We start from the raw sequence: 288,358 nt of genomic DNA, 5'->3' as shown, positions 1-288,358 counted from the left end.
GTTCAAAGTGCCCACTTGGAGAGTGGAGACTGTTTGGAGCCAGGGAAGAGCATTTCAGTCTCTGTACAATGCAGCTTTTGGCAGAGGCACACAAAAATGTGACAGCATTGCACTAAACTGTATTCACAGCCATAGCTAATCTCTCCTAGAAAATAATCAAGCATAACTAAGAGCAAAGTCAATAATCTACAAAATCAGAGCAGTGGAACTTTGTACTACTTAAGTCAAAACTGAGCAATACTCACAGAACCAGATGACTCTGACCAGCTTCAGCATATGCTTTAGATACTGACCTAGAACAAAACTCAGGCATAACAAATGTTTTCAGTAATGTGGTACCTTCCAAGGTAATCGTATGTAATTGTCCTTTATGTAATTTATGCAATCGTCCTTTTCATTTCATTCAATACCTTACTCTCTATTCTCACATTGCTCTCATGTTAATCCCCAATTTAGCTTTGCTTCCACAATGTGTAACCCTGGCAATCAGACAGAATCTTTTTGCATGCAGCCTTGGTATTTTTCTTATGCACTTACAGTGTAATAAATTTCATATCTAAATATATTTATTTTTATAGCTAAGTATTTTAACACATAGTAGGGTTGGGGTGCAGTATAATAAAAAAAAGACCAACCAATCCAAGGTAGCTCAGAAAAATAAATACACTATGTGGCAAGCACATTTCTCTCTCTCTCAGGATTTTTTATTGAGGTGCACAGAGAGAAATATGCTTGCCACAACACTACAGTCAGAGAAATGCAAAAAGCTTCAAATTTCTTCCTGTATTTATTTTTAAATTTGATCTTTCAATCTCTTTCTGATTATCTGCCAGATTATTTTTTTAATTGAGATGCCAATGGTTCTAAGAAACTCATCTGAGTCCCATCTGGACTAAACTATTAGGCAGTCTGATATTTTCAGCTGCTTTGAGCAGTGAGCTGACACAGCTGGTTTAAAGTTTAGAGTTAAGACACACCACATCATGAGCTGTGTCGTATGTCAGTCTGCCTCACGTGCATCCACAAAGCTGAGTGCCTGAATAAAAACCAAATGCCCTCAGAAGTGACCATATCTATCATAACATGAGTCACAGAATCACAGAATCATCTGGGTTGGAAGAGACCTTCAAGACCATGGAGTCCAACATCAACCCAACACCACCATCATCACACCCAAGCCGTGTCCCCAAGTCCAACTGTTAAGACACTACCCAAGTGCAGGCAGCAAATTTCTGCCACTGGGGACCGTCTCCTGTGTCCTAGCAGGAAGGACCAGCCTGAAAAGCACCAATTTCTTTGTGTTTTTCTTGAAACCAAATAATTTTGGAGCCCTTGGCAGCTGACAGTCACTTTTACACAGCTGGAAAGTCCATGGCTTTGAGCCATTACCCCAAGGCCACCAAGCTCCAGAAGGACACACTGGACATCCCCAGCTCACCACGCCAGATGCAGTACCTGTTCCTGGAGCTCCAGGAGCTGCTGCGCTCCTTCCTCCTCGGAGTTGTCCGATGAGCCATCGTTATCAGAGGAGCTGTCACTGCTGCTGTTGCTGGAATAAGGGCTGCCACCTTGATGGGAGGCAGGACCACATCAGGAGAAGAGGCGCGAATCGCAGGTTCCTCCGGCTCCTCCAGCATCTTAGCAAAGCACATCTCAAACACATCCCGTCTTGGAATGCCTGTAAGTCATCTCATCAGGCTGACTGAGAACATCTCTTCTGTATTTTTAGAGATACAAGCCACAGCATATAACTAATCTGAGAATTTGCAGAATTGAACATCAGTAACATTAACACTTAGTGCTCACATCTCTGTCATACAAGTATTTTCATTTGTTAAGTTAGGTTCCTTTTAGCTAATGCTAGACACATAATATATTCACTGTGGGGAATATTGTGTGTTTTGGAAGTATTTATTTTTTATCAAACAACTGATTCTCTGTGAGAAGAATATAATTTGCTTTCTGTCAGTCATGCAGTGTTCTCCTGACAGTCTGAGCCATCTGTATAAACCAATATACTTGGTCTGACTTTATCAACTCTCCATATGGCTATAAGCTTACTTAGGTTTGTTACTCTATACTTCTGATTACATCAGAAGAGCTCAGCATTTGGCTCACGTACTGTGTACAGCCTGAAAGGAGAACTAAGCCATTGGAGCCTGCTCAGAGTGTACTGCTCTCCATTGCCAGAGCTTTCCAGAGTGCACTGTCCTGGGCCCTTAACCCCGTCCTGCCCTGCCAAGCTGCACAGCAAAAGTGCCCATATATATTTCTTTTTTCTGTCACTGCCAGGACTGAGGGAGCATCAGCAGAGTTGGTGGCGTTCACCTCCCCCCAGTCACCAAAATGAGCCATAGGATCTGCTCTTCCAAGAAGACTGGATCTAGCTGGATCACATAATTCATTTAGAAGAGATGAGAGCTCTGCCTCAGTGTCTGCTGTGAAATCTGAGAAAACTGATGGACTATTGGTGACAGCATAATGCTGCCCTAGCAGGAAAATGAAGACAGACTGCCAAACTCTACTGATTTGCTAATGATCCTTATCTGCTGTAACCTTCCAAAAAATTGGAAGTGGCAGAGTGGCGAGAAGAAAATCCTCAGGGAAATCAGTCTTAGACAAACTTCTGGAATTAGCCAAAGGAGTAGTAGGGCTAATTTGTTGAAGACTATTAATAGAGTTAAAAGTTCTCCTAAATGAGACAGCAAAACTTAAAGGTGATTTTGCAGGTTTTGGCCACGGGATGTCTTTAGAGCTGTCCATCTCATGTACTATAGCTATTGGCAAAACGGTTTGAATTTAAAGGAGCTTTTATAAAGATGTGCAAAACCTAACGAAACTTCCAATCTTTGAAAGATGCGATCATTAATCAGAGTATCTATGAAGGGGAGGGTAGAGATCTTCTGTGGGAGGATGACCTTAACCTAGCTGGGGAGTCAGCACAGCTCTCAGGGCTGAGGACAGCTGAACTGTGGGGCTCCACATACCCAAGGGAAAGCAAATGATCCAACACTCTGCCATGCCAAATTAAGACACAGGGTCCATTGTGGGTCAGAGCCTGTGACTGCTTCATCACTGTGGTTAAATTCAGAAGTAGAGCAAACCTCCAGAATAACAATCTAACATAGATTGTAACATGTGAGTTACAGTCTAGCCAAATGAAGAATTAAAGAATATCAGGAAAGAATTTTGCACATAATAAATATGTAAAAATCAGATATACTTCTACTGGGCCCAAGCTCTACTCTCACCAAAAAAAAAGCATCTTCCACTATTTTGACATTTCTCATTGTCTGATCTGTTCTTAGTTGGACTTTCTCACATAAGAAAATTCACCACCTTAGCTAGAAACAAAAACCCCGAGTTGTCCAGAAAAAGGGTACAGAGTTCAGTATAAACCTGGCCTGGCAGATTCTCAGGGCTAACTAGGGCATTTAGAAGAGGTTTTACAGTTATGCCATCTGGTACCACAGGCCTAATGATCTGCATTCCCCATGGAAATGCCCCAGGGCAGAACGACTGTTCCTTGATATGGATCTCCCACATGTAATTTTATCCTGCAGAAGGCAAGGAGGGCTTTCTCTGCTAGATATCTATTGTCAGTAAGTCTTCAATAGCATTGTTGTAATGGAGCATTATCTGATGTTCTGGTCATGTTAGATATATTCAGACTGTTTTTATTTCCTCTTTCCCCTGTTCCTGCGGATGTTGTACATTTTTTAAGTACTAGTATTAAAATATCAGTTGGGTGTAAAAAGTTTGATGAAATCTTATTTTAGTCTTGCATGCAGTCTGTCAAAATCCAGATTCTTCTGAAACTGGATAGATTTGCTACAATTTTGGTTTTATAAAATAAAATTGGAAAAAAGGGTTCAGACAATGTTGAAGTACTCTTTTGCCAGTTTTGGAATAGAATATAGCAGTGTTCTATATTGAAAGAATCACAGGTTATTCCTCTGCAGAGGAGAGATAAGATATATTGTAAATGCTCTGTATCAAGAACATCAATAGCTTACTAATGACCTCAAAATCAGAAATTAACTGTTCAAAAATGGAAACACAAATGCTCACTGAACATAAAGTGATTTGCAGATAGCATCAGAAAATCTGAGGCATAAAATGAGATGTAACCAGCAAAGGACATAAAAGAAAGTGAGAAAAGTTTTTAGAAATACAGTCAGGATAAAAGACTGAGAATATTTCACTGGTCTTAAGCAGGAATAGTGAAAAATTTATGAAGCAATGTAAAAGAACAAAGTGTTCAGTGCCTGAGCCTTCACAAAAAGAGTATCTGTGATCAGATTCTTAACACATTTCAGTGGTGTGGAACACCAGCTAGAATTAGGAAAGAACAAATAGCAGATATTTAGTTGTGACGTGTGCATGATAATGGACCCTGCTGAAATCCACCTTGGAAGATTAAGAAATAATTGAAACAATCTGAACTACTTTGAGGACACACAGAGTACTGATCAGAATGACTATAGTGCTCTCCCACAGAAAAGGAAAAAGAAAAGATGGAAAATTGTAGGTTAGTCAGTCCAAGTTTAATACCTAGAATGATACCACAACAAAATGTGAAACAATCACATATAAGCATCTAGGGACATAAACAGGGTAAGAAACAGCCAGCTTGTATTTATCAAAATAAAGTGGGATAAACCAAGCTAAGTTCTTTCCAAGTGAATAACTCGGTTTTTCAGAATAATTTGTCTTTTTGGGTGGAAGAAGGTATGCAGAGAAAATGGATTTTCAATTTATTGAAGTTGTGGCAGTCTCAGACAACCTCCTCCACAAACAAACACAGGGAATATGTCTTTTATTATATCACCATAAAATACCCCTGCCAGCTGTGGAAAATACCTGCTTCAAGAATAGTCAATAATATTCTCAATTCCAGTTTGAAATACTGAAATCCTTCTTGTTCTCAGCACATCTGTAATGGGAAGGACTGATTTGCTGCCAGCAGCAAGAGCAGCCCTGTGCAGAGGAAGTGTGCCAGACCTTATCTGTGCTTATCACTGGACAAGCCGGTGAAGCTGGAGGCAGAGGGTTCATCTGGAAGCAATGAGACATCTCTGCAGAGAGCAGCCACTAAGCCAGTTCTCTGGTGCTGTCAGGGCAGAGTGAAGCAGCCACGACTGTCTTCCAGTGACCCTGACTGTCAGTGACTGTCAATGCAATTAGCAGCTTTAACCCATCTGTAAACCAAACTGTTCCTAAGAAATAGTGATTGGTACTGTGCTACATCCCTGTGGCATCTGGCTGTGCTTGAGTTTCTCTTTCCTGGTACCTTTTGGCCTGAAGATCCTATGACTCTGGCAGGTGGAAAAAAAAATGCCTCTTTCGAAAGCATCTTTTTTGACACATCAATAGAAAAGAAGGACACAAATACCTGCCTCATGTCCTTGAAGTACAGCAAACAAATTCAATCTGGTTGTACCAGCCCTGTGATGAATGTCTGGTAACACTTAGTCCCAGATGGCAGAGGCACATGCTGATGTAAGTTCACCCAGCTGGTCTTTGCAGTTTAGAATTTGAAATAGCTGCAATTTTATCAAAATATTCAACAATTCACAGATTGTACAATAATATATTTATGCAAATCCACAGTGAGTTGATACTTGCAGGTCATCAACTACAAGTCCAAAATTTTGATATATATGAAATTACAATAAAATAGATAGCTTGGGAAGAATGAAGAGATTTTTTGAATACACAACATGAATTATTTTGCACATGTATATTTGTTTAAAAAGAGATGCACATTTGTTTACACAGCATATCAGTAAGTTACTTATTATATTCCTAGGCTAGTGATCTTTATCAACTGACATACATGAACTGAGCAATTATCTGAGCAATTGAGGCATACATGCAGTTCCCTATAGTAACTTCAGCTGACAGGCTGCCATAGTTAATTGGATCACATTGGATTGGCTCACATGTGCCTAAGCCCTGTATTACATCTGGATATAGTTCACTATATTTTTATATATTTTTCTTAGACTTTTCTAAGCTTTTTTATTATTATACAATAATAGTATTTTAATAATAAAAGCAGTTAAGACTGTTTCTTTTCTCCTCTTTAAAAATAAGAGATCAAATTGTGAGTTCTATTCTTACCATGAAGTAAAACTACATCTTTAATAATAAATACTCTGCGACTAAAATGCTTCCTCTTCTATCAGCTTTCATATGGGTCATTTTCTTTCAATAAGCAAGGTCAGGGACAGCTACTAGACTATGCAAGAGTCATCTCTCCCTCAGGAGGGTGTTAAATTATAACTTACCTTATCGGTTCTAACTTCAGGTAGAAACTGATCTACAGGTTCTGCTTGGGGCTTTTGTGGAGTCACAGAAATTAGGTTATTAGCAAGAGTCACCTAAGGGCTTGTCTACAGGGGACATTCCAAAAAAGGGACAAGATTTCATCCTAAAGCAAACAACACAAAGAAAGTATGCCTGTAATTAATGAGTTAAGACAAAAGTGTCATGGCAGATACTTTCCTCGAGTCCTGTGGGCAGTTTTGGACACCACAATATAAGAAAGACATTAAGTTATCCGAGAGCATCCAAAGGAGGGCCATGAGGACGGCGAAGGACTTTGAGGGGAAGCCATGTGAAGAGCAGTTGAGGTCACTTGGTCTGCTCAGCCTGGAGAAGAGGAGACTGAGGGAAGACCTCACTGCAGTCTAGAACTTCTTTATGAGGGGAAAACGAGGGGCAGACACTGATCTCTGTGGTGGTGACCAGTGGAGTACTCAAGGAAGCAGCATGAAAGTGAACTGGGGGAAGTTTAGGTTGGATATCAGGAAAAAGTGTTTCACTCGGAGTGTGGTTGGGCACTGGAACAGGATCTCCAGGGAACAGGTCACAGCACCAGCCTGACAGAGTTCAAGAAGCATTTGGACAATGCCCTCAGGCACATAGTGACTCCTGGGGTGTCCTGTGCAGGGTAAGGAGTTAGACTTGATGGCCCTGATGGGTCTCTTCCAACTCAGCATATTCTATGATTCTAAGTTCCCATGACAGAGCGTAAGTATTCTGACATCTTTGGCTTAGATTCCTGCTCTCAGCTTGATGAGGGTGAAAAGCAAGGAAAGGAGGAATCTTCATCATGGGTCCAAACTACAGCCAATATTCACTACATTTGAGTCAACAGCAAGGTGCTGTTCCAAACTTGCTTCTGCATCCCTCATCAAAGCAGTATCACCTACATTACCAAAACAACTTTACATAAAATATAATTGGTTCTGTGGGGCTCAGAGGGGAAGAATAATAATGACAGGAGTCTAAAATTTCTATGCCAGGTTATTGTCCAGCCAAAGTGGTTCTTAGCTAGAATGGAACTGCACCAGAAGAGGCACTTGCTGAGCAGAAAGATATTAGAAAGCAGTCAAAAGGTCAAGGGGAAAGGGAAAAATAAGCCTCTGCTTTTGTGCAGTTCTAGAATTTTGAAGAAATCTTCTCTGGTGTCTTCTCCCTCGTTTGTTGATAGCAATGACAGAAGTGCTAATGTAAAAACAGCTTGTGAGTGCTTGTACCACAGGCTAAGCTGATAAAGGTGACAGGTAGCTTTTTTCCACTGTGCTATGTGCTGACTGAATGTCAAGGCAATAGAGAGATGCAGCCCCTGAGGCACTACAGAGCTCACTATTGATGACACCACTGCTGAGACCTCATTAAGGAAGACATGCAGCTCAGAAAGGTATTAGTGTGAATGTGTGTCTGATGTCTGGATGTAATAGATTCATCAGTCATTGCTCTCTAGCACTTTCTCTTTGTCCACCCAACCTCAGTTGCCTCCTGTGACTGGAAAAAATTACAATGAACTTTCACCAACTTTAGGGCAAGAGGGCTCTGGTCTACTCTTTACAATACTGCAAGGTCCTGGCATTTGCCAATTTGTGTGGAGTAAGCTACTCTAGAATTTAAGTTTGAAATGCAGGCTATGTATATTAGGAATTTAATTCTAATAACCTCAAGGACAGTGTTTTGAATAGTTCTCCTGAACTAATTAGTTGACTGACTTTTTAAAGATTAACTGATAATAATTTTATTGTGATAGATAATCTGGAATGCAGATTGCAATCACTGTAATGAGATCCTTCAGTATTTTTTCAACAGGTAAGCCTTATCAAGATAATAGATCTGATCTTTGCATTAGGAGGTATCTTGCATTGTTATGGGGCTTTGGAACCCTCAGGAAAAAAAACCTGGTTTGAGCAAACACACTGCAAGGTTTTGTTTTCCCTCTTTTCTTACGATCACTCTTTCCTATCATAAAATTCTTTGGTGCTAACTCTGATATATCAGAAACTTCATGCTTCTTTCAGGACAAAAATCTCTTGGCTAGCACTAGAAAACATGACTTCACATTGTAGGATCAGAGGCAAATAAATATTGAAGGCAAATAAATGTTCTGAGGGATATTTCGGTGGGGTTTTTTTGGGCATACCTAAACATTAGAGGAAGTTGAGATGCAATATTAAGTGAAGCAGGAATGATTGTGCATGACAAGGTAATGAATTAATTAAGAAACAAAATAACCTTGCTTTTAAAAAAAACCCCAACCAACAGTTTCACTAATTAAATGATTTTTATTTGAGATCTTTAGGAATCCAACAATTTTAGAAATCATCTGCAGCTTTGACAAAACCACATCTCAGAAATTCAGGGCATGTGATAACCAAAGATGAGCACTCTGGGTAGAACCAAAATTTGTCACTTTCCACTCTGATGTCACAAGCTAAAAAGCAGTAACTTTTAACTTACCCTTAAAGATCAAGCTTGTATAGAACTACAACAGAATTGCAGTGTACTTCCTGCTCTTAGCCTTGCACTTCACTGACATTTGTGCAGTTCTATTCATACGATATTTACATACGCACTAATGGACCTGCCACCACTGTGAGATAAATGCTGAAGCCTTACCTAGCATCTAGGCAGCCTTTCCTCAGGATGATGTCCTGTGTGAGTAAAATGCTGCCTGAGCATGCTGCCCCAGAGCACAAAGTGTAAGTGAATTGTCATGGCCTTCATTTGAATGAAATTAACTAAGAGGCACGGCTGAACAAAACAGATCTCTAATCCTAGTTACTAAGTTCCACTGGACTTTAATTTTACTACACTCTAATTCAACTACCATTACATAACTGATGCTGACATCGCTTTGACTTAAGAAAATATTACATAATTTTTATGAGACAAAAGAATTGAGAAAATAATCTTGTTTTACAATTTTATTTCTAATTTAAATTGTGTAGGCCGTGGTGGGCAACTGAAAGTTTGGGGATTACAGAAAGCAGGAGACTATATCTGATTTAGGAATGTTTATTAAATTGCAGCCCTAGTGAATTGTTCAGCAGAGCACTGAGGATTAAGCACACCACTCAGCCTGAATCCACATCATCTGCAAATCTGATATTTATAGTTGTCTCTGTATTGCCCAGACCTTTAGCAAACTATTTTTAGTGGCTAATTGTCCAGCTGCATTACATCTTCACCTAGTTTCTCTTTCTTAGCCAAAGGAAATTGAAACCCTGAGGAAGCACAAAAGCCGAACCAAATATTAAATGGCATTGAAAATGCTGAAATAGTGGAATATAAATGTCTTGAAGAAAAAGGGAAACTGAAAAATCATCACAGTAAAATTTATCTACTTTTGGGGGGCCCTTAAAAAAAAACATACTTCTCTGTGAGAGTGTTGAAAAAGCATATCTAATGGCTTTTGTGGTGGGATAAAGCAAACAAGAGGTACAAATTAAAGACTGGCTTTTAAATAGCAGATTAGAATAGTAAGAGATAAATGCAAATGAAGGGTCAAAGCAGCATGAAGCCAAGAGTGCAAGGATGTGTGGAAAGCCCAGGGCAGGATGGAAGAATGGATAAAAGACATGCTGGATCAGAGGTTTTTAGCTGTTACAGCAGCACCACTGAGGGCTGGATGAGATACAGGCTTCTGTCAGTAGTGGTTTAGGAGTATTAGGTTTGCCTGAACCAGTCTGACATTTCCTCAGATGTGTTTATCAACTCTCTCTGAGGGCAGCTGGCCCCTGGCACTTTGCAGCTCTGAGGGGAGGAGCAAGAATTGATTCTTCATGATTGATGCTACTGTGCTTGAATGCAGTTACTAATTCCTCTTCACAGCTGCACAGCAAGCATCCCCCCCCATCTGAAGCACAGCTGGAACACAGCCTGTCCATGTTTTATGAGGCTCTGCACTGTAACACCCCCAGTTTATGAGGTTTACATTATTACATTACCTGTAATGGACCTGTAATATTACATATTATTACATTACCTGTAGCGTTCAGTTGTCTGCTTTTTCACTAAGTGCCTGGAGGGGAATTGAGCATACAGACAGTTATGCCAAGCAAGCTATGCAGAATGGGACAGAGAGATGAAAATCACGTTGAAAACTAGGCATTAATAATCCCTGATTCTAATGTCAAGGGTTTATCTCTGTTTCTAACAGGTCCAGACTTGGCCCCATGTTGAGATTTCTTCTCTGCTGCTAAGAACTTGGAATGTGGGCTATTTGTGTTAGTACTGTAATGATAATAATCTCACAGGTAACATTTTGAAAAGCTTCACAAGCTGAGAGAGTTGGGGTTGTTCAGCCTGGGGACACCTTATTGTACCTTTCAGTACATAAATGGTCTTACAAGAAGGCTGAAGAGGGACTTTTCACAGGACAAGACATTAAGCCTTGGTGTTAAGCTAAAAGAGGGTTTTGTTTAGAGTAATTATTAGGAAGAAATGGCAAGATGCTGACAAGACTGTCCAGAAATCCACAGAGAAGCTGTGGACGCCCCATACCTGGAAGTGTTCAGGGCAAGGTTTGATGGGGCTGAGAGCAACCTGGTCGAGTGAAAGGTGTCTCTGCCCATGGCAGGAGGGTTGGAATTAGATGATCTTTAATGGCCCCTCCAACCCAAGCCATTCTATGATTCTGTGATTCACTGAATTAGCTGAGTAACATTGTTAAGCTAAACAAGCAACAGTGGTGTTCCAACATGTCCCAGCTACCAAACTGTCTCCAGTTACATCTCTGTTGCTGTGATTGCTCAGAACTCAAGCCTTCTATCAAACATTAACTCCATCATCCACAAGGTCCACATTTTGGGTTTCTCCATGGCTCAAATCTGGAACAAGTAAACGACTTCAGCAAGTGGGAAGCATGAGTCCAGAAGGACCAGCTCAGGCTCAGAGTCTGCCCATTGGATTCAGTGAGCTCAAACATCCATCAAGTAGCCATAAGTTACAGCTGGAGCAAAGTTGAGAGGGTCAGCTTAGCTGAAAAAAAAGCAGTCCATGGTGCTGGACACTGAGTTAGGTGTCAAGCTCCTGAACTCCAGATTGCTGCATTTCCCAGATATTGGTACCTGACATGAACAAGTTAAAGCTCACTCAGGTATTTCACCATTTCTGAGAATCACATGGATAGCAACAGCAAAGTCTTATTAAAAAAACAAAACAAAACAAAACAAAACAAAAAAACAAAACAAAAAAAAAAAAAAAAAAAAAAAAAAAAAAAAAACACAAAAAAACCCCAGACATGTTTACCCTCTAACTACACAGAGAAGGCAGCAAAGACACACTGCTCAGAGAGCACTCAACAGAAATGTCTTCAAGGAGCAACCAAATAATTTTAGAACAGTCATGACAGCATTTTCCAGTTCTGCTCCTGCTGTCCTGCTGGTAAGGAGCCTGCAGTTATTAAGCAGGCTAATTATAACATCTGAACAAGCTTTTTATTTCCCCCAATAAATCCAGACTAGGAGTTAAAATATCTAGTAGACTCAAACAGCCCTTTTTTGCAAGGTGAAGTGAACAGTCTGCCGGCACACACACACATCTGATTGCCCTGGAGATCTGCTGCATGTGCACTGTGACTGCCATTTGTAAAGTTTAACACTGAATAAGGGCCATTATTAATTAAAAGAGGACCAAAATATACCAGCATTTCTATCAGCTTCACAGGACAATGTATCTGCAGAGCACAGGAAACTCATTAAATTTAAGGGAAAACATAAAAATAATAGGAAAACTCTTATATGTTCAACACATAAGAGAAGCAGGGAGAGCTTTCTCAAATTCTTTTTAGCAGACTGCTGGCTGAAGGGTTTGTTACTAAAGGTAAAGCAAAACTCTTTCTTAACTCATTAAAAACATTTACCATTTAACTGAATAATTATCAAAAAGCAGTGAAGAAGTTATACTACAAATAACACCCAGAATGATAGCTGGATGCAAATACTATTGTTCTTTTGCAAATCAAATACTTAAAAAAAACCCTTACTCTTCTTGCCTTGAGGACTCTTCAGAAGGATGTGGTCGCACTTACAGTCATATAATTGCATAGTTCAATTGTATGAGTTTTCAATTATGTGTTTTTTCAATCAAACAAAAATATTAGCATATTGGTAGAGACATATCTCTATACAGCTGCTACGTGCAGTGAGAAATACTCATCCTTATGGATTTGCTCTGTACTCATTTCTATTAGAAATGGCTTTTGGTATGGATTAAGGTTCTTTCTGTGGCAGGAATGAGCAGATGTGTTCATAACCTCTTGTCAGGAGGGAACAAACATATTGCAATTTGTGCCTGTTTACATGTGCAGGCACCTTGGTCATTAACAAGTCTCACAAACACAGCAGGGGATTGCAAGCAACACCATTCTTGTCCAAAAATAGTCTGTAACTTGGTGACCAGCCCCAACAGTGTTTATCTTCAGAAGGAACAAATATGCTTTACTTATGAGAAGCCTATGTACTGGGTCTGTCTGAGAGGTAATCAGACATATGCCGATTGGCAGTCAGATACATGGAGCACTAGGTAGTGTTCTGACAGCTCTGTTGTCAGCAGAGTTTCGAACAGAAGTTGACACAGTTGATATCAGCCTTAATTTACAATAAAGGTTCTCCATTTACAATCTCTGAATTAATTTATGTTCATATTAAAGTAAGCTGGAACTGAATACATTTGGAGAACCAGTCCAAGAGAAGCAGGCAAGAGAGCTGAATTATCTGTTCTTTTTTTCCTGATACTTTAGAGTTGAAGTTCTAAATTTTATTTAAACTTCAACTTGTCCCTAAGAATAATTCTATTTGCATGCTAATTTTTTTGTCACCTGAAAGCCAGAAGTATTATAATAATCTGAAGAGCCCATTAAGTTTAGTGAAGTCAGGAGAGACTTTTTTTGTCTATACATAACATACATAGATTCTAAATCAACAGTACTCCATCCTTTCTGAACTCAAGCTCTCTTGCTCTTTTTCAGACATTCTCAAGTCATAATAAATTACACAAACACACAAGATTTTTAAAGGACCATCCCTTCTACTGCTGTATGCATTTCTTTATATTCAAACCTACTGTATCATGCCTATATTCTGTACTGCTAGAACCTGGTGTTTCCATCATTAGATTATAAACTGCATGGAAAACGGCCATGTTTTATCTTAAGGCAGCATCTCTCTAGTGAAGTGCACCATCAAAACCTAAAGACAAACACCAATATTAAAGTAAAAGCAAGGTTAGTATCATACCTTGTGCAGTTAGTTAAATATTTTGGGGAGTTGCAACAAGACATTTCTGTTTGCTTTTCTTCTATTCTTCAAGTGTTAGGAAAGACTTCCTGAAAATACAGAAAATACTGCTTTTCTTTAAAACACAACAATCACTGCCCTGGCAAAGGGTGAATGGTTTAATTCACCTGCATTTTTTCACTACCAGAGAGTCCCCCATTATTTTTAAGCATCCTTCTTCATTGCAGTAAATAATGTGAAGCCAGGTGGGTTCATTTGTTGTCTCTCCATCCATAGCTAACTGGCTCAAAAATAGAGCCTCTTGCCAAGAATACCAGTAAGCACAGATTTATTTAATGTTACTCCACTGTGAAGATGGCCTTTCATCATCATTCAAAGTCCTACTGCATTTAGCTCCCACTTCATCTGGGGATGCATTTGGCCTGAGTCTCATCTTGAACAGCACTATTTTAGTTACTTCCTTTTAAAAGGGAGAAATTCCTTGGCAGACAAGGAGGAAAAGGCTCAAGGAAACAGCTCAGTCTGGAGGTCAGGATATACCACACTGGATCAATATTGTACTTGGTGATTGTGGTGCGCAGACTTCTTTCTACTGATCTTCAAACAACTCTTGCAACTTTGTTAATAACACCCTTATGAAAGGAACTCCATACAAAGTAAGAGGGCTGATAAATTTGTAAAGATGGGAGGTTAGGCATCGAAGTGTGGAACATCATGGAGGAACCTGACCAGGAGCAGGATAGCTTGTATTCTTGTAGCAACTAGAAGAAGAAAAGTAAAAGAGCAATGTCTAACTAAACATTGTATCTTTAGAAGGCAAACACATTTTTCCTTTCGGTGTTACTGTTAACACCTTAGGTTAGTAGAAATAAACATTTTTTACTGCTCACTGAAGACTTTCTTCATGGCTGTAATTGCATTAGGTCAGAAAAAAAAAAAACCCTGAACTTTCATTTTTGGCTTTACCTCACTGGCACAAATCCAAATTCTGGTATCAAACTAATGCACTTGCAGGAAGTGTTTTAGATACACAGAATAATAATACTACAGAAACATTCGTGGGAATTTCTTTAGTTCCTTTCAATAGAAACATTCTTTACTAACCTTGGGTTTAGAAAGTACTTGAAGTTGGGTATGAGAGAAGTTGTTAGGGGTCATTAGAAATTCATGTTATTTTGGCAGCATCTGCACACTATTAAATCATGTGGAATATTGAAAGTGTTTATATTTCATTATATGTCATTTTGACAAAACCAGTTTCACTAGGCATTGACTTTGATTCCCAATTCTCATTGTCAAAAAGTATATCACACTGCAGTAAAATATGCTTAGATATATCCTTTTTTTTTTTTTTTTTTTTACATATCTGGAAAGAAAAATAGTAGACTCATGAAGCAAATGGTCTCTTCTTGTCTAAGACCTCCTGCTGAACTGAGCAGATGGGTATAAATTTCCTGGAAAAAACATAACAAGGAGAAACTGTGGTAATTCTCAGGGGCTCAGGTAGCAGTCCAAAATGGAAACACAATTAATACTATCCAGGCTCCGCACCACAGCTTGGAGAAACAAACTGTACAGATATTTTCTAATGACATCACTAATGACTGCATCACTGGACCTGTTGAAGGTCACCTCATTGTTTTTGAGCAAAGCTTTGACACATTTCTCACCTTCAGCAGCAATAGCTACTAATAAAGCTTTCTTTATAGCTGGAAATGAAGTGCAGATGACACCACAAGTACAGGATGAAGGAAATTTTGGGGTCACTCCTTGGGTGGGATCAGGGAATGGTATATAGGTGTCCCTTGGAGGATGGAGAAGGCAGGGAAGACCAGCTCGGAGGAAGGCCCGGGTATATCTCCCGCTTTCCACTCATGCCTGTGCGTGGATGCAGTGGAGGCAGGAGAGGTGGCACCGCCGGCTCTTGCCCTGGGCAGCAGTGCCAGGTGCCGGGGGAAGGCTGGAGCGGAGCGCTGCAGCCCGATCCGCCGCGGGGCTGCGGGCAGGAGCGCGGCTCCCGCTCTGCGCTGTGCAAGGGCAGCAGAACTAGCGCCAGGACTCTAAAGTCCGCTACGTTAAAACAGGGCCTGTTTAATTGTGAAGAAAAATATTTGGAAATAAAAATTCGATCGCGCCGGCAAAAAACTGGGCATTGGCGGCAGCCGCGCCAGGCTGCGCCCGCGCCCCAGGGCTCGCCCCGCTGCCGCTCGCCCAGCGCTGCGGGCACCGCGCTCCCGCCGCAGCCGTACCCGGCCCCACCGTCCGGCCCGGGGGCGCTCCGCCCGCTCGGAGGAGCCGCCTCCCCTCCCGCCCTCCCGTTCCTAGGAGCTGGCTCTCCCCCTGGAGGCCTCCGGCGGCAAGGGCCGCGCTCCGCCGCTTATGTAACGCGGGGCCCGGCAGCGCCCGGGGTCCGCGGGGCAGCCTGGCGGGGGGAGCGCCGCTCGAGTGCTCACACGGGGCTCAGCCCCACCTCGCACGGCACACCGAGCATTCCGGAAAGCACCCGTGGCAGCTCACACGTGTAGCTCCAGCGAACGGGAATAGCTGAGCCCTGTTCGCGTGGTGCTTCGCCGACGTGGGGAACTCTGCAGCCAAGTCTTGGTGCACGTTCTTCCCTCCCGTGGCTGAAGCCCTGCAGCCGGACACAGCCCTGGGCTGTGCCGGGATCAGCGCTTGAGGAGCTCCTGCGTGTTCGTCCTGGAGGATCCTGCGAGAGACGAAGCAGTTCACGCAGCCTCCTGAGGTACACGTGTGACTTCTGCAGGCCATCTGTACCGTCCCAGGGATCTGCTGGTGCCCTAAGGCAGATAACGCAGAAACACTGTACCCAGCCCCGACCAGACCCCTCGGAGGGAACAGATCCTCCCAAGGAATGGGTTTTAGCACCACCTCCATGGATCTGTCACAAGGACTCTGGGAACACTGCTGAATCAAGGAATTGTGTAGGATGGTAGTCAGGTGGCAAAACTGAGATTAGGATCAAGCACTGTTTTCCCGGATGGGGTGGGGAGGCAGCGTAGCAAACAAACTCTTACGTGTAAGTACCCCAAAGCACTGCAGATTCAAACGTGTGCCTCGTGGCATAGCACAACTTCAGTCATAAGGGAGAAATAGGCTGTCAGCCCCTTGCTCCTCTCACCACGGCAATGGCAACTTATCCAGCCGTATGCATCCTATCCTCACAGCTTTGATCTCCGCTCAGCAGAGGAAGGCGGCTGGAGAGAAGCTGTGATAGGAGCTGTGAGGGTATAACACGGGCTGCAGCGCTACGAGGCAGCCCACGCGCCTTCGCGACGCCTGCGGCGCGCTGAGGCACAGCCTGCGGCAGCTGCCTGCGCTCAGGGCCCCGCACGGGCCGGGCCCCGCACGGGCCGGGCCCCGCACGGGCCGGGCCCCGCACGGGCCGGGCCCCGCACGGGCCGGGCCCCGCACGGGCCGGGCCCCGCACGGGCCGGGCCCCGCACGGGCCGGGCCCCGCACGGGCCGGGCCCCGCACGGGCCGGGCCCCGCACACGTGCGCCTTCCCCCTCACCGGAGCGCGTGTATTAATTGCCCTTTGGTGGCGATAACGATCGCTGCCGTGCTTGCGGTGCTGGAAACCAAACACCCTGCTGACAAGGTATCTGAAAAAAACCCAAATCCGTATCTTTGAAGTGTTGTGCTCAAGGCGATTTGTGTGGAGCTTTCTAGCTCTTTCTATTACCTAAAAGGGGGGGGGGGGGGGGAGGGGCAAAGAATCATTACACGTCCGCTGTCCAGCTTCCAGCATAGAAATAAACCAAACAGCCTGGCTTGCCTGACAAACTGTGAAGATTCAGATAATCCTGTCCAGCTTATTCTCCATCCAGGGGCAATTTGTTCCTTTTAAACCCCTAACAGCATTTTGCCAAAGCTGCCATCAGGAAAATTGTGACATGAGCTGTGCAAATATTTACTCAGCCATTCCCACGCTGTTTCCCAAAGAGGTTATTGTTCCCCCCCACTCCCCTGCCGGCACGAAGCACAACCATGAGTTAAGTTAGAGACTGCTGGTAACGTAAACATTCAGATTTTACAGAACGCATTTGCTTCCAAAGCGTTTCCTTTAACAGGAAGCCCCCGGAGCCTGCACGCATGCTCTAGTCCGCCACCATCAAAATACCCCAAATCGGGCTCATTGGTTGCGGGTGCAGTCAAAAGTTGTGCCACTCTGAAAAAAAAAACAAACACCAAAACCCTCAGGCCCCAGCGAGGATCGAACTCGCGACCCCTGGTTTACAAGACCAGTGCTCTAACCACTGAGCTATGGAGCCGCCGCTCTATAATTGTCCCGGTTGTGTCTAAGTCCGGTCCCGGCCCTCCCCGCCGCCCCCTGCCGGGCGCCCCGGGCCCCGCGCCGCCGGCCCCGCCCTCCGCTGGCCCCTGAGGCGCCCGCCCTGCACAGCGGCCTGGCCGCCGCGGCCGCCGGGGGGAGCCCGCGGCCCGCCGGGAGCCGCTCCTGGCCCGCCGAGAAACTGCCGGAACTCGCCGGGAGCCCGCCCGCCGCCCTGTTTGTCCGCTCTCCCTCAGGCAGCCCGCCCGCCGCCCTGTTTGTCCGCTCTCCCCGCGGCGGCCCGCCCGCCGCCCTGCCCCGCTTCTCGCCCGCCAGCACCGTGGTGCTGCTCCCGGCGCTGCCAGGCGGCCGCCGCGGTTGCCTGGGAGAGCCCGGGCCGCGGGAGGGTCCCTGGGCCCGCTGCAATAGCGGGAAATAAAGCTGCTGGGATGAGCACGTCCGGCCAAGCCGGCAAAGGCACCGGAGGAGAAATATGGGGTGGGTGGGTGGGCGAATGTCTGGCATACAGCCTGATCTGTACCGGCTAGGAGTAATGAAACCCTGTCGTAACAGAGAGTGGGGTTTTTTTTGTTTTGTTTTGTTTTGTTTTGTTTTTTTTTTGTTTTTTTCCTGCAGATGTTGGGTATTAAGAAGTTTGAGCAAGGCTGCTGCGGGCAGAGATGCTGCCCGGGGCCTCTGAGCATCACTTGTTGAGTGACACCTTGCAGCGCTGAGCATGGACCCTAGAGAGGATTTCTAGGTAATTCTTTCACCTGGTGCCTGCAGATCAACTTTACCAGAGGTTACAGAGCTCAGAAGCTTCAGCTGACAGCTAAAAGCTGGAAGGCAGCCATGCTTTTGGACCCATCTAAGTGTACTGCTGGTGTCCAGTGCTAGTGCTGAGTGTCATCACTGCTAACAGCACACATTAGCGAGAGGTCTAGGATCACTTATGAATGGCCTGAATATTTTTTTAAAACTTCATGGCAGATAAAATTATTGCAGCCATATGCCTTTCAGCAAGCTATATTCAGAGCCCTGTCTTCATTCTGTACTGACATCTCTTTATATAGAATTCAGACTTGGATCAGCGGATGGGAAAGGGATGCAGCAGGGGAGCTCATAAACCTGGCTTGGCTTAATACAATTTTGAAACAAAGAATGTTGCACTATGGAAATAAACCTCAAAGTCCACAGCAGCATCAGGGTTTGAAGTATCCCGGGCATATGTGATTTCTGCCCAAATATTTTTTCCTTCACACATTAACCCCCTGACAGTTTTTAATAAATGACATCAGTGAAATTTGAAATAAACACTGAAAAATTATTGCTGACTCATAAAACAAAGCTCCATGCAGCAGCTGGGTAGTAGGTACAGTCAACAGAACAACAGGGGTCAGGTCCATTTTCTCCACTGAATGATACTTATTACATGTATGTATATTTCAAGTTTTGTGAAAATATTCAGTGAAGATTAAGTGTTTGAATCTACTAAGCACTTCATCTCAATTCTGTACTCTGGAAATAACAAGAAAGTGTAAGTTGTATTTCTAGTCATCATGACAAAGATATTCATGTTAAAATTACAGATGTATGTGTTAATCATGCATTATTTGCTGTGTTATTTTAGGGACATGTCTCCTCTGAGATATGCTCGATACTAAGCCAGGTTCAGACTTTTCAGTCTTCAAAACTGATGACTGCTAGTGGCAGCTTTAAAGCTTTTCTAGATGGTGTGTGTGTCCTATCTGCACGTGTGTAGTGCAGTGAAAGTTTAAGAGCACTACATTGTAGCAAACTACAGATCTACAGATTATTTGCTATTAAGATAATATTGTCATGATTAGTTGTCACACCCTGGAAAACAGAAAAATGCCATTGCCTTGCAAAAGACCGTGCAATTCTTCTCCCCCATGCCACATGCTCAGCCTGAATTACCACATGCCTGTCTATGAACTTGGAAAAGTCAATGAAATCCCTGCTGGAGACTATCATGCAAGTGCATCAATGCACAGAAGTCCAGAACATATTTAAACATTATTTTTTAAAAGCCCCAAACACTCAAAAAGTCCAAAACAAAACTAAAAATATCATTTATGAAAACTTGTTACATGTTACCATACTGTTCTCTTAAACATCTGTTCTGTTCTTCTGCTACCTTACATCACTGCTAAGGCAGAACAGACAGAAAATATTTCAGAAAGGTTTTTTAAGTCCTGATGGAGATGGACCTTTCACCACTAGGGCAGGAGCTGCCAGACATTCCAGCTATAGTTCAAAGGGACCCTCTTTGAACAAGAACAATTGTACTGGGTTTATTATTTAAAACCCTTGCATCCTTAAGACACACAGGCCTCAAGAGCTAATGGGCATTCCATTCATTCAATTAACCTGGGAAAAGGAGACTACTGTGCACTGAAAAGAAAGCAATACAGAACACAGCTCCCTTAGAAGCTGAGGCTCAGAAAGACAGGATTGTACAAAACCTGTGTGAGAGCTGTCAGCACAGCCAAGGCAGTTGGCACTTACCTTCTCACTTCATCAGGGACTGACTCCTGCAGTCAAAGATGTTCATCTTCCCTCAAATACCAAAAGAAATGCTCCAGTTGTGATACTTGAGGGGAGCAAAACTGGAAGTGGCAGCACGTACCAATGGGAGGAGTAGAGTGTTTTCTGTATTCTTCAGAGGGAGCATTAACAAAAAAAGCCCACAATTATAATATAAAATAAATTCTTACTCCTCTTATCTTAAATGACTGAATGTAAAGGTTTGAAATACTGGCTTTTTCTCACTGTTACTGTTTTCTTCTAGGCTCATTTACATCAATGAAACAAGATTGACTGGTTTTCATTTGGTCTTGGAAGACAGGCACCAAAACCCCATTGCAGTAAAACTGAATCTTGAGTAAATAGTTATTTAATCCAAAATGAGTGGCAAGGTCAGAGGTCTCTGAATTCAAGATAAGAGAGTGGACTCAGTTCTCAAAGTGGAGGCCATTGTGCTTTAAAACTTTGATGCACTGGCACTTTGTTGCTATGTTCATATCACTTTAGGTAATGTACAGATCATCTCTAAAAACCCCGGATTACTGTGGAAATAAGAATCAAGAAATAAACCAATAAATCATTTACATTCCTACCAGTACTTTTCTATTCTTCTACAGTGCTGTGTTTTATCTCTCCCACACCATCTTTCAAATACATTTTCAGAGCCAAACCAATATCTACTTGGCAGAATTTCTTTAAACACATATTCTTATTTCACCTCAATATTACTAAGTAGCTCATCTTTTTATAACCGAAGGCGATTCTTTGCATATGAAGTCTAAAAATGCTGTCTAACTTAAAGCTACCAGAATCTCTTATTGCAGTAATCACTCCCTCACTAAGTCTGTACATCAGTGCCTGAAGTGGGAAGCCCTCCCTTTCTTCAGTGCATTAGTATTGACAAAGCTAGTCCTTCAAATACATTTTTAATAACCTTTTTATATGGCGCAATATCACTGAAAGTTCACTGCATTTATTTTTGTCAGTTCAGAATGATGGGATTTTATATGAAAGGATTGAAAAGATTTTTCTGTTAGTGCTCTTCATTTTAAAGGCTCCAAAGCATTAATGCTGTGAACGTTAATATTTTGGCCTGATACATAATCTGCCTTTGCACATATTGCAGCTGGGCTAATGGGAGAAACCAGAAAAGTAGCTTTGTGGATCAGGAGCACAGCCAAATTGCAGGGATCTCCCCTATGGTCAATGATTTCCATTTCTTTTTTGATTTTTTTGATGTCACTGTACCAGAACAGTGGCATAGGCTGCCTTTCATGTTATCGGAGACATCAAACAGAGGTACTGAGGACCTGTCTCTTTACTGCTTTCCACCTTTTTCAGGCACTGACACTCCCACCTAACGAGTCCAACATGCTGCCAAAATAGCATCCTTGTGCACGAGTGGCGTGCTAGCCCTTATTGTGTCAGAGGTCCAGTGTGCAGCTTTCCAGCTCTTGGAATCTTTGAGCCTAGGTCTAGTCACACCTATCCACATGGCAGCCCTGGCATGGACTGCTCCTGCTCCTGAGCTCACCATGGCTTGGGCTGGGAACCCAGCACGAGGCCGTGAGTGGGGCAGCAGTGACAGTGCATTCTCCCAGTACTTTGCACCCAGCTGCCTTTTTCCCACAGAAAGTGAGGCACCAAAGAGTCCTGCTGCAGCCCTGCTGCAGATGTCTGACCAGTAAGTTTCCTGGCACAAATCTAAAGGGATGTGTTTACGGGATCAGCATGTGAGGCTGCAGAGATCTGACCCGACCAGTTGCCAATTGACAAGCTGATAGGAAATGAGTTTCCTATGGGACAGAGCCAGGAGGAGTGGAGTTCATATAAGGTTTTCCACACTATTTCATAGCTATCAAGTTAAGAATAGGCATCAAGCTACAGCAAGGGTCACCAGGTAATTTTCCTTGACACAAAGTGCATGCTTCTCATTCCATTAAACCACATCAGGGTAATGCAGTGAATATTACACTGGCTTGCCAAACTGCATTAACCATAGTGCTTTCTCTCCCAGACTTTAAGGTGATGCCTCTTGGAATAATAGCTGCATGAGGCTTTTGGGAAATATGACCAAGTATTTGCATCTTTCCAAAAGTTTGAATCCTTCAGACATCTTGAAGCGGGAAATATGAACAATATTCATACACACCCTAATATTAATATTAAATCATATTAGATATTCAAAAGGGACAAGAACAGGTTGTTAAGTGAAGTTCAGCATCTCACCACCAACAAGTAAGATTGAGGTTTCCTAAAAATGAAAAAAACATCAACATTTTGAGTATGATCTCAGACAATCCTGGGTGTATAATCAATGCAGGAATCTGTCTCATCTATATTTTAATTTTACACAGTGCAATATTGTAAGGAGTAGAAACAACTCACTCTGACATTCCTGTGTAAACAACATTGGGCATTATTGGAAGACCAGAAAAGTGTGACAGTCTCTTTCAGAGGCCCAAGAACAAAGGCCCATTTCAGTTTATATGGAATTTCAAAGTAGCCAGCATATTTCATGGCAAGCCATGTCCTAGCTACAAATTCCTCAGTTATTTTCACTATTTGGAGCAGGGGAATTATCACATCTTCCATTCCTTCATTTGATTTCAGCTGAATCCCTGGAAAGCTGTGTGTCACACTTCTCTACCTACATTTTATGTTGACATCCCCCTGTGAAAAATGACAGGTGTGATGGGCAGATTTTGCTGGCTTGCACAAGACTTCTTTTTATATGTAATGGAAATTTTTCTTGATTCCTATCTGCACTGCTTTTATGTGGCTAATTTAGAACCCTGGGGCTATTCTAGTCGAAATCTAGGAGCTTCATATCCCAGTAACAGACTCTGTACCAATACCCCCATATTGTCCTGCTAAAACACCTCAGTTTTTGGTGGGAAAAGAATTCAAGTGTTCACTTGGGCCAGTTGTTGAAACTTCAAGCAGCCTCCTGCTCCTGCTTGCTTACTGTCAATAGCAGCATGTATTGCATTGCCAGCAGCATTAAAACTGCAGTATCTTCTGCATCAGCTCATTTCAGACAAGCTGTGAGGGTGATGGCCATCATCTCCAAGTCAAGCTGCATCTGAACCTCAACCTGACTCTCAACATTTCTGCAGCCTGTGACCAGGAACCCCAGTCCTATATTCATAAGCTACTGAAAGAATCAAGCAGGACTGTCACCAAATGACACAAGCAAAAACGATGCACCACAGCCTTGGTCACGATGAAGAGACTAATTTATTTTTTCTGACTCCAATCTTTTATAGTTCTCAAAAGATGCCAGTGGATTGGAGGGTGAACGTGCCACCTCTCCAACGACACTGGACAAACTACCTGTACATCAAATTTTTCCGCCTCTATGAAAGAATGCAAAACAATAGGTTATTTACAGAAAGTTGTGTGAGAAAGTTCTCTACAAGAATGTAAACTCAGAAGGCTTTAGAAAACTCTTGATAACCAGGGCGACATCTCACCCTTTTCAGTTTAAAAAAGAAAAAGGAAAAGAAAAATGAACAGTGTTCAGTGCTCATTCATGGAGGACTCATCAGAGTGATCACTCGCGTTGTCTGCATCTGAGTCATCACTCAACGATTCACCCACTTGATGCCTTTCAGGTTGGTCACGGGCTCCATGTTGCCCTTCGGCCGGATTCTGCCTCTGCGGTTGCAGGTCAGGGCGAACACACTTCGAAGGTACCCAGCATGTCCCAGTATCTGTGGGCACACAAGCATACCCGCGCCCCGAAGCGATAAGGTCATAGGGACCTTCCCACTGTTTGGTGACTAAATTTCGCACTCGAACCTTTGCTCGAGGCTGATGTGCTTCGTCCGCAGCCTGCAACGAGAAATGATGATTCAAAATGACAGGGTTATTTACAGAAAGTTGTGTGAGAAAGTTCTCTACAAGAATGTAAACTCAGAAGGCTTTAGAAAACTCTTGATAACCAGGGTGACACAGGACCAAGTAAAATCACAGCCCAACTTCAGTGAAATCTGCAGAAGGAAATATTTTTTCTTTCTGTTCTTAGAAATGAGACACATGGCACCAGCATTTTCTTAATTACAATGAAGAGCTTGTGAACTTCAGTAGTTTTGCAGCTGGAATTTTGTCCCACAAAAATCACAGTACTGAGTATCTGGTAATGATAGTGAAAAAGAAAGGTTCCATCAAGAAATTAATTTATATGGAAAGATCTGGGCTTTTAATTAAACAAAAAAAGAAAGGCATTTGTAAGTAACTAGTCCAGCTTCTAAAGTAGATTGATTTAATTTTCAAAATATGGGTGGAGAGTTGCTTTTAAAATTGACACCTGCACATGCCAGTATAATTTTCTTTTTGTTCATGTAATTTTTAAAACATGTTCTCATTATACGATTTTCCTGCTTTATATCACAGTGGTACTACTGAACCTTGAAATGTAATTCTTTGGGGACCCTTAGCAGTGATATGTTGGTTCTTTTTATATATTACATTATTACTGTTCTTTATTTACACAAATGACACAAAGAACTCTTCATTAATATCACGATGACTCTATTCTCTGGAAGAAAAGAATGCCTGACAAAAATCATCATCACAGCTCCTGGCAGTTTCTTGGTTGTGACCTATTAAGGATTATTCTGTCAAAAAGCCAAGTTTCTTTTCTTTGAAAGAAAGCCCAAAATTACAGAATAAAGTGGCTTGGGGGAGCTAACAAGCATAGTACAGTAAATAAAATCAGTCTGGTTTAAATATAGTAAATAGCACTGGCTGAAAGTCATTTTAGAATACACTTATTATAAGAAACTACTTAGATAATGAAAGTAAATCTAAAAATCTAATATAATTTTCATCATTTATGCAGTTTGTTTGCTTTTTACATTTAATTCTGCTTGGATAATGAAAACAGTCTGCTTTTTTTTCCTTGGCTGTATCATATTTCTGATTGTCAGACACTTGCCAAGGCTGCAGTGACTGGGTTTTGGACACCTCAGGGGAAATGGTGAAATCCTGTTTCCAGCAAAGGGGTGAGCAGGGGAATTCTAGAGAACACATGTGTGTAATTTGGTCAGATCAGAGCCTGCCCACACAAGTGACAGGCAGCAAACAGCACATACCAGGCTATGCTGCAGAGGTTTGGGTCACACAGTGAATCTTCAAAAGTCAGTGCAGGTCCCACCACAAAGTGCTCCCATAAACCATTCCCTTTCCACACTCAACAGCCAGGAGCCAGCACTTGAGTTTGGTTTGGTTCCAGGAGCACCAGGGCTTTACTCAGGTTCCAGACTCACACTGGTTCCAGGAGCACCTGGGCTTTACTCAGGTTCCAGACTCACACTGGTTCCAGGAGCACCTGGGCTTTACTCAGGTTCCAGACTCACACTGGTTCCAGGGAGCTGAACTGCCATTTCAAGTCCCAGCAAGGGAAGTTCAGTTGGTTCATCTCAGGGACAGGGTCTGCCTTGTTTAACACCATAAGTGAAGTCACATCTGAAGAACGAGAAAGGAACCCACAGCTGTAAGGAGTTTTTTCAAAAGTGTTTTAAGACCTAGCTCCAAACAGCAGGATGCAGGCCACTGTCAGAATTGAGAGGTCTGCATACCTGTGCCAATTTGGGCAGTAGTTCTTGGAGAACAGTTAAGTGCCTGCCTCTGATTTTCAGAGTTTCTGTTAACTGGAGTAAAGTTCAATCTGAAGAAATCTGTCCTTCAGTGAAACAGAGCTACAGACATTATCTCACTAATGGGCTGATGCTGGATGCAACATCCCTGAGTCTCAGAAAGGTCTGGATTTGATTCTCTGGTTTCAGTACAGTCTCATTTTTTAACTGTAAGTCCCTGATATCCTCCAGTGAGATAAAAGTCCAACACAATAGAACTTATTTTCAGTTGTTGAGGTCAGGGACATGAGAAATTGCACCTAAGATGATCTTTGAGTTTATGATTCTTTCCCTTGAAAATACTTAAGACTGTAGCAGGGGGATTTTATTATAGCTTAATATTAAACATCCTCATTTAGCTAATGCTATTAGAAGAACCTGATTTCTTGCAAATTCTTATACACTAGGGGGTGCAAACATCCTTTTAATGAGTCCAGAAATAAATGGTCTCATCAATTCCAGCAAAGAAAGTGTCTGGTCCTGTACTAAAGCTCGTGTGGAAAATATCTAATGTTTTAAGTCACATTTGGCTCATACAAATGAATAAATAAAATCACTGCTTTCAGCAACAGCTTTTTAATGTTTTTTGGGTTTATATATGGAACAGAGAAGATGCTAACGTAGGAGTTACATAACAGGAGAATTCAGCTCCAGCCTGCTTTGCATGCCATTGCCGGCAGCTTTCTCATGTCCTGTGGTGACTCAGACACTGCCGTAAGCTTCATGGAGGGACGGTCTCAACTTTTTACCCCACATTTTCATATCATTATGTGACAAGTTAGTTTTCTGACTCAGGCACTGGCTGAAATCTGCCTTTCAAAGCACTTATTCTTCCGTTGTTACACCAAGATCTGTCACTTGCAAGTCATGGTGTGAGGCACAGTGGGCTGAGCGAGGCATTGTTGTTTCACCTGCATGGAACAAAGTTCTGATTTTCTCAGCTTGTGCCAACAGAGCATTTAAGCTTTTACTTAACAGGAAACAGTGGTGGTTCTGATGAATGTGATGGGATTGCTGACAGGCATAAGTGTTAATCAAGTTTATGTACCAGTAAAAGCAATGGAGCAGTGTTGAGTAGCAGGACAGATTTCCAGCTCCAGCATCAGTCAGTCTTCAGTCCCTCTGCTTATGCATCGTTACTTACTCATGCATCTTTACTTTCACACAGGGAACAGAGCATCTGAAGAGGTATCATCCTCTCATAATAATGCATTCTCCTTTTAGGTCACAAAAATAATTCTGCAGCTACAAAGCAGTGCTTATGAATGCAGGAGCCTCTTGTGCAACATTTCTTCCTTTGCATTTTTATTCATTTGCCCATTCCTTATCTCAGTGAGGCATGATCAGAGCCCCCAAAGTCCCTTCTCCTAAATGATGTACAGAAATTACTAAAATCTGAACTCATAAATTAAGCTTGGAAAAAAATCCCATGGTTTTATGCACATCTGTTTTGCATCAGAATCTGTTAGATTCTGGTTTTCCAAATGTATAGGGGGTTTGCAGATGTCTTTGCATCTCAGACACAAATGCCATCTTGTGATTGGTGGAACCATATCTAAATACCTCAGACTCTGTCTTACCACTTGGTGCCATTCACACCATCAGCTTTTATATCTGCAGAGTGTTTCATATTACCTTATTTTTCCTGTGTTGCATTCATCACTGCATCAAAACAAAACAAAAGGATTAAAGCAGGTCAATGCATTATGGTTAAATATTTTTTTCTAAGGGAGAACAGACCATTCCAAACACCATTAAGACAGAATCCTGATTGAATCTGATGCAGCCAGATTAAATGCATGTTAATAGAGAAGGACAATTATTGTTGACTTCCTAATGCAAACAAGAACTTCAGACACTGATTTCTATCAGCCCATTAGAGCTGGCTGAATTTTACACACTGTTTTAACAGTTGCTTAGCAATGGCAAATAAGCTGTTCTGTCTCTTATCACTAGCGGTATGGTTAGAACAATACCTATTATTGAACTGAATAGGTATGAAATTAGTTTATACTGTTCCTCTTTTTGAGATGGCACTTGGCAGCAAAGTGAATTGTTTAGGCTGCAGGCAGAAGCAGCAATTTTTTCCTGGAGCTACAATGGAGATAAAATGAAACTGAGGCTTTGTGATGGCTGTTTATCTGAAGGCATCATCCAAAAAACTCTGCTTGTGTATGTTTGTGTGCACAGGAAGGAAGAGGTTTTCCTTCAGATATCTTTTTTGAGTGAATTCCTAGGGTTGCGACAACACTAATGACTAGAGCCTGTCAAAAAAGCAAATACAGCAATACCACACTGCAATATCATTTCCTCCCTTGTTCCTCCATGGGCATCTCTGATGAAGTTCCTCAGCTCTGATCTGGGGCAACACATTGGAGTGAAGCTACCAAAGCCAAGATCCAGAAGGATCAAGTGCTTTAGGCACTTGTCATTTACTGTTGCCACTCCTGTCTTTTAAGAAGGACTCCACCTTCCACAGTGGAGTCCCTGCAGCTGCAGAATTCAACATCTGCAGCAACATTCACACCTTGCATGCAGAGTTCATGGTCACCACAATAGGGAAGGCTTAGCAGAATAGTATGGTTCTGTTCTGGTGCTGCAAGGTCTTAATTATATCTTTATAGTTAGGATTTATACTCACAGCCTCTGCCTCCCACAGGAATACCCCAATAACGTGGCTGTAGTCTACTTTGAGGTAGATGCTTTACAACACAAACTCTTAGGTAAGGGCTGTGCCTCCAAGGAAAAAAATTCCAATTTTAGGCCAGCTTGTCATCCTCCAGGTCTGATGCAATGAAGTATTTATTATTTTAAGTGCCTTGAGTAATTTGAACAGGAAAATTGAAGAATGCTTCTGCTTTGCAATAGACTAGTTTTGTAGCTGGTGCTTTGGGTTTGAATATCTCTGTCTGACGAAATAATGTAACTTTTGGATTCCTTGACAGAGATAACCACTACTGCAGAGAGAACCACTACTGCAGAGATAACATGCCACTGTTTACTCTTTCTGTAGCTGCATTTCATAGAAAACAGCAGCAGCTGGTGTTGAACCCACATAGCTGGTCCCTTACTAGTTCTCAGGTCACTTACTAGGTTTAATCAGGACAGGCTAACAAAAGAATCCCTGTTTCTAAAACCTGAGTGTAACACAGTGTAAACCCTGTGTCTGCGATCTTCTGTACCCAGGTTCTGAAGCACTTCTGTGCACAAGCAGAGGTAGAAATTAGGTACCTTTGAGATGCCGTGCATAGGGTGGACCAACACACTTTGGGCTCCTGGCACTCCACTGGCAGCACTGCAAGGAGACAAGAGGCAAAGTGATTGTTGGATGCAAATGTACACAGGATGACAGGGCATGTACCAGCTGAATTTTAAGAGCAGCTGAATACAGGTTTTGAATCACAGAATGGTTGAAGTTTGGAGCAGCCTCTTGATATCATCTAGTCCAACCCCTCTGCTCAAGCAAGGTTGTCTGGAACCAATTGCCCAGGACAGTGTCCAGCTGGGTTTCAAAGATCTCCATAAGTGGAGTTTCATGACCTCTTTGGGCAACCTTTGCCACTGTTTCACTACCCTTACAATAAAAAAAAAAAAAAAAAGTTCTGTGTTCCGTTTGAATTTGATGTGGCTTGTGCCCAGGGTCTCCTGTCATTGAGCACTACTGAGAAGAGTCTGGCTCCCTTGCCTTCACTCCTTCCCATCAGGTCCCATCATATGCACTGGTAAGACCACAGAATCACAGAAAGGGTCAGGTTGAAGTGATCACAGTGGGTCATCTGGTCAGGCCTCCCTGCTCAAGCAGGGTTACCCTGGAGCACATTGCACAGGATTGATTCCAAATGGATTCCCCCTGAGCCTCTCTTTTAACAGTTCTAGCTGTCCTAGCCTTCCTTCATATGGAAGGTGCTCCAGTCCCTGAATCATCTTCATGGCCCTTGGCTGGGCTCACGGTAAGTCCACGTCTGTCGTGTACACAGGAGCCCAGAACTGGGCACAATTCTGAACGCATCATGCAGGCAAATCTAGTTCCTCTCCTCTCTGAACCTTCACACTCATTACTTTTTCAGTCCTCAGTCCCTTGGTACAGCTTCCAGCAAGTGTGCAAAGTGCAGCTTTTGCACACCTTTCCATCAGAAGTATGTGTGAAGCTATCAGGATCATTATGCCAACAAGCATTCACGATCTGATTCCTGCAATGCAAATCAATCTCATGTTCTGTGAAAGGAGCTTTGTTACCAACCTCAGTACCTTCCGAAAGGTGTCAAATGCTCCCTATTTTATTAATAATCCATGTAAATTTCCTGTGTACTTCATGGGGAAAAACCCATATTAATTTCTTGCTGGAGCTACTGGGTTCTTATAACAGTATTAATCAGTCATTTACACTGATTCAAAATAGCCCAGTTAATATTTTTACTAATAATTTGATTGCTATAACCAGACACAGCAAGAGCAGGTTAACCAGAGCTTAAAGCTGGAGTCAGAGATGAAAGGTTTGTTCACTCATTCTTACCTGAATTCCTGTCCTGCAGGAGTGAGTCAAGGTCAGTACATGGACACATTCCCAGAGTTAGTGGAATCTACAAAAGAGATACTTGTACCATTTTTACTATTTCTTCTGCAAGAGCCCTGTAGAGAAATAGTAGACATAGCATTTATTTAAAAGAAAAGAAAAAAAGGGGAATTGTAGGTACACAGTTTGTGGTAATTGGGAGTGGGGCTGTGGCCAAGCCTCATCCCCAGAGGGTACAGCTGTGAAAAGCAGGTGAGCAGCACTGAAAGCAATGAGCCATGGAGTGCCCAGGTGCACTGACCAGTTCCCAAAGGGAACAGAGGGCACACAGGCACAATGCATGGACATGAGGGGTATAAAAGGTTGGGCTGAAGAACAAGAAGGGCAGATGCTTGCAGTCTTCTAAGTGCTATGAAGTTGCTCTGTATGGGCAGGTGCCTGAAGCCTTCTGATGTAATATGGTGTTACTCTGTATGGGTTGAAGCCTTCTGAGATTGTGTGGTGATTTTCTGTGTATTGTGGCTGTCTCAACTGTGACAGATGCTGTGACAGCAACATTTCCTATTAAAGATGTAAAGGACTCCTCATGGGTGAAGCTCAGCCAGGAAGAGGGGCAGGCTGAAAAATGGCTTGGTCTGCCAAGTCACCAAGCAGCCAGGGACCAGAGGGAACTGTCCAAGGGCAGAGTCATCTCCCCACATCTCCTGGTGTTGAGGGGGGGTCTGAAAGCAGGACAGCCTGTTTGGGGTATGTGGGGGAGGCCCCAGGGGCCTGGAATACCAGCAAGGTTGCCAGTCAATGTGAAAGCTGAGCTGGCCAGAAATGAGCTGTGGACTTGATGCAGGGTGAGAAAGGAGGGAGCGCCTGCCAGTCAGACCTTCTTGAAACAAGGGTGGTATAAGCATTTCCACCCCAGCTTGATGCACAAACCCTTGGCTGACCCCTGCACAGTCTTAGTGGTATTAACATTATTTCCTAACTTCTATAGTGTAGGCTTGCACAACCTGGAGTTTGGAAAATGCTGAGAACTGAAATGATCAGGAGAACAGTCACCAAAATATTTTTTAAATGCTATAGGATTGTAGGCAAACAAGATTCTCCCAATCACATTTAAATCAGTAACAATTTTTTTGAATTATGTATTTGGGTTTTTTTTTTTTGTGTTTTTCTATTTTAAATTAATGCTACTGCAGGAATCCCAGTGTACCACAGAATTTACCATGGTGCATTGCAGAAGCCAGGTGGGGCTAGACCAGGTTTCATCATGGTTATAAATCCAGTTACAAAAAAAAAGCCAGTGCTTTGCCAGCAGTCTGATATTCACAAGAAACTCTATCAGAACAAATATCTGGAACAAGATAAAAAGACATCACATATTTGGGTTCACATGTGCACAAGGCTGTAAATTATACTTCTCTGGTTCTAACATCAGGACTGCAGCATAAAGAGACAATTGGGCAGACACAGTCCTTGCCACACAGTAGTTACAGGCTACACTTTGGAAATACTGAAATGACAGAACTGGTATGTTAACCCTCTAGCAAGCCACTGTTTGTGATTGCCTGAAGACAGATCTCAGACAGGCCAGAGTCTAGCTGGTATGAAAGTGCTGCAGAGAGATCCCAGTTTTTGCTCATGAGGAAGCCTGTATGTGCCATAAAATGAGGTGTGGGCTTCCCAGTAGAGTGCTGGGGCAGATGGTATTTGTGATGGATTCAATAAGGACATGATATTTCAGGATCTTTGAGCATGACCATAACTTAACACTGGGGCTTTGACCCATGACATAATCTTCCATGTGAATAGTGCCAGGTCTCCCAGCTAAGGCTTCAAATAAATCTGTCCCTAAATGCCAACAGGTGATTCAACTCTACCTCTCACCTTCTGCTGTGAAAAATCTTAGCCAGAACTTTTGAGGCTTGCCAACTAGATTATGGCTTTAAAGCACCAGGCTTCCTGGTATCTCTCTCAAATCCTATGCCATCTCTGTTGTTGTTTCACATCCCTGAAGAGATTAACAGCATTTCCGAGGCTTCAAATATGGATATTTCTTTCCAGAACCGTCTAGCATGAACAATGCTGCTTTCATTGAAATAATTCTACCCACATCACTCTGTTTTTAAAGCCATGACAATTGTTGTCATACCAAAACTATTTAATGGCAGGAGCTGGAGGTCTGGGCCTAATAGCTGTCATCTGCTGCCACTCAACAGAAAATTTCAATGAGGTCCTGTCACTTACAGCAGCTGAGTTTCTGGCACGCAGAAATTGTGTCTCAGATCCAGAGTAGAATCCTCTTCACGTATACTCAATATAGGAAATAGAATTTAAAACCAAACCAAAAAAACCCAGCATGGAATCCTGCCCAAGCTGAAGTCAATTTTACAATCCATTTTCCTGGACTGAGGTTTCACCCTGAGGATTTTGCTGCCTACTCTCTAAAATTGTCTGCTAATGTTTCACATTTTATAATAGCTTTTTATTAATTTTTTAAATATTATCTTCTTTATCATGGGCCTTAAACAAAAATTTTTGGAGGAGGAGGAGGATTTGCATCACTCACCAGCACAGAGTGAATAGAAATCTCATGTAACTATCAACAGAGAATGAACTGCAAGGGTTTACAATATTTTTGCCATGGTGTAGCTCTAGCCTGCAATTTGGTCCCATCTCCTGCATTATGCTACTGTTGGCTGGTGGAATTTGAGGTTAAAGAAAAAAACAGGAGAAAAAGCTGTCTATATGCAAACTACTGTCATTCCACTAACAGATCTTTTTCTCCTTTAATGTGTTATGTATAGTTTGCTCAGGTGTTAATTAAAACAGCAGCATGAGCTTCCAGTAAGTTTTATGTGGATTTTTAAAAAAGATGAGGTTGTGTCTTTGCATCTATTCTGCTGTTACCATGCACTGTTAGCAGGAGGGGTTTTTTCTTGCCTCATTGCAATAGAAATATTGCATACAACTTTGGAGTTTGAGTTCTTATCAGAAGGCAAAAGTAAATATCAAAATTTCTTAACAACTGATCATATATACAATGATTACAAGCTATAATACTGTTTCCCATACTCTGATATTTAAGCTTGGTCTTATCCTACTTCCCCATCAATCACTGCACACTACTCTTTGGTATCATGTCATCATATTTCCATAATCATTAATCATGTTACCCAATAAATCCTTGGGCAATTATTTAAGCTGCCCTCTTAACAGCTGTCCACTTCGCATATTGCCACCTCGGCCGCTCATTTACCAGCATGCCTTTGATCTGGGAACTGTTCAATCAGATCAATAACATACAAGGAAAATGCAAATGGTTTGAAACAAGAGAAATTCTTTCATGTGGAATATTCACATTTGAAACAAGCCTTTCAACTCTGCAGCTGAAGCTTTCCTTTACAGTGATAAAGTTCTTTATAACGATTTAACAAATTACAGCTAGGTAATGGCAAGGCATATTGCATTGAGCAGCAGTGCAAGTGGTAGGTGTGAGGAGCTGCTGAGAGCTCCCAGTCACACATGCACTGGCAAGCCCTCCTCCTTCCCAGCAACCCAGGAGATGAGATGCCAGACTGTTCCCTGTGGGAGACAGATGAGGTGAGAGACAAAGACCATTTGCATGTTCAGGTCTGTGGGAGACTGCCTTGTTTATCCCTGTGCCTTTCCAGTGGTCTCAGACCTGCCTTCCCCATCCCTTTGTGGGTTCTGGTCCTCCCTGCATACTCTTTCCCATCCAGCTCTCCTGCTCTCTTTCCCACCCTTTCCAGCTCTCCTGTGCATTATTATAATGGGGCTATTCACTTTGGGGGGTCATTTTGTTTGTCAGGCTTTGATTATAAGTTTTCTCATGTGTGAGAAGACCTCTCTGGCTTCAGGGAGATGTACAGCTCCCATCTGTCTGTCAAGAAGATTCATGAGGAAAAGGCAAGATTACTAAGTACAGTTTACTATCTGCAATGACTAAATGCCAAATGGAGATATAAATTGTAGTGCACTTGGAAAGCTGATTAATTAAAAAACCCTAACGCCACTGACAAATGCTCAAGTTTCAAATGTTTCTTTATCAGCATCATCTGACTCTTCCTAGACTGAGAGCAGATTATCATCAACTAATTTTCAGTCTTCTCTAGTGAAGCTTTCTTAAGCATTTTATTATTTTGAAACAAATCTTTTTCTGCAGCCCTGTTTTCAAATGGTACCTACTCTTAGTCTCAGCTTAGCATAGTGGTGTATAAATTTCCCCTCTGAAGAAGACAAAAAAGGGACGAAGAAAAAGTGATATACATCTTCAGGAATTATTATATTCCATGCTTTGTTTGTTGTAGTGAGGGCTGGTGATAAATGATGCCACGTGGCTGTGTAGTTCATCATTTTATGACAAACCTGCACTGCTCCCTTTTGCACTGCAATCCCACCTCCAGACCCCCAGTGGGGCAGCCCCGTGTGCTAAATGCTGCACACATCTATTGAGTGACAGGCCATTCTTCAAAGACCTTATGAGCTAGAGACAAGAGATTCCTACTGATCAGAGAGGTCCCCTTTCTTCAAACAGATGAACAGCAGATTTTATTTGCGTGACACTTGTAGCCACAGATAGCTGAGGGAGCAGAAGGAGGACAATTTTGGTAATGCTCTAGGTAGAGGATGAATAAAGAAGTCTACCTTCATGAGACACAGGAAGGATACAGTGGAGACCACTGGAAGAATCTGGAAATAGGCAAAAGCAGTTTTCCTGTGGTATATGTGGAAAACAGATTTTGGTGGCACAGCAATACAGCTTTGCTGGTCTTCATTCATGATAACTTTTTTGCCTCTTGTCTCTCTCTATTGCTTTATCAATAATTTAATCCCCAAGTTCCTGCTGATAAATATGTGATATATGTAGAGAGATACAGGAGGGAATATACAATGTATGAACAGGTATTGGCGTAGAACTCATTCTTTTAAAAGAAATTGTTACTAAGTTATGACAACAACTGTTACAAAAATATATCTGCATAACATCTGCATTGACCAGTTAACATAAGGATGTTGTAATACTTATTTGTAATTTCAACACTTTATTTAGAAAGGTGGGTCGAATCTGATGCAATTTGGTACTTTCCTCCTGACAAGTTCATCATAACCTACTCTAGAAAGAGTAGAAGAATTTGGAAGGCTGTCTAAACTGTTTTGTTTAATTTATACATCCAGTGAAAATCCAGGCCATTCACAGCAATGTGAACACTGTCATTCAGTTAAAAATGGGTAATACAAACTGCAAACAGAATATTATGGAATGGTTAAGCAAGTGACAGAGACAAATAGGTGAGCTGAAAATTGAGTCATGTAACTGGACAGTCCTTTGGGGGTTATGTTTCAGATTTTCTGTTCTTCACAACTTGAAATACAGCTCTGTGCTGAGAAAACCATTCTTATTGCAAGCTTTTGCTCTTAAGACATGCACAAGAAATCTGCAGGCATAAGAAGGTGCACAGACTACAACAGCAGGTCATGTTATGAGCCAGCATAATAAATGGAATAATTCCTTTGGCTTTGGCAGCTTCCAGGAAGCTTCTATAACTTTGTGCGAGCAATGAGATTTTCTACTGCTAAGATGCTCTCCATTGCCTGTTTGTGAACAGTGCTGGGTACAGCCAAGCTATGAGATCCAATAACAAATGATAATGCAGAATGTTGGAGTAAGAAGCTGTCAACAACAAAGGGGAAGTCATTAGGTATGTCATTAGGTAGTCATTTAGGTATTTAAACAGGTCTGGTTTAAAATCCTTTAAAATCCTTTAGGATTTCACAAGATAATGATCAATATTACTCAGGTGATCTGTATCCTTTTGGAAAGGATGTAAAGGAATGAAGGAAAGGCCTCAGTTCATTTAACTACAGCAGCACTCAACAGCTGCTACTGGAAACCCAAACCCCACTGCTGACCTCTCATGCAAAAGAAAGAAGAGTGTTCCTGAGTGCTCAGAAGCCGCAAAAGCAAATAGGAGTGGTGGAAATTACATGTAGAAGAAATATTTAAGTTGAAAAAAATCAAGATTGGGAGTAGGAGGAAATAAGAGAGTTGGCTTGGGGGAGGAAGGAATAGCATGAGGCAGGTGTTCCCTTTCTGGTATGTGTAAGACTACCACTACAAAATCTGCTCCAGAGAGGAACAGCCTGGCACTGACAGGGAGCTGCTTGTACTTTTGCTGCTGATATCAGAGTTTAGCAAATCAAGGGTGGTGAGGGGCACAGTATAAGGAAATGAAGCAGCAGTGGGGAATGAGATATGGCTGGAGAATGAGAAATAAGAGGTTTAAGTCCATCCCATTTTGTACAGATTGCAATGGGAGCATGGTGTTTTCTGATGATATAAGCCAGTAACTCAACAATCTGGCCTGATGGACACCAGCCCATGCACCTGAGGAAAAACCCCAGTCTGACCTTCCCACTGTGTTTGTTCCTACAAGTCCTATTCCTTGTATCCATTCTCTTCATAACTTTCCAGGCAGGTGACAGCAAAATGAAGGTGGATGACACTTTTTGAAATAGTTTTTAAACCAAGATCTCCTCCTTTAATTGTGTTGGTTTTAAGGATTGGAATTTAGGTATGAATTTAGACAGAGATGCTCCAATACCATACTACAAGACCTCAGTGATTAGTGCAAATGGCTTAAAGAGTCACTGAGAAGGAAGGCAACCAAACATGCTAATAACAGCAAGCATCAAACACCACAAAATATTACCTGAGACTTATACCAGAATTCCAGCTGTATCATCACTAAGGTCTTTAAAGGCTACTGCAATATCCAAAATGCCTTAAAAATCTTTTTACTTTGTTTTTCTTAAAATGAATGATTCTCTTGTACTGCTGTCTATGAGTGAGAAATTGTAAGCCAGTTTGATCAGGGTGATCAGATATAATTATTAACAATTTTAACACGGAATGTTAGAGATCAATAAATAGTGAGATCCTGATCCTAGTGAAACCAGTATTCTCAGGGGCTTAAGACATCAGCTCTTCACTCTCTAAATTTTGCATCATCTGGATAGATAATTTTTAATATGACTGCATAAATCATGCAACTGGACTGGTCTCATAGCAAAAAGTATTTCTATTAATAGCTGTTTCAAGAGTACGCCACAAATAAGTGTTCCAAAGGACACACACAATTGTTCTGCAATAGGGAAGCTATTATAATGACTTATTTTCTATTAAGTAATTGTAGAATATTTTAACCCCTTTCTGTTTGTTTTGCATGTAATTTTTTTCCCAAACTTATTCAAAACCAATCCCAGGACTTCAGCAATGCACAGTTAATTGCTGTGACTGGGTTTTCAACCTGGTGAGAAGCTTTCAAAGAGCTGGTCTCTACCAGTGAGCCCAGTAGGATGGGCATCCCTGTTGATACTCTGCCCTCTGGGATGATACAGGATAGCACTTTACTCCAGATTTTTATCAGTGGCTCATCCTCTTAAGTTCTTCTGAGGTGTGGCTCACCCAGATACTCAGTTCCTACCTGTTGTTCTCAGTTGCCTGTAATAAAATAAATTTATTTCTTAAGAACTGTCTTTCACTGTGGGATATTAATGTCTCTTCTGGCATTGCTGGTTCTAAGCAATACACAAAAGCTACCACCCAAAACAAGAGTAAAGAGTAGCAGGGAAGTAAAAGGGCACTGTTGTAGGTTGGGTTGATTTAGTTAGGGGTTTTATTAATGTTAGTTAGGCTGTTCCTTGTATTTCCCTATTTCTCCCCTCACAGTGGTTTGCTCCAAGGTGTTTACCCTGAAAGTTCCTGCCACCCAGATCCACAGTTACCTGTCAATCTCCTCACCTCTCCCTGTTTTCTCCTTGTTTGGTTCTGTCAGTCAGGGGTTGTCACTCCTTGTTGAGTGTCAATCTTGTAACCACCCCCAGGTTCTTCATGAAAGTTCTGTATCAATAACCCCACCTTAGCCTTTCTATTCGTGCCAGGACTCTGTACCCACCTCTGTTATGTTACCATTGGTTGTTATAATCCATGTCATTTCTCCCTCGTTTGTCCCCATTGGGTGAGCCAGGTTTCCACCCCTGTCTGCCCACCCTCTACTTAACCTGTTGTCGTTCTTTGTTCTCGGGCATTTTGCGCTGCATCGCTCTGAGAGCATTTTGCTCTGACCACGCATGGGGGAATAAAAGTTCTTAGGGCTCGCAAGCAAAGTGTCCTTCTCTCGTCCCTTCGCCTCCTCTCAGCGTGTGAAGCCACCAAAGCTGCGTTACCCACTCGCAGCACTCAGCACTACCAGGCTGCAGACGCCGTTCCCCTGGAGTGCCCGCTCACACGGCGGCCACCCGGCCCCGCACGGGCAGTGCCAGCCGGCGCTTCTCCGCTGCCTGAGGTCGTGGCAGGCAGCTGCCGCAGGGCACAGCCGTGAGAAACCAGCCAGAAAAAAATCCTTCTGGAAATGTCCTAATAACAGTTACACCTCACTCCCACCAGGAAAAAACTAAGGGGGGCAGCAGTGAAAGTCTACCAGCAGGGAAAGATCACTTGTAAGGTTTAGTTAGAACAAAGCAAGAGTAAACACTGTGTGTATTCCCCTGGTTTTCTGACACAGAAGAGGTTTTCTTCAGGCCCCCAGCTCCTCCTGTGGGAAACATGGGCAATGTATTTCAAAAGTCCTGTCTAAACACATGTAGTGAAGGATGTAGAAAGTAATACTATAATATATTGAGCCAAATGTGGGTCATAACAGGGAAGTTAATCATCTTCCTCAAAGACAGGGAAGTTCAATCATCTTCCCCAGCAATGATATAGATGAATAAGCAAATAAAAGGGATCTTGGAGAGCTCACACATGCTAAGAACTGCAAAAACAAGCTGGTTTCTTTAGCTTAACTAGCCAGGCAAATGGATGGGGCTCTACTTCTATTGTTTTGCTTCATATTCTGGTACCAATTCTTATGGAATTAGAAACCTTCTTTTTCACAGGACATCTCTTTTGGAAAAGAGTTTCCCTTCCTCCCCACCTCAGTTTCTGCATACCCAGGGACAAGGCCTCCCCACGTTTACCTGCTATGAACAGGTTTTGTTACACAGGACTCTGCCAACTTCGTCTCTTTGAACAGTCCCATCCTGCCTTCCTGCAGTTCTGCATGGAAAGAGATGGGTGGGATTGCATCAGGATACCTTTTATCTCCTAGTAACCCAAACTGTCCTGCTTATAGACACTCTCTTCTGCAGAATAAAAGTAATTTCATTGAGGGTTAATTAAGAGGATTAGGGAAACTGGGAAATTAAATAAAGAAGTAGTCTGGGGAAAGCATCTGAGCTGGAGCAGTGCAGAGAGGTGGTGGCTGGCACAGGGACAGTTGGGACACCTGGCACAGAGGATACCCATCTTCAGCCAGAATCCAGTGCAGTCTCCCCATGGAGCACTCAGCATTAGAGAAGGAGACCAAGGCTGCCTTTTCCACACATGGTCACTGCAGTCAGAGCAGGAAATCAACAATTCTGTGCCATGTGGCAACTTTTTTTCTGTCTGCAGACCTGCACTCTTGGTGTTCTTCCCACAGAAATCTGCTCTGTGCCAGAAGAAGAGGGACCTGTTCTTGTATAACCTCCTGGCTCTGTGGTGTTGTACAGGGGAGGAATCCTTTCCTTTCTAATTAATTTCTCAGATCCCAGTGAGGACTACATTCCAGCAGAAAAATCTAAAATCTCTGTTTATGGAAAGAGAGGAAAGACTTTCCCAACACATGGACTTTTCATGGCATTTACTCACTTACTCCAAACAACTTTAGAAAATCCCTTGTGCAAAATTAAGAAGAGGGTACCAAACAAGTAGAAAGACTTTTGGATTTTTCTTTTCCCACTGTATCGTCAGAGAAATAAAAGAGTTCAAATAAAAGAGTTTCAAATTTTGTGAAAAGCCACCATGAGCCTGCAGTCTGATAAACAACAATAACCTTTTTCTTGACACTAATTCCTTTATTATATTTTTAGAAGAATTTAAAAGCCACTTATTTTTGAAAACTGTGATTTCAGGAAAAAGTATAATTTTCACATTTCCTCTGATGTGTTATATGCCCTGCTGTGTTATGACATTTCAAGTTTCATCAAGTCACATTAATTTACATTCTCACATGTTTTCTCAGTGGAACCTGCTCTTTGGGTCTATTTTCATTTATTACTTGATCACTTTAATGTATTTGTTTTACTGAATACTTGGGCCATATTAACTGATCTTTCCATACCCCATGCTTGCAATTCATTAGCAATCATTTCTCTTCTCTGCACGAAGAAAGGAAAAAAGGAATGAGAGTGAGAGAAAATGAGAGAAAGACAAAAGTCTTGGAAAGAAAGCAAACAGCAGTTTAGTACACAGCCTGGGATGCAGCCTGCTCTGTTGCTTGGGCTTGGTTATGAGGAATTTTTATCTGGTGTGACCAACATAAATTATCAACACAATAAAATAGATCCCATACTATAAATGTAGCTAATTGGTTGTAAGCTGCACATTGTTTCAGCCTCCTCAACTTTGGTAAATATGTTCACAGCAGTAAATCTGTGTTAGAGATTTGTTTTGGTACTAAGTGGACTATTGGATCCTGTCATGCAGAAAGCCAACCAGTTGTTCAGCCTTGTACAATGATGATGTGAGGGAGAGCTGGGCATCAAGTCCCATTTGTGGGCTTGTTCCTTGCAGAAATATTTTGGTTGTCTGTGCCTCAGCTTGAGCTTGAGATCATGCCTAAATTCCTAAATTAGAGCCTTCTAAATTCAGTTTGTTCAGAGTGGCCAGCACAGCTGAAGTACAATATTACCACTCTTTGCCTCCTGGCATAGATAATTTGAGATGACTCTCAAACAATGAGGCATCAAGTGAGGGAATCGGCCCATTTTGTTCACCTTTTCCCTGTATTTATTAATTTAATGACTGAATGAACCATGGTGTTTCTCCCCACTCTTGCTACCCTCTCCTTGCAAGTGGCATACAAGTACAAAATGAGAGATAATATTTGGAAATCTTTGCAACTTCTCAGTAAATTCCCATTCCCTCCTCAATATTAGGATATACTTGATGACATCATAAACATCAGGTAAAAAGGTCCTGTGCAGGCAGCTGCTACTCCCCCAGTCCAGAAACCAGCAGCAAGAGTTTCAATGGCTGTGCAAGGTGAGTGAGTCCAAGTTAGTGAGTTAGTGAGTCTTCCTCAGCCAAACTTGGTGAGAGCTGAAAGCCTCAGGCATCAGGTAGAAGGGAGCACCCTGCACTTAAAAAAATCTTGCTGCGTGCAGCTCTCCACCAGTGAGGAGTCACATGCAAATCCAGTTTGATCACCATGACAATCCATCCACTCTGCTGTTAACACACTCCCTCGACCTACCCCAAACTGAGATCTTGCTGTAACTCCAACTTTGAGTTTGCAGCCACAGCATGCAGCAACTTAGCAGGTTGTAACTTGTCTTCCCCCACCTATATCCATGTGGATACACACCTACCCCTCCTGCACCTACCCCTAGCAGTGAAGACATTGCATAGAGTCCAGCTGTTGACTAATCTAAAACTACATAGTTCCATCTCCTGTCTTAAAAACACCTCTGCTAGTGGAAGAATGACAGTAGGGGGAGGAACAGCCCAAGAGAGACATTTCTGGAATTTTGGTTTCTTTGTAATTAAGCTGTTTGGAGCAATCAGACCAGGCATTACTTTAGTGACAGCTGGTTTTAATTTTAAACTTCTTCTCCACCATCTGGTAACTCTGGGGGAGCTACCATGAAGTTCAAACACTGGAAAACTCTAAGGGCAGAGGAGAGATTCCCAAATGTGACCTAAGCCACAGAGAGCCCAGCTCATCCATTGTGATGTCCTCATGTCCCTGAATGAGTAGGAGGATGATAGCAAAGCTTCCTGTAGAGGGTTGAATGGAGCAGCCTCGTGTGTCAAAGCATTGGGAAGAGGTGCGCAAGGAAGACTTTCCCAGCCTATAGATCACTGATGGCAAATGACCTGGTGCCAGCAGGAGAGTGATCAGTACAGCCCAGGGAAAGCAGCACAGATATGACAGCATGCCTGTTATCCACTGCACATTGCTGCCAGAATGGAATCTAATCTGTGTGTTTCTGTTCAGAGATTAGAGACAACAACTGGCTGCAACAGGACATGCTGTCCTGCGATGGGGAGCAGAGGATGCTTACGTAAAATGGCCTGGCAGCAGTGCACGGGAGGGACAGGCACACTCATTTTCTACCGTGGGCAGCAAAGAAAGGGATTACTGCTGAGGGGGGAGGCAGGCATGAACAGGGGGAGAGAAATTAGGAGTCCAGATGTCTGCTCTGTATATAGAGTTCCCAAGGGTTTTGGAAATAAAATAGAAATAAGCCATACCATAAGTTCAGATACGTGTGCAAGGAATCCACATTTATTTAAGACTGAGGTGGTGTTATGTGACCTTAAGCAAAACTAATCATCTGGACTGAATCTCCTCAGTCTTCTCCAGCATGTGTGAACCTCAGAGAATGGATTTTGCAGAGCTAAAAGTCAGTCCCTCCCTTCCACTGGGATGCAGCTGTCTAAATGTCTTGGTTCCTCCTAAGAGATCTGAGAATATAGGGTAGGAGAACTGTAAGGGAACAGAGGCTGGTGTGATCCACTCATTCACGGCTTTGGCACCTACATTTCATATTAACCCTGCTCAGAAAACAGTGGCCATGGAGTAATTCAACCCATTCTGGAATCTAGGTGCAAAACTGAGCAAGCTTAAATTGGTCACAATATAGTCAATCAGAATTTAAATAGTATTGTAAATAGTATTCAGGATTAATGAGGGCTGAGAGAAGGAATGCCAAAATGCCAGAGGCTGCCTTACCTTTCCCCTTGGAAGACTATGATTCCTGACACTAGCAGATGAAAAGAAATAAATAGTTTAGAAGCCCTGATGCCTCCCAAACACCAGGTGCAGCATTATCAGTGCAGCACCATCTTACCTGGACTACAATTGACCTTTTAGCTTCTTTTTTATTTTTTTCCTGTCTTTTCTCATAGGAGGCACCAGTGCCATCTGTGTGTGCCTAAAGCTTTATGAATTGAGAGAATAAGAAACTAAACCAAGTGGCTTTCTTTGCTATCACTTCCCAGCTCCCCTCTTGAATGACTTCCTGTATCCTTAAAGATGCTGTCCAACTGATGCTGAGCAGCAAGGTGAGAGCCTGTCACAAGGAAATATGCACAGGAAGATGTGCTGAATTTTCCTGTTTTACTTACTGCCAGTTGACAGCAGGACAGAAAGTCATCCCTAGCCAGTCGGGAAAGTTACTTTCTAAGTGATGTGCACTGCATGGTATATGGAGACTGAGATCAATGGAGGACAGTAGAAAGTTAAATTGACAGTACACTAATAATTGTTGACATTAACTAATCAGATAAGAATTTTGAAGTTCACACTGTGAACACTGATATTTTCTGTGTGAAGTGAAGACAGTTTGAACTGATATTTTTTCTATTAATAAGTGTTTGAACGGGTGGTAGAAGAAATTATTACTGTAGTAATCAGAGCTCTCTGTGTGAAATCGCTTCATAGTCTTTGAGATTCATAAAGCAGGAGACAGTCTTTATTCAAAATACTATGAGCCTTTACCTATCTAATGAAAACATAAAAGTTATCATTGCTTTAAATAATCTTTTAATATATTCACCAATATGTTGTTTCCATAATAATCTCTGGAAAACAGGCAGGGCCCAGTGCCCAGCCTCTGAAGAAATTTTGGGAGGGCTGTCTGCCCCCTCCATCAATGGACAATCACTCTGCCCTGTGGCTGAGCCTCTCTGCACCAGGCAGTGCTCTGCCAGGGCAGTGCTACCCATAGACTATGCCAGGCCTCTGCCATGGGCAACAGGAACACAGGATGCCAGCCCTCTTATTTCCAATAAAATTCCACTGGCTTATGTGCCTGCCACCCAGAGGGACCCTGCATCAACACTGGAGTAGGTGCAGTTATGTTTGTTTAAGCACATTTCACTTCTGACTAACGCCAGTCAAACCCAGTCTGATTTAATGGCATCTTTAGACTGCAGCACACACCAGATAAGACACTTCCCTGTGGTGTTCAGTGCATCATAGCATGCATGGAAGAGCCCTGCTGGTTCTTACAAATATGAACACGTTGATTTGTAAAGATGAGAACATTCTTAGCATTACAGGATCATTTAGTTTGGAAAAGACCTTTAAGATCATTGAGGCAACTGTTAACCTAACACTATCAGGTCTTCAGCACATATCCATTGTGTCATCAGTGCACATAATTCAGCATCAGGTAGCTACATATCATGGTTTCTAGCTCTTGCTTGGATTGCAAAGAACATTCTCTTTTCCCATGGTATAGCTGTAACTTGTATTGATGTTCAACATGTGAAATCGAACTAACCTTCCCTTTGACTAAGAATTTTATTTGTGACATAATACACCTACAATATTATGCAAGAAGGAGTCTGCAGATGATCACTTGACACTCAGTCCATATCAAAATGTATCTTCAGTCAAAAATCCCCAAAGTGTTAACACCTTCTGAGGTTGTTAACTTCTCCTTCCCAGCAGCCTGCTTACAGGGGTGCACACATTCACCCCTGCTTCAAATCAAATCCTTCCGTTTACTCTGTGTGTTCCCCACTCCCAATTCTGACTTTACCTTATGATCAACAGAGTTCAAGTTTGGGGAATATTATCAGAGCCATGCTTGCAACCTCTAACATTATAATCTACAGGGTTGCTGAGAGCATTAGAACATGCAGGATAAATTAATTCAGTGTAAGTAAAAGCTTTGAAGCTAGGAGCATCACCAGGGTTTTGAAGCTTAAGCCCTGTTTAGATTACTTGATTAAAGTAGGTCCAAAGCTTCACCAATCAATATATTTTGCTTAGGAGCAGTGTTGATACAGAAGCATATTTAATGGGATCTGCAGTACCCCACCCAGAAGATGCTTCATTAAAACACAATGAGAAAACGTGCATGGGGGGAGAAGGGCAAAATCACTGCCCTGTGTTTGTGAGTGCCTGTGAAGATTATTTACAACCGTGGTACAGAATAGCCTGTATAAAGAAAAGGGGAGCAGGGAACTGACAAGAAAATTACAGGCTTGGGAAAGAAGTAACTGAATCTTCTATTAGTTTAAAATTGTAAAGAATGACCAAATGTAAATAGACATACCTGCAGCCATGCATTATTAAAGGGACAGCCCTGCTCTTTGGCCACTTTAATTTGTCCTGCAATCTCCAGTGGGCACCAGAACCATTAGTCTGGTTACCTGGACGGCATCATTTCTGGCAAGATTACCAGCATTGTATCTGTGGGCCAATACTGACAAAACGACAATTATTTGTACTAAAATTAGGAAAACTTAAGCCTGACCAGTAGGTCATAGTTGACAAAAGCCAAAAATACAATCAGCTCATGTTTTTTTTTTTTCTCACCTAAGAATATGAACATGCAACAGGTAAAACAGGTAATGTGGAAGAGCACAGGTTCAGTTCTGCTCCTCTTGCTTCACCTCCCAAGTTAGTTACACCTCCAGGGCTATGGGGTGCCAAACCATGGCTTCCAGACCAGCCCCAGGGAGGGAGTGGGAACAGGCTGTTGTTTGTATCCCAATGGAAAACACAATCCATTTAGATTTCTAATTGGACTTGACTGGACATTTAAGCAACTTTTTGTCAGAAGCAATTTAAATGAATTAGTTACATTTTCCAGCCTACAGAACAGATCAGACAAGCAAATCGTGTGCCACCTTCGCAGCACAGCGTGCCCCATCTGCAATGCCCGAGTCCTGTAGCTCCTTAAGGAGCCTGAACCCAACTCCGTGCCATTGAAGCCAAGCTGCTCCCCAAGAGTCAGGGAGCTCTCCAGCCAGGGCCCAGCCCCACAGTACCTGAGCGAAGTGAGCAAGGCAAACCTGCAGAGAGTAGCTACATTCTGCCCAGAATTCAGATCTTATCAGGCAACACTGTACTTATAAGGCAGTTCCAAAATCTTGCTGAGAAGTCAATCAGTAGATCAGAGTCAAGTTCAGTGAGGTAACCAGGGCTGGATACAGCACAGTGATTGCTGGGCAGGTCCCCAGTGACAAGGCAGGTCTGTGGTCAAGCTGGGAAGTCAGTCTGCTGCTCAGGGTCTGGATCAACAGGATCCTTGGCACAGGCACAGCTCTGCCTGAGCTAGAGACTGATACTTCTGTAGCATCACTCAGACACAGACTGACAGCCCAGGGCTCAGCTGAAATGGGGCTCCTGAGTCCACAGGCAGGTGTAGATGGAGACCCCAGATGAGGCTGGTCAGGCCCATTAAGGTGCCTTAGTCTGATTGTGCAAGAAAAACATTTGCATTTTTATTTCAGCAAGAACCTCAGTTTGGAGCTGGTGTTTGTCCATGTCATGGAAATAAACATGTGCCAGAAAAGCTACAAAGAGAATGAAATGAGTATGCCAGGAGACTTTTATGTTTGAAAAGGATTTTGCCCTGAAGTATCCACCCCTGCACAGCTGGGATGTGCTGACATGTCCCCTGGGTAGCTCATTTGGCACCAACCACCTTGGGTACCTGCAGCAGGGGTCCCACCAAGCAGTCTCTTGTTCTCCCCACAGCTTGAGTGGCATTAGCTCTGACAGGCTGAAGGTTTTCCTCATCAGTTGCACCAGCTGCCCTCACTCCTCTGATGTGTAACTAACTTCCACATCCAGACTCTGGGTTGCAGAGTTCCAGTGCAAGAGAAAACACAAGCCTTTATTGCCAGAGGTGACTAAAACTCAGCCAGATGAACTGTGTATTTTTAAAATAAATTATTTTTTTACAATAAATCCACACAGTATTTTCTTTTATCACAGCCAGAGAGCAAGACAAAAATTTGCAGTTTGAAAGTTCAAATTGAAAGACAGATGGGCAGTGAGATATCTTGGATAATTTAGGGGTTGGGAATGGGGTCTTTTTCATGAGTTCATACATCAGCAGCAGACTGAGGAGATATAACACAGCAATCTGATAAGATTCACTGGTAAGGAGATGCAAACAAAACACTCTGGCCCAGATGAAAAAGTTGTCAGTGCAAGACCCTCTCAGCTTATTATCCTGTCCCTTGGCAGCCCCTTTGCATCCCTGCTCATGCTGCAGTTTCAGCTCTGTTTAACTCCCTGTGCAGGTGTGGATTGAGCCTTTGCCCCAGAATTCTGGTGCTTGATTGCAAGAAAAAATTCTGCCTTGGTGATAAACCCCTTCCCTTTGGCAGCCTGAGTTGTGCTGAGGCTTTTTCTCCCTAACCTCAACATTAGGAGTGGGCTAAGTCTTCTCTGGCAAACCCTGGCTGTGGCCCAGTGAGCAAAACTTTTGAGGGGCTAATCCTTCTGGCAACCCACCCTTCAAGCCACTTTCAAGCTTTCTCATTTTGTCTCAAAATCTCTATGTTAAAGTAACATGTCTTCTGTTTAAAATGAAATATATTTTTATTTTTATACTCATCAAACAGTTCTCTTCATAGCGAGCTCTCATGTATTTTAGTGGCATTCACAGTCTGCATGAATAAACAACTGGAGGCACTTGAAGGGATACAAGCTCTGTCTGCCTTTGTCTGCCAAATAATCTTTTCAAGATATTATTATAATTCTACCTTGGAAACACAGACAGGCACAAGTTATTACTTAGTTGTTTCAAGATGAATTGTTTAAAAAAATTTAATAATATCACAGCTTTTGAAGATAATTATTCTTTTTTTTTGTGGCCACTGGTACTTAGCCCTCACACAGGCCACCGACAGAGGCTACAGCACCTGGCTGCCCATGGCTTCTTGGCCGTGCCCAGCCATGAGACTCAGCAGTGACTTGTCCTACAGAGCCGGGTCCCCACACGCCCCTCTGGCCACTGGGAACACCCCTGTGGTGGAGATGATATTGCCAGTGCAGTGGTGACTGATTTGCTTCCAGTAAGATACATTGTCACAGACTGTTAATTTTAGTGCAGCCCCGTTGGAAGGGAGTGGTAAAGCAGCAGGGCAAGCAAACAGCTCCTGTCAGTGTGGGAGTACAAAATGCCCAAACAATTAGGCTTGTAGTTCACCAGATCTCAGCAGCCCTCCCGACCTCCCATTTGTTTACTCTCCAGTTTACTAAAGCAAACACAGTGCCTGTGCAAGGTGAGATCTGTTTCAGAGGTCAGATGCTGCTGGGTCAAGTCAGGAATCTGTTTGCAAATAGCTGTTTTTGAAACAGAGATAATAAAAATGGTGAAAGGCCCTTAGTACCTAGATTTTGTGTTGTGGGCAGCCAGTCTGCCAACACCTAGGATTGCCCAAAACAAAGCAAAGCAGGATAGTGAGGAAGAAGAAAGGAGGATGGAGACATGACTTTTCAGCAGGAGAGGTGTACCCTAATATGGTACCTGGGAGCTCGTTGATAATTGTCTCCCAAACCATTCAAGTACTCCATCCATCCCACAGCCTTTAGCCTGAGATTCAGCAAAGCCCTCCAGGCAGATTTTTAGTGTAATTTCAGCTTGGCACCTCGGTGCAGAAATCACACAGGGCAGCTGGACACATGGTGAGGAGCAGACACAGTGCTGGGACAGCAGGAGCTGTGGCACAGAACAGGCAGCCACAATGCTCTGAGTGGGCAAAACACTTTAAAAGGTGCTGAGAGAGAAGCCCTTCATAAAGGAAAAAGTGTTAAAAGAGACAAAACCACACTGGCTTCCTATATCAGATACTGAGCACTTGCTTCTCACAGGGAGGGATTCTCTCCAGCCCTTTCCCTATGTACAACTCCTTTATGCCTCAGGTAGCGCCGGGAGCCTCCTGTGCTGTCATCTCTTCCTTCTCAGCGGAGAGAAGGAGCTTTCCTTTCCTGCAGGAGCTTTGCTTTCCTTTGCCTTTTTTTTCCCTGTCCCTCTACTCTGCTTGCAAAGCCCAAAATGGCTGACTGAATGCTGTTTGCAGCTGTGTAGGCAATATTCCCCAAATCCATTTGTTTTGGCATGGTGGATCACCCATTAGATCTCACTGCAGCATGGCTCCTTACTGCTGTGCCAGGACCAGACAGCAGGCACTGGCCACAAGGAGCAGGAGTTGTGCCTCTCCTCCTGATGGATGATCTGCTTCTTACAGGGGTGTAACAGGCAAAGCCAGCTGTATTTGATTACACCCCAGGTAGCATAGCTTCTGTGACTGAGATGGTGAATGAACCAGGTTGGAATATGCAAGTGTATTAATTAGTATGCTGATAGCTGAATAAAGCTATTTTTAAAATCACTGAACAGCACTGCACTTTACTATGATTGCAGAGATTATGTAAGAAGATGATTAAAAGCAGGTCCCTGCATCACAGACTGATCCGTGTTTTAGAGATGAAAAAACAAAGCTGCAAAGGAATGAGAGGAGACTGTACTATTTTAAAAGGTTCTCTGCCTGCCCTAATTAAGGGCAAAGGAGCCATGTCATCAATATTTTCATTGTCATTCTAACTCATCCTACTTTTCCTATCGTATTTTGCCAATAAGGCATTTATTTTTCACGGCTGGGTTTGTACATACAGAAATGTCAGCTCGAGAGGGATCTGCTGCATCATCCCACAATACGTGGCCATTTTACAGGGTGTCCCTGAGGCACGGCTTTTGCCACCTATGGTGCACCTACCAGGAATGTTTTCCTCCTATTTGCTGATGTACTACCACTCATTAAAAAAAGCAGGAAAAGTAAAATGTGGGCACTACCTTTGTGTATTGTCTAACAGATTGAAAACAGACAGATAAGGAGATGTTGTATCTCAGCAGCAGGAAGATGCTGCATTTCAGGATCAAGCTACCAAAAAATATGTTGTTGTTTTCAATGACAGTTATTTGGGAAAAGCCTCTAGAAACTGATTGTCATTAAAGACCTGGAGAGAACATTGCTTATGATGATAAGCAGAGATTTAAAAATTTTGTTTACAGTCTCCTGCACGGTAATGCTCAGATTGCTGTATATACACAATCATTATTTGATTCCTTACACCACAATGAATAGCAGCTCTGCCGATCAAATATAAAGTGGCAACCAATCCTAATGCAAATAGAAATATAAACAAACCCTGCAGATTTATAGCCAATAAAAATTATGTCAAACAGTATATGATGAAAAGCAGAGTGTATGCTTGTTATTAAGTCTGACAGATGTTTGCTGTAGAGTGTTTTCCGTGAAGTTTCTCACCATTGTTAATCATCTGTACTTTATGATGAAGTTTAAAAATCCCTTTAATTATCTTACATGGATTGAATGTGTCCACTCAAAGTATTGCACTGTGTTAAAGTTGAAGATTTATTCCTTTATAATATTTCTATAAGAAGCAGACATCACTGAATCAATTGTTACTTCATTTCCTGGCATAACACAAGATCTGGAGCACCCAGAAGAAGCCTTTTGCTGTTATTTACATTCTCTTCCTTCTTTCTAGGCAACTTCCCCAGCCGGTGTGCATTAAGCCAACAGCAGGGTCCAGTGCCACCCTTTGCAGGGAGTCTGTAGTACCAGATGCTGTTGTGTGAAGACAGGAATTTAGCACGGAGGCCACAGCCACGAGGGCATTTGTGCGTAACCATTTTGTGTGACACACCCATCGAGTACTGCCCTTGCAAGCAAGGGTGAGCCTGGGGCCGTGTTTTCCCTCGAGTGCCCTGAGCTCCGACTGCCGTGTCTCTTGGTGGCCCTGGGGGCTCTGAGGGGGGCCAGGCCTTACGCCCACAGTCCCGCTGGGGTGAGCTGTGCCCGGCCTGTGCTGCCTGGGCTGTTGGGACTTCTGTAGCCAAAATTTGCAGTGTAAACGCTCATGTGCCTCGTGTGTCTCAAAGGCCTCATGTGGCTCACATCACACACTTACACAACCCCTTTATAGGTGAGAGGGGGCAGGAGCCCTGCCATCCCATTGTGCCTAGGGAAGACATGCACGGGCTGGCAGGACAGAGGCAGCTGGGTGCCCATACCAAGGGTGGGCACCTTAGCCATGGGGGTTCTTCTTCTGCCCATGCAGCCTCCGAGGGCTCTCCCAGAGCGCTGCCATGGCACCTGCCCCTCTGTGTTCCTCAGGGCCAGGGCAGGCCCTGAGCGGACTGAACACCACCATGGCTGAGCTGCTGAGGGACCGAGGTGCTGCAGTGGCCAGGGGAGATGAGCTTGCAGCACAGGGGTGGCAGCGTCACCCATGTGGCAGCTGGCCAGGAGTGGGTCACAGCTGGTTTTAGCCCATGGAAGCTGAGGTCAGCAAAATGGAAAGACCAAGTCACTGGGTGCCACTGCTGCAGGCAGAGGGGTGGGGAGTGCTCCTCCTTGGATGTGTTTTACAAAGGAACCAGCACACAGAGAGCTGCTGGAGACCCACTTGAGATCAGAAGGGATCCTGAAGAACCCACACCAGGGCAGGAACTCCTGGAGTGGCTGCAGGCAGCGCATGCTGGAGCAGAGAGAACCCTGAAGAAAGAGCAGCAGGAAGACCTGCTATATAAATCACCTTGCCTGCCCATGCTGCCCAAGGGCTTGCCAGAGGCATTTTGACAAATCGAGCGCAATAGATGGTGCAAATAAGGGTGTTGAATCTGGAGAGGAGGTAGGACAGGTGTTTATATAGTGTTTGATTGTTTAAATTGCAGTTGCATGGGAAGCTGGTAGCACAGCTGGCATTCAGCACATCTCTTACAGCATGCCTGAGCTAAATGGCTTAAGACCTTCTTGCAATGCCCTGTGCTGAAACAAGTCCACAACCAGGCTCTTGGCAAGATTGCTGGCTTGTACATAAAGCTAAAACTTGTTCTGTGGAGTCTGCCGGTCTCTTTGCTCCTCTACACACATCACTACGGATCCATCACTGACTGCTACGTGATCCTTGCCAACCTGGCAGCAGATGGGAGGGGGGATCCCTTAGAGGAAATGGTTCAAAGCACAGTTAAGAGGTTTTACCTTTTCATCAGTCAACTCTCATCTAGTCTTCCTCCTTGGCCAAGTTCTCCTTGTTCAATTGCAGCAGCAGTGGGCACCAAGAATTGTTTACAAACTTTGCCAGGCAATGCATGGAAATAGTAATTGCCTGGACAGACACTGCGCTTGGGCACTTTTATGCTCTTTTGTATCTCAGACATTTACTTCTTCTGCTCCACTTTCTCCTGGGATGTTCACATCCATCTTGTCCCTCAGAAGCCTAGTGCAGTAGTCTCCCATACCAACCACTGTGGATGGCAGCAAGACAAGAGAGGGGGACACTCTTAGGTCAGCTGAGTTCCAGCTTCAGCAGCCATACATTCTCATTACATGGCTGAGAAACCACCCTCTCTGCTTCAGCAGCGCTTCAAACCAGCTGTGAGAAAGTTTGATGGAAGAACTGAGGGGCTTTCTTTCTTCTCAGTCTTTTTCAAAGTTAACTTAGAGATATTTAGGGCTGTTAACAGAACAGTTTCAAAAACACAGGGTCTGAGGAATGCTGTGACTTATAAGATTATACTATTCAGTTTAATTTTAATTGGAGAAAGCTGCGAGACCATTACAATTTTTTTACTCATTATTTATTCTCTGAAGAGAATCCTTTTGCATTGTTTTCTTCAACTATAGACTTAGGTGGGAGGATTAATGCACAGATTACAAAGGTGTATTTTTCAGGATGTTATATATATGCTATTAGACATTTTATTACTGGATATCTTCTGATTGTTGCTAACTAAGGGGAAAAAAACCCAACAAAAAAACAAATCAACAACAACAACAAAAAAAAACCCCAAACAAACAAACAAAAACAAAACCAAAAAAAACCCCAAAACACCCAAAAAACCACAAAAAAACCCACAAAACCAAAAACCAAAACAAAAACCAATTCCCAATGAAATAAGCTTTGTTTCTGGGCTGCAAAACTGATGAAAAAGGAAGATCAGATCTTAACATCAGTTCAGTATGTCTAGCCATTTGCATATGACAGCAAATTAACATGAATGAAGATCCAGGTAACATCCCACAAGGCCCAGAACTACTTAATAATGAAAGAATTAATTTGTTAAAAAAATCCCAAACAAAACAATCACTGTTGTTCTGTCTTAATATGTGAGCATATTCTGAAACTAATATTCACACAAATACAATTGTTAATTGATGCAACTCAGTAATTTTTATTGCAACTGGAAGACAATACATCACAGAAACTTTATGGTAGGTTTTGGGAAAGTGTTATTTACAATAATAATTGATGAAATAGTTTGTCTTTGGCAATATGATTACACATCAAGAAAATGTAAAATGCAAGTATGCCTCTAAATCAACAATTTCATATTTCCTAAAGATCAGCTGATTGCACTTGCCTTCGGACTGCTCATTTAGGTAAACACAAATACAACTTAACATCACTGTTCATTCCCCGTCACAGTTCATATTTTAATATTGATGAAATTGGCAGTTTCAGACGCCAAGTACAGGAAAAAAAATTGGCTTATCACTGTACTAAATTAACTTATTGGCCAGTTAAGGTCCTGTGACCCTTAAGCATTGATACTAAATCTCTTGGTCTTTTGATTGCTTTATCACTTTTTCTGTAAAACAAAATACTTCAGAAATTACAGATCAGAGTATAAAAAAATGTACAAGTTCATAATGCTTTTCATACACACACAAATCATTCCCCCCAACATTTTACATCATGGCAGTTTTAAGTAGTGAGTGTGAATGATGCAGGCATGGAACTGGTTATCAAATACAGGTATGACTTTCAATTGTTGTTTCACACACATACTCAGGAAATGTACAATGCTCTAGTAACTTAAAAATGTACTCAATTTCAATGTCATCCAAACAAAAAAAGAAGGTCTTGGGATTTCAGGCCAGAGTAAACAAATGAAAAAGATTCCCATTTTAGATTGTCAGCCATTCCAGAGTCCGGCATGTAGTTTTAGTATTCAGTAAAATCCCTTCTAGCACTAAAGGCCAGCAGAAGTTGTGATTTATCCCTTAAACCCTCAGATGATGAGCTCCTGTAACTGCTGGCCTGATCCAAAGCCTCACGAAATCCACTGAAAATAAAGAAGTGAAACAAAACCCCCTTCCACTGATTGTGAAAGGATGTTACATCAGGATATTCCCCTCTTTGCAAAAGGAAATGTGATACAGTAGAAAAACCATTATATAGCTTCAGATAAATATACCTTGTTTTCAATGCTAAAACAAAACCCAAACTCCCCAAACCAGGAAAGGCTGCTTATTAGAACAACTCGAAAGTGACCTTTAAATCATTTCTGGTTTTAAATGTATACCAGCAAAACACAGCACCATAGACACATTAGGTTGAGACTTTTTTTTTTTTTTTTTTTTTTTTTTTGGTCAGTGAAGCTAGTACTTGTTTGCTGAACTGTGGAAGAATTATAAGGTCATGTACATGATCAAAGATAAAGCAACCCAGCTGACAAGTCTCTGCTTAATTCAAGAATAACCAGTACTAAAAATAAAAATGCAAAAATAAAAATCCCTAATAAACCATCAATTAATACTTTCTAAATAAAAGGGAATTAACAGATGAATTTACAAATGTATGCAGATTTATACAAAACACTGAATGTTGTGTGTAAATCTTTATAAACTTCATCTCAAAACAGAAACACACAAAATGTATAGTTTGACTTACACATCCCATTTCAAAGGAAAAGAGACATCATTACAACTTGGTAACTGTGCTAATTGCAATATAAATCAAACAGAAATTCAGAGTTTGGCAGGTAACTAAGAAGAGGGTTATCACTTAGGTTATATAGCAAAGTGTTGATGTATATTACATAGAGTAGTATAAATAATAAAAAAGTATTATTTAAATTAGATCACAGTGCTGCATTATGTGCATAACAGTGTTTGATATATTACTGGAGGGCTGTGAAGAACACTACTAAAACTTAACTGGTCAGACAGTCAACACTGATACTCAGTTACAATCAGGAGGATGTATGGTTCAAATGCTCTTTTGGTGGCAAAGTTAAGAAAATGTTTCAAAGTATTTCCTATAAAATATGCCAATGATCTATTCAGGCAGTAGTGATGTGCCTGAAGGAGCTGGGTTTGCATTCTCCAGGAAGTGAAGTAAATTGCATTGGAAATGCAGTTTCTCAGTAGTTTTATTCTGATCCTGGAGCACAGGAGAGTAATGTTTTCAAAAATGCCTAGGGTCGGATTAAAGCAAAAATTGTAATAACAATAATAATAATAATAATAATAATAATAATAATAATAATATTAGTGAAATGGTAAAGGCTTCCAGGAGCACTTGGGTGTCTATAGCTCCACTAACTGCAAAGGAGACCAGACACCTTCAAGTTCTAGAAAACCTCAGATTGTGCACTCTCAGACCCACAGTGTGATTCTTGGTGTGTCCTGTGCAGGGCCAAGAGTCAGATGGGTCCCTTCCAACTCAACATATTTTATGATTCTATGATCTATATCTTTAGATGGACTGGGATAGGAACCAGAATCGCAGTGAAAATAAATTACTACTACTAAGAAACCAGGACAAAGTATTGTTTTGGTAATTTTATCCATGGTGCCATTTGATGTACAATTTAGGGATTTCATTCTCTGCTGAAGTATGTCAATGTATCTCTACCTCACTCCAGTGAAGAATGCAGCCTCCAGCTTTTTTCTGTATCTTTTCCACAAGTAGACAGTAATTCAGCTGAACACTGGAAGCCAATGCATCTCCTTTGGGATTCCCTTCTCCCATTAAAGTAGGAGAGGAACCAGAAGATGAACCTCAACTCAATTGCTGGAGAGAAGAGACGAGACCAGTCTCAGGACAGTTCTCTAGTCCTACAGGGCACACCTCCTCACTCCCAATTTGGCTTTTCAGCTGTAAAGCCCTGTGATCTTTGTAGAACTACTGCCAGTTTTGCCAGGAGAAGATCAGAAGCAGACTGCTTTCAGAAACAGCTATGGGGTGATACATTTAAGCTGTTCAAGACCTGTGCTTGCATTTTAAATGCAAGCAGAATCTGCACCAAAATGCAGTAGGACATCCAACTGCTTGCAGAATGCAAGCACAATCAGCAGATTTCACCTCCCTGGAGATGCTGGTGAAATCTGCTTATGGCATTAGCTCTGGCCTGCAAGAGCTTCTTGCTGCAAAAGGCATATTCCAAAGGAACTCGCCATGAAGTCCAGCAACCCTTACAATTCATGCCCATGTGAAACTCACCACTGAACACTTGCTGACCTCGCCCCCACCTGTCTTGGAGAAATGCTAATTTGGCAATACTTAGAGTGAGAAGAAGGGGAAGTTAGAGATTTGACAACTTCTCACCCCAAAATGGCTTAGAAGGAAAGCAAACAAGCAAAACCACACCACCTCCTATCTGGCAAGTGAGAGTTTGTAATACAGTGCAATTACCAGTCCGTTTTGACATCATTCAGTTGAAGTAAAGACAACTCGATTAAAAGCTGACATCGTATTTCTTGGAAAACAAATCAATTTCAGTTCTTACAAAAAAAAGGAGAACTTCTCTGATGGAGTAGAACCAGTTCTGACAAAGTTGCCATTGTCAGCCAGGCACAAATATGGTTTAAAAGGTGACTCCTAAATACTTTATACAATCCAAACTATGTACTTCTCATCAACAGTCAGAGTAAGCATCAATAAGGACAAGTTGTTTTTAAACACCAGAAATAATCCATTGATGGCAGCCCAAACTGCTGTTTCCTGAACACAAATTCATAAAATCCTACCAAAGAATACCTTCCTAGCAGATCAGACTAGGAGAAACAAATTTTAATATGAAAATAGATGCTTGCCAACATTTTAGGTTTACCAGGAAGTATATAGAGAACTTGTTGAAGTCTTAAGATAGGTGTTATATATATCTATATATATATATCTGTATAAAGTTAACCTGCCTAATTAGATATTTATGCAAAATGACTGTTTTCTAAGATGAGTAATACTAGTGGTAATTATATATTTAGCCACCAAGAGTCCACATTAATGAATGGCATTTGTTTTTCAGCAGATACTGATCTCATTTGCACTGACACACTGTAATCAGAGAAGTTGCTCTGGAATTAGTGTTGTGGACAGAATCTGGCCACTGGCACACAAACACTGCTTTCCCTGGAGGACAGAGATAGCTGAGCCATGGTTTGTATTTTCTGCCACTAGTGCTGTTTTTGGTAAATATTAAGCCACTCCCAAGCTGATACAACTATGCATTAATGAGCAAAGGTGGTGGCAAAGTGATACTGTAGTATCTTCTATTTGAAATGACTCTCCCAAAAGCCTGTAAAAGATGAAGACCAAGTTCTCTTGTACAGGATTGTGTGCTTCACTGCCTACAGACTTTGGCTGTAGAGAGCATGGGAAGAAGTGGATTATCCCAGTCTGATGAGACAAGGGAAATGTTATGGCTCATTCATCTCTGTGCTACCTGGCCAAGGGATTGGTCCTTCCTGTTTTCCCCAACGTTATCTAAAGGGCTGCAGGCAGCCAACAGAAGTTAGTCTCTATGTACTCCTGCCTTAACTAATGCTGGGAATCAACCCTGCATGCATCGGCCCCTGCAAACTGAGAGGAACAAGGCTGTTTCCCGCACTATCCGTGGCTCTCTCCTTCCTTATCTCCTAAGATGGCAGTTGTGCTGAGCTCTGGCAGCTATCAAGCTGCTCCTTGAACCCAGGACATGCTGGCTGAGATGGGAGGAGAGGCGTGCTTTTGCTGTGCTGTACTGTTCTTCACAAAATGCTTGTGGGGCACAGAACCAAGTCCAGATCAGCCTGTCTTTCAGTCCTTCCACTTCCTAACTGACCACACACCACAGGCAACTCCAAATACAACTTTTTTACAAGCTCACTGCACTGAGGAGGAAGTCAAACCCGTCTCTAACTCACTCTTCATAAACTAGATCCATCTTGGTGAAACTGCTGCCTGAAACAGCTGTTACTGATAAATCTAAACCTATACTCTTTAAGAAACCAACCATTTTGTTCTCTAAGTGGTTGATTTCTGGGATTTTCTTTTTGCCTCTAGGATATTCTATGTGTAGAATTTTTCATGCCAAATGCAAGAATCCAGGTGAGAGAGACTCTTCTGTCTATTTCACAGCTTCTCTCTGCTGTAGTGATTTTCAGTCTCACAGTCATCCTTACCAGGAGAGTAGCACTGTACCTGAATCACAATCTCTGTAACACTGGTTTTTATCCGGACACCTCCATAAGGCTCTTAACTAACTTCAGTTTTTCATGGCAAATTAGCAAAGCTATTTTCTTGTCTACTTATTCCTGAATCAAATCAGAGAGTTTTCCTCAATTAACCTCCCATTATTTTCTTGATTCTGTCATACACACTCACTACTAAATTTGCCCTCAGATTATTGCGTCATGTTACACATGTACAGACGAAGAAAAGACACACTTTTACTTTTTCTTTTTTTTTTTTTCTTTTTTGTAACAGAAGTAGGGAGAGGGGGCTGAATGTGCAGACAAGGCAGTATAATTCAACCATCCAAGCCCTACCAGAGCATGAAGATTTTATTTTTTAATATTGCAGAGTAAGTTCCCCAACAGTCAGTGTTTGTCCCTGAAGAAGGTTAAACCTTAAACACCTGCTTCAAAAAAACCCCAACGACAACAAAAAAGAACCAAAACAAAAAAACAAAACAAACAAAAAAAATAAAAACCCCAAAAAACAAACTCTAAGCCTAAGGGCTTAAAAATTAGAGGCATAGCCTTTTTCTCTATTTTCTATATTTATATGAAAATAATTCATGCTTCATGCTAAATACATTATTTACCTTACAAGAACTTTGTCATCTTTGAATAAAAAAAATTGTTTGCTTTTTGTTTTCCCCCTTTCCCTAAAGAATCCATGCAATGTGGATCAAATTTCTTCTGCTGGCTATGCTGGTTGAATCTGGAAATTTGTTGTCATTTTTGCACAGATGAATCCTGACTGATGGTCACTGCACACTCATTTCCGAGGGCAGCGTAGGAGCTTTTTTGTTGAACTTCTGAATTTTACTGTTTACCAATATGCTTTCCTTCTATTTTTAAATACAGAATACTACTAATGGCAGGTTTTGTAGCTTTGTTTCCCCTGTTAGATCAAGGATGTGATCCACAGAAAAAGATTCTGATGTACATTGTATCTACTGTAATTTCTTAGACTTGATTACTTTTCACTCAGGCAGTTTAGAAGACATAGTTTGTTTTTCCCTATTACTATTATTTTTTGCACGCAGTGCCAATCTTCAGGCTTATGGCTTTTTGAACATTCTTTCAATTTAATATAGAAGACAGAATTCAATGGTTAACGATGCTACTAACAGTCACACCTCTCCCATTTCATTATTTCACTGAAACCCATTGCATACATAGTTTAAACAAACTTATAGAGTTATCAGTCTTCTCATTATGAGCCACATAGAATATGTGACACACTAGAAGTGCATTACTGCTTGCACAGTTGCCACCAGTGGCTGTCTGAAGACTTGTGTGGCACAACATCTCCAAGTGCCACTAAACAGTTCTTGGTTGAGAAGTACGTGCCTCCTCTTTCCCACAAATCTCTTTATTCACATTCACTTCTAACCCAATTGTAAGGCCATTAAACAAATTCTTAAGGGCCAGGCCTGAATGAATACTAAATTATGCACAGCTCTTCTACTATAAGAGGGATTTCCAAGTGCCCAATTTTATTCCCATCACATTAATGTTGATTTCACTGCGTATTCAACCATGCATTTTTGACAAGCTGGAGAAAGCAATGGCGATTTTGGCATTCTTTTTTTGTTAACTTTTTGTCTTCAGGTAATGAAAAGCTTCTGAAAATTAGCTGAGTGTCAGTATGAGTTCTATGGCTTCAATCTCCTTTAAAAATAAAAATCTTAAGGGTCAAAAAAAAAAAAAAAAAAAAAAACAAACAAAAAACAACCCAAACAAAAAAACCCAAAGAAACAAAACAAAAAGAAATAGAAGAAAAACAAAAAAGGAAAAAATTGCTGATATTGCCACAAATCATTAGAATTCACCTGACGTGCTGAAACAAAACTTTGTAAGTTCAAACAAATCATTGATTTGTTCTAATTTTTTGTGGTTTCCTTTTGCTCTTTCTGCCCCTTTGCCGTCCGATTGGTGATGTTGTTCAAACAGGATCGAATTCCTGCTAAATGCAGGAGTGATCCTGCTGCTTCTTTCATCTCCTCATCGTCACTCTCAGGGGGCTTTTCTGTACGTCTCTTTTTAAGAGGCAGTGTGTCACTTGGTACTTTTTTCGCCTTCATTAAATGTTGCCTTTTCTTGTGCTGGGATGCATATCCACTGTCAGCTAAAGAATCCTTGGTCTCCTTCCGATTCTGCTTTTTGTCCTCCTCTTCTGTTTCGCTATGGCTCTCATGGCTCTGGAAGCTAACTTCACTTCCTTCACTGCTGTCTTGGCTACCTTTAGTTGCAAATTCATACTGGTCATCAGCAGAGGAAGAGGAAACGGAGTCACTAGCAGGTGATGTGCTCCTGTGGTTGGAAGATTTGGCACTGCTGTAGTTGTGATCTTCCTTTGGGTCACCGCTAACAACTGGAGAGCCGCAGGACTGTTCGCTTTCCGTCCGCATCCGGCAGTTTGTTATTCCATTCCTGTAAAAACAAATCCAAGCAGTCTTAGAAGCCACAGAGATGTGATCCTGCTTCAAAGAAAAAGATGATGAAGCCAACTGACAGATAAATTGAAATTACAATCTGAAACAATGACTATCAAAGTAACGTCCATGCAAGCTGGTTTCAAAGCCTAATTGCTCGTGGATTGGAATTGACATACAAAACAAGCCAAAAGATGCAACAAAATAGCACAAGAAGCAGGAACAAGTAGGAGATGGTTACAAATAAATGATGTGTAAACAGTATTGATTTAAATTTCAATTAATAGTTTACACTTTCAAAAATTAAAAAGAAAAATCCCCAGCATTATTTTATCTACTGGATAAATAAACTCTGGTAAGTTGAATGAATAGCCCCTCATCTTTTGCAATATAAAGTGATACTACGAAAAACGTGGGGAAGAGACACTAGCTTTCTGGGGCAATTCCTTGCCTCCTCTGAAAGACACTTTCCAACTATAATTCCAACTTGCACTCCATGGTTCACCTGGGAAATAGCACAACTTCTACTTAGGACTCTTTGCAAGAGAAGGAGCAACCAGGTCCAGTCACAGTTCTGATTCTGATCGGTTAATAAATAACCATAAAAGCAATACAATCTTATGCCATTAGCTGCCAAGAAAATATCAGAACGTGTTCAAAAACAAGCAGTAGAAAAAACAAATCTGGATTTGCTGTAGAAGTTGTCATTTTCTCCTTTGGTTTTATGACACCCTGTGCAGTAGGAACTACTGCAGCATGATATGTTTGAAAACAGGTTTTTTTTCTGGAGCGAAAAGTATTAGAGCATTACCACTGACCTTAAAAAACAGAATATGATGCTTACAATACTATTAAAGAAGGCACTGAATCTGTGCAATGCTTAAGTCCTGCTGGAAAAGAGGAGAGTAGGATGCTCATCATTGAGTAAAGCCATCATCACTGCCACCTGCCAGTTTACCAGCCTTGAACCTCTCTGTCAGTTTAAAAAAATACAACAAAAAAGCAAGGCTGTTTAAACCATCACATGATAAACTGATTTAAACTTGCCATCTTTGTATTACCACTGGAGTGCTTTTGCACACTTGGGGCAGTGTTGGATTAAACCCCTTTCTTAAATGCACAAACTGAACACAGATGTTTCTTAAGAAGAATGGCACAGTGGCAAATCCAGAGTATTACTGCTCTTCTACTTTAAAAAATGGTAAAGTGCTTTAGGTTTCAGGCAATGGACCTCATGTATGGTTTCCTTACACAAGAAACAGCAGAGTATTACCCATTTCTGAAAGGTAAGGTTGAAAGGTGGGAAAAATAAGTGGTATGTAATTCCACAGTTCCTGTTCATCTACATGGCCTTGTCTGCAAGAGCTCGCTGAGATAAGAAACCCCCTTGCATTTATGAACCAGTGACAGGACAATGCTAGAAGGCAGCAAATTCATCAGTCATTCCAAATGTTATTTACAGTGCTTTCAAAGAAATGTATACAGTAGAAGGTACACTTATTAGCAAAGAAAGCCTCTTGCCAACCTCTTTTGCTCAACAAAATTACTTCTGCCGAGATTTCTGAGTAGATGTATGATCCATAAATTCCATACCGAACCCAGAAGGAATACACAAAGCTCCTTCAATTATTAATAACTAAGTGCAATGTCATTCATGATTGTGCAGCAAGCCAGCTGCATTTACTCTGTGATGGTTTGCAACTGCAGGGGTTGTCATTAGAGGATGCCAAATGCTTAGAATATGAAATCATCCATACTAAGCTAGTTATAAGGTGAATTTATAACCAACTCCTTAAGATCAGCCATTACAAGGAAGCATGTGATGCATTTTAAGTGACAGATTCTTCATTTTTAGGGTAAATTTACATTTAAAGATGTTAAAAATTATCATAAATTAGCATAAAATTAAACTTACTTGATTTTACAAGGCAGCGAAAAGTCAGAGCAATATGGCTTACCAAAATCACACACTACTAATTTTCCATTAAAAAATAACAATCAATTCTTGCTCCAAGGAAACAAATACAGGACAGAATAGGTGCGAACTCAAATGGGATTCCTACTGACTGCAAGTGAAAAAGGCTTCTTCTAATGGATGTGACTTAAACCAAGACACCCTTTTTTATGCTATTTAGATCTACTCCTGTGAGTTTGTACAAAGAGACTGTCAATAAAAGTAAAGCCACAGATCCATCGAGCAGTGCAACCACATGCCAAAGAAATATCCCTGATTTGCCCTGCTCATGAGTCTCTAGTGTTGCCTTTACATAAAGGGGCTACAGTTTGGATTCAAAAGCTCTGCCCATGGGACTTACTCCAGATCCCAATTCCTCCAAATCAGCATAAAAATAAATTGAAATGCCCAGGAAGTACAGAGAGATGTCCCAGGGGAGGGGGTACTATGAGGTTAGCATCCCACAGTGAGTGTCTGCAAACAGAGATGCTGGTAAAGAAAAACAGAAGTTCACAAAGAGGTGAAAAAAAAAAAAAAAAAAAAAAAAGGAAAAAAAAAAAAAAGAAAGGCGAGAAAAGAAAATACCAATACACTTCAGAAGAAAGTGGAACTGGTCAGGAAATGGACAGCATTTGCATCTCAGAAAAATCTTTGGGTTTCACTTACATTTTGAAAGATTTCCAACCAGTTCTGCTTGAGGAAATACAAAAGGAAGAGAAAGCAGGTCAAGGAGAGCATTAGCAAAGGATATTTGGAGAAAAGTAAAAAGTTACACAGGCAGACTGCTTTAGGATATTTACAACATCAAAAGTCATGTACCCTGAAAGTATATTAACCTGATCTGTATCTTAATATGCAATAGCTCAAACATTAGATGAATTACTTATAACTGATATTAGTAGCTTAGTAAGAGTTGAATGAACTAATATCTAAACAATTAATATTCCACACATACTTCTGAGACATTCTCAAGCTCTACACTGCTCTTAGACAATCATATATTCAGTATGAACTGAATCTGTGATTTATGTAGTTCAATCTAGACCATCAGTGGACAGAACTCCCCTGGGTTTCAGGACACAGATTTTGGCTAGCTCCGTCTATTTTTTTTTGCTCACAGTTTTGGTTGTAACTCTCACTTTGTTTCCCTACTTTTTTGTTCAGAACTTCACTTCAAAATTTCCAGAAACGGACATATTTTCATATTTAAAGACTTTCTCTTTCAAGAAAGTCGATGGGACAGTCTCTAGGGCTTTTCATCCTACTGACATGGACTATCTTATTTGCTTGAAGGATCTCAGCCTAAAGCAATGTGCACAGATTCTTTTTAGAATATTTCCATTTGGTTGTACCACAATGGCACAGTCCTCAAGCAGTGCAGATGTAAGTTTGGACTCCTGAAAGTCTGACTTCATTCCCATTGTTAATGGATGTGAATTCTACTACCAATGTCATCAGAAGCCAGACAAGACTCACAACAGCTGGGTCTCGAGTTAGAGGAAATAATGTCCTGTGCACAGTGTTAGTGCCTCTGCCTTTCAGAGAGGTCTTCCTCAGGAGGAAACAAAAGTGAGTCTCTCATTTTACCAAGTGCAGGCATATCTTCCTTAAATTTCTCTGCTAGCTTGAAAGAAAGATAGGTAATCACATTCTGTTTGCAAAATGGCAAAGGTTTTGCTGAAAAAAACTTACTGCATTTCACACTGGAGACAGGTATATTCCTTTGATGAACAAAGAAAACCTATGTGGAGTTTAAATATCACCTTTAATCTACCTCTGATCCTTCTGGATGACAGATACTGTGTACCCATAGATGACAGTTTTTGTATGTAACTGGAAACACACAGTTAAAAGACACAATGAAAACAGTAAAGGTAAGCTGGGTTTGTAGATTTTGACACGTTCCAGGTTCTCAAAAAAAAAAAATCACTTTTTTTATTTCAAAGGGAAATTCAGGACAGTCAGAACTTTTAGCTTCAGCTAGTTGAACTGCTTCTTAAAACCACTACAGCAGACAGAAGAATGAGCAAGCATATGAAAAGTAAGTGGTGCTCACTTGCTCTATGATGAGATTCTGTCAGGGTTTTACTGAGTTATAAGTCAACAGTGAGTTGCTCACAATAGTGACAGAAGCTCTTACAAAGGTACTTCAGAGAAAAATTGTATACGAAGGACCACAGTAAATACACTTCATGAACTGCCAGCAGTATCAGCAGCAGATCTGAAATTAAACCAAATGGAGCCCCATGCATTTTGCAAAGAATAATCAAATCAGTCAGCATTACTGTCCTTTAGTTACTAAAGGATTCCTCTGGCTCCCAAGGATAACTCATCATGCCTGTTGCAGCTGGGGAGGGGAATGCAATGCAACAGGGATTGGGGCTTGCTAAGCTGATCACACCAGTGGTAAGCTCTATAAAGATACAATTAAGAATTTATGAAAGCAAAAACCTACCAATTCCTTTATCTAAGCAAAAATAGTAATTCACAGATAATGTAAGCGAATGATAATAATTCTACTTATGCTTTGGCATCTACTCTGCAAATGCTTCTTATGTTTGTTTTATTTAATCACTGCTTGAATGGCTGCTTCAAGGGAGGAAAACAGAAGCAAAAATAAAGCCAGCATGAGAAATAAAGTCACAATAATAAAAGCTATGCCCAAGGAATAATCTAGTAATTGCCCTATAATTTTGAAGTGCAAATAATCCTAAATAACCATTTTCCATCTTTAGATAAGGTTAAGCACAAAACTCATTCTTGTCATGCCCCAGTGATCAGGAGCTGCATAAGGAACTGTGGCGTTAATAGCAGAAGAACAGGTATTTTTTAATCTACTCATGATAAAGTAGGTAAGGTTTGTTAGTGTTGCATTTTGGGGTGTTTTGTTTTTTTTCTGCTGCCCTTTTTTTTTTTTTTTGTTTTGTTTTGTGTGGGGTTTTTTTTTTTTTTTGGTTGATTTTTTAAAATTCCTCAAAATCAAGGGAGTGCTGTATCTCTGCCAGTGCAGGTGCACTTGTTTTCCCTATGAAGAAGAAAAATTTTATCTTGGAAACTTGAATAGAAATATTTTTTTTTTACTGAGGGAAGTTCTTTAAGAAGCCTGTTTGCAATTTACAGGTAATTGTGAAATTCCTTGAGAGTGTCTGTGTTTAATCCCAGCCAGCAACTATGTCCCATGCAGCTGCTTGCTCTTCCCTGCTCCAGGTGGGGTTGGGAGGAGAACTGTAAAAAGGTAACCATGAGTTGAGATACGAACACTTTGAAATAAAGTAAATAACAACAAAACCAGTAACAACAATGATGATGAAGAGTATGAAAAGAGAGAGGTAACAAAAAGGGAAATAAAACACAAGAAAGATAAGGGATGCACAACACAACTGCTCCCAACTCAATCCATCCCTCAGGAGTGATCGCTCCTCCCTGCCAACTCTCCCGGTTTATGCTCTATGGTATGGAATATCCCTTTGGCCAGTTCAGGTCACCTGCCCTGCCCCTGCTCCCTCTGAGCTTCTTGTGCACCTGCCCACTGGTGGAGCATGGGAAACTGAAAAGTCCTTGATGTGGGACAAGTTCTGCTCAGTAACTAAACCATTAGCATATTACCAACATTATTCTCATACTAAAGCCAACACACAGCTCTGTACTGGCTACTAGGAAGAAAATGAACTGCATCCCAGCCAAAACCAGGACAGAGAAACTACACATGTTTGGTGAAGAAGAATTGGATAAAATGGATTAATTTCCCATTAATTTCCCATTAATTTTTATTTTTAACCTGCAGTAATTCAAAACCCATGGTATTTCTAACAAACAGTACCAAAGTAGTCTAACCTATTACCTAGGCATATGTAGCATATAAGTAAGTTTAAAAAAAAAAACACCAAGGGTATTTCGTAAAACATCTTCTGTAAAATAACCTGAAGCAAATTATAAGGCCTATGCTAAACAGCTCGTATGATTCTCTGTGGGGTGAATTTCCATCAACCTCACCTCAGTGGATCTGTCCACATTAGGCAGATGAGAGGCTTAGGCTCAGTAGTTCTACTGCACAGCAGCAGGACTTGGACATAGTCATAAACCACCCACACACTATGGATAACTGCAGAAAATTACAAATATTATGGTGAAATTGATGTTACGTAATCTCAAATGTTACATCAACTTCCAAGCTTGTGCTCTTCCCAAGGGTTGATGTAACAGGTAATACCTGACTCCTATGGAAGGTGATTATATATGGTAAGAGCTTTGTGCACCTTGCCAAGACACATGAATGTCATATGCACTGGCCACTTCAACAGATAGCATCCTTACCAAAGCAACACAGAAGTCCTCCTAGGAAAACATTTAAAAGGTATTTTCCAATGGATGATGATAGGAAGAGCAAGAGCTCACTTTCACAACCAATTCCTTGCTGCATGTAAGGAACTACTGGCTTTGCCTGCTTTCACTGAATACCTCTGTCAGTCAGTATCTTCTTTTCTACATATCCAGACTGTCACTGCATTTGCTTTTACATTCTCTCAGGGAACTATATAGGGATACGGTCTGCCAAAAATATCCCCAAAATATGATGGCTCTCATGCTAGAGACATGCTACACGCTGTGCAGCTTTGAAGCGTTATTTTTCCCTGCTGTTTTTGGGTGGGTCTTAGACTTGTCAGCCATAACATGGAAAATATAGATGGTAAACAAGCTAAAAGTGGTGTGAATAAAGTAAATAAAAAGCTTCTGTCAAAACACATCCAATTATGCTCTGCTGTGGAGATTTAACACCAGAGGATGATTTTCAAAGTAAAAATAGTGTGGGATGCCTTTCCATTTGTAGATTAGTTTGGAATGAAAGGCCTATTTGTGCAATTTAAGCCAAATGTGCTACAAAATAATGATGATCTCCTCAACTGCAATTCTTTATTCACGGAAAGTCATCTTTGTTAAATGATTTCCAGGAGGAATTTTTAACCCAAAGGACTTAATTCAATTGTACCTTATTTTATATATTAAATAAAAAGTAATTTTACATGTAATTATAAGGGAAGAGCAGCACATCGATACCTTGTGTAGGAACAAAATATGCCAATGCATTCAGTCACATTGCTGAAGATGAACAGCACAGTAAACTTTTCAATTGATGGCAGTTAACACATCAGAAATCACAGACTTCAGCTTCTTAGTCCAATGCTATAGTTTTGGCCTCCTTTCTGAACAACAGATTAGTCAAAACACCCCACCTAACTGCAAATTTAACCCACTGTTACTGTGTTTTGGCACTAATGGCACTGCACAACAGTACAACATACTGCAAGTTACTTGCACCAGCTTGGGGGACAACTAAACCAAACGCCATTAAGATACTGAGGAAATAAAACACAAAATGAAATAAACACCTCAGACAGCAAGGAAGTGCCAACAGAAGACCAGCATCTTACAGAAGAACCTGTGATTCCTACATACAGTAACTAAAGAAAAACAGTTAAGAGGTTTAATTTATTATGCAACTGTCTACTACCAAGAAAATGCTAATGGTCCCCTATGAGAATGATGAAAACTACCTTCTTCAGATGGCTTTAGGCCTTTCATTTACAGCACCAAAGGAACACTTCTCAGGAAAACAGACATTTGATTTAAAAAGTCTTAGAAAGAAGCTGTCTGGCTTCTCAATATATAGCCAGAGGCACAAAATTCCAGCAGAAAACTTAACAGGAGACTGCACCACCTACTGTGGCTGCCCACACCTCCCTCCTGGTGAAAACTAGTGGGGAAAATCAACCTTCCTGCATCTGAAAAGGTCTGAAAACATCACCTGTCAGTCTGACTGGACCATCATCCTCTGTGCAGGAATGACAGCTCAATCTGAGCAGTCCACCTACTCCTATATTGCAAAAGGCAGCTGTATTGATGCTGTGGTAAATTTCCCCTGCTGCACATTATAAGCAGAAGTTATTCTCATGAGACACCCTGAAAGCTCAACACAACAGGTCCTATTTAGTCTTGTGTATCTGAGGAGAGGGGTTGGCACGAAGAAACAGTGTAATTTTCACAGGAACTGATAAGAGAGGTATCCAGTTTTGAGAGGACCAGATGATATTCTAAGAGGCATTGTGAATCCAGATTGATCTTCTTCCCAAAGAAATTCTGAATAGTATTATCCCTGAGGGAAACAAGACAAAACTGCATGCTGAACTTGCTCTGTTGAAGAGAGTCCCCTAACTTCTCAAAAGCTTTAAAAGCCTCTTGTCTGTGTCTCCCTCTGCCTTTCAAGAATTAAAAAAGGGGATATTGCAGAAGATTTTAAATATGAGCAGACATTATGCACACCAGGAATATATTCATAGCAAGCTATTTCTAATACTGCCTAAGGCTGGAGAAGAGAACAAAAAGAATTAGAAATGTCTGCATTAACTAATGATAAATGCTTTTCTGTGAGACAGAGCAAAAAGAATGTAAGAAAGGGAAGGGTAAAATCCCTAATTTCCCATCTCTACATTAACAGGTAACTGGTAAAGATCCTGTTCTCTACCTGCTGGGAAAAATACATGAGAAACAGTCCTTTGAAAATGTATAAAATTTAACTATATACAGCTTTACAGCACAGGAATTTGAGGATGCCTACACAGAAGTTTTCAAGTGGCCTGGAAGTAAAACAGTTCTGTCTCCTCTATGAGTCAATTCTGATTATGAAGCAGAGTCTAAGCAGGAAATACAGATAAACTCTAAAGAGAATATTGATACAACTATGTCCTGTATTTAGCTTGAAAACCTCATAAAAATTATATATAATTAATGATCCAGTAGTCCTAGTAGTCATGGCTCTGCAATCCCCACTGGAGCAGAATACAAGTCCTGGGTAAAGCCAGTGGCAAAGCTGATGAAGAGAGCTGACCCCTGCTGCTAAGGCCAAGCTGTGGTAAAGAGATGGAGAGTAACTCTGGAGAATTCTGGAGGATGACCCTTGGGGTTGCATCCCTTCAGTGTAGCAAATGGGGAAAACAGCTGAAGAACTCACTCATCAAAAAATAAGGATTTTATTCCAATTAGTAACTTCCCCTCTATGCATTTTAAGCAATGCATTTTAACCTATGAATGTCATAGGTTCTCTCTGCCTTTCTCTCCATTTACTGGATGGAAGTACTGCACCCAAAGGGCTAGTCACAATGATTCTGAAAAGGGATTAAAAAAACAAACAAAAAAAACCAAACAAAAAAAACCCCCAAAAAACCCAAAAACAAAAACAAAAAACAAAAAAAAACCAAAACCAAAACAAAACAAAAAAACCAAAACCAAAACCAAACAAAACAAAAAACCAAAAAAACCCCACAAAAAACCCATGTAAAAAGTAATGGAGTAAGACCTACTGAGATACTTCCTTTCACTACCTTGCAGCCCTATCCTGAGAAAAGAGATTGTAATTGGAACAGCACTGTGAAGTGAGGTCAACACTAATTATGAAACCCCACCCAGAATACCCAACTGCCTGAGCTGAAATAGCTTTTGCAGATACTGAGAGTTCTGAAAGAGGAGGGCACTAGCAGTACACTTGACCAAATTAATCTCTGTTGTGACTGACTAAAAATGAAGCTATACCCAGGGCAAATTGTTCTTCCACCAATAAAGCAGCACTGCTTTAAGCAAAACAAACCACTGAACCACAGTTCCTACTGCCATCACTAGATGTCTCTTACTGCCCTGCTTCCTGATAGTTGAGTATCTTAAACTTTACCCTTGAATGTTTCAGTATAACCCTGAAATAAAACTGTAGTGAAAGAAATTGCCTCACAAAGGTCTAAGTTAATAACAACAGCTATATGTTCAAATAGCTTTCAGGATTTGCTTTAATATTATTGATACTCTTCTCTCTAGTGTTTAATCCAGGAAAACGTCTTTAAGAAAAGGGAGAGAGGGGTGAAGCAGGAAAAAGCATTTGCACTTAGAAAAACAGGCCACTATAGGAGGTTCTCACCACAAACTGCCTGCAATTTGCTAGTGAAAATAAAAGTGCTTTTCACAAACTACCACTCAACAAACAGATATGCCATGACTATCTTGCAAAGGATGATACCCCAAGAATTTTAGGTGGCAGAGTTTTATTTCATTTAGAACCTCAGAATCATTGGCAAGCAGCAAAATACCCAGAGCTCACATATACTTTTACAGTTCTTGCAAAATACTGATTTATTTCATACAGATCCCACAATGATCCACTCTTACCTTACTGCAACAGCCATGCTCCCTATAGGGTTGATTGGCAATGGCCTGGCTCCAGGAAATATTCCTCTACTCAGTACTCGAGCTCCATTTTGTATCACTCCCGAAGGAACTAAAAACAAAACAAAACATAGAATGTTTTTTCTTCTAAAGGAAAAGTTAGAAAACTACAGGAGCAAAATGTGGAACTCAAACTTTTCAATGTACAGGAAAACCATTAGAGAGGCTCGTGCAGTACACTGCTTACCTTGGACATCTCAGCCTTGAGTCTTCTGAGTGCCATTTTAGCTCCAATGCTATTTTCATGGCAAACAATGATAACATGGCTTGCCAAAGCCACTACCTGACCTAGTTGCTGCAGATCATTCCTTGTACAAACTAATCACTTTTGTTTTGTAATTGCTGTTCTGCTGCAAATGCATGCGCTTAAGAGTCAAAACCATCTATGAGCACAGATGTAACTATTTTGTCTACAAAAAAAATGACCCCTTACTGATAAACAGAACACAAGTGTTTCACTGCAAAATCACAGCTGGCAGCTTTTTATCATCCCAGTTTACTTTCTGAGCAGCAATATCTTGGTCCCCCATCTCTGCAAAAGAAAATATTAACTTAAATATGTATTTACCAGGAAGAGAAAGAGAAGAGACTAAAAAGACATTATCTCCATAGCACTGATTAGGCCCTGTCCTTGGCCATCGATGACCCTGCCACACAGCCTGGCAGCAGTCCCGCATGCGGCCGGGTCACAGCCCAGCCTCCCTCACCCAACACGTGCTGATGCCACTGACACCAAACTCGTAGGCACTGACCACTACAGACAAGACATTTCACTGGGCCATTCAACTTGGCTCTACATCAAAAATTGCAGCTCCAGCCAACAAGATTTTAGGCTACACCCGAGTACTTGTTCTCTACCCAGGCACGTTTCTGTACACTGCTCAGCCCACGGCAGACAGCTGAACAAGTAGCAGAGAAGCACTACTCAGGCACCACCACAGCAAGAGTGTCCTCAGCAAGTCTCAGGATTTCCCTCCTCCGCTGTGAGACACAAGACTACCACAGTTCTTAGCCTAGGCCCTTACCAGGGACCTACTTGCATGCAATAGCATTTGTTTGCACTGCTACTATGTTCCTTCAGGCTGGGACAGTAACCTCACTACAGCCTCCACCCAAACTCGCTTCTTAAACATCCACAGACAGCCAGCTGACACACGTTCTATTTACTAGAAGTCATCATTCACACCACGGGGACTGCCTAAAAAGAGAATGATGATCATTACTCTTTTTATATTATATTTAAATATACAGATATTATATAAACACTTTTAAGATAAATGTAAACCATATCACTTTATATACACCCACAGAATTTATTTTTAAACAAATTACACAGAGACTAGAAAAATTATTCAGAATCAACACATACACTTTACATGCCCAATTTCAAATACTCACACCCCAAAATACACAGAATACCCAGTGTATTGTGAGGCAGAGAAGTATAGACTCAGAAGTATAGTTCTAAGCTGCTGAGGTACACTTCAACCTCCAATAAACATTAAGCCAGATCGACACCTCCCCTCTTGCTGTCCTGGTGCTCACCTTGTTTCACTCTCAACCACACAGATTAGTTCTAGGAAAATAATCTTCTTTCTCCTGCTTGTGAGAGCACATCACTCTCCCGATCAAATCCTGACACTGTGTTACACCCACTCTTGCTTTTGAGCACCTTTGAAGAACAGGTCAGTTATATTTAGGTGCTTAACTACAGCCTCAAATGGCTAAAATTACAGAACCTAGTTTATAACAACTTGGGTCAGCTTTCAATGACCAGAATAATTTTAAATAGCATTTTGCTATTTATAACTCCCTACTCTGACACTTTTTCCTTCATCGCTAGTTTATGAGGAATCAATCAAACCTCTTTCACTCAGGGGACAATGTAAGGCTTTCTCTGCTCCAATGTTCTAGTTTGTAGATACTGTAGAGGAATGTTATGATGTTAAAACTCAAAAAGCTGAATTTCTTATTATATTTTTTTCAACAGCATAACCTTGAGATGGTTGAAACACCAGTGTCATGAAAGAAAAGCAGTCTACTCAAAGATATGGCTAACCTAAAATGTGAAGGTAACAGGTAAATTCAAAGCCACAGATAAATGTGCTGAATACTGAAAGATCAATAAAAAACCATAATTTCAAATGAGCACGGTTATTCCAACAAACTTTTAAGAGGGACAGATTTTATACTGCACTACATGGTATGGTTTCTCTATGTTTACAAAATCTCATCAAAAGAAAGGTACCAGGAGTTTTGACTGAGAAAGATCTTGTAATTTTCTCTTCACTATGATCATTTTATACTGAAATGAAACATTTATCCATATGCACAGAATTTCAGTTAGCTATGGATACTGTCTACGTATACACTGTAAAACTTCAAAGAAAACATACTGAAAGTGCTACTGCAAAAAGAGAGCAACAGGCTCCTTGATGCCCAAGCTCTTCTCTCCCCAGATTACCTAATTTTCCTTGTCTGCTGGCAGAGTTAACTGATGTTTATTTTATTATTTTTCTTCTCCTCTATCCCTTATTGACAACTCCCATTGCTTCTTTAGATCATCCTGTTTGCTTCCTCACCAATTCTCAAAAATTAGCTTCCTGTCTTTCCTTGTCTCTTCCGAGTTTCTTTTTTTCCCTGCACTCCTATGTATGTATCTATACCTGCATCTATATCAAATACACTGCCAAGTCTCACAACTTAGGATTTCTATACATTGACACCCTCTCTGGAACCCATCCCTCATTTTCCTTGACCCTTTGCAGGTTTGTAAGTCACGGACTGCTATCCAGGAAACATTCTCTTCAAAAGCTTCACATTTAAAACCTTCCCACATCAACACATGCACACCCGCGTACGCGCGCACACACACACACACACTCTCTCTCTGTCTCTCCATATATTCTCTTCAAGAAGTTACAAATGTTTGTAAAAAAGAGAAAACCCAGAGGTTTGATGTCTTCTGAAAATATCCTCTAAGAGACAACTTGGTCTCTTGTCCTGCCTATGAAAGTCCCTTCAATCATGGCCAGTCTGTGCTTCGTACCACCACTCACTGAAAGGCTTCAATAAGACTAACTATTTCAGCTTGCAACAGCAGTGTTATTGCTACTGATTTTTGGTTTTGCTTCCTCAGACTCTCTGAATTGTAATTCAGCACAACCACTACATCACTCAGACAAACAGAAAGGTTGTATGCAAGGGATCACTGAAGAAGGACACTGGACTATATAGTGCATCCTTTCAGGAAATATATGGAACCATAAAGGAAAAAAACCACAACATCCCAACTTTCTGGTAAATCAGCTTCTGTAGCACTCTAAACCTAAAATTCTGTAATGCTCTAAAACGAAAAGCAGGATTAAAATATTTCAGTAGTAAAATGTATTCATTTCTAGTTATCCACATTACCAATGTGCCACCGTAAGATTGGTCTTTCTTGCTCATTCATCTCTACTTACAGCATTTAAAGCATCAAAACTGATCCTTGCAAAAAATAACATTAATTACTTAATTTTAAAAAGATTACGGATAAACTGCTATTACACTGTCCCTGGTACCAGCCTTTGTGCAGGCTGTATGACAGCGACTTATATTCAAGGAATTATTTCTACATCTTGGTGCTTTTGAAGGGTTGTGGGTTGTGGATTATTTATTGAAATTATGTGGTGCTTTTATTCCAAAGATACATTTATGCCTTACAAGTGTTAATTATGTTTCAAACCCATATTTTAGATTGAAGATTCAAGGTTTGGATGTAAGATAATTTACTCCAAGCCATATTATCAATCACTGCCAATCTGGATGAACACCTTACAGTCCTGACCCCTCTCTTATAATGCTTCTTTAACCAACAGTACAGGCAGGTTACAGGTTCCCAATTCCTAAGCAGAAGTGTGAAATGTAATTTACACCTTTTCTGTGCGAGTGCCGAAAGCCGTTTATGCCTGAGAAACTCAGCTCAAGAAAACAATGCAAGAAGACCTGTGCATCTCTTTGATGAAGGTCTCCTTTTCCACAAAATGTTCCCAGTGAAACACAAAGAGTCTGAAATGACAAAATCATTATTCACCTTTCAATTTTCATTACTGCTATGTTTTCAAGGGTCTACTCTGCTCTCAGGAAACTTAAACCCAGGAAACACTTTCATTGGAGTAGAGTCAAACCGTGTACTGACAATCTGCCCCTAATCTGCTGCATGAATGGGGAAATTATTTTTGGATCTTATACTGCTCTGGTGGAATTTCACAACCTGAGCAGACTCAGCCAGCTGAGTCTCCACTGGCTAACTCTGGAGTGAAGCAATGCATCCAATGTCAAAAATCAAGACTATGCCTCTGAAATTCTCCAAGGTGAAAAAAAAAAAAAAAATCTTCCTTTTGCCGTGAACTTTCATGCTATAGTTTAACTGACAATAAAGTGAATGACATGTAGGAGAACATATCATAATCTGAATTCACCAAGGCACTATGTTCACATAGTGTTAAAAGGATTGAACAGAAGCCCTTCAAAAATCCAGTGTTGTTTTGTACCCTGTAGTCAGGGTCTGTAGGTGGAAAGTAAGTAGAGGGCTACATGATCACTCCACAGCCAGTGTTGGACTATTTTAATCCAGAGCACGCTTTTGTGTGCACATTAGCTGAGTAGATTATTCCAACTATGGACTTCTTTCATCACATCTCTCAACAGACTGCATCCCTGATCTCTTACTTGCAGGTATGTACAAGTGAAGCAAGCTCCATTCTGGCTGAAATAAACACCTCATCCAAGATCTTCACAACAGTGTCAGAAAACCATGTCAGACTGGGTCCTTCCCTGAAGATGTGATTGTCTAACCAACAATGTAGCAATTTGGTAAAATTGAAATGCAAAAGAAGGAGGAAGTAATGCATAGTCACCAGACACACTGACACCCCAAAAGCTCACTAGAAAAGGAAACTAACTTCTTGGTTAAATGTTGGCATGTGAAAGTTAAATGAAGTATAAGCAAGGAGTGAAATTTGTTGCCAATAAAGATAATGAACCGGGTAAAAAACATGTTCTTTGTGTGATCTAGGAAATAAACATACACTTCATTAAACTGTCTAGCTCTAGGTAGCCAATACTTAGCATGGAAGAATGAATAGTATTTAATGAGAAATAAATTTTAAAGAAGTGGAATGTGTGAGTGTATCCTGTAGGGACAGACTGGTTCTTTGCTGCTTCTGTCATCACATGGCACATGCATTGATCTCAGGGCTCTCTTCCCTGACCCAGCTTCTGTAGTACAGAAGAAATCATTATAGACAAGAGGCACTGAGTTTTGGCTAATATCTGTCAGCTTCAGCTCTTCTCTGCCAAGCTTTCTTTCAGTACAGCGTTTAGCAGAATTCTTTAGATCAGGCTACAAGAACTGAAAGTAGGAAACTGCTGATGATCTATAGTGGATGGGACATCAGAAATTGCCAAAAGCAAATGTTTTCTGCCAGATGTGTAACTTTATTCAGCTATCTTATCCCAGGCACAAATTTGATGACATCTGCCCAACTGCCCAACTATTTTACGGCTCAAGGACTATTTCATAGCTCAGAAATTCCATACTCTGTAGTCCTTACAAACTGCAAATCTAGGGTGCATCCAACAAGCCATTTATTCTAAACAGAAATTGGCGTGGGGGAGACAAATGTATCCTGATAATCCTATCATACTCACACTTTTTCTAAAAATATTATGAGAAGTACAGAGGAAGAAGTAGAAAGTACTTCATAAAAGTAAGCTTTCTTTCCAAATTTATTTAATCCCTTTAATGGCTTAATATTAAACATCAAAGTAAAACAAACCAAAACAAAATCCCAACCAAAATCCAGCAATAGAAAGTTTGAACATTATGAAAATGTCTTTTCCTAGCTTTTGCTTTAATACAAAAATGTTAGTAAAAATAGCTTTATGAAACATTTTATTCACAAAAATTTATTATTTTCTGGTACTCAAAGTTAGGCTGGAAGCTGTCTCAGTTATAATAAGTGACTTGTCCATAAGCAGTACAAACAGACATCTATCAAGTTTCATGTACAATAAAAATGTCCCAACAAAACAGCATGTTCTATTTTATTCTATTTGGACTGTCATTAAGGCAATTTTTTTGGTCTTCATCCCTGTAATGTATCTTGCTCATACACAATCCACTTGCATTAGTTTAAAAAGCGAATTTCATTGCGGTACAATGTTAGAAGTATAGAGGTAAAGTATATCTCTTTAGGGAATTCCTTCTCCTCCCACCAAACTTACAATATATATATATCTAGTCTGGGTTTTATATGTTTTGAGACAAAGATTAACAAAGACTTCCAAATCAGAGAGACACTGGTTTCAACCCTGGAAAACCTATTTTTACGAAGCACCCAGCAAAACTCCATGCTCATATCTTCCTAAACATCTCTACCACAGTCTCCTATAAAGAACCACTCACAAAACCACTGTTGCTAAGTTTTCTGAAGGCCACCACATTCTAGACAACCCAACCAACTGAGTAGTGATGAGCAGTACTGAAACCAGAAGGTGGATGTCAGAGCTGGGAAGACTCTCAGTTTCCTGGTTTCTACCCAAACCCTTTCTGTGAGCACTGTTTAATAGCTGTTTCCAGTATTAAACTTCATGTTGAGCAATGTACTTGCATTTGTCTGCAATTCACAAATTATATAGCAACAGGCAAAGGACTATACATGAACTTGAAGCACTGAGAAGCTTCTTGAATTAAATCAGTATTTCCAGGATAATCCTTGTGACCACAGCACTAGCAGTAGCAGCCATACACTAACACTGTCCCTTCTTTACTTGTCCCTCCAGAAAAGCAAGTGGCTCCAAGTTCAAAATGACCTCACCAATTAAGAAGGTGTTGCTACTTACATGCTTCCAGTGACCTGAATTTCAGGAATTCAAATACACTGCAAAAGCATCAAAACCTATCTCCCATTTTAATCATGGCAAAACATCATGGTTTGGCAAGACTCAGTAACATGCCCAGGACGCCACACTTTTAGGAACAGGGAAAACTATGCTGGAGTTACAGCAAGCAATATTCACTTTCAAGATATTGGTAAGAACTGAAGTGCTGAAAATCTTTTGTACAAAAAAGCAACTGTGCAAAACTAACTCGTGGACTTCACTGATTTAGTACCCATGAGTTCTAAAGTGAGCTCTACCATTTGTTCACCATCCTGTTTTCTTCTGTCCTCTCTCCAAATTAGATTCACAAGAGGGAAATAGGCCCATAAATTTGATGCACTTGCCCAAGATGGCTCAGACAGTACTCAGTGCCTTGCAGGTCAAGATACAGTTTTCAGTGCAAGTCAAATATTTTGGAATTAATATTCATGAACTGACTACTAATAAAAATCCCAAGTATTTGTAACTTCTGAAGGAAACAGGTATTTCAATTGCTGTTTCTTTTCAAACACAAACCTACAAAGCCTGACGAAACATGACTTCAATAAACTGAAGCAAAAAGTATTAAATCTATGTTGCTACATGCCCTCTCTTAGCATATCACAGTATCGTTCATGCTTTAACTCCTGGTGCCAGCTGGATTGCAGGTTTCAGTAGAAACTTGTACACAGCTGGCTACTTTGAGCTTCTGCCTTTAGTTACAATTGATAAGTGTTTGGTCTGTGAATATACTGCAAGGTGTTAATAATTCAGAAACTGATTTCTGACATTAACCCTCTAACTATAATTGCATATTCCTAACTTTTAGCAGCAATGTGAACAATCAGTTTTATAAGTCTATACAGTAAAACCTATACAAATACAAAATAATCCTAATAACAGTATTTGACTCTTTTACTATGCCTTTTTGTTTTTCTGAATGAAAACTAAAGGATGGTGGAATTGAGGTAAATGGTAACTAATGTTTTTCAGATACCATTTCAAGGTTTCATATAAAAGCAAAAGCTGATTTTAGAATTCATTTGTGATTATTAGCACTGTTTCACACATGAGTGTAGAATTTTAAATGGTCATTTAAAACCAGAAAGGTAATTAATCAGTTACAAAGCATAACCTCCTCTTCTCAATAAATCTTTCCATTTTCCTACCTACGTACAGCAGGGATTGCTTGCCCTTTTACCATGCACAGTTCCTGAAAGCTGCTCAGGAGAGGAGGACAAGGACCACTCTTCTCTTTCTGGAACAGTTCCTTGGTACATCATGCTCTCCTGAGAGAAGCTTCTCAAGAAGCATTCCTCTGGCAGGGTCACAAAGCAGGCTGACAATAGCTTTCCTCAGCTGCACGGGAAATGCTTTGATGGTAATTGACTCTCTTCCCCAGGCAGAGTATCAAAGTGCAAATCAAGGCTTCCCCTGGAATTTGGAGTTGGTTGCCCAGGCTAGAACAATAGCAGTGATGCTGGACAGTCTTGGTAATGGTTTCTATTTTAACTTCTGCCTTTATTTTTCAGAGCTGCCTGTCACTTGGCATTACTACCACGCTTGCTGACTAGCGATATGTTTGTCTTCTTGTATTCTCTGTTTTGTGCAGCTCTACTCCACTATGGATTCCTGTAATACCTTCACTGCAAGCTCTGTGGGGCAGGATGGTTCCTGCAGTATTTGCACAGCCCAGTACAGTGGGGGTCAAGGCCTCTTCACCGCTCTGTTAATACACAGCATTAAAACCTTAGGCCTGGTCACAGAACAGGGAGGACAGTATTGGCAGGAAATGAGATGTCTCTTTGCTCCTTGTCACCTGCCTACCACCTTGCATCAGTCAGAGAAAAAAAAACCCAAAACAGGCAGGATGTGTGCAAGGAAGGAGCTGAAACAGTGCCCAAGTGAATGGAAAGTATCCAGATGGCTGTGGTAACTTACACGATAGGAGTCAAATCAAAACAAAATGAAAACAGAACCATATGCCATGTATCCTTCACTCTCTTGTTCTCTTTCTCTCTCCCCCTGCCTTTCTCCTGGCTGTTGCCCCAGGTCTTTCTATCACTATGGATAATAGTATGTTACTCATTTAAATGTATGTCATGAATAACAATAACCTCTCTTTTACATTAGAGATCACGGATTAATATTATTCATGTAACAAATGTAGTATGAACCAAAAATTATACTCATGTAAGGGTCAAGGAAGTGCAAGGGTCTACAAGGGAAGTTATATTTCTTTATTACATCCTTTTTATCTGGTATGCTGTATACTTATAAAAGAGAATATTAATTTTATACGTCTACGTTGCTATATGCTATAGAAATATCTACTCACAACCTGCTTGTATCTCAGGGGGAGTATTCAAAAGCATCATGGCAGTGGCAGCATCAATGTCAGGATCTGGAAAAATCAACCAATAAATACATTATTTACAACTGGGCTAATCTTCTCACCCCCATTGCTAAACTACAGGTTTGACCACGTCTCCGAGTGGAAAGGAGGAGAGTTCACCACTCAGAGGGCTTGCTGACTACACATTAAATTTATCCCCAAGCTTGCACGTGATCCCATTGTTACTATTAAACAGAGTGGTGATCTATGTCACTGAGCCATACTTATGCCTGTGTGTGCATGATACCTTTGCTGTTAGCCTCACCAATTCCCTCTTTAATTCTGTGGACAGTATTTAGATTTCATTACAAAGGATCTGTGAAAGCACGTGCAACATCACAATTTGGAAGCAATAGAGAGGGATGAGCTGACAGCTGAGGAGTGGGAAAGCACAAGGAATACCTGAGCAAGTACAGAAGATGACACTTGGTCATTTCTATTTGTCAAGAAAGATTTCAGCAAAGTTTGAGAAAGTGTTGGAAGGCAAACTGCTGCAATTAAGAAAAAAAAAAAAGAAACTAGCATTTCACTGAAGCAGCAACTTATTTGCATTCTTGTCCATTGTCACTTTAATATAAGCAAAAATGATCAGCTGGCTGCTGTTATTCTTAAATTGGTTTCTGAATCCATCATGAAAAGTCAGCTGACAGATGGTAAGTTATAGAGACAGAACAAAATATGATCCTTTTATAACTATATTCACTTGCTTCACACACAACAGCTCGGCTGCTATGGAAATGCAGGTATCTATGACAACAGTAAACAACCCCACAACGGCCACTGAATAAGCTGAAAAGAACATCTGCCCCAGCAAAGCGTCCCAGCTGCCCTGGGGCGCAACTTGCTAATCGTGCAGTGATGCCGTGTGACAGAGAAAGCCGCCTCTGCCATGTCCAAATAAATGAAGTGTGCAATTGAAGCAGACATAAAAACGCACACCCTAGCTGACTGCTGCCTCTGCGCTGCTAAACGGAATGACTAATGAGTATGCATTTGTTGTTTGGGGTTGGGGGGGGGGGTTTCAGCTTGTCAGTATTTATACCAAATTACATACAAAAAAAATTTATTTACTACTAATAGCTTCATGGCACTTTATTTTGGCTATTATGACAGAAAATTATTTACCACTGTTAAAAATATCTGTATTTTTAATCTTTATATATTTCAAAACTATTCCCAGTAATGTGATGTGGTATAAAGCCCTGTAATATATTAACAATACAAGTGACGTAGACGGATTTCAAAATCTGCTTAAGCCAAACAGAAATTCACTTGACTGCAGAATTAATAAAAGGGACTTTTGTATTAGTCTAAGTATGTACTACTTTTTTGTGAATAGCTGCAAGCACTCTTCTAAAGGCTACTACTCTACTATTTAATTGCTAAAACAGTAAACAGAGGAACAGTGTAGTGGGTGTCAAACTGAAGCTGAAGCAGCAGCAGCAATCTTAGTATAAAAGGTGCCTGTGTCTTCTGGACAGGTCAACATTTTCCAAAGAAAAAGCAGCGTTACCAACTTATGTTCATCTTCAAGTCTGAAGGTACCTCAAAAGCTGAATTCCTGCTGCAATTATGTATGCTGAAAATGCCATTTCCCAACAGCATCATTCCCAAATACGTGCCATGTTGCAAGACTGGATCCACACACCACACAGCAAGTGTGTGCTTTCAAACTAAAGAGGAATAATCCATCTAATGTTAAAAAGCAAGACAAAAGAGCAAAGAAGCCTGAGAAAGACAAAACAAATTCACCAGAATTCTTCCTTCTTTTTCATACCATAAAATCCAGAGATTTTTAAACGCTGAATTTAGCGTATCATAATTTCTACACCCAACTTCAACATTTATTTATTGGCTGCTCCTAAATTTTGTTTTGTTTTAGTTCAGTGGATGACACTGTAGGATAATGCGAATTTTGCTGCTGAAATAATAAAAGGACACTACTATGAAAAGCAGGAAAAGCACATTTCCTGATGACTTTGGGTTTTGTTTGTGTAATAAACTCTGAGTTGAGGTAAAATTGATGCAACCAGTTTCTGTTGAAAGGTGCATTCCTAGGCTTTGGACCACTAACGGTACCACAGTGTTTCTGCAATGACATAAGACAAACACGAGCTGCTCACAACACAGGACTGCATCTGCAGCAGCCATCTCCCAAAGAAAAGCCATGTCTCAAGCCCATCCACGCCTGCTATGTTTCTGTTTCTGCTGGTACATTCTTGAAGAAACTAGACAGCCATTCCATAATGCCTTGGCAGAGGTAAGAGAGCTTAGAGGCAATGCATGAATGCTGGTGTCAGTAGCATCCAGGAAAATGTGCTTTTGGTTTTCCTACTGCAAGGAAAAAAGAAAAAGAAGGGACTGGTGCACAAGTGAGACAAGGGCCGAGGGCCAGCTGTCTGAGCCCACACAAAGAGGCAGATTGAAAAGCTGGCACATTCTTTTGCCGAACCGTTGTCCACAATCTGGAGGCGTTCTCATGAGCAGTGTGTCAAGAAGAGCCAAGAAGTAGCCACGAGGAGCAGCACCAAAGGCATGGGACTGAAGGGCACCTTTGCTGGGACTGGCTCTTCTGGCTTTGGCTGCTGGTCCCCACCAGTGCCCCCACGCTGATGGCCATTTCCCCACTGCCATCTTTCTGAAGTCTCTTCCACGTGGATGCTCCCATTTGTAGCTGTAAGGCCTGACCTGGCTTACTGCTGCATCCCCACCAGCTGGTAACTGGATCCTGTCCCTTCTACCTGGCCTGTGCTCGTGAAGCTGTGGATTTCAGAACTGAGATCTCTGCCCTACTTGAAGTCTGTGATCAACACAAAGGCTCCTGAAGTTATTAACAGTGGGTGGTTAGTGAAACATGATTGCAGGAACATCTTTCCCTAGGAAACCAGGTTAAAAATAACTACATACAAAGTTTTGGAATATAGGAAATTAAGTATTTAAATGAATGCATTCTGGCTTCTTTTTTTGCTAATTCAAGTAAATGGTGAACTGACTGCATACATGAACTGTTAATTTTTTGTCAGTGGAAAGCAGATGTCCAGCCTCCCCTGTGAAAGAGGGAAGTAAGGAACAATGAAGAAAAGGAAGGATTGCGGGTGTTGTACAAAGAAATAAGAGTATGTCAAAGTCTCAAACAGGCAACATTGGAGAGTGTTAAGAAAATGATGAAAAAAATTGCCAGCAGCCACAGCTCTTCCTAACAAACAACTGCAGTCCAGCTATACATTGGTACTTCATGCTACAGTCTGAAGTTTCAGTGCTTGGTCCCTCACACACCAAGGGTCCATTGCAAAGTACCAGAAAGGACCTGGAAGAAGCCTTAAGCACTTACAAGATCTTGTAAGGCATGAAAGGCATCAAGGGGCTGGATTTCTACTACAGCTGCAGCACCTCCCCTCGCACTGTTTTGGCCAGCATTGCTCTCAAACACAGAACTTCTTTTCATGAAGATGACACCAACAGTGGTACGAACCTCATGGCATTCTATTTGCTGCATTTTAGATTCATGCCCCTTGTCAGCAGAGTCTTCAACAGTGAACACCAAATCTGTAAACAGCATCTAGTTCTTTCAGTGAAAAAATAACTTACAATATCACTCTGGAATTACATCTATGCATATAGTCAAGACGTACTTTGAGCCAAATTTTGCTTTGCATGTTACTTGTATACATCAGAATCTGTCTTGCACAGACATGTGAAATGGTGAAACGGTAGGCATGAAATATTCAGCATGAGATTACATACATGCAATACAGAGGATAGCCCTCAGGTAGCAGACTATTCTAGAATTCACAAAAAATAATTAAAATCAGTAAATCAGTCATGTACCTGATAAAGCCAGATCTGACAGCTGTTCTTTTATATGTTGTGATCTCTGATCAGAGTTCATTTTATAGAGAGAGAGAAAGTGATTTCTAGTAATTAGTATTATTTTGATATTATTTTTAACTTTAACCTGGTTTCATCAAACCCTTCAAATCCATCCCCCTCCCTTTAAATAAAAATTAGGGTAACATAGTGCCTTCTTGGTTGTGCAAAAGGAAATTTATCTTTACAGCCATATCATAAGGTTTTAAAGAAAATAGCAGCTAAAGCAGTTCAAAGCAACCATGGCCTGAATTTTCCAGCACAAATGCCTAGAGAGAGGCAGTTAAGATGCATATTTAGGTATTAAGAAAATGTTACAGCCAACTGCCGTAAAAAATGGAGTTAGTAAATAAACTACACCATCTGTACACTACAACCATTGCTGTGTTATCTCATCAGGAAGGAATTTATAAAATCTTCTTTTAATTTAAAGTTACTACATCAAAAATAGAACTATTTTTGTGAAGTACTTCACTTTACCATTCAGTATGCTAGTTTTTGGTCCATTGTACTTCTGCCTCAGCATCCTCCACTGCTTTTTCCCATTTATGTGTTCCTAGTGTAGATGGAATGCCTAAAACCTAGTGCCACTGTACTCAAAAGGCAGAAGTTCAGATTATTACTTGTCTACAAATCAGTCTTCTAATCCCCTCCCTGCCTCACTTTCTAGCACAGTCCATTCCTACATTTTTTTGTTAGTTTGATTCTTTGATATTTTCAATTTTCATCAGTAGTAAAATGTGCAAAAGCAACACTCTCTTCCATCTTTACCTTCAGGCTTATTAAAGTGGAACAGAGCGAACAGCAGCTTGCCCGTTTAACTTCTCTGTTAACAGACGCGTCTTTTCCCTTCCCACATCATGATGGTTAACCTTGGTATAAGTCAGGTCAAACATAGAGAATATTGAACAGACTGGAGGTTTTTTCCCCCATTTGCTTTTTTTTTCATTTGTATCTTTTAAAATTTATTTTGCTTAATGATGGAGTAAGAATATAGCTGTTAAAATAAAGTGGTAATGTGCAAGACAGAAAGAAATACCTGAAGAGAATTGTAAATACTGTAACTCTGTCAAAGTCCTCGGTGTGGGATGCCACTGAGTCCACTTCTGAAATATTTAAGTAAGGTTAAGAAGTTCTCTTAAAATAAACAGAATACTTGTGGAAGCGTACAGTAAACCAGCAGAATTTAGAACCAAGATCTTGGGAAGAAACAAGAAATTATATTCATATCTCAACAACAGTGCACGAAAGACCAAGAATGAGAAATCTGGAAGCTATACAATAGAGGCCAGGAGGAAGCAATTTCATTAGTAATGCCAAGACACAGTGGAGCATCTCACACTCCTTTAAAGAGATCTAGTATGAGACACAGAAGAAGAAAGGCACAGGTCTAAATGAACTAATAATTTTTCCGATTTAAGTTCATTTCCGGCACTGCCAAGTAAGCTATGGCACAAGTATCATAAGAGGTCTAATTTTAAAAAATACAGAACATTTCTACCAGAAACTTTCTTCCTGCTCCTCTATTTTGCTACATTTGTATTGTCATGAAGCAACACATATGATTTCCATTCTCTAACAATACTATTTTATCAGCTGAAAAACTGTAAGCCAAACATACAGTTACAATGTATTCTTGTTAAAAATACTAGCTTTAATAAAAAGAATGATAGTAGAAAGAGTTACAGTAGGTCTAATACATGCACTAACTCAAAGAGGTTCATGTCTTATTCAGAAAGCTGTGGGAAACCAAAGCATCCTAACTTTTCATCTCAGGAATAAAGACTGAGATCATTTAACTGTTAAAAGACAGAATCACAATACTGATAGTAATTTTACCATGGCAAAATAAAAATATTTTAAGAGACACCTGACTACAGAAGATGAGATATACATCTTACATATAAAGATGATGTATTATAGCATATACTCTGCTTAAAAGCAGGGTGGAGATTTTTGCTTTGGTTTTGTTCCTTTATTTTAAAATTGTTTTTTCATTCTGATGCACATTACTGGCAAGCTTAACTTTCAGTGCAGAAGGACATGAAAAAAAATTTTACCAATCACAAAGGCAACACTAAAGTTTTTTGACTCCATCCAGCCTGTGCAGCTTGGAGTACTGAACAGAGAACATCAGCTAGAGAAAACACTGGCCAGTGAGCTAGCACAGAAGAGAGAAACAATTTGCTGTTCCATCATGTACTTACCTAATTTATGATCAGGAATTTCAACCATCTTCTTGACTGATTGCTGCAGCTTCAGCTTCTACAGTGGAAGATCGTGATTATGAGGGCTGTAACTCCTTGCAGCCTTACAGGTTGCAAACTTTTATTTTTTTTTGACTGAAGAATACACGTACACATAAACACACATGCTCTTTGTACCCAGTTATGCAGATGTGTGTTATCTCCGGGACATCGAGGTCATCATTGCTCAAGCTTTTGTACTGTCCCTGCTGATAACAATAGCTTTCTCTTCCAGCAAAGTGGGAGGATGGCCAGCAGAGGAAGTCCTCTAAGAAACTGTGACCAGGAGGTAGTCCTCTATAAAACTCTGACCATTTAATACCAAATAAACCATTCCCTATATTGTCCCATACCAGTGTTTTTCGAAGCACTCATTTCCTTCTCACTGCTATTTCAAAATATATTTTTGTCCACCAGGCCTTGAGAACCAAGTACCTCTTTCAGTCCAGCAAGCACAGGACGTGGCAGCTGGAAAAGACCCGATGCATTTCCCTTAGCCTGAGCGACCCTTGAGGAAATGTCTTCAGTCCCCCTGCCTCCCTCAACCACTACAGTTTCCTGCACTTCTGCAAGAAAAGGTGGCTTCTGGGTACTTTCACCACAAGATGAGTCTTCAGGAGGGCTTCACCCAAATATTCCAACTGTTGGAATGACCATGGCACAATCCACGCCAAGAACAAAGCGAGGGAAGACCTGGGGAGGTGAACATAAATTCCCCACTGGTTTCAGGATATTTGCAAAGGAGCAAATATCAGATAAACATGAAAACAATAGTGAGAGGGGTATTTCAGGGATTTGAAAAAAAAAAGTTGCTGCTAATGATGAGAAAAAGGTCAGGCATGTGACACTGCCAACAAAAGCAGTGTATATAGCATAAGAGCCAAATGCAGTCTAAAACCAACGTAAGAGCAGAAAAGATGAACAAAAACTCCAGCAGCTAAAATAGTTGTGTGCTAATAACACAGGCAGACTGCCATAATGGAAGATGAACTCAAAGCACTAGTGCTATTACAGGAAAATTCACAAATGGGGTGGAACAGAATTATTAGTGAAACAGGTGTCAAAAGGTCTGTGCTTTTCAAAGAAAATACAGATTTTATATTGTAGGATACTGCTATGCAATAAAGAAAGAGCAGACTTCGGAAATAGAATAAAAAAGAAAATGTTTGGAAATGTTGTGGACAGATGGTCAAAGAAGATTTCTAAGAAAGAGACTCTGGGTCTGCTCTTGACTTCTTACACCAGATATAGATCTGGATAGAGCTCTGCATCATTAAAGAAATGGGAATTACGTCAAGAAGGGAGACTAACTTCACAGTGCAGATTGGAGAACAAATGCTATTAACCATGGTAAGACCAGTTATTCCTGGATGTGACAGCTGACAAGTTTCTTTATCCATGTTGCTGAATGAACAAGAATAGATTCTATTCTGCTCTTTATGTTAAATAATGAGGATGACTTTGGAACAGGCGACCATGAAGTGATTCAGTTTAGATTCAGTGGGATGGATAACAGCAAGCCTATTTTTGTTTAAGATCTATTATTTTGAAAGAGCAAGTTGTGATGAACTAAATGCTTCCTGTGGAACTTCTGGAAAACAGACTGGACTGAGGAACTCTATACCTCAGTCTGGGGAAAGCTGCAGTTTTTGCAAGTCACTGCACCAAGACCTAGATCAAACCTGTATCCGGAGAAAAGCAGGGAAGATGCACTCTTTGAAAATAAAACCATAAAACCCTAAAAAAAGAAGCTAGACAACTGAACCAACATAGAAACTGACTTTAGAACAGAAAGCAGAGAGCTTGGCTTGCTCAATTAAGCTAAACAAAGGCAGAGAGGAAGTAAGACTATCAATATGAGGTAAGCATGGGCTGCAGGGGTAAAAAGCAAGGTAGAAGAACGATTAAGTTTAAAGATAAGTTTAAAGATACGGCAACTGAAGACAAGACTGGCAATCAGAACACTTCTAGTAAAGTGTTCTAACAGGAGCTGAAACAAAGCAGAAAGTCGGCATGTGGAGTTTCAGAAGTATTTACAGTGTGCTGCTGCTCACAATGTGACCCAGGGGAAAGGACCCTTTGGAAGCTGCCGTCCAAATTGCTTCTCTAGGGCAGGTAAGCTCTCTGCAAAACTATGATAGAGAGGGAAAGAGCACAAAACACAGTCATGAAGAAACTATGCCAGTGAAAGCCTATTTGCACAAAGGCTTAACTACATAAACCTGCAGAAGCACCAGGATGATGTCTGACAAGTACATGGAGATGCTAAGGTGCTAAGGACTTCTCCAGTTCTGTGGATGACTGAGCACTCTCCACAGGGAGTGATGCTCAACATGGCTGGAACAAGGTGCTCTTCTGCTTCTCTGAAGGAAATCAATGGAGGAAGACAGTAACACTGCCATCATCTGAGAAACTTGTTCCACTCTTCCTGCAATACTCCTTTTAAACCTCTTTCATTTTCAAATAAAGGAAATGACAGAAGAGCAGGAATCTAGCATTTAGGGCCTTTTGACTTTTTTTTGCCAGAGAGCTCCTCAAGTGGGCTGAGGGATGAAACTCAGGTCAATGGTAAGGCAGTGCAGAAAATATCAATGCCATTTTTGAAGGATTATTTTCATGAAGTATGAAAACAAAAATAGGCTTTGAAGATCCTGGAAGTCTCACTGCAGATGTCTACAAGATAACCCATAGGGTAGCAGAATTACTTTCAAATTACAACAGTCAATATTGTGAAACCACACTGGCCTGTTTTAGTGAAAGCTTCTGGTTAAAGCAACATGGTGAACACAGGCTGAACACTGAAGAGACTTTACAATGAAATTAGTCAGCCTTAGGCTGGGGCTTTATCTTAGCTTAAACAACACGCATAAAAACAGGAATTATTTAGAAGAACTGCAACTCCTTTTGTTTAGACTAAACACTGCTTCCTAATTATCAAAGTTTTTTTTTTTTTTTTTTGTTTCTTACTTCCATACTTCACAGAAGAGATTTTGTGGAAGATATGCTGCAAACCTGAAAAAAACTTATCAAACTTGTTTTCATTCACATTTTCCTTGAATTCAGTTGCATATGCATGTCAGATATTCCACTAAGCACTTTGCTAACTTGGCACCATCTACGCTATATACTAGCAAACATGTAAATTCAATATTGTCATCACGGGCATTTTTACTTACACATTTCAAAAGCAGAGGAAATACAAAATATTAGGAACTGAAATGTGGTGAGAGAGTAATTCATTTGAGAGTCAACAGAGCAAGCACTAAGAGCAAGCACTAAGACAAGACATTGCTGCTAAGTCACATTTACAGGCCCCCTTTGATGCTTCTAACTTGCCAAACTGCTATCATGCAGCTCCTTTCTAGCCAAAATGGTTGAATCAACTTTTTACTATTATCTATTACATTTTGATTAATTTAATTAAAATTAATTTAATTAAAATGAAGGAGACACACAGGATTCCACTTCTGCCAACCTCTGATTTGCTATGAATGATCCTTTTCAAACTCCTTGAATTCTGAGTGGCCACTAGCTGACAGGTGAAGTTACCAAAGGAATAAGAAATGGGCAGAATACAATCAGAACTCATTTGCAGACTCTTTCAGCTCATCAGCTGAAAGGGGTAAAGTGTATTTACTCCACAAAACAGAGTGGGTAAGCTAAGAAGCTCTCATCCCCTTCTCTTTATGCTTGAACAAGCTTTGATCATGCATACAGGCCATGCCTAAAATAAGTTGTGGAACATCAAAAAATTAAAAAAAAAAAAAAAAAGAAAAAAAAAAAAAAGAAAAAAAAAAAAGAAAAAAAAAAAAAAAAGAAAAAAAAAAAAAGAAATGAAGCTTTATCCAGAAAACAGTGAGACCTGGCTGTGTAATCCAGGAAAACACTTATATGTATATATATGCCAGAGAATGAGTAGCATCCATGGAAGAGGATGAGGGTACCATCATCCTGCAGGGCTCAGCTCTGGGCTGGAACAGCTGGGCAGCTTAGCTATAGCTCAGGACAGTTTCGTAAAGGACTAGTGCTTTCATTAACAACAATCATAAGCATGTTCTGCACAATTCTCACTGGCATACAATGAGGCTGGAGAAGAAAACCCATTTTAATTGATGCTAGATCTCATCTCTTTGCAGCCCACCAAATGCAGCTCCTGATACCAGGCAGCTGTGTCTCTGGTGGGAAGGAACAGTCCTTGCTCCCGCCAAGTGGGTGGCAGGGCAAAAGCTGCCATGAAGAAACGTGGAGCTTGCTTTCATTAAGTGTTTAGTCAACTTTTCACCTTTGTGCTTACAACCAAATAGAGAAAAAGCAGCACATTTCATTTTGTACTCCAAAATCTCAACAAACTCTAGAGAGAGCTGTTTTACTGATTTTAAGCAACAATTTCTACAATCCTTGTCAGTGCAACACAAAGGCACCTCTCTGGCCTTTCAGAGGTTCTACTTCATATATGTATAGCACACAGTTTTTTGCCAGTGCAAAATCAATTTACTACCATGATCTGTGCATCAGATCTGAGTGTCTGTTGAGAGCAAAACACAGGCTGTCTGGGCTAATGAATCTTAATAACGTTGGGTAATCAGATCGATTACAACAAACCAAACCAGAGAGAACATGTTTGCCTTGCCCCTTTCCCATCTCTGTGCACTCGTATTTAATGAGTGCCTGCCCTCTCCTGGGTGTGCCACATGGACCCACTACCCCACTACCCCTCTGTACAGGCCCTCCAAATGCACACATCTCCTCCCTGGCACAGCCACAAGGTGAGCAGTTGTTAAGCTTCCCAGTGTGCCTGTTGAAGATTTCCTTTCCTAGTCCACATCTCCCTGCTTCTCTCCTTCCTGTCTACAGCAGGGTGTAGGGAAATCTCAAAGGATAAGGGTTGCAAACCTCCAGAAAAGCAAATGCAAAAAGAAAAAAACACTTTGATTTATTTTTCATTTTAGTGCCATCATTTACAGCAAACAGCTGCCCTGCACGTAATCAGGAACAGAACTGAAAACATCATAGCGGTCCTCTTGCCCTTAAAAATACCTGATGCCCTGATTTAGAGACAATTATTCATAAATCTGGTACTATATTTCATCCAGTATAACAAACATGCTAATGGCATATTCTATAGAATTGTAAGGCTTTTGTTATAAAAGCCACAAATATGATTCCTCTGGAAATATATCAATGAAGATGTTTCTATTTTATGCAAAATTGTCAGTGAAATACTAGAGTTACAGATCTGATAGTTACAGGACTCCTTAGAGTAAAAAAACCAAGTGGTACACTGTACAACTATAATACAGTTGTGGAAAATAGTGTAAAGCCTTAAAATGGCTGGGGAGAAGTCATTAGTCACTTGTTTCAAAGATGACTAAGAGTGGTAATTATGCCTGATTAAAAATCAGTGTTGCTAGACCTGATACTGGTTGGTAAAGACCTGGAATTCATAAATCCACAAACTAGTGCTGTGTATGCACTGAGCTACATCTTCCTTTACCAGAGATTCTTTTAGTTTCAAGGCAAAGTATCTGGGAACATGTTTGAGGTTGGTTTTCATGTCACTACTGGGTATTTTAACAGAAGTGTGAGGATGCATTTGCAATGTAACAAAGAGCTTATTTATAAAGTTAGTTTTAGAAGTGGGAAAACTTTATTTTCTACTCATGTCAGCCAGCAACATCAAATATGATCTGGCCCTCAATCAGGATAATGCAGCACAGCTTGCTTAGGCTTTTTACTGATGGGACTGTTTGAGATTTCTAGAAAGGATGCTGATGAGTATTAACTATGATGTCTGTCATTTTGTATCTCTGGGTAATAATCCTACAGCTCTATCATTATGATAGCAGACTGCCTCTCAAGAATTTAAACATAGAAACTCTCTCTTTTTTTTCAAAACTTTTAGATTAAGTAGCTTGACAAGGGTATATATCAAAGAAAAAGAGAATGCATGTAAGTACAAAGTACTAGAAAAAAGCACAAAAGGCAGAAAAGTGAATTTTCCAAAATCTCTGTTAACACTCTGGCTGAGCATGTCTACGTGAACTTCTCCTTCCATGGTTCTTAAAGCCAAGCCTACATGGCAAATACTGAAGGACATCACAGCTTTTCAGGGGCAAAACTGGAGGAAATCTCTCAGAAAGCTTTGACTATTTGGACAACTATTTCAACTTTCCAGGACGGAAACTTAACAGATATATTCATAAGAGCCTCGATAAAAACAGCAGAAAAATTTCTTTTAAATCAGCTGGGGACATTCTGTCAGAGCAACAAATCAGTTTTTTATTTTAAAGCCATGTAAGTGTATATATTCCAGTCAGAGCAGCAGAGAGAGTCTAAGTTCACTGTTACAGATGGATGGAGTAGATACTTCTTGCTGTTGTAGCAACATGACACCCAGCAGCTCTGAAAAAATGAAAAGCCCCCAGAGCAGAGGCAGAAGGAATGGTCTGACACAGAAAGGACATTTCATAGTTCTGTCTCAACTTATTTAGCACCACACTTTTGACACCTGCTCACAGAAATCTGGATTTGCTATAATAGTCCAAAGCCCCTGGCTGGAAAGAGCTGCAGGACTGCTTCCCATGATGGCTGATGCCATCATCTCCTTGACATGAGATGCATAAATCTGACATAACACAGAGCCACCAGCTGACCAAATGCAGAGGGAGCTCCTCCCTGATTCCACAGAGATGTTTGGTGGTTTCACACCTTGCTCATTTGCATCTGTTCTTCTCAAACCAGCCCTTCCCTGTGCTTTATCAATGGGGCCAGGGAAGGGCAGCCAATTATAATCACCTATGAATTTCACAAGCTGGCAAAGCAGTGTTCCTTTACGATACCCCAAGCACACTCACAGCTATTGCCACAAGTGGTTTGCCATTATTCTACCCCACAGAATGCACGTTTCTGGTGGGGTACACATTTCTGGTCAAAACTTTTAATAACATTTAAATATCATCCTTCCAATTTTCTTTCTATTTTCTTGTTCTTCTTGGGCATATATCAGTTCTTTCAGCAGGCTTTTTCCCTTCTTCCACAGGGATAAGATGTGGTGCCCCTTGCTATGGTACCAGAGCTCCTCACACCGGACAGACACACAAACATGCCTTGTCCAAGACTTCCCATGGCTGGGGGCTGAGTTTCAGCAGGGTTGGAAACACAACCCTGCTGGGGCATACAGCCATAGCTGAACACTGAAATACAATGCCTTAATAAGTAGGTCAGCCTGTTCCTATAAAAGCAATGGGTTTAACGCCAACCGTGCCTGCCAGTGAGAGTAGGAAGAGATTGCAGTTTCCCCCGTTTCTCACATTCAACCCCTTTGAAGCCATGACACTCCTCTGCTGTTACCCTCCTGGCAGCAGGGCTGGGCTCCTGGCATGCCTGCAGCCCCACCATACCTTGGCCCACAGCAACTCCACCTCTGCAGGGCTGCTGTCAGGACTGCTGGAACATTGCACCACAAAGCAAATTCCAAGAAAGCAAACACTATCACTAGGCAATTGAAATGCAGTTGGTAGCAACAAACAAACCCTCTGCAATGAGGATCTGGGGCTCTGTTCTTGCCAACAGGTTCAACAGGTTTTGCATATTAAGTCATCCTTAGATTTATTACCGCCTAAAAGGGAAACAACACAAAGATCTTGACATGTGAGGTTTCACACTGTCCCCCCTTCCCTGCATCCCACCACCCTCCTCCCCTTTCTCTCCCCTTGGCAAGGATGTATTTTCACCCCCTTTAAATTAATGAAGAACACATTCCCCTCCTGTCCAACTGAAACTGTCAAGCCCCCCAACACACAGTGTGGGAAGGGGAGGTGGTGGGGGCAGCAGCCTGCCTGCAGGGCAATGGCAACACTTCTCCCTCTGCAGGAGTTTTAGTTGCACAGTGAAGCAGATCCTGGAGTGATGTGGTGCCAAGGCAGGATGCTGCCCTTCAGGAGCACACCTGGGCTGTCTGCACTCCACAGGCCACTGACAATCCTCTGTCTGTGATCCCACCCCAAACACCTGGGGCTGAACCTTACCTGCATAGCTTCCTCACCTTATCACAGCTAACATGGAAAATCTCTCCTGAACAGAAGGATCATTGCTTGCAAAGAACACAGGTTCATTTCAATAAAGGCTATGATACACTCTTGTCACTTTCTTTAAATATAGCAGCAGTCAATGGCATTTACTGAAGACAGCAAAAAAGACAAAAAAGTTCATTCAAATGTTTCTTCTCTTGATGAAGCTGCTCACTAGGAAATGGAACTCTGTCAATCACCCAACATGGCACTGAGTGGATTGCAAGACCACAACACAATGCCCAAATACCATCTGCTCCTCCCATGAGCTTTGTCTTGGAAAGTCTTTAGCTTTTGTAAACAACTGCTGGTCCATTTTATTTTGAGATGCTGCACAAGGTAGCAGAACACACTTACAAGCTGACTATAATCAAAAGCTTTATAGTCTGCTAAACTTGTTTTAAATAATACATAAAAACAAAAAAAGACACACTGTACTTTTCATCTATTTTCATGCAAACTCAGTTCTCTCAGCTTGTTGCATTTTCGTTTATAGCAGTGTGGCTTTAAACCACAGAGTAATTAGTATTATTTTCTGTTCCCATTTAGCTCTAATCCAGAAACATACACTATATTTAATTATTGTTTTGGTAGAGTCCACCTATGCAGACAGGCTCTGCTTACATGAATCAACTGCTATCTCTGGATTTAGAGCACCGAAGAGGTTAAAAAAACATAAGGGCACTTATGTCAGCCCCTCCTTCCTCTCCCCTGCATGTCATCACACTGAAAGGGTTTAAAAGTAAAAAATTCCTTCCACATCATATAATCCTGGCATCTGCTGTGTAGCAAATCAAGCTCACTCATTTTTGCTGTTATTCCTAAAAGTAACTGTACGGATTCGGGTCTAGAACTCCATTTTCCACTTCCTGAAGTTTCCTTAGGCACATTAGAAAATGCAGTAAACACAGCTAGTAAATACAAAACAATCTTCCCTGTCTAAGAGCAATTCTGATTGCATTACTTAAGAAATATAATTTCCTGAGGCTTTTTACTACCTTACTTTATGATACACATGATATGGTATCAATCTACCAACTTCCTTCTGCTGCCCCTGTCTTCAGAAGCCCACAGCTCACCCGTGACATTTTGTACTTCAAATATGAAGCCATTACCAAGATTAAAGCACAGAAGGAATTCAGTTTAGAGAGTGAGTAGGTCGCTGTGGTCATGTTTATTATTTAATAACAGTGGAAATAATTCATATCACAGCAACAATTCTCCACCACTCCATTTATCAATTTCAAAGTAAGGTACGTCAGACCTCCAAGCCGTGATGGGAAGGCTCAATCCATCTGGACACTCTCTGTTAAATCCTGTATCCCTATTGAAGGATGAACCCTATAGTAAGATATATGGGAACAATTATTCTTCACCAGTATCTAGGTTCATCAAAGACCAACAGGACTACATGTAAACCTGTGCCAGAAAAAATGTGGGAGTAGTACAGCCTCAAATTCACATCCTATTTCCAAGCAGACATTGTGGTTTCAGGTGATGTGTTTCAACCTCTCTCCCAAAGGGATGAAGCTTAATTCTTCTCCTTTGAATGGGCTGCCTGGCTGGTGTACTCACTCTGCAAGCTTTTTGAGGTAAAGACTGCCTCTTACTACATGTGTCTTGGCTGACAATAATTGCTCCAGCTGGCCTGTAGTCTACAATTTCTTAGATTTTTGAAATGTGATTGAATATGAAACCTTATGTCCCCACTAACATCTGCCTTGGATATACCTTCTTTGCAACACAGGACAGTGCCTTTGTCATCAAGCTAACCCAGTCATTAATTTTCTTCTTTAACATGCTTTCCTTCACACCCTTGCTATTTGTTAATGTGATTTTCAATACTTATTGAAGGTTCACTGAAACAGAAAGGAAGAGATAACACTAGAATTGAAATTTTTATCACAAGTATTCTTACAAATCTCACAGCTGAGGCATTTTACTTTCAGCTTGCATCCTCCTACATGCCTTTATCCTGCAGCTCAAATTATTGATGAACGTTTTAACTGAGTTTCCAAATGCTTACCAGTGGGCCAAGATTTTTGTCTTTTTGTGTGGCTATTATTTTTACATCTATTTGCCTTGCTGCCACTACAACTAAACAGTACATTAGTGATTTGGGTTCATTCAATAAACTCCAAACTATGAGCCTGACTATTTTGTTTGCTTTAGGGCAAGAGGAGGAAGCAAACAAGAGCTTTGTAAGTGAAGTTGCCAAGTATTCTTCTCTCAATTATGACTGTAAAAAGATACAAATGCAAAGTACTCTTTATAGACAGTGTCACTTCATGCTGATGCAATTTGTCTCAATTCACTTTAATTTGATTCTGCCTCTAGAAGTGGTATAACTTTGGTATCTACCATGGTTTTTTACATTCAGACAGATTGTTTTCAACTCAGCAGACAATCTAATGTAAGTAAGTTCCATTTACTTTAGAGCATTTTCTTAAAAGGAGAAATAGAAGCTCACAAGAACAAACCCTGAAGCTGTAACCAGCTCTCTGGGTACCCAATACCATCTTCTCATTTGTATCATGTGATCAATTTCCAGTGCTGACATTGTTCAATACTTTGAGGACTTTTCCACTAAGGTGGAAAAGCTACTTTAAATCATCTAATAAGCCCTAAAAAAATAATTTTTAATAACTGCTTGCCAAGGATGTATTAATGCATAATATTTTTGCAGCATAGCTGCAGCAGGCAATCTGGCTTATGGTAGTTCAGCTGCAGTCTGAAATTGGTAGTGCTTTCAAGCTAATTTTGCTGCTCCACGCCTTCATGGCAGCAATTTTAAAGACTTCTTACTCAATGTAAAAAAACCAAACAAAACTAACACAAAAAATTCCCAACAAAACCAGCAAAACAACCCCAACCCCAAACCAACCAACCAACCAATCAAAACAACCCAAAAGAATCCACTGGACTCAACATGTTCTTTAATAAAATAAATGCATTTTGAAACTTTCAAAATTCATTCAGCTTCTTTCCAGGCTGGCTCTGGCAACTAAATAAGTGCAACACAAATGCACATCATGGCAAGAGGTCAAATTAACATCACAGCTACGAAGGCCTTTTATTTTGAAGTCCACCCAATTGCATGAGTAAGATTCATAATTCCTAAAATGGGTTTTAAAAACCAAACAATTCCTGAATCTTCACTCAAAGGGAACTCTCTCAAAAAATCCTGCATGGACCAGAGACCAGGAGCAAGGGACACAGAGGAGCTTAACACACTTGGCTCCTTCAGAAGAGATGGGGCATCTCCCCTTTCAGCTGTTCCTTAAGCACTTCTGGCACTGGCAGAAAACTGCATTTAGTAACATCACGATGGGATGCAAAACCCCACAGCCACTAACACACAACTATCAGTGTGTTATTAATCCAGTCTTCATTTAATATAGCCTCAAAAACAGTTGCTGCACGTATACAATTAAACATTAATTACAATGAAAAAAACATTGTTGGGATTACTGTTGTGGGGGTGAGGATGGAAGAACAAAAGAAATGGAGCGGAGACAGAGATGTATGAGAAAAAGCCAAAAAGATGCTGTCTCAGAGGCCAAGAAATTCTGAGCAACTGGTCAGGCAAATACAAAAATGTACAACTGATACGAGATTCACAGATGTCAAGGGAGGATAGAAATTTGTTCCTCTGTAAGCTAAAGGTAGGAAGCCAACTGAAAACACATGAACAGACTCCAAAGAGTTGACCCAACTCTAGTTTCTGCTGTTCATTACAGGCCTGTAGAAACACCTCTCCCCCTGCACTTCCCACACGAAGGTTGTCGCGTTACACAAACACTACAAATAATTAAAAATCACATGAAATTTTGCAAAATTACATGGTATGCTTCTGCTTCCATTGCCAGCCCCAAAGTGTTTAGCACACTGTTAAGCTATCAAGTTTTGTACTCTGTGCCAGTTACTCCCCAAGGTGTTTATGTGAAGCACTCAGGCAAACTGAACAGAACATCTGTATTCTATTTGCTAATGAGCAATCATCATTTCTACAATTCTCCAGCCAGGGATTTTGCTGTTTGGAATACTAATGCCATTCGAAAAAAACGAAAAGAAAAAAAATATGTTCTGCTCATTAGTACTAGAGTTACTAAACTACTTCTGCACTACTTACAATGCAACCAGGCTTCTAGTTCCATTCCTTTCCCATATTTTTACAGAATTATAACTTTCAGAAATAAAAACTTTGCTGATATATACCTAATGTATTTTCTGAATTAGTGTCATTCACTATGCATCTCTTACTTTAATTACATTTTATCCACACAGAGGCAAAGATTTTAAATCAACTATTATAAAGGCTTTTCAAACAAACCCTACTGAAGATTCCCTTCATTGTTTTCTTTATATACTGTGGCAATCCCCAGAGCAGATGAAATGAGGTTAAAAAGTTATAAAAATATGGTCTACAAACTTCATGGTATAACATTGCTATATGCACAGAGAGTGAGAGAAAGTAACAGCTTTGAAACTTAGGATACGTTTTGTCTGTAGACAGAAGGAGCTATCAGTTTCCCTTCTAACCAGTGGATGTGTGAATCATGTGTGAACCAAGATTATCTTCTGATGGAAAGGCCACATCACAAAAACAGCAACATGCATGGGAGTGCTCCCAGCTGCTGCCCTCACTGCAGTACTTGGGCATTCAGATGTGAACCTCCCTTACTATCCTGTGCATCAGAAATGCTGCTGAAGTCACTGGAGTCAAAGAGCAGCAAATGAGTTCAGAAAGGAATATTTAAGTCAATAAGCTCAATTAAAGTGGCTTATGTAAGAACTGTCTTTATAATTGCTCATGGAGTACTGAAATGTAACTTACAAAGCAAGAGAACAACGGTAAATACAGGAATTGATTGGTCCAGCTATGAAAGTCCAGTGTGGTACTTGTACTCTGACATAGGGACAGATGAGGGGAAAGCATCCCTGATAAGCAGAAGAAACACACTACTCCAGGAATGTGTTTTTCCATGAGAGCAGAGATGTATTTCAATATGCCATGATACCCTTTCAGGCTAAAAATAAACATCCTCATCTTATAATCCCCAATCACATCAGGTAGGGTCAGTACATTTCAATCACCCATGAGAGAAAGGCAAAGGCAGCTCAGCTCCCCAGCAGGGAAAGACGTCTCTGCCGCTGCAGCCAATTCCCAGGGAAGACACAGCGATGGAGGATGGAGCAATGGAGCGTTGCCTCAGCTGGGCAGGTCTTTTATTACCATGGCAACCGGCAGCCGGCACCAGCAGGACAGGAAGCACGGTGCCATACTTTAAAGTCACCTTCCTTAAAGACAAAACAAAATAACACAGAAGAGTGAGACACCCCAACTCTTGCAGATGCTGGATGAAATAATCTGCTCATTACAAACCTCTTCTCTACCCTGCGCATTCAGCTTCAGACTGTGCTTTAAATCACTCTGAGGGACGTGTTCTATTTGACTGAAATACCCATCTGGCCTCATTTTGCACAGCCAGACAGGAGGCAGCCCTGGCTTTTTCAGCATTTACCTCTCCTTTTAAGCAGTTGTGAACCAACTTGGAATTGCACATCCCTCCTCCTCACAGACTTTCCAGCTGGTGGCAAAGCCAGACACATCCTGTGGGGAGGAGCTAGCCAGCAAAGCAGGAAGGCAGTCCCAAAGCGCTCCACATCAAGCCAAGTATGAGGCAAAACAAAACCTAAGCTATAGATAATATGCAGGAGCAATCAATGTTTCTTGTGCTGTGCTAAAGTAACTTGTACCTGCTCCCTTCTGCCCTCAAGTGCTGGCTGTTCTACCCAAAGGAAGGAAAAATGCACTTCCAGAACTACTTCAATTTGGTTAAAGCATTCTACATCTGTTTAAGAAAATAACACAAACATCTTTTAATACACAGTTTACCACAAACCATAACTCACTCTTGCATTCCCAGAACTAATTATATACATGTCACCAGAGTATCATATATATCTCTCTTTCCATTTAGGGAACACAATACAGTCTAATACATTATATACTGAACAATACTCTTCATGCAACAGTTTAGGGAAAAAAACCCACTCGGTCTTTCAAGTGATGTGTGTTCTCTTATGAACGTATCTAGAAGCAGCACTGAGCAATAGCAGTTATTATTTAACAATACATCCAGTGTGGAAAAATAAACCACACACCTTATATAAATACTGATAAAAACCTTTCTTCTTACTGTGTTAGTTGTAGCCTACAACCACACCAACAGCAAATACAAAGGAACATGGTGTACTTGCGGAGAAACAGCCAGCAAGACTTTACTTTGAAGGCAAAGCATGAACCATGTTTAAAAGCAAACAAAGTAAAGCCTGGACCTAGGTTAAACACAAAGTTACAGTTCACCTCAATGTACAGGATTTGTGACCTTGCAGTTCAAGCAAAGCTGCAAAACTATCTAGAAACAGAGAGAAGCTTCTTTTAATAGGAAATACAAGAGCAAGCACAAAAAAGAATGTGCAAAACCTCAGACACTGAGAAGGAAGCTGTTAAACTGGCCATATATAAATGCCTGAGAGAAAGAAAATAGCAGGGAAACACCAGACTGAAAGACTAAAAAAGGAAACAGTTCACACAAATAGAGTGCCCTTCATTCACACATCACAATTCCCCTTCTTCCTGTAAATAAAATGGGATGCCCAGAGGCAAAATCAGTTGTTTTTATTATCCAATGCCTATGCAATTTTCCTAGAATATACTAGCAAACAAATACACCAATTCTGTTTCAAAATACATTAGAATCACACATATTGATGTGTTTGCTCAACTTCAAGAACGAAAAAACCAAAACTGGCATTGGAAATTGAATGGCTGATAAGAACGAAAGCCCAAACAAATATGAAAATGTACAGATGGGCCTGTACCTCCTCTTGAATCTCCAAACATCCTCTCCCCTCTCAGTTTGACAGCATGATGTATTGGGCCATATACCAGAGGCATACTTCAAATAGAACAGGCTGCAATACTGAACCAACATCAAGAAAACATATCTTAAAATTAAATTTTAAATGAACCACTTTTCTGAAAACTGAAAAATGAAAGGACACCAATAAAATCTGATGGAATTCAATATAACGTAAGTAAGTTGGACAACATTTTCAGTTTCTCTTTTATGTCAAAGAGACAGCTCTAGAGGTTGTTCTCACAGTAAGTCAACTAAGGAAGAAGTGTAACGTTTTGAGCATAAAGAAGACAGTATATTCAAATTTTATGTGTAGGAATAAAGTCACCTGCCCTCAACATACTTGTGACCAGAAAAAGTACAGTGAGTTGAATCTTTCTTTTCACACATTAATGAAGTAATGGCCACTCTTACAATGACTAAACTAGCTTAAGCAATGCAATTTGGAATTAAGAGAGAAAATTCGTATGTGCTCATCCCAAAAGGAAAGGTGTACAAAGCATCAAGCACCAGGACTGCAGGAAACATCTGATAACCAAATGTGTGCACATAACATAAAATGGAGACATTTGTTTATTGACAGTTGCAAAATAGGCTGAGCATTTTATTTACTGTTATCTCATTTTGAGTATTACACAGATCATTTGAAAGAGGGCAGCAGGGATATAAGTTACCAAGCATGAAGCATGTCCGTGTGCATATGTTTATGCTAACAGCCACGGGGAACTTCAGCTTTTTACCTTCTGTTTTTTTCCCTGTGTGGGGCTAGGACAGCAGAACAACTTTAGTGCATGCCAAGCACACACCAAAGTCTCTCCTCCCGACCTCTTTAGGCAGCTGCTGAACCAGGATAATTGCTCATGGTCACGGCTGCTCTCTCTTTGGCAGCAGCACTGCCTGCTCTAGGCACAGCTTGTGGCTCTCTGGCTTCTTCCCTCCCCACCCCTCAAAAGTGAGGGTTCAGCTCTTCTACAGAGTAAAACCTTGACGACTGCTAAGAGAGCTGGCAGAAAATACTTCTGCCAGCACCACACAGAGCCATGCACTCGATGTTCTACGGTCAAACTTATCGCGTTGGGATGACGCACTGGTAGGACAGACATCTACTGTTACGGAAATAAAGGCTTGAAATAACAAGTTCCCAAAATGTCCAGCTCTCCTACACTGTTTGCATCCCTTTTAAGGTGGAGCATTCAACCAAGCTGCTGTGTTTAAATTCAAACTAGGGAAAGACCAACCAACCCAATTTTAAACTATCAGGACTATGATAAGACACACTGATAAAATCAGAAGGTCAAGCCAAGCTGAGTGCTCTGCAAGTGACAGAGGTTGTGTCTTACCCCCTCCTGTATGACAGTACACCATGACTGCACAGACCGAGAGACAGACACCCTCAGTTCTTCCAAGCCAGCCTATCTCCAAGCAGCTCTGCACTAGGTTGAGCTTCCTTTAAGTGCACTGTGTTAGACAACATTGTTTCCAAAGAGCTGCTCACTGAAACCATTCTCACTCCACAATTAGCAACCATGTGAGTATGAAAAATCAGACTCGGCCAGTTCCAGACCTCCTGTACTAAGTCCAGGGTAACAATCTTGTAACATTCTACAGTATTCCATACAGCTGTGTCAAAATGGCATAACACTGATCGCCTGTGACAGCAGGCATTTGTACCAAGAGATTTCTGAAAGCACTACAGTATTTCTTTGTGTGAAGTAGCTGAGAAATAACACTCTCAACCCCCCTGCCCCAACCTTCTTTTCCTTTGTGCACTGCCAAGCAAAACGGGCCCAAAAACATACTCTCTTTATTCTTTTAGTGATGGAAATTACATTAGAGAGAAGCCCAGCACAAAGAAGTTTTGGCAAGGAATGTGTCTTTGATGTTATGTTCCATAAAACATTCTAAGGTCCCTGACTGGTATTTACAAAATTATGTTTATCATATACCCATACAGGGTAGCTGCTGCAATATTAACTTGATATGCACTTCAGACAGGCAATATAAAGCAAAACATTTAAAAACATATTAATAAACAAGGCCTTGAAAAAAACATCCAAACCCTATTTCTTTACACCTGTATTCTAAACTAATTATGGCAAAGAAATGCCAGCTTACAATGTACTTCTCAACAATATAAGCAATGGATTACAAACATATATGGCGTTGTTCCTAAAATAACTCCACCATAACTATTGGCATAGGCAATCCTTGTAACCTCCTTTTCTGACACTTTAAGTCCACTTTATTCCCTCTGTTTCCTGTTACATTACCACAAGCAGCATTGATTTTCTGCCCTCCTTGGTGAGTGCTGGAACTTCAAGTTCAGAAAGGCTTTTGGATTCCAACTTGTGTTCCATTTTCAGCAACAGCAACAGTGGTCTGGAGCAAGACAGCAAAGAGCCAAAAAAGCACACAAACAAAGCCAAGGTGTACAGCACTGTGGCAGAAGACGCGGTCCTTCCCAGTAATAACGTTCCATTACAGGTATGATCTAATATGTAGCTATGGAGTTTTGCTTATTGCTTATACTTATCACTGTGCTCTCAAAAGCTTTAAATAGTGGCAGTTCTTCACCAAAAGGCAGTCTTATCTGCACAGCCAAGAAGCTGTTCAGCAGTAACAACACTAAAATATTTTCCAGTTTTAATAAGGATAAATAATACATTAATATACTTGCCAATTCCAGCTTCCTCAGTTATAGCTGGCATATTGCTGATGGACTCCCAAATGCACCAAGATCCTGCCCCACTGCCAGCCAGGGGACACACCCATGTCCCCTTTGGATGAAGCCAGGGGCAAGCAGAATGCAGCCAGGGCTGGGCATGATCCTGGCAGGCAGTCTCACACTCCCAAGAAACCGTATCACAGCCAGTTCTCAGCAACTACCAAGGTTTGGCGAGGGACAGTGCAACACAGAGAGAGTCACCACATGCCAATTTGTATTTCATGATGCTTGTGAAGTAAGTTACTCTACTTAGTAAATGCAGCTGTGCCAGCAAAATGCTTTTTGGTGGTACACAGTGTACCTGCAAGGAGAATTTACCTGTAAATTAATAAAACACCAAGGCAAAATCTGCCCAAGCCTAGTGCTCAGGAGGTACAGCTACAGATCTGCATTTCTTGTAGAATAAAATATAGCACAACCCATAAAGCAAAACAACAAAGCTCTGAATTATTTCCAAATAAGTACTTTTAAATATAGTAAATGCAGCAATGCTTTTAAAAGTCACTCATATTTCAGAACACTGGTGCTTCATGTATTAAATAATTTCAATTGCACTTGCAAGATTTAGAAGCCTTAAAATCTGGAAGGTCTTTAAAGAACTTAGTTTTCAATACAGTACAGAAACTTAGTTTTCTTTCTTTTGGCAAACTGAATCATAATTTACTCTCCCTGTCTTCAGTAAATCATTTTCTTTCCTGAACACCATAAAGGATTAAAACCAGCCCAACATTTTGGAAGAGTTTATAGGTTACAGACAAAATAAACATTTTAAGATACAGAAAGGATTTACTGAATTAACTGAAGTAGTGACTCATCACCCATTGCATCTCTCTAAATTTATTTCACAAGTTCTATTACGTCAAGCTCTGTCAGTTCTGGAGGGAAGAGAAATGCTTGATTTAAAGATCCAACTAAATAAAAACCACAGGGGGCTGTTCTGCTCCTGTACATGTGTTGCCCCCTGTAACTTGACTGGCAGTCAGACACACCTGCACCAGCAACAGAGTTGCATACAAAGAAAATATTTAAGTTGATTAGTAGTCAAAAGGCCCCTCAGATATCCTGACAGTACTGCTGCAACCTCTTCTGAATTTCGCCCTATTTATTTTCAGAGGTACATGGTACAACTGGCAGAGTGCTGCATACAGGCCCATGGGTCACTGGGGGGAAAAAGTTAGACACAAAAGAATCTCACTTCTTTAATGTCTTCCAAACCCACAAGAAAACTTAAACTTTTTATAATTGATTATGTTATATTCAGGAAATGATGTTTATGTAATTAAACACTCATCCTTACTGTGGACAAAGGAAAGCCACCAGGAAAAATCAAAGCTGCCAGCCTAAGCCCAGCATACACTGTACTGTCCCAAGATTTGTCTTGTGCAAAAGCCCAGCAAAAAGTCAGGCAGTGCATGAGTTGCTTGCCTATTGCATCTCTTGAACATGAAACTGTTACAGGAAGATAATTTCATTTTCAGTTGCTTGCCTCCTCCCCCATTTATCACCTAGTACACCTCTCTGCATTAATTGCTTTTTAAACATGGCTCACACTTAAAATTCAGACTCAGCCTATACTATTTACTTTCCAATATAACTTGATGTTGAATGTAAAACATATAATTATTGTATAAAAAGTTGTACAAATATGATTAAATATTGGAAACTTTCCCCCTCCTGCAATTCATACTTGTCATGGTTTGACACTGGCACAATGCCAGCGCCCCCATGAAAATACACCTTCCTAAATAAATGCTGTGGGATGCGATCAGGAACAGAGCAGAGCAGGCCCAAGCTTAATAACAAAGGGAAAAAACTTTATTAAACTACTACTACTATAAAAGACACACACACTAAATCCAGGATGAAGACCCTCCTCCTCCCCCCCCACCCAATTTCCAACAAACCACAGTGAGACACCACCTGGGATTCCTGATCAAGTTGCCACCCTTCAGATAATCAATACTCAGTCCATCAAGGGAGAGAGGAGTCTCTCTTGCACCATTAGAACCCCCAGGAAACACAATTGCCACCTCCTGTGTTTCCATGTCACACATGGCAACGCCCAGAGAAAATCTGTCAGTGTGACACTCTCCTTTCCATGTCACAGTGCTCTCACCACCGTGCATGGACAGACTGCTCATAGGGCTCCTTTAAGGATGCTTTGCCATGGATCAAAAGAAACAACAATTCAGCTTCTCATTTTGGGACCACAGTCCCCCCCATTTTCTTCCTCCCCTGGGGCCAAGGGTCTCAAGAACAGAGATCATCTTCCTGAGGACAAGAGGGCATCACCACACCCTCTTCTTCCTGAAGACAGAGGGCATCACCACACCCTCCTCAGCTTTTCTCTGTTCTCTCCATTCCTGTGCTGGTAGTTGCTGAAGCAGGTCTCTTGGCTCACCATTGCATCCCCCTAAAAATGCAGTCTCTGTTGCAGAAGAATTTGGTTCAGTCTATGGCTAACAAGAACAGTCCAGCCACAAGCCACTCCATCATCTCCTCCCACCAAAAAAATTCCTTCTTCTAACATCTCAAATCCCAGACTGTCTCTCTTCTACTTCAAATCAAGGAGGAGTAATATTTTATAAAGCCTTCATTTCACAGGAAAGTGTTAAAAGTCTCTGACTCCCGGGACGGCTGAAATCCCTGCCCAGAACTCCACCTCCCATGGCTGGGCACCTTCCCCCCTCTTCTCCTTCTTCTCTGCGGCAAATTCCAGGTACCATCGGGCTTTCTGTCTCTTTTCCTCTGGGCAAGGTGTGGGGGAGGGGGAACAAAGGCACCTCCGCTTCTCTCCACCCTTCTGTCTGCAGGAGCTGGCCCGGTTCCAGTCCTTCAGCCCCCTGGGCCTACCTGGACCAGGCCACATGGCTTCGTCTCCCCCACACAGCCTGTGGCTGGGCAGGGGAGGTCTGCACTACACTCTCCGAGGACTGGAACTAAAGAGACAGTTCCCCTGGGAGTTCTTGCTTTCAACCCCCTGTGTTCTCAGAGGCATGTCCATCCCTTCAGTGGTCAGTCCAAATGCCAGTATCCAACCCCAACCACTGATTGGTTTGACCACCCACTTCCTGAGAAAATTTACTTCCATGTCAAACCATGACAATGCTACAACATACATGCCCTAATTAAACTTAAAGCCCCCAGGTAATGCCAGTATTATGAAACAAGCTCGTTTTTGCCTGTTGAAACTACAGCTACATGAAGGACATGTGTCAGCACTATCACAGCAAACTCTCAGTCCTTATGGAAAAGTTTTCTTAAAATTTCTTTCACTGAGAACACATGCAGTCTTAAATCCTTTGGTGAAAGCTCCTACAACTCTACAGACTTCCAGGGGCTGAACAGCTAGTCTGTCATGTGACACAGAGCAGCATCACTGCAGGTATTTCCAGGAGCCATGGATTAGCCCACAGGTGCTCACTGCACTGTGTGTACCAGACATGCAGGTTGGGATGAGGACTCAGCCCATGGGTAACAAAGAAGTGGCTTCAATACCAGGATTCACACGCCGTGTACGTGAAGCTTTCATTCTGCTCTGTCAGCTGATGTATCACATCCTGAAGGACCATTATTTAAGAAAGAAAACAATTAAAACTCGTATTTGGACAAGGCAACACCTAACACTATTCTCTGTATCAAACAGACACAGTGCAAAACTTGTGCATGCGGTTTTCCTTAATTAATGTCCTTGGGTGAAATCAGGACTTCTCAAAAAACTAAGCAAACCAACACTATTCAAAGGCATGGTGGGGGAGGAAATAGAATGTTTTCCACCTAAAAAGAACTGGGGAAAATTTACCCCAAGCTGCTTTTACCAACATCCAGCAATGTTTGCTGAGCACGCTGCCTCACACCACTGGCTCAAGTAAGAGCAACATATTTGGTTTTGTTCCTCTAATGGCCACAGGAGAAAAAACTGCAGGAATTACGATCAAACCTGGAGTACCATTATCTTGAAATTGTTTACTCTCTCAGGAAATGAAAATTTTATACTTACCTCTGAATAACAAAAAACCCAGGTCTTCACTGCAAAGTTTGGGGTTAATTTTTCTTGGAAAAAACAGATTTTTCTGAAGAAATGAAGCTGTAAGATTTTCTGGTTTTAGTTCAACAAGATAATACTGACTTTCTTTCCTTTTTAATTGAATGTCCATATAGTGTTTTGGGTCATTGCTGACCTGACAGCAGGTAAGGTACTAACTCTTCCTTCTCTACAAACACTTGCACCTATTGTCCTTCTAGGTCAGGACATTCATGCCTTGGAAAGTGTAACTATAAAATGCCCATTCTTCTTCTGATTCAGACATCAGTTGCTACAGAAATTGAAGCAATGCTGAAGTTTAAATATTTTGAGTGTGAGCCTACTTCTCACTTCAGAGCAACAAGTTCAAAGTTGAATTTGCTGTTACAGAACATGGTGGATTCAAATACACAGCTGATAGCTGGTCCCAAACTTTAAGTAGCTGGCACCTTATTTGAAGCTTTTGCAGACCTTGCTAGGTACTGATCTATTCCTTCATGAGCCACAGCAGAGGTTCTGAGCAAATTTAATCATAATTTACCTAGAAACACATCTTCTCATAAGGCTGGTACATGACTGGTGCCTTCCTCTATATGATTTAATTGGAAGTGGTAGAAGAGATAGGGGGAAAAAAGGGAAAGCATATCTAGGAAACAATGACCCAAATAGCTAGAGTGGCTCAAGAATTTGCTCCTGGTCTTCCTCCTAAGCAAACCAGTTAGTGCCACGTGGCATAGGCATATATCACCCCTCCAAAATACAATCAAACCATGCCAAAGCACTGCCAAAAATATACATACAGCATCAATGCAGCAGGGAGGAGAAACCCAGGCTTGCAACAGATGCTGCAATTAAAATGAAAAGAGTTGCAAAGCTACTCTTCATTTCACCCCAGAAGTAAATTGTTTAAGTGTAATTAATGATCAGTTTATTAAATAGGCATCAGGCTTTTACGTCATAATTCTCCTAAAATCCTTGGCTGTTACATAATACTTAAGAATGAGTTTACATGGGATACTTTGATCCTGAAACATCAATGTTCATTTATCCATCAGGGGCTCAGTAGGATAGCTTACCACTCTCTATTAAAGTCAAAGTGATTTTACTTACTTTTCAAGATTAGCTCAGTGCATTTGCACTTTTGTGTGTTAGGCCAGTTTTAAAGACTCACTTTCCTAAGTCCCTGGAATGCACTCCATTTATCACAGCAACAAAGCCACAGGAAAGGTCTTTTTTGTTTTTTTTATGCTTGTCTATTTTCCTCCTCTTTGTAAAAGTACAGCACTTTCTGGCATTCTTTTCACAGACCAACACTCCAACAAAGGCAATCCATTCCATCACATTTACTGAGTCCTTATTGTGAGGAGAGACTACAGATTTGTCAGTGAAATGCTGAAGTTACTATTCTCTGTTAATAAAATGTGCTGTAATACAGTCCAATGCATATAGTTAATCCTAGCTACTCTGCACAACACAATTAAAACAAGCACGTTCTCAGTGGTGACAGTTGTGCTTTCTAGTGTACTGTCGGACATCTCAGCTTCGGCACCAGCAGGGAACAACCTCCATCCACCCCGGAGGCAGCCCTGAAAATCCCAAATCCACAGCAGAGCACAGAATCACAGGTTTTATAACCCTCTCCAGTAACTCCAGAGAACACATGCAAACAACAAAAATACCACCCTGTCAGCTTTGAGAGATCCATTATGCTCTGCTACCCACCAATGCAGAGAATAAGTAAGTCTTGACTCCTGGTGTCAAAGACTTCAGATAAAGAAGCAAACCATTCATTTCCAGCCACAACTGCACTTAGCAAGGCAAGTGAGGGAACCAACAGTAAAGTATACTTGGCTACCGAAGTTTATTGTCAATCAGTTGGAAGTTAGATTTCTTTCTACTATGATGCCAAAAAAATCCATTATGTGGAGGCACCAACAGATATTTATTCATCTGAGGTCAGCACAGCCTCATGAAGAAGCAAGAAATACTTAGTTTGGATGACAAATCATTCAACAAACATTATAAATCCTTTGAGCAGTAAATATTTCAGGTTTCAAGAGCCAATTAGAAAGGTCAGCATTTATCTTTTTGTCTGTTTCTAGCCTTAATAACTTTTGCTCTCTGCCTGTAGATTAATCATTGAAGTGAAAGATATAGAGGTTTATAAATAGGAAAAAAACCCTACGCATAATAAGAGAGGGCTCAGACTGGACAAAAATTATCTCTACCTGTTCTGGTTTTGATGACTATAGCCTACCTTAATCCAAAATCTAATTATTTGGATTAGATTAGTACAGTGGATCAGTGGATTTTCCTGAAATGCCCAGGCAAGCCACACGCAATTTCATATTTGGGGCACAGGGTTGCATTTCATTTCCAAATCCCTTTTAATTCCACACAGACATTTGTAACTTCTTCCCATGACAGGAAATATTTGTCCTTTTGCAAAAGTTTAAAAACCAAAATCCTTGCCTCTAAACCTAGTGGAAGACTGTTCTTTGGTTCTGTTATTCATTTGCTGCACATGAGGTTATCACAATTACTAGAAAGCTGAGAAATTCTACTGTTTTTCAAGTGAGAAACATTTTGTAGGGGGATTTGTTGCATTTGTTCAGTTGCTTTTTTGCAGGTTTGAGGTGGTATGTGCCTATGTTCCATAATAAGGCATAGCAACCAACAAAATATCAGTAGTAGCTATCTCTTCCAGGGCAGGAGATCATTCCACAGAAGATGCAGAAAAAGGGATGTTACGCAGAAGTAAGAACAAATACAAATCAGTCATGAATGTACAGTAAAACAGCAAAGAAAACACAACTGACAAGATAACAAAAAACATGCCTGTCATGTAAATAATTTCTGATTACTAGATGGGAACCTTGTTTCTACATCTACAAAAAATAGATAGTAATATTTAAGGTTTAATTCATCCAAACTGGTCCATGAATCAGTTTGTTTAAGAAGTCTTCATGAAAAAAAAATCATTAAGATATAAATAAATATGTAAAATGTCTTAATTCCTACAGAAAATTTTCTTTTGAAACTGATGACTCCTTTCTGTATTCTTGAACCAGATTCCTCAATATCACACTGTTAATCTCTACTGATTCATGAACATGGCTTTGTTCTTTCTCTAACATAATGATATCAAAATGTATTATTATGAACAAAATAAAAACAATTCTCCCAAACTATCAACATACATAAGATGCCATTGCTTAAAGAGGGTGTATAATTTGGACTTTTTGCTTCAGTGCAGTTCTTACAGGCTGCACTGAGCAGGCATGTACAACTCACAATTTACTTGCAAAACATCCCCTTAGGAAAAGATCCTCCAAAAGACTTCCTAAATGCTAGTTTGTACACTATGTGTTTTAATTAACGTACAGAATAGAAATTACCATTTAGATAAGATAATGCTCCCCAGCCACCCCACCTTTGCATTCTGAAACTCTGCCAGGTTTCTCAGCCCCTCATCCACTCATTATTTATTTCTAGCAGTCCTCAGGCCTGGTTAGCATTAATTCAGCTGCAGTTGGAGAGTTTCTCCAAGGCAGTCTCTTCAATTCCAAAGTGCATGAACTACTTAATTTGAGTGCTCTGTGATTCAAGTACTTTAAATAGAGAAAATACTGCAGGAAATTACAGACCTCATACTTGCTTACGTGACTGCTCCAACAGCTGTACAGACAGAGGGACCTGCACACGTATGTGTAGCCCCAGCTGCCAGTACAGACACCCAAGGGACAACACCTGACATATTCGTAGAGTCCTGGCAGAAATTTCAGAGTTCACATGCCAAAGTTTGGGAACCCACGGCAGAAGGTGTCACTGGGGTTTGAAACACATGGGCTGCTCTGACACAGCAGTCATGCCTGCAGTAAAAACTCATACAGATTGTTGGAAAAAAAGATACACTCTCTAGTCATGGAAGTGCTAGTGAGATTTACAACCACTTCTCACAGATAACCTGTTATTCCCCAGTTCCCTTCTCTGCTCCTTGGCCATGATATGTATCTTCTCATTTGGACAAGTGCAGAAGGTCCCTCACTCCCTCTGACACCAGCCTATTTCTGGCCTTCTGTAAAGCAGTCCTGCAGTAAATGTCCATTACAAACAAAGAAAACCTATGGCAAGTTTCCTACCCAACTGAGAGACCATGCAATTCTTCATCATCCATTGGAGACTCCATGTCCAAAATGTATAAGCAGATAATTAACAATTAACAATTTTGAGGCGCATTTCTAGACTATGATGGGAATCTTTCTCAAGGTGAATTTTAAAAAAGTATGCAGGAACCAAGGAGGGCTCTGCAATCCTGTGGCTCCTGCCACACCTGACAGGCATAGGCTCACTCTGAAGAAGTTGCTCAAACTCTCCATTTAAGCCAGGGGTACTGGTGCTCACCCAAACCCACCAGAAGGGATGCTTTGTGATTTACTTAGGCATTAGACAACGCTTGAAAGCATTTTGAGAGTGAGAGGTGCTGTATGTGGCTCTGAGTTATTATCACAATCCAAGTAATTTATCATTCTTGAAAATATTTCAGTTTTTGAAAATTAAAAAAAAAAAATAATCTACAGTGTCCTGTTTAGACATGTTGAATTTAGACACTGGGTATCACAGGGCCACAGTTCTTCATCCCAATTTTGTCATATGCTGTACCAAATACAGAAAAGCCCTGTCTGAATAAACTTAAGATATCATATATTTGTATTACAGTAATAAGCTTATGAAGTCCTAAAAATGGAAATGGTTTTACTTGATAACTGACCCAGAGCTTCAATTTTAATGAATGGAATACTGAGTAGCAACACTTGCATGGTCAAAGGCTAAGGGAACAACACCCAAATAAACAACTAAGAATTCTTTTTTGTTAAATGAATACCTCAGTACAATTTGAGTAGCTTTCAACTTTCAGAATGGGTGCTCAAGATTTCAATTTTTATTATTTTCGAGCCCCTGAGATAATCCAGTACATGAACTCATTCCATCTCATACAGAACTGACAAGCAGGATACAGAAGTGCGATAGAATTGGGTCTAGATTTCCTTCCATATACAAGTTTACAGACCTAAATGGAACTCATGAAGGTGGCAGAACCAAGAATCCCCAAACCAACTCTACCCACCAAAAGGTGATGCACTTGAAAGCTAGAAAATGCTGCATTTCAGTAGATTGAAGTAGTCCTCCAAATCACCATTTCCACAGTTAATGCACTGAAAGAAGCAAGAGACTAATGGAAAAAACCCCCCACAGGTTAAGCAATTATATAATAAGAGGATCTGTATCCTAAAGTACACATAACAGGAGAGCTGAATTAAAATTGTATGGAAAGATTTAAGCTTATTTTTTTCCAGCCTATATTTGACTCATAGGAGACAAATCACTACCAATAGCCAATTAATGTAACTGACAGTCAGCTTTGTCAGTAGAATGCATTATGGCAGAACAGCAGCCTGGCAGGGTTCAGCAAGTGTAGAAGAATTATGACTTGTGAAACCACCATCACAAAGCAGTTGCAGTGAAAGCTGGCATGAATCTTTGTGTTGGTGTAACAAGAACAGCATGTCAAAATCTTCACAAACTTCAGCATTTGCTCTGGATTCATGAGAATTAGCTAAATCTTGAGTCATTTAAGAAACTTAGCACTCGATGTAAAACTGTTCCCTGCCAGTCAGTTCAGGGAATCCAAGCACAGAAGAAAAAGTACATCCAAATTCTCAGAAAGGTGTCTCAGATGCATTTGTAAAGATATCCATGGTTTACTCCAACTAGCAATCAGCCTAATTTCTCCTTTCACAGGTCTCCAACATTACTTTTTAAATTGCCTCTTTTCAAAACAGTAGCTGCTCACAGGAACTGTGGGATCATACTGACAGTTTCCTTTCAGAGAGGCCACCTCGCTCTGCCCCTCAAAGGGGCCTCCTGGCACTGGCCAGCTGAGGATCACCACCTTCCCCAAGGACTGACTTCCCTAAGCAGACAGTCTCCTGGCCAAAGGCAACTGCTGCCTTCCAGCAAGCAAGGTCAGCAGGAAACTCTTGTTTATTATTTTGCATGCGGTCTGCATACCTGAAGGTACTTAGATACAGACTTTTTTTGCTTCTGAATGACTAAATGTCACGCCTGCAGGGAAGAAATACAGGCTTCAGCTTGCAGGTTTCCTATGTAAAGTCAACAGCATTTCCCTTCCTGATTTTTTGTTAATAAATACTGGAGAAACAACCTAAATGAAGAATCCAGGCGAGCTGAGGTTGAAAGAGATACCTGTAATGCGACAATGCCTCAAGTCTGTAGGGTGCTGCACTTGAGCACATCAGGTAGTCCCTAAAAGCAGTGTAGATGGCTGTTTTAACCAGCACACACATACAAGTGGAGGCTCACAATGCCAACTATAGCAGCCACAGTGAGTGATTCAAGCACTTCATATCCTTCATTAACAATAGTCCAACCTTCATTAAGTTACTTGTGAAATAATAGATGTACAATAAATACATGTGAAAAGCATGGTGGAGGAGTTACACATTTACAGACACGGGTGCTCATGTGAGTTCAGAGTACAAAATGAAAGCAGAGCTAGTTGTTTCAAACACAAGTTTTCTAAGGCAGCAGGCAGGCAGCACTGCCAAAGCTCCACTCTCAGGACCCTTGACCATGGGCTACAATGCTTGTGTGTGGCCTGAACTGCAAGTTATGGCAAAAAAAAAGCAGTTTTAAGATTCTTTGCATATTGTCTTGTGTCTATAAAGTTGTCCCTCCTGTCAGGCTTACAGAGTACACTCCCATAGGATATTATGTGGAAAAGAATTTCAGCTTATAAAACAGGGTTACCAGCTGAATAAAACTTCTACAGGAACTGTAAACTGTTTTTATGTAACTGTGAAGATCTGTTTCTAAGTTACACTTTTTTCCTAGTTATTATTTTTACCTAATTTTCAGTGGTAAAGATTATTATTCCACTCAAAGTACTTATTTGTTCAGATAAACTACCAAAAAAAAAACAAAAAACAAACCCACAAAAAAACACACACAAAAAAAAAAAAAAAAAACAAAAAAAAAAAAAAAAAAAAAACCACAACCCTCCAAAAACCCCAAAATAAGAGATGCCTTCAGTAGACTAGTAGTTCACTAGCATCATCTTAAGCTATTTTACTAGTCTGTAGATTGCTGAACACAGCTGTTCAGTGGTCCTGTGTACTAGCACATCTCATTGTGGACCTCTATATTTAATTTTCCTCCTCTGCTAAATAAAAAGATGTCTTGCTCCAGTTAATCACAGAGAAAGTAAAATATCAGCAAAAAATTCAGGAATGTTTGTTTTATAATCTTTGCTGGTCATCCTCCTAAGAGTGAAAACTAAGAGCTACCTGGAAGAGTTTAATGTGTATCACTCTTCAAGAAAAACATCTCCATGTACACAGAGGGGCATCTCTAAAGATAGCAATCAAATCATGGAATGTTTACAAAATAAATCATGATGCCATGGACCTATATGCACTTGCAAGTCTGGCAAAAGAGTAACTGCTGATCCTAGGACCAAAATTTCAGAAGGATTAATTTCACAAATCTTCCAGTAAATTTGGATCCTATCCTTTAGAAGTAATTGGAGCCCTGCTAGCCCCATCGTGACTGACCCGAAAAGCCAGGGAGTCATGACCTTGCAGTACTTACTGTGTGTTCACTCAGTTCTGTCCCCATGCAGTTCTGCCCTGTCTCATTTCTGCCTCCAAGCATTAAGCTGTTCAACAGATGGTATGGGGAAATTAAAAGGTTTGCTGGGTATTTTGAGAATCAATTTGAGTAGAAGTGCCTTTCTGTATGCAGCTGTCTGCTGAGCACCCGTGCTGTACACAGGTTGCCTTGTCGGTGATTCAAACTGCCCCAAGTACCAAGAACAAGTGTCAGTGCTGTATTCTGCACCAGTTGTATCCAAGCCTTTACTCAGACAACAACTCACATGTTTAAAGCCTCAACTTTTTACTAATAATACAGCAGCTTCATTTGCACAGAAAGAGTAGAAAGAGCTGTATTTGTGCAAGACACTGTAAACCATTTAAAAGCAGCAGCTAAGTACAGACACAGTAAAAGGAAAGCCAAAAAGCAAAACCAAACAGCCAGAATATCTCACAGACTGACTACAACCCAATAAAATAAATATATGAAATTCTTTAATTTCTTAATCAATCATGCATCTTGGCCAACATTCGCTTAATTTATATTTCTAAGCCACTAAATCATTTCTACAAGATGTTTGAAAATGCAGATCTAGCTTGTGGTTTTTCAGTGACCAAGGCAAGTTGTGACATAATTATTAAAAAAAACCCAAAGCAAAATAACTCTCTCATCAGCAAAATTTGCAAGAGACAGATCCTTGACCTCCCTATAGAGACTGAATGCAGCAAATAAGGTGTCTGCTACCTAAGACACAGATAGAAACCTATCTTTGGTAATAGAGTAAGTTTTTATGTAAAGCATGTAAACACAAATTCATGGTCATATAAGACTAAACAGTTTTTTTAAAAAACAAAGAACTTTTATAATATACCTTGCTTATTTAATGTCAAACTGCCTCAAGCATTAGCAATGTCAACTGCAGTAATCAAAAGTTGAACTGTTTGAAGGGGAGTGGGGAAGAAAAATCATGAGGGGAACAACTTTGTTTTTCTCCACAGGACTGAAAGGAAGTACTGACAGAAACACAAAATAATAAAGAGAAGGAAATGTTTAAAGAGCTCGCAAACCTTATGTTTGAGATACTTGAAGCACCATTATGGATGATGAGGCCTAGGCTGAAAGTCACCACCCACAGACATGTCAGTGCTCCTCAAGGTGCAATCCTTGTCTGCTAGGAAACGCAAAGGGATTTATGTATTTGAGTGGAATCTTTGTTGGCACCTTTACACACACAGAAATAGGTGTACCAATCATTTTATCTATGTGTGTGTGAATTGATTATGGTATGAACGTTACTAACCCAAACCTACAGTTAAGTCATTGTTATAATTGTAGTGAACCCTATTGAATCACTTTGTTCATGTTAAAGTTCTCAATCAATGATTAAATGTTGCCAAACCCCTTTGCAACTTTATCTTTGCATCTGTATCCTTTGCACCCTTACCCCCTTTTGCATTTGTGGCTGCCATGTAAATCATTCTAAGTTGCTTCTAATTTGATCCTCCTTTGTTTGCTTTAACCTGTGTAGTAGGTAATGGAGTGAGTGTTGCCATCCAGCTCTGTAAAGTTATATTTTCACAAATTCATGTTAAACCCTACTTTTGCCAATACCTTTGATGATGTTTCTTTAAGCAGCCAAACCATTAATTTATGATAATCAGAATGGGGCAGATGCACCAAATCTTTAGCACAAAAAGGGAATGTTTTCTACATAACTGTGTACTTCTCTGCACATGTTCAATACGTTAGATAACTACCTATATTGATATTTAAATGCAGTTAAATATACACACAGGCACAGAAGTATTTGTACACACACAGCTGATCAAGTGGGTCTAGCCTTAGCTACTTTTTCATCTCCAAGAAAAATCACATATTGTTCTTGTTTCTCAGGAGAAACAAGTTACTTAATGTATTAATATCAGAAACTGACTGTTGAAACTCAACTTCTGGTTCCCAAAACAGATTTCCTATTTGATTATGACAAAAAACAACAAATGTATTCACACAAAGTAAATAAACTGTGTTTAAAAGATGCAAAGCATGGATGTTGAAATATAAAAATGAAAGATATGCAGGAAGTGTTGTTAGTATCTTGATTCAAAATATGAGTGTATGTAAAAATCAGGACTGGAATTACCCATCACTGTATGTGTAATTTTAATTTCAATTTCACCTTATCCTTCTTGTGCATTAGAGAGCAAAATGATGGGCTAGACACATAAATAAATATTATCAGAGACAAACATATTTATTATTTTTATTGTATCCAATCCCAAGCACTAAGACATTCTGACCTGAAAAAAAAAAGAAACTAAGAGAAATAAACTGTATATGAAGCCAAAGATCATATAATCTTATTCCCAAATTGACAAAGGTTGTCCTAAAACAATTTAAAGAAAAGTTACATTTTCTATGTTGACTTGTGATCAGTTATTAAATGCATTCAACAGAGGATAAAATTTTTTGTAGTCTAAAAGTCTTACAGACTCTTACACTTGTAAGAAAATGAGTTTATCCCACTCTGCTGATTGGAGAGAACTGTTTTGTTAAAGTTTGTCTGTCAAGATCCAGGTGCAAATTTGCCTTCTTTTACAAAGGATGTGAGGAAGAAGTGCTGTGTATAGTAGGTTCAGGTTCACAGCCTGCTATCTTGGCAGGTGTACTTCTAGTAGTTGTAAACCTGTAGTGTAAAGCACTACTTACCCCAAAAGATGCCCTGGCTTTGATTTTCGGGTTTCTGAATACACTGTACTTCTCCTGAAAAAGAAAAAAAAATCCTGCCTCCTTTCCTCTTGCAGTCCCAATTCATTTTCTAGTATGTTATCAATTTCAGGAAAATCAAATTATGAATTCATAGTTGTAAGAAAAAACTGTGCCATCCCAGAGCTCTGCACGCTCTCATGTGTGCAACTCAAAAATTTCTAGCGGCAAGATTTATTCCAGTATCTGAAACCAATGGATTTTTTCACATTTAGCTTAAATAAGGCATAGCAGTGAAATGTGCAAGCCACTGACCACCCAATCAATTTAAGATAGCTTCAACTTTTTTCAACATTTCAAGCAAAATTAAGCTCTCCTAGTAATATTCCATTTCTGTTAATTTGCCTTTTTTTTTGATGTTTAAGAAATGCCTTGTATACAATCAAGAACTTACCAGCAAAACAAAGATCTGCTCTGATAGACAGAAATAAATTTCTGCCATGTTAGAGGGGGAAAATTATTGCCAATGTTAACCATGACCATCATTAACACAGACAGCATACAAGAAAACTCACAAGGCACAAACTTTGCTAAGATTTGAACACCATCACTGTCTGTCCAATAATTTTCCTCTTTTTACTAGTTCGGAAGTTTTGGCTTCCCCAGAGATCCAAAAAAAGATGACTGCCCATCAAACATGCAGGTCATAGCAAGAGAGCATCTTAAAAATTCCTAGACCTTCTGTTATGATTTTCTTAATATAGGTCTGGCTCAAGAAATCTGACATAGTCAAGGAACAGCCTGACTTGACAACAGCGTTCCCTTGCTGATAGCAATCTGCACATCACCAGAACTGCTCATAGCAACACAACTGCAATAATATTCTTATTTTAGTAATCTCCAAGTAAAGCACAGGCATATGCCTCTCTTCTAGCTGTGCTCTCAGACTCTAGAATTATGAAAGCCAAGATTGCTTCTAATACCAGCCACCTTCACATTTTAGGAATGCCAAACATTCACAGGCTCTCAGCATGGAGCATATGCTCCAGCTCATCAGCCCAGAGATTTTGATGGCAATAGTCACAATAATTTCACAGTTACAGAAAATAAATCTTTCCACACACTACCATTTTCCAAGATACTATACAAATTTCACCACTAATTTTCAACTGGGACTTTTTCAGAGAATGCCTCCTGTAATATGGGATCCAACTGGCAATATGCTATATTCCTGTCACAGGCCACTGAAATTTACTACTCTAAGCCCCAGCCTAGGCAGAAGTGGCCTAGCCCCAAACTTCACTTAGAGGAAAGGCTTGGCACCAGCTGCTGCCAGACCTGTCTCCTTATCTGCAGTGATCACAGCCAGTACACTGCCCAGCTGTGTGACAGCCCCTTAGGAGATGCTCTCAGTGTGCCACCAGGTATCCAGTAATCCTGGATGCAAGCAATCACAACAGGCAAACAGCCCTCACTCTTTGAGCAGACTACAACTCCTGGCACAGAAAGGAGAACATTGGAGGAAGTTTGGCAGTCCTAGTAAAGGAAAAAGTCACTGAACAGGAACTTGCAGTTTCCTTTGCTCTATCTAGTCTCCATTTTCCTTTACCCAACTGAAACCCATGAGCACCACAGTCAGTTTTCCATTTTTAAGTCAGTCCTTGTATGTGTGTTTGTGGGAAGAACAATGGAACATGTCTCTAGACAAAAGCATCTGTGATGATGCCTACAGAAGGGTCAGTCACAGAAAACACTTTTCCTAAAAAAGCTGAGATCAGCTACTGCCAATTTAAAGGAAGTAGATTATAGTGTTCAGATTGCAAAGTCATAGCCATATCACCTGCAGGACCAACCTGAAAATAAACTAAGAACAGATATGAAGCCATTTAACAGCATCCTTGGAAAAACAGTAGCTGTAGGTTACCTCAGCACTGACCTGCCAAGCAAGGACCATTCAGCTCCTTACCTCCTTCATGCTTTGGGGGTAACCTTCTGTATCTTTTCTTTCCTACACTACAGCAGTTACTGAGGCAGCCAGGCCAGTACTGCAGGAACTTGCAGCAGTTACTTCTCTCTCTGGTGTGGTCTGCAAAGTGCTGTTTTACTGCCACCACTCACACAGAAGTTGTCTGAAGGCAGAAGAGGTGAGTAGACCTGTGGCCAGAACCTCTGCCCAAGCTCAATACTGTGGTAGGACTAGTCTTGCAGCACTCATCCACACCCTCCGGTTGTCAAGGGAAGTAAACAAAGTCAGTAAACTTCATCTTGAGTCACTCAGATGTAATAATTTCAAAAGTCACTACACAGGACTGTTACAAAATAAGCAGAGTTATCTGTAAAGATAGTAAAGACACCCATGCAGATGTGAAACCCAAGTTACTGAGTTTAAACACATTAGGAATTCAACTCATCTTTGTGTACTCTGAAATGTGATCTAGCATTACTGAGACCTGTCTGATGGAGTTCAGTTTTCTTCCTTCTCAACTTCAGAGACCAAAGGTAGCTCAGACCTTTTGGTCACAGGGAATATAAACAGCTAGAGGTCCCATTTCCATACTAATGGCTCTAACATCAATGTTAGCAGGACCACACTTCAGGCACTTAATAAATAATACTTTTTGCCATATTTTACACACTCAACTAGAAAAATAGGAATAAAAAGACTACACACAAACTGCACAGCTACACACACACCCTATACAGAATGCAGAGCTTAAAATGTCACCCCAATGTCACTATTTCTGTAAGATGCAAAATTCAGTGGGATTTTTTAAATTGTCTGTACAGTGCTAAGGCCATTACAAAATCCTCTCACAAACAGGAGCCCTTACCAGCACCCTCAGGACTCCAGAAGCCCCTCTAGGAGTTTACCCACTTTCCCAAACAAAGGAGAGCTCTGCTGTTCAAATTACTCCCTTAGGGACACACTGCACAACTCCTCTGACTTAATTTTACTTCTTCAATAATACCACTGCAAACACACTGAATGCTAATAATAAATAAATTATTCAAATATTCAGTCTCTGCGGAAGTACCATGTGAATCATCTTCCTGAAAAGAAACTCCTGAAGAGATTGTAAGGTATCCTTCATGTGTGTGGGGGGAAAAGAAAAAAACAGAACGAAAAAAAAAAGAGGAAAAAAAACAGGAAAAAAAAGCTGATTTAAATAATTATGCTATGTGAATGAAAAGTGATTTATAAGTGATTTATTTTAACAAGGACAGATAGCAGCTTTGCTGTTAATTCAGTATGTTCACCCAAACCAACTCACCAGCAAACAGAGCACGACTGTCACCATTTTTTTCAAAGACAGTGGAATGGCAGCTCAGAGAAGCAGAAGTTGAAGAGAAAACATGATGAAGTCAAAAGGTTTAATGCTCTGCTGATGAAAAGTAACTACATTGGAACTAGACTCTCAACCCCCGCAGGTCTCTAAAGAAATACTTTGTATCTCTCAGAGTAAAGAGTTCAACTGGGGGGAAAGAAAAACAAACCAAAATTAACTTCCCTGCAAAAGCTAATGGAGAGCTCTGTTGCTTTTTCACAGTTATGTTCCCCCTGTTTAAAGTTCTTCCATTAGTGAAGCATCAGAATGTGATGCAGAGCCAGTATTTTGTAGACTGACAGCTCTGGGCAGTGAAAAGCACCATTATTATCCTTAGCTCAAAGAGCACAAAATCAAGAAATTATAACCCCAAAGCAAGAAAATGTATTTAGATTCTTGGGAACAGAAGATGCCCAAATATGAATTAAGAAATAAAGGTTTATTTGGATTTGGGCCTTAAGAGTTTTGCCCAAGACTTTGTTATAGATCACAGCACCTAAATCTACCAATCCTAAGGCTGGATTATTTTGCATTGCTTTTGGCCTTTTTCTTATGGTCACCATGACATTTAAGTGTTATATAATATTAAATTATCTGTAATACATACAGTACCTTGCCACATTCTTTTTGTTTGCACCTCTAGGCAGTGGAAGAAATGAGAGCTTTTCTCTCCAAGGTTAGTTTTCTTTTGAGGAGTGACATGCAATTCTGAAGGTTAAACGCACGTGAGACTTGCTGAAGTTTCTTGTCTTTCAGCTCTCCCCTGTCCCTCCTTCTCCGCAGCCCTGTTAGCACCAGAAGGTAGAGGCACCTTCCAGGTGTTCCAGGATGGGCTGTACCTCTCCCCCACATGCCCAGGACTTGCACCTGTTGTGCTTGCCCAGTGGAAAGAGCAGATGAACTGAATTTCCACCAGGAGGAAGAAGCCCATTGTGCTTGCAAGGGCTCCTGGGTATTGGTTGGCGATGTTGACAAAAACATTCCAAATTTTCCCATTATTAGACAGAAAATATGGCTGCATGCACACATGCATCTTCTCTTAGTGATTTTGTTATCAAGCTCCCTTTTGAAAGGCTTTACTCTTGAAAGTAAAAAAGCAACTCCTTCCAGCTTCTCCATAGTAAAGGCTGAGTAGTTGGTGTGGGCAATACTTGTCCAAAGAAACCAGGCCCTAGTATTGTTACATTCTTATCCTAATGCCACTATTAACATAAAAACATAGGTTGGATGTCTTCATTTGTAAGAGTGAAACTTTCGAATTTAGCATTTTCAAGGGAAATAAGCAATAAATGCCCCCTTTTTGCCTCTTCCGTACTGGTTTATTTACACCTCAGCAACTGCTTTTACTAATAGCTAATGTTTGGAAAGGTGAATTCCCAAATCTCCTCTCTTATTTCTTACAAATACTTTATGGGAAAGAGATTAAATGACTTGTTTAGACATTTCAAGGATTCTCAAGTTTATTAGGGAAGATAAAGATCTCTATACAATTGTATGCACATGTTCAAAATAAACTGATTCCTCATCTTTTTATGTAGGACATCTCATTTCTGGTCTGTTCAAACAAAATAAACTTTCTTATTAGGAATGCCATTTTCTAGCTTAAATAATTCACCATTCTCAACTAAGAATAAAGTGATCCATGTGCTTTGGTACCTTCCTTAAAGTCTCACATTATGGTCAGGTGTCAAATGTCAGCACAATAAAACACGAAAGCCACCAACCTGGACTGAGGGCAATAAGGGTCAGTGGAGTAGCAGTACCCAGAGTTTCCATTTCTACTCTGCCACAAACTATGGAGTCTCCATCTCATATGCTGGTTTTGGTGACATCTGACCCTCTGAAGACAGTGTCTTCCAATTCTTTCCCATCAAACTCCTCACAGGTGGTGCCAGCTAAAGCCTTGGCAGCAGGACCAAGGCAGATTGCACACAGACTGCTTCAAGTATCAGAGAATAAAGTGTGTCTCTCATACAGTGCTTTCCCAGAGGAGAAGAGGGCAAGTCATCACCAGGTAAGCATCCTATCCCTCGCTCTGTTCTGAAGCATGAGGATGCTTATTCTCTTGCAGTTGCTAGTAGAGAAAGAACTAAGCAGACCATGAGATCTGGGGAGGGTAATCCCTCCTTTCTCAGGCTCCCTCAGCCAAGAGGGACCAGAGGCCATATGCAACTCCTCACTGCTCCCCTTCTGCATTCTCAAGGAGATGGATTTTTCCAGTCTTTCTTTCCATGCTCATTAAAAGAGAATCATGGCTTCCAAGGAAAAGCCAGGCTGTCTGAATTCACTTCACTGACTGCTGCAATCCAGTTCACAGGTGTGAATCCAGGTCGGCAGGATCTCTGAGGAAAGAGTTCATATCTTTGATGTAACATTCACAGGCAGCAGATTTAAATTGCACTGTCAGACGAGGAAGTGGAGGACCTTGCTCACACCAGAACACAGACAACTTGGCAAGGATTGCAGCTCTGCTACTTAGAGTAGGTCAGGCACAACTGGAAGGTGGAACATCAAGTTTCAGTGAGGAGGCCATCTCCATTTTTTTTTCAACAGCAATAGGGACTGGATGACCCAGGCTCACTTTCCTTCCCCAGACAACGAAGACAAATCAAGACAGAACAAATATGATACAAAAAGGCGTTGTAATATGCTGCATTTAATTTATTAAAGTGTGAGGACAAGTAAGATTAAAAAAGAGTAGTAACTTTGTTGTTTTGGGTTTTTTTTTCCCCTCGAAAAATAAGTTATATCTTTAGGAAAATAAACCAAACCTCCTACAGTCCAGTTACATCTTACAGGTGGCACTCAGCCACTGGAATTTATATGACTGCTGCTAAACAGTAATTTGAAGACCTATTTTTAGTTTGTTCAAGAACAATGTCAGACATATTAACTGCAAAATAGTTTTATTATTACCGCTGATCTGTGAGCAACTGCATGCTCAAGTCTGTAATACAAGCTTAACACCCAAGATCAGAGCAGAGGCAACGAAACTGCCCTTTTCAGAACACCACATATTAGTTTTAAGGTCTTGAACTTAATGTGACTGTGGCCCCACAAATCTTCCACATAAGTTCCTTAAGAGTTTAGAATATGTCTAGATATTTTCCACCACAAGGACTTCTTCCTCACATATATTTTATTATATAAAAATGAATGTGTTATGACAGATCAGAACAGAAAAAACAGTGGGAACAAAGGCTCTCCATAGAGCAGATTAAAAAAAAAAATCCATTATTTGAAACAAACACACAATATGTACAGTAACAAGCTACAAAAAAAAAAAAAAAAAAAAAAACCAAAAAAAAAACAAAAACAAAAAAAAACCAAAAAAACAAAACAAAACAAAAAAACAGAAAAATAAAAGCAGCAAGAGCAAAAACTTATTTTATATGGAAATCCCAAAGGCTAGAACACAGCAATTTCCATGGACACACAGGTAAGTTTTGAAAGAAGACATTAAGAGTCTGGTAAGACTGAAGGCCCTACCTAAATTAACCTCTGCATGGGACTTTTCTCAAGAAGACCAAGCAGCACAAGGACATAGGGAGCAATTTTCACCTAGCAGAAGGAGCTCAAGACTACCTAGGCAGGTGACTTATTCAATACAGAGTAAGTGGTTAGAGAGTTAATGCTAAGAACAACAGTACCATGATCCTTAAAAAAAAAAAAAAAAAAACCAAAAAACAAACAAACAAAAAAAACCCAACCAACCAAACAAAAATCCACCAAAAAACCCAAAAAACAAAACAAAACAAAACAAAACCCACCCAAAAAACCCACAAAAAAAACCACCTAAGGCAACCATCTCATATCTAATAAAATCATAGGCGAAAAGAGAACAGTATAAAAATATTTCAAAATTCTTCAAAAAATACAAAGCCAGAAAGTAACAGAGAATTAATCCCACTCAGGTCAAAAATATTAAGGGCAGAGAATAGCTAAAATGAATTTTAGCCTCTCTTTCTCTTCCTTTGCTATTCTGAGGTACAAAGATACATGTTTTCTCAGCCACTTTCTCAGAAGAAATATGTTAAACTCTTTACAATGGTTTAGATTATTTTGCCAAATAGTTCTGATATAAAATGAATGGAAACCAGGAGCATCTACACGTCTTCTTGGCTAAAGAAAGCACTACTTACATTGTGGAATTTTCTCTCTTCATTCCTCAGACCAGAAAAAGAACATTTTTCTTAAGAACTCAGAAGAAATGAGGTGTGACAAATGCACGTGAATATCACATTTACTATAATAACAGAAGTATCCTGTATGATTGTCTATAACACAGTGAACATTCTTTTCAAACATAGTAGAACAATTATCAAGTAAAAATAGTTTAAAATACCTTTGTTACCTCAACTTTTGCCAATCCAAAGGCAGTACTATAACTTGAAACCAATAACTGAGTCAATTTTTCATTCTCCTGATTGCATTAAGCTGACTGTAAGCACTGGAAAAATACTTCAGATGTTCGTGTAACATAGGTACTGACTGATGCCTTCTTAGCTTTTGTATTTTCCAGATTCTGTATTGCATTAGCATATAACTCTGAACTTCTTATAAAATGTTAGCAAGGTCTCACAGTTCAGTCAGACAAAACAATCCTTTTCCAGCCCAAGAACCAAGGATACCATTGCAGCTTCAGGCCCAAAAAGTATAAACAATGGGAAATGGAGGAGAGCAGTCTGGGAGGATGGGACTTCATAACCTGAAGCTGTAGTCAGACAATTAATCCCAATACGTAAATGGACCAAAACATCTCAAAGTGTGAAAACTCGTGATTTGGGGTCCATCTTGGGTAGAGCCTTGGCTGGGCTCTTGGACTGCCCAAGGTGCATCCTCTGAAGGCCTTTTTAATAAATACCTACTTTATTACTTTAACACTGTCTAGCCTCTGTTCCAAGTAGCCTCTCAAGGCATCATGACAAATACCTACACCTCATGCCACACCTCCCTGCACTGCCACCATTTCTTACACGGGTCTCCTGGAAAAAGATGCTCAGAGAAGCAGCAAAGAGGTGGATGCACTATTGCTGTGCAACCTGCTAAAGCCTATATATTAAAGAGCCTATTGTAGGGAAAAATCTAAAGAAAGAAATGAAAGAACAAAGAAAGGAAGGCTTCACTGATTTATCTTCTTGCTTTAAAATTATAACCAGGAAGTGTTAAAATATTACTTCAATGAGGTTTTTCTTCATACTCTCTCGTCCTTCCAACCTCAGTTGTATCATGCATATTACAGTCCAACCTGGCTGCATTTTCCACTTGAAATGGCCACGCAGAATGCCAACTCAGTTAAAGGTCTGTTAGGCTTTGTCAGTTGCTTGAAAAGGCAGTCATCTCTTTTCTCTATTTCTTTAATATGTTGAAAAGTTTTGGGCTTTTAGATTTTCCACCCCAATATGGAAAGCAGAAGAGAAAAGGGTAGAGAACAGTGTATTCTTCTTTGTTGTGAGAAGGCTTTAAGCAACAACTGAGATAGGGAGGACTACAAAAACAGCTGTTATTAATTCCTGGTATCTTGCATCTTAAGAAAAGGTAAAACATTTCTGCCATACAGACTTGACAGAGCAAGTTTACATTTTATCAACTCAAATTACTAAGACTACATATATGTAGATACTCATTTAAAATCAGAATTGTTGAAAAAGTGAAACAAATCAAGCTATTTCACAATAGTTATTTTTCCTTACAAAAAAAAATAAATTAAAATTTAGTTCTTCTCATTAGGAAGGACTGTAAAGGTAGCAGATCTATCTGATCAGACTAAAGCCAAAAGCAGCTAAACTCTACAATGTATACCATCTCCTAGTGCTAAGAAATAATCTGAATGTTTTAATGTATTTAAAATTCACTTGAACAAATCTCAGCATAGATATTAAGTAGAATTATACAAATTCATAGATATGTGCAAGGAATTAACTTGAAAAATAGTCTCAGGTAAACCTCAGATGCTGGATTCCTTTGGTGTGTAGAAGGTAATACTGCCTGACAATGAATTATTTGCTTGTGTGTCTCATCGTGAGCAAAGCTCCATCATAGGTGATTTGGATAAATGCTCCTGAGAACATATATATATATATATGTTTGTGAATATAGAACATATATATATATATAACACATATATAGCATTTTCTGTCAGAAGAAAGACCAGAAAAGTCTTGTCACTGGGAGAATGAAAAGGAAACTGAGACAACTCACAGATAAATCCTTGCAAAGACCATGAAATGATCCTCAATGGTGTAAGTTACTTTGCACCACAGAGAAACACTCGCAGTCTGGGGACACAGCCTTCTGTGCTCCTAAGACACCTCCTTTAAGAGTGATATACTCAATGGCAGAAATATAAACAGACACAGCAGTGAAAAACTATTTTAAGAAGTCTGGTAAAGTAGACTGAAAATTTTCAGCTATCAAAACTGCATATATATACATAGCTTCTGTATATATTATCCATACAATGGAAATTGTATTTAATACTGTTCTATGAATATAAGCACTATTAACCATAGTAGCTTTCTTGAGACAAACACTCTGACACTGTTTTCCCCACTACATTATAGCTACCTACCTTCTGGTACCTTTTGCTATCAGCACAATTAAGGAGCAAAAAAAAAAGATCTCTCCCAAAGAACAACCTTGTTTCATCCACAGAGCTAAAAAGTGATGTTCCTGGAACATTTCCTTCTGGGCACTCTTTATCCACACAAAAGGAAAAAACCAAAAAGCCACCCTTCACCATATATTACAGCAAGCAATTTAATGATCTGAGGAAAGAAAAAAAGCAGCAACTTTCACGGACTACACTCACTGTACGTGGTAAACCGTCATTTTCAAGGCACCAGATGCGCAATAAAGGAGAAAGGGTAAAGGAAACAAAAAAACATTTGGTTATTTCTTGCCAGGTGAGTATCAAAAAAGCTGAGCAATTTGCAGAAGTTATTTCTCAAGTAGAACAATTACTCCAAGATGCAGTATCTATTACCTACCTTGTAGAAGGGCTCCATTTCTCTTGAAAAAGGTGCTTCCCGGCCAAATGGGTGGACCTGATGTGCTAAAGGGAATAAGAAACAAGTGTAAAGAAAATCACATTTGCATTAGAAGTTGCAATTATAAGTTACTATTTACATGAATTCGGTTTTGTTCTTAAAGCTAATGTAACATCATGACACTTTTGCCTTCAAGCAAGGGTCTAATATTTCATGTTAAAAATAGGTTAATTTGATTCAAGATCGACATTTTCTTCACAAAGAAAAACCTCCTCAGCAGAACACACACCCACACCCTCTTGGAGGAAGAGAGAAAAAAGCAATTTCGGATAAATAATAAAAAACCTCAAATCAATGTCAAAATTATTTACTGAATTCTAAGTACAGAAAAATACATGCCCTTTTCCAAAGATACCTGCTAAAAACGCCAATGTTTTACAGCTTTCACTCAGCTGGAACAATATGCTGCCCCAGCTAATGTGTCTGCCTAGGACAGCCCTGGCCAGACACGGGGCAGCTCCTGTGCTTCACCCACCCAGGCCCCTCACCGCACCAGAAAACACAGCTCGACATTGTCCACCAGCACCTCTGACAAATCTCGGCCTTTGCCATGCGCTTGGTGACCATGGCGGCTCCCGTGAGACCCTGTCAGGGCAGTGGCCACAGGGGCCACCGAGTGCCTGGCAGGTGTCACTGCCTGCCTGAACCAAGGCCCTGCCCTGAACTCAGACAGGGCCAGGCCCCACTTCTGCTTCGCCTCCTGCTCACGCAGAGGCTGCCCAAAGGTGATGGCCTTCAAGAGGCCACTCCTATGACAAGAGCAGCTGAAGGCAACAACATTTCAAACACAAGAGGGGGAAGAGGAGGGAACACTGGTAGGATCATCTAAACCTTGTTTCCTCTGATGCCTTGGAGTAGCTCCACAGAGCTGTGGGAAATGGAGTGTGGAGTATCTGCTGCAACAACCTGCAGTGCTGGCGAGAGGGGAGGGGAGGCTGTGAGAAGCTTCCCTGCAGCAGCCACCCACCACCACCTCTCCCAGGGAGAGGACTGAGGCGAGGCGAACCTGCTCCTGCCCTGGCTGCAGGAGGTGACGAGGCCAAGTTGTTATTCTGCATCCTCCGCACCACCACTGCAGGCATGGGCTGGGAGGAAAAGCCAGGCACCCCACTGAAAGGGCACCATTTTGCCTCCACAGTGGGAACTTGTTGGGATCAGCCTCTGAGGAATCAGTCCCTACCACCACCATTGGTCTGCCTCCTGTTTTCACTGGAATACAGTTACGAGACATAGTGATGAAAAAGTGGCGAAAATGTGAATCCATGGTGGTGCTGAGCAGACGGTGCTAGCATGGAGGCTGCCAGGGGGAAAGGAGTGGTGGGGGGGGGTGACCCCAACCCAGCTGTGCCCCATTGAGGGAAGCTGAAAGGAGCCCAGCCAAACCAAGCGCAAAGGAGCACAGCGGAATGGCTGGAAAGAGGCAGCAACCCTGGGGCTGACCTCCAGCACATCAGAGCCATAGAAATGGCAGCACAGGCACCAGCGAGGAACTGAACGCAGTGGAGCAGCAGCACAACCCAGCTTGGGTAATCTAGCTTTTGGGAGGCTTGCTTGTCACTGTTTTTAGTTGTTTTGGGCTGGGTGGCAGAAAACACTACCCACAGGAGCCCCCTCACCATCTTGCCTGTGTTCTCAACTACCACAGGAACGATCACCATATCGTCTTTGGGGAAGCCACATGGATACAATCTACAGGGTGCGTCCACCATCTTGTTTTTGTTTCTTGTAGCGAATACCTTTATTGTGGATAAAATAACTTCTCTCTTTGTATACTTCTGGTATTAATATTGTAATTGTACATTTCTTATTCTATTGATTTTTGCTTTCAGTAAATTGTTATCTCAACCCATACTCTCCACTCTTGTCCCTCCCTTACCAGACAGGGTGAAGGAAGGGAGAGTGGCTTATTTGGAGTCTAATTTGTTGCTGGTGTTACAAACCATGACACTCTTTTCCTAACAACGCTGCTGACTGCAGTCCAGGTGCACTCCTCCCTTCCCTATGGCACAGCTCATCTTCTCCATGGCCGTCTGCAGGTTGTGCTGCCCAGAGCAGAAATGTCACCAATACTCCCAACTCCTGCTCTGTGGGCAATTCTCAGCAGGAGACACTGCCTGTAGGATTTTGCTGATGGAATCCAAGGGCTCCGGCACAACAAGTATTTTAAAACCATGGTACCTGGGGGAAGTAACTATTTGTTGCAGAATTGTCAAGGCAGGTGGTACAGACAGGCTGCCACAGAATCTTTCCTGTAGTCAGGGAACAGGTTTCAAAATCCTCTACAGCTTGAAGACAATCAGTCATAGGTGTTTCAATATGCTACGCTTTTACTGAAATTAGCATAATGAAACTGTGCTATCAATATATAAATAACTGCCCTATGCCCAAATCCAGGCACCATTTATAAGGAAGAGACTAAATATCCTTCAGTAAGATTGCTGTAAGGCACTCTGCATTTTTAAGGAGGCAATCCTTCCTCTATGGATACGAAGTGTGAACCAAGCCCTACAATCCATTTCTACTCAAAGTCAGTTTTGTCTCCTCTTGAATTGACAACTGCTACAAAAAATGCAATGAAATTAAAACAGGTGCTGTCACTGACAGCATTAGCAAAGTTCTGTTAAAATGCCATATAGCGGAAAACCACTTCTTCCACAATTATTCTGCAGATAGTCTTATGCAAATATGTAAAAATTCACCATGTTAAAATAAGGACTGTATATAAATCTAAACCAATTATGTGAGTAATAAAAACCTTCAATACTCCTTAACAAAAAGGGGGATTGAGAGAGAGAGAGAGAGAGAGAGAGCAAACAAAATGACCAAAAAGAAGTTAAGTAGGTCTACATTCTAAGTGCTGGAGAGCATGGGGCACACACTTGTCTGAACACACGCTCACTTCACAGTGCTTAAGCAACCAATTGTTTGCATTCCTTATAGTAAGCACCCGCTCTTCAGTGTAGCTCCTCAGCTCAAAGGAAGGTCAAGAGCTGTCCAGGGCATTCACACTCCTGTAGGATTCACTCCTGTAACATATGTTACGGTGTATCAGAGTCCTGCATAATCTCTGGAACAGGATCCATCAGGCTACAAATAGAAAGCCATAGCATTGTCTTGATACCGTAGAGATTTACCAATCAGAAATCACAGTATGGCAACTATATGCCTTTCAAAAGCCCAAGAGAAAAAAAAAAAAAAGAGTGAAATTCTGAAATGACACTGCAAAAGAAATTCACTCTCAGGCTTTCGTAAGTGGGTGGAAGAGGGTTAAAGAAAGGAGTGGTAAAAGCGTATATATTTGAATAGACAAAATGTCTCCACTAGAGAAACAAAGCCATAGTGATTTATCTTTTTTTTTTCCAATTTGAAAAAAGGCCCAGGGCTCTCATAAAAATCTCCATCTGATTCAGCACAAACCCACATGAGCTGAGAAAATTAACTGTGTCCTCCCAGGGAAGGAAGCTAAAGAATTAAAGCATGTAAATAATGTACTGCAGCAACCATCAAGCCTTTTGAAACAACAAATTTTTGTGTTTGGCTTTTGTGTTTGGCTTTGCAGAAGTTTATCTATGTCTGATCTGCACTAGGTAATTTTTTTTTTCTGTTCCCAAACTTTTGTATATGAAGTCTCAGATGCTAATAATTATTAAAACATATTTCAAGTTGAAAAATGATAGAGTTGAACTATCTCTCACTTTAAAGTGTTCAAAAGCTGCTTCCTCTCTGTTCCAGATTAAGAAACCATTTCAAGAAGTTAATTCTTCTAAAGACCATCAATAAAAACCCAAATCATTTGGTCCATCTCAGGCATTTTTTCCAACAAGTTGTTTCTTCAGCATAGCCTGTAAGCTACAATAGAAGAATGTCTGGTTCTCCTACAGAAGTAACAGCATATTCTGCATTTAGGCAAAATAAAAATGCAAAATCTGGGTCTATGATTTTCTTTTGTAATCAATACCTGATATAAAATTAATATTTATGTCATTAGCAGTATTGATGGAAGAGTTTTTCCCCAAACTTACCAACTAAACACACTGACTAAAGCAATATCTCTTGGAAAAAAAGCAGTTGGTTTGAACTCTTAACTCACTATGAAGAAACTTGAGGCCTAATACATTTTTGCTTTAGACATGTTTGGACTGGCCTAACTCTGAGAAGCAGATGAGCACAGGGCACTTGCATGAGTGGGTGGAAGATGGACCTTGATCAACCACAGTAAGCTGAGATTTCAAGCAAACATTTTGAAAGAACAATTCAGACAACATGTGGAAACATCAACAGCTACCTGCCAAGGACCACGGGTTTGATTTTCAGAAAATACTATAGTTTGAAGCATACACTCAGACAACAGGATATCCAGGCTGCAACAGTATTTGCAGTGAATGCATAACACAGGATCCAGGGGTACAAGCCCAGAGGCATCCAGTGCACGATCCACCTCTCTCCAAAGCACAGTCAGTGGCACTGTGGCATCTGTACACCACCACAGGGAGCAAATGAAGTATTCACAGCCTGCTGAACCTGTATCTGAGAGAACTGATGGAGACTGGTGTTTAACCCCTGAAGAACTGGGAGCCACCTCTGATCAAAGCCCACCATTCCCATGGATGTGCTAGCAATTTTTAATGGTAAATGGGACTTGATTTCCAATCAAGGCAAGCAATGAACCGTTCTTTCTCTGAAGACACAAACAGCAGGAAACTTTGTTGTGCCACTGAGCCCCAGGCATGGGAAGCTTCTTGACTTCAGGGATTTTTCTGAGGAAAGGCTTTCCATAGGAAAATGTTGCTTTGCTGAAATCTAAAACATTCTACAGGAATGTGTTGATTTGAATACTGCTTCTGCTGGAAATCAGGCCAATATGAAGACTGCCCAGCCAGTGAGGGTTCATGGCAGCTGGCCAGCCCAACCAGGAGCTCCCAGGGCATACAGAAGCAATAATGTGTGTGAGCCCCCAATTAATTATTTCTATCAAAATGTATGGCGGATGTTTATAAAAATCTTCAAAAGGTGCACAGGCTTGAAGAAACTTTAAAAAGGAAACACAAATCCTTTGTCTTCTGGAATTCACATTAGAGCAAGGAGACTACAGTCTTGAAGCCAAGCACTAAAAAAAGCAGGAGTAAGAATTCTCTTGCACAGTTGCAGTATTTCACAACTATGCCAAAAGCTCTCACAGGCCTCTTTGTCAGAGAGGCTTGATTAATAGATTTAAAAAACCCAAACAACTAAAAATTCAAACCAAATTCAATTGTGTGGCACTACACACCACAATTAAGGGATTATGAAAACACAGACGCCAGGCAATAAATACAGGCCAATGACTATGTTACCAAATATGTCCACAGAGTGATGGTAAAGCAGGAAGACACAGAAAGAGGGGAAAGCAAACATAAAAGGCCAACACTAGTCCCTGAACACACATTTCAAAGGTGTTCAAAGCTGATACTTATTTAGCCTAATGAAGGACAGCTCAGTGGAGAGAAGGGAAACTGCTCCTCACACACCTTAGCCCACCATGGCCAAGAGGAGGTGGAATTAGCTGCTGCCTAGTACCAAAGTACATCCTGCCTTTCAGGAAAGCCTGGACTACAGGGCAGGACAGCTCAGTAAAGGACAGAAATATGAGCAGTGTCAGCTGTAAGCTAACAAGCTGTGGCAAACAAAATACCCAACTCTGTCTGCAGTAAACAAACAGCTGCTAGACCACGATCACGCAGCAATGAAATAGAGGATGTCCTCTCCAGCCCTTACCATCAGCAAAAATGATGGGAACAAGAAAAGATGATTGACTGAACTGCCTCTACAGCTCGACCCAATAAACTGCAACTATCCCCCTTTGCCCTGGGGGCAATACCAGCTCTGAGGACAGCTACATAATTGAAAATTTCTGGGAACAGAAGCTGCCATTACCAGGTGAAGGGAAAGAAGGCATTGCTGTACCCAAGCTCTAAGTATTCCATTACCAACCATCCACAGTGCAAAATGCTTCTCTTCCAAGTCTCACCAACACCTCTGACAAAGAGTGAACTGAAGGAAATGCCAAGAAAACCAAACCTAGAAGCAATAAATCATTTTGTCAAAGAGCAATGAATGAGGCATCATGCAGGCTTAGAAACCCACGTCCAAAAGTTTCTGAGAAGCAAGTAAATCACAGTTAGTCAGTCTTATGTTCAAGTTGCTGATAACAATAGTTGTAGATGCCTTATCTGGATAAAGCCCATTAAACCCTGTATCTGGAGGCAGCAGGGAATGATGTTCTTGACAAGAACATTCAGCTCCCAATGCCAGCAGGGTGCAGACTGCTACTATAAGGTGTACAAATGGTTGTCCAACTAAGCTGGAAGACTTCAGTTTTTACCATTCCTTGAGAAGTAAATTTAGGATGCTGCTGTAACTGAGGAAAAAAGGTTAACTATGTTTTTGTGGGAATACAGCATTCCTCCATGCTGGAAGATGGATAGTACTTCCTTATGGTGATCACCCTGTGTAAGGCATAGGAAACGGTCCCAACTACAGTGGTGAGAAGCCTCCTTGGCTCCTGTGCTGAACAAATGTGGTCTGCAGAGCGGTGTTGAATGGCACAGGAGGAGGTCACTTGGTCCAAACCACACTGCCATGAACTTGTAGAGTGAACACAAGACAGACAGTAGCTCCTTCTCATTGATGACTCTTGTAACACTTGTCAGCTCTTTACTGCTTGCACTGGAGATCTCACACCCTTCCACTGTTGTATCAGCTTCCTTTTCTACACTCTATTTTAATGCCATTACTGCATGGGGGCGAAGAACACTACTGCACTCCGAAGAGAGTACTCCATCTGGGTATATAACCATAGTTGTTTTAATGAACTGATCACTGACATTTTACCTGTTGAGCAATACAGAAGTATTCACATACTGCTGGACCTGTAATACTTATGTTTTGCTAATGAGGAAAAGAGAAAGTCTAATCCTTGCCAGCAGCTTGCTGGCAGTTAATACCACAACTAGCCATCACTCAGCAACAAAACAAGTAAGCTTCCTCTCCAAGCAAAGCAAAAAACCCTCTACTAACCTGGGCCAATACATAAAAATAACCTTGAAGACTGGTGATAAGGTATTTCCTGACTTCAACAAAAACTGATTAATACTTTAGAGATTTTAAATATACAAACCCATTATTCCATCTTCTCAAATTTTCCATAACTGACAAAACATTACTGTTAAAGAGATCTATGAATTCACAATACAGATTTTTAATTTATGACTGCTAATCTAATATTCTGGCAATGCTTCTCTTTTCTCTGCAATTCCCTCTTTCACTGTCTCTCAGTATCTCTCACTTACTGCAACATGTGAGATCGAGACTTTAAGCTCTTAGATGGAGTCTTTCCTGGTTTCTCTAGGGTGTCTAACACATTTTCAAGTGAACAATAACATTTTGATCCCTTGTGAACTCTAAATGAGTTTTCTATATGACACAACTGCCAGAAGGATTACATCTAAATTTCATTAAAGACTGAAGAAAAGTTGCTCATGAAAACCACTCACGAACAAAATGCCTGAAAATAAAATTGAATGTTTTTTGAAGGATGAAGTGAAAAGTTGCTCAAATTCTTTACGTTCTCCAAATAGCCAAAGCCATTCTCCTGCCACAGTCTTCACTTTAGTAATTAAGCAAGAACATGCCAGGGGGGGTGGCAGATTAAAAAAAGTTAAAAGAAAACTTCTCAAATTTCCAAAATCAGGGATAAAAATGTAATTCTTAATTTCAAGAAAAACACGGTCAAGTGTCCTTTGGAGCCCATCAACGACTCTACTGTGGTGCTCAAAAGGCCCCTCTCACTGTTGGTGTGATATATGAAGCCTTCTTCTCCCCTGTGTGAGACTCTCTATCTCTAGCCATTGGCCAGAATATTGGTCTTTGCTGAGAACTGAATATTATATATTTATGGACAACAACAAAGGATTTGTTTAAATAAATAAAAGTATTGTAATTTCTACAGAGTAGTTGTTCAAAGAGAGATGGCTATTTAAGGTACACCAGCCCCACAGTACAAAATTAGAATCTTTCCTTAATCTCTGTTTGAATATTTTAAGATGTATTTTGTGAACAAAATATAATTCTAGGCTGATTGCTGAAACAGGAGAAAGTCCAGATATATTTGAAAATTCATGGTGAGGCAACTGTCCCATGTTACTTTTAATTAAAAAAGATTTGTCTCCATTGGGAATTGTGAGAGGCTGCCTATCAGCCTCCAGTTCTAATTCTGCCTCTACCACTGAAATCACACAGTGACTCCAGGCAAGTAATTTCATCCTTTCTGTCAGAGTTTTATTTTTCTTCTTTTGTACTAAAAACAGGCGTACTGACACAAGACTGTATATCTCTGGAAGGAATAAAGAATTGTTAACAACACAATAGGTGAGGGAATAGTCTTTTCAAGTGCATGTAGTTAAGGAAGGACCAACACAGTTCGCTTCTAGAGCACAGTTATTTGTTCCCACTTATTTCCCTTATTTCAAAGTAAGGAAAAATACAAGGTTACTTCACTTGCTGAAGTGCTGTTTTTCTCACAACTGCTATTAAATGGTTCCTAGACTACCACTGGATGAATAACTGGTAGTTGTCATGCAGGGCAAACTTTGGAGTTACCTAAACTTGCACCTGTGCTACAGAGCGTGCCCGTGCCAGCTCAAGCAGGAACTACAAGTCAGTGCCCTGAAGCCCAGATAAACAGAATATTCTTTTTACAGACAGCCACTGGCCTCTGAGACTACAGAGGACTGTCGCCTCTTTTGGGTCAGCATCAAATGCTGACCTGGCCAACAGGGAGAAGTTCGAGTCTCCTCTATTCAACAAAATCAGAAATGGAGCATTTCAGTTTTCTGCTTCCATTTGCTGCAAAACAAGTGGGAAAGAAGAGATTAATTTCTGGTTTGGTTTCACTTGCTTAAAATTGCACTGGAAAAAATTCCTGAATCTCAGGTTCTGGAAAACAAATGAGTTCTAGACATGTCTATACCTAAGGCCCACCTACACTTTATGTGTAAGAGTCTGCTCGGATAGTTAATGCCACAATACAGACAAGGCTCTAGACTCCACACTGACCACCTGAACAACTGAACTGCAGTGAAACTGCAGAGCTATTAACCAGGCACAACAGCAATGTTCTTCTAAAAGAAGGACTCCCCCAAATCAAAACTGATTAAGTTTTTTAAAAGCCCAGGGTCACACAATTGACTTCTGTTACTCTAGTCCTGAATCTTCCATTTATTATCTTGCAGAATTTCAAACAGCTTTGCTGATTGACCTGCCTGGATTTCAGAAATATTTCCTACATGAGGCTCCCAGTCACATCCCTAACCATGGCTTAACCATGGCCTGTCAGTCAATTGGGCTTGAGAGTGACAATAGGCACACCTCTGCTGAATGCTCATCACCTGTTCTCACACCCCACCTGTCCGTTTTAAAGATACCAATGTACCTTGAACATGGGCAAAGTTGTAAACGTGCATATGCAGAAGGAAAAATCTGCTGTCAAATGAAACAGAAATAGATGGGAAAAGGGAGACGAGGCCTTAAAGTTGTGTGTGTGCTCTGCCAACTGCTCCATGTTGCTTGCTAAAATTCTTGTTTATCTAGAATGGTGGGATTCCCCATTTCACCAATTTAAGAACTAAGGGGAACTTAAAACGAAGCATGACCCACAGGCTGCTGCCAGTATGAACTCCCCCTCCACCACTTGCTCAAAGCCAAGGCGCTTACCAGCTGAAATTTTCCATACTTGGTCTTTCTCATTAATCTTGAATGAATGTGGTTCAGATGATTCAGAACTAATCTGGCTTCTGGAATTAGAGCAGCAGAGAACAAACGAATGTTTAACCTCTCCCCTGGAACATTTAACCTCTCCCAGATGCTAAGGGTACTTTTTCCTGGGAAGCCTTAATGTGCTTATAGGATCTGCAACACTGCAGCAGAGGAGGTTGCAAAGATTTGTACTCACTGGGCCATACACAAAAGTGTTTGATACACATGTCAGAAAGTTATGTAAAAGCAGAAAATACAATGATGATGATGATGATGATGATGATAACAACAAGAGCATCAAAACAGAAGTACTCCCATATTTGAAAAGCCCCAATTACATATTTCATCATCTCAATTCTACCTCTTCATGTGTATCTACTACATGAGTCCAGCATTCATGGTAGTACCCTTATCCCCCAGAAGACCTGAGCTGAGGACCATACTGCACAGCATGCAAGATGCTCAAAAGATAAATGACAGATAGTTTGTGGATGCTATCACCAACACAAAGGTTTAATGCATAAATAATGTGTTATCCTTAGAGATACATTTTTAGAAATAAACTGCTAGGGCATAAAAAATTTAATATCAAAATGTGTCAGTTTGCTCTCATTCATACTCCCAAGATTATTCCTTTTGAAGAACTGAGAGCTGTATTTTAGGGATGGGGAGAGACATCCCAATACATACACAAAAAATCCTACAGCATCCAACAACGGGCTGTCTCGCCTTGGGGTCTGGCTCTACAGACTCAACAAAAGATAGCATTTTTTGTACTCAGAAGCAGTGTAGAGACACCATCTATATCAATTCTCCCACCCACAGAGCTATAGAGAAATAATTTCCATTCAGAGAAAGGAAAACATAAACACAGAGGTTAAAAGGTACCTCCAAAAACACCCAATAAACAGTGGCAAAGCAGGACCAGCCCCCAGACACTCCCCTCAGGTCTGGGGCACTCCTGACAACCTACAACCCACACTGCTGTTGCCAGGGCTCCTCATCACTGACTCACATCAGCTGCACCTAACAACAGCTCAGCTTTTCTCCTGAAGTTATCCCAAATATTTCAGGTTCGCTGCAGAGGAAATTAAAAGTCAAATTCCAATATGCCCTTCACTTTACAATAAATTTAAAGCAAATGGCACAAGTTTGACCAAATTCTATCCTATCAGCTCAGTCCAGTCAGGAGAAGGTGAAATTTTTCCACTTATTCTTGAGAACTCTTCAACTCAACAAGGCCTCAAGTTGCTGAAGAGATGAGACCTCATGGATATCTACACTACAGAAGTCCCTTCCCCCTCTACAGCCTCTGCCAAAACAAAGAACTCCACTGAACTGTGGCTGGGAAGTGTGTGTGATTTGACTTCCCTGGTCTCTGAAACAAGAGCACTCCTAGCTAATTTTACAGGAGCAATAACCACAGCACCCAACTTCAAAGCAGAGGTATGAAATAAAGAATTTCATACGTTCTGCACACCTAACCGTAGACAAATACTCAGAGGACTTAATTTTGACTCATTTTAGCCACTTTCATTTAACAGCAAAATAAACCTCCCACCTGTAATGGGAAATAAAACTCAGTGTGCATCTTTATCCCTAATCCTTACCTCTATGAACAGCTATTCAGCCTGTTGAGAATACTAACATTGTACTTAATAATATTCTAATAATTCTCTCAAGTTACAATATTATCTACATGAATGAAGGAACTCAATGAGGAAAAAAAAAGCTGACCTTCACAGAATTTATAGTGAGAAGTCTCTCTTCTACCTTTAGGCCAGTGATTTCTCATATGACTGAAGAAGCTGTATTGCTAAAAAGAAGACTACTTTTCCCAAAATTGTCTTAAAACATTTGTCATTTCAACAAATCTCATCTTCCCCAGTGGAATCCATGATGTGGTCTGTTTCCCTCTGCTTCTTCCCCTCAGCTGTTTGTACAGAAGTTGAATGGACTCAGTAAGACAAGACTTTAACACTGCTCTTCACGTGGGGATTTGCAGTAGAAAGCAGAGGTGTAGGAATAAAGGATATATGAAGAAGGTGAAGTTTTACAATTGCTTTTGCAATGAGATACTTGTTTCTACATTTTTGTTTTATCTGCTCCGACTCCATGTGGTGAAGGTTGAAAAAAATCATTACAAACGTGAAAAAAAAAATCACAGAAAGTCACAAATATCAGAGTTTCTTTTTTCTGCATAGTGTATCTCTACAGCAGTTTGTTAGCAACCTTGTGCCAAAACACAACATCGTAGAGGGAGAGTCTAGGCCATCTCCTCTTTCTTGACAAAGCCCAAGAAAGTTACAGAATAAACTCAAATATGGCAATTCAGCAATCCTCAGTGTCCCTCCCTGAACAGCTCTGGTTTAGCAGCCAGTGGTGGAGACCATAAATTTTCAACAAATCAAGAGGTTCTGGGAGATCCATCAGCTGGTGGGCACCCCAAAACCAGAGGTATTTCACTAATGAAGAGCACAATCTTTGGAGGCACTAAAAGAAGCTGCTAAGATGGGCATGGTTACCTATCAGATACTGCATAATTCTCCCTTCAGTTGAATTGGTATCTGCCATACAGTTGCAAAATACCCTTATTAATATTAACTAGAAAAAATATGTTCAAGAATGTATATGCACTCTCTCTCTCTCTGTGTAATTAATCCCTGGAGTAAAGCTGTTCCTTGGATCACCTCAAGTACAGAAAATCAGTGAGCTAGATTACAGGAAACAATTACTTATGGTACACTGGTGTTTAGAAAGAGACAGTGACACCCTGACATCCCCAGACAGCATTTGAGCCCTCTAAAGCTGCAGATCAAAGAAAGTATCAAACTATGCTTTTCAAACATCAGATGATGCAAGCTTGTTCATTCTAGTGAGATGATACTAATCAGTCATAAAATGAATCGGACACAATCTCTTAAACATTTAAGAGACGATAATTTATAAAAGTATCTGTTTACTATGACCAATTAAGAAGAAATATTTTCTTCATGTGTCACTTGTAAATTCTAACAAATCGGGGAAAGAAAAAATGGAACAAATTACTTTGCCAAACCACTCCAGTTAATTCTCATGTTGGTGGTTTCATTGATAGTTAAATCTTTTTTATAATGTTATGTACAGAACATCACTGAATTTTCCAGCCAACACACAAAGGGCTAATAGTAAATACTCATGAACTGGAAAGCAGCAAGCTCAGCCATTTGCAGGGCTGAACGACCCAGACAGCTGCCTCTGCTAGATGTGGCCAATACACCTGCAGTTCTCAGTTCAACTGGAACATGCTCAAGCAACAACTCCTTTTTGGAAATCCCTGCACCTAAATTTCAGATCACAAACATGAACTCAAAGCAAAGTAGCCTTGGATAGCTTCAGCAGAAATCGCTGTCATCTCATTCCATTCTTAACCCTTTTGAAACCATTTTTCTGTCCTATACCTAAGAGGACCTGCCACTCTGTTGTCATTACCAATCCCTGTTTATAAAACATCTCCTCCTCCACATTAGCTCCTCTGCTGTTTTCGGGTTTTTTTTATTGTCTTCATTCTATTTCAGAAATTTTACAGCTCATCTGTACAGCCCTTAGCATCTCAGCATGGAATAACTTCACAACTAAATCTTATTAAAGCTATTCACATAATTCCTATGGACAGGACAAGGGCCTGTGTTTCTTCATTAACTTGTGTGGAAACTCAGCTGATAGGTTTGTCCCTCAAGTCTCCTCCTCTTTTATTGGAGGGACTCTAGCTTGTGAAGACTAGAAAGCAGCAACTGAGATTCACTAGGTTATGCAAGAAGTATAATGGAATAAAAACAAAATGGACAAAAATTTAGCATTTAACAAGGACTCTGGATGGGAGCTTGGTTATAAACAAGTCCAAAGACGACAACTCAGCTCAAAGAAAGATATGCAGAATGCACTATTTTAATGGCTTTGTCTAGAGATAAAGGGTCCCTTCTTCTGAAGGAAAGGTTACTCTCGCTGCTCCCCATACAACCCAGTCTTGCCCATTATTCAGGCTACAGCAGCCTGAGTGGCAAGATGATGCTTGCTAACCTCTCAGTGCCACACTGGAAAACAGCTTTAAGCATTGAACTTAGAGGTCTTTTCAAACCTCAATGATTCTATTACTTGCCTGTGAAAGTAGTTTTAACAAAGGCTTATGTGAAATGCAGAAGGGAAATCAAGAACATGGCAGAACGCATTACACCTTCATGATGAGAAATTTCCCTGTACTTGCAGGCACAGTGAACTGAAAGCAAAGGTTTCAAGCCTGCCTGCATAGGTATTTCACACTAAGTTCCACTGAAAAAGTAAAGAAAGAAAAAAGCTGGTAATACATAACAGCTGTGTGATCTGTACACAACTGTTGAATCTAAGCCACCCCAAGAGAAACAGCTTCTTGGCAAAGGCAGAAGTGTCACTATTTCACACAGTCTTGCATGAATAGACTGCATCAAAACATTTCCTATAAAGTTCACAACATCTGTAATTCTTTTTGGTAATTCCCCCTTTTGTAATTCTCCATCTGAGGGAGAGGAAGAGGGAAGACCTCTCTTTCTGCTGTCTCCAAGCAAGCTCCAGCCTTCAGTCCCAGACCATTATGGTGTTACATGAGTGCGTATTGTGCTCTCTTCAACAGGGCAGCAAGGCTTAGTGCCTGCTTCCCTCTCCAAGGAAGGGAACCATGTTCACCACTATGGCACTGACCGGAGACGATGCTTTTAATTGAAGTAGGAACGGCCTGATCTGCATCTTTGAGTAGCCAACAAACAAAAACCAGCACTGAAATTCATCTGTAGGATGGGTCATGAAAGGGTGACTTCAGTGTCAGTTTCATAGTAACCACCAGGGAAAAAAGTTTCCCCAAAGGAAAAGAGGGAGCTCAATCTGCCTCCTTTTCTTGGCTTCTCTTTTAAAGAATACAAATAAGCTTCCTGAAAAACAACAGGCCTTTTGATGAGGTAATAGCTTTCCTCCATGTTTTTGTTTGTTTGTTGAAAACACTTGGATTTCACAGGAAGCAGTAACAAACATAACTGGGGATCAACTTCCTTAAAGAACCTTAAAAATCAACAGGACACACATCTCTTGCTTCAGCCACTAAACTGGATTGTCTCACTGGCTTGAGCAAAACTGCTGAATTATTTCCCTAACAAAAGAAAGGCGCTTTTAGGTCCTATAATCTCATTTCAAATCCTTTTACCCACTCCCTTCTCTTTTTGGCCTTGAAATTGCAATCCTCTTTCAGGACTAATCTCAGGACTAATTGGTGCCAGCACTCCAGTTTCTCTTGCCATTTTGTCCCCTCCCTACTGCATTGTTCAGGTGCCGAAAAGGACAGCAGGCCAGGGTTCAGTGCCCCTGTAATGAGTCCGTTCCTACAGACTAACTTAATAATTAGCAGGAAGCTTTTCGTCTTTAAATTGCACAGCATTAGCAGCACAATTTCACAGAGCCAGAGAATTGCTTCACTGTTGCTCATGAAGCTCCCCAAGTTTGTGGGTGATGTGCAGGCTGGAGGGCAGTGTGCAGGGGGCCAAGCCTCCCAGCTGGGCACACAGGGTGGCACAGGCAGCGCCAGCCCCTCCAGAGCTACCCGTGGCAGGAAGGAGGGAAACGAGGAGCACCCTGCACACATCGCCTACAGCAGCTGCCAAGGAAAGCACCAGTGTGATGGGACTGAGTTGGTGAGGTGAACGGACAGCCTGTGTTTAAGAAATATTCCAGAATACAATTCCCTGAAGAATTACAAGTAAAGAGGAGATTTAAGAAAGCCTGCTACTTTTCAGCTCATGACTGTATTTGTAGGTAGTGCCAAAAAGGAACAATTACTCTTCTTACCAAGGGAATAGCAGCGTTGACCGTTTTCCATTTTCTGGAATTTTCTCAGACATGCAGCAGACTTGGAAGCAAAATTAGTTTTTCTGTATTTGGAAACTTCAATCTAGGAAGTGCATTAAAACAAAACCATAAAAAAGCTGTTTCCAATGGATGTTAATTTCCAGCAAACCTAAGGCTAACCTTGAGTTTTGATTCAGGCAAAATAAGCCAAAAGCTTCTGATGTTTTCAAAGCTTCAGAAGCTTTCTTTGGTTTTTACATCACCAAGTGCACACACTAAGTTTTGACATTTTGATATTGTATAATGCCTTCTACCGTCCTGAAGCTGAAGGTCAACACAAGAAACTCCATCCGAGATACACACTGCTTCCATCATGCCCCCAGCAGTGCTCTGGAGTTTAACCACAGCTGGGATTAAATCTACACTCCTATTCACTACATCTACGAGGAGGTATGTTATGAAGAACGGATTAGCATCAAAAAAGGAAAATGATATAACCTGCTTCACTCTCCTGGAAGATAAACACTTCTTGTGGAGCATCGGGGAGAGACAAGCTGTCAGATGTTGAGGCTCCTGCAGAAGTCAACACACAAAACATTCAAGTCTCACTAGATTTAGGGAATCTACCATTACTGCAAAGAGACAGCAACAAATACATGTGTGTAGAAAGGAATGCTCAGCCAGCATCTCACTACCACTGGAGAAGAAAGCAGTTTTTCACTGCAAGAACCTTCTGGAATGGTGTGGGTATGTAACTTCTACACAATAAGAACACATCATTTATCTCCTGTCATAGAAATTGACAGCAAGTATGAACACAGAGCTAAACTTACTGATGAATTTTCTTCATTTGTACCATGGCTTGAGGTCAGGTGGTGTCTCAGTTAAGATGGGTAGTAAGTTAAGGGCAGTAAGTAAATTCTGCACATATTACCATCCTCGGAATGCTAGATTCTCCCACCACACTAAAGCCATCCACAATACAACACTTTGCTGAGGAATTTATATTATAGATCAGCTGGAATAAAGGCATTTAAATTTTCCATGTCTTGAAAATGCAGTTTGCAAATGTGCTCAGGATCCATCCGTTTTTTCTGTTTGCCTTCATGTCACAAATTTCAGACTAAGGGCTCTCCTCAGGTCATCCAATTCAGCTTCCTGCCAGCAGAAAACTCTTTCCTACAGTCAATTTTCTAGAATTTTATTGAGTCTGCTTTTCAGCACTCCACCAGACGGATTTCAGACAATCTCCTTTAAGGAACTAATTCAGTCTAGTAAGTTCATTATTTGTACCTGTGTCACCCTGTTGTTTTGAGAGTTTTAAAGTTCTTCTAAAAGTTTTCCATGCCTTCTGATGTTTACATATTTCTACTGAATTTTCTCACACTGTTCATGTAAATAATGATTGTTTTATGTTCTTCTTTGTGGGTGGAGAGAATTGATAGACTGTTCATTTGACCAGTGTGGTTGGAGAGGTGGTAATTTCACCCTCCAATCCACTGTCACTTTTGCAGTGGACATATATATAGATATATAGAGTGGAGTCAGAAAATAAAATCCTCTCTTTTAGTTATTTTCTTCCCTCTTTTGCATCTGTCATCCGTGAGTTATTTCATGTCGTAGTGTAACATACCTGGTCAATGACCAAGGAAAGATAATTCAGGGTCTGTGTACTTGTCTCCTTCTCATATGCTATTAAAATAGGAAGTTTTCCATCCTAGTGTCAAAATTTGTTCACAGCAGCAATACAACAGCAGCAGAGAGACATCTCCATAAAAATCAAGCAATTGTGTCTACAGAGAGATATTAACTCATTTATGGCATGAAAGCAACCTCCCTTTTCTACACTTAAGTTTGAAACCTGGTAATCAGAAGAGAGCAAGTGAAGACCAGTTCGGGTTGCCAGTCCCCTCTCCTCAGGTCAGAGTCCCTGGGTAGTGTTTGCCTGCTTCAAAGCACTCCAAATGCCTGTGCCAGCCCAGGCTGCTGCACTGCTACTGCATTAGAACACTAGGCTGAAGGATGCAGCAGAATGCCAAGCTATGCCTTGCAAATTACCCTTTTTCACCAAGCTTGTGAACACTGAGGAATCATGAAGCTGAGGTAAAGCATTTTTTTCCCCTGCTTTACCTGGCACTGGAAGATTCTTCTATAGCATTGAAGTGACTTGAAAAATCAGGTTTGCAAGTCAAGAAACCTTTAAGGCAGGTTTGTAGCACACACTCACCAGATTATAACAGAGTCAATATTAAGCACAATGATGCCTCCATGATCTTCTGGAGAGAATCTCCTCTGGGAGCCAAGTACCATAAATTTATGAGCACAGCACTGTGCCATCACTGTGCCAGTAAGATTATGGCTCAATGACAGGTTTTCACTGGTAGGAATGCTTTAAGAAAGCCCTTGTCCTCAACAAGCCCCAAAACCTTAAAAAAACCCCACAACAAATCGCCAGGATCACACTTACAGCACAACTACACAAGTGTCTTCACCAGCACAACTACGAGGATAATTTGCTATTCTACAAGAGCAGCAAAAGCATCTTAAAATGACTTTACAAAGGAAACACACCAAAAATACCCCAAGAAACCTCCAAATCAAAGCCCAAAAGCAACCCTCTACTGAACAATCAGGTGATAATGCTCCAAGGGTCTTCAAAGCTTAACACAAACCAAACTCCTAAAGCTCTTGTTCCATGTAATTACAGAATATAGGGCCCATCAATACAAACTGCCCTATTTTCAAAGCAGAATTTTGAAATGTGCTATCCCCAGGGTGACAGAAAAAGACAAGCTCTAACACCTCCAGGAGGAATTTCCAGTTTCTTTTTCCCCCCAAATCTGACCAAGTCTACTTCTATATATGAAGGCAAAAGCAGCAAAATGTACTTAATAATCAAAAGATCTACATTGCTTTAGCAATATAGTTGACTGTAGCTCTTAAACTATCATGGAATAAATGTGTTTGTATAAAGCCTTCCTTTTCCATTATATTATATTTGCAAGTCACAAAATAAAAACTGGCTACTCCAGAAGCTTTGTTTGTTATTAATTCCCTTAAGTTTAAAAAATTATTTCATTCTAATTAATTGTTTTATTTTTTTAATCTCATGAGAAAAATGGTCTTCCTCATCTTTCATATGCAAAACAGCTGAAGAGAGAATAATTTTTTTATATAGAGGAACTCCAATTAATAGAGATCTTAAATACGTGGGGAGCTGTTATGAATTTTGCCATTATCAGACAGCAGCCTGAAAAAAAAAGCGCCTTTTCAGGAAAGTTACATAATTAAAAGTAACCCAATTCCTTTTTGTTTGCATTTTTTTCCTCCATCTGCTCATCCAGATTAAACATAAAAATTAATGAAACCCAAATGATGTCAAATTTGCTAAATTTACATTTCTCTTTCATAGACCTTTACTGGACCTGCATCCTGCACTTCCATCAGTCATGAATTCCCAATGTTCCATGGACATTTGAAAGCACTGTTACATTTTTAATAACCCAACCTTAAGTATCTGCATTACTCTGCAATTCATTTTTCCTAATTCCCTGTATTCTGCCTTAAATAAACACCACTCTCAACACCATCACAATAGACTAAACCACAGAATTCTACACACTTCTAAACACTGAAGTGGAAGTGCAAAAAAGAGAGTCTGTTCTGAGCATCTTAGCTTTTCAAACTAACCTTAGGAAAGTCTCCACCAAGCCTGTAACCACTGTTTCAACAGAATTTCTTTTGGAAGGATATATAATGGAATTGTGATAAAAATAGTTACAGGAAAAAAAGCAGTGAGAGGCGTAGAGCTCTGCAATATTTATATCACCCAGGCAGACAACACAGAGAACCCATCAGTGAGGTTAAAAACTGCAGCACAGATAACAACTGACAACAGCAGTCAGGTATAAGGGGCCATAAGAACAAATGCAAAACCCCACCAGCTGCATAAAATTGGACACTGACTACTACCTTTAAAAGTGGGCAGAATAATAAATTACAGTTATTCTACTTTGACAAATAAAGTCCATGTAGTCCTGATTCTAATACCAAAAATATGTCATACAAGATAATGAAAGAAAAATTGAACAAGTGCACAATGCTGCAGCAAGCCAAGAAAGAAATACATTTACAATTGTATTAGCAAGACCCACTGGCTGTGCTATCTTGGATGCTTTAAGAGCAGAGCAATAAAAAATTACCATACATAACTGCACCATTCATATGAGCTGACAGAGTGAGTACTGGCAATTAACAGGAGGAGACTGTCAACAAATCGGGAATGAGGATGAAAAGAAAGGAAAGATCTTTTATAAAGCTCTGATCCACACTCATATCTGGGCTGGCCAACCTCTTCAGTCATTTGCCTTTCACAAAGGAATAAAGGATCTTAACACATGGAGGTGGAAACCACGCTCCCCTGTAAACAGATACACAGGTGGATGTGACAATCCAAACAACTTCACCCCACAGAGAGAGCTGGGCTGCAGCCCTACCCACGCTCCTCTGCTGGTATCCCCAAGTTACTCATCAACAACATGAAGTTCCCTAACGTGTTTGCTACTCAAACAGCTGGCACAAACCCACTTCAGACTAGTTGTCTCAAACAATTCTCCTATCACTGCTCTCTGAGTATCTGCTCTTTTGTAATGAAAATAGGTCACCTGCCCTAAAACAGTACATTTTTGTTTCTAAGTGCAAGAGAGAACAGCTTCTCTGGCAGCCAGGCTGTCTTTTGACATAAAAAGTACACTGCAGTATATACACATATCTGTGCTCTGAAACCCCCAGAGATCTGCACATTTATTACTAAAACCATATGCAGTCATAGGGAAAAAAGCCTCCCTCAGACACAACATGGGGAATCTTATCAAAAGTAGAACATGAAACCCACCAAACTGGACGAAACCCACAGCCTGTTTAGTCCAGGGTTTCTATGACCTAATGCCAAAGATGAATTTTTCACAGAAAGTGGAAGAGCAACATAACATAGCACAGTAAATTTATGCTTGCTTCTACAGCCCATGTGGACTTAAGTACTGGAGAGATAGATTTAAATGTAAAAATCCCACAAGGACTAGAATCTTCTTCCAGATGCACTTGTATTAGCTGTGGACATAGTAATTAAACAAAATTCCACCTTTTGTGGGATTATCACTTAATCATTAGACTCAACATTCTCCTGTGGTAGCCACTAAGGTTCCACTAAGTAATTTACAGCCTGCCCCTAAGCCTCCCATCCCCACTCTTTAAACCAGTAGCAAAACAAACGAAACAAAAACAAACAAACAAAAACCCCCAAGAACCAAAGAGGAAAATGCTGCATTTTACAAACCGGTTCACAATTCAGAAACAGCACAAATATCACCAATGAGTACCACACACATACAGACTGGTCTCAGGACATCTGGAATGGAAAGAAAGCCAACAAAAAAGTATTCAATTTCTTGAAATCTATCTAAAACATGGCCCCTGAATTCTCACTTGTTTTTTTCTGTAACAAAACTGCCTGACAGAACTATGGTGTTTCCATAATAAAGTCAAAATATTTGTGAAAAAATACACTGAAGAAAATCAAATATAACCCCTGGAGATTCATCAGAGCTTTACTGAAAAAGAACAAGAAGTACAAGTGCTGAGTACTTCTGTTTAGCAAGGGGAAAGAGGAACAACCATTTTATCAAGCCACTGTATCACTGGACTCCCTGGACAGGCAAAGACACATACCTCTCACCCTCTGTTCTTTTACTCCCGGACAATGAGGTGGTGATGAAAACAATCTGTATTCCCAGGCACAGAGAACTTTGAGGATAAGAGAAATTTCTCTGCTAAGGACACTCCAACACCTCCAAAAACCAGTTTTTATGTAAGTACTTTATTCTGATGAAACAACCAGTTTGATTTTTCCAAGTCAAAACTCAAAACCCAAGTGTAAAGAAGTTTTTGTTTTAAGAAAGACTCTATGCTTTTTGTTCCAAAAGTTCAGAAATAGACATTCCAATACCATTTAAGCCCTTTCTGGTTTTACTCATCTGAACCCTGGACATTCCTGAAAAACGAAACTCTAGCAAAACCTGCAGGTTTTATTCCTACAAAAGCCAGTTCCATCAAAATAGGAGGTATATCACTTTTACTTAGGATCATACAGAGGGCAGATTCACACACACTGAAAACTGGATACAACAGGAACCCAGGTGACAGAGCTTTTATAACTCTTTTTTATAAGCAGGAAAAACATGCTCGGCAATCACAACGTGCATGAGACAGCTCCAGTCTTGAGCTGAGGCTTTCTGATATCAGAAGTTAAGTCATACTTGATGATGACAAAAATCACGATTCAAGCATTCAAATACTAACAAAAGAAATTATGCCAACATGTACTTTCTTTAAACAACTTAATAAACCTGCCTTCTCCAGAAAGGATATCAAATGATACAGATACTACACCACCACCATACAGCACCCCATATATAAACATATGGTTACAACACACATCCCAGAAAAAGTGAATTAGTCAATAAAGATTCAAAAGGACTAACCCACTAAAACTTCTTTCAAGCTTTTTATCTAAAAAACTATATAGATACTGAAGAAATAGGACATCTGTGCTTTAAAAGAAATAATTCACAGAAAGACTGATTGATACATCGAGAAATACTGGGTCTAATACACAAGCAGGGATTATGGATATACCCAACACAGGTATGGAATGAAACTGCACTTTTAGCTGTATGTTAAGATAACTGGAAACACTGGAGCAAGCCTGGCTTAGTACATGGGTGACCCTTATAAAGGGGAGATGAGGGAATCAGAGGATTTTGTTCAGGACAAGGACCAGCTGGTCTGCATGGTCCAAATGTAAGTCTACCTCCCCCTGAAGTTAAAGGTCTTCCCAGCTGGCCCAGAGCCCAAGAGCACCATGTAGCTCAGTTTAGCTGCTGGCCTGATGGGCCACCTTGATCACCTGGATGCCACCTTTCTAGCATTCTCCATAGTCATACTGCAAGCAGCAATGAAATGTGTCCTCTTATGCTCTGCTTCCCACTAACACCATGCAGAGAAATGAAGAAATGGTTCTCACTGGCCATGCTCACCTCCCAGGACATTTCTCTATGGATAACCAGGATTTTCAGTACATCTGTCACCTTCTATTATGACCTGGGGAGAAGATGGGTCACCTGCAATCAGTTCCTCCCGCTCTTGGACTCAAGTGGACTATTCTAAGTCTGCCAAGGCCTTTGAACTTGTGCAAAACTGACATTATCAAAGAAAGATCACATATGGAACAAATTGGTTACACAAATATTCAGAGTTTTGCATAAACGACAACAGCTGCCTCACATTTTAAACATGTTCTCTATTCTCTAAAATATATTAAAATGCTAGGTGAAATGATGAAAGGTCCACACAGGCTTTTGTTTAAGACAGAGCTGCAATTCTTGGAAATAGTCAATGCCCCTTAACTTTGAGTTTAAACAAATATTAAATAAACAATAAAGAGTTAAATTGTAGAATGTCTTAAAATCATAACCATTACAAGTAAAGTCATCCCTTAACCACTGTTTGAAAGATTCAATTTATCTTAATATTTTTTACTAGTAGTTTATTACTATTAGGGTAACATTAAAAATTGTTCTATGAACATCAGTCTTACAACAGAATTACAAATAACATGACTTTCCCTGACAATTTTTCTTTATACAAGCACCAAAGGAAAGTCCAATAACTAATAGAGAAGTGAATAAAATCTAAAAGAAAATACAAGAGCATGATTAAAACTAAATTAAAAAAATTAACTTGAGTTACATACAAAAAAACCTTTTCATAATCCAAGAGAGCAAGACGTGACACACTATGATACCATTTGTGGCTTCCCAAGCTTCACAAGTCTGTTTTCAAATTCAGAAGTCAGATGACTTCTGACAAATGTGTGACCACTGTTCATTGCACAAACACTCCTTCCTGAGTCTTAATTTCCAACTACTAAAACATCAGTGAATTGTTCCTGAACACTGCACTGGCTTCCCCATCCACACCACTGCTGCAGTTGTCACAGTGATGTTGTGTTAATGGGATGGCTGCTAATGGGATGAAGGGTGTCACATCCACCCACACTGCCCAGGGACCAGAGGTGAGATGTCCCTCACACCCTCTGCTGTTTGCTACACCACACAGCTCATGCACTGTGCAGCCCTGCCCTACCTGCACCTGCACACTCTGGGGGCAGCAAGGAAGAGGGATGAGGAGCTGCAGACAAACAGTCTCAGAAGCACAGCACCCACATGCTTCAAGTTCCTACAGTCAGCAACTCACAGCTCTGTCAGTGAGGCCACTCTAGAATTTTTCATAGGGTAACACCCAGGCCTACAGAGGGTTTTACAAACAAAGTAATAAAAAATTTCAAAACACATCCCTACACTTTCTTTTTCCCATGAACTTAGTGGAAATATCTATGGTACCATTCCAAGTTATCTTTGGAATAAGGCTATATTTATCTACAGAAGGCACAGAAGGGAAAAAGAGCCTAAGAAGCCAGATAACTGGAAAGACTGTTCAACAAATGGAACCATGAAAAATAACATCATAAAGCAAGGAGCTGGTGTTTGCCTGGCATCTAGAGAAAGATGACAGACTAAGGACCCTGCTTTACAATACATTACCAAAAGTCTAAACACATGCAAACAAAACAAAGACTCAGCCAAATCTTCATGTATTTGGTAAATGGAAAACATGATATTTCTTCTTTTTAGGGGTATGAATAAAAAAGAATTAAAAACATTTCAGCTGAGAAGGCATGTCACTAATTTTGAGAGGAATGAAGATGTGATTAGAGGGTTATTTGTATTTCTACCAGCCATTCCTGCATGAAACTATTGTGTTAGAGAGATCAGATTCAGACTTTCTACTCTTCTTTTTCTCTCCAGGATCTGCATTCACCTTTCCAAATTCATCTTTCTTCCCTACACATCCTTTATGCTGTAAGGTGTAAAAAAAAAAAGTCTTTTAAAAGGTAAGAAGAGTTGATTTGTTTTGTTTAATGAAACTACATTCAGTGGAATCACAGAAGTGTAATGGTTAACGAACTGATAAGAATATATTAGAATCCAAGTCCTGGATTGACAAATTCTCAAATATTTATGCACTTGACAGTCAAGCAAAAGTTCTCTTTGCTGTTCATACCTGACACCAAATTAAACCAATATTATCTAACTTGCCAGAAAATAGAAATAAAGCAACATAATCCCGAGGTATAGATGTTCTTCAAATTAAGGCATGTGATGCTGGCAGAGGGCACAGTTTAGAAGAACATATATTCTCTGTGATCTCACAAACTACGAAACTATGAAAACAGCAAAACAAAAATTCCCCCTAAGATTCCACCTTAGCACCACACCAAGAGGAGAAAACTCATTCTGACTCTGCATAGGAAGTAAAATAGTTAGATCATTCTTGATAAAGTGGTTGTAACATGCACAGAAATTAACATTAGACTTCCCTATGATCAGCTTCATTTCCTATCAAAAGCAAAAACAGTAACACAGAATTAAATCCATGTTTCCAGATTGCAAAGGACAACCAAATCATGTCTTCTCTACAAGAGACACCCTGTAAAGTCTTTTAGTGAGTGGGAAAAGATTGTTTTACAAGCTTCCCCAAATGGTCACAGATCATTTCTGATCTCAACTTATTAAGTGTACAGATAGGAAGGGTGCTTATAATTTGTCTGATGTGATAACCTACAACTTTGATGCAGGTTTAGCTTCAGTAAACAACTGCAAAAGGTGGAAGCTGTGATAGTAAAATCAAAACCTGCAAATATTTGAAGGAGTTGTTCCAGCACTTTCCTCAGCAGCTGATCAATACCAGCTGCCCTCTTGGGAACACGTGTCCATTTCACACCCCTGGAACAGCTTCCAAGTTCCCCATGCTAAGGGGACTGCATGCAAACTGCATCCCAACAGCACGTGCAGCGCGCAGGGTCCTGGGGTGCGGGTCCAGCGAGGCCCCAACAGGCACTGCCTGGGAGCTCCCACAGCAGGGCTGCACCGCACGTGGGAGGGCTCCCACTGGGGAGATGAAAGCAGAAAGCCAGGACTCAGTCATAAGACTGTGTGTTTCAGTCTTAAAATAGACAAATGCAAATGTAAGCATGCCCAGGCCACCTCTCCTGCCATTTATCACAGAGCTCACAGCGATGGCCATCACTTTCTCACAGTGATTTGTGAAACTTGGATTTTCAGGAACAAAGCTTTAGCCACCATGTTTCACAAATCTTTCCCTGTGTCTCTACGAATAAATTTCAGAAGTCAGACGAGGGTTCATAACCACAAAGTCCCTTTTTCTAATCTCAACCTTGGGATAAAGAATATTTCTATCAGAAAGAGGTATCAAAAGACAAGACAATGGAGAAGTGACAAACGTTTAAGGAGCTCACAGCTTTTTTTTGAAATCTAACAGTAGCAAAAGGAAATGCCATAGACACTAAATTCAATAAAACAGTAACCACTCCAAATTTTTCAAATCCCAGGTTAGCACTGTTTCATAACTCATGGACCTGCAGGCTCGCTGTGGTGCAGTGGCCTACCTCCATAACTACACTTCAACAAGGGAAGCAGAATGGAAAACCAGATGACGAAGCCACGCACACTCAAATGAAATGTTCTGGGAAGTGACTCCACATAAGCAGCAGAGGTGGTTTTCTGCTGACTCCTTGCAGGGCCTATTTCTTCTCCATCACCAAAGCTGCAGCACTGTCTGGGAGCCCAGGGCACAGCAGGGTGGCTCTGCAGCATCGGCTCCACAACCACCAGCAGATGCCACGTACACCTAACGCCCTACAACCACCAAAACTGTGCTGCAGGTTAGTTTTTGTTACACAGTTTCCTGTTGGCTCCAGCCCTGCAAGGCTCAAATCCTCTCTACAGAGGGCAACCTGGCTGAAATGCAGTGATGGATGTCAGATGTATTTTTCTGACAGAAATACTATGATGTGCACAGGTGGACTCCATGTCCAAAGCCAAGCACAAATCTAGTTCAAGTCTGTCCGGGGTCTCAATCCTTCCTGAAGCAGAACCAAGCTCACCCAAGGAGCTGTTCCTATGGGAAGTAGTAAACTAACAAGGAACCAAACAAAGCCTTTATGAAAAGGCAGTCTGGGGCAGCTCAATAAAGAAATACCTCTTTAGTTTCTATCTTGGGCATGTTAGCAATTTCATCAGCTACTGGACAGATCTGTCAACATTTGACACTGCTCTAACAAAGTACAATTAGGAAAACACACTGAAAAAAATGAAAAGCCATGAAATAATTATCCACAAATCTATAAAACCAATATTCCTGGATAATCACCCAAATTTTCAAATATTTTATTAGTCTGTGAAAATAATAATTTCTTGTTATTTTAGATTACATTCCCTGATGGTTTTCAGCAGTACAAAGAGAAATACAATTGAGAAATAGCCCCATGTAATATACACAGGGAAAAAACATTTCAAGACCTCCTCCAAGCACTACTAGAAGAGAAAATCCACCTACATTTCAGTTAGAGTCAGAAATCTGAACTAAAACACAGATGAAATATCAGGGCACAGACTTGTACAGTTACTTAACCAAGTGTGCGTCTATAAATATATTTCAAAGTTGCTATTGCCAAAATAATTGTAAAATTTAAGAAGAAACACATTAGTCTAACATACCTATTTTTCAACACCAAGGAGGGCTTTTCCTTTGTAATGAAGTGTATCAGTGTTAGTTCGCTCTTGAAATTCATCATAAATTACATACTTTATGACACATGCTTCAATTAGAAGAACCAGATAAAAACCCAAGGGGTTTTGTTTGTTGTGAGTATTGTTTTTTAAGAACACACATCCAAGCCAATTAAAATTAAATAATTCACCTTGTGATATTCTACTTCTTCTCTTCTTACAGTTTACAGGTAATCTTTGCCCTGAATTGAAGCAGCAATTCAGACAACTGCAGTCTGAAGTTCCTTCTTATGTACAAACACAGCAAGGTTGCCTTTTCCCCAAAAATGTCTTCTATACATGGAAACCAATGTAGTCCAAATGTCATAGCTTGAGTAATTTAGATCTTGAATGATACTGGTATAACACTCACTCAGCCATCCAAATGTATGGGTTTGCATCATAAAACTCCTTCACAAAAGGTCCACCCCTGTCACATTTATGCAGGATGCTCTACTGAAGTAATGAAACTGAATTATCTGACACAATTAACTCTGTTCAGGAAAAGGAGAATTTGTGTATTCAGTAATCATCGTGCTTGGGATATTTTTACAATGCATTCCTCCACTTTGTGCTCAATTCAACCCTAAGCTGCTTATGCAGATACTAAACAGAACATGTGATTCACTTGTGCATCTTTATTATTTTAAAACATCTGATAAAGACAAGGAATAGGTTAATTTACCCCTGTGAAATTTCACCAACTGACCCTTACAAACCTTCTTCCTAGAGGCAGGAATAATATTGGCAAATTATCTCATTCCAGATATATTTAATTAATACTAAGTGACATAGCTTCTCTCTTAGTTGTGGACTTCCATTACGTAAGATGGACAGACAGCAAAACCTCTGCCACCTAAGGATTTTTTCTAGAAGTACTGTATTCACCATAAGAAAAATTCCCCTTGGAATTTGTTACTATGACAATGTATTGCTCTGGAGGAGTGGATTTACATTTTCTACCCCTACTGAAATCTTTGTACACATGAGAAAGCAATCACTTACACATGGGATTACTGTTTTTTTCCAAATGCACAGGGAATGTTCAACTCGTTGAGAATATATTGGAAATATATTCAGAAAATTACCATGTAACTGCCAATCCAGAATTAATTCAAAAGTCACTGATAGCCTAGACCAGCTTCATGTTGACGTTTCACCAGTCATTAGCAGCAGAATGAATAAATATTTAAGAATACTATGGGGGTATTAAGTTTTATTTAACAGAGGAAATGCTGAAAGATAGCCAACTAAGAGTAACAGTGAGACCACAATTTCTTCATATAAAACCTGGCCTTCGCTGTATTTGCAAGGTCTTTGCTCCTTCAGCCACACAAGCTCTTTGTTTTATGATGCAGTCATTGCAAGGAAGACTCCAAAGTACTTGGTAGCACAAGAAGTGTAGCAGCAGCTCAGACATCTCATGGGCTCCAAGGAGAAAAACCTTCCCTTTTAGTTTTGGGACTCGCCTGTCAGTGTTTTTGCTAGACCCCTCCTTCTCCCTTGCTCAGCTACACTGGGCAGTGGTGAAAGGAGGTAGTGATTGAAACCCACTTCTTAAATCCCATACGGTCTGGCACCTGCCAGTACTCCTCTCTTCTCCCACTGATGAAAACAGGCTATGAGGTTCTGGACACACACCCCATTGGAAGAGGGCAGCACAACCTCTGTCCAAGGTCTGTGACTCTGCAGGCATCCTTTGCCACACACAGCAAGCACGGAGCAGCAGCGGGCACACGGCTGTGCAGGATGAGGACGGGGGAGCAGCGGCACACGGCTGTGCAGGATGAGGACGGGGGAGCAGCGGGCACACGGCTGTGCAGGATGAGGACGGGGGAGCAGCGGCACACGGCTGTGCAGGATGAGGATGGGGGAGCAGCGGCACACGGCTGTGCAGGATGAGGACAGGGAGCAGCGGCACACGGCTGTGTAGGACACAGGGTAGCTACGCCCCTGTGCGCTCCCTGACACCCAGACAGAGTGTCTCTAAGGATTCATCCCAGCAGTGCTGCTGCATTGCTTCCTTCAGCCTAGCCTCGAAGAGCTGCCCATGTCGTTGCTGCCAACATCTGCCACCAAATTACACAGCGGTTCTGGCAAACCCAGCCCATTGAGTCAACAGTCACTTCAGCCATAAAAAAATGGGAGATGCTCTGGCTTTCAACTGCATGTATATGTTGAATTTTTTTGTTTCTGGAGGTTAGTAAGGATCAAAATCTCTCCATTTCTATGTCAGATGTCCATTACATGTCTACTCAGTGTGAGAATTTATCAATAAATCTGTATGAGCATAATTAAAACACTCTTAAAAACGCAGCAGTAACAATAAAGCAAGGGCCAGGAAACATGCTTTGTTCAAATGCACAAATTACAGTTTTAATCCATTATCTAAATTATTTATCTGTCCTTCTGCAGAGCACAGTAGTAGGGGGTACTTCCATAGGTGGTACTAGGGACAGTGTATCCCCAGCATCCCACGGAACACCGGGACAGCCGAGCTGCACCGCCTCGGGACCCTGCAGCCCTGGTCACGCCCTGGTTTCCAGAGAAAAATCCAGGGGGCCAGGGGCATCCCCGGCCACCGGGGCGATCCCCCGACACAAGAGCGAGCCAGGGTGCCCATTCCCAGCGCCGTGCCGGGATCGCCGTTACCGCGGCAACGGCGCGGCCGAGCCCCGCGGCCCCGTGACGCGGCAGCGCCGGCCCGGCCCGCGCGTTGCCGGGGAAACGCCCCGTCGCCACGGCGACCATCACGCTGCCCTCCCCGGCTAACGAGGAAAAATAGTAAGAACCGCCTCAGCTGCCACGAGAGCCGTCAGCGTCACCGCTCAGTGCCGGTGCTGCTGCGGGCCCTGCTGCAGCTGGCTCATCACACCTTCCCCATGAGGGGGGTGGGCCAGCACGGGCCATGAACCGCATTCCCGGCCCTTACTAGCATCGAGGAGAAAGCAGCTCTGCTAAACCTCAGCGCCCTGCTTTACTGCTTCGTGGATGGCAGCCATAGATTATGCCTCTCTGCTAACACTGGTCGTAAATGAATGCCAGATCAAAAAACACAAAACGAACAGAAAAACTCCACCCCATGTCTGTTTCACTGAAGCAAAGGAGAAAATCCAGGCTAATCCTAAGGGCCACCACAGGCATCCATCCACCACCAAGGGCTGGTCAAGCCACATGGGCACCAACTCAACCTGGTGGACATCCTGTGGCTGCACAGGCAACATCGGCCCTCAGCTCTCCCAGGAAAAGAATGGGCCCATTTCCTCTGAGTGAGCGAGGGAATTGTGCCTTCACCAAATGGGGTAAGTGGGCACTTCAGAGCTCTCCATTTGCTTATCTGCATTTTTATTTCAGGCGCTCCTCTGCAAAACGGCTGTTGCAGGAAGCCTGCATGATGCCAGCAGGGGCATGAGCAGGTAAAAAGTGTCCTGGACACCCGAACAAGGCCACGCCACCGCCGGCGCTCCCGCTAGGGCTTTCCACACTAGCACATTCCAAACTGCGTTGCTTGATTACATTTAGTGTCTTACCCAAGAACCATACCAAACACCGCAGGAAAACATTTACAGTTGTAAAATGCATCTAGTTCTTACCTTTGATATGCCTGAGGAGATGTGGGAGGTGTATTGAACACATGCGAATATGGGTGATAGGGTGTCTTTTTCAAAGCCTGAATAAGATTTTGTCTATATTCTGGGTCTATACACCACAAGGACCCCTTTCCAATACTCTGCAAAGAGAAAAGAATAAAAAAAAAATCAAATATTTGATCTAATGGCACAGCCATATTTATTTAGCACTTTTTGTCAGGAAAAGCAGTGGGTTTGGGTTTTTTGTCTGACAGAAGCAAATATAACTTGCTTGCCAGAGATTATTGCTCCATTAATAATGTATTATGACTGTATGATTTAAATCACAATTCTGAAGGAAAAAAAGAATGAATGCTTGGTTGCTCTGTCCCCCCCTCTCTCTTGTTACTAGTTAATATGATTTAATAATATCTGGCAATTTTCCAATCACCTCATATTAGAAAAATAAGAAGCTACAGTTAACTGTTAAACAGAAACTTTGAAGAGAAGTATCTTGGTTTTGGAAGTGGTTTTCTTTTCCTTTTGCTGTTATACAAACAGAAAGAGGGCTAAAAAGGAGAGGGTTAAACACCCTAGCAACTGTTTTAAAAATATAAGGACTTAATCCTCCAACCCACATGACATCAATGCCATTATACTACAAGAGGAAATTAATCATCTCTTCTCCCCAGAGGGGAAAAAAAAACCCCCAAAAAACCCAAAACAAACCAACTAACCAAAACAAACAAAAAAAAAAAAAAAAAAAAAAGCCCAATGTATAATCAGAGTATAACCATTTAAGGGTGTTGAGAAATTGTGATCAGCTAGAACAACAGTTATTGTAATTACCCTTTCATACAAGAAACAACACAAGCAGTTAATCTGTAAGGCAAAGATTACACTAAAATTCAGTGTTTATTTTGCAGTTACAAGCAGTGCAATTTCATTTCTTGTCTCAATCCCATCAGAGGTCAGGCTGAGGATATTTTGGATTGTTTTGTGTGAGTTCTCAAACAAATATGAAAACTTTGCCTCAGCTTCACTATGAAAGCATATGGAATGACAGTTCAGGAGCAGTCTTGCTCTGCTTGATCATACATAAAAACAAACACCAATCCTAACTGTTGTCTGAACACAACTGGCAGGCTTTCAAGAAGGCATTATGCTAAAATTTTTTGGTAAATGTTGATACTTTCTGGAACAGGTGGGGGAAGCTGTGTTACTGCCTCTAGCTGCTTTTCAACCCAGGACCATCCCTTTTCTCTGCTTCAACTTCTATCAGTGAAACAAAGCTCTCAGTTAACGTGTTAAAGAAGAAGCACACACACACACATACACAGAATCACGTCAGAAGAAGGACATTATTTTCTTAAACCATATAGAAGACCAAAACTAGACACCTGTTTCCATTTGAAGACTGGTATCTTTGCCCTACCACCTCCTAAATGCTCCTCTGCCCCATGGACAGCTTTAGGATACACACTGCAACATGCGACATACTTACAGAGAGCAAATCTGCACTAAATTCTCCTCCCCAAAAATAAATGAAAAAGAAATGAAAAAGTAAAGTCTTCCCCAATGTCCCTGGATGGCTGTGTGTGCACCTAGAAAGTTTCCAGCACCATGTGAGACTTGGCTTGAAAGAGAAGGAGAGCAGGCAGCACAACCCACAGGAGCTGTGACAGTCTTCTTTCATAAAGAAGCAGGGCTGCATGCTGCTCTGGTGGAACAGGAGCATGGGTCAAGACTCTTCAGGATGGCTTCCAGGGTTCAAGCCCATCCATCCTTTTACTGCCCAAAGGTGCCCTACCAGGAGGCAACAGAAGAGTCTAAGGGGAGACATCTTCCAGTTCTTGAAATAAAGCAAGGCCTTAATATGGCAAAAAAAGCCCAAGACTAAAGGGGCTAGAGAGACAGCAAGCAAGCATCTTTGGCTCTCATCTCAGTAAAGCACTACTGAGAGAGCCAGTGCTGCTGTCAGCTGTGGAAGCTGTGCACCACACTTCTCTCACCAGTCCGCAGTAAGGAGGTTGTTACGCTTAGCCTTCTTAAAATATGGGACAATGAGCCAGACACATGACAAGCCCAGTAAGTGATTTTTAGGCAAAGGACAGAGTCAAAAATAGAATCCAAGCATCCCAAATTCCACTTCCATGCTCTATCCAAGACCCAGACTAAGAACATAAAATTTCCTTTTAAGCAAGCAATGAGCAAAACTTGGAAAAATTTTTAGAAGAAAACCTTTGCTGGATTCCTTACTTCTTACGGCATGGGATAAGCTTATAAAAAAAGCTACACTTAAATACCATCTACCTTATTTGTACTTACTGGAACACAACATATTGTTTTCAAACTTCTCTGTTTTTTCATTTGCTTCCAAGACAGCCTTTTCATTACCTGGAAGAGATAACTCCTCAAAACCTATCAGTTAAGTTTAAGCTGAGGGCCTTACAATATGAAGACACTACTGAAGAGTGACTTCAAAACCTTTAATTACTGTTAAGATAAATTTGTGTGGCTTGCCCATATTCTTGCAAAAGCCAAAAATAATCTCACTGAAAAACAGGAACTCTCATAAAAAATATTGAGAAGTACACTCCTCGTTAAAAAAAAAAACACTGGGAAGGCAGATTTGCTATATTTTTACTGCAACTGAACTGACTTATAATTTACCAGCAAAAACAAATGTAATTTAAGGCAAAGCTTGCCAACTTTGCAATGTTCTCTTTTAAGATAGTTATTTTTGTTTTTCTACAATCACGTAACAGAACATGAATAAAAAGGAAAACTGAAGTGACATCTGGTTAAGAAACCTTCTTGACTGTTGGGAGGTGTGAAGAGCTTTGTTAACTGTCTGTTCAGATGTGTCATTAGTCTTCCTATATACAGAGCAATCACGGGAAAGGGATCACTGAAGCTCAGACCCGGTTAGTGATTAATTTCCATCTTATGACACTTGGCGTGCTGCTTCACTACCTCCTCCAAGCCAAAAGTCAATAGTGACTGCAATCAAAAACCAGCAAGGAAGGGTCAAAAAAAGAAATCTCTGGATTACATTTGTCTCCCAGGCAACAAGTGACTGAAGAGTGGATAACAGCCCCCTGATCTCCTCAGCGCTTGGAGTGCTTTCAGACCTCCTCACACACCACCTCCTTCCTGTCAAACAAAGGTACAGCTTCTGCACTGAGTCCTGGTTAAGGTGATTAAAAATTGGGGAATGTTATTACAAGTCCTCTTCATGTGGTCCAAGAGTAAACTATAGTTGAGGGTAAACTACTTCAGAGGTCCTAATGCGGACAGAGAGAAACATACAGAGTTACCCCATGAAAGGTTGACTGAATACTTTATTTAAAAAAAAAAATCCTGATTATCTTTTATATGGAGAAATTGCTACTCCTTTTTACCTCACTTAATATATATGTAGATTGTGCACAATATTGTGTACTAACTCCCAATTTATTAAAAAATTTACTCTCTCATATCTCAAATATCTGATTCCCTCCCAGCCACTAAAATCAGTGAATTGCCATGAAAAGGTACATGATACATTCAATGTTCACTTGATTTTTTCTTCCAATGGCTACATATGGAAGTTTTTAAATACTACTTTACACAACGTATTAGTATTATGTTTGGTCATTTTTTAGTAGAATTGAAAAAAGACTGAAGATTTAAAATAATTAAAATTCTGCTTGTGAGCTCTTTCAGTTGTTATAGTTGGGAATTAATAGCATTATCCACTAGTAAAACTTCTCATTATAAAGATTTTGCCTGCATATACCTCGTAACTAACTGCCTGGCCTCACATATCAGCTACTGTCTGCCCAAAGCTCAACTAAAAGAATTGTATGTTGAGCTCCTTCTGAGGCCAGTGGCTGGGAAAAAGTACACAACCCATTGTATTGGGTTTGCATGGTCACATTTTGGTACTGCAGGGGCTACATCTATATAAAAATTCCAGATAGCGTTTATTTGAAGAATTTTGTTCCCTGGTTATTTTAGCACAGACTTGAAAAGTGTTAGGAACACCACCTTTTTCACAGAGTTTTCATTGCCATAAAAACAAGTCTGGCCAAAACAAAGCTTTGGGAAGAGAACAGATACAGAAACCACAACACACAGGCTCAGGGAGACGTTGGCCTTTCCAATTTTTCCCTTTGGAAGCTCTCGTAACATGTTCACTTTTCAACTGGAGGAGCACCTCCAGGTACCCAAATCTCTTGCAGCAGCATCACCACCAAGATGGTCCCCAAGGGAACAGAACCCTAAAGGAAATCTGCCAAAAGGGAGATTTTTTTTTCCTCTGTGATGCCTTGCATGTGCCTGTGCCTTCTTCCATAAGCCCATTTCAGTCATTTTCCTCAAAGAAAACTGTTTTTCTCACACAGTTTGATGTAATTTACATTCATTAAGCTGGCTCACATGAAGGGTGTGACAAGCATCCAGAGAGCTGTGGCAAAGCAGAGGAGGGATGTGGGGACACAGGGAAGGGAATGGGAGCTGTTCCCTTCTGTAGCAGGAGCCCTGGTGGCATCCTGATGCACCTCGTGAAACAGCACACTGAAAAAGGAAAACCAGGACTCTGTCTGGACAGAAAGCAGCTTTTAAGACAAGTGGCAAAACCATTATGACACAGAGCAGGGGTACAGGGGCTGGGATGAGCTGGGCATCAAGGCTGGCAAACAGCCCTGAGGGAAAGGCCAGGCTGTGCATGGGAAATCAGACACACCGAGAGGCTGAGCACCGACACAGGTGCCTGGAGGCTGGGAGGAGAGAAACCAAAACAAGACACCCAGGAGTGACTCCACAGCTCCACTCATGCATCTAAGCCATGCCAGCAGGCTGAGAATTTTAACACAGCTCTGAGTTAAGGACCTTGCTACTCCTAAACAACAGATGCCCACTGAGTCGATCTGTACTTTACTTCTCCACTATCAGATCAGGAAGGGATGAGTGGCCATGGCTAGGCCTTCTTGAACGAAAATGATCAGCAATATTAATCAGGCAACTACACAGACTGAAGAGGTGAAGATGTACACTACCTGAAAAGTATGTCACATTGGCTTCACTAACCATAAAAGCAAAGAGAAAAAGCAGAAATTTCCTATTACTCAAAAAAGGGCATTACCAACTAACATCTGCAGCCCCAAGCTATCAAATACTGAAATCACATCACTGTGACATCTGTCCCTGTCTAACTCAGTGCAGGTTGCTGCAGTCGTTAACACAGGACCTGTGAATTTCACTAACATCTTCTTCAGCGATTAGAAACCTTTTGTTGTCAGTAATTCACCATCAAAAGGTTTTCTCTGGTGGATGAAACCTACTGTTATTACAACAGGTGATCTCTTTGCAAGTAATAGTGGAGAGATTACTGGGTATTAAAGGTTCTTACTTTAAGGAAATATTTATCCTGAGCTCACTGTGTCTGGTTATGCTGCAACAGCAGGCTAGAAGCAAACCTTTCACACAGATTTGCCACTATGCTTATCCATGGGAATGCCCAACAGCTTCTACAGATCCAACTGTTCAATATGACCACAAAAGGGTTTCTACAGGAGCAAAAAGAATTGTATGATAGAACTATGCATGTCACCACAGAATTTAAAACAACTGTTTGAGTAACTACATCCAGGACCAGAATCTGAAAAAGATAATTGTTTTAGACCAGAAGCACATTTCTCTGTGACTGCACCACATCTAATGTAGCAGCACAAAGCCATCAGCCATCTTGCTGACACTGTTGTCACTGTTGACTGCTCACACCTGTGCAGGAAGCCTCTGGGGGTGGTGAGAGCACACCCAAGGCTGTCAGGCAGCAAGGACTTGCAAAAGCACCCAAGAGAACAAGGCATGATGGAAGAGTCTATCCACAGAAAGAGCAGGGTACTTCACTCTCCACCTGACACTGCAGTCATACAGAAGACAGAGCAATTCTGGAAACCATGACTAAAACAAGTTTCTGGTTGGTTCCCGGGAACAGCAAACTATCATCAGGAATTACTCCTAAACACAAATTCCCCTCTTCTCATCCTATGAAAAAATATATTTAACAAGAAAAGTCAGGTATTTTCATGAGGAAATTGAGAAGCAGAAAGAAGGCAAGTAAAATACTTTCTGAGTTGCACCTTATGACACCCTGTCTTCCACTCTGAAGTGCACCAAGAGGAACACAATAATCACTCCAATATCCACCTCAGGAGAAAATGACTTGCTTAAATAACTTTCTTGTACTGCGCAAAGAAACCTGCCAAGTGGCTTCAAAGCCATCCCACAATACAACACCGATTACACATACTTCACTAAATATACCTCTACCCTTGAAGGTTTGCAAACGTTGTGCTGCCACTATGGGAAAGAAGTGGTTCATGACTGCAGAATTCACCAAGACTAGAAAATGCAAGCCTGTTGTGACCACTGATGGTGTGTTGAATCAGCTCTATGACAGCAAGGGCAGAGATGTTTTTCAACATCCAAGGAGAGAGAACCTGTGCAACCAGAACACTATCAAAGGCCAGCTCTATGCCGTTCACTTGCAGACAGTGGTGACAAGAACACGCTTTACATTTTTAGTAAAACTACCCATCCTCATGTTAATATGCTCCTTCAAATTAAGGATATCACTCCTAAAACAGAACCAACTCAGAACTAGTTCCTTCATTTAGATGAGGCAGAATTTGCATACTAGCATCAAAACTTGGAAAATATATTGCATAACAAATTTTAAACTATTTGCCTTGCAAGCACTCAGGAAGATTTAAGATTACATGCCAAAGTTGGTCTGCTGGTCTGCTTAAAACTCTATTGCTTATCTTTACTCACTGGTATTTCAAGTCGTCAAGAAAGTAATAATGTTGCTTGCTCTGATATACTCAGATTCTCCCATTTTAAGTAGTTTTTTATGGGTGGTCACAGACAATACTAAAACTTTATAATCTATAACAGCTTGCCTATACCTTGCATATGAGTCTGGGGGTTGCCTATTACTCCTTTTTATAAACAATTTAATTTATTTACAGAAACACACAAACAAAGCATTAAATCATCTGAGGTCAGCTATGTTTTTTCTGGGATTTTTTTTGTTTTGTTTGGGTTTTTGTTTGGTTTGGTTTTTGGGGTTTTTTTTTTGTTTGTTTGGGTTTTGTTGGGTTTTTTTTTGTTTTGTTTTGTTTTAAATTAAGAAGTATAACAGCTAAAGAATTCTGAAAGAAAGAAAAACAAAGCCACTGCCAGCGATTCCTATTATTACAAAACGCATTCCTCAGATTCACTGCAATCTTACACAAAAATTACAAATAACTATTCATGCAGTTTAAGGGCAGATTTTCTTCATTCTCTTTTAACAGTTCTAGCACAGACCAGTGAAATTCTCTATGTCCAGCTTTAAAGAAATGCACTCTAGACCTTGACTGCATTTTAATGACAGTGACAACTGCTTACTAAGCTTTTCATTTTCATAAAGATCCCCTGACCTACAAACTTACAAGAAGTAGAAATTTTCCCTGCTCTTCCAAGGAAAGTTTGGCAATGTTAGGCAAGAGCTTGACACCAAGCTGAAGTAAATCTGAAGTAGTATCTGCATGCAGCATAACAAAACCCTCACAAACACTTCTGCATGTTTTCAGCCTTTCCTTAGTAAAGCAGCAGTCACAGCTCAGCTCTAGCACAAAGGTGAAGAAGCGTGACAAGAAGAGACTAGCTAAAACACAATTACATGACCATAAACATATGCTCATCTAATGCATGAAATTAAAGTTTTGATGCAGAAGCTTTCTGGAGTACAGTGCTCAACACAAGTAAGCCAGCTGCATCAAAAAATAATCAGCATTTCTCAAGAAAACAAAAGGTTGGGGCTTTTTAAATCTTATTTTGCTCCAAGTAAAAACATCCATTACTTCAAATCATGCAAGTCCAAGTCTTTTTTTTTTTTTCCACACCCATGTCTTGTATTTTAGCTCACTTGCTCAGTGAGCTACCCCAGACACCAACCCAGCCATCAACCTTTCATTCCCCTGATATGAAAGTGGCCTGGTTCTTCTCCAAGTGATGCAGCCACATGAACCACCTCCATGTCTCTGCTGTACTTCCAGTCACAAAATGGACACTGTCTTTCTGACTGGAGAGGCTGAGTGGGTGTATTACTTCCCTTAGAATGGAAGTATGGTTAGAGAGGAAAAGGGCTACTTTGTCTCAAAATTAAATAAAACAAAAAGGAAGCCAAGCACACAAATAAACAATGATACAGAAATAAAGAGGCCAAATCAGCATGGAGAAGTAACAGCTGAGAAATGGGAAGGCTGTGGTATTCCACAGTCAAAAAAACTCAACCTATTGCAGAGGCAAGATGTAGCACAACATCCTGCAACACAAGAAAGTGCTACCAAAATGCACACTGTCCAGTGGTCTTCCAATATTAAAGGAGTTCAAGTCTCACCAGCACAAGACCCATCAGAAGTTTTTTCTGTACCTCTGGGCTTGTATGTGTTATCAGAGTGAAAGGCCCTGCCCTCTGCAGCAGTGCCTTCTGAGGCTGCCCACTCCTCCCCAAACCTGCAGAGAGCCCCATTAGTAGCGTCACAGGCACCGAGCCTATGGCCTTGTCTATCTGCCACAGGTAGAGCAAAGAAACAGCAGGTGCGGGACTGATTGCTTTTGGGTTTTACACAAATGAAGGCATTCATGGGCTTTTAAGCAATTTTTTTCCTCAGCACTCCCCCTCATGTGTACAGAGAAGTTAGGAATGTCTTCTAGTGCATGACCTAGACACCCAGCAAGTCTGAGCTGCAGCCAAGACTGCCAACCCAAAGCGTGTCTCCAGAGTCCAGGTTCCTGATCCTGCAAGGGGCACTTCAACACCAGGTCCGGAATGATTCTCTACCATTATTTCAGTCACGGTGACCCACTGCCCATGGGCACAACTGATCCACTGCTCCTCCAGCACATCAGCACGTGTCCATTAGTACAGGTAAGCTCGCACAAAATGACTGCTAACAGCCAGCAGTGGACCTCCTACACCACATCAGCTTCCCACTGCTCTCATCATAAAATGATTCCTCCAACAGGCTCAGGAGGTGTTGCACTACGTTACACAGCTCTAAGAGTCATATTTAGCTTGTTAGGTATCTCCTTGTTGAGTTTATATGCAAACCACCCTATAAAGCTATTAGGCTGCCACCCGGTAACGCTGCAAGCAGCTGAAGAAAGCAGTGTCATTAACCGCCCTTAAACAATGCCAGCCTCCTACATAAAGTTGATGTTGTTCCATGTCAGTACCTAGCAACCCTACCAGACGCTGCCCAAAGTCTCCCCAGGCTAGGCAAAGTCCAGATGCTGAAGAAGACGGGCTGAGACACTGCAAGGGAGGAATGAAGTGCAAGATCAAACAGATGCAGGGAGACTGGGCTGGGAAAGCAGGAGAGCCCAGAAGAGAAGCCTGTCATCATGACTGGCAATCACAGGCATACTTGAGGGAAACTGGGCATCAAGTAGCATTAATAATGGTGTTTCAGCCTATAGAATTTCTGTGTATACATGAAAAGTGCAATTATCCCTACACTACTGAAAAGAAAATTGAGAAGATGCAGAAACAAAAGAATAAAAAAAGAAGTTCTCAAGGTCACCTATAAAAAAGGAAAGAAGGCAGAAAGGAAAAAGACTCCCCAGACTCCAGACCAATACTCCATTTAGTGGGGCGCGCTAATTTCGTATCAGAGGTGCACTCACTTAAATACCCACTGGTTATCCATGCCCTTCATATTATCTACAATTGAAAAAGACATAAATTGCCTTTTCTTACAAATGTATAGTTACATCATATATGAAAACCCAGGGACAATTTAAAAACACAACCCTTCAAAGAAGAGATATTAAAAAAATTATTCAACACTTATATCTGTGCTAAAGGTCTACAGGTCACTTTTTGCCTACTGCTGTATTAATGACGAAATAAGCCAGTGAGTGAATTTCCAGGGGAAGGGGTTAACAACTAGCAGAAATGTGTGAGAGGGAGTAGGTTGTACTAAATCCATTATCCGTGACAAATAAAAATAGAAGTAAGGAAGACCTGACAAAAGCTAATGGATTTGCACCATTTTGCTCATAACTGTTTATTTAATGTATGATTTTTCCTTGCTTAGTGTTTAATATTGGTTTGCACAATGTATGGAGGAGAAAAACCAGGCACTTTGATAAATCATTTGAGAGGTTCCCTGGATGTGGGGTTTCCAAGTGTTCCTGGGTTACTTACAGAAACAAAGCTGTGCTCCATCCCAAGCCTCACTCAGCTGCCTCAACAGATCCCTGTCACCTCCAGCAGGCACATGCTGAAGAATAACCATCCTCCTGCAACAGAGATCTCAGAGCTACCCACATCCATCAACACACACATTACTTTGGCTACTTACATACACATTCTAGTCTGCTCGTGTCACATTTCTACACTAGATTCAAAGATATCTATTTTTTACTATCTTCCTCTTTCCTCCTCCTCTTTCTCATGGCTGAATGAAACCCCAGAAAGCAAAACAAAACACCTCCCCATACTGCAAACATCCTCCAAAATGAAGCAACTCATGAGTGCAGTGAAGTTTTCATCTCGTTCACACAGTCCAAATCAGAATAAATTAGTCAGGGCAGGGCCTGGCTTCAGAAGCCTCAACAGCCCAAATGCTATAACCCAAAACCTCATGGACTCAAAAAAATCTGGGACTTCACCATGACTTGTCATTTCTGCAAGCAGCCTACACAAATCCTCCTTCCACCCAAACACCAGGTACCACCACAAGCCTCTGGAGAAATACCTCCTAAATTAAACAGTAAGATCAATGGCTCTGCGATGAAGACAAACCAGGGAAGGACCAGTTTGACTCTAAGAGCAAAGTAGCCTCCTGTGGGGAGGTCAAAACCCAGCAGCTACAGTACACACACTCCCTCTTAGACACTGGGCACCCTGGTGGGACTAGAACTGCAGTGCCTGTGGGAAAGGGCTTTCCTCACCTAGTGGGATTTAGCATCTCATTTTTACTGTAACACAAATTGAGCAAGAAATCTCACCTGAGAGGCACGCCATTGAAACCTACACATGGCCAGAGAGCAGCAAGCCCTTATGCATGCTCTGCAGAGTCAGAGCACTACCACCTATGGCAATAACCTTTTCCTGCATCTTCTAGAGAGCTGGCCATAAAAAGTCTTCTGGGGAGAGTCAAAAACACACCTCAATTACACTGGAGCCTTCCAGCATAGGGAGGCTCCAATCTCAAGATGGCAAGGAAATTACATATGCAAGCAGAGACAGGGAGCGGGCTGCTAAGCCACCAACCTGTCTTCACTGCCTGCCATGTCACAGGTCACTACGAGCACCCTCTCCTAGTCCTGGCTGTACCTTTGGTCCCCTCTGGCAGCAGTGCGAGAGTGTGCAAAGCTTCTTCCCACACCAGCTCCAGCCCATGGATGGCTGGAGATAGCCAGGGCCATGGCATCACCACAAGCAGAAACAGGAGACATCCCTGTGGCATGTGGGTTAAACATAGCATTTCCATCCTGGCAGCAAGCACAGTCCCCTCACCCTCACTGAAAGTGCAGGGCACCAGCCCCCACTGTGCCACAGCTGGGGAACCTGCACCCAGCCCCAGGAGATGAGCAGCCTACCACAAAGTCAGGGAGAGAGAAACAGGTGAGAAAGAAAGCTACATTGTCAGGTCTCATCCAAATCATCCTCAAGGCAAAGTAAGCTAAAAAGAACAAAGCAGGAATTTTCTGTTGTTGGAGCCATTCAGACATATTTTCTCCCACTTTAAGTCTACTGCAGAGGCAAAGGCTTGTAAAAAGAGCAAGAAGATGAACTTGCTTAGTCTTCAAAGTTTAATTCACAGTAAGCTTCATTAAAACTGTAAGAAGACTCCTTTTAATATTTATCTCCACACTCCACACGGCCAATAGACCTGACAACTATAGGATTTTTTTGTCTTGGGTTTTTTAGGTGACTGCATTTTTGCAAGTATGGCTACACAGAGGTTGCAACTGGTAAAATACTCAAAGTAGCAGACACAACAAAGCTTGTCATGGAAAACTTCTGCAGCATGAGCCACTGAATCAAGTGTATTTTAGAGTGGATAATCAGCTTCCCTGAGCACCTCCATCAGTAAAACAGCTTTGAACTTGTGTAGATAGTTTATTATTATACACAGCAAAGTGATTACATTAGAGAAATAATATCTGAACTCATTGGTGTGCAAAAAAGGAGTATTAAAATCTACAATTTTTCCAAGGAAGCTAGCAAGTCCCTAATCAAAACCTACATCTTGGCAAGAATAGAATTCACAGGTTTATTCATGTTATTTCCTGAGCAGGCTAGCTCTACATTAGTAGAGCATTAATCAAAGTCTAAATACTTAACCAAATCCTGACTCAATATAAATTATTGCTCTGTTTAAAAGTCTACCTCATTTTTCCAGATGCCACTCCAAACCCCACAATAATTTTGCTATTTCATAGAAACAGTAAAGAAAAAGTGAGCTTCCTCAAATTCACAGAAGAGAATCGAAAGGCCAATGACAGAGGCAGCAGCAGAGAGCCAGCCTACAAACTCACTGAAACAGACCCAGCAGAAATAGAAATGTTCCTCTTCAGGGCGTTCTAAGCTCGTAGCAAACAGGATGTGAGCATCAGTCACTGTGTGCAGTTAAGAGGTTATTCAGAATAGCAAGTTCAGGCACAGACTGGGCCTTTTACTCAGTAAGGGAAGAGTGGGAGGAAGAAGGCGGTAAAAAACAGCTTTCAACCTACGCACCACAGCCCAGCCTATTTGGGTTTTCCCTGGCTTCTTTTTAACTGAATTATCTCACAAGCCGTCATTTTTCATTTTCAGGTACGACGTTCACAGGACGCCCCCACAAAACAGGAAGCCTGTGTGTGTTTGTAGTGTACTGAAAGAAGAAATGACAGTCTCCTCAGAAAAATGAGACACTGGACAACCTCAGCAGCACCAGCAACTCTAAGAAGAGGACTGGGGCACTTGCTGAAAGACACACCACCTACAGAAAGAAGGACTGATGCTTGGCTTGAACAGAACAAGGAAAGAAACAGAGTTTGGAGTAGGGGAGGGGAAAAGAAATTGGAGAGAGTCTAGAAACTTCTGGAAAAAAAGCTATGTAACTTCTACATGGGGCTAAGTCACCATTTTCAACCTCTGACTCCTCGGTGTTTACTAGGAAGCTTTTACTCATTCTGATCATTGCATACAAAAAGGCTGCTGATCAATATTGCACAAGAGTGATAAGTGATCAGTGATTAAACATCAGTGTATGAATTTATCTGACTTAACATGCCTGGAGTGGAAGGAAACAGGGAGAAACAATTTCTGAGCAGACTCCAGTGATGAAAATCAACAATTTGCCCAACATCAGATGATCATGTGAGGAGCTCAGAAGTAACAAGGAAGAGAAGACTTATGATATTCTCAGAAGGTTTTTAAAAAGTTGTTTTCCTCCCAATTATTCATGATCAAATAAGCCTTTGAACAGATCTACCATCTAAGGGAAAAGAAAATCTCATTTAGGGATGCCAAAGCAAGACTATTTTGATGACACAGGTGTCATGCAACCAGGCCTGCTGTGACCTGAGTCACTGCTCCAGGTCTCCTGTGATCTTTTTCTTGATCAGTTTCACACAGGAAGCCTTCATATCTGACACACCAAAAATAGCATACGGTTTAAAAACGAAAATCCTTCAGAGAAGGGCTGCAACTCTTTTCTTTTTCAAAATGCAAATGTACTTTCAGTATAGTGCAAAGATGTCTGAAAGCACTGGTCCCCGCATTCCTCAGACAGATGCTTAAGACCAGTTACATTTAGAGACGATGCAGGTATGAAAAAAAAGAGAACTAAGGTGTGTGTGTCAGGGGGGAAACCACAAAAACAGTAATTGGAATTGAATAGCTGAAGGTGAAAAGCAACCAAAAATAACATACAAATACCCCTACAGAGAAAAATGCATAGCTAGAAAATTAAGTCCAAACTGCTGAAGGCCATACTCAAAGGTTGAACAAAAAGGAATGGATGCCTTATATCGATTCCATTCACCCTACCAATACTGAAACACTTAAAAAGAAGTCATCTTACCTTTCAGAGCTGCATCATGTACCAAACCCTGCTGAAAACCAGTAACCAGCCTTTGAGGATGCTGGTGCTGTAAAAACTCACCACGGCTTGACCCCGCAAGAGGAAGCCTGTTATACCAGCTCCAAAGCACTGGCCCATAAAAAGGGCTGTCTGCTCCAAAGAGTCCTTCTCTCTTCATAGTTGCACCCAATGACCATAAATGCTGACATCTGCATGCATGGTGAAGGACTTCTGTAATTACTGTGATTTTCTTGCAAAAGACTCTCTCAGGCAATACTAAACACACCACTAACAGAAGAGTTTGAAAGAAACTTGACAGATTATAGCTTTATTGCAGCCTCCAGAATCTGGCTTTAATGTTGCTGATTCATCGCATTTTTAGCATGTTGGTATTCTAGATGTTTCTATTAGAAAGTCATGAGATGGTGCAAAGTCATGGAGGGGGAAGGGGCGCAAATGAAAAAACATTTCCAGCTGTATTTGCTTCTAGAAAAGAGCTTATTAAAGTTCTTATAGGCTCTAAAATAAAGCACACAGCTCCTCCCTTCATTGTTTTTAAATGACAACGTGATTTTTAAGCCAATTTCATAACTTTTAAGATACAAATCTCTGTATAAATAGCCTCCCATACCACTCTTATATCTATTCATATTATTACAAACACACCTTTAGATGATAACATTACTTGGTTTAACTTAAAAGCCATGCAACACAAACAAAGTTTATTTGAGCAATTGCAGAATTCCCTTCTTTTCCAAACAAAAGCATGTCTTGGTACACAGTGCAAGAAGTCTGAAGCTACACATGGCATGGACTGAAAAGCTGTTTAAACCACTCTAAAATGGTTTCAATTTTTCACCTGATTCAAGAGGAATCAATATATAGTCAAAACACAAAAAAAAAAAAAGTTCACTGAAGAAGCAAATTCTTCCCCTTTTAAATGCATGTCGAAATTAAAGATTCAAAGGGCCAATCCAACAAATTTGCAAACCCTGTTTTATAAATAGCAAGGGGAATAAATATAAGATGATGCGGCACACAAGTGGATAACTATACCATAATTAAGGCACGGACTCTTGTCCCATCAGCCCAACCCAGCCAAATACATTTTTGGCACACTAAATACTACTGGAGGGTGAGTGCAACTTGAGTGCTGGTGAAAGAGCAGAAGGTAATAAGAAAAAGTGGTTAGATCATAAGCATATTTACTTTGAAACTAAAATAATGCAAGTATTTTAGCTGGCGGGAGGAAGACATTTACCTAGTCACCGAAGAAAAGGATGAAAAAGCAAAACCTTTCCTACAATTTCATTGCTACAAATTAAAATCAAAGCTTTCTAAATGAAAACTATTTTTTTTCAAACAAGAATGACTGAAAACCTTGCCTCTTAATGGAAAGGGTCATAATTACATTTCTGCTTTCCCAAATCCAAAATTAGTCAGCTCTAAAACCTAACAGCAAATGACACATCAAAGAACACTTGCTAAGCCAAGAACAAGGAACTGTATTCCTCCAAACAAATGCAGCACTGCCCAAGAGGCAGTGAAATATTACAGGTGTTTTAGCAAAACATGAAACAACAAAAAATTAGACGAAGTGGAGGTGTTTTACTAAATTTTAAATGCTGATTTGTTTTGGAAAAAACAAGAGAGATCATTCAGGTTAGTTAAAACTCTTAATTTAGAATCATCTGATTAAACTAACTGGTAAGCAATTGTGGCAACACGTCTTTCCCAAAGAAAGATTGCAGGGATGGTCAGAACATGGTACTACTAATAATGCTAGCATTGCAGGTTTGATCTCTGTCTGGGCCATCCACTTAAGAGCTGGGCTTGAAGGTACTTGTGCACCCCTTCCAACACAGAATATTCTGTTATTTAAGATGTGCCACTATGACAGCATCTTATTTTCCTGGCACAGAGACACAAGCAGACAGAAAGCTCTATCTGACAACCCAATTTTTGCTCCCATTTTACCTTAAAAGTGTTTGGATGATATAAAAAACAGTGTGACTCTGTAGTGCTTTTTATGTATAAAAAATATTTATACACACATATACAGATAGATAAAAAAAAATTAAGCAGAAAAGGGAGAGGGAGGTACGTCATGAACAATAAAATTGCATTTGCCTCAAGAGCTGGGAGCTAGCACCGGACTAAATCTTCCGTGCAATCTGCCTCTGTGATAGCGCCTTTCCTCTTTCTCTGCCACGCAGCCACACATCTAGAAAGTATTATATATCAGTATAAAACTGTAAACCAAACCTACACTCTTTTACAAAAGCAAGGTCTGTATATTTAACCCTGAGCATTGAAGGGGAAAACCTTAATCTGCATAGAAGAAGGCTAAGAGAGAGAACACACAAATAAATTAGTGTAATGAGCAATTACATAAAAATAAACACATTACATTAATTGCCAAAACAGGAAAAAACATTCTGGACAAGTTCATCCTACTCCTTCCAAGCAAACCGTGCAACAGTAAAAATGCCAGCATTTGTCTAATTCTCAGCCATCTCAGCCACATTCTGACTCTCCAACTTTCCATCTCTTCTAACTGAAGACAGAAAACATGCAATTTCCACGCACACCATGCATTCCTTCTTACTTCGGCTATGCAGGAAAGCCAGCAAACTACTTACACCATTATATCAGAAAAAGGTTTTTCGCCCAGAGGATGGCTGGGCACTGGAACAGACTCCCCATGGAAGTGGTCACAGCACCAGCCTGAAGAGTTCAGGAAGTGTGTGGACAATGCTCTCAGGCACACAGTGTGATTCTTGGGGTGCCCTGTGCAGGGCCATGGGCAGGACTCAATGATCCCTTCTAACTCAGGATGTTCCAGGATTCTATGATTCTATTAATGTGCAGCCCCTTAGTCCTCAAGTACTTCAGGAAGGGTGGAATTACATAAAAATTGTATCATTATTTCCAGTTAAATTTATTTATAAGTATTATGTCTGAATGGATTTCCTACAGAACTGATTATCTTTTGACCCACAGTATTCTCCCAAAGCCTAAGTATAATTGTAGCTCCATATACACCAGCAGCAGGCAGTTCTTAAACCTGTCAAAAATTCTCTCCAAAAGCCTTCAAAGTGCTCCCAGGAGCAGTGATGATCTCCGGAAGTGCAGTGATTCAGTGTTTTTCTGGGGCTTGAGAAGGCTGCAACCAGGCACTGCAAAGCAGTAGTACTCAGGAGAATCCTTCAAATACAGCTTTTCCTGCATGGCAAGGACTTTAGTCCTAAAGATGAAGATCTGGTCCTTGCAAGGTCTATTTATTTCTTCTCAACTATTTAAAGAGAACTAATTGCAAAAGTGCTACATTTATTACATTCTGAACCACTAAACCCTAACAGTGATGTTTAACATCCCTTCCGCTAATGCAAAACCAAAACATTTCATGAATGACTGCCCTATTTTTACTGAAGCATGCAGAACCTTCGAGACGTGCGTTCCCACTCTCCACACTAAAGGGTGAGGAAAAAAGATAAAAATATGTAAATGAAAGCTTGAGATAAGGTATGCCAACAACTAACCCTAGAGTCTTGCATTAACCCCCACAGCCCCTGCAAGTTGCACTGTAGACACTTTTTTTCAACTGTAAACTCATAAATATATTCATAATAGTTGCTTCATCTCAGTGAGTACCTTCCCACAAGTAGGCAGCTGTGGGATCTTAAAAACATAGCTCTGGAACACAGGCTAATTTTCTGCTCAAAGCCTGAATGAGTGTGAATTCACTATTCAACTGGATTCTCTTATGCAAAATTCCATCAGTAAGTTTCTGCTCCACGTACTGCCACAGACAATTCTCCATGCCATTGAGACCTCCCTGTACAGAAGCCTGTTCATTCCTCTGCTTACCAACAGTTGTCTTTCAGCAAGTTACACTGGTGCTTCAAAATCCTGAGAGCTCTCAGCTAGTGGTAAATTGCTACTCTTCACTGCTGCAATGAAATATAGCAATTCAGCATGCCGTAGATAGTGTTTTGATATCTTAAGTCACTGGCTAAGGGCAGCAATTTGGCTTCTCTTCTACTGCAACAAGGAAAAACCCACTCACAATTAAGGTCGTTAGAATGAGTCCTCCTAAAAATTCCTACACTACTTCCCATTTTTTTCATAATGGCCCAAATGGAATGTGAACAACTGAACAGAAATAAATTAATTTAACAAAATTCATTAAAACATACTGTCTCCAAAATTATTATTATGGATAACAAAGCAGGATCCAGAGGCATAATTTATGGCCACAACAGCTACTTTCCACAGCTCTCAGTCCCAATTCTGTCGTTGATACTCAAAAGAGTAAATCAAAAGCAGCTTTTCTGAACTCAGAAGTCCAAACTGGTGGGAGAACAGAAAAAAAAAAAAAAAAAAAAACAACCAAGTAATGTTTCAGGCTAAGAACGGCCAACAATGACCCAAAAAAATTCAGGACAAAAAAAAAGCTGTATGCCAAAGCAGGAAGGTCACGCCATTTCTTTCCCTCCCCTGTTGCTTATCTTACATGACTTCTATCACTGATGAGTTTGACACCACTTACAGGTACAAGAAATTTAGGAGTCTTTAAAAGCCAGTTTTGTTGCCAGCATGTAGATAAACTTTGCCAGGATCAAGACTCTTAAAAATGTGCTTACTCTCCAGAAAGGACAACCACTGTTTTATTGCCATTGCAATAAATGGCCAGATGCAGCAGTGATGATGAGCATGTGTGGGTGCTCTATCCCAGCTACCAAAGAACTCAGCAGCTCCAGCCACCTGATCACCGAGATCCAAAGGCTGCAGGCTAAGAGGAATCATGGATACAATGGCATGGCAGAGCCCAAGTATTCTATGCTCTCTTGTGTAATTAAAGGTAAGAATTGCTTTGAGCTTCAGTCCTGGACGCTGACTTTGCCCCACGTGAAAACATGTCAGGAAGCTCTCACTAAAAGCAGCACTCCTGAGAAGATCTTTCTTGCCCCCATCTATGAGGCCAGCTAGTCCCAGGGCAGCCAGACTGCTGAAACCATCCACAGGGCCACTCTCCAACAGCAACATACCTGGTCCTGCAGAATATGCCTCTTCCCCCACCACTAGAGAAAGCATATGGTATTACTTCTGTGCCTGAATTCTTCCAAGCCAAAGAAAAGACACACAGGAATTAAGTCCAGAAAACTAAGCTACAAGACTGAAATAATCATCCAAGCACATATTTGGGATCCACTTTAAGGACATCAGAGCTCAAGTGTCAAGGACAGAGACTCATAATTGCACCTGAACCAATCACCCATGTTTCTCTGCTGCTTGTCACTGAAGCACTGTCAGACAATCAATTTTGGCAATTCCTCTCTTCCCCAGCCCACTCATAATAATTTCTCGTCTCTCGAGCTGGGAGGGTACCCTGCTTTAAGCCAGCTCTGAGATACTGGAGCAGCTGAGGAATGGTTGGGGAAGAGACTTTAAGGAGTTAGGTTGAATGACAGATGTTAGGAAGCTAAATAGCTTTTTCCTTGAGACCAAAATTTAACTACTGAATCATAACAAGCCAGTTGTTGCTACTAAAGAAATCAAAATCTCATTGTTTCTAAACTACTTAAATACTGACAAACTAAAAGTATCACGAAACAAACAAGAGTCTTACATACCTCATAAAAATGGACTTTCCTCAGTATCTTCCAGAAGACCTTTACCAGACTTGTACTGATTAAAAATACCAAACTACATATCAAAAGACAAAAGCAAATTACTTAAGAGATAAAAAGCTTTCTTAGCTTAAAAATACATATAAGCATGGGCCACGCCTTTCCCTAAATGATTGCTAAGCAAAACTTAACCAGAGGAAGCCACATGGGGCTTTTTCTTAAACAAATCTGTGTTCACAAGAGTAACTGAATAGAATCATAGAAGAGTTAGGTTTGGAAGAGACTTCACAGATTATCTAGTTCCAACTCAGCCAGCATATGCAGTGATGCCATCCACCAAACCAGGTTGCTTCACGCTGCATCCAGCCTGGCCTTGACCGCTTCCAGGGATGTGGTACCCACAGCTTCTCTGGGCAACCTGTGCCAGTACCTCAACATCTTCACAGTAAAGAATTTCTTCCAAACATCTGATCTAAATCTCTTCTCTACATTTAAAACTGTTTCCCCTTGTCCTATCTGCTTGTATAAAAAATCCCTCTCCCTCTTTTTTTAAGTCCCCTTTAAGTAATGGAAGGCTGCAACGAGATATTCCTGTAGCCTTCTCTTCTCCAGGCTGAACAACCGCAGTTCTCTGAGCCTGTCTTCATGAGACATGCTTCTGCCCTCTGATCATCTTTGGCCCTTCTCAACAGGTCCATGTCCTTCTTACGTTGGGGACCCCAGAGCTGATGCAGCACTGCAGGTGGGGTTCCACAAAAGCAGAGCAGAGGGGCAGAATCCCCTCCCTTGCCCTGCTGTCCACGCTGCTTTGGATGCAGCCCAGCAGAGAGTTGGCTTTCTGGCTTGCTAGAGCTCATTGCTGGTGCATGTCCAGCTCTTCAGCCATGAGAACCTCCAAGTCTTTCTCCGCAGGGCTGCTCTCAATGACCTCATCTCCCAGTCTGTGCTCATAACTGGGACTGCCCCGACCCAGATGGAGCACCTTGCACTTGGACTTTTTGAGCTTCATGACACACTGCTTTGTTATAGCTACATGCAGTGCTTGCACCATGACCTCATCCAGCAAGTCTGCCCAGTCTTGCAATGACAGAAGTCAACTAACTTTTATATGCTAACCCACCAGTGCTCAACATACAAATGACAACCAGCTAAATTAAAAACAGTCACACACAGTCCCTTCTTCATAAGGATTTTGGCTTATGTTATTCTATACCATTCATTTGTATTAATTAGATTTATTAATTAGATTTAAGATACAATAATTAGCTGAAAATAACACAGAAGGTGCAGGTATAAGCAACTTGCAGACTGCTGCCCAGACCCCACTGGGCCAGTCGTGTGAGTGACTCTGGCAGAAATATGGTCATGCTACAGGACTGAATTAAGTGGGGACACTGTAACTGCCTGAATCCAGAACAAAGATAGGTAGCTTCTCCAGCAACTCAAAGGCTACTTCAGGCTGCCTGAAGAGTATCCTTAACTCCTCAATTATTTTCAACCGCTTCAACTGTTCATTTGAGAGACAAGACTTTCTCTCCAAGAGAAGACTTTCAAATGTTTTTTTTCTCAAGGTCTTCACCCAGGAAAAACCCAGCCACACAGCACAATTTGCTGGGCACTTTCAGGCAATGTAAAACACTTCCCTTTTAGAAAAGGAAAGGGGAGGTCTAAGGGACACATATTTAGTAATTAAAATGGATACTTTGATGTTTTGCTGAAGAACTGAAGTGCAAGACATAAGTGCATACACTCAGCCACACCAACAAGCCCAGTTCATCTCTGATGCTCAGCTACAGCTGGAATTAGTACAGCCACCATCGTGGGCGTGCTGCTTGGGGGCATGCCTTGCCACATTCACTAATGGACATGTAAAAGTGCTCCTGTGTGCCCACATCCTTCAGCCCATCATCAGGTCTACTGTGCTCAAAGCAGAGTGAAGCTCCAAGATCTGTGCTTCCTTTGCTGGCAGTGACAAGGGCACTTCATTATCTCTCTGACAATTGGAAAGAAACACAGGAGGTGATGAGGATGTAATGACAGCAGCATGGGAAAAGCCTGACAATTGATTTTATAGACATCCTTTCCTCTTCCATAACAGCATTTCAGAGGATGCACAGCACAGGTCCATCCACACAGAGCCACCTCTACTGCCAAAATTAAGAACCTTGGGCAACAGAAACAAATCTTGAAAAAACACACACATGCACACATCCTGGTGCAGTTTTTGTTCAACCATTTCACCCATGTCTTAGGGACCCAATCCAGCACCAAGCATGTATCTGACTGAACATACAAGCAGCCCCAGTGGTTTACGTGCAGCCTGTGCTCTCAAAGGTGAGAGCATCCTTCACCCCTTCGTTTCGCCATCTTCTCCTGCTGTCACCAGGTCAGCTCTGAGCTGGCTGGAAGCTGCAGGCACAGCTTCATGCCAGATTAAACAGAGCTGAGCCTACGGCCTGTGCTGACACTGGTCTTCCTCTGACCACAGTAACCATGAACTAAACAGAGAGCTGAAAATGAATCCAGCTAAATTAGCCCAATGAAAAATAACCTAAACAAAAAACATACAAAGAGTTTTCAGCCTGCTCATTTTATAGTGATAGATGTGCCAAGTCTGAGCTGAAGAGGGGCTTGCAATACAGCCCCAGATCAATTTCACCTCCCAGGAAATGGAACAGGCAGCCAGGTTCAGCAGGTTCATGCATGAGAATGGCAGCCCAGACTCTGATCACTTCAAATCTGGTGTAAAACACCAAGAAGAATCACTAACACAGGCCACTTGAACAGCAAACAGCACAGTCCTGCTCCTAAGGGGAAACCAAAACAAACACCTCCAGCAGAAGGAAGTGTCTCATTGCATTTAAACTTCTGTTTGCATTTTATCTTTACCTGGGGAAGGGACTACATCCATTACCCCACTAAGCATCATGCAGCTGCTAACCCTTCTTCTGTAAGGAATGGCTTGTCTCAGCAACCCCAACTGGCAATGCCCAGCCTCCTCATCACCTCTATTCCCCTTGTCATGTTGGCACAACTGTCACCTGGGCTGCGCTGTAATTGGGGACTTAAGCTGAAAAGCAACTCAAGAATTAAAAGAAGAGTGAAAGATAAATCCAGCCAGATCGGTTGTGTGTCACAGAAACACAAAAGTTCATGTGTCAGGAAGGTGATGGAGTGAACAGTCAGAAGCAATGGAGTGCAAACACAGCTGGGAAATGGACTCACCAACCTCACCACAGCCCAAGCCCAATGGGTAAAGAGCAGCTTGCTCCTGATTTTGTACACTCTTTCAGTGCTGCTTAACACACTTTGCATCATCTTTGCTATGGGTGAGGAGGACAGACAGGGCCCATTACTCCAGTTTATTTAACCTAAGTGGCCAATCTCCTCTGGTAGGTCAATGGCCTGTCACTGTGCAACCAACACCTCAGTTACGCAGCAGGGCACCTGCATGCAAGCTATCTTAACTGAGAGCAAGATAACACAAATACCTTAGATATAAAGTTCAGAGGACTCCCTGGATATTGCCAGCTCTCCTGTCTTTACTTGAAAAGAACTGCTTGTGCTTTGAACAGCTCTAAAAGAGTTAATGCAGGCAGATTCCTGTACAAAGAGTTAGCTCTGATGTTAAGTCAAGCAGCTGGAAGCCAGTGAAATGAACAGTGTTATTTCCATGCACAGCTTTAGGAAATCTATTATTTAAATATTCTGTATAATTCTCGGGTTTGCAATTCAAAAATAAAACCAAAGGGTTCAAGAAAAGTTCTCCATAAATTGTCTAATATCTTGCAACTCAATTTACAGTATGGTTCTAGAAACTTTTATGATTTTTGTAGAAAGAGATGACCTTTGTTTCTCTACACACAAATTTGAGGAGAAAATTTCTGATATTAGACAGCTTTTTTGTATGACAGACGAAAGTATAAGAAAATGCATTTCAAGTTAAACTAGACAAATTCCAGTTCAAAACCACAAAATATCCTTTTAATAATTAAATTAACAGTTGCACCAGCTTATTTAGGAAATTAATTTTTTAATGGAGTCCATGTCACATGAAGCCTTTAACATGAATCTGAGGGGTTGTTTTCTTGGGCTTGATTTTTGGTATTTTTTCACTTCAGCTTCCCCAGATGTTATAAATGCAGTGAAATTCTGACAATTGTGTTATTTGGATCAGTCTAGGTGATAACATTAAAAACAGAGGAGATTATTTCCTATCTCCAGTCTGAAACTGAACTTTCACAGGAAACCTCATTGACATTAAGAAAGGGAGGACAGGGTCCTGTCTCCCTCGCTTTTGTGCATATGCAGATTGGATCAGGAGATTCTAACAAAGAACAAGCAGGGTCCTTTTCCTCTCACTCCAGCTAGCACTGATCTTCCCACAGGATTTTAACTGTCAAAAGCCTAGATATTATCACATCAGAGGAAAGACATTTGCAGGAGGCACTCCTGAAAAGTCTCCCATGCCCAAAGGGTTTCCCACAGCTCCTGTCAAGATGCCCTGGCAGAGTGCTTATGAGAGACAGCACATTAGAGGAGGACAGGTTGGACATCAGCTCTTGCAAAGCTCAAGGACCACTCAGGAGTCCTCAGATCTCAGAGCCTGCTCCAGACAGAGGAGGAGCCTGGCTGGATCTCTGTGACCCAGTTATGGACCACGTACTTCTAAGAATAACTTCCACATCAAGCGAGGAGAATTTTTGTCTCTCATCCCCATAAACATATCCTTTACCCTCATTACACTTTTATTGAGACATCCCTCAGCATAAGTGCCAAATAAACCTTTCAGATACTTGAATTTCTTCAGCATGCACACAGCATGTGTGTGTTTCCCTATCTCAGACAATGCAGAGCAGACACAAAGAGAAGCCTTCTTGATAGGATGGATGCAGAGACCAGGGAAAAAATAGCAGAGAGAAGCATGAGGACAAAAGCTCCAACCTTTATAACCGTGGGCTGTTCACAGAGACAAAAATACTGCAGCTAAACCAGCGAGGTCAAACATCATTTCCCCTCATCTGATAACGATGACTGAGGAAGTTTAAATTCATAAAAGGCACAAGCACATCACACACCCTGGAAAGACAATCCTACCAGCCTTTGTTCAAAGCAGGAATCCCTATACGAATAAATCAGATTTTCAAGGGAGGCAGAAATAGGGCTTGTAACAAAATTTTTCAGCTGCCCCTTAGCTCGAGCAGCACTAGTGGGCATAGCTATAATCACAGCAAACCTACATAATGGGTCTGAACTAGCTTAGCCCTTTCCCTGCAAGCAGAGAAGCTGCCACATCAGTAACTCCGTTGCTAGGGCAACTGCTTACTTTCCATATCAACTGCAAACTCGTTGCTATGGAGACACATATACAAGAAAAATTCCTCTCTACAGCCAAGGACCAGATGGTAGGGAAGTCATGGACTAACGGGCTGTACTAAGTGGGACACAAACTACAGGACATTTAGATCTGTACGTTCACAATAGGATTAATCTGAACAAGTGAATTCACAGGTCTGGCAGTATAAACAAAGCCAGGGAACTCCACATCTACTCCCCATCATGTGATAACTTCATACTCTGGCCAACTATTATTAAACTGCTGAGCTCAATGCAAAGAGGTTTGTACAATCAAGGGCTCAGCATTTTCCCTTCTTCAGCCCAGTGCTCTGTCTCGGTCCAGATCAGCCCCACTGCAGTTCCATGAACAGCCAGGCTTTTGGTTTGCCAGGTAAGCCTGATGGCACTGCAGCTGATGTGGAATAGCAGCAATGTAAAATCAAATCCTCTCTTCCACATTCCACACCAGACCTAAAAGCACCAGGACAGGGCAAGTCAAAAAAAAGTGATGAATCCTGTCCTTTTTTTTTTTTCTTTCCCTCTCCATTACAATGATCTCGCATCAGGAAATTCAAGAATTCATATGCAGGCAGAAAAAGCTGCAGACTACTAGATTCATATTTAGCCCCATGAATATAAACTAGTGGAACTCAAGACTATGAAAACTACTATGCAGAGGGAGTTCAAAAAAGAATTAAGTGTTCAGCAGAACTTTTTTTAGAAAAATGATTACTGAAAGGCTACATAAACAAACACTGGAAAGCACAACTATGAGAGGAAAAGCTTCTAGCTTCTCACAATGTGTCAACGCACATCAACCGGCAAATGCCTGCAATTCCCAGCACTGACTAATTCCTTCCCTCCATACTGTACACGTTTCAGAGCCCATTTTGTTAGCATTTCATAACATGCCATTTGCTAAATGCTGTTTTTTCTTTTTTCCATGTAAAACCAGTAAAACAGGCAGACCCCAACCCTGCAATTTGCAAAAACTGTCTGCAAAGGAGAAGTAGTATAAAATGATTCCTTAGAGATGCAAGCCCTCCTTTCCCCTGCCCCAAGCCCCATACCAAAACCAGAGAACCCTTTAGATGGATACCTTCCTTCTTAACAGCAGAGATATTTGCTGCAAGGTACCGAATCAAGCCCAAGTGTGTGTGCACACACATGAAGGTATTTTCAAAGCCATCAGTTGACATTTACTGCTTTCCAAGTCCGCAATTAGCTGTCAAGCACCTGATTCAGCAACTCTGACCCAGGGCCAATTCTGCACTCAGAACTCTGTCTACCACATCCCTTGGCCAGGACACGACAAAAACCCAGCAGGGGATTTGAATGACCTGCTGTGGTGCATTTTACATTTGAGATTCCCTTTTCATTCACCTTAAAGCTAGCTACCTGCAGTTATTAGCATCTTCAGGAAGCAGAAGAAATTCTTTCTAAAAATCTGTGATTTTCCTGGAATTAATAAAACTCCACCTTGTGATTCATACAGGCAAGGCCTCCCACCACACCTTGTTGTCTAGCTATGTAACCATGGCCATAATCACGAATTTGAGACCTGGTTGACCAGTCATGCATCGTGCTGCGCCACATCCCCATGGAGCAGCAGTGCAGTGTGGCATTGTTCAGATGAGCTCAGTGGATGGCCGGATATTTGACAGACAGACACGAAGACAAGCTTCTCACAGAAGGAAGCTGAACTCTAAATAGTCAACTTGTAAACAGAGGAAGAGGGTCAGAACAAAACACAAATAGCTGAGTTAAACACATGCCTTGCCAGTTACCATATTTTGGTGGTTTTTTAAATGCATTGTATGAAGATTTCTTAGAGTCTGGAACAGGGTCATAAAAGTCTGTTGTGGCATTGTCATTATAGTCTCACTTCCAAACCAGAATTTAAGACTCTGCTTACACAAAACAAGATCCACTTCAGGAAGAGATTTTTTTTTCATCTCACACATGAGTTTTCACAGCAATTAATTGATAAAAATACAAATATACAGTGTGTGATCAGGAATATAGGAACAGTGGATTCTAGGTAATAATACTTTTTAAAAAGAAAGAAAAGAAAGATAGACATGTCAATCCTTTAAAAATGAAAGCTCTGTAGAAAATAAAGTTAACTCATCTAAAATGAAAAGTTGCTAGTTTACAATTGTATATGACTTTTCCTCAAGAGTTACTTGAGCTTCTATTCCAGAGCTTTTGAAGTTAAATTGCACACAAAATAGGGAGAACAGCACCACCAAGAGAAGTCTAGTTTCAGGGTAACAAGTTACAAGACAATCAAAGCATTTAACTCATTGAAATACAAAAGCTGAGTTCTGCCAGGGGAAAGTGTTCACTTTCTGATCTTCAGCCAATTTTAGAGACAGACCATGAGTGATGTGATTTTACCTGCTATTTATTTCCCTAACCTGTGAGAAGGCCTCTGAAATTAATCTGCAAGCCCATATTTTTATCAGTATACTCGTACTTTGCCAAAGATTCATCCAGTCCACTGCTTCTTCAGAAGGTCCCCTTTGGGAATTGATTCCTGCTCCCAGGCAGACTGACAGAGTAGAAGGCTATGCAAGGGACTGCCCCCACTGCTCCACTCACTTTCCCATTCCTTTGCACAGCCTCTTCCTGCAGACATTGCTGAGGAATCAGCAGCGAAGTGAGGAGGCAACAACCGAGATCAGAAAGCAAAGATGTGCTTCCAGGGCTTCTGCTCTGCACCAGCTGCAGAAGTTATATGAGCTCAAAGAATGCCAGAAATTTTGGTGAATGGTAACCTTCACCTTTGATCCCAGACCTGTCTCTGCTCTTTGAAGAGTTTCTCTAAAACTCGCTTGAACTGGAACAAAGCTTCATCACCATTACCCTCCTTGTATAAAAGAAAGAAAAGGTTTTTTTGGATTACAACACAGACCAGGGCAATAGTGATGGACTATTACATAAGGCATACCCTTTGACTATACATTTGTATAAGCCAAGAACAGCAAGCAGCCTATTTATAACATGATTACATTCATCTAGTATAGCTGGAAACCATTACCACAGCATGATAACTAAAAACAGTATTTAACCACTATGCATGAAGACACCAGCTGGGGGGAGAAAACACACACACACACCCCGAACACTTTCTTACAGATGTCTAGACGATGAATTTAATAAAATCAGAATGAGCAATGCTAAAGAAACGTTGGCTCTCTGAACTTAATCAACTACACTACCAGGCACAGGGTTGCACATTCTATACTTCACTGTTAAGGACATATTCTGGGATTAGCAGGTGAATATTTTCAGAGCCAGAGAGGCTCCCACAGTTCCAAACTCACCTGACTTCGGTCTTTGTCCACTTTCTTAAAACACTTATTCAAGGACAGATTATGTCTCACAGAATTTTTCCATCCAGTGGGTGCATTTGCAAAATACGGAAAGTGTTCCAAAATCCAGTTGTATATATCCTTTACAGGCAGTCTTTTGGTTGGCGAATCCTCAATGGCCATAAATATGAGGCAGCTAAAGGAATAAGGAGGTTTGCAGTTGGGGTTCTGCTTGGCATCGTAGGGCATGTCAGAGTGGGCAGGAGACGGCGGCGTGTCATCACCGATGTCCTGAACAGGGCTAACGCTCCTTAACACTGAGTCCCCAAAGCTTTTCAGCAAGTTCTTGCTCTCATGTAACCAGTTCAAATTAGTTAGTTCTTCATCTTCCATGGCCCCTTTATCTAATCTGATGGCAGGCAAAGAGAAATCTAGGTCCTCGTCATCATGAAGTGCCTTTGATAAATCACTATCTTGATAACGCTGGCTCAATCCACTGGGAACACTAATTCCTGAGCCCTCTGGCTTCTTACTGGGAGGCATGACTGGACCCATTTAGACAGCAGCTCCTGGCAGAGTGAATCCAAAGAAAAGGGAGAAAGAGAAAAGTTAGCTCATAAGAAGTTCCTGTATAACAATTTGACAGCTTTTCCCTAACTGGTCACTTGGCCTTTTGCCATCTGCATTAAACATGACAGTTTCACGTAACATGCATCCACAACTGTTGAATAAAATTATCTAAAGTAAGTACAAGGAAAGAAATTTCACTTGATGGAATAAGATGATAATCCAGACAAACCTCAGTTCTGCATGCACATGAAGCCCCACATAGGAAATTCTAAACCATGTCTCTTTAAAGAGGAAGCAGTGTTCTCAAACCATTGAATACCCCAATTGTATCACTTTAATAAGGATGTGAATTTAAAAAATAGTAAGAGTGACTTATGGCCAATTGATTCAGATTAATTTCAGCTGTTTCACATTTGAGGACAATACAACAGCACCATGATTAAAATCACACCGGCTAAAGGCACAGGCAGACAAACATCCATACTGACTTGGCTGCACCAAAACTCAGAAATGAGAGCAGAACTTCAAAACCAGCAAGGTCAGGAGAAAGTAGGAAGGAAAGCAACACGTGGTAGTTTTGGGCCCAGGGCCAAAACATGGGGAAGCAAGTGCCAGAGCAATAGAGCACTTTAAAAATGTATGTAAACAGGGCAGATTTTAACATAAGCTGAACTTATTTCAAATGCAGTAGAAAACAAGAGTCAGAAACACCAGACCTCTGTGATGCTCAAAATTGGCCTGTGAGAGGTGGGGTGAGCTGCAGAGGGTACTGCACCAGCAGGCCCTGGGGGGACACCTGTGAGCACTGATACTTGGCACGACCCAAGCACTTCCGAAGCAAAGTGAAGCTGGGCCCCTGCCCAATTCCAGAGAAGCAGATGAGCCCAACAATTCTGCTTCACAAGCAGGAGACAGGCTCCCTTAGCTTCTACAAACAGTCAAACTGCCAGGAATTAGCTCTGAAGGCGTGAACAGATGCGGAACAAAAACTGGATGGAGTTAATAAGAATTTAAATGGACGAAACGTTCTGCACAAACACTGAACAAGATCGAAATGACTCCCTGTACCTAAAACGTAACCCCAGCAGTTACCTGAAGTCATGCAGTCACAGAGTCGATACCGTAAATTAAAGGCAAAAAAAGCTACAGGTAACAACAGAATGAACTATCTGTCTGCAAGGACAAATAGAGCAACACAGCCATTATGGGAAAGAGAAATAATGGACTTTAATTTAGCTGTCATAAATGGCCAAAACCAAAAACTTTTAAGTTCTTTGGGTCTTTCTATAAAGTTATACCAAAGCAGATATTTACTAAAAATGAAACACACAGAACTTTTCTGCATGGAAGCACATCAATACACTCAACATCTTCAGTGAAAATGTGCATTTTTACATGAGTAAGTATCTGGAAAAGGAAAAAATACCGAGGCAGATGTAAACACCAGGAGGCCAAACTTGAATCGGCCCCACTTCCTAGTTTTCAAAATTGCATCCAGCGCAAGCACAAAGTAAACAAGGGAATCGCCAGCGTCCAGGGGCACTGGCACTGCCTACCTAAGCCGCACACTTAACTTGGACTCCAAATGGAAGTTCCGTCCCATGAGCTTCTAAACAGGAAAATTATATGATGGCTGACAGTAAAGTAATTTAATTGCACTGTTGCTATGACAACACGCTGCTCTCTTTCTGTTTAATTTCCTTATTTGCCAGTATCCTCCCAAAGGGCCGTATCACTTCATGATTTTTTTTCCCCTGTCTGTCTCTCTCCCCCCGCTGCAGGCAGCGAGGGTTACCGGGCGGCCGCGGCCCCGCGGAGCCCCCTCGGGCCGGCACGGACAGCCGGCACGGAAGTCCGGCGGCGCCCGGCCGAAGCGCGGCTCGCAGCGGGGCCGCCGCGGGCGGACGCGGTGCCCGGGGCAGTCCCCGCGGCGGCGGGGCCCGACCGGGGCCACAAAGGGGGGGTAAGGGGGGGGCCTGCCAGCGAGGCCCGTGGCAGCTGCAGCGCCGCCCCACCGGCAGACAAAAGAGCGCCGGTCACGGCGAGCCCACGTTTAACCCGAACGGACGCGTTTAACCCGCGGGAGCCCCGGCAGACGCGCCCCGCACACGCGCCCGCCGCGGCCGGAGGGGGGCGCACCGGGGCGGGCCCCCCGCCCGCGCTCCCACCGCACCCGCGCTCCCACCGCACCCGCCGCGAGGGGGGGCGGGCGCTCATTGGCCGCGGCCGCAGCCAATCAATGGCGTTGCCAGGCGACCGGGGCTGCTCGGGCCGGGCGGCGCGCGCCGCGCGCCCCGCCAATGCCGGCCAGGTGTCACCGGCCGCGCGGCCCCGCCGCACGTGCGCGCGCGTGCCCCGAGGTGCCGGCCCGGGCGCCGCCGGGACCCCCCCGGCGGGACGAGCTCGGGCCGGGCGCGGCCCCGCGGCGCGGGCACGGCCGGGCTCGGCGGGGTCGCGGCGGCGCGCACGCCGGGCCGCGCACCAACTCCCGACCAAGTTGTGGCGCGGGGCCGGGCCGAGCCGGGCGGGACTGCGCCGCGCCGCTCCCCGCGGCCGGCCCGCACCGCCCCGCGCAACCCCCGCCAACAACAACAACAACAACAACAACGGCGGCAACTTACCTGGCGGGGGGGCGGCGGTTTCACCGCGGTCCCTTCATGGCAGTGGCACAAAGTTTCATCTGACGGAGCCAGGCATGGCGCGCCCCCGCCTCAGCCCGAGCCCCGGGGGTGCCGCGGGGGTCCCGGCGCACGGGGCTCCGCCGCCTGCATGGGGCCCGACTGCCCCGCGCCCGCCCCGCGCTCCCGACGGGCAGCGGTCCGCCTCGGTGCGAGCCCGAGAGCGAGAAATTGTTTCCACTGCAAACAAAAAAGGCGACACATGACCACGGAGGGAGGGGAGAGAGGGAAAACGTGGGCTGGGCCAGCCGCGACGGGAGAAGCCGCGGAAGGGAGGGCCGCCGGCGGTGGGGGAGGGCGGTGGTTCCTGCCGGCCGGCGGCGGGGTCCCGGCCGTGCCCCCACGCAGGGCGCTCGACCACCCCGGCCCCCGCCCGGCGCCCGGGTCGTGCCGGGCCGGTGTCCGAGGTCGGGCGGGAGGCGCTCGGGAAGTCCCGATGCGCAGAGAACCGGCAGTCGCGGCGCTCCCACTTGTGCGAGTCTCCTTTCCCCCCGCCCGGCCAGGCCGACCCCGGCTGAACCGCGGTGTACACCGAAGGCACTGACGAGCCCCAGGAGCCCACGGCTTAGCATAGCGGAGCCCTGATTCTATCTCTCCCGCAAGAGGAGCGGGGGAAGCATCTCTCAACACCCTCCCAGTGGGCAGGTAATTCCTGCCGAAAACGGGCGAACCTGCCGGCCCGGCGGCGCACACGAGTCCGCCGGCCGGAGCCAGGCACCTGCCCCGCAGTGTGAGCGGGAGCCGGGCCCTGCGGGGGTGTGCGGGCAGCGGCAGGCGCGGGATCCCGCCCGGCGGCTCTGCTGCTGGCTCCGGGCATCGGGAAACTACGGCCACTGCTGTGTGTGCGGCGCACAGTGAAGAACCGTGTTGCAGAAATCTGCAGTAACTGCCGACGGGGCGGGGGGGGAGATATTTCCTGAAGGAAATCTGTTTTAAAAGAAGGCTTGACTCAATTAGGAAATATGGTGCGTTTTCTCCTCTGCTATCATACTCTGACATAACTAGTATTAACTTGAGTAAAAAACCCTTGCCATTAGTTGAATTAATTGAAGGGAACTAACTTGATTTAAAAATAAAGAAGTTGTCCAGTCTAGACAGCACTAGCTGAACGTACAGTCTCCTTTATGTTACATGCCAGATCTCAAGCAGCTTCAGTGATTTGCAGCACAAAATTAAAGTATGGCTGTCTATTCACAAAACAAGTACGTGAAACTGTTTTGTAGCTGGTCCACAAAAATCAAACATTTCCGCTCTGGGTAAACAACGCTCACAGATTTAGCGTACTATAAAATAAAGTCTCCTTCCACTATAGAAAATGCCTGCTGCAGAAATGTATAAACAATATCACTTAAGTCAGAAACACAAGTATCCTTCCCAGTGCAGTCCTCCCTGGACACATAAATTGTCACTAAGCTAGGAAGGAAAACATTTTAGCTGTTTTATTTAGAAAAGTTAGAACAGCTGCCTCAAGACCTTTAGGGAATTTTGCATTATTTCCCAATGGATGGGTTACTTCCTTTAATCTGTTTAACACTCACAAAATTCCCAATTTTAGATAAGAGTGGCAAGCACCTCATTCTCAAAGTGCAGGGATAAGAAGCATTTCATTGATTCTCTGTAACTGGAAATTCCTGTCATAACTAGCTAAGACTTCTTTTGCCGATAGCCTTCCCTCCCCTACCCAGTGAACTGCTATTTCACATTCTTGCATATTTTCAAGAAGACACACCAGCAGCTGAATTGCAGAATGGGAAGAATACCTATCAGGCACCAGAGTATCATCATTACCCACTGGCAATCCTGCCCTGTGACTCCACCAGCCCTAACACTCCAACAGTCAGCAAGACCATTAGTTTACGCAGCTCTTATCTAATGGCCATTTGGTTTCAAACCCAAACTAAATTATCAAGTCGTAACTCCCCCCACCTGAATTTACTCCAAATGCTTCAGACATTTTTCTGAGTGAATCAACTTGCCTCTTTATTGGCAAGCAAGGAGATTTATTGCATTTATTATCACTTGTAAAAGTCAAGTGTCTTGAAAGACTACCAAGAAGAATTCAGCTAATGAGAAGTATTTCTGAAGTGAGAAGGGGGAAGCCTCATGAGATGCAGGGTAGTAAGTAAAGAAAATGATACCCTGAATACATTATGTATGCATCCTATTCAACTCAGTTCAGAATTAGTGGCCAAATTCCCCATGAATATTGGTGGAATATGATCAGTTTCAGAATTTTCTGGCTTTTCCATGGCAGGTAGGAATTTCCCCAGAGTGCACACTAGAGATTGCATTGAAGGGCCACAGTGAGACATTTGCTGTGTAGACAGAAAAGCCGGCATGATCAAGCACAGGGGCCAGCAGCAGGTGGCGGAGAAGGTTAGGAGAGCAGGGGGACTGGCTGCCCGCTGGGTCAGAGGGCTGCCAGACGCTCCCTGCTGAGGTGTCCCATGAGAGGCAGCAGTGCAGGGCAGCCTCTTGCTGGCTCCCACTTACCCCTGAGCTCAACAGCAACAGCTGGTGACTTGCAGAGCACTAAAATATCAGCAACAGTGTAAACACTACTATCTTGCCTCTTGGGAAGACTGTTCCCCAACTTCTGACGCTTTGCTGGAATACTTACTACAACTAATTTAAGAAAGGAGCACACAGTCTCATGCAGCTCCATTGAAAGAGCATTAACCGCCGGCTTAGAGACTACAGGAGCAGCAGAACAACTAATGTATGGTCCTCAAGTAACTAAATACTCATTGTAATCTCAGGTAATCCCCCAAATTTATTAAGGTGTTGATTTCCCCATTTCTGAGACAGCAATAATACTAATTCATTTAGCATAAGATTTGCAACACTGACAGATGAAACTGTTTGTACATCAAGACCAAAGTACTTGCCGCACTGAAGGCTGATTAGAAGTTCCAACAGTGCAGAGCTGCACTTTAGCCTTGTGGGCTAATATACAACAGTCTAATCTTTCCACTCAGATTTCAGAATACCAACTGCAGATGTTGCAGTATCTTATTTAATGAGGATTTCCAGCCATCTCTCTATACTCCTTTATCTCTTATCCTCCTCTAGATTGGAATCCCTGAAAATTTCCCACAAGCCATCGAGCACACAAGCACAGCAAGGGTCATGGGCTCAGAGGCTCATCTTCCCCCCTCAATCTCCATCCCTGCTGGGAACATCTTTCTTTGCTAGTATTATGACCATGTGTCATGGTTTAACCCCAGATAGCAACTAAATACCACATAGTTGCTTGCTCCCCCTGCCACACACACACAGTGAGGAGAGGAATCAGAATAAAAAACAAAACAAAACAAACCAAACAAACAAACAAACAAACAAACAAAAAAAACTTAACTCTTGGTTGAGATAGGAATAGTTTCATAATTAAAAAAAAAAAAAAAAAGATTATGATTATAGTAAGAGACAGAAAGAGGAATAACACCCAAGAGGAACAAATAATGCACAATACATTTGCTCACCACCTGCTGCCAGATGTCCTGTTCATCCCTAAGAAGTAAAGAAGTAATTGGCCCCTCCTGGTCAATTCCCTCACAGTTTATATACTGGGCATGATGCTGTATGGTATGGAAAATTCCTTTGGCCAGTTCAGGTCCCCTGTCCTGGCCATGCTCCCTCCTGGCTTCTTGTGCACTGCTCACTGTCAGAACACAGAAAACTGAAAAGTCCTTGACTTAGGGCAAGCACTGCACAGCAGCAACTAAAACATCAGTGTGTTACCAACATGATACTCATACTGAATCCAAAAATACAACACCACTGTCTCAGCCAAAAGCAGGACACCATGTCACATAACCTTGTTAAATACTTCTACTTTCTGCCTTCTGGCCTCACCTGCCACACTTCAACAGTCCTGCAGTATTTATCCTCACCTTTAAGCCCCTCTTCCTAACTTGGTCTCCAATTACCATGTCTTTAATGACTGGTGTCCTTGTCAATGTTTATTCTCTCTACATCAGAGTCAGATTTCTTCCCTGAAGTCTGCTGCAAGTTTGCCAGCAAAGCTTGCTCATTAGGATTTAGAATTACACAGCTGTCCAAAAAAAACCTCCTAATTCTTAAGGGTCCTAATGTACTTTTCAAAAAGTGATGTGGACAGGGCTGCTGAGTCTTGCAATCAGACCCTCAGTGTGGGACACAGCTCAGGCCCTGACACCTGTACACTGACCATCTCGTTTTTTGTCAGTTCTTACCCCATGCAGAATGACTGGTGTGTCCTCATCAGTCTTGATATTTCTAATCTTCTGTTTTCTCTGAGGCAATGGATTTAATCTCGTACACAGCACAAGCACGTTGGACACCTTCAGGAACTTATAAAAACTAAATCATGAATACAGTATTTATTCATTTCCGCTTTCACAACTCCTGTTCTCAGCATTCTCCTCCTGCAGTATCAACACTTCTTTATTTTTAACCACGGCAGACCAGCCTGGTTTTGTTTTTTGCACTATGCTTGCTTTTGGGACAGAGAAACAGCCGTGTCTGAATTCCTGGAACAGTACCAGAACAGCCAGAGTCTCTGCCCTGTACAGAGGTAACACACCTAATGGGCTGACAAACAGTGCCCTGCTGCCCTGAAAGAGAGCAACTCTGGCTTCACAGCTGCTCTGAGTGCAGTTGTACCCTGCCTGCCCGTCCCATGGCTTTTGCAAGCATGCCTTCCCATTTCTTCACCCACAGCAAGCACTAAGCTATAAGCTGCATATGCAGGGAAGGCCCAGCTTACTCCAGCTTACCAATAGATCTATCTTTTGCTCATTCACTCAAGAACATGGAATCAGATTTACAAAGCATTTTCCCAACTTTGCATTTAATTAGTCTTCAAGTTCTCATTTTCCCCAGCAGGCAAAACCCAAGAGAAACAGAACTGAATCTGTGAGAAAAGGAGCAAAGGAGCACCAATACAAAGCTTTGTCAGAAGTCCAAGGAAACAAAACTATCTACGGTATTTCTGTTTCACGGGCTAAAATAAAACTAATTTCTTCCAATAAGATCCACAATTTTTATTAAATAGCCCCTTTATAAATTAATGTATGCACATTTACGATGTTATTGTAGTAACACTTGCTTGCAGTTTCTAGGAAAATGAGTATACTTAGTGCTAAAATTACATACAGCTGAGAAGCTACCAGCAATTGTGTTTCTGTGCATGAGTGTGGAGGGAGGACAGCATCATGCATGCTCGTTTGTCCTACATATATTTCTTAAAATGAGTCCATATGAGAGACACTTTCACAGTGTAATTACCCAACATACAAGGACCCCAAGCACAAACCTAGCTTATACTGGGAAAGGGAAGCTTCTGCAAGTGCAGCTTATTTTAGTAGCCTAGTCAGTGGAAAGCAAAATGTTGCTGGGATAAACCTATCTTTACTGGAGTCTTCTGCTATAAAGGTCTGAACTCACCTAACTAACTCAGTTGGTATGGTAACTGTAATACAAGCCAGTATTTCTAGTACAGGTGCAGTGTTTAAAGAGGCTGAAAAAATGAAGGAACTATGTTCTGGAGTTTGCTGCTCAAACTCTGCTATCTGTTATAAAGATGTAATGTCACAAGATGTGGCCTAGCATTGCCTCAACATCAGTATTCACCACTTGGCAGCTGAAGTCAAACTTACAAGTAATCAGCAGAACCAGAGATCAACTGTATTTTGTTCTCAAAAGCAGTGTGGAGGAAAAGCAACAGCCAACACTGTAGACAAGTAAAGATCAGAAGTTTTGGGGAAAGCTACAATGCAAAACCATGTTCTTTTAATAAAACTCCCAAACTGTATTGCCAAGTGGAAGTTCTAAAACTAAGACAAAATTATTTCAAGTCAACTTCTCAAATTCTGCCTCAGCTTTCCTGAATACAAACTGTTCACTTCATCAGTTATTTTATGAATTTGTCCTTTATTTGTGTATATATGCATCCAAAATTAAAATTTGCAACAAGACCTCACAGGTAGTGAAGATTGTGTTCACATCTCATGAACTGAAGTTCTCAGCAACTGACACTAAACACAGTTTACTATCACCACTGCTATAAGCCAGAAGGCAGTTATTCTCCTCTGACCATTTGCTTGTGCCAGGTGCATTTCCTAGCCACAACTATACTTGTGTGAGTCCCAGCTTGATTTCCAGCTTTTTGCAGCACAGGATATTTCAGGGTCCTTTCCTCTACTCATTACTTGGCTCTAGTCTTCCTGTACGATTCTTGAACACTGTTCCTGGAGGAAATCCTGTGAAACAGATTCCCATACTGCAACAACACAGAGACAACTATGAGAGCCTGTATGAGGTGGTGCAGGGATGAAGCACAAGCATGGCTGTGCTGACCTACAGTTGTCTGCAAAGAGATGCTGAAAGGGTGCAGTTTGTGGGGAACACACAAAGTGCCAGGAGATGGACCAGCAGACTTCTAGCCTTGGTGTGTTTTTAGTGCTACAGACCAGCTCACCAGAAGTGCCAGAGAGCAAGGAATGGAAAGTAATGAAAAACTGCAGTGGAAGGACTAAAAAGAGCCAGTACCATCTGCAGAAAGGTTCTGTCTTGTCCTGTGCTCTCCTCCACAGCCACAAGTGAGGTGGCCACCAAGGGTGAAGCAGAGAGCAGCCATCAGGCAGGGCAGATAAGCAAGATTTTGGGAAGAAGGGGGAAACCTGGCATAGCAAAAAAGCACAGCTCAAGTACCCACATCCCAGAAACAACCTCTGTGGCCAGAGAACCACCCCCTGGCTGCTGCATTCATGTCCTGTGAGGTGGGTTTCCCTGGGAGCAGCTTTTGGCTTTTCTACGGTGACAAGAGTGCATTATTATAATGGACTAACTTATTCACTGGGACATTAATTTCTGCCAGGCCTTTTGGCACTGCCCCAGTCCTTCTGGAAACAGGTAACTTCAGTGAGCAGCTGCAGTGATCTGGGAGGTAATGGTGCATCTGGCACCTCACAGATTTTTGCAGGCAAATTTCACATTCGACAGGTTTCCCACAGGCATGTCACAAGGATGGGGTGGGCCTCAGCTGCTGAAGCACTATGAAATAATCTTGGGAATGTTTTTCTCTTTAAATCTACAGTCTTGTAAACATTGATAGTTAAGCGCTTTTCTTAGGTTCAGCTAGTTCCAGCACAGTTTAGCACTTCCATAAGCATTTCAAGGACAAAAAAATGTTATGGCTATGTTGTGGTTTAATCTCAGTCAGCAACTAAGTACAATGCATGTGCTTACTCACCCCTCCCACCCCTGGTGGGATGGGAACGAGAATCACAAAAAGGTAAAACCTGTGAGTTAAGAGCAGCTTAATAAATAAAATAAAGTATAATATTACATTAATAGTAGTAGTGGAAAGGAAGATATGAGAGAGAGAGAGAGAGAAATAAATCCCAAGATGGACACAAAAATGATCCGCAGTACAATTGCTCACCACCTGCTGAGCGATGGCCAGCCCATACCCTTACAGTGATCAGCCCTTCCCAGCCAACTCCCCCTGTTTATCTACGGGGCATGATGCTCTTTGATATGGAATATCCCTTTGGCCAGTTGCACTCAGCTGTCCTGGCTGTGCTCTCTCCCAGCTTCTTGTGCACCTGCTTGCTGGCAGAGCATGGGAAACTGAAAAGCCCTTGACTTAGGCTGAGTGCTGCACAGCAGCAAGTAAACCAGCAGTGTGTTACCAATGTCAGTCTCATAATAAATCCAACCCACAGCATTGTATCAGCTACTAGGAAGAAAATTAACTCCATCACAGCCAAAATCAAGACATGCTGTAACAAAATTTGTAAGAACATTTGAGGAGAAAAGTCACTTTTATTGCTTGTATGCAAGTAGAGGGTTTTGCTTATGCCATATCACCTGTCACATAATCTTCAATATTCTTTTTCACAACGAAAAACACCCCCAACATGAAAACAACGCGATATCAAACCAAATACCACATGTAAGAAAAAAGAAATAAGCTATCCCTGGAAAAAGCCCTGCAGGTTATTGGACCACTGCTGGGCAGCAGAGTTGGGGTTTCAGCAGCAGACAGGCCAGTCGGGGCTGTGCCAGGCAGCCACCGAGCTTCCTTTTGTCGTGCCTGCGAACAGAAGACCCATGTAATGACAACCACAAAACTCACTTAAGCTCTGAAAAGGTGACTAATGAGCTCATTCATACTGCCTATAAATTATTCACTACAACACTGAGCCCACTGAAGACAAATGGCAAAGTAAACTTTAAATACATGGAGCAGGAGCCTCCTGTGTTGTCAACTTCTGCCTGTAAAACTTTTTGCAATGCAACAGACACTTCACTTGCTTCTGCCCCCTTGTTAAAATCACTCAAATGTTTAGACCATCTTTTTTACTACCTCTAGCAGAGTTAAGGCAGCTACAACTCCTACATATTTATTTTGCCACTGCAAAGTCGTTTTCTTTAGTAGTTCCAGGTAATCATAAAGCACTATACATAGCTTTAAATTATATCTTTTAGAAATTAAAGTCTGACCTCAAAATGAAGGCCAAGTCTAAAGAAGTAAGAAGACAATAGCACATGCATGTTTAATGAGAAGCAGCCCATCACCATAGCCTGCACTTACTGATACTTCTGTGAACATCTATAATTTGTGCCAAAATAAAAACCGAGATCTTAAAAAAACACAGTTTCATTTCTTAGGTGCTGGTCCAAAAAATCTTCTGATACATTTAGAAACAGTCCATTTGTAAGAATGCTTTTGTTATTCTGTTTAGTGTGAAATAAGAAGCAGATAAGGGTTGGCTGTTAGCAGCAAAAGGGGTGGAGTTTGCTGCTGTGGTGGTTGGAACAGGCATTTACTCTCTTCAAACAGTACTTTTCTTCATAAGATAAATTACTCACACCACTTATAAGTTAACTTTAGTAACTTGTTGCAGGTTGAACTAGCAAAACAAAGTGAACTACAGAGTGACATTAAAGACAATGTTTTATATGACATGTCTGATCTTCAGTGGGAAAACATTACTTGCACCTCTGGTTACACAATCAACTCCAAAGGTCGGGAACAACTAGATCAAAGGGGAAGACAGGAATTACATAGCTAAAGTCCAGTAGAGTATAAAGCAAGGTAAAGTAAGGGAGACATAAGGCAACATCAAGGTGATATTTAAACATAAGAAAAGAAAAATGACTAGCAAAAGAAGTTGGAAAATGAAATAATTATTCCAGATTTCACTAATCACTCTCTTTCTTCCAAACTGTCAATGTAACTAAGCAGACTAAGAAATTCTGCACTACTTGAAGACAAAGACTTTACCACCTACCAACAACTATGTGATTCGTCTTCATTTATTTAAATCCATGATTCTGAAATTACCAGAGATGCACAGAAACCATGTTGCCCTGTTAGTACTGCTCTTTAAAACAGTGACTAGAATAAAGCAAACCCAAGACAGCAATGGAGCAGCCTATATCACATAGCATGCATGTCAACTTTCCAAAAGCTGTTGTGTTTTAACCCCAGCCAGCAGCTAAGTCCCACACAGCAACTTGCTTACTGCCTCCCCAACCCCAGCTGGAATGGGAAGGAAAACTGGGAAAAGGTAAAGCTCAATAGTTTAGAATAATTTAATGACTGAAATAAAGGTAATAATAATAATAGTAATCATAATATTAATATCAACAACAGTAATAATAATAGATGAACAAGTGATGCACAGTGCAATTGCTCACCACCTGCTGACTGATGCCCAGCCCGTACCCCTGCAGTGATCAGCCCCGGCAGCCATCTCCCCCCACACTGAGCATGATGTTCAATGGCATGGAATATCCCTTGGGCCAGTTTGTGCCACCTGTCCTGGCTGTGCTCCCTTCCTATTTCTGGACCTGCTCACTGTCAGAGCGCAAGAAACTGAAAAGTCCTTGACTTAAGGTAAGCACTGCTCTGCAATACCTAAAACATCACTGTGTTATCAATATTACTCTCATATTAAATCCAAAACACAGATCTCTAGCAGCTGCTAGGAAGAAATTAACTCCCTCCCAGCTGAAACCAGGACAAAAGCTCTCCATCTAGCGAAGATTCCGACCCCTCCTGTAATGGAAGGGCGTTGGCAAAGGGCTACATTGAAACCACCGGCCCCACTAACCTGCCTGGCAAGGGGCGTTCACCTCCCAGTTCAGCGGTGGGAAACAGAGGCACCTCCTGCAGCCCGCTCCCCACACCCTGCTCCTCATTTCCCTAATGAGGCCCAGCAGTGATGTCAGTTTTGCCCGAGGCATGATTTGGTCTAAACAACAACAAACTACGGTTGGCTATGTAATCAGAGAAATGCCAGATCTGGGGGAGTATCAGCAAACAAACTGGCGGGACAGCTTTTCACTGTGTGCAACCAAGTCTAAACTTGGCTACACATGTCAGTAAATCTCTTGACTGGTCAATGCCAGTCAGTTGCTGAGAGTGCCCTGGATGGCTTTGACCTAAGAGGTCACCTGGGAGGGTTCATGAGATACCGGTCTCTGCAAACTCCTGCAAGTCTGCCATGCCACAGTAGGGCACACAGCCAGCACCAGGTACCGCTGACACCACTTTGGGGCCAGCTGGATTATGCTGGGTACCAGGGCAAATGCAGCTCAATCCAAAGCCACTTTGTGGCTGTCACCTCTACTGGAAATTGTCCTGCTACTCCTCCTTCCTCTTGGCTCTCCAAACAACATCATCTCACAGCTCTCAAGATCCCAGTGGATGTCAATCAGTGGGGAATTCTGGGCTACTCTGTGCTTTGGTCATATCATTGCAACAAACTCTAGGTATTTCTTACCTGCACGTAGAAAATTCAGATATTCACAAAGCAAAAAAGTAATAAATTCAACAAATAGGAAAAAATGTGGCCCCTTTAAATTGCATAATACTTCCTTATGAAAGAAATTGCCTCTCTGCTCATCCATTACCACACACAGATCCCAATAAAAAAGCGCCAAGATTTATATGCTCCAGTGATTACAGGGTAGTCACTTTGCCGAGTGAGAAATCTGTACGTGCTGACCAGATGAGGCCAGGGAATATACACATCTCCCTTACTTTTATGTATTTCTGTCCATTGTCACAACCTCTACAAAAATGGAAAAGGCAAAACAAATGGGCTGCCAAAACAAGCACTGCCATCAGTAAGTTCCTACCTGTTCTCCTGCTACAGCTCTGGTCCTGTACACTTCTTGTACACAGCCAGGGTTGACTCAGAATTCCCATACACACATATCAGGTTTGCTGCACTCGTGTGTGAAGTGTGGGTCTGCAGCTGGGCCCTTGGTGATACATGCATTTGTGTGTGTGAATACACACCATGGCAAGTGTGTGCTCAACTCTGTTCAAGAGTAGGATTTTAGTCATCAAGAACCCAAAGGGGGTCCTTACTGAAGTTAATGGGTTCCCCTTGAGCCATTTCTTCTCTCATACATTGGGCAGATGGAATAAGATCTTGAAATTGGCCAGGTGGAAATTTATGCCTATGCTTGTCTTACTGAGCGGGAAGTGTGAAGCTGGCACCTGCAGAGTCCTTAGGGAGTTGGGCTGAAGCTGTCCTCAGGTACCCCTCTGTGGCTCTGTGAGCTATTTGATTGCATCCTTGGATTTATGCCAGTGGTAATCAGCATCCAACCCTCTACCTTTATTTCTTCTTACCTCCCTGTCACATAACTCCATTTAATGTTTACTGTAAGGGTTGAAAACGCCAGTCAGAGCAAAGCTCCTCCTGCCCACATCCTCATTCCAGCCAAGTCCTAAGGAAGAACAGGGCAAATGCACAGTGATACTCTGCAGCATTCTCCTGTACTTCCAGAGACCTGCTGCTTAAAAGCTGAAGCTAAAGACGCAATCAGATGTTGTGGTATGCTGTAAACACAAAGATATTTTTTTCCTATCAACTTTCAAAAAGGTTCCTGTAAGCTTCAGCATCAATAACAGCCTGTAGCAAGAAGTTCCACACGTTAACTATTGACTGTGTAAAAAAAGTCTTCCTTTGCTTTAAACGTGTCACCTCATAGCTTTGCTTGAAAACCCTATTTCTTGTCTATTATCATAATTATATATATCTAGGACACATGACTCAGGTCTGTGCAGACTGCTCTTGATTTTATAGTACCTTCCTACTGCTTCAACAGTGCTACTAATAACCTGTATTTCACCCTCTGAAAGAACTACAGGTATACATAAACATCAGAAAATAATACATAAATATACCTATCCATGACCATCTAATCTTACAGTCATAATTATCAATATTGCATCTACCCAGATAAAAGAAAAGGGAGTTATTTTTTGATAAAATAGTCCTAACAGCATGTTCTCCCTTGTTGTCTCAGCCTGTAGCTTTTCCCTTTACAGACTCACTTGAAGTACCTGGAGCTTTTCCAAGCACTTAATATGTCTATACAAAATATGGAAGCAGATCATTCCAGCTGACGATATCTTTATCCATGAAGAGAAGAGCAGCTGGAAGATGCTGCCTCACACGAACAATAACTGTTACAGATCAGGCCCTATGTAGGTTCAGTCCTTTAAAAAAGCTGCAGCTTCAGAGCTACCAAACTTCTCAGGGCTGCTCCACTAGAAGTCCATGCCCCCAGCTTCCATCTTGCATCTGCCTAAGATAGCAGGAGCATGGCCAAGGTGGAAATGGTCTGGGAGATGAGGAAGTGTCACGGAGCATGGTGGGAAGGGCTACAGGGTAGCAACAGAGAGAGGGAGAGCGCTCTCAAAGGGTGATGTGGAACTAGGTCAGGTCTGGGGTGGTCACATGGGAAGCAATGGCCTTGCGTCATCTTCTGCTCAAGTTTCAGCTCTGGCCCCACGTAAAAAGGGCAACAACCCCGCCTCCAACAACCCACAGTCATCATTATACATGATCCTTGTGCTTGGATCAATGGAATAGTAAGTGATAAATAAGTGTGAACATATGAACTTCATTTCCCCTGCAAGCATCCTCAATTCTCCACCTGTGCTTCCAGCTCCTGGGAGCAGTTCCCAGCCACCGTGCACGGTGCGGGGCAGGGGATCTGCCCATTTGAGGCAAACACCAGCAGCATGTCAAGGCTCAGCTGGCAGGATGTTTGTGAAAGCAGCTCAGTTCGGTCAACAATCTCCCCCTAGAGTCCAAGTACATCACCTCAAAAATATGTCTCAGCTCTTCTGGCATAGAGCCTGGGAACCCAAATTTGTTTCAGATCCAGGTCCTCTAGCTGGCAGTGTAACAAATTGCTGTCCTGCCACCAGGATGAATAAAGTCATTTTTCACTCATTATGTTATTCAAAAATAGAGCAGGAGCTTTATTTAAAACAAGAAAGCAATGCACTGGAAATTAACAGAGAAAAAAAAAAAGCTCTTTTGCTTTATAAACCGCAAGGATAAAAGACTGAGAACAACCCGAGTTAATATTCCAAGGAGCTTGAACCAGAAAAGAAGATACTCAGGATACAAATTCTACTGCTTCTGGTCTTGCAGCTAAGCCTAATGTTATATCCATGTCAGGGAGTCTGGCTTTTCCTGCAGATCACTAATATTTTTGCCTGCAGTCTACAGAATGGCTTCAGGCAAAACGGTACAGGTCCATATTAGCTGTTGAACTGGATAACCTATGGTTGTTTCCCCCAGAAGTGTGCTGTGGTGAGTGACACCTCTGCTGCTCTGACTGCACCTCCCTGGGGTGTGAGGCATCATTTTTGTTTCCCAGGGCACAATCCTGCAGCTGCTCCTACCAGGACAGGCAGCCCTGAGATGAGAAGCAGAGAATGAACCCTATTTAAATCCAAGGTGTTGCTTAACAGTGACTTAAAGAAAGGCAGACAGGTGTACCGTGTGTCACCTGATGGTAACATGTTCACAGCTGATTCATGTATCAGGAGACACTGCTCTCCCCTCAGCAGGTCTCCCTTGGACTCTCCCTTGTCCAAGTGAGGAAAAGATGGACAGGCCACACAAGCCACTCATGCTGACTTGCTGGCCTTTACCTGCTGGATCTCTCCATCCTGGCCTGTCAGCCACCTGAACTGGGCTGATCTACCATCAGCTATTATTACTGACTGGGTTATTTTTCCTATTAACCTTAATCAATACACTCATACAGTAAACATCCCAAAATTCAAGTCAATATAGAGAATTCATAAGGTATTACAGATTTATAGATATTTACTTTGATTAGAGATCCTCAGATGGATGGTGCAATGGAGGCACAGCTAATAGATTAGATTTTCAAATACTGATGGTAACTTGTAAGAAGAGCACTAGAAAGATTTAAAAGCCCAAGTCTCACTGACTTTTAAATGACTTTCAGTGAAGTTAGTATTGCTTCAGCCTTCAGGTACTTTCAAAAGTGCCATCTTATCGCCCTGCCTGCAGGTTTGCTTCTCTCCCCCCTGACACAATGCTTGTGAGAAGGGAGGGCAGTTACAGCAGAATGTTCATCCTACAAGATGCTTGTCTTGCCTAGGGGCACCGTCCTGCACAGAAATGAACGTGGTCCTGAGTGTATCTGGCCCTCGGCCATTACACTAACCAGAATGGCCAAACCAGCTGTGCCTGCTCTCCGTGCTGTGCCCATCCTGCTCTGCTGCCAGCAGGAGGTGGCAACACAGGCAACCAAACTGGTGTCTCCCTCTCCTCTGATAGCTCTGCTTTTTATTTCCAATCAGATGAACAAGACTGTAAGACATCCTCTTAGACACTTTTTTCTGTGAATTATTTCAGGACTGTGCATTGCAAGTACGGGGTTAGGTGATTAGCTCCTACTTCTATGAGGTAATGATCCCCAAAGGGAACATGCCCAGCTCTGTGTAGACAGAGAGCACGCTGGGTGCAACAGAGGCCTGAGCCAGCCCAGAGGGATGAAACCACTGTCAAATCATGTCTCTGCAGAATCCACTGCCCATAGGCTTAGACTGTCTCTTTCCTCACTCTCGGGAGTACATTTGAGCAAGTGCCTGGACTTGGAAGCAAGCTGAAACAAAAGGGAACAACAACATCCTCTCGTGTAGTAATCTCTAAGGATATATCTGCTACCCCCTGCACAGTACAGTGTAGGGACAGCCAAACCATGACACATCCTGAAACAACATCCCAAACATAAACTCACTGTCCAGGAGGCTGAACTTCTTCAAGAGAACTCCCCTGGAGTTCACTACCTTTGGCAGAGCACTATGCAAGCATTCCCCTGGAGACATCAGATTGTTTTGGTTTGGTTCTTTAAAGAGTCTTTTTGACAAGCAAAAGTCACATTCAAAATATTTAAACTTCTTTTCTTTTATTCAAGTTTTTTTTTTTTTTTTTTTTTTTTAATTTAAATGAATGAAAATGTACCAGTAAATGAAAACTTGTCTTTTTGTCCTGGACTTCTACTCTGCAGAACAGGGACTCGCTGCCAAGAAACGTCTGTAAGACTGTTACACAGTATTCTTCTATTTAAGTAGGTCACCTGACAGGGGAAAATATCTATGCAAAATTTCAGTGAAGCCAACAGATTTCTGATTAAGACTGGCACCTGGCAATAGCTATGGATTTCCACACATTTATCCCTCCCAGCATAGAAGTCATACATCTCATGCTAGCTCACATGCTCATAGAAAAAACCTTGCATACATTAATAGAAAATGTAGCAACTTCCTTCAATGCTTTTAGATCATCCTCTAGAAAAACAAAACAGCGCATACTTCTAGCAGAGTTCTGAAAGTGGATCAAAAATCCTATATAAGGAGAGACTTCTGAATTTAGCTCCAATTAATTTGACTTCACTACAGATATGCTTGAGCCAAAAATAAACCCTAGACTGACTCCCATTTTCTCTTCTAGCCACTACACCACACTTTGACAATAGGTACTTTACATAAACGCTGGTTTCTCTCAGTACTACACATTTTCAGTTGCTTTTTCAAATCCACTCCACTTTAAGTGGCTGCCACATAAATGTATTCTTTGAACCACAGAGTCCAGTTTGACACTTTGCAGAACTGCCACCTTACACGATACAACCCTTGTGATGTATCTAATTCTTAGAGTCTAAATATATGGGTTTTATCTATATATGGGTTTTATCTAGATGTATTTTGGAATACATCTATCAGAGTTTATTACCCTACTGACTGCTGCCAGCGGAGTGCAGTATCAGGCAGAGACACAGCATCCAGAAACACCTGCTTCAAAGCACAGAAATAGGAATGGGAGTTCAGCAAGAGGTAAGGTCAGGGAAAACATCAGTAAGAGAAACATCCCAGTATGGCTGCCACCAGTTCCATGGAGGCCAGGTCTCACCATTAAGTGTGTCAATTTAAGGACTTTGAAAAAAAAACCCAAAACTTTACTTGGACATCAGTCTGAGGGCCCAGAAAGGGCAGGTCTTTCCAAATTGACACCAAATCCTGCACTCCTTATTCTTGGAAAAATTTTGTTTACATTACTGCAGTTCTGGGTAAGGATTGCAAGCTGTAACTCTCAGATCAGACCTCTAATCCTGCCTCTCTGTTTACTGCATTGATTGTACTCTTTTAGACTCTGATCTTGCCATTCCTGCTTAGTGCAGGCTCCCCTCTGTTGGGGATGGTGAATTAAAATGAGATTCAACTGCAAAGCTGAGGCAGAGTAGGGAATGATGAAAACACATCATCTGCCATGAGCAGCCATCACCATGGCTAAATTTAGAATGTAGGCTCCTCAGGCAGAGAGATGATCCGCCATCCCTGTGGGGCACCAGTCACACAGTGCTACATAAATATTAAAATAATAATTGATGATTAATTAATAATAGCTTCCTTTTCCTCATGACCATCTCTCAGCTGCCATACAAAATATTAATTTCCTTTCTTCTAGATGCAGATACAAACAATCATTCAAAAACATATCTCCTCAGAGAAAATTCACTTTCCCATTCCTTTTCAGTAAAATAATGTTTTCTGCAGCCTCAGACATGAGATTCTGAACCATTCACAGCCACTCTGTTTGAGAAAGAAATACTAATTAAAAATGCCTCAGAAGCCACAATACCCAAAATAAACATCAAGAAGGCAAAGCTGAGGTACAGAAAAAAAAAGCAAATCAATTTGTTCCCTCTTGCTCTATTATCACTCTCTAAAGACAAAAGTCTTTTAATAAAACACCGAAGAGATGCTGTGGGGAAGTATCTTAAGGATACCTAATTCCTTCAGTGACCATAGATACAGACATCTGACTGATCCTACAGCTGCCTTTTATCAGTATATTGTTCTTGCTTCTGATATGCAGCAAATGCTTTTGATGTTCACTTTAGTTTCTGTAGCTAAAAACCTCCAGAAATTCAGCAAGCAACCCACTCCTTTCACTCATCACCTTGCTCTGTCCATCTCTTCCTAATCCAGGGCAGCCTTGCTGCACTTTCACCTCCTCCCAGCAAGCCCTCTTGCTGGTTACTGATCCATCACACTGTCCAGCAGATCTTGTAGCTACTAGCCCTTCTTGTAACCTCCTAGTTAAATAAATTTGAAAAATAAATAAATAAAACAAAAATCCTTTGTTCTCTACCTGTCATTTCTATTAGCATTTAAGCCCTCAAGCTCCAAAGTTGGTGTCTGCAGCCTGAGTTCACTTCGCTCCAACTCAGCCTGCTTTTTAAATGTCAGATTCTACCAAAGCCCTCCCTTACTAATGACACTACTACTACTCTTCCTGCACACCCTTTTTTCTGTTGGTTTGTGTTCAGGCTTTTTCCCCAAATAACCAGCCTTACCTTTCCCAGCTGCTCAGCACTGCAGGTGTCAACCACCTAGACAACCCTGACCAAGCCTCAAAATTCCATTTAGTTTTCAAGATAATTATCAAGATAATTATGCTTTTAGATAAAATTGTTTCCTTGCGGAAGAAAATCTACATCATCCAGAACATCAACATTTGTCTATGAAATTTCTTCATGGTATTTTTACTGATAATTAATGCCATCTCTTAATAATCCCCCAGGCCCTCTTTAGAGACAATTATTATAAAAACAGATCTTCCTAATGAAGATGGAGTTACTAAGTCCAGAAGTTTCAAATCACTAATCAGGACAGCTGTGAGCCTCTGTGCAGCAATTAGTTTTAAAGCCAGTTCTAAGATGAAGTTGGATGTCTTTCTGAAAGGGAGGGATGCTACAAACCCACAGATGAGTGAACCCTGCGGGGCTCAGTGTCTGCAGACTGGGGCCTGCTGGCTCACACACAGGATGAAGAGCACGTGAGAAGATCATAGGAGGAAATAAAACAACCAGAGCCCCTGGTGCAGGAAGCAGCACAGGGAACTCCTCGGGGAGCCCTGGGGCCAGCCCAGCCCTAGCAGGCTGTGGGGGGCAGGCGTGGCCGGTGCCCACTGCTGAGTCCTCAGCATGAACACACATGGTTGCGAACACGACAGACACTGGGACTCACCAGGATGTCCTGCACATCCTGAACAGCAACCTGGATGTAAGAAACCACATCTCTTAAAGATTTCACCCCAGGAAGTAGTTTCTCCACACTTTTAAAGCCCATAGCAGAAGGATGGCACCTGTCTCCAGGAACATCATCTCATGCACTGGATGATGTTCACCACTATGTTAATATTAAAAATTCCTGGGCAAACAAATGAGGGTCCAGTCCTTCAGCCCAGATTCTGCAGCTCTCAAGTCCTTCATTCAGGCAGAAGTCTCCTGCCTCCTTACCCAAGGACAGCATCAACAAATGAGTGCAATTAAAACATAGATAATGCGTCTGAACATGTGCATTCCTCATTTATTTAACAAGCACAGTTTAGCTTTAATTATTTATGATAACACTTTAGAAGAAACTAGTAAACATAGTGCTGTAGACTCTGTAAAAGTAAGAAAGCCCTTGCTGTAGGAGACTACTTCATGGTCTCCTGCTTGGGAACCTCTGCTGGGACAGGGACTCAAACCTCATCTAGCAGAGGAATTACAAGGTGCAAGAAATAGAGCAAATGAGAATACTGAGATTGTATTTGACCAAAAACTTTCCATTGACATGAATGGTCTTATTCAGAGTTGTCTGTGTTGAAATCCTCTCACCTCATATGCACCTGCAGGATGGGTAGGTCCAAGTGGCTCAAGGAATCTTTAGACCTACTTACTCTTCCTCCCTGTCCCACCAGCAAAATCAGAACTTGTTGCAAATCAGTGCATTTACTGTACAAGTAGCTAAGGGAAAGGGGAAGCCTCCTTTGAAGCCTCCTGGGTCCATTTGAGCCAGGCAATGTGGGATCAGACCCTGCCCCCAAAAAGCCCACAGCCATGTTAGGGCTGCAGACATCAGCAGATTGACATGCTGTACATGTCAGTTTAGGGCCATCACTCAGCTCAGCTGGGGAGAAGCTTTGTTGGGAAGGACACGAGGAGGGAAGGGGCCATAAAAGGAAAGGCCACAGGAGGTCTGGACATGAGAAAAGAGAAAGAGAAGGAGCTATGAGGAGAGGGGTAGGAGCATATAGCCAGCCACCCCAGGAGTGCCTGTTGAGCATCACCTCTGGGCCAAGGCAGTGTGACAGTGTGACACGTCTCTGGGCTCTCCCTTCCACAGCAACAGCACCAGTGTTTTTGCTTCAGCTGCCCTGATCCCACTGCAGGCAAAGGGACCTCCTACAGCACACCTCTAATACCCCTTTGTGGGCTTCTGCCATCCTTGCTAATTCAGCTATCTGAAGAGGAGCCACAGCTTTTCCATCTCCATCCTTGTTAGCAAAGCCGCTGTCCCTGTGGACAGTGCTCACTGTTGTTGCTCTCAAGAGTCCACTGGGGATTTCAGTGGAGGGCAATGCAGTAGGAGGGACCATTCTCAACTGCACTGCTGTCTGTCAGTTGCCACAGAACATGCTGCTCTCTCTTAGCCAAGATTAGTGCACCCAAAGATGTAAAACAATGGTTTGAAACTGCAAGTACTCCAAACTCACAGTGCTAGTCCCTGCCTTCCTGAGACGATTGCAGTGTGTGAAGAAGCTGTGGTGTCTACTGAAATCCAAGCATACCAGCTAATAAAGATTGTCACACTGAGCACTGCCAGGCAATTTCAGGACCTTTGATCTTGAATGAAGAGGTATGTTCAGCTGGTTTACATGGATCATTGGTGAGTAGATTAATAGTGTCTCTGCAGGCTCTGATATCCAACTCAAACCCATTCTGATGCCCAGGTGTACAGAAAGACAATGCAGCCCCTTCCAGACAGCCATGCACAAATGCAGAGATATTCAAGTGTCAGGGCAACTTGGGATTGTTATTCACCAGGGAAACCTGAGACTAACTTCAGCACTTATCTGGAATCAATTCTTTTCCCCTTACTCTATAAAAGCCAGGCCTCTTCCTTAATGAAAAAGGTGCTATGCACACTAGCTTTGCCTTTTCTATATTTCAACTTAAGGTATTGCTGGCTGTATTTAATAGTTTCACTCCTGCAGAGCAACCTTCTGAAAAGGTCAAAACAGAACACTGGGAGCCAAATTCATCGCTGGTACTACTTCATTGACTTCGGCAGCATTACACCTGGGATAGATCCAGCCCTAACTGCCTCCATTACTGTAAGTGGAAAAGAAGTGTGCTTGCTGTCTTAACTTTACTTTTCAATTGATCTGTTCTCTTCTACCCTGTGTGTTTCATTGCAATCAATAGGAATATATCTACTAGAGAAAGTTACGGCACAAAACATCTGAATGGCTTTTAAAAAACTTGTCTTCTTGGTTTATAATGAACATCAGGGAGATGAGAAGGTAGCAGGCATTCAGCCTGCCCTCGAGTGCTTTATCTTTTGGAAGAGGATGCATGTAAGCAGTTACCATAAATAGTTTTATGTATAAGCTACATCATAACCAAAAGAGATCTTCTTTAAAGATCTCCTCTTGACAGCAGGCATGAGCTGCCACTCCTGAAACACAATGTCAAACAGAGCTCAGATATTACAGGGATGGGCATTATAAATGTTTATAAGCAGTTAGATTAGGGGGGAATACATTTAACTTCTCAAGGACTATGTTCACATTCATCATGTTTTCCTCTGCACCACACGAGCCATGCTGATAGACTCCTTCTAGGCTGAGGTAAGATTACAGGAATCTTATTTGTATTTCAAGTGATTGTTTTTCTTTCCAACCTTTCAAAGTTTCTTCCTACAATTCTTCTTCACATGCCATGCTGGCACTTTAACATTGTACGAGTACCCATTGCTCTGGCTGAAACACCACCCAAAGCACCAATAGCTGAGCCATTTTTAATAAGTGATCCTGGAAAAAAAACCCACAAATCAGTCTTCTAGATCAGTTTTGGTCAGTTTTGAGGATGTTATGAAATAAGATGACATTATCATAGTAGCCAGCCCTTAGCATTAAATTTTAGTCATGTGTCTCTTTTAACTTGCCATTTAGCATTTCACTTAAATATTTGGTGCAGAAATATCAGAAATATCTATTAATGCCTGCCATTATTCCAGACTTTAATTTCTACTACATTTCAGTGTCATGCATCACTGCACTGGAAGCTTCTGAAAGACACTATGGACTGTGTGCCTGGCAGTGTGCAGCACCTCCCAAACTGGGATGTGGGATGGGAGATGGGTTTGACCAAGACATGGAACAAGCAAAACTAAACCGCAAGATTCATCACTCCAGTACATATATGCTATACAGCATTTTTAGATGTGAGATTTGGATTTTGGGTCAATTTACCAATGGAGAGGCCAATCTAGGCTGGAATGTTACTGTGTTCAACTACATCAACCACAGCCTCTCCTCTGCTAAAGAAAGCTTAATGTGGTCCCTGAAGCACCAGGCACTCGAGGACATCCATGTGCTACCTCTTCCACAAGATAAAGACCCTTTATCCCAAACTGGCACCTATGCACTCTCTCACTAACTCCCAGTTTCAAGGCTTTGTTGTGAAATCCAGTACCAACTCTATCACACAGACACTTCACCATTTATCTCATGAAGCTCAGTCAGTACCAGTGACCAGGTCTCATGTTAATGGCTGTCACTTAAAGGTTGCTTTTAATGTAGAATCAGTCAAGGAAAAAGCAATTATTTTAAGGAATACTATTGTATTGATTTAGTTTGCATCACTGGGATGTCTTTGCATAATGGATAAGGCATTCATGACCAGCCCTGTGAAAACAATCTTAAGATATAAATAATGAGGCAAGAAGGATTTGTGAAAGAGGCTTTTTCTGCTCTTTGTATTTGCTTGCTCTTCTTTTAAACTGTGTATCACTCACTTTAATGTACATATTCTGAATAGCAATGCAACGGAGAATAATTCCATTTTCCCACCACAATCAACAAAATGTTCTTCCCTTGATCACTCCACTTCGTACATTACTTTGTGGCCACTTCAGTGTCAAATTCAGCCTTCCCTGCAATACCCAAATGCTTCTAACACAATTTACAGCCTACTTAGAGACTACCTTCTTGGAAATAATGTTAATCAGGATAATTTCTCCTCTTACTTTAAGGAGCTCTTGATTGGGTGCTTTCAATCAGCTGTTAGCCAGAGTTACCTCAGAATTTCTCAACTTCTTATGGAGAAATGGGACAACGCCATTTAGCAGTCAGAGAGCATGTTTAATGGATCACGCTAATCTCAGGGAGGGCCTATGAAACTCTAATTTGTCAGGTTTCATTACATTCAATAATGACTCTAATTTTCCTGAAGTGTTCTTCTCACTAGTAAATTATGTACCATAGTTTTGCACCCCGTTTTCTCTAACTCTGTATTTGGAAAAATTGAAAGCATCATCGTTCTCTACGGCCACTACCCAAAAGGGGCCTGAAAAAGAGGGGTTAAGAGTTCACAGCCAGATGTATTTATCTCAGAAGCAGGTATAATTCTTTGCAAACAGCTAAGTGTCAGTGCAAAACCAAGCTGATTCAGGGTAATAAAAGCACTTCTGCAAAGCTTTTAGGTGACACTATATCCCTCACAAGCTTTCTCCACCCTTGTGTCCATTTTCTCATCTGATACCATCATTACCTTGACCAATCTGCACATTACTTCCTTTCCAAATGGATCGATTTTAAACCAGCTCATCTGCTAATGCTCAGCACAGGTTTGGATTATTCTTCTATTGTTTCAATTATTTCTTTGAGGAAAATTCAATCCTGTTAAGCAAACAGTGCTTTTATCTCAGCTGAAGATGCGAGAGCTGTGGTCGCCACTGACAGATCAAGAGCTTCTTATGAAACCCTCCTTTCAGCTGTAGCACCCTCAAGTGACAGAGATGTCCCAGTTTAGCTCATTACAAGTAATAGACAGTGTTAGCTATAACCTGGCACATTAAATAGTTGAGCTATTAAAATTAACCACATATTTCTGGAGGAAGATGTGCCATCTCAGCAAATGATCTGGTGATCTCCCTGATTTTCATCTGCTGCAGCAAAGGAATGGCTTCCCAAAGAGCCAAACAAAAGGCATATATGCCTTCACCCCAGTTTCCAGGGGCTAATTCTGGTTTGGAGGGAAGTGCAGCATTGATCGAGATTCGAAACTGAACCTGTCAGGTTTTCTCAGACGACTTTGGAGATTTGGCTTAGCAGTCCATAAGTAATGCAGAGTGTGTAGATGAGAAAGCCCCAGGGAGAAGAGAGTGATCACAAAGGAATAAATAGAGCAAAATAGATGATCTTCCATTTGCTGCTTGTGGGGCAAGTCCACTGTACTTTCATACCTCTTCACTCCAGGATAACAGTGCCTATGTGCTTTCTGAACAGAGACTGAAGTGGCTCTGTCCACAGCCAAAGTCCTCTTTGTAAGGTACTATATACCGAATGGGGGCAAAGTAATTTGATTATAAATGTCTGCAGTCACATTTTAAACTCTACAATCATCTTTCAGGATGACTTTATGTAAAATTTTGTCACCTATGCTAAGGAACAGTGTTTATCAAGATCTGCCTTTTACGGAGTCCAATGTAGCATTACTGAAATAAACACCAGCTCGGTCTGAGATTCTAATTTGCAGGCATCTTATGCCAGCACTTATATGATTTTCCCAGTCTTGCTCAGATATACATGGAGGGCCCAAAAGAACAGCCTTATTGTAAGCATGAGACCAAAGAGAGTCACTTTCTGTTCATTACTGCCTTTAATAAATGAGCTTCATGCTGGAAAAACCATTCTGTTGCCACCAGTGAGGTCCTGAGCAGAACACATAGCTTTCCTACACATGACTCTTAGAACCTGTCCAGAATAAGCCAGGAAGGAACTTAACTGCAAAAATATGTCACCAGAACCCTAATCAGATGACAAGCATTGTTTTACTTTAATCTTTCTAGCCCCCCAAGAGAGTAAGTCCTGCTGGGGACTAGGAAATTAGCCTGTTCAAATCAAGGGATTCAAATGCCTCTTAAACTTGTAAATGGCTGAAGCCAAATGCAGACTTTGTGGGTCTGCCCATCACCAGGCATCCAGAGATGCCCTGATAAACCAAAGCAAACACAGTAAATAACCCTACTATTTCTACATGGCACTATCATTCCTGGTTCAAAAAAGCTTTTCAAGTGAAACGTGCTTTGCAATACCTGAATGCAGAAACAGCTTTCTGTTCTGCAGTGTTTTGCTAAAAATGTTTCAAACAGCCCTTGGTTTCTGTGCCTGGGGCAGATACACATTCACTTCCACCAGCAGCCCCTAGGCTCGAGCCCTCATTGAGGAAAAAGCCAATTTGCTGTTCACTGCTTTAACATCAACACAGCAAGAATCAGAGCACTTCTGAAATATCCCCCATGACAGTGTTTGTGACTTAGGCACTTGGGAAATTCATGCCACTTTGAATGATGATGTTTTATTGGGAGAACATCAGAAGTAGCAAGACGTCTTATATTGACATATTGGTTCCACTTTGCTAGACATGCAGGATCAAAGTCATCCCTGGCGGAACTCCATAACCTTCAACAGATGGGATAAATTTGGCCCCATATGCCCGTAGCAGCTGGGGACTACAATTGTTTTCCTATTTTCAGCCATATTTTGGGGATACGGAGACTGATTTTCTGCATGCAAAGCAAATTGAGATTTTGGCAAATGTGCAATATGAGGCAAACTATTTGTATTATCATATATGGCCCGGGTATGATTGTTAGGGTCATCTGCAGCACATACCTAAATTTTAAATTAAATATGTGCTATAAATAGCCTAGGAAGAATCAAGCTAGAGATTATTTTATCAGACACTCAGCAATCTGTTCGGCTGGCTGTCCTGCTCACTAAACATGGCATCAGAGTCCCTTTTAAATGTAAAATTATGTTTTCTTCATGTAGCTTCCCCTATCATCTATTGTATTCATATAGAGAGAAGCAGTTGGTAAATATCATTTCACATTCCAAACTATTTACTATAGGCAACTACATCATTGTTCTGTTCAAATAAATTTACATAAATCATTATTAGACTGTTTTATCTTTGGAACTTTATTTTGCTTTCAGAGCACAAATTAAATGCATGCATAAACCAGAATATTTTAGAGGGAGTTATTCCTGAATTGCTTATGAGACAGTAGACATTTACACCTAATTTTTCATTCATAATGTAATTTCTTTAGTTTTCTCCATATAGTTAAAAACCGCACATCTAATTTGCTGAGGTTTCCCTGGAAGTGCGCAATAGAATAGATGGCTGTGCTGCAATCTGTTCATCCATCAGCCAGTGCTTCCTTTGACTCACTCCACATTCTGCTCAAAACACTTTGTGGGAAAGGCCAGGAACAACAGTAAGTCCCACTTGCTGCTTGACATGATCGTATTAGGAGTAAACTGTTGTTGTTAACCAAAATTTGCAAATGAAGTCACTGGAAAATAAATCTATTTCTAGTAAACATTTCAGTGTTTGGATTAATTGAACAGAGCTCTCAGAGTCCTCGCTAGCTCAGATTTACAGCTCAGCACCCACCCATGCATCTTGTAATGAAAGGCACTGTTCTCGTTAGCCTTACTCAATTATAAACACACACATCCTAATTGTGCTTGACTCACAAACTGCAAGAAGTGGCTGGAGAAGAAATCCAGTGGCCACAGTCACCCAGTAGCTGCCCCTCAAGCCCAGCACTGCACCTTGCCCAGCCTGAAGGTGCAGCAGACACGTGCAGCACAGGCTCTGTGCCCTGTGCCCCAGGCTCACGTCCACTCACCAGTGCCACAGGTGGGAGCTGAATAGCAACCAGCACCCAGCAGCTCTACAAGAATCCTGTCCTGCTCGTGTCCTCCCTGTGCCCCAGAGTCAGCCTGCAGGAGCAGTCCCCAGCACAGCTCCCTACACGAGCACTGGTTTTGAGAGACCTGGAAGGCCCATGCAGGTCAACCTGGAGACACCAGGTCTCCACACCAGGCTGCAAACTCCTGTTAAAAGCCCAGCTGCAGCTTTTCCAGCAACATTGCCACCACTCCCACAGCTCCCTAGTGTGCCACAGGATCTGACACCTCTGCACCACAGCTGTGTGCCACAGACTTGATGAGAACTTCTGCATGACCCTTTCTTCCTCCAGAAAGGCAGTACACCACGTGTCTGCTGTCACCTTTACTCCACTTGCATGTCCTGTTGTAGGCATTGCTGGTACGTCTCAGCTGCCAGCCCATCAGCTACACATCAGTTTCAACAGACGTGAAAAATGCAGCAGAAGCAGAGACACAGCTGAGAAGTCTGTATCAGCATTCGATGCAAATACCACCTGCCCTCGTGGTGTTTCACTCTTGATCTCAGAGATAAGATGGAGTTGTGCAAGTTGTTGTAGAACTACATCTGGGTCAAGCCAGGAGTGTGGGAGAGGTTTAGGCCAGAGAATGCTCTCCTTCAGAGAGCATAACTTCGTGTTAGCATAGATAAATAACTCTGCTCTTTGGGATAAAGGGTGGAGGGTGACTGCAGATAGTGGAAAAACCTCTTTCAGTTCCTTGCCTTTCTCCTTCCTGAGCATTCCTGTACTCAGAAAACAGCAGAATTTCATGCAGAGCAGAAGAACCAAATCAAATCTCTTTGCTTTTACTTAAATCTAAGTATACAGCATATCCTTACAGGTCTGGCCAGATTAGCTCTCAAACTAGCATATCATGGAAAATTGCATCAAATACAGAGGCTTTCCATCCCACAGCCATGGTAATACCATGTGAATAGCAAATAACTGAGTACTAGGAGCCCAGTGAAGCTTCAGTAATACAGCCATGGAAGATGGCAATAATTTATCATCTCTGCTGTAGTCTAATCCCAGATGCACTGTTTGCTAATTTATTTCCATATGTACCTGGCAGACAGATTAATCAGCCATCTCTCTCTGAAACCTAGATTGCACTTTATCCCTTTAGTAAGCAAGAGAAAAAATGTACACAGCAAAATAAGAGTCCCTTACAGAGGAGCTCTGTCAACCTTTATAGCTTGTGGTTTCCTTTTTCAGCTTAACAATGGCTTTTCAAAAATCTAACACCCAAATCTGCTTCCACATCAGCGCACTCCTCCATCTACAGAAGTCTCTTTGCTAACGCTGGTGAAAATGAAGGCAGAGATAGGGTAGGCACATCCCTTAGATTTCTAGACTCAGCTGGAGACAGCAATATTGTCCAAGGAGAGGGCAGCAGCCCTGCACTAGAGCCAAGGCCATCCCCACAGACAGCAGTGACTCCTCTGAGCCAAGGAGGCTGTTTCTCTGCCACGGTTTGCAGAGTAGCAAAATCAAGATAATAATATTTTACAAAACATTTTGAGCTCTACTGAACTAATTACTATTATCAGCAGTAATGTGCTTCTGATACACTTAGCTCTTCTTCTGGAAAACTCCACAAAGGGGCCGCACTTGCTGGAGCCGAGCAGCTGTTAGCACTTCAGCGATGTTATTGGTAATAAATACAGCGTCAATTCTACGCCTGGTGCCCTTTAAGGATCTGTTTGCAATCCACTCTTTATTTTGATTATAAGATATTATCTGCATTAAACATAATTAGTCATATTATATCATTTGCCAGTCTAAGCGCAGTCACTTGACGAGGCAGGATGGAGCTGAATGAAAGCGCAGCGCAGTCTGAAGCCCAAGGAGATGAAGGGAGTGCAACTGGCACAGACCCAGGCAGGACACGGACTCAGGCATGCTCCGGCCACAGGCTTTCTGTGAGAAGGCTGTCAATTGCATAGCCATACTGTTACTTTTCCTTGTGTCAGAGTCTGAGCAGGCACATGTAAAATGTCATTACCAAACCATGGAAGAGTAATAAAATGATTGCTGAAAATGAAATTATTTATGAGCTTCAGTACCCTCGTAACAGTTATAATAATCAAAATACATAAATATTTGGATATGCTAGTGACAGATGGCGTATACTGGAATAATCATACAGAATATGTCAGCTTTCAGAATCAGCTTATTCCAGAGTTGGCATGTTTCAGGCTTTCTGCTACTAAAATAAGCACCTGGTATTTGATCCTCCAAAAATGTATTTTCGCAAACACATGGGTGTCTTTTGATAGAAAAGCTATTGAGCCTGTCACCATCCACACACAGGACCCAAGTAACAGTGTGCTGCCATCAGCTTCCTCTGCCTTGCCTGCCTGTTGGTTGCAGAGGCAGTGGAGGCCTGTCTCCTCAGAGCTGGGCTTGTCAGGACAGAGTGACAGTGCCTTGCCAAAGTGTATCCACGCTCTGGGCTCGATGCACACACTGCAGGCGAGACAAACTGCTCCTCTGCAACCCCAGGAAGAACAACCCAACTTCTTTTGCTATGCTCCTGTGTCAGCAAGTGTGAAAAAATCCAGGCTCTTGGAGAGCTCTGGTTGGAAATTAATGTTCATTAACAATGATTAAAACAATTACTGCGGACAAATATGTTTATTTGTGTTGGGCCTCAATGAAGCAGTAGCCTGTGCCCTGGACTAAGAAACCCACAGCGAGGTAACAGCCGCAGGTGAAGGGAAAGAGAAGAGCAAAGGCCATGTCCACGTGCTGCTCCTCCTGCCCCACAGCCAGGACAGCATGGAACAGGCTGGCAGGCACAAGGGAATGGGGACACTGTGCCTACACCCCCACAGGGTTATTAAGGAATGGCAGCCTCCTTCCTCCCTGGAGGAAACCCTCCTTCACGTAGGTGTCTAAGCCATCAGTGGCCCAGGACTTTTGCAGGCCACAGCCTCCCCTCAGTGACTCTGAACCACTTTGGCCATGGCCCTCCCAGGCAGTAATTCCTCTCCACGAATAACCGCATTTCCAGAAAGCCGCTCACAGCACCACATAACAGGGCGTTTTAGCAGACAGTAAACAGACAAATTTTAAAGATTAATAAGCATTCATTTATTATGTTACACTCTCTTCAGTTTTCCCAGACAATCAAATTGGTAAATTAGAGCCATAATTTTCCACCAATTAATACCAGATGTGACACATTTTGACATTAAAAGAGTAAATATAAGAGAACTGTCAAATACTTCATATTCCTAATGTTATTACTTCATATTCCTGTCTGAATAGAAAACCTAAAATCCTCATGCCTCAGACTTATTCTGAAACATAGACACAAAGGATGCTGATGTTTCCAACTACTGCATGCTCACAGGCTGCACATTGTCCCCTTGACAGCTGCTTACACCTTTCCCAAATGCATGTTGACTAAAAAGCCCAACCCCAAAGCAGTATTTATACCTGTAATCCAGCACAGGACATATTGTCACAACATCAGAGGAGAAACCAATAAAAAGCAAGAGAAAATGCCAGAGACAAATGGGAATTATTATATGTTTTCAGTGCAGTACAGGACAAGGGTAGTTGGCAAAGCTTTTAGAAAAGAAAATTAAATACAAAAATCTTGTTTTAGTTCTTCTCTTTTCCAACAGTTTCTACACTAGGACATTCCAGCATCAGTTCCAGGCCAGTCTGCAGAATGCCACAGTCCCAGAGTTACACAGGCTCTGTGTTAATACAGCTGATCAGAGCAACCAGGTCAAGGGGACCTGCTTGGCACACATGGACTGGGGGACAGACCTGGTCCTCTCATTCCCTCAGGCCAGCTGAGGTCCTACTCCTCAGGACCTAGAAGTGCTGCCAGCCCTGTTCTGGTATCCAGAGAGGAGAGCCATGAAGCTCTGGGAGAAATTAAAGCTCATCTCTTTTAAACTCTGATCAGCTACAGTTCTGGGGAGGTAGGAACATACCACAGAATAGCTCCCCTTTCCTTCAATTATCTCCATACTACCTTTTTCTATACAGTCCCAAGTAGCAAATATTTTTGATAGGCTGAAGGTGACTTTGCAAAGAAGGAAATATCCCCTTTACACACCACATTGCCCCTGCCAGGCCCTCAAGCAAATCTACCCATGAATTTTCCCCATTCACACCATGGAGATGAACTGGGATCATACAGTCTATCATCAGTGTCGCAGAGCCTGCACTCTGTCAGCTGTCTGCCACAAACGCACCAGGCAACAATTTCTGCAGACTCTAGGTTTCACTACACCTTAAAATAAAAGGGATTGAGAACAGGAGGATGCCTAGAAACATGAGGTCTTTTCCATTGGTGGTTGCTTTGCAACCTGAGGAAGCAGGCAAAGATCCACCATAATTATATTCTGTTGGCAAAGTCATTGAAGTAAAATGCAGCCGGGTGAAAACCACTCTCCCTCTTGTACCTCACCGTGCTCACAAGGAACAGGCTTCCCACGCACAACCATATGTCATGTTTTGCCAGCACAGCCAGGTAGCTGACAGGTTTCCTAGTGGCCAGAACATAACCAGCCAAATCTGCTACTCAAATCAGAAGTTTTTTTCCTTGATTAGAAGACATGGGCTTTGATGCATTTTGATCCAGATTAACTGGCTTCATCAGGCTCCAGAAACAAAGCTGGAAAGAGGCTCAGTTAAAATTGCAGCAACACCAGGAATCTGCAAAAGGGTCCCAGAAGGGTTTTGATCCAAAGCAGACAGTGCAAAGCTGCAGTCAGCTGGCACAGGGGAGGACCAGTCCGACTGGCCCTACAACATTCATGATGGGATGAAATATAACCCGAGGCTCCAGAGTGATTATACAGCCTGCCCCAGCGCCTCTGTAGACACTCTCCTGGAAAGATATAATAGGGCTTGAAGCAGAATTGGACCCCAGGCAGGAATATCCCCCTTCCAGTCTTTTCCCATAAATAGGCAGTGGGGGGCAGAGGGGAATGGAATTTAAGTGGTTTTGCAAGAGGAAGCCAGATGAAAGCAAATCAGCTACAACTGAGAAAATCCAATCTACTTAACTGTCCTGCACAGAACTAATTTTGCCTGGTGCAGCTGTGACCTTCACAAGCATCAGGTCAGTAGCAGCCTTACTATCTCCAAATGAAGGTAGAAGAGAGTTGTCCCTGAGCAGGCCTCCCCAATGTCAGAGAGAAAAGAGCTCTTTTATAAGGCACAGCCTTTGGATCAAGAGGCATGTTACAGAAAGATTACACTGCAAATCTAATCCCCTATCCCTAATGCTCAACAATCTGATACATGAACCCGCCTTTCATCAAAGAGCTGGCGATTGCAGTATTGGGCAATCTGAGCAATGCATAGGGAATGGGGCTGCCAGCTGTGTTGGCCAGCTCAGGCACAGGTGGGTGGCCACACCAGCTCCTCCTGGTAAGGAGTCCTCACACACATGTTGATCCAGGTACACATTGCAGCACATCTGGTCAATGAGTTTTAAAAAGAGTCTTAACATTTTCCACAGTGCTGGGACAAACCATCTCATGGTCATCTTGTCTCCAGTTTTTTGCAGAACGCACATCAAATCTGACCGCTTTCAGTCTTTAATGTTCAAACTGACTTTTGACAACCCCATTCAGTCCTCCCAGATAGGGCAACGCAGCACAGGCCAGAAAGAGTCGTATTTGTTAACCCTTTCCACCCAAAAAGCAGGCACACACAAAAGGTAGCTGTGCAAGTCCCACCGGCACAAGGCAGAAGTCCTGGTCAAGGTAGCCAAGTGACTTGTACCAGAATATGTTGGCTAGTCAGCGCTGTCTAATTGAGGACATGTTATTAACACGTGCTACTGGTGTCACCCCTCACCTTCCAATAAGGCACCGTGCAGGACTAGGTGGTGAGGCTGTAAGGTTTGCACTTCTAAGCTCAAGAGCCAGAAGAAAAAGGATCTTTCTTTCATAATTTTAAATCAGGAATAAGCTCAAAACAAGGCAATATAGAAACACTGCTTTGAAATCAAAATTAGGCACATTAACTACAAGAAGTTCCTTTTAAAGTACTCAGAGCACGTGGCCTAAAAAAAATGTTTAATGGCCGTGTTTTCCCTGTAGGAGTGATCTCAGAGTGCACAGAAATGGTGTGTCTCAATGTCACAGACCAGTAGTTTTCAACCAGTGAAAAATATTGTTATATACTGTGAACCCCATTTAAGTATCTACAAATAGTAATGGGAGGAGTAAACCTCTTGTCAGGAGGTGTAAGTTTGCTGTATGAGGAACCCTCATCACCAGTAAAAATTATTAAGTGGTCCACAGTGGAAAGAGGTGTAAAAACTGCTGGAGATGCCTCTAATTTGCTATGGGACAGAGACTGACATAACATCTGCAGCTGAAAAATTCTTTGGGATGTTGATGAAATAATTTGGCCAAAGGGAGAAACATGCCAAAAAAGTTTCATCTTATTTTATTCATTCAGTTCCTGTCACTTTCATAGAAATAAAGAGTTGATCCCATGCTCCGTGCCTGCACAGCACATGAAAGTACAGTGCTCACCACCAGCAGTGCTAGGGATAGCCGTGATCTTTTTTGTTATCACAACTCATTCTTATTGCACCATTTGTTGCCATATGCTCTTTTTGCAGGAGCCTGCACTCATGCTCTCTGAATACGAATCCCAGACTGTCATCCTGAGAGAGCAGGTCACCTCCAAATCATGGATCTCCTGGATTTGCCTGCTAATGGATGGCTGGAGGTGAAAGCTGAATGGATTAAAACTAGCACTAATTCACCAATGGAACAAACTAGTACAGGAAGCAGGGATCTACACCTTGTCACCTCCAACATGTCAGGATCCAAATGCAGACAGCTTTTAATAAAAGACCAGTTACTGGGTGTACTTCTCATGTGTTTTATACAGGGTGTGATGATCCCTAGCATTATGAGAGCGTCTTCACTTCAGATCTGGGACTCCGTGACTCCTTGTCCACACACCCAGAAGACTGATTGCAGTGCTCATTTTATGATATATGAGAGATGTGAACCATTTTGGACTTTTTCCAAATCAGCAAGCTTTTTTTTTTTCCTCTAGCAATCTCCAGTCTGGAATTCCTCTGCTTCTGTTGGAGGAGTTCTTGGTGACTCACATGTGGATTGGGAGCTTTCTCAGCCCACAGCTGAAGGCAAGGGTGTTAAATATTTAATAAAGAGACAGCTTTTCTCCCAAATGTTTTGGATAAATAGCTGCTAAAAGAAACCAAAATACAAAAGGTTTTAGCTGCTAGAATAAAATTATCTTTTCCCCTTTCCAACAACCACTGAGCTGCCCTCACCTGGGTTCTCTCCCTGGTGTTCACAGCTGTCCCCAGCTCCCACCACTGGCCCATGCCTGCACCCAGGAGGGAACCACACTTCAGCCAACCTCCTGCAGCCTTATCCATCCTGCAGCTAGGCTCAGCTTCAGTCACTCAAACTACGAGGAGGAGGATTAGTAAAAGTAGCATAAGTTTTAACTGTAGTCTAAAAGCTGCTCTGGCCTTAGAAGTGTGGCCTCCTGGCTGGGCCCAGCTAACAGTTGTTAAGCACCAGATATGGCAACAGTGGCAGAGTGTTCAAGTAGTTTTACCCTGTAACTGTTGCCACATAGCAAGGCACTGGAGACATGCATCCTCACATGTCTGACTGGTTTTTAATGACAGGAAAGCAGTGAACATTCAAGAATCTCTACTTTTTAATGTCCAATTAAACATCAGTATTAAGGAAGTAACTGGACCTTCCTAGGTCCACAGTTTCCAACATCTAATTATCTGCTAATTTTATTCCATATGAGTATTATGTGACTATGTTGTTTATTTCCTTTCCATAATTACTACCTAGTTAAAGTACTCCAAGTTGGAATGCAAAAAAAAATTTTAAAAGGATCAAATTCTTGGACAGTGAATTATAAATTCTGTTTGGTATCTGACTACAGACATAGCAGGATGAAATCCTTATTTAAGCATCAAACAGGATTTATTTAGGCATTCTGTTATCTCTGTTGAAGTATCAAAACAGCACATACCATTGTGCTGCTAAACCCTATCAGAGTTCCTGCCATATTGGGGTGACAAGAGGTATAGTCACTGGGTCACCATTTGGCCACTGCTCAGCTGAAGGAAAGAAATGTGCTTTCCCTGTGTCTGTCCTCTAGTTAAATCCTCTGCTTTCAGCTTGAGGGTACACACAACCATCCTCAGTGTTACGTGTAGCAGCTGATGATCTCCAAGACCCTGGACTTTTTACTAAAAGTCCTGAAGGTGGTTTGCACTAAGCATCCATAGCACCAACTTCTACCTCCCCGGTTCATTTGCTGGGAATGTGAAAACTGATGAATTTCAACTTGTGCTGTGAGCAAGGACCTGTCAGTAGGGAGCCCTGGGCTTTGGGCTGGACTGTCACCTGAAACGTGCTGCTATAAAGGTTACCTCTGGCATTTATCATCCGCAGGGTGAGAGGCAGGACTCGTCTGCTTTGGTGAACCTTCTTCCAAGCCAGTGGCACCACATGGATGCAATCAGCGTGTCCTGCATTGGTCCAAAGCTGTCAACATCTGTCAGGAATAGTAAATTTTATTTTATCTTGTTTGAGTGGAATGGGTTTCCATAAAAAATATGTAAATTATGCTAAGAATAATGAAGAAAATTAGTTTAAACAGCATGGCAGCAATTAGCCACAGTTCTTACAGGGACTGGACAAGCACCACAGCACCACGCTGCTTCCAGCTGCAGCCCCAAGCTCTGCCATCCATGGAAGGAGGGTAAATTGGAGAAGAAGGCTGCATGGCTGTACTGGGTAAACTGCAGGAAAGGACCCATAAATACAGTAACACTTACTACTGGAACTCACGTTTTATGACTCAAACTACATACCAACTCAAGCCAAAAAAAAAAAAAAAGCAAAATATGAAGAAACCAACTTGAAAGCTTGTTACTGATACAAACCAAACAGAGGAATAATGACTAACCCAGAAACATCAAGTAGAGGTCAATGTCTGCCTTCCACTGTGCCTCACATAAATACACAGTCCTTTCTACCCGCTTCGATGGCTGCTTCAAACGAATCAAGCTCTTTGAGACACTTCACTAGGCTAAAATCACAAATTCTGATTTTGCTTATGCATTGCTTCAGCTGCCTAGAGTCTCCCCGTCTTGTTTAAGTACAGCATGTAACTGCAAGCAGACTGGCAGCAGCCTTTCTTGCCCCATGGTGAGCACCAGCACTGAGTGGGTCAGCAAAGATGGTCAGCAGCTCTTAAAAAGCGAGATGGGCTCTTGCCCGTCACTAACCAGCAGACAGAAGCTAAATACCTGCAGTTATAATCATGGGAACAATTAACATGCCACATACATGTGCAACTCCTTGTATGTGAGGATCTGTATGTACAAATAGTTCACCTTTCTATAACCTCTATAAGGACTAAAATAACAGAATTTCCCCTCCATTCCCCCCCCCCCCCCGCCCCACCAAATCTCTAATTTTTGCCCACTTGACTCAGAGAAGGAGACTTTGTTTGCACTATCTTCAAATATTAATAGTGAACTGCCAAGGCACATTTCTTACTGTGATGTACTTGTATAGCTCTGGGTAATTCCCACTGGCATTAATGAGAATGGCTTATATAAATCTCTTTGCCTCATCCCATGGCAAAGATCAGATCATGGCTTTAAAGAGGGCAATATGCAATTTCTGTGTCTCCCCACTACAGGACAGGGCAGTTCCCATTTTCAAGTTCTCTGTACTTCACAGGTTAGTCAAGCTACTCCAGTCAAACACCAAGTTAGGGCATCCCCCCACACCTGTACCTCTCATCGAGCTAACCCGCAATCACTTTCCTAAGGAAAGTATTTTCCTTGCCTGGATGTAGAACATTGTCTGAGCCATTCTGACCAGGTTGTTCTGCTTTGGGAATTTAAATCCCTGCTGGAAGGAAGAGCGCAAAAATGCTTATTTTTGTTTACAGTAACATCTCATAATAGCAGTTACCATTATCATAATTTCATGGCCTCTATTCCCTGCCAGGAGAGCTTAGAGGCCTTTTTTGGTGAAGGAAAATCTTCCCTCTCACAGTGACTACCTTAACTCAGAGTGTTCATCTGAGGGCAATTCAAAGAGAGGAGATAGCGTTTGGTACCAGCAGGTGAATTCCCAGGTCCCAGGGCCTTGTGGGAGCAGTTGGCTCCTTCCCTACCCAGAGAACTTCCTCAAGCCATCCTAGGAAGCCTCTCTGAGGATAACGTTTCCCCAGTACTACTGGGATGCTGCAGCTCTGCACTGCCAAGCAGATATGCCTGTGTAATTCTGAAACAACTCTACTCTTGCACTGCAACAATGCCAGCTCATCCAAGTCCAATTAAACTCCCCAAGAATGATTCACAGCAAACTGAACCATATTTACTTTCAGTTCATTATCACACTCACAACTGGTAATTTTGGAAATTTTATATTCTGACTTCAGCAGCAGGCTACAGGCTGCACACCTCTTGCTACTGTACATGCCTGAGAGAGATGTATTTCTCTTTTCTTCATCCCCCTCGTTCTGCCACCTTAGAGCGGAATTAAGGCAGCAGAGACCTGTAAAAGCTCTGATGGTATCCACACCAAAAAATCCTAACACACAAACCAGAGGAAAAGCCATCTTTAACCTGCTAGACCAGTCCCAGGATAAATGTTTGCTTTAGGCAAGGACAAGACAAGTAGGTTCTTTAGTATTTTTTGTTTAATATCCTTTTAACGTGAGCCTGGACTGGTGCATAAATGAGCATAACTGCTCAAATGAGTCATACTTCTTTTTTAGGGCCTTGTTCTGGCAAAACTCCCACTGAGCACAGCAGGGGCTTGGCAGAGTGGGAAATGAGGAGCAGCCCAGGACCCAGATCTGTGGGATGGGTGCATGAGCACAGGGTAGTACCTCATTAAATACATCCAAGTTCCAAAACCTGTGAGTATTTGTAATCTTCACAAATGGCAAAACAATACAATTTAAACCAAAATGCTCAGAGACAAGACAAAATGAGTGCTGAGATGCCAGATTGCACTGTTATCAGTTCTTAAAGCTCATGGTACCTTAAGTGCATTTAAAGGACCATAACTATTACAGCCCAATTACCACTGGAACCCCAGAGCAGGTGCACTCATCTAAACCAGAGCTTCAGAGAAAGCAATTCAAACTGAAATTGCGACAGGATTTTCGAAGTGTGAAAGGGACTTGTTGGGAGTAATTAAAGGCTCCAGGATGCAAAATAAAAAGGACATATCCTATCCAGACACACAGGAAATCTCCAGATACTGATGGCAGGAGGTGAGCTCCCCAGCAGCCAAGTGGGTACCCACAGAGGGCCAGGGCAGCCAGGCCAGTGGGGCAAGCAGGGGAATCTGTCTGCGGGACCCTGCTTGATACCATGCAGTTATCACAAAGCAATTAATGTGACAATTACTGGCTAATGTATGTGCTATCTCCAGGTAAATATGGTCTCCACCATAGGATGGCATGGCCAAGGAAAGACCTCAGCAGGCAAAGGAGGGTGGTGGCTGGTAGGGAGATCACAGCCACAAATTTAGGGTAAGACACTTTGGTGTTATCAGCTGAAAGCACCAGGAGGTTTTGGGGAATGCCATAACCAGCAGAAGAGCAAAACATACAGCAATGCTGAGTCACACACTAAACTGGAGTCAAATAGAACCCAAACAACACCCCCCCAAGAACAGACAGAAAATAGAATATAACAAAGGAAGGCAGTAGAAAGGAACAGCGTTCCCAGGATGTGCTGCAGGTTCAGGTGGGATCCAAACAACCCTGAGCCCACCCTGGGAGATGCTCCTAGTGGCAGATAAAGATGAGCAATGCAGGATTGCTAATTAGGTTATGATACTTCTAATCTTTCTTCTGCTAAAGAAATACTGTTGTGGGATGGTCTCAGGCTCTGGCTACCTCTGAAGGGAAAAAAAGCCATGCAAGTGAGAAGTCTAGCAGTTCCAAGGCTATACTGAGGAGACTGTGCTTGAATTCCAGGGTCCCGCTGGCAGGGAAGGGCTCCCAGGAGCAGAGGAGCAGCAAGGTGGTATCCATCAGGACTCTGGGGCATTGCACACCAAATGCTCTCTGCTTTGGGTCACATCACAGGAACTAGGGCCTTGGTCCCCTCCCTGCCCCAGGAGCCACAGCTAGGAAAGCAAGCCAATGAAAACACAGCATTTCACATATTTCCCCCCTTTTCAAGAGCCTGTGACATGCTATCTTGGGATTTTCACAGTCCACAATGATGTCTGGCCACTCCAGCTTAATCCCAAAGGTCGAAAAGAAACTTAAACACTGGAATAAATAAATAGCAATGCTACCCTGCAGAGGGTATTAAAGCATTTTTTTCAACAGACAGATGGCATGGAGGGAGAAGAGCTATGTACAGAAGAGTGGAACGAGAAGCTGGATGTGAATTCTTGACCCTGGCATTCCTATATAGTGAAGTATCTCCCTCCCCACCCCCAATTTTAAAAAACAAAATTAAAAAAAAAAAAAACAACACAAAACCCCCAAGAAAAGAAAAAAAAAATTAAAAAAAAAAAAAACACAAAAAAAACCCACAAACACAAAAACGCCAAAAAAAAAACCAAACCCAAAAGCAAACCACACAACCCACCAAAAAAACCCCAAAACATAAAAACCTAAACAAACAAACAAACCCACAAAAGCCCCAAACCCAAAACCCACCATGCACCTTCCATTTGTAGCAGTAAGAAGGCCAGAAAAGTGGTACCACTGATGAGCAGGAGCCCAAGGCTTGTCACAAGCTGAAAAAGGAGCTCTCTCAGAAGAGCTGCTGCAGTGGTACATTGTTTCTTACTGTCCAAACCCACCCAAAAGGCCCGCTGTGTTTTGCCAGCCCCACACCCTTGGCAGTGCCAGGCTCCAGGGAGGAATGCCAGGGCCCAAGGCACTAAGCAGGAAGGGGCAGCTCACCCAGCATCATCTCTTTCTCCCACAGATCAGCCAAGTTCATGTGCCAGCTAACCAGACAATACACAGCAGCAAGGAAAAATTATGGGCACATGCCTAGATCCCTGACTGCCATAAATTTATAATTTCATTGCAGTAATATATCAAAAAAGTGATCTGCCTGCAGCTATTCCATATGTGCCACAATCCCATCAGATCTCAAAACACAAAGGAGACGGCACAGGGCACAAGCAGGAGGTGTGTCCTGCCTCCAGCGCTCACCCCCCACGCCAGCCTCAATCCTGTACCCCAAAACCAGATCAGGGGATGGTATGCATGAAGATGCACTGCCCAAGTGAGGCCCTCTGCCCAAGGCAGCTGCCTCATACCCTGGCTGCCATACTGCAGGTCCTGCTACTCCCATGGCACTGTTCTTCCCTGGTCTCCCACGTCTCCTCCTCACCCTGCAGCCCCCTGGCCCCAAGAAGACAGGGCAGTGCTCGTGCCAGCCTGGGAGCAGTGGGGAGTCGAAAACTAGTTTTGCCAACACTGCTGAAATAACTGGATTCATCTCTCGGCATATGGCGGTATCTTCAGGGAGAGAGGAAGCCACTGCTGGCCTTCTTGCCAAATTCCTAGTATTTCTGGAGTATTTACATGTTGTGCATCTCAGGTTTCTCTTCTCCCTCTGGCTGCTTGCTGTGGCAGGATGACGCAGCCTGGCCAGTGGGGGCCACAGATATCCAGCCCACAGCCCTTGCCATGCTAACTACAGACAGCCAGTTTTAGCTATCTCAACCTACAACAGTTTTCTCCCAGATTTAAGCAGAATAGCCAACAAAAAATTACCCTTTCTTAATGCATGCATAAAACACCACAGCCTCCCCCTTGAGACCCCAACAGAGTTCAAGGAGAGTTTAGGAGAGAAAGAGCCCACCACAGAGATGGGTTTCTCATCCCTGTTCAGACATGGCTCTGAAGAACTGTGAAGGACAAAAGCATGAAAACATAGATAAGTATTTTCAGCATAGGAAAGATGTTTTCCAAGAGGTGCCAGCTTCACTTTTTAAGAGAGCAGGGAAAATCTACCAACTAAATGACCTCTGGTGCTGTGTTGCCCCCGCTTCCATTAAAAAAATGTACCACCTTTGGTCTCAGAAAGGAAGCAGAAAAAAACCACAAAATTGAGTGGACAAACTCACTGATTGCTTGCACTCACAGGCTGGGGAACCAGAAGAGATTTCTTACAGATCCTAACTTCGATTTGGGCTTCAGCAGAAGGACTTGCCCAGTCACCCCATGGGGCAGCTCATGTCCCAGCAGGAAGAGGCTGTGCACAGCCAGAAGGCAGCCTAAAGGAGCTGCAGCTGACAGCAGCCAGGAGGAAGGCTCAGCTTCAGCAACACAACCCTTGACTTCCTTTGAGGTGATGCTCGCACACAGAGATTGGTTATACTGTAAAATTACTCTTCCCTCCCAACTTGCAGCCCTGTGTTGAAACACAAACATTGAGGTAACACTCTGAAATGCTCAAAACTTCAAGCAAGGCACAAGCAGCTTTCAACATCATCAGATGAAGAACCACGACCACAGGTTGCTGCACTTGAAGACAACAAGAAGCCAGCAAGCACGTGGCACCTGGAGGCACCTCCTCGACCCAACACTCCCTGTGTGAGCTGCCGTCAGCCACGGACTCCATCTGCCCGGCTGTCCATCCCCAGGACTCAGATCTGTTCCAGAGCCACAGTTTCAGACATGAAGACATCACAGCTTAGCACCTTCCAGACAAAATGAACACTGCCATGTTGATGTAACCATTGGCAAGCACCACTACATTTACTTTGAACTGAAAAAAATCACTTGCATTCCCAAACTGAAGCCAAGAGCAATTTTGCCAATGTATCCAGAACAGGGATAGTCTTATGTCTCCCAGATATTTCCAGAAGACATTATGGAGGGGCTGGATCTCTATTAATGTGTGACAACAGCATAAAAATATGATAAAACCCCCATATATATCTTCTCAATAGTACATTTTTGAAAAGAAGCCAGCTGGCATACAAATAGGTGATGTATTGAACAGGTTACAAACAAATACATGTTCTAACAAAAATGTTTGCAACTTTTTCCACTGAGCATTTAAAATATATTGACAGCAATAATTACAATGTTCTTTGAATACTCAACAAAGAGATGGCGGCATTTCAAATAACCCATTTTCCAAAGACTTCATATAATTCTGTGTGCCAGTAAGATATGTTGGAGCAACAACTACATACTTTTCCATATACATACACTTACAATAAGTATATATTAATTTATATTCATAAACACATATACTTTATATATGTATTTTATATACACATAAAATACACATATGTATATGATGAAATTTAAAAGTCATTAATCTGCCTGATGTAAGAATGGGAAAAACTTCTGTTCCAGGCCTTTCTTTTGCATTAAAATCTGCACATGGTAGATTTGCACATGATCTGTGGTATCAGTTTGGTTTAAATTTTCACTAAATGTTTTCACAAATAGCATTTCACTCTTGCTATCACAATCTGAAGATCAAGCTGGCTGACAAAGGTGATGAGAAGTTAGTGAAGAACTAACTGTCCCAAGCTTCTTTCAGCAGGGTGGCGGTGGAGACTGCAAAGCTCCATGAAGCCTCAACATTCACAGGGCAGCTGGTATAGTTCAGTTGATAGATTACCCTTCTTTATGTATTTCCTTTCATTTCAGTTACAGCCCAGGATAAAGTGTCTTTTCCAACACAAAATCTTCTAAATCACCAGAATTCCAGCAAATTTTTTTTTCCAGACATGTTTTTCCTATCCACACTTCACAGTAATCCTCAGTTTCCCAAAGAGAATCAAACGTTATTCTTAGGAGTCTTCATGAACTACCTGTAGATGCCTTCATGTACTCATCCCTCTTTCCATCATGGACCCACCCTGGTCAAGCTCTCCCTGTTCCCTCCCTCCTCTGTAGGCTGACTGAGGAAAGAGAGGGAGATCGAGAAGCTTCAGCCTCCAGCCAGTCTCAGCATTGAGTAACCCTCATCCATGCAGCTCTAACACACTCCCATCTACATCAGGGCACAGCTACCTTGTGTCCACCCCCAGCAGGGATGGTGGAGATTTCAGACACGCACTGACTAGCAAACAGGAACGGCTACCAGGAAACACACAGATGAAATGCAAAACTTCCCCCCAGCTGGGTTTAATTCCAATCTCTGCAACATCCTACAGCCAACAGAAATAACCTAGAAACTGCTAAATTCTAGCATGGGTACTACAGACTTCTCTGGAGCAGGGGAAATGAATTAAGCAGTCCCTCTTTCTCTTCCTTGCCACAGCTCTCTACGGATGTTCATGAGAATCTGCAAATGATTCAGACGGCAGCATTCACCAACAACATCAGTTCTGCCAATTATCCCTATACTTATCTATTAAATTTAAGAAACCCTTGAGAGGCTGAACCTTTCACAGACTGGGAGATGACATTAATTCACCAAGTAAGAAAAGTTTTTAGGAAACTCTTGCCACAGAGTGCTGGCTTGAACCTTCACTGGAGACAGACTGTGGGCTCCACTAGCAAGAGCAGAATCCTAGCAGGCCTGTATATTTTCCACAGTGGAGCATGGCACAATTAGCAGCATTAATGGACAGACTGTTCATTTAATTCAGTTTTTTGTTCCACAAATAAAGTCCTCTGTCTGTTTATTTGGTTTTATAAATTAACCTCTTTCTTTTCTCATTAAGTAAACAATGAATGAAGGATTACTCTGTGGGAAAGATGCAAGTGCAAAGGGCAGTGGTTTTATACTGCTGCAGCTATTTCCTTTCATGCTTCCAAATAACTCTGCTCTGGAAGGCAGAAAATCATTGAGGTCTAATCATTTATTTAGTAAGATACACTGTTTTCTTTAGCTTAGACAAACTTGTGGCTGGAAAGCGATGCTGAAAGTTGGTTTGTTTATGAATGGCCCCTGGTCCTTCACACAGTGATGGAGAAGCTGTTTGCGTGCACTGGACATCAAGCAGCAGTGCAGCACAGGGAAGGACAGGGCACAGCCTGGTGCACTTTGCTATTTGGACCTGAAGTTCCTGTCAGTCTCATCACAGGGTTTTCCATCTTCCCTGTACCTCTGGCACTAGGCAGTCACGCAGCTGAGGATCCCAGAGGGCTGGCTGAGCCATAGCTAACTCTGAGGTGGACACTTCCAGCAGACTGCTGCTTTGTTTGCCCCAAGGGCACCTTCTTCTGGTCTGACTGCCCCCCCCCCACTTGCTCTGTATAGGTGGTAAAACAGTCACATGCTGGGATCTTGCTGAGAAAAGCTAAGCTTTACAGTAACAAAATCAGTTTTTTCCCTTCATTTCTCCCCTTTTAAAGCATGACAGCAGGCTGACAGAAATGGCCATTCGTCTCTCCTCGGTGCTGGTGGGACAACCTCAGAGCACTGGGCGCGGAGACAGTGAAATACTGGAGCAAGACCTGTGGTGGGCTGCTATGGTCAGGGAGCTGCAGGACAGAACAGGTATGGAGGGGCTGAGGGAGCAGGGCTTCTTCAGTCAAAATAAGACAAGGCTCCAGGGAGAGCTGTTTACAACCCCAGCGGTATGGGAGGGTGTAAGAGGCTGAGTGGATTTCCTTTGGAGGACTACAGGAACAGGGCAAGAGACAAGAGACGCAAGCTGAGCACAGAAAGTTCCAGTTGGATGATGAACAAAAAAACGCACAAAAACTACAATGAGAGTAGCAAAGTGTTTGAGCAGATGAACCAGGGAGGCTGTGAAATCTCCATCTGGGAGCAGCTGGCTTTTGTTGTCCCCTAGCAGGCCGTTGGACCAGACAACCACCAGCAGTCCTTTCCAGCTGTGATGCTGTGGTCAGGTTTTGGAAACAAGGAAAATTTCGACACTGCATGCACAGGCAGATCTGGCTGAGTCAAAGCTAAAAGCAGTAGCCAAAGAGTAGTTACCTCCTCTGCCTTTTCAAAATCTCTCTCTTCAAAATGCAACAAACCTGAAGATGTTTACAGAATCTTTTCCTGTGAACTTACACTTGGCCACAGCTGAAGGTTCTTGGCACTGGTACGGCCCTGAGATTGGGGTACCTTATGCTCCTGTTGCCAATGGGGTCACTGCATAACACCTGGGTACACAACTTCTCTTTTCATCTTGCCAGCAGGAAAAGCCTTGGCATGACATAGATTGCACCCATGTGCACCTATGGTGAGCAACTAATGTGAGTGCAAGGAGCTTGTACAGTCAAGAAGAGCCTCTAAAGTAATATAGCCATAATATGGGTATGCAACACCTCTGTGTTCTCATCTCAGTGCTGTATGCCCTTTGCTGCTGCAGCCTACTTTATGTCTGGAGATGCTAACAGGGAATTGCAAGCCAGTCTCACTAGTATGGACCCTGCTCTATATTCAGGCTCAACTCTACTGCCAAGTCTGGTTCCTGCAATACAGATGCAGGGCACCTTCAAAAACCCCCAATGGACAAAGGTTAATGAGAAAACGTACTAGAGACCTCACAGACACACAACCAAACCCAGAAATGTAACCAGTGTCCAATCTACATTTCTCTTAGGCCTTCCACAGCACTGAGGATGAAGAATCATCTCCTGTCAGCAGCCTCCTCAGGGAGGTTCCTCCAACAGCACCTCTGCCAAGCCATGGACCACCATCATCATCAGATGGAGGCCATGGGATCCTGCAGGCAAACTGCCTCTTCCCTAGGAAAGCTCCAATTTCCAGAGGCCAGCACACAGAAAGGTTTCTCATAAACCTTCTGCTTTCCAGACTGGGCAACAGCTCTGTGCTACGTTCCCCTCTGGATGCACAAAAACTTTCTTATTTAATTAGATTGAAAGGAATTTTGGAATTTTGTTTCAGTAGGGACAATTAACCAAGAGCACTGTATCCTACTGCCCTCATTCCCACTTCATCAATCTTTGTGTCACCCAGAAATTTTATCAGAAATAATTTTATATTTACTTCCGTATCACTGCCAAAAATGATGAATAGCATGAGGGTTCTGACTGATCCCTGCAGAGTTACATTAAAAAATGTTCACATTCAGTAAAGATTCCCTATTGACAACTACTTTTTGAGCTCTGTCAGTTACCTTGTTCTTAATACATTTAAGATATGCTTCAGTAAAAGTATATAGTACTAATATTTTAGTAATAATGTCATGTGGAATAAAATCAAACGCCTCACAGAAGTTAAAGTATATTATATCTACACAGTTATCTTATCCCCCAAACTTGCAATCTTATCAGATAAATCAGGCTTGTTTGACAAGACATATTCTCCAAAAAAGAATGTTGAATGGCATTAATTATATTCCCTACCTTTAATTCTCTAAATCCTCTCTCAGTTCTATTCTTTTGCCTGGGACTGATGTCAGGCTAAGCTGCTGGCAGTTACCCGGGATCTTCCTCTTGCACACGTTTGCTCATTGTGAATTTCCAAGAGGCTTAAGAAGTTAACAGAAACAGACCAGAGATCTTCTATATCAACTTCTTTTAGAATTTTTGACCATAAGTTATCTATAGTCACTCACCAGAAAATGTTTAAGCATTACCTCACTTCAGTGTTTTGTACAGACTGAACTGCAGGTGCTGTGACCCAACACGTAGCTCTCCCTGGACTTCACCATGCACAGCAGGGTCAGACCATGGACAGAGACTGACCAGTCAAAGCCTGAGATGAGTTTGGTGGAAAATGGACAGTGCTCCAAGGAGTCTGCTCACACTAAGAAAGTCCCTTCATTTTAAGGAATGCTCTGCCTTGCTCCCAACCCTTCCCTGTCCATCAACCCAGTCTGCAGCCAGGCTTACATTTCACACCAACACTAAACTATCCCACAGAAATCCTTCTGAATTCTTTCTGAGAAAGAAAATATTGCCATCAACTTTGGGTAGGAATCTCCACCCTGTTCTAACAGATGGTGACCTTGCTGAAACTTTTTGGTTTTTATCACCACTCATTTAGCAATAGCCATGCAATCTACCAAGCCTGAAGCCTTCAGTGCTATGGAGACTGCCACAAAATGCCCTGGTGCACGTCTTCAGCAATGTAAGACACAGCTGTCCTGTAAGTTTGTACCACCCAACTGTATCAAATCCAGACCTGTGTCTTCAAGTCACCAAGTCCACACACAACAGGTCCAAGCTGTCTACAATATCTCCACTAGTGTCCAGCTGAGGACTGTGATCAGCAGTTTGAGTCTTCAAGCACAGAAGAGTTTTCTATCGAGTTGGGAAAGCAGTGCAGGAAACAGCACTTCCCCGAGAGCTGAACTGAGTCTGGGACTAACCTCCAGGAATTAAGGGAATCTTATCTAATAACACATAAAACAATACACAAAACTCACCTATCACAACAGTTCCTGGTATTGCATCTTGAAAAGGGACCTTACAGATCAATGCATTTTGCTGAAAAGCCCTCCTCTGCTAAAGGATAATTCAGCTGACATAAGGATGTGTGCTCTAGATAGCTGGGACACACACCTGAGAGGGAGCTTTATAAATACCATCCAAGGCAATACAGAGCCAGCGTGTTTGCTCCAGTCAGTGTTGTTAAAATGGGAGAAAATGATGCATTTAAAAAAATGTTCTAGCAGGAGGTACAGCAGCAGATCAGTGAGAAGCATTAACCACGCTTATTCCACTTCACCCATTAACTATTTTTAATTTTTAAGCAAGTTATTAGAGCTACTGTAATATTATAAATATTGTATTACTCATTCGAAAAGATTAAATGGTCTCAAAAAAGAGAAGATATTCTTGTTGCTGCTTTAGTGGCTCTTTGTGATTGGCTACTTTGCTTCTCTACCCTTCCACACTTCTCTAGGACATAATGAATTGTACTGGGTGCTCTCAATTTCTTTCCATCCTAAGGGACAGTAGAAATAGCAGCATCAAGCAGAATCAAGCTCTGAACATATCCAAGCTAAGTCAAATGACACTGTGAGCTTGTTTTGGTGTTACACTTGTGATCTGCATCACATCATCCAAGATGCTGCAAAGTGCTGACCTCTGCCTATCACTGCACTGGTCACCTGAGTTCCAGAGGAGGGGCAGAGCAGCATTCCTAGAGACAATTATCTTGTCAGAAGCACTTCTTTGGCTGAGACAGTTTGTACTCTGCGTGCTCATTTCTTTCTGGGGACTGTGAAGGGGTGCTGCCTGCCTGCCTGCCTGCCTGGGTGTGTGTACCCACAGCCACCAGCCAGGTGAGTCCCACTGCACAGGACAGACAGCCCAGCTGCAACACTTCCAACATCTGTAATAAAGGCTCTACACTAACACTTTACCTGCACCTACTACAAGGTAATTTCTTATAATATAAATCCATTTAAGACTGGAAACAGTCCTTTCTGTTTGTGTTTATAGAACATGGAGTAAAGGCAGGTGAGGCTCACCAGGAGTCTTCACAACACAGATTAATGATGTGCTCCTTAGGACCAGCACTGGTAAGGGTACTTCCCTGTCCAGACCCTAGCTGCCATTCTTTTCAGTTTGCAGCTTACAGCACATTCACATTTGACTCCTCAATGAAGGCAGAAAAAGAAAGTTGATCCAACCATGAGAAGGAAAGTCTTTGACCTGTCTTGAAATGGGAACCCATAAGCAGCAAACCATTATCTCTGTCAAAAGGAGTGGGACCCATATCTGCTGAATTTAGCTGAAGAGATGACAAGATGTTGTAGAAAGACACAAACCTCATAATTCGGAATGAATATGACAAGAGTTGTGCTCAGACTGGGACATGAACCACTTGTTCCCTGATCACACTTTCAACTGCAAAAATGTTTCTCCCCAACAACCCATGAATCACTCAATTAAAATCTTAATATGTAGCATTTTGCTGTTATCCAGGCTTCTGTCTGGTAAACACAATGCTAGTTTTTCATACTCCCTATTCATTTCCCAACAAATAAGCACACCAGCATTCAGAAAATGTTTGTTCTTTTGAACTTCAGCTATCCAATGCCCCACTTCCAGGTACTTTCCTCTGCCACCCTGTACACAGCCATTTTAGAAACAGCACAGAGAAAACCAACAGCTGTCATTGAACAAAGCTCCACCATCCAAATGATGGAAGTTATCAATCTAGAGTTGAAGGACTTTAACAAAATGAATAAGAAAGAATCCTTGCAAGGTAGAAGAACAAAGAGACAGAACAGCAGCTTTTCAATCAAGAGCCACACACTCTATGCTTTAGAAAATAACAAGTTCAATAGCCAGTTGATAAATAGCTTGCCACCAGAAAGTGCATTTGAAATGACACATAACTGCCACATATATAAGGCCAGAGTAAGCAAGAGCCACGTTGCCCTCCCACATGCAGCTCAGTGCTGCTGTGAGTTTTCCCTGCCTGCCCATACAAACACCATCTCTCAGGGCACTTCCTGCTCCCCTAAGGTCATGGGCACATGGACCGAGTCACCCCAGGACACAGGGGCAAGAAACAGCTTCACAGCAGCTGCATGCCCACAAACAGCTGCTCCAGGGGTGCAACACAGGGAGCAACACAGATGAAACAGAGCAATGTTTCTTGGGTTGGGGCAGATTTTTTTCAGTTTAAGAGGCTGTAAAATGTTTTTGCTTTAGGAGAATCGGTCCTTTCCCTGATACCCCTTTTATGTTTCTATACCCTAATTTGCAGCAGTCAAAGGACCTGGTACAACAGCACCTACGCCAGCATAGCCCTTTTTGCCTTCCTCAGGGTCCCAGGTCTGCTTTCTCAACATCACTCACACACGTCCAGATCCAGCAGAGCACACGTTCAAGTTTCAATCTGTTGAGAAGTTCATTACTTTCAACAGGCCTATAAAAAGATTTAAAGTCAAGTACATTCGTAACTGCTTTCCTGAATCAAACACTAAGTAAAAAGCTTGTCAACATAAATAAAGGCACCAGAGGCAGACCATGAAAGATATCTGTGATTACACAGGTAGGATTTTGTGCGAGGTTTTCAGTGGGATTTAGTCCAACCATTGTAAATGTGCAAGGATTTTAAATTCATCCTTGAGAATAAGATTGACACATCTTCTAAAGGAAACCAAATAGCAAACAAATGTATCCTATAATAATTATATATTCCATAAAATTAAGGAGACACCATCAAGGTGTATTTGGCACTAAAATATTAACTTTGCACAACACTCTTCAACAGCAAGAACCCTCTGATTCCTCCAAAGGCTTCTTAGGCTGCAACCCAACAGTACCTGGTGCACTGTGTGTGTGCCCAAGTGTCCTAATGCTGGTCAACCACAGGACAGGGAAGCACAGCCAATGTGGAGGTCAGACCTGGCCATGCCAGCTGAGCCCAATTCAGGAACAAAAGAAACTACCAAAGAGAGAGGTCAGTGACACATACAGCATTTGTTGAGCTCCTACAGCCTATGGTTTTATTTGTTGCTACAGATAAGGACCTTTCTGGAAAGGAGGGAGAGATTCTGCTGGCAATATGGCTTTAAGAGCCTGATGGAGGGGAAGAGCAATACCATCAACGTGAACGATCTCACAGCACCTGCGCCCAAACCAACGTGATGTAGTCAACTGAATTAACAGTTTTAACGAGGATGGCATGAAATGCGTTTTCTCCAGCCCCAGCACAAGAGCCAGCCATTGAGAGAGGCGACATCCCCCCAGCAGCTGAGCCGTGCCCGTCCCCTCAGCGTGCAGCGGATGCGGCACGGTGAATACATTGTGGCTCAGCTAAAAGCAGAGCGGGTGGCAGGACATCCATCTTCCTCCGGGAAGGTTGCTGGGCAACTGGCAAGCTTTTGGCTGGGCGCTGACGTCTGCGCGCACACGCACCTCCTCCATCTCTTGCAACTAACTTGATTTTGATGGATTAACATAAGATGAAAATCTACTGAGCCTCTCTCTCTCTCCCCAACACACAGGGTTCATTAAGATACAAAGGAAAATACAATAAAGCATCGACCTAAAATGTATGCAGAAGACCATGCAAAGGACATGCACAGGCACTAATGATACCAATGTTCTGAAGTGATCCCTTATTTTATGGTAGAAAAAATATAATTATTTAGTAAAAATCTCATTAAAATAATAAAGCCTAACACATACTCAAACTGTGATTCTCTTGCATTCTTTTCTCTTTTACATCCTTCAGAAATGCTGTTTATTTTTTCACTGCTACTTGTCATACAATGTTTTAAGATTATTTCCTTTCACCTGCTGGAGACACACCACTGGGACACAGAAGTTCCCTCTAATCCCATCCAGCCAAGCATTCATACCACTCTTATTAGCTTGGTATCCCAGTACCCTACTGAGCTGCATTATCATTAATTGTTTCTCAAGTGTTAGCCACAGGCTCAGCTTTACACAGTACAAAGCAAAGATGTGATCCCTGCCCCGAGGAGTTTTACATGCTAAACAGATGGTTAATGACAGCAGCGTAATGACAGCCTTTGGACTGGTAGGGGATAACATTTATGGAACAAGGAATAAATTAGCTGGGATTCATGACAAACTGCATTTGCTTTTCCTGGAGAAAATTTGGGGGAGACTGCTTTCCATAATAACCTGGAAATGGGTATTGGGTAAAAATACCTCAGTATTTTTTGCAAATGAGAAGCTTTATTCTAAGAGAAATTTTTTCCTGTAAAACTGATCAACTTTCTTTCACCAAACACACACAGGGTGTTTGGTCAGAAAGAGGAGAATTTTAACTAAACAAAAAAATATTGATGTTAAAAAGATAAAACATAAAATGTTTTAGTAAGCCCTGAGTTTAAAAATGTTCTTTTAAAAAATATGAAAAGGCAAAATGGAAAACAACTGACGAGATGAATGGGAATCAGAGGTTAAGGTGTCAGGCCATGCCATTGGGTGAATGCCGTGCTGAGGATACAGTGACACACAAGGTTTTGGGTAGGTACAAATAAAGAGCTGGGCACAACATGGCAGCTTTAAGACCTGCAAGGCCAATGAAGGAAGCTGATGAAGATACCCCTCCACACATGCATTACTTATTTCTCCAAGATCAGCATCACTTGCAGTGCAAGCTCCCCCCAGGCAGCAGCAGGGACAGCACTGCAGTGACTGTGCTGGGGGGACACAAACCACCCAGGCTGGGACCACCAGTGGGACAGGGAGGGAGGCTGCTGGGTGGCATCTCCCACTGCCTGCCTGACAGCAGGGTGTTGAGCTCAACTAACTAATTCCAATTAACTGGGACATTTCTTGTGCTCCTAACATCTGGCTGAGACAGGGCTCAAAACAGCATTTCTGTACTTCTCACCAGCCCATGTTACTGGTTTCAATATACATATGAGAAGATGGATAGCTCAGAGACCACAATCCCACAGAGCCCAACTTCTGGAGTGCCCCATGCTCAGTGATGCACGTGGGTGGGACAAGCAAGGTCAGGGATGGCTTAAAATCTTCTGATGTGACAGAATTCAGCCTGTTTGTTGTGTTTTACTGCTACTGACATTGGTGTTAGTATCTTCAGTGCTAGAAAGCTGTTCATAATTTGGGCAGCACACTGCATGAAGTACAGGGTACTTCTGTATGATTTCTACAAGCCTATTCTTGATTTTACAGTATAAACACATAAAAATATTTTTTCTACTCTGTTTTGGAGTGTAATGAATGACTTTTTTTTTCTCTCAGCCTTATTTTGACCTTCTGGTATTGGGCAGGCTGCCCCAAAGAGACTTCCCCACACACCAGTCCTTTCCTGCATTCTAGAAATGCATTTCCAGTTTTTTACTTGACAATAACTCACTCTGAATTCCCCTGTGAACTTCACAGATCTTTAGATAAGACACTAAAAGTAGGAGCCTGTTACTACAGAAGTGGCTTCTCCTGGATGGTGGAAGATGTAGGTCCAGCCACCTTTCAGTTTCATTTCCCATTTATAGTCCTCTAAGTAATATTTGATAAGGTTATTAAAAGACAAGGTTTCTTTTTCCTTTCCAACTGAAGTATTTAAGATCTTGCAGCTCATTGGAAGCCACAAAAACTCCAACAATTGTGCCATTTCTAAACAGGCTTGTATTATGTTTACGTCAGCAGCTAAAAGTTTGCATGTAGGGAAAATACCTCCAAAAATAATGTCACAAAAAATAAATCCTCAGCAATTACATGAAGACCAAGAAAGGTATAATCACTGAGCATTTCAATAAGGAGACAATAGAATCTTCAGCCCAATAGGATAAATACCTTTAAAAGTCCCAGTAACTTCAATGCAAATTTAACTTGGAACAGCTGTGAAACAATCTAAAAACGAATTTGTGAACAGAATAATTGATAAGACTCTTGGGTCTTTATTTCTGTGTGCTCACATAATGGCAATTAAAGCTAAGCACCTCTGAATGGCCTCTAAACAAGCACATGAAAATCTACGAGAACCTTTGAGTGGGGATTATGCATTAACCTAATGTTCATAATCATGCTCAGAAAGTTTCTCTTTGAAAGCTTGAAACAGAAATGTTAATAATCTCAGGCAAATAAAAAACTTTAAGCTATTGCAAAAGGTAACTTTTGAATCAAGTATATAATAGGTAATAAAACTTCAAAGGATTCATCACTCGCTGCAATTAAAATGTCCGACACAGATTTTTAAATAGCCTTCTCATGTCTAAGGAAACTTTTTTCCTCCAAATAAATGACTGAACTCAGATGAGAATCAGAATTTTTTTATTTTATTTTTTTAGGAATCAACAAAAATTAGAGAACTGCATTCCCATGGCCTGACAGCATCTTTTACAGATTATCTAACAGAGCTGATGAGGCCAACCTACCACAGATGATCTCAGCATCTTCAAAAGTCATTGACATCCTTCATTAGAATCAAGATTTTATCCCAGTCTCTGATAATTACTATCTTCTTTACAGATGGCCTGAACAGAGGTTAAAGTTGTTAGCCTATCTCCTCAAATGGTACTTCAGCTAGAAAAAAATCCACAGACAAATAAAACCTGAAAGCAAAACCTCCCATGGCCAGGCACAGCAGTCCCAACAGTTCACAAACATGCTCCATTCCATTTCTTCTGAGTAGAGCGATGGCTTGTGAGAGATCGCAGCCACTTACTGGACACACATGGATTTTCAATGGGTTTGTGCACCAGCTTTACTCATGGATTTATGGAAATCCCTGCTCTGACCCAGACCTGAAGCCACACTAGCTGCAAAACCAGAGCATGTTATGTGCCCCACCAGCACAGACCTGCCTCCAGATGCAAACAGCTTCCCGAGGGAAGGACAAGTCTTGCAGTGACAACTCTTCACAAACACCCAGCACATCTGGATTTTCCCCAGGTGTGTCACCGCCTGTTCCACCTGGAGCATGATGATCCCCATCTGCTGCATAAGGGCAGTTGCTTTGGGAAACCCAAAACAATCCTACTGATGTCAAGATAAGCAACTTCCCGATCTTTTTCCTTTACTATTGAGAATAGTATCAATGTTCTTCTCACAAAAACAAAAAAACCCAAAGCTCTCATGCTACAGCTTTGTTAAAGGACCATGTTTAAAACCTGAGGACTCTGCTAAGTTTGAAGATGCATGGCAAACACATCAGGTGTGAATGCAGACCACGCTTTATGTCAGTATATACACTATGTCAACAGATACACACCAGCTGAGGAACTGATATAAGCATATGTTTAAATCTCTGAAGAGAGAGACCTAAACCAAAACAGAACTGCAGGAGAAGCTGTTCCCTCTCCAAAATGGCACTGTGTAGGAAGAAAATGCTTCTTGCTATGTTAAAACATCTCCACATTCTTCCTTCTTGTTTTTCTTATACTTTCAAAACAAGACTTCTATACAGAAGGGTGCAGGCAGAACTTAATACATTAAAACATAAACAGTTTTCACCTCAGTAGCAGCACAGATCAGTAAGTGCATGGTGGCACTGAGCTTGCAAAACTTGTTCAGATGAACTCCCGACTACGCACACCAGCAGTTTGCCAGAGAAAGGCTATTGAAGCCTTTTATAGCCATTCAAGCAACAAAAGGACACCCCTCTATACACAATCATCACAGCCTGGCTTATCAAAGCACTCCACAAGTCTTACTGCTCAGCATCCTTATTTTTAAGCAATTATTGTTCTGACAAGTAACCCTTGGGCAGTGTCCAAGAATAAGGAGAATTTCTGCTGCGGGATGCCTGGAGTGTTCCTCCTACGCTAAGTGAAGCAATAAAATCAGTGTGTGAATGCGTATAGAAACAACACAAGCCACCTGCCTTCCAGTTGTGCCTAAAGAGGTCACAGGGTAAAAAAGCAGCCCATCTGGGAGCTGCCTCTTGGGTGTCTCCGACTAAGTGATGCACCATGTAGAACTAAAAGCAGGCAGCCCCTGTCCACAGGTACCTGTGCATCAGCTGGCTTTCCCTGAGCCAGCCATCCAAGCACAGGAAAAGGAGCAGGTTCTGAAGACACATTTTGTAGAAGAACCAGTGCTGATCTTTAGCTTTGGTGCAGCGACTGGTGAAATTTGCAGGCATCTGAATACAGAGTTGCAAAAGCTGCTCACTAGATACTAACTTGGCACTAACCAGGACATAAAATACCTTATCATGGTCCATGCCGACAACTAAACCACTGTTTGGCCCCAGATTAATGAATATAATACTTGACAAGAGCAGTTGGAGATTAATGGCCTATAACTGTCTGGCTACCTTGCACTCTACAGGGTCAAGTACATTAATGTCAGTAGAAAAATAGTTTCTCTCAACCCAGTGCTAGTACTGCAAAGACCCATGAACTTGGAGATAGGAGGGCCAAGCTCTCAGAGACACCTTCTGTCACTAAGGTCTATTGGTGGCCGAATCTCATGAGGAAGAGTCCTCATGCAGGGGGAATTTAATTCCCCCACAGCACATTGCAGATGGATATCCTGGCATGTGCCACTCTGCAGACTGAGGCAGGAACTTCAGGGCAGCAAAGGCAGCAGACACGAGAGCAGGTCTCTCTGCTCCCACCAGGGCTGGGAGGGAGGCAGCCCAAGACCCAGACAATCCCAGGCAGTCCCCCCACCCCATCTGTTCTTTGCTTGGCATATTTTCATACAGGAGAGAAATACAGCCAAAATATTCTGTTGTCCTTGGTCACTGCATTTAACTGCAAAAAATCACTGCTCTAGTATTTGCAGAAATATGCCCTTTGCTCTGCTTTCCAAATCCAGGGTATGTCCAGGGGGCTCAGGACCTGACTCCTGAGCAGAGGCGAGGCTCACTGGAGCACTTGTGCTCACCTCCAAATAACTGATGTGCTCAGGCCATACAGCTGCAACACTGCAACTAAAAGTGGTAGTTCTCAAATCTGGACCCACATATACCCATACAGAGACCCCAGCTCTGCCTTAATTACAGTTAGATTATTTAACCCCTTTATCTAGGAGTAAAAATAAACCACAGATAATAAAAAGTGTGTAACATATACAGCTCCCAAGGGAAAAATGAATATGCCAGTTGATCTTAAAAGAGTCCAGTAGAAGTGCTGAGCAAAATTTTAAGCACTGTGCTTAATGCTGTGCCTTCTTCAAACTCCTTCAGAGAAACCTTTGCCCTGCCTCCTGGAGGTAGCAGAAATTATGTTTGTAAGACCATTGTTCATATGCATATTCTGGGTGCAGGCAAGAATATAAAAATACAGGAAAAAGTTGCATTACCCTATGTTAAATCTTTGAACAACTGAACAGTTTGAAATAATCTGTAAATCCTCTCTCTTACCCTGTGTTCCTCAGTTCCTCAAAGAGAAGTATGCAGAGAAAGGCCAGAAGGCAGGGAGAGGGAAGGATGACCCTGTGGTGTCTCACAGGGCTGGCACCTTAATACAAACACCAGATAAAGAGTTGCTCTGATACAATGGGAGCAGGAGCCACAAGAGCCAGAACATCCTTCACACTCATGCCTGTGTACATGCCTGTGTTTTGGCCACAGAGGTCATACAGCTTTCAGAGGTGCTCCTGGCACTTGGAGAGGGGATGTTCAGCATCCCACCCACTCCTCTCAAGCTCCCGGGCTTTCCACAGAGCCAGCAGCCACAACTCTGCTACAGTGACCAAAGCTTCCCAGCAACTCTGATGACTCCCCTCCTTGCTATCTCCATCAACATTCCTTAAAGAGGACCTGAAAGGAGCACCAGATGTGTGCTGTAGGTATCAGCCCCTAAAACATCACTACAGATTACACAGGAGCAAATATATGATAGAGAGCATCAAAGGAAGAAACAGGAGGTAAAAAGTGGCAGCCTATAAATGCACCTTTTGACAAGTTTTACTTTGCAGTCTCCTCAGCTAACAGTGCTTTAAATTAAAGTGGTTTTTTGACAAAAAAGCCTTCAGCTCACGTCTAAGAGCAGTGGATCTTTGGCCACGAGGTGGTCATGAAGGGGGGTTTCTGTACCCAATATCATTCTTTCTCCCCTCTGAATCCTCACCTGATTTCACATGCCACCCCCGATGGCAGCAAGCTCCTTGGGGCTCCCTGTGTCTGCAGGATGCACACTGCAGCCTCACAGTGCTTCAATACTACCATTGCTACAGCAAGGTCCACCATGGCTGTTGGACTCTCAAGTGCGAAATCAACTCTGTCTAGCCAGAGAAGAGGAAAAAGAGACCAAAACAAAACCCTGAGCACATTAGTCACTGTTAACTGTTCTTTCCAGGAACATAACATTGATGCCATTTCACTATTTACTGGCAGGGAGATTTTGTGGTGGCTCATAGCTAAGATCAGCAAGAAATCCTTTGAAATACATATATATACACATTAAAACTTGAGTATTTTACCTTTCCCCTCAAAAGCAATTGCTGCTGTCAAGTACACCCTTCTCTTACAGCCACATGTTCTGTTTAAGACTGTCTAATCAGAAAAACATTCAGAGGTATTTAATCAGGTTTTTCTTTTCTCTTTAATGACCTAATGTTTTGGTTTGCATCTGCTGCCAACTCACGCTGCGTAGAAATTTAGTATTGTCAGCATTTAATTATTATTTAAAAGCAGATTTCTCTACCTTCCTACAGTGAAGAAATAGCTAGAAAAAATGCCGCTATGAGCAGTTTTTTAAGCTGTTAAGACTCCATCCTCGTTATTTAGTCACACTGGAAATTACCATTCAAGGACACCCAGATCCTCGCTCTGCCATCCCCTGCTAGGGCAGATGCTCCCCAGTCTGCAGCTTCACAGCCAACCAGAGGGACAGTGTCCAAGGGACAGCCTGGAGGGACTGCAAATACCCTACTCCAGAAGCTCAATAATCTGGGATAAGGCTCACGAAAAGATGTGCCAAAGAGCTGGAACACAAAGCACCTGGTTGGTGTTTTATCTTGGGCAATAAATAACAAATCACACTGTTTCTTTTTGTCAGCTTAAAATCCATTTTCCTAATTTTTCCTCTCCTTATCTGAAACTAATAAATTTAATTCTGTAGCCTGCAACAGGCTGCAGGGGAAATACATGTGTTGGTCTGATGCAGACTTCAAGACAGGTTTGTTTCATTCATACAGTGGGGGAAAAAAAGACCCAAAAAAACTGGTTCCATGAGTTTCAAAAGAAATCAAGAGCTGAGCTCATGGTAAGCTCCCAGCATCATGTAAGTGCTGCACTGCATGGTGTTTTGCAGACAGGACACGTGCATGGAGAGTTCCCTTCCCACTCCCAGCCAGTCTGGTGAATACCTGCTCCCTGTTTTCCTCCTCCTGAAAAGCAGGATTTCGGCTTTGGCCCTCACAAAAATCACTGGACAAATGAGTTGGCAGCAAAGCAGGGCTTGTGACAGCAACATTAGATGGTGCAAAGAAGGAAGGGCTGTGAGGACACACAGGGATAACTCCATCTTCCAGAGCGGATGGAATAGTCAGCCACACACTAATTAAAACAAGTGTTAGTCTGGGAACAGCAATCTAAGATAACACTAAGAGGTTTGTCACCCAAGGTAAAAAAAAATTAGAGGCCAAAACTGGATGCTACTGCTGGACCTGTGTCTATAGAAACCATATTTAACCTTAGCAGAGGATCTGACTACACAGGTGACCATTTGAGAAACACAAGCACCCTGTTTGCTGTATGCTGACCTTTGCATACACTCACACTCTTATTTAAAAGAGAAACATGTATATGGAAAAAGATAAGAACAGAGGCTGGCATCAACAGGAAGGTAACAAATTTCTGCAACAAGGAGGTAAAAAATTTCATTTCTCTGATGGCAAAACAGGCCTCTCTTACACAGTTAGCAGGAATGAAGCACTGCTCTTCTATACCTGAAAAGACCAAGTTGTGGGATATGGGATTTTAAATCCAGATGGTCACCATCAATGGAACTTAACTGTGATGAATAAAGAGGCAGCTATTTCATCTGCTTAACATTAACTCTTCCCAGAGTGTATTTTATAAGTCACATGCAGAGAGCAAAGGGCATATGCTTAAGAAGCCTAATACAAACCAAGTTTTGCAGGGGAGAAGAAAAGGAAATAGCCTTGGTTACTGAGAGTATTTGAATGTCACTCTGTTAGGCTGTGCACTGCATTTGACAGAGCTAGCAAAGGAAATGAGAAATGATAACTGATAGTGCCCTGATTAGATCAGCCACCTTGGGAAAGGTGCTGAAGCAGAGATATTTCACTAAAATAAGGAGAATCCTGGGAATAGATTTCTGGCAAGTGATCGCAAAGGAGATATGGCCAGAATTAGAAATGGATTTTGCAGGCAGATAAAATGTAATAGATAGAAGGCGGCTCAAAATGATATATCGTGAGAGCCTATGGAGCAACTATAAAGTTTGTTCGCAGATATTTAACATATAGAGATCCTAGAAAGACTTAACTTCAAAATACACTTGCTGTGTTATTAACTTAAATGTGCAGAAATAAAACAATATTGTATTAAAGCTCTCTAGCAAAAAAGAAAGCTGCTTTCTCCCCAGTTATCCACCTCTGACTTCAATGGAATTGCATTATTTTATACCACAAGATAAAAGTAGAACAGGAATATCTTCTTGTGCTTCTGACTGACAAAGATACATGAAAATGCACATTTCATTATCTTGAAGTAAATCACTTTATTAATAATGGATAACTAAATGCAGTGGTAATTAACATATTGTAATAAACTCCTTATATGCATTTCTATAGCTTAACCAGGTTTCCATCTTCTGAAGCTCATAGACAAAGCAGTTCTTTAGACTGATACTTAGGCATTTTAGGGGAGTTAGCTTTACTAACTTAAAAAAAGTCTTCAGTGGTCCTGCTGTCCACATCTGTCTGTCTGTTTCCTCCTTAAAAAGTTTAGCCAACCAAATATAAAGACAGCTGTGTTCTTGCAGCTCTGTACAGCATGGTAGCCAAGACAGAAATTCAATGACAGTAACTTGGGGAAAGGCTGCTACCTGGGTTCAGTCATTACACATCAGAGTTCCCCACCCCAAGACAAATGTGTTGACAGCCCATCTTCGCTTGCTCCTGTAGTGTCACAAGACTCTGAGATCAGTCCATGGGCTTAAGAGACTGCAAGTCAACAAAGACGAATACAATGCTCCCAGGAGCCCGAGTCTGGCCCCCTGCTGCTCCCTTCATCAGCCGGAAAAATGCTGAATTTTGTGCAAAAAAGTAATGGTTTGCATGTTGTTCATTACAAAATAAAGACATCACAGTCACAACAACAAAGATCTGTGTTGCAGCACACCTGTGTATTACAAGATCTTCTCATCCACTGGCTCCAAAGAGCCATATGTGCATCACTCACAGAATGGGAACAGTCACATAAATCACCTTTGGTATCAATGGAAGATGCACTTAACAGAGCAAAAATTTCTGAGGAACAGCCAAATTCTAACACTTTACCTACCACTGGGATACAAGTTAGTGATAACCATTATCACCATCACTATAGCAGCAACAGCAATGGAGCATCAAATTCTGCATCCATAAAACCACTGCCACTGAATCCCTAGGGAGCTCCCCCTGAATACACAAAGGTGGAGTTGAAATATAAACTATTTACATGATCAAATGCCATGCTATTTGCTGAGGCAAAATCTTCACTGAAATCAGCTAGGACTATCACAGTAGATTTTGGCATGAAAAGGGACAAGCTTCAATTTTTGCCAGTGTTCATGCCCAACCTGGCACCAGAACGGATGCTTCTCCAAAGTGCCATGCTGCTTACTTCAAAACTTGTAGAAGACAAGGCACTTCCTTGCCTACAGATGTCCCACCTAGGCTGAACCTCTTACCCCTTGCACTTGGAAACAATCAATCCATGTCAGATTCTGCACCTGGGATGGGGCAACCCTGGACATATGGACAGACTGGGGAATCAGAGGCTAGAGAGCAGTGCTCTGAAAAGGGACCTGGGGGTCCTGGTCAATGGCAAGTTGAGCATGAGTTTGCAGTGTCCTGGAGCAAGAAGGGCCAAGAGTGTCCTGGGGGACACCAGACACAGCACCGCCAGCCAGGCAAGGGAGGGGATTGTCCCCCTCTGCTCTGCACTGGGGCAGTCTCACCTTGAGTCCTGTGTGACAATATAAAAGAGCCATCAAGCTGTTAAGAGAGCATTCAAAGGAGGGCCACAAAATGGTGAAGGGACTTGAGGGGAAGCCATACGAGGAGTAGTTGAGGTCACTTGGTCTGTTCAGCCTGGAGAAGAGGAGACTAAGGGGAGAAGGGGAGACCCCACTGCAGTTACAACTTCCTTGTGCAGGCAAGAGAAGGGGCTGGCACTGATCTCTGCTCTGTGACGACAGTGACAGGACTGAGGGAATGGTCCAAAGTTGTATCAGGGGAAGTTTAGGTTGGATTAAAAAAAGGTTCTTCACTGAGAGGTGGTTGAGAACTGGAACAGGCTCCCCAGGGAAGTGGGTCACGACCCCAAGCCTGACAGAGTACAAGAAGTGTTTGGACAACACACTCAGGCACATGGTGTGACTCTTGGGGCTAATTCTGTGCAGTGTCAGGAGCTGGACTCCAGAGATCCTTGTGGGTCATTTCTGACTCAGAATGTTCTATGATTCTCAGCACTAGCACTCAAGAGACCCTATCAAAGGAGAGCTCTATTTTTGAAATAAACCCATCTCTTTCCAATAGCCCAAGAGCTGAATTCTGCTGCCTTCATCATCATTGTTTTGAATGAGTGAAAGGTGGGAGGGAAGTTTCTGTCAACATTAATCAATGTTTAGGTGGTTCCCTGCCCATTCATTCATGTGCTAAAAGTGTTTTTGACAGTAGGAAATCCACTGAATATAAGCAGGCCAGTAGCAGCTGCTTGAGAAATGCCAATAGTACGGTGCATACCTTCCAAATTTCCCCAATGTCCCTAAGTTATTATTGGGTGACAGGAGCTTAAATAAATTATGTGAAATATGAAAGCAGGACAAATAATTATATTGGTATAGAAACTTCTATACTGGAGAGATTTTTTGCTCCAAATACCTTATATTGACTGTAAGTTTTTGGGGTCAGAAAGAAAATTGTTTTTCCATACTATGTCTTTGAGGGAGCAGGGTGCCTGGAATCCCAGCTGCTCTGTGGTCCCAGCTTGTATCCCCACAGAACTAGCAGTAGCTAACAGCAGCAAGCAAGATTGAACACAAACTCAGAATAAAAATTACTACCAAAAATTCTGCACCAGATTTCAAAGCATTTCCTGAACTGTCCACATCACACCATGACTGGGCATCCTCATTTGAGCAGAGAGCAAAAAAGGCTAAAAGAGAGGAAGCCTGGATCAAATAAACCAAGTGCAGACCATATGCGGAGTGGGTAGAGTCCACCAGCTTGGGACATAACCCTCAAAGGGAGAAAGGGCAAGTGGGCAAGACTAAACTATTCTCAACATCAGCATAGCAAAGGCTGTTTTGTGCAGCTCTTTGAGGAAAGATAACACCGCTTTTCGGGTAAAAAAAAGCCTTTGCCACTAACATTGTAAAATTATACCCTTAAAAAGGGACTCAGGGGCTACATACGTGTTCCTGGCCCTCTCATCCGCTCCATTCCTTCAATGGAACAGGCACAAGCCACCAGACAACCTGATCCTACAGCCACAGTCTCTAATCAGCCTGGGTGACAGCTGAGGGCACATGACCTCCTTGTCAGCCCTCTAGGAACCAGAGCAAGGCTGCTGCAGGAGCACACACCAGTCCTCCACCTCCTGGCAACTGCGCTGCAACGGGAGCAGGCCCTGGGATTCCCAGCCTCAGCACTGCAACAGAGGAACTACTGCTTTCTGGAGAGAACCCACAAGTGAGCCACGGTGCAAGGCTCCACATCTGTGACTGTGCCTCCAAGCCCTACACATCTTTCCTTGCTTTCCCCAGGAGTCACCTCTCAACCATTTCGGCTTCAAGATGCTCAGCCTATTTTCTCAAACTGCTGCAATGGCAGCTTTCCATACAATTAGGAAACAAATCATTCCATTTGGAAAGCCAAAATGCTTTCTGTTTATAAAGACACTGACTTTTCAACGTGGGCTGGCTGCTTCTGAGGTGCTCTTCTGGTGTGGGAGATCATCAGAGTCACCAACAGGAAATGGGGATTTCCTCACCTGTCAGAAATGGTACCCAGGCTTAGCAAAAACAAAGGATTTTTAAAACACACTTAACTTTTCACAATTCACACTGGATTATTCATGGTATTTTTTTCTTGTTTTGGTACAATTAAGTGAGTCTCATTTCCAGTCAGGCTGGTTGCAGTTGTTGCACTGGGCCCCAGGACTGTGAATGGCTTACAGTTGCTCCAGTAATGAGATGGGCTCGTGAACAAGGGTGACCACACTAACACATATGCCTAATTTCTACATTTTTCCTATATTTTAATCTCATTTTCCCCACATTTTACCTCATTTCTTCCAGTCTGTGTTTTCTTCCTCCTTGCACAAAGCTACTACATCCTGAGTGAGATCTCCTGTTCAGCCACAACACAAACTGGAGCTGCAATGTTTCTTTCAGACCCTCCTCATCACAACCCAGCCCTGCTCTTGCCAGACACAGCAGATCAGCAGGAACCCATCTGCTGCCTCCCCTGCTTCCCTATACCCACATGTGGTTCAGCACTGCACCACTCCCTGACCTGGGGTCTAATATCTGGGGTGCAGCAAGGGCAGCTACAATGCCGGTGTGTTTAATCAGGACACTGTGACTTCCCAGCACCTCTTTGAATTTCCTGAGCAACATGATGGCAGCCTGCCCCGGGATCCCAGGGGCAGCAGGCACAGTGCCCAGCTGGGGTCCCCAGGGTAAGCTGGGGCTGACAGGGCCACGTCACCCCAGAAGAGCTTGGCGCAGAGCTCGGCACAGCGCAGCTGCGGCAGCACCACAGCGCAGCGCCCATTAGTGACGCTGCTGTGACCACCCCCAGGACATTAAGGTCTGCTGCACCATTACATGAGACTACTTTGCAGTAACAGAAGTGAGGAGGGAAAAAATTAGACATACCAGGGAAGATGTAGTTTATTTATGGTTCAGCTTTTCAAAGTTTACTAACTAGTACAGATTATTGATGGCTCATGTCTTCAAAAAAGTCAGTGTCATTCCCCTTCTATTCTTAACCCTAAGTAATATTTTATGGTTCTGCTATTCCTCTTTTCAGACAGAGAGACATTTGTCCAGTTTTGGCTTTGTGAGATGTTGTCTTCTGGCCGTCTTCATCCTTGTCTGGTGATTGTTCTGTACCTCCACATCCTCTCCCCCATCTCCTGCTGCGGCCTTAGTCTTGGTCCGTTCTGTATACCCTCCACAACCTGGGCATGATCTTATTCACTCTGACACCAGTTCCTACTGTGCCAATGTGAAATGTACTTTCTGTCACTGACTCTCCTCTCCAGCCAAGCCCATCTCTCAGCCTGCCTTGCTGACATCTCATCATCAAACCCAATATAGCTGTAATGGACCTTGTGAACTTCCTTTGCTTGCCCAGCCTCTCTATCCCTTCTAAACAAACTTCCACCCTCCCTGTTGCCCAGGCCTATAACCTCTTCCAGTTTCACCATTCTTCACAGCCTCACTCTTCTTGTAATATCACCTGACACACCATCAGTGCAATTCCACTAACTCAAATGGCATTATACCAATTTACAAGAGATGAGCTTTGGTCCTGGTGCCTCTAAAAGCAAATATATTCTATTTGACAAGTAAAAACCTTCAGCTGGTTCCCTAAACATCTCCCGTATTTATTACTGTGATCTCTTGCCCTCTGGACTCTCAACAGCCACACTTTTCAAAACATGACTTCTCCTGAAATTCTTACATGTCCCTTAGCTCTCCACTGCTCCCAACCCAGAACATTCCCTTCCACTCTCCAGCCTTGTGTATCTACTCACTGCCCACTCCTAAGCCAGTGCTTGGCTTCTTAAGCCTTCTCAATATACCTGAAATAATCTGGTATGCTAATAATATTTAATTAACACTAACAAATCATTCACTAATTCACAGATTTATGTTATGATAAAATAGAGGAAAAAAAGAATTTAAAAAAATCATTGAAAAAAGGAAGGAGAGCCACCATGAAAGCTGAATACTAATATTAAATTCAGACACAATTAAAAAGCACAAGTTTAAAACAAGGTGGGAACATCTGCAAATGCATGTACTGAATCACCAAGATTACATGAAGTGTTACATGTTATTTGTGCTCTCTAACACCAAGCACTGTGCTATCCCAGGTGACCTGAAAGTTTCTTAACCATTTTAATACCAATATAAATCTCTGCTTAAGCCAAACACACCACAGTATAAAATGATGCAATGGATACCACAATAACACGCTGCATCTTCACACTCTCTAGATCACGTGGTGAAGTTTTGTAATGACTGGAGACTTGGCACTTAGTGGATCTGTAAGCCACTGTAGCTACCTTTGTATAAATGTTTCCAGTTTATTTTTTAAAAATCAAAAAAAGAAAAAAACACCAAAAAACACCTTACATGTTTTTTTTTTTCAGATTAGTATCTATTAAAAAAAAAAAAAAAAAGAAAAGCACTTTCCAAAAAGGTAGAATTACATCTGCATTTAGGGCTTTCCACACCTGGAGGGCTGCAAGAACGTGGAGGCAAGATCAGGTCTTTAATGAGAGTACTAAGGACTTCACCACACGCACCATGCCAAAATGATAAAATGTTCATGAAGTGAAAATATATTAGTGAATTATTAAAATTTCACTCCTCTCTGCAAAGCACAGAGTAAGAAAAACACAGTAAAGATAATGATAGAAATAGGATCAAAACATTTGGATCCCTTCACCACCTCCAACATAAAAGCTTTACAAAATCTGGTGGTAAAATTAACATATTAATTGAGTAGCTTCTACAAATGATCTACTGTAAACTCCAGTTTTACAAACCCAAGTCGGAGTTGGGGATAAAATGAGACATAAATCAGTTAAATCTAGATGGGTCAGACCTACAGCTTCCTCCCATTTCTAATAACCTCTCATAACCCCTCTAATGCCTCTGCTCCTGTCCACAGCAAGCCCAGCCAGCAATTAAATTGTCCACAGGAAGATCGCACTGAGGGAAGTAACAGTGAGCAGGGCTCTCTACGGATGGGTTGGGCTGGGGAGTTCATGTTCACAGCTGTGTGCTATGCCAGAAGTTTTGTCCAGGGAAAAGTTCAGCCTCACTATGAAGCCCAAGAGCTAAACCACAAAGCAGCTCTGTAGTGGGGTCCTGCAGAGGTGCCAGGAGGTGGAGAGGGCAACCTTGGCGAGCCTGGGACTGGAGGCAGGGCCACAGGAGACACGAGTGCTTTCAGTGGGGCAGGCAAAGGCCTGGCAGAGAACTACACTAAAAAGAACAAGGGCTTTGCCACATAGTATTTAGAAGCAATTTCCAACGAAGCTGCCATTCTGTAAAATGCTTTCTAGAGTCTAGCTTGGATTGCCTTGTACATAAATTCCTGTCTGTTAGGACATCTGGAGTGTTCCCCTCGCAACAAAAGTAAATATGCCCAGACATGGTGAGCAGGCTCTATCAGCAAGCTGGTTGCAGGTAAGCAGTTTGCCATTAGGATTCCACTAGGGAATCTGACACTTTGCCTGAGCAAACAGTTCAGTGCAGAGTCCCGCCACAACTCAGAACATGGGAGGCGGGCAAAGGAAGAAACTGGTATAGGCCAAATGCATCCCACTCCTGGAATACCTGTCTTTATTTGGCTTTAATCTATTTTCAGTAAAATGTAAAACATTCAGTGTTGGAATTTCATTGTATCAGCTAACATTGATATAAATTCCTGCTAATGTTGAAAAAAAAATCCCAGCATCAAACATCTAGGCAGATCTTTCCATTCAGTGGCGCCTAGCAAGCTTGATCAGAGGTCACAGCCTTGCCATCTGTCTGTCCTGCAGTCGGTGTGGACACAGAGAAAACCATGTCCAGCAGAGACTCTTAGACTACAGACAAGAGAAATAAAAGAGCAACAAAATACTGTCCGACATAATAAGTAGAAGCTTTGCCTCCAGTAGACTTAGCCTGTCCAATTTTCACAGACATTACGGAATAGATGCACCTTATGGAGAGTTTTGTAAGAGCATAGTGTGTCCCCTATGTACCTCCCTAAGAGTGGTGGGGAGAAACTGATCCCCAGCCAGCAAGCGGCCACCAGTGCCTGGGCTAATATGAAGGTGGTCCTACACAACCCACCTGAAAGTTGTATGTCCAGCCATGGTGAGTTTCAGCCCATTCCCCAGGCCCCCCTCACTAGCCACCTCCAGAGCAGGGCCATCCCACTGCTCTGCACCCATCCTCAAGGGGAACAAACAGGACACAGGGAGCCTCACTCCTTCGTGGGCTACGCTGACACCCAAGGTACAGACTCTTGGCTAGACAACCAGCTTCAGTTCAGAACAGTTTTAAGTTCCAATGATGACAAAGGCACCTAAAGTCTTATAGTGAGTTTAGGGAGGGCTTGAGTTGCTGTCATGCTTGGCAGCTCAACTTGAGGCATTTTAAATGGAACAGAATTTCCAAAACTCTAGGACAGAATCACTTCCCAAAAACTGCCCTGCCTTGCAGAGCTTCAGGCTGGTTTCCCAGAATCAGCTGATCACTTCTGAAAATACACAGCTGTAATTTTATACTTAACTGAAACACTGCTCTGTTGGAGTTCTTTTTTTATTATTATTATTATTTTGTTACAATTTTACTTTGGTTTGGTCATGACAGAAGGCAACAAGGCAAATGCAGTTTCATCACAAATATGTCAAAATTGTGGCCAAAGTCACACTGCATTGTGCTACATCTGAAGTCATGAACTGGCAAATTCCAGCACCAACCACGAAAGTCCCATTCCAGTCCAGCTGAGGCTTCCAGACAGCTCTGGCAGCTTCTCCTGCCAGGAACAGCTCCTAACACCCAGACATCTCCTACAACAAAAACCCACCACTTGAATCTATTCAGCATGCCAGGCAGCTTCTCACAAGTTTATATAACTTTTCCATGACTCCCCCTCAAAATCCTCTGCAAAGCTTAACACCATAAAAACCCTGTTGTGAGCTGACATCAGAGAAATGTTTATTTCCCTGAGCCTCCCTGCTTATGAGAACACACAGACCTAAACCGTAACCCTCACCTTTGCTCTGGACCTTCATCCAAAGCCATGTCTAATTTTACAAGCCTCCAACGTGGCATCCCAGCCATGCTGGGCAGACACCAGAAAACAACTGGCATTTTCTGGAACCGCTGCTTATATCCTCATCCCCAGCCCCACATCCCAAACACATACACACCACACTGGTGCATTAGCATGAGTACACTTGGGAAATGAGAACATATTTTCAAAGTTTTAATCCATTAGCAATTGCTAATTAAGGGGCAATTAATTTGACTCTCAGCTCTGCTCCTAATTTGCCTTGTAACTTTGTGCAGTCCATGTGAAATGCTAAGTTTCAGCTTCCTATGCTCCCACAACTTCTGTGGCTATTAGAACATTAATTTCTGTAAAGTGATTTATGATCCATGATGAAAGGCAGTTCAGAACTGTAAGAACTGCTCCTATTAGTAAAATAACTGGTGCATTTTTTGATCTTTCATTTTAATGGGGGAAGAAAAAGAAAAGCCTAGCTGAGTATCAGCAATGAGGCTCAAAAGGTAAAAATTGCAAATTGGACACATCTGAAAACATAGCCCAGAGAGGCTAGTGGGGTGGTTTTATATAACAGCAAAAAAAATGACAGAACAACACAAGCATTCAACTTCTTGCATTTCCCTTGGGAATGCCTGACATCATAAAACTTTCACAAACTAAAATCATTTAGAGATAAATAAAGTAGCACAGACATGGAGGGTGATGAAGGGTCAACTTAGAAGATACCCAATCCAGCTCATTTCCTTCAATGTGTAAAAACAAGTAACCGACACGTTTCCTGCCCGTGAACCTTCCTGCCGATAAGGGTGCTCCCAACAACAGGAAATTCCCCTCTAGAAGCAAAAGCACGCTTTTGCTACCAAGCCAAACTTTCTCCATCTGAACTCCACAGAAATTAAAAGCAGCATTTGTCTCGTCAGAAGTGAGCTGGATTAAACAACTGCCTGACTCCCTAAGCCTCTGCCCACCACAGGGAGGGGGGTCCCACCTCTTGCACGCTGGTGCCAGCCCAGCTACCAACAGGGACTCCTCAATCAAAAGCAAGCATTGCTCCCTCTGGCTCTACCATCCCTTCAGCCTGCTCTGCCTGCAACCAAGTTTTAAAGTCAGACCTTGGGTTTTTTTGGACAGCAAGATCCAAAGGTGCGGGAAAAGAAGTTGCTGATCATCTTCACCTCAGTCCCCTGCAAGATTTACCTCCTGATCTGCAAGACCTGATCACCAGTCTCTGGTTCTCTTAAGAAATAATAAAACAAAAAGTGCAATAGGCAAGCAAACCAATCATTTAAGGTTTCAAAATTATGATTTATACAGTGGGTGAAGCACTAAAGTGCTATTTCTCAGCTTGGTCACTACAAAATGAAGACTAAAGAGAAGAACAAAAGGAAATGTTTTGGAGAAAATGCACTGAATACTCAAAGACACCTCTCTATCACAAACATCTGAAATCAACGGGTGCTGCCCAAGAAAATAAGCAAAAACATTAACACCTTTCTTACGAGTTTGCTGTGAAATAGCTCTCCTGCTTCAAAATAGCCTCTCCTTTCACACACAATAAACTTTCAATAGTCCAGCAAAGTAAAACTTCAATTTACGACAATAATAGTCTGATTTTCTCATGCTGCATTCAGCAGCAATGAAGTATATTTTATTCTCATATCTCTGCTTTTCTCCTCATAGCATGCTATAACAGAATTGTGTTTTCTTTTTTTCTTAAAAGCATTGCAAAGGGCTTCCCAGAGTCATTCACCACCTTTTTTTTTAATAGGTGATACAGATCTGTGAAATGGACTTAATATGCAAGTCCAAATCATTACATTTTAATATAACTTCATAATACAAAGGAACAGAGTGAAATCAATCCCAACTTTATCTCCCAGGTCCATAGATGCCCATGGAAAGAAACATGGCCTCATCGTCCAATTATAAAAAAGTCAACCCTTGTTATTTTTGCCTTTTAAGCCCCATGATCCTACTGCTTTGAGCCTTTTCTCAGGTTCCTCTGCAGCAGGCCAGGCTGGGGCAGGACACCAGTGGGCATGGGACAGGTGGCTGCATCTCCTCAACTCCTCCTTGGATGGAAAGTGTGGGACAACGTCCAGGGAGGAGAGAGGGAGGCAGCAGCGCAGGGTTTTATTGTAAAATGACCTTGATTTGACAGGCATGTTCTCAGGTTTCAACAGATGCTGTGGGAAAGGCAACAGCAGCCAAGGCGGTCTGCAGGCATTTCTGATGATATGCAGACTTTTTTCTTCTGCCTATTTTTTTTTTTTTTTTAAATACAAGGGGGGGGGGCGGGGGGAGTCTTCTCAGTTTCCATGACAACAGTGTCTCCACTTGTCTGTTATTAGATACCATCCGCTTCCTGTGTCTAAATTTTTAAACCAATCAGAAAAGTGTTTATAGATTTTGTAGCTCCTGGGACAGTCCCTCTCCTCCAAGAGAGCTACTTTAATGACACGTAACGCTCCGGCAGCCAGGGCTGCAAGGCCTTATATTTTCGGCTGCAAAGTGATCACAGTTTATGCTGTTTACCGGCTGATTCATGGGCTGTGCCAGAGAAAACTGGGGGGTTGCTCCGGATTTACTGTACCCTTAACAGACGTTACCATTGTTTTAAAAACCACACAAACTCATTTTCATTGTTGGCTGATTTTTGTTTCTGATTCATCCCATGAAACAGCAGGATCTGTCCCTGCGTGACACGCGATTGCCTCGGCGAGGCCGTTATCCCACCGGAGTATCGGTCCGCCCTGACGGAAATGGATTCACGGTACAACATCGCCTGCTGCAATTAAAGTTTCGGCAAACTGGGCTCTAAGAGCAGCCGCACTGTAACCGTGCGAGCAGATTTACACAGGTATATTTTTGATGATGTAAATAATAACCTGGCCGCATCACAGTCGGCAAGTCAATAAGGAAATCCTTCTCCAGGGCGCAGGGACAGCCGCATACATTGCGAAGGAATTAACACACGGTAAGTCCAGTTAAGTGAAGAGCCGGCACTGACGACCGATAAGCAAATGGGAGCTGTTGTGAGAAGGGGAAAATCCCTTTCCCGGCGTCTCTGACAGGCCAACACTACCGGAGGAGGATGCCCTTCAGGCGGGTGTGCAGGCACAGACGGAGCCCGGGAAGTACCGAGCTGCTTCTTCCCGGGCGAGAATCCAAGCGCCGGCGGCACGCAGGAACAAAAGGGAGCGGTGGGGGGGCTGCCCGCCGCCGGCTGCGCCGCTGCCCCAGCAGAGCCCGCCGAGCCGGGGCCGGAGCCCAGGGGCCGCGCTGTCGGGGGCACAGCCCGCCCGGGATGCGACCCGGCACCCGCCCCGCACGCGGCTCCGGCTCGCCCCAGGGCGCCCTTCCCTTCCTTTCTCTCCCCTTCCCCACCGCCCTTCGCCGGCAGGGCTACTCGGCGGCGGGACGGCGGCAGCCGCGCGGGGCAGCCCCCACAAACGCCCCGGGGCGGCGCCGCTGCCCGCCCGCGGCAGCCGCCGGCCCAGAGGCCCCAAAAGTTTGGCCGCGGCTCCCCGGCCCGGGAGGGACGGGGCGCGGCGATAGTGGCGAGCCCGGGCGGGCGGGCGGGCACCCGCTCCCGATGACACCGCGAAACGCCCCCGCCGTTACCTCTGTCCGCGTCCTGGGCTCCCGCGCCGCCGCGGGGTGGTGGGCGCTCCCCGCGGCCGCCCCGCTCCGCGCCCCGCGGCGGGAGGCAGCCGGAGGCAGCCGCAGCCCGCGCCGCCGCTGCCGCCCCCACCCCGCCCCCGGCGGCGGCGCCGCGCCCCGCCGGGCCCTAGCGCCGCCCGCCCGCCCCGCCCCGCCGAGCCGTCCCCCGGAGCTGGCGGCTGGTGCCCGCGCCGGGCTTCCCCGAAGGAAAAACTTCGGGAGCGGGAAGCTGGCCGGGGGCGGGTTGAGAGGTGCTGCTCCCTCGGGGGTGTTTTCCTGCCGGTGTGCGGGGATGCAGCAGGCTTGAGCGGAGGATGCAGGTTCCACGCGTTCTGTCCCTTTTCCTTCAGGGGAGCCGTCTCGGGCCCGCTGTCCCACCGAGGCCGAGCCTGTCCGGCCGAGCCCGTCGCGGCACAGCCCCCGGCGAGTGCCCACACGCCTCGGCTGCCTTCCTTGGCCGTCTCGTTGCGACTGGGAACGGCCTGCGTGCCACCGGAGCCGGTCTTTTACACGTTGAAAAACGAGACATGCAGAACTGAAACTGTTATTTTTTACCGTCTTACCCGACGGGAGCCTCAGTGAGGCCTGACACCTCCTATTTACGGCTGAAAACAGAGAAACCTCCCCTTGCCGTGAGAGCCTGCAACGCCAGGGGTGCACCTGCCTCCTCCTGCCCACTCGTCTGCCCCTTCGCAGCCCGCCCCCCCAGCCTCCACCTGCTGCTTGTCCTGCCTTGCTGCCATGAAAACAGGTGAGGGGGAGCTTTGGGCTGAACAAGGCCAGTCTGCAAGTGCAAAGGCTGGCAGGATCTCAGAGGGAGCTGGTGCCATCAGCAGTGCCACACACCTGGAGACTGTCAAGCCTGTAATGGGCATTTATTTATTAATTTAAAGTTAGCTTTCTTTATCCAACCCTGTAGAATGACAACTCGAGGCATATGTGATTGCTGTAGTGACTTCTGGAAAAGCCTAGTTTATCCTTTTAGATTTATTTTATCATAACAGCTGGGAATGGCTGGTTTGGGATGGGATGAGATTTTTTTCTTTTCCCCTAAGGGATGCATTCTTTCCTGGACACAAAGCTTGGACATTGGACAGAATGACAGCTGTAACCCCCAAATTCTTTTTCCTGCCTACCCAAACTCCACTACTCTACAGGACTGCCAACCTTAGATCAACACACTTTGCTGTGGGCATGACCAAGGAGACCCAGATTTTGCACCAGCATATTGCACAACGATGTACAAAAGGTATCAACTCTGAATTTTAATGACAAGAGATGTGAAAAAAGAAAAGGAATGGGGTTTTCTATCTGTATCAAATATAGCTCTACTAGGAAATGAAAACTTGTTCCTCTGCCCTTTTTTTTTGCTGTCTCCAAGCTGATTTTGAAAAGCCAGTATAGGTTGGAGTTGCAGCGTAGCCTTTCCATTTGTAAAAATTGCTGGCATGAAATTTCTCCCTGCATCCATCTTGGTCCTAGTTATGTCCCTGAGCATTGCTCATCTGCAGATGGCAAAACCTCCTGTTGATTCCCTGATGCTTGCCTCTTCAATGGATGGATGGGCTCAGTTTATTCCAAAGTGAATATAAAACCTTGGGGTTTCCTGAGAAAAGTTACAGTTTTCATTTTGTAGGTGGTTTTGGAGACACAGAGACAATCCCATCCCACAGGATTCCTGTGTAAGACACACAGGTTCCTCGTTCAGTTCAGCTGAAAGTTTTCTACTGACTGCTCTGCAAAAGCTCTGCAAAATTTTTGAAGACTTTGTTGAGATAGATCAGCCTGGCTTGCTGAATGCCCTTACAGCAAAGCACTGACAAAAATCAGAAGGTGTGGATGAACCCAACCCCAGGCTCCTCTTCCAGGCTTGTTTTCTGGTTCAGATTGGAGTGATGGTCACCGGAGAAGCTCTCAAAGTAGAAGTGTCTGATTTGGTTTGAGTGACAACATTCCAAGAGTAGCTGAACATTTGGGCTCAACTATTGATGCAGCTAGAGCTGGGGACCCTGGGCACCATGTTAATAACAAGATTTCCATTAATCGTTTTTAAAAATATAGGTACCTGTTTGCACCGTCATCACACAAGGAAATCTCACAGATGCCAACAGAGACTCCATGAAGGGTAAAATCCTGGCCCCACTGAAGCAATGCCCAAGTCTTGTAATGAATCTGGATACTACAGATGATGATAATCCTCTCAGGGCCACTTCATATCAACAATACAAACAAGGCATCTTGTCCCGTGCTTACCCATTAATTCTAAGGCAGGTATTTTTCCTAATGAAATCAGTTTTAACATTTCTTTGTTCTTTGATCAGATCATCTGAATTACTCTGTGCCTGCATCTATGCTAACCACAGCTGTTTGAAACCTCAGCCTAGGTTCCTTCAAAATTTAGCCGCAAGTGCGTGCATTTCCCTTCTTCTGTTGTTTGCTCTCAGTGATGCAAGCTTCATTATTCTTTAATTTCTTCCTCCTTCCTCCCACTCATGTATTTGAGGCTTTCTTACATGCTTTGTAGCTCTACTTCCCACCTCCTCCTCATTTAGATCCTTCCAAAAGAAAAGAGTGTTTTAGAAGACCCACATTTGCAAGGGAAAAATATTAATAGTGGAAATTTTCTCAGAGAAGCATTTTTCCTATGCCTGCAAGTGCATCTTGTCTCTCTGTATCAATCCAAGCCATGTTAACTCTCCCACGTAGAGGCTGCTTTGTTATCTCTATCTGCCGGATTAAATTAATGGAGATGAAATTCTTACCTCTCTCCAAACTGGGGAGAATTTATGATTTATGCTGTAGAAGTTTTCTGATGTCGACATCAGTCCATTTTATCTAATTTTCCTTGGAGATTTTAATTAAGCCTTGTTCTCCTGGAGAGTCTGTAAATCCAAGCTCTTCAGCTAACAACTCCTGGGTTATTTCTGTCTCTTGGCCCGAGTTTGCAGCCCCCAGGGCACAGGTGATTCTTCTACTACCTCAGGAAAAAATCTCTCTGCTTCCTCCTCTCTGCTGCCAGCACAATGTGGTGCTTGCTCCACGGTCAAACAGATGAGAGACCCTTTGGCACAGGGATCCCTCCTGGGAAAGGCTCCAGTCTTACAGGAGAGGCAGCTCAAAAGGAGCTTGACTGCATCTACTGAGTAGCTCTAAGTCCACCTATAAAACCCCTTGTGCCTCTTCAAGGTCTTGCTGTAGCAAGATGTGATTATTTATCAAGGAGTGGAGCTAGGTGTTGCATGAGATGTGAACAGTGCCCCTGTGTATGCCCTGCCCCACAACTCCATTGTGTTATGTTGATACTCGTTCCCTTTTTATATTTCCAAAAATTTTTATCAAGACTGGGACATATGGGGAGCTCCCAGGACAGGTGGTGTGGCTAATGGAGGCCACATGAAATTGAGCATTAATGTGGTAGGAGATTGGTCACCATACAACTGCTCACTTGTCACTTCCAAAATGTCATTTTATAGCTGTGCTCTTTACCCTGTTTGTTTCTTGAACTTGTTTGGTCTCTTCATTTAAATGCAAAGATTGAAGTGCAGTACTTTAAGCTAGATTACGTTTTCAAGGGCAGGACTCAGTGACTTTTTTTCCACTTACCCATTTACCATTCATATCTGACATTGCAAAACCAGAAGGCAAAAAAATAAAAAATTCACCTAACTTTTCAGGTATATCTAATATACCCAGTGCCTCAGTTTTTTTGTGTGTCTGATTTGAGGTATGATTTCCATAGGATAAATACCTGTGCAGTTCCAGGACAATTTGCTGTTGTGTCTCAGATGCCCAGGGCACACAGCCCAGACTCTGCACTGGAACACAGCTGCCACTGCTGTACACCCCATCACTCTACCACATAAGGGTGAGCCCATCAAAGTAAAGAAATACAGGGAGATTACAGTAATGCCATTCCCTCTTTCATGCTGCTGGATCAAGTCCCACTTGCCTTCCCCTTGAACAGCCAGTGAGACCTTTTATGGTCACATAGGGGTACTTAATTATGCACATATATGTGGTTTTGCACTACTTTAGTAACAGTTTAAGAGTTGAGCAATAGATTTAGTTTTATGATCCAAAAGGAAAAAACTCAGGTTCTCTAGTGGACAATGAAACTGGAGTTTTCCACTCTTCCTTATTTTATTTTTGTTAATACCACCCTTAAACTTTGAATTATCCTGCAAGTATTAAGGCTCATTAGCTTTGTTTCACTTTGTACTCTGTGTTAATAGGACAGCTTTTTTGTAACAAATAAGAATCTCTTGAATGCTAAAGCTTAAATGTTTAATAAAAGCCATTAGTAGAACTATATGTAAGGACTTTTATGAAAGGTGATGATCTTCTTATGGTTACTGCTATATTCCCAGTTGCCAGTGATCTTTCTGGCTTGCCTTCTGCTTATAGCAGGCCTTGAGTTTTTACCTTTCCATGCATGGGATAATCTGATTCCCCCATACTATACTAAACACAAGCTTCAGCCTACGTACCCCATGCATTTTCCAAGCTCACACACATACATGAGGAGAGAGACCTTCAGCCTCCTGCATGACTGAAACATTTTTAAAACAGAAGAGCCACTTAACCAATGAAATAAAGCATGTTGGTTAAAAAATATTTCACATGCACTTTTTCTAGTAGTCTTGCCAATGTCTACTAAATTAAACATCTACAGATCTGAGCACTTTCAACCCCTTTTGGAATCTTGCTCACAGAAATGTCTGTTTAAATGGTCCCCTGCAAATTCCCTGGGGTCTTTCATGTCTTGCTTTGCAGGCACCCACATTTCTCCTGGGGAAATCTCTCCAGTGAGCCTAACAGGGGCCCAGCCAAAACATCACAGTGAAGAGTGCTTGCTTTGTTTCCCAAGTGTTTCCTCAAAAATGTATGCCTGGATCCATCTTCTCTCTCCTGGGTACACATCTTGACAATCCAGCTATTGAAGTAGCTCAATGTATGCACACAATAAACATGTCAACACATCACATTCATAAATTATTACAGGCAATGCCAAATCTGCCACAAAGATTTTTTCAACTTGAAGCTGTAGAAGAGGATCTTCAATGGCAGAAATGCTAAAAAACTGACTGTGAAAAATAAGGTTATCTGTTTATCTCATGTAACCAGGATACAAGACAGCATATGCTTTATGGTTAGTGGGGAAAAAAACCCCAAAACCTGATAAGTATTGAGAAGCAGAATTTAGAATAATATAAAACCACCAGAAAACATTTATAAAGTTGTTCTGCTACTTCCAAAATTAGTCCTAGCTGTCTCTCTGAAGGAATCATTAAGAAGCATGGTAGTCTTCAATGTTTTGTAAAATTACTTTTTCTTTTCAATTCTTTGATCAGTCATCCTGGAATTTTCTCAGCAGTTACTTTGGTTGCAACCACAAAAATTCAGTCAGTTTTTCCAGCTGTTCTAGATCTAGCCTGAGACATAGAGATGTTCATTGTCCCTCCTCATTCACATCAGCATCTGCTTCCCAGGCCTTTTCCCATCTCTGTGGTTCTCCCACTTCTCATCCTTCTCAGCCTGGCACCCTCCGTGCTGCCCTCCCACCATGCTGCTGAGCACAGGCAGTTGCACTTTCCTACGTCTGACTTGGGCAGGTTAAGGATTCTGCTCCCTGGTGTAGCTCTGCTCTGCCTCTGAAGCGACGCTGCTGAATCACCTTCATGCCCGGTGTGACAGCACCAGTCTCCTTCAGCAAAAGGTAACCCTGCTCAGCACAGACTACTTCCTCAGGTTGTTCAAGCAAATATTTAACATAGAGATGAATTAAAAATACAGAGCATCCCAGCTGGCTGTGGCTGAGGAACAGTCAGAAAGTGCTATGATGCTGCCCCAAGTGGCTTCTGGAACTGTCCTGACAGATTTCCCAGAGCTCTTCACCAGCTCAGGAAATTCAGCCACTCCATCCCCAAATCTGCTTCAGAGGCTTTGGGCCGCCACAGTGCTTCAGACCTGGGTAGAACAGCACATGCGTTAAAGTCAAAAGAGTGAAAATCAGACCCTTAACCTCTTAATCTCTATTGCTTTGGGATTTGTCAAAACCTGGGGCTTTACCTGCCATGATGGCTGTTCCTGACAACTTCCCAAGACATGGCTTGGGTAAATGATGCAAACTTTAGCTCTGCTGGTGCCCAGGCCTGTGGAGGAGGAGCTTCAAGTCTGCTCTGGTGTTGTGCTAATTTGCTGTGTGCCATTGAAGCTAAACATTCATCCTGCAAGCCTGTGGTTTGAAATGCCCATGTGACTTCATCTGGCTTTGAGTTTCCCCAGGTATGTAGGTCTGGCTCCTTCCAGCAATGTTTTTAGCATGGCCCCATACACCGGCCTTCACTGCAGCTCTCACCAATCAGCCATTTTAATTGTGGCAGATATTTTTTCACAGCACCTTAGTTATTTTACTGGCTTTCAAGTTCTGAGATGAGTGGCATCTAATTATCTGGGTCTCTTTTTTTGTCCCTGCTTCTGATACTGTCTTGTCTTTCATCTATGTAAAGAGTAAATGAACAGGAAACAGATTTTTACCACTATTCTAATAGTTTAGTATGCCAGCCACACAGTCAGTACTTTTCAGGTATTGATACCTGTATCAAAATGAAGGAACTGCAAGTAAACAACATGGTGAAAACAATGAAATACAGTGTGGACTTGTCGTTCATCATTTTTGTCTTGAGGTTTGATTCAGGTTAAATCCTCCCTCTCATTGCCTGCAATAATTCCTGTCCTACTCGCATCCCAATGGCTCTGGCTATGCAACAGCTGCTGCATTTTGTGTCTTCACATTGTTTTTTCTCAAGAGGGAAAGCTCACAGATACTAGTCCCTGTACCTGTTACAAGCAGTAGGGCTGGAGAATTGTACAGCAAAAACAAAACCTCCACATTTTATTGGGATGAATCAAAGACAGTGATCAAGTTATCTTGTAAATTAGCTTTATATCCATCTTGTTAAAGAATATAAGTCATATTAACACAGTTATTCTGGAAACAGAACATCTTCTGCCAATTTTTTGCTTTTCTTGCTTGAATGTTTATGCTGCAAGGCTAGCCTGTCTGGTTTAAATTGTAGGATGGAAATCACAAGATCTATCCACCATTCCCTGACTTGTAATCCTGGAAAAGACTGGAAGTAGTTTGGCAACATAATGTTTCCCTGCCTCCTGTAGAAACAAATCTCCAGCTTCGGAGTAGATTGCAGCAGACAATAGAATAATTTCAAGACATAGACCCAAGGCACAAAATAGGCAGCTGATTCAGGTTCCTAATAATGGTGTTCATGTTGAGGTTCAGGCTATTATAAATTAAGTAGGAATTAGCTGTGCAATCTACATTCAAGCCAAACTTGGACACCAAACCCCATGAAGTTCAGCAGACACCTGGATGTCTAGATGTGGTCTCCAAGCATTTTGCCCTAGAGTAGAGGTGTTAATAGTCCAGTTCCTTCCATAGTCTGCTGAATACAAATGCAGATGAATGCTGTATGTGTGGCTATTGCAGAATTATTTGTTGTGTGGTGTTGCATGGTGAGGGTCTCAGTACCATTAATGTATTGTCTCTCAAAATTCATGCAATCAGGGAAACATTATTGTCTCCATTTTACAGGTTAGGCAGGAATATGCAAAAAGATTCAGTCACACAGAGTCTTAATTCATCTGGGAGTTGAGTCCTCTATGAGTGCTGCAACAGCAGAGCCAGCCATTCCCTTGCTGAATTCAATGTGACAGACTGCTACTGATATCTGACACCTAAACAGCACTCTCTTTGTAGAGTTCCCAAATCCCTTCACAAAAATGGCTGAATAACCTTCTTCCCAATTTGCAGGTGGAAAATGGAAAATACAAACAAATCCCTATGAAGACATCTTACCCACTGCAACGAATTCCTGAGTCAAGAGAGGGACCAGGTTTGTGAAATGCTTTGAAATAGCTGGGTAGGACATACACCAAATTTTAAGGCATGACTAAATACAGTTGCTGTTTGTTCATAAACTGTCACAGGATGTCTAATCACAGTGGAAACTTAAGAAATGCCCATGTGTCCTTGGCTGGTCAGCAGCAGGATTGCTTGGACATGCCAGGATGACAGAGCGCTGTATGCTGGCCTGTTTCAACCACTCTGGATAGACCCAGTCACATGGAACCAAGAAGGGCTTTGAAGCTATCTGCCTCACTTATATAGGGTGTGGAGCAAGTTGTCATTTAGCCCCTTTTAGATAACTGATTTGGCCACTGCTTTCCATTGCTAAGTAACCATCAAGATAAACAGAGATTTATTGCTTTTAAGGCAATGAAGCAAGTGATGCACACTTCACATGCCAAAGCAGACATCAATAGTACTTCCAGTAACACATGGGGTTTTTATTAGTGGATAGGACTGAAACAGAGCTGGAGATTTGAACTCCTGCCTGCTTTAAGAGACAGCATATCCAGAGGCAGGAACATCACAGCTCGAATCTTTCTCTGTGGTGGGTCATCTCAGAATTTGGGACACAGTTTTTTCTCTCTTCTGCCATTAATATGTATCTGGACTGATGCCACTGATGCCACACACGTCCTCGTCACTCGAGAGACATGAGTGCTTGGGAAAGGAGCACAGCTTTGGAACAGGTAGGGAAGGACTGGGGGGCTGCTGGTGGTTCATGCACTGTGCAAGTGCAGAGAGAGAGAGTGGAGGCTGGGGTAGCAAAGGGATGATAGGTCCTGACTGTGGAGCATCCACCCCTCTGTGTCTGTGCCCAAACGCTGGGGATAATAACAATTTTCAACATTTTCCCTCACAGAGTACAACTCTCAAGAGCAAGTGGGACCATTGTTTAGACTAGACAAGATAATGCTACAATAAAATATTTGAAATAACAGAGGAGAATAGGAATGCTGCTGAAGACAAGAGGCCACAGCCTGTGGACTCCAGCCAGAAGGTCCTGGCACTTATTAACTTGTGAAATTTTGGTTCTGTATCTTTTCTGTCACTACTGGAAAATGAGGTTATGACCCTCAGACTTGGGAGGCACAGACTCTGCTGCAGACTCTCTGAGACCCTGGGGTGGATGTAGGCCTCCTGCTGGTTCAGTCTTCTCCTGTGAAATGGGGATAACAGTTCTTCCTTACTTCACAGAGCCTCTGCAGAGATAAATGTTAACAAGTGTGAAGCCCTCAGCTACCAAATGATGAAGTCCACTTAAGGCCAGTAAATAGAGCAGAAGACACTGTGTTATGTGAGGATGCTTGTTAGCCTGCACTGCTGTGGAGTTCAGCAGACACCTGCTGCTCACTGGCTCTGACATACAGTGTGGTTGCCACCTTCTCCAATACCAGGATTATAGCCTCAAGTCACCAGAAATTTCACAGCTACCCCAGAACATCTGGTGCCTGGCATCAACTGTCAAAAGGTTTTACCTCCAAGCCCCTCTTTCAGCTATGCTCAGGTTTTGCAGGGGCAGGTGTGGAAGTTGCAGTAGAGATCCAAGCCTGCTGTACCATTGGATCTCTCGTGCATTTACTGAGAAACACTTGTGCAACTAACTACTTGTTTTACAGTATTTGTTCAGAATACCTGGATTTATGGTTGTTGTGGGAACTATAACTGAATTTCCTGACTTCAGTGCAGACAAAAATCTCTGCACAGAGTAACATGGTCTGGGTGAGAGTGGGGCAGGGCTGTGGAGTTTGTGCTAGCATTGGGCATGGACAGGAGGTTGGTGCTGTGTGCCTGCTGAAGCTAGAATTTGGCTTAGATATGTTTCAAAAAAAAAGATGCACATGATATTTTGCTCAGCAAGCATGCCTTCCAGCCATGCAATCCTCTGTTCTCAAGTGTTGCTTCCTGCCTCACTTCTGCAGGAACACTGTTGTCTCAGAGGCTCATCCTCACTGGGAAGGTGGATTACAGCAAGATCTTTTGCTTTTGACAGTAATCAAAGATGGAAGAACCACCACAGGGCAGAAACATCCAGCTACATTTTCTTGGAAATGTCTTTTCCTGGAAAATGCAATGTGTTGAATAACAGTGCAGCTCTGTACTGAAATGTGAAGGACTTGGCCTAAAGATCCATCTGAAAAATGCCTGTTAGCTAGTGCAGGCTGGGTTGCTTCAGGTAAAAATCAGAAACACAGCAAAATTCTTACTCTTCAGAAAGATGTTTTCTGAGCCCTGGGGCTAGAACATTTCTGACTAGAGTAGTTCAGGATTCAGGGGCTCAAGGAAGTCAGGCTCAGGGGCTGAGGAAAAGCACCCCACCTGCACAGTTCTGGTGGTGCTGCTCATGCCATGTGAGTGATGGCTCTTGACCATCTGCATGCTGCACTTCCCTGTGCTAATGAAGACAGGACATCACTGGGGCAAATACTGCTCCTGCACTGTTATACTCATGTGCAAGGTACATCTGGTGCTGCTGTGGTTTTAGTTCACTTATTTGCATTAGAATGTCTGAGGATGGCTATACTGGAGGATATACTGGCATTGTGCTTGCCAGAGGAAGAAATAGAATAGTTCACTCAAGGATGCACAGAGAAAGGAAACACCAGAGAGATCAAGGTTCTGTACTTCTCACTGAACTTCCTTCTCTGGATAGTGTTACAGCTCCACAAACATCTCCTCAGGCTTCCCCATCCAAGAAGTGTCCTCTATGTGACTTCCTTGCATCAGAATTAGCAGTTTAAAATATTCAGATATGCCTCCCACTTTTTTTTTCTCTTTTCCGCTGATCCTAGAAATACAGATAACGTCCCTCTGCAGGCAGGCTTATCAGGCAGGAGTGTTTGGGTGAGCTGTGAAAAGCAGCACATTCACTAGTTGTTAGAAAAATCTCCTAATGCTTGCATAGCATTGTTCCGAGGTGTGTAAAGACACACACATATGTTACGGCTCATTACGGGAAACACACCAAAAAGAGCAGTTACACACAGACACTGCATTTAAAGCCATTTGCTGCAGGATTTTCAAGGAAAAATTGAAAGGGAAATTTACTCACAGAGAGCAGGCTTTGCTTTGAAAACAGGCTTGCTGAGCTCAGCCTAAGCAATTTGGGATCAAGGTCTCAATTCTCTGCAGGAGGGACCTCAGGCTCTTGTCCTGTAAGAGATGCAGGGATTACAGAATGGCAGCACAGCAGAGGAAGGCAATACTCTGACATGACCTGCTGCCATTTCAGCCAGGGACTGTGCCCAGCCCATCCCTGCCCTGACATGGGGGTCTGAGCAGGTGTTTTGGGCCCATCCCCAGGTCAGTCCCTGTCCAAGGCTCTGCCAGGAGAAATATTCAGGCTTTGCCCCAGCTCAGGCTGTCAAAGCCACTTGACCCTGGCAGCAAAGGTCACCTGCCTGCTCTACCATGCCTCCAAGACCTGGAAAGGGGAGGTGACATCAGGAAAAATGGTGCCACAGGCAAAGGAGCAGGAAAACAGCTGTGACCTGAGGACAAGATTGTCAATTCCATTTCTTCCCTGATCCATGTCCTGCCCAAGTACTGAAATGAAGGAGGCATAGGGACATCAAAGAAATCTGAATTTTGTCACCACCATGTCCCAAAGATACTAAAAGCAATCTGGAAGAAGCCTCCTGGAAGGTTAAATCAGCAAGCCATTACTAAAATTAAAATGGGAGAAAATGTTCCTCAGGAAGCAGAAAACACAAGGTCCTCGGATGAAACAATCAAAACCACACTCTTGACTTTTTTTCTTCAACTCAAGAATGAAGCAGTACATATGAAATATTTTTTAAAAATGAAATCTTCACATTACTCAATGTGCTGTACTAGTGCAAGGTGGGGGGGCAAAAGGATTGTAACCAACTAGATACTTTAATGAGAAATATGGCTCTCTCTCTTCACCCCTTTTCCCAACAGAAGAGATCAGTGAGGTCAGATCTGGATTGATCCCCACAACTGTACACTGGCATTTGAACTCAGCACTGCAGCAGTTTTCATGTCTCCTCCTCGTTTGTTCTGTCTGAAACAAATTCCTGGAAGCTGAAGGTTGGTCCAGGTTGCAGCTATATGAAGATGTGGCCTCATTGCTTTAAACAAAAATCATAACAAAGATTAATTTATCCCTTCTTTGGCAAATCTTAAAATGATAAGTGGTGAATCTGGTGTTGTTTCTGTCCATGTTTTGTCCTGAGACTTAAAAATGTAGTCTGAAGGTCATCAGGCTAGATAGTGTCCTTCCCAGAAAGCACATTCAGGGCCTTTTGCTCAGCCAGTGAGTCAAGGTTGTCTCAGTTTTCTCAGACTTGCTAAACAAATGGGTGTTTTTCCCATTGAGGCTGTTCTGCCTTCTGTTCTGAAAGAATGGGACATGTGGCTAGGAGAAGCAAGAGGCTGCTGGAGTCAGACTGGGTGCTCCATGTACTGCAGATATACACAAATATCCAAGAAGCAACATCCTCATACTTCAAAATTTCAACCTAGAAAAGTTGAAATTTTAAAGGAACATGAAGTATTTTTAATTTCCAATAGTACCTTCAGTGATCACAGCCTATATTGAAGGGTCTGTGGTATTTCTGTAATGCAGGATGGCTGCATATTTGCAAATCAATGGGCAAAAGACTCTACATTTGCAATGATATGAGAGAACACAGGAGCTGTGATGGAATCACTCCTGACCAGTATCTGTTCTGTCACTCATCTTCTAGCAATAATAGATGATGGGTCTAATTCAGCAACATTCACATCTAGGTTTTATCTATATAGGAGTCTCAAAAAGTAATCTTCCATTGCCCTGCAATGAAACTGGCTGTATTTTTTTGATGAACTGTGCTCTAAAAATGTGTCTGTACTTGTTATCACCATGCCTTGGTTATGAAAGCCTAATGCCAAAAAAATGAACTTGCTTACTACATTATCAGGACATGCTGGGATTTTTTCTGCTTTCACCATCTGCTTGCTTTCATATGCTTTCCATTACTGAGACAGCATATTACACTGCTAGCAGAATTAGGAAGAATAATTTAGCTCCCAAAACAAACATGATAGTAAATTCAATGGGTAACATTCTGCTGTCTCTTCAGTCTGTGCAATCCACTGAAGTCTGTTCTGTAACACCTAACTGGGTCAAATTATTTTCTTAATTGTTAAGGTGCAGCTCCAATTGACTTGCGTGATGAAATCTGGGTGTAGATGAAGGAGAAAGCTGCTTGCATTATGCCTAACATCTAATTTAATGGGAAAAAGGGTTTTCTTTTCTGTGGTATGCTACACTTTTGAGCTACTTACTGAAGTAGGTACGGTCTATTTAAGGTTTTTCTAGCATATACCATTGCATGCAAACTGCAAGGAAGGGTCTCACTAGGCTCCTGTGCCTGCTGGGTGAGAGCAGCCACAACATGAGAGCAGCAGCAAGCAAGAGGCCCTTTGAAAAATCATTTGTAAAGGGCTGGCTGAGGAGGGGCTGTGTTCTGCACATGGGCTGGTGGGAAGAGAGGCATCCCAGCACAACAGTCCTCACCTACTGGGGATGGCACTACTTCACCCTCTTGTGCAGAAGGCCTGAGCCCAACAGGCTCTATTGACTGGCCTGCCTCGAGACCTGTCTGGTACAGACTCTGACCTTGGGGCTGGCTTGTGAAGGAGGACAGGGGCTAGACTGAAAGCCTGTTTGCATTGTGTGAGCGCAGAATTTTTGTGCTGGTCCAGCAAGGACGTGACTGTGGAGCAGCCTGAGGAAAGAGAGAGCCAGCCACACCTGGTGTTACATGAGAGAGGGAGGCTCTCCAGCAGCATTGCCACACCTGGTGGCAGAAAAGAGACTTGTTGAGGCTACCACTACACCAATGGTGTTGCTGCTCATATAATGAATTTATGTGAGTGCTTTTGAGAGAGAAACTCACAAACCACATATTTTTCAGGGATCACAAGCAAGAGTAGTGCAGGCTCTGTATTAACAAAACAGAAAACTAAAGAGTAAGTTTATATGCTGTAACTTGGAGGATGTTACCAATCTGTAATGCCGTGGCTGTTCCTGATTTTCTTACACTCAAAGAAAAATATGATTCTGCTGTGTATTCTCTCATTCTGCTGGAGAGTCATGCACTCAGCTTCCATGAATGCTCTTCAGTGACAAGAGGCTGCTACACCCCGAAGTCTCAATCACTTCCACTAGTATCTCCATGTTAGTCTGAATAAAAAGAAAATAGCAAATTGAAGAGGTTCACTCCATTGCATAGGAAGAGCAATGCAGGAGAAGGACTTCAAGGTGAAGCTGAACATCTTCTCCTTACTGCATTGTTAGAGAGAACAGAGAAGCACCACTTGTCATTGGCTTAAGCACTCTCCATTCTGCCATGTTTCCCTGTTTTCAGGTTTCACCATAAAGAACCAACTTTATGTCTGAAATTAATTGAGCACGACTGCAATTTCTTTTCATCCATATAGCATCATTTTCAATGTTCTGAATTAAATAATAGAATCACAGAATCCTTAAGATTGGAAAAGACCTTTAAGATTTTCAAGTGCAATCATTGACTGAACACTACTATGTTCACCACAAAACCCCCAAATGCCACATTTACACATTTTTGGAACACTTCCAGGCATGGTGACTCCACACTTCCTTGGACAATGTGTTCCAATGCTTGACCATCCATTCTGTGAAGAAATGCTTCCTAATGTCCAATCTAAACATCCCCTGGCACAATTTGAGGCCATTTTCTCTTGTCCTATCACTTGTTACATGGGAAAAGAGACCAACCCCCACCTGGCTACAACCTCCTTCCAGGTAGTTGTAGAGAATGATAAGGTCTCCCCTGAGTCTCCTTTTCTCCAGGCTAAATAATCCCAGTTCCCTCAGCCACTCCTCATGTGCTCCAGAACCTTCACGAGCTCTGTTGCCTTTCTCTGGATGCACTCCAACAACTCAGTATCTTTCTTGTACTTTTGCCCCTTTGAGACAGGTGTACTCCCTCTGTTGCCAGCAGGCTTGGTGTCATGTAAACTGCCTGTTATCAAAACCCCAAAATTCTGCTTAACAAATTAACCCACGGTAGATAAACATTTATTAATATTCATAGTAAGTAAACTTCCTCCCAGATTTAATTGTGGTGAATAGATCTTGGCTCTAGTCCTTGAAAACCAGCACTGAAAGATCAGAGCTGAAGCTGTTGTAAATTATCGTTTGTGGGGGCAGTGTCAGTCTAGAAGTCTATCAATATGATTTATTGTAAATCAGGAAGGAACTTACACAAAATGTGGTGCTGCAATAAACAACAGGCTTCCACAACTGAAAAGCAAAATTGACATAAAGTTCTTGATTCAATAAAACTTTCTTCATGACACATGAGCTTTGTTTTCACAATATGGTCCTAGGGTGCTAGAAATGTTACTTTCTCGAGCCATTCAACCCAGTCTCCCCCTAGCTGGAGGAGCTACAGGAAAAGAGAACTTAATAGGAAATTTAGAATATTGACAAATACTGCTATTGCTTTAGCAGGTTTATTTTGACTTCACAACACAAGAAAAACAATTTATCTGAAGTATATATGGCTAACAGTTCCAGGGAACTTGGTTATCTAATGTAGCATCTCACTTACTTGCAGAAACTGTAATGGATTCTTCTCTATGACACAGTAAATTATAAAGATTACATAAATTAGTAGATCTGAAAATGAGAAACACTGCTGAGGCTCTACTTGACAACAGACACCCATCGCAAATTAAATAACTCTTTCAACTGCCAACACAGTATAAATATTTTCTTCTTGGGTTGCTTGATTGTGGTTACTTGCAAATGAATTTGTTTATTAGAAAATATAATAACCAGGAAATATTTGAGTTCAACAAGTTGTGTATACTTCCCTGTTGACTTCAAAATATATCTAAACATATACAAATCAAAACAAGTAAATGGCATCAATGCCTTCATTATTTAATCCACTTCAGTTCACGTTTTTCACGTTTGTCACGATTAGATTAGGTTTATGAGTGACTCATAGTGGATGGATAGTGGAGTACATAATAAAGGACAAAGAAAAACCAAGGAGGCTGGTGTCTCTGGCATGCCTCAGGCAGGGATGATATGTGGAAAAGGTGCTAAGAGCACTCCTTTCCTCCAAAGGGGTGGTGATCATTAGCATAGTACTTGTACAGCTCAGATATTCCCAATAAAGACTCAGAAATACCTGTTCCTCACACAAGGCAAACAGGTTTCCAAGAGAGGACTTTACTGGTTTGGGGTTTTTTTGGGGTTTGTTTTTTTTTTTATTTTTTTTTTTTTATTTTTTTTTTGTTGTTTTTTTTTTTTAATCTGTAAAACAAGCTTTAAAGAGAGGCAGGGGTGGGGGAATGATTAATGTTGTTTTTGTTGAGTTCTCCCAGTAAACTTCGGTATAAGAACCAAAAGAAAGGGTGTAACTGAAACACTGCATGATTCACAGATGAAAGTATGTGCTTCTATTCTCTGTCAGCCTAAGGCAGAAGATAAGGCTAAGAAAAGTTAGTGAAAGGGCTACTTAGTCTTTACTAGTGCAGATTAAAGGACTTGAAAAGCCTAAGGAAAAGCTATCCTAAAAACGACTTGATTTAATCACTTAAATTTCAGAAGTCCTTGGAAGGTACATGCTGTTCAGGAAACACAGAAATAAAGATTATCATGGAAGATTAACATGATGTGGTCGTTCCTAAAGGAAAGAGAATAGGCAGTATGGATGAGAGGCAATCTGCTGGGACTAAAGTAAATCTAAGGAAAGACAGTAAAGATTGGTTCTACTGAATCTCTGACAGCCCCCAGGAACAGAATCAGGAAAAGTTCTAAGCCCCAGTAATGCTCTTACAGAAATGTCACATCCCATGCCTCAGTTGCAGAACAAACAGCCATCGTTACTACAGCTTAAATACTTGTGGATCAGGAGACCCAGATTTCTTCAAAGTGACACTGAGTCCAGATGCAGTGGTGAGCAGGGAAATGCATCACACAAGAGCTAATAATAGACAAAATTTTGCAGTGAGTGGGCATGGGCTGGCTCAGTTAAAATTAAATCAAATAATGAACAAAAATAGACCTGTTACTATTTCTTGAACTAGCTACCAGGAGAAAACTAGTGAAAATAAGCTGACCAAATAACTAAGGAATTTGACTTTGGAGAGGGTTTGAAATTTAGTAAGTTGGGGAACAAACAACTTCTAATGAAATGCTTCAGATCTAACAGGATGAATAATAACTTCAAAATGGCTGTCTCTCATAGGGAGATCAGACATCCCAGATTACCACAGCCATCCTGAAATATAGAGATCATCCTATATATATCCTGCCAAAAAATCCCTGAGACACTATGGAGCTCTGGAGCTCCCCAGTCCAGGCAGCAAGAGAGACAATACTACTGCAACAGAAAGACTGGGACAGCTTCACCCTTGCCAGGTCAAACATCCCAAGACAAAGGACATGTCTCTTGCCACAAGACCTCATGTCCCTTTTAAAACAAAGCAAAGTTAATCACCTGAAGTCTAAGTAATCAAAGCACTTAGGTGAAATGGAAAAAGAGATCAGCAAAGAAAACTGACTTGAAGGTCAGAGTTCATAAATACAATTGAAAAGAAAATTAAAATAACAAATAGGTCGTCAGCTATATAAATAAATAAAAAAAAACCAATGAAAAATCAGAACTGCTCTGAAATGGGAATGATGTGAAGATTAAAGGTAATTCAAGGGTGGTTCCAAACCTGAAGGTGTGTTCAGTGCAGAGGGAGGGAACAAAAGGAGGTGATGTCCCTCCTCATTTCTGAGTAACCATGACACCAAATGACACTGGTAGGGGCACTGTCTCCCTGGATAAGAGCACTGGTAGCACCTCTAGAAAGGAAATGAAAAGCAATCCAGACAATTTTATGTAGTTTTTTTTTTTTTTTTTTTTTTTTTTTCTGAGATCAGTACTGTGCAATTTGTTGGGACAATTTCTAAATAAAACAAAAATTGAGGACATGCAAGTAAATGAGATAAAATATAGCCCAATCTTACTGGATAACAGTGCATTTGTATTCTTCTGAATGAAGAATTCTGTGCTGAAAGAGGTTTCTGCTGAGGCAAATGCTGAGACTAATGCTCATGGACTGTTCTTGTACAATAACTTCATCAGAGCAATTTATGAAAAAGAAAGTTATATCATTATGTTTTTAAAATATATATTTATATCAATAAATGTTTTGATGTCACAAATTTAGGAAGTAGGCTAGCACAGCAAAGGATTGGAATGTCATTCAGGAAGACCTAGATTATTTTGAAAAACAGAAAGAGGCTGAATTTATCTGGAGAAGCAAAGGCTGTTAACAAAGCTGTTACAGTTAGATGGAGAGCTGAAAATTAATTAAAGAAGATAAAATCACAGGGTACTCAGCTGCAGGGTGAGTACTTCTAAAAGATGATCATACACTCTCCTAGACTGTGGTAAATGAATTCAGAAATGATTTTTCTCATCCTCGAAGAAACATCCATACCATTGCAGCCACTGAGAAGGGCCCCCTGTGGAACTTTGTACCATTCAGGTAGGGGGTGTCACACGAGAGGAATTCAAACCTGAACAGATGGGAAAGGATTTCTGCCAGGCTCCAAGGACTGCCTGTCCTGCACAGGGAGTCCAGCGGAGAAGGAACGGCTTTGCTCAGAGAAAGGCAAGGCTAGGAGGAATGAACGTGGTGAGGAAGTGAAATATGAAGGTGCTAAAAGAACTCATCATATTAAAGTAAATCAGTCCTGCATGGGTCAAAGCTGGAGGTAATGGCACCCAGACCCAGCAGGGCTGCATGACTAGGAGGCAGAAAAAGCCCTTCAGGATGGGACTCACTGCCACCGGTCTCGCTGAGCCCAAGCAGACTTCATGTCCTACAGGGAGGGTGCACAGGACAATCGCAGGCAGCAGCCCCCAGACAGGCTGTCTGTGCAGCCTGGGAGGTGGCACCTGGCACAGAGGCTGTGGTACCTGAGCCAGAGCTGCAAGCTCTGCAGAGCCCATCATGGATTCCTGCAAAGAGACAGAAATGCTTCTGCAATGCCTGCTGTGGACCCTGGTCGGACTGGATACCGGCCAAAATCTCTCCTTTCCCTCTCTGCCACCCCAGATAACGAAGTTCAGTGCATTTGTAATTTATTTTGCTTGTTGTGCATACTTACAGGTATAGACTGTCCTGCTGCTTGAATAATGTACTGGCAGCTGAATAAGGGATTTCATTTCTGTTGACTGAAGGTTACATCCTCAAGTACCCCAAACCAGCACAGCTACATTTTCTTGGCCTGGCTAGAGATCTAGCAAAAAATATCTAACAGAGGAAAGAAAATACATGAAACATATTAACCAGAGCTTTGTGTGGTAGCTAGGAGGTGGCCTGAAGGCTCTGGTTCACTGAGGGGTCCTGGCATGGGAAAGGGTAGCACTTGCCAAAGGAAATGCTTTTTGCAGCATTAGCTTCCTTCCTGCTTCATGGTGCTTCAAGGCTCAAATTCCCAAATTTTCACAAGTGTCCTGAGAAATGGCTGTGTGAAACATGCATAAGTCCCTCTAGTACTGCCAAATACATCCAAATAAATGAGAGTTGAAACCAGCTATGTGGGTGAAACAATCCTGGCTTCTGTTTCTGTGCTCTGTCCGCAGGACCTGAAATACTTACATTTTAAGGAGAGACTATAAATCTAGCTAGTACACACACACACACATTTTCATTTAACTCTTATGAGTAGCTATATAAAACTCCAGGAAAATAATTTGATGGATTCCTACCCCCTCTTTAGCTTGGTTGTAACAACTGGCAGATGGATTTATATTTTGGACCTATCACAGTAATTGTAACTTTATTAGCATATTATCCTTTTCCTCCTCACAAACCTAAGGGTGTCACCCTAAAACCTACTATATAGGTATACAGAGATGGATGCTTTTTCCAACAGCCACATCATATTTGATCTTTAAGAAAGGCTCAGTGTAGGATGGATAGTGTAACTCTAATAAAGTGATTATAAAATGTCTTTTCTTTCAAGGGCTGCAATTTATAAAGTTTTGCCAGTGTATCCTTAACACAAGAAGCCTGGAAGTCTAGAGGAAAGACAAAATAGCCTGACTTGCAGGAGGGGAAGAGAAGAGAGGGACACCTCTTCCCCTGCTTGCCTGGGGTGAGGAACCCTCAGCAGTGGAGGGGAAAGCTGTGGCCCTGAGAAAGCCCCAGGATACACCTGTCCTTGGGCAGTGTGGGCTGCTGCAGGGGCAAATCTTCTGTGCCAGGAAATGATGAAACAATTTAAGAAGGTCTTCAATGATAACGCAGAATTCTCATTTCTCCTATAGCTCCTTTCTTTAGTAAGAGCTTTCACTGTTGCCAGCCCACATTTTGGCCCTTGCTTGATCTAAATAAAATAAATATATGCCCTTCTTATCCAATCATACACAGAGGCTAACAGTGACCGCTATGGCAGCAATAATATCCTTCCTCACTTGGATGAGAGGTGTGTTTGGGCTGCATCAGCCTACTCACTCCATCTGGCAGCCTCTGCTGAGTTAGAAGCTTCGGGGAGTCTGGAGGAATACTTCTCAAGTTACAAGGTCCTGGCTGCAGACTATCATCTGGGTGGACATTTGTGACATATTAAGATCAACCTAGCTGACTTACCAATAGAAATTCCTGTGTGTCAGAGCACTATTAGAAATGAGAGCAAGGTGTAAAAGAATAACCCATGCTGATTACCAAGGATATGAATGGCAGAAGTTGAGCTGTAGATGCTGGGGAGTGCATTCCTATGAAGACCAGCTGTCTACTCTGCAATAAAGACCATCAGAGATGGTTCATCAGCACAAATCTTGCACTTTCGTAATAGCAAGATGGGAGCAAGCATGTACCTCAGCTGTTTTGCCACTGTCTTCCGTTTGTCTCAACAGGAAATAGGATTATAATCTTAGAACACAGACAAATATGAAGGGGAGTAACCCTGCTTTACATTCTTGGAGCAAGGACTGAGCAAGATTTGAGGTCAATCTATTACATTACAGTAATTTCTCAATTCCTAGAAATTTCTCAAATCCTCCTCAATTTCTCAAATCCTATGAAAGGATTAGCAAAAGAGGAGTTTGTCACTGCCAGAAAAGAAAAAGCTGAGACGTGGTAAGTGTCCCTGCCTCCCTGAGCACAGACAGCACAAGGCTCTTGAGTAAGTGTGAACACACGTGAGAATTGTGTGTGTGTGCATACATGAACAATCTGCAAGAATGAACTTGAAGAACTGGAAATAGATTTGTATAAAGCAAATCACTTTTCCTTTTCACAAGGTCCTGCACCAAATTTTGTTATGTTCATTTCCTGCAACACATAATGACAAATGTAGGGAGGAGCCTCTGTTCATCAGCCTCTTTGTCAAGACTGGGGAAGTAGAAGTAGCTGAAGCATGAAGGTAATTCACCTACAGTTAAGACCCCCTTTACTGTTTCCAAAGTAGAAAATTTTCTGGTCACTGAAACACCAGTTCACTTTTGATGAAACACAATCCCCTCTCTCTTACAGTGATGTTTATTTTCCTTTTTACATTTTCCAGTCAAAATGTGCTTCCATTTCACATGGAAATCAACATTGGTCAAGTTGCAGCCACTTGCCTGTGCAACACTCCTAGGCTACATTCAGTACTTTGGTAAAAATTATGTATTTCTGTGTCCTTCTAGTTGGCTTGTTTTGTCTTTCTCCACAAGAATAGTTGTATTTCACTTTCATTTGGGATTATATGACTTAGTTTCTGAAGGAGCAAAACTTTAGATGTTAATAACATAATAATTCTCATACTGACCTTTGTGTTTTTCTCATGTGACCTTTGATATGTCTGCTAAATATTCTGAACTTCTTCTTTTCTATAGTTTATCATGACTCACCCATTACAATTAGTTTGCTTCACTTGGTTGAGTCTTGGGTATGTTAATTTTGGAATGAATTTTCTACTACAGCTGTGATGTCACTAGTGCTGCTATGTTATAGCAATCCTAAATTAGGATGTTACAAGGGAAGAAATTTCTTAACAGAGGTAAGTTTCCTTTACTACTACTCTTGGTACAATGAAAAAGGAAAGAAGCGAAAATCAGAAGGTAAATATATAATTTAGTTGTTTTCTGGACCACTGGGAAATGCTGTCCCTCCTTGACACCTGGGTCTGTGCCTACCCTGGGCCCCCAGTAAACACTGACACACCCAAAAAACAGAGTTCTCTCACTGGGTAGCATTAAAAACATATGAAGTAATTATTGCTTGTTGGTTCAGCACTGGTGAGGTCGCATCCCAGTATGTCCTGTGGAGGACCTGGAACAACCAGGGACATACCAGATGGGAGGATCAAAATAGATCAGCTCTCTAGAAACCACAGTCTGCAAGTATAGGCTGAATGAACAGGGTTGTTTAAATCAAAGAAAAGTCCCAGCTGGGACACAACAGCATCTTTTAAGCTGTCATGCATACAATCAAGCTGTCACACAAAGAAAGTAAATCATTTCCATGTCCATGATGGACTGGACAGGAAGTAATTGTGGAGAAGTAACAGATGAGAATGTAATTGCAACAATTGAAAGATTTAGGTTAAATATTAGGAAAACATAAAGAGGATATAGACTATCTAGAAGAGATTCACTGAGATGGCAGTGGAATTGCCATTAAAGTAGACCTTTAACAACAGGCCAAAAGCAAACATCCTTCAGGGTGCATGGTCTGACTTTCAGTCAAGCAGAAAACTGCTGCCTTGCAGCTACATCTATCTCTGTTCTGTAAGGCATATCTACCACAGCAGTTTTCATGCAGGTCCCCACAATCCCAGTGGTCTCTTTTAGTAACTACAGAGAAAAACACTTTTTCACATGTAACTCACCCTCTAAAGGTGGGCAGTGTGGGCTTTATTGACTGATGGATGTCAAACCTAGTGGTACATAGTGCAGAGACCTGTGATGTCCAACCATCAGCTGGCTCCTACCAGCATGGATTCTGTCACATGTGCTCTCCCTGGGCCATATCATTTACATTAATTGCACTCAACTTCAATTTATGCAAGTGGGGAGAACTACATAACAAGTAAGCAAGTTCGAAGGGAGCACTGCCATGAGCTTGAGCAGCATAAAGATGTCAAAGAAAGTGCAGTCTTTAGTACCCTGGAAGGCTCCTAAATATTATCTCACTTCAGCTGTGCACAGATGGCCTTATCTATACTAAGGAGGAACAGGTGTTTTTTTATCCAAGCAGCAAGATGCTTCAAGACAGTTGCTTCACCCCTGGTATCATGGCCTTAGAAGAAGCAGCAAGAGAAGCAGGACAAAAAATATATATGTATATACACATACACACACATATTTTCTGGTCACCATACAGCTACAGACAGTTTGTGCAGAGTTACAGTGCTGCTCACTTTCTCTGTGCATGGATGCACAGAGATGGATCTACTTCTTCATTTCCCTGAGGTGTGAAGATGAACATTCAGGGCTATAGCATGGCTCCAGCAGAGCAAGAGTTGGCACTGGCTTGCTGGGATTTTGACTGAGTACACCCCTGGATGCCCTCTGCCCAGTTCCCCAGGCTGCACCCCACAGCCTGCTTGGTTAAAGGCATTTATTAGCTGTGAATGCCTATATTACATTGTGGTAGATAGAAATAGTCCAGCTTCATTTTGAATCACAACTTCTAAATCACTGTTGACAGTTTCATTGAACTGCCACTTGTTGGGGGTGGGAAAGGAAATGCTTTTTAGTAAGATCATCTTAATTCCTGCCCTGGATGATGTCAGCAGTAGCCACAGCTTGAGGCATGGGGATAACTGTGAAGTCCTCTGTTAGTCCATGGCTTGTAACAATATGTATGTAACTCCCTCAGGCTTTATGAGGATTAATTAGCTAATGTTAGTGAAGCTTTGAAGATAAAATATACTCTCTAAGTGTTAAAGAACTGTTGTCCTGATGTGTCATCAGGAAATCAAGGATATCCTGCTCTGCAAGGCACTGTCACTCAGGTGATCCCACACAAGCTATTTTTTCCCACTTGTTCTAAACTCGAAACTTGTTTGGGGAATTATTTCAGTGAAAGATGCAAGAGTCTTCTTTCTCACCCCAGGCTCTCCTCACTTACAAGGGCCATGTCCCCCACTGCCCCAAGCCTGTGTCATGAGCCATGCCCCTAAAAGATTTATCTAAGCTTTCCAACACACTTTACTGCAGGAGAAATCACACTGCTGGGTTGTCAAGAAAAGCAGATGCAGGACATCTAGCCCTGCCTTCCTTTTCCACAGCAACCACATGTTGTATTAGTCCAAACAGACACCTCTGTGAAGCAGCTTCTGGGCGATGAGGTTGGTTTGTGGTTTACTGCTCAGGTCCAGCCATATGCTACACAACAGAAATTTTCTTTCAGTTGTCTCTAGTATCTTTTCTCCAACAGCAACAGAAAATGAGATTTCAGGTTTGGCAAACAATTCATCTATAAAAACATATAAAAACTTCAGAGAATGATAAGGGTACCTATCTGCAGTACCCCTTCCTAGACAGACGTAACCACAAACTATTTGTAACATGTAAGCTGCAGCTCAGGTGCCAGTTGTCCACCACACTGGGGCTGGATACAATTCACTGCTTTTGGAATATGACCTGGCTCACTTCTGAGCTGATATTCTCCTTTTAAAATTTAAACTAACCCTCATTCACCCCTGTATGCTTAACATTGGTTGTAACTCCAGAACTGTCAGCTCCAAAGCTTATTAGAAACTGGGAACTACATTTGATGGAAGAAAATGAGGGGGGAAAAAATCAAATCAAAACAAAACCCAACACTTTTCTAAGTTTTCTGGGAGAAGCAAGCAAATTCATTGACTGACAGTGCAATGGAGGGTTTTCAAGTATTCCCCTAATTCTTAACATTCAGGGGCTCAGATTCTACAAAGCTAAACAGGATCTGGAAGCAGGCATCAGGTGGTGTATTTGGTGGTATCTCTTGATAGCAAATTTCTACCAATACCATTGTAAGTCCAAAAAGAAAACGCCTATCTCACCTTGACTTAAGCACTTAAAGCCCTTTAACTGGCCTTGGGTACTCTGAACCATAAATGATTACTAGATTTTAAAATGGCAGAAAATGAAACATATGGATCTCTTTTTTTCTTTTCTAAAATACCCTCTGCTCTAGTTGGATGAACCAGTATTTTCTAAAGGAGAAGCTGGCTCATTAGGG

The 288,358-nt window shown here is 42.0% G+C and overlaps 1 protein-coding gene, 3 long non-coding RNA genes and 1 other non-coding gene across 8 annotated transcripts; 2 read left to right on the top strand and 3 right to left on the bottom strand.

The window, feature by feature from the left end:
- Window positions 1–17,778: 17,778 nt before the first annotated feature.
- Window positions 17,779–17,851, bottom strand: TRNAT-UGU (transfer RNA threonine (anticodon UGU)). Its single transcript has one exon. It is a non-coding gene; the product is annotated as a tRNA-Thr (tRNA).
- Window positions 17,852–18,011: 160 nt separating this feature from the next.
- Window positions 18,012–20,946, top strand: LOC128809130 (uncharacterized). The gene is made up of 3 exons (XR_008437623.1): window positions 18,012–18,348; window positions 18,487–18,610; window positions 20,663–20,946. It is a non-coding gene; the product is annotated as an uncharacterized LOC128809130 (long non-coding RNA).
- Window positions 20,947–53,643: 32,697 nt separating this feature from the next.
- Window positions 53,644–263,255, bottom strand: FOXN3 (forkhead box N3). Of its 4 annotated transcripts, XM_053979349.1 has the most exons (9): window positions 263,170–263,255; window positions 226,454–226,578; window positions 188,650–189,206; window positions 160,258–160,394; window positions 139,029–139,108; window positions 129,219–129,283; window positions 86,744–86,801; window positions 71,312–71,420; window positions 53,644–61,147 (listed from the first exon to the last, which is right to left on the bottom strand). In XM_053979349.1, exons 3-9 carry the CDS (start codon window positions 189,190–189,192, stop codon window positions 60,598–60,600), a joined length of 1,542 nt encoding a protein of 513 aa, XP_053835324.1. In that variant the 5' UTR covers window positions 189,193–189,206; window positions 226,454–226,578; window positions 263,170–263,255; the 3' UTR covers window positions 53,644–60,597. The 4 variants fall into 4 exon arrangements, with proteins under 4 accessions (XP_053835324.1, XP_053835325.1, XP_053835326.1 ...); XM_053979350.1 differs by lacking the exons at window positions 86,744–86,801; window positions 139,029–139,108 and adding an exon at window positions 80,613–80,678; XM_053979351.1 differs by lacking the exons at window positions 86,744–86,801; window positions 139,029–139,108 and adding an exon at window positions 80,616–80,678.
- LOC128808361 (uncharacterized) lies at window positions 118,477–121,073 on the bottom strand. The gene is made up of 3 exons (XR_008437448.1): window positions 120,870–121,073; window positions 118,907–118,960; window positions 118,477–118,497 (listed from the first exon to the last, which is right to left on the bottom strand). It is a non-coding gene; the product is annotated as an uncharacterized LOC128808361 (long non-coding RNA).
- A 140-nt stretch (window positions 263,256–263,395) lies between the features above and the next one.
- Window positions 263,396–275,300, top strand: LOC128809557 (uncharacterized). Its single transcript, XR_008437772.1, has 3 exons — window positions 263,396–263,959; window positions 271,040–271,121; window positions 275,060–275,300. It is a non-coding gene; the product is annotated as an uncharacterized LOC128809557 (long non-coding RNA).
- Window positions 275,301–288,358: the final 13,058 nt, after the last annotated feature.

The sequence above is a fragment of the Vidua macroura genome, chromosome 6, assembly GCF_024509145.1.
Source record: "Vidua macroura isolate BioBank_ID:100142 chromosome 6, ASM2450914v1, whole genome shotgun sequence".
Lineage (NCBI taxonomy): Eukaryota > Metazoa > Chordata > Aves > Passeriformes > Viduidae > Vidua > Vidua macroura.
This window is presented reverse-complemented; position numbering and strand designations above follow the sequence as displayed.

Excerpts from the sequence above, each read along its gene's own strand:
- FOXN3 (XM_053979349.1), bottom strand. The coding sequence starts at position 189,192 with ATGGGTCCAGTCATGCCTCCCAGTAAGAAGCCAGAGGGCTCAGGAATT. Across the intron at positions 139,109-160,257 it reads TCTCCTCAGGCATATCAAAG|AAGCCAGATTAGTTCTGAAT; the intron begins GTAAGAACTAGA and ends CTCTAATTCCAG. Across the intron at positions 86,802-129,218 it reads AAATGGAGCCCTTCTACAAG|AAGCTGAAGCTGCAGCAATC; the intron begins GTAGGTAATAGA and ends CTTCCACTGTAG.